Source organism: Lissotriton vulgaris, chromosome 2_1, assembly GCF_964263255.1.
Source record: "Lissotriton vulgaris chromosome 2_1, aLisVul1.2, whole genome shotgun sequence".
Lineage (NCBI taxonomy): Eukaryota > Metazoa > Chordata > Amphibia > Caudata > Salamandridae > Lissotriton > Lissotriton vulgaris.
Window position 1 is genome coordinate 116,234,885 of NC_141687.1, and position 288,358 is coordinate 116,523,242.

Sequence of the window (288,358 nt, forward strand, 5' to 3'; positions counted from 1 at the left end):
TCAGGCCAGGGGCGCAGGGGGGGCGACGTTTGCTTGGACTTATAGACGCTCTGGGCCTCACAAACGGCTGGAGATACAAGCACCCTGACGAAAGACAATACACTTTCTACTCTGGAGTCCATAATTGTCTCACGCGGATTGATTACTTTCTGATATCGGCCGATGGTCTGCAGGGAATAGAGGAGGTAGATATTAGCCCTAGGGGTATTTCTGATCCCCTCTGCTGCTGAGGTATACACATCACCAAACTTATAGAAGACGTATGTTTCCGGTTCATGCTGGTTACTTACATGTGTCACCTCTTATGAAAGATCTCACAGGGACCACTAAACACTTTTTCCAAGAAAAAGTTGGCTCGGTGGGCTTTCCCAGCACTCTCTGGGAGGCCTACAAGGTGGTCCTACGTGGGCAAGTGCTGGCCTCAATTACAGGACACAAGCGAGCGCAGCGGGTGGTGCTGGATGGCCTTGAAGCAGATCTTGCCACTGCAATAACAAACCAGGCAGCTCACCCTTCGTCAGGGACTGCTCGAGAGGTTCAGCTTAAGCAAACTGCGTTTGTAGCATATCAGAAGGAAGTAGCGCAAAACAAACTCCAGATGACTCGGCATAGAATTTACGAGATGGGGGACAAAGCGGCGAAGATGCTGGCTTGGCTAGACAAAAAAGAAAAAGCGAGCAGAGTCATTGCGCAGCTAGCGTCCTCCACGGGCTCTATGACCTCTGATCCCAGTGCTATAGTTGACCTCTTAGCCGATCATTTTGAAAAACTATATGCTCCTCTGGCGTCTTACACGGTCGAGGAAGCGTATGAATATATCAAGGATCTAGCGATCCCTCGCCTTTGCCCAGAAGCGGTGCTCCTACTAGAGGCAGACATCACCCCTGAAGAAATCCAGGCGGCAACTTACTCACTCGCGTCTGGTAAGGTGCCGGGGCCCAATGGGCTTCCGGTGGAATTGCATAACAAAACTGGGCAAACAACGGCTCCCTTCTTATTGACTATGTTTTGTGATAGTCTTAAGGTTGGAGAGCTACCGAGGGATCAGCGTCTTGCCACAATTGTCGCAATCCATAAGCCAGGCAGGCCTGAGGCGAACTGCACCTCCTACTGCCCAATTTCCTTATTAAACGCGGAACCCAAGATCCTAGCTAAACTGCTGGTGATACGTTTGACGCCCCACCTCTCCACCTTGGTGAACTCATATCAGTCTGGATTTATGTCGAATCGTAGCACTGCGCTCAACCTGCGCCGATTATATGCGGTCATGGCGCGCAAGACTTACATACAGGAACCTGGGGTCCTCCTCTCCCTGGATGCTAATATGGCATTCGATACAGTAGAATGGCCCTATTTGCTCGCAGTGCTCCAACACATGGGCTTTGGTCCTAAATTCTGCGCCTGGATCCGCCTGCTCTATACCAAACCCTTGGCCCATGTAGCTGCCAACGGACACATCTCAAGAGATTTCCCGCTCGGACGTGGAATGAGGCAGGGGTGTCCGTTGTCCCCCCTACTTTTTGTGGTGATCTCGGGGCCGCTTGCGATTTGGATTAGATGGGAGCCCTCTATCAAAGGACTCCGCTGGACCGATGCTTGGGAGGACCGAATATCCCTATATGCGGATGACATACTTCTATATCTTACGTCCCCCAAAAAAACCATTTTGGAGTTGTTGAATGTATGTGAAAAATTCGGAAGAGTGTCCGGTTACAGGATTAATTGGTCTAAATCGGTCCTCTACGTTCTGACTGGCTTCCCGCCTGTGCTTCCCGCGAGCTGCCCCCTGCGAACTACTACAAGGGCATTTCAATACTTAGGTATATAAGTCACACCGGATCCAGACGAATTCTATACCCTAAATCTAAAGCCGCCACTGGACCGTTTTAAACGTGATGTGAAGGTATGGCAGGCCCTTCCCCTAACGCTTCTGGATAAAGCGGCCCTATATAGGATGATGGCACTCCCGCGCTTCTTGTATGTCCTTGAGAATACGCCGTTTCCAGTCCAGGTGTCTTACTTTAAAGCTATAACTGCGGCAGTCTCCAACCTATTGTGGGATGGAAAACCAGCGCACATCGCGCAAGACAAGTTGACTAGAGGCTGGTATGATGGGGGTATAGCACTTCCAAATATTGAACTGTATTACTGGGCAGCCCACCTAAAGCAGATAAACTACTGGCTTCATGCCCCGCAGACTGAGCCCGCATACCTTGCAGACAGACATTGCTTGGAGCCTAGAGGACTAATGGGCAATCTATATAGCCATCGCACGCCGTCGGACTTAATAGGCCCTACAGAACATTCTGTACATCTTTGGTACAAAGCGAATAGGCGTCTTCGATGCTCTGGGACGATCACGCAAATGACACCATTGTGGGATTCATGTCGGCTAGGTTTTCTTCGTAAAAGTACGGGGTTCCAGGCCTGGGACAACATAAGCATCTCAGTGGTGGGTGATCTTTGGCAGAAGGGTAAGGTGATTGACTTCTCCCTCCTTGAAACGCAATATGAAATGGAACAGATGGAGAAGTTCAGATACTTCCAAATTCGTCATGCGCTGCAGTCAGCCCTATCGGCAGGTGCTGAACTGCTGGAATCCACCACTCTCGAAGATAGACTTTTGAGAGAACACATGCCGTGCATAGCCACATCTTTCACGTACCGGAAACTGGTTAATAACCTTCCTGACACGACATCCAAACTGAGGCTTAGCTGGTCCCAGGATGTGGGCGCATTGAATGATTCCGAGTGGCAGGAGGCCCTTTCTTCTCCTGGAGAAACAGCAATACCCTCTAGGCTAAAATTAGTCCAACTCAAAATATTACACTGTACGTATTACACCAGAACGACATTGTATAAGATAGGGAAGGGTTCTCATAAGTATTGTTTGCAAGAGTGCGGGGAGGAGGGGACATTCTATCATACAATATGGGACTGTAGGCGCGTGGCGATGTACTGGACAGCAGTAATGCGCACGATTTCACAGTGGAGAAGTGTGGCTCACTGGTTAGAGCAGGCAGACCCTGAAGCAGAGGTCAGACCTGGGACCAGGGTTCAATTCCCGACGCGGCAGGGTCTTGAGCTCAAATGTCCATGGACTCGATAATTCTCGCTTCGGTGCCTGACCTAATCATGGGTTCACACTCTGCAACTCTGGGCATTAAGCTTGCTTAATCTCCACAACGGCCCCCCGCGGCGGGATGCCTGGCTTTCACCTTGGGGATGCCCTGTAGGGGCTATCTCACAGGGAAAAACCAGGACGGGTTCCCAAGGCAAGCGCGGAGATACCCCTTCAGGGGTCGATTCTGGCGCTATATAAGAATGCAATAATAATAATAACAGACCATGAATGTCTCCCTGCTGCCTGAGCCCGGGCACTGTTTACTGAACGTATTGGAGCCTAATGACTTAACTCACCGTCAACAGGATTGCGCAATTTTGGGTATGATGGTGTCGAAACGCAATATCGCCATGCTCTGGGGCTCAGACGTGCTGCCTACATACACTCCGGAAATGGTGCAGGGACATGGACGATACAATGGTGGCGGAGAAAGCGGTGTTTGTCCACCGTAGATGCCCCGGGAAATGGGAGAAAATCTGGGGGGCCTGGAATAAATTTACAGGTTACATATGTCAGCCAACACACACTGACGGGGATGAGAGTGCCTCAGAGTGAGGGTATTAATTTACTTCAAATGTGATAATGTGCTGCTGTGTCTGAACAGGGAAGATTATTTCACGCTGTAACTTGAGTACTAGTTAAGGTTCAACTGTACTGCAGTGTTTATACTCTCTCTTGGCTCCAAATGTCTGTTTTTTACCCTGACTGTTATTCTAATAAAAACATTTTTTTTTTAAAAAAGGCTAAAGCCTGGGACAATGACCCAGCCAACTGCTAAGAGGAGTCAGGGTGTGGGAAACCAGCCTCTGAGCGTCTTCCCAGTGAGGTGGATGGGGCACCTGGAGTGGCCACCATAGGGTCCACTGATTAGGCCACTGCTTCCCTTGGAGACCTGCCGGAACTTGCTGAATGGCATGTGGAAGGAGGACCCACCAAGTACGAGTTCTGTAGGGCACAGAGGGAGTGCCCATACCTTGTGGTACTGAGGCAACAGGCCAAAGCCCAAGCAGCATGTGATGCCTCTGGGAGTCATCACATTTACTGGGAGGACAACCACCTTTACAGTGAGTCAAGGCTCCTGTGCATGGGACAACAAGGGCTCTGGTGGTCCCCCAACATTACAGGCTCTTCCTACTAGAGCTGGCTCACAAAATTGCAGGACACCTGTGCTAAGACACGCCCTTTGCACAGCTTGTACTCTACTCTTATTGACATAGGATAAAGAATTCCTCATATGCATTCTTATTTATTTATTTATTTATGGACTTATAAAGCGCCTGATTCAATTCCCAAAGGGATATCTCTGCGCTTGTGCTTCCACTGGTTAGTGTCTATTGGGGATTTTTGGCTGTAACACTAGGGAGTTTTATCTAAGGCAGGGTGAAGAGATATGTTTTGAGGTTTTTCCTGAAGGATTCAAGACTGGGGATTTGTTTCAGCATGGGGGGTAGGGAGTTCCAGAGAACAGGTCCTTTGTAGGAAAGGGCTCGGCCACCCTGTCTGGCTCTTCTGACCCTGGGGACCTGAAGCAGTTGATGGCTGCTGGAGCGCAGAGTACGTCCAGGGGTATATGGAACAAATTTTTCCTTTAAGTACCTGGGGGCAGTGCCAAACAGGCATTTATGTATCGTGCAACATATCTTAAATTTAACACGCTGCTTTACTGGTAGCCAGTGGAGTTGGTGTAGGAGGGGACGGGAAGGGGTTCTGGGAGGGGCATTGAGGGCTAGTCTTGCTGCAGTGTTTTGGACTACTTGTAATTTTTCCAGTTGTTCCTCATTTGCCTATATATATAGGCCATTACAGTAGTCCATCCTACTTATTATTAAGGTCTGAATAAGCGTTTTCCTATGATTGTCTGGCAAAAATGGAAAGATGCGTCGAAGCAAGCCAACCACACGAAAACAAGCACCTGTGACTTGAGTAGTCTGTTCCTTGAGTAGGAGTTTAAGAAAACAAGGGGCGGTTGGGCACAGGCTTGTGTTCAATGTTTGTACAGGTGTAGCGTGCCACGGAGGTATACCTAGTCGAACATTAGGTGTAACTATATAAAAAACAAGAAGCGTTCCCTTAAGTTTGGGAACGACCCTCTGGGCGCTGCTGATTTGGATCGAGTCGGCGATCTTTACTCAATTTTCAATCATATAACTTCAAAAAATAATCAGTTCATCAAATTCTCATCATCATTTGATTTATTCTCTCATATTTCCAATGTTGGAATTCACATCGTGAAGCATGTTCAAATCATACATCCATATGCAAGTGTAAAGCTTTCCCAATGCATTTCGTACCTATAGTAGGTACTTCATCAGGGGAATCTGTAAAGATAATGGATATAAATGAGGGTCCATCATTCTCTCTAATTAATTACACTCAATTAATGATACAGCCTTCAAACATGACAGTAACAATAAATAAAATTGACTGATGCTACATAAAAATCATAGTCACATTGACTGATGCTAAATAAAAATCATAATCAACACAACCTCCTTAAACTCGCAATAACTGTGCTGTTGTGACTATTCACGTAAACTTAATGCGCCTACATCATTGAAACACAGACCGTGTTCGATGCGAACATGAAGTATGAGTTACCTGCTGCCCCGAAAAATACAGACTTTAACTTTACCGTGAACATATGACAATATCATAGTTTAACCCTGAATTGTAACCCGTCCCTTCCACGGTGTCGAAGTCGTCAACTTACCGCTGCGGTGCAGTTGCGTGCGTTGTAGTTTGAAAGGTGGTTAACCGCGGGACTAGCCCTGAGCTGTTAAAAAACATTATGTCCTAAAAAGTAAGGACGGCTTCATTTTCAAAAAGTTTGAAAGTGAAGTCGGACTAGCGCTCAGATAACTAATATATTCGGCCATCTTGGAATGGGATAGTCTACTTTCGAAGGACCATGCCGTTCTGTATAAACATTACAAACTCATGTTTAACTCAAACTTAATTCATCAAAAATCATACTATCTAAAGCAATAATACTGTGAAAAAATCATGTATGACAATGCATCAATCAGTAAATGTGGTTGGAAAAAGATATCAGTCTCATTAGTCTTTAAAGATAACACAAGAGGTCCAAGCGTTCATTGAGCCCATATGGCTTTAAAGAATCCAATCTGAAAATCCATTGATTTTCTTTTTGTAGTAGTTTTTTGTTCTCATCCTAGTTATCAATGGCAGTGATCATCTCAAGTACCAGAAATTTTAGTTGCGAAATATTATGTCTTTTTTCATTGAAATGGACCGCAATGGGTGATTTCTCATTCTTAGTTCTGATATTGCTCTTATGTTCAGACAGACGAATTTTAATCTTCCTTGATGTTTTGCCCACATATACCAGCCCGCACGGGCATTTGAGGAGATATACAAGATTTTTGCTGTCACAAGTTGCTGTTACTTTGAGACGAATGGGGTTTCCTTGTCGTGGATGATTAATAGTATTTCCTTTAATTATTGCATGACAGTTGTTACGATTTAAACATGGTACAGTGCCTTTGAATGAAGTATCGGTCGTGTCTTGGATTCTTTTCTTAAGCATATCTTGAATGTTTTTACTTCGAGTATAGGCAAATCTTGGCTGATTTTGAAAAATCCCTTTGAAATCTGGTTCATTGGAAATTATCTGCCAATGTCTGAGAATCGATTGTTTATATGCGTAGCTCTTGGTGGAGAATGTAGAAACTACTACTGCTCTCTTATCTGATGTTTTGAGGGAACCCCTTAATAGTTCTGCTTGTGTTCTTGACTCACATTTGATGGTGGCAGACTCTAATATTTTTGTAGGGTAGCTCCTCTCTTGGAAGCGTTGAATCATGTTACGTATTTGTGTTTTCGATTCTTCTGGTTCAGATACTATTCTCTTGACTCTGTATAGTTGGGACAGTGGCAAATTGTTTTTCAACGAATTCTTATGGAAACTGACATAATGCAAGAGATTATTCCGATCTGTGGATTTTTTATAGAGTGTCGTCTTGATTTTGCCTCCTTCCATTTTTATCAGTACGTCTAAGTATGCTATACTTTTCTGATCAATGATATAGGTAAATTGTATCCGATCGTTGATTTTGTTCAGGTCCTCCAATTGTTGTAGTAGTGTCATTTTGGTACCTGCCCAAAGTACAAAGATATCATCAATATATCTATAGAATTTGATTGCATGTCTGATCCAATGTTCACCATTCAAAATGTGATTGTTCCCAAAATTCATCATAAAGATATTCGCGTAGCATGGAGCTGCACAATTGCCCATGCTAGTGCCAGTGAGTTGTAGAAAGTGTCTTTCTTGCAATTTGAAATAGCTCTGATAAAGCGTGAAGTGTAACAGTTCCAGTAAAAAGACTTGATACTTTTGGTCCAAAGTGGAATTGAGTAGAGTCGATTCTATTGCTTCAATCCCTAGGTTGTGCGGGATCAACGTATATAACGCCTGGACATCTATAGTACATAACCAGATTTCTTGATCTGTTGGAATGTTGATTTGAGTCAGTTTTACTAGAAAGTCGGTTGTGTCTTTGATGTATGTAATAGCTTCAGTTACAAAGTCTTTCAAATGTACATCCAGAAATTTGCCAACTGGTTCGTGTATACTACCTCTGGTGTTTACAATAGGTCGAAATGGAGGTTATTGTAAATCCTTATGTATTTTCGGAAGCATTTGAATGGATGGGATGCTCGGAAACATTTTATTCAGAAGGTTTTTAGTTTTCAATGTTATTATACCATCATCATGAGCTTTTTGTAAGATAGTCATTAGGTGCGCCTGAAATTTCGCTGTGGGATCCATTTCCAAAGGAGCATAGGTATCCATGTCGTTGACATGGTTGTTGACTTGTGCTGTATAGAAGTCAGTATCCATTATTACTAAAGCCCCTCCTTTGTCGGCTTTTTGGATTGTGATTGCTGGATTGTTGGATACATTTTTCAAGATGTTAGATTCATTCTTGGATAGATTCCGGAATTTGGTATGTCGTTTGAAGTTCATCTTGTTGATGTCAACCAAGACGAGTGTCTCAAAGATATCTAGAGATTTATGACTCATTGGGGCTTGAAAATTGCTTTTGGGTCGTAAATGTTTGAGTTGAGGATCCGGTGTTTTAGTTTCATCAGAGTCGACCACTACTTCAAAAAAATGTCTCAGTCTTAAGTTTCGCATGAATTTGTACAGACTAACGTTCAACTCCAATTTGTTTGTGTCATGTGTTGGGACAAAAGATGTCCCTTTTTGTAATACTTTTATTTCACTGTTGGACAGTTGGTGTGAAGAAATATTGATTACAAGCTTTGTGTTTATTTCTTCCTTCTGTTGGTTCTGCTCTGTTGTGCTGGGACTTTTGGAGTCGGTATTTGTTGTCCTCTTTCTTTTGCCCCTCCGGGGTCTCCGGGATCTGACGGGCCTTCTTCTAAAAGAGAGACCTGAGCATTGGGTTGAACATTATCACGTAATTGAGACTCTCTCTGTTGTATAGGTCTGTTTTCACCTTCAGATGATGACGTTTCTGTCTCTGTGGTATTAGTTTGTGGTTTGTTTTGGCGTCTCCTGGCATATACCTCAGCCCAGTTGTATACCTCCCCCAATTTATAGTCTATAGTATCTCTTTTAAATTTCCTGACTTTGCGTTCGTTTATTTCCTCCGTATATTTTTCAAGTTGTAAGTTGATATCCTTAATGGTTTGTGACCAATCTTCTTCATCCAGCATATTTTGTAATTCTTCCTTTGTTGTTGCAATCTCTTTGCTAAGCTCTTCAATCACTTTGGATAGTTCCTCAATTATTAGCAATATTAAGTCAAGCGAACACTTGTTAAGTATAGCATAATAGCGTTCTATAAACTTTTGATTGTTTTTGCATAACAGTGGTTTGAGTGGTACTCGTAGTCCTCTTGGAATCCTCTGTGCCCGGTGATACCGGATGAGTGTACTAGCATGTAGCTGTTGATTCACCTCACGTTTGGTGAGGTAAAGTAACTGTTTTATATTGCTTTCTTTACTTTTCTTGTTAGTGATGGAGGTGGATTCCTCATTTATTAATGCATACATCTTAGATGCATCATCTGCAATGTAAGCAAAAGTCTCTGCTCTGGCTTCTGTCAACTTGGTAATATCATCGTAGTTTGCCATTTTTAGCTGAAGTGCCGTGCTCCAATCCTTTGTGTTACGACAAAATTGTAATAGATTAAGAAAACAAGGGGCGGTTGGGCACAGGCTTGTGTTCAATGTTTGTACAGGTGTAGCGTGCCACGGAGGTATCACCTAGTCGAACATTACGTGTAACTATATAAGAAACAAGAAGCGTTCCCTTAAGTTTGGGAATGACCCTCTGGGCGCTGCTGATTTGGATCGAGTCGGCGATCTTTACTTAATTTTCCATCATATAACTTCAAAAAATAATCAGGTCATCAAATTCTCATCATCATTTGATTTATTCTCTCATATTTCCAATGTTGCAATTCACATCGTGAAGCATGTTTAAATCATACATCCATATGCAAGTGTAAAGCTTTCCCAATGCATTTCGTACCTATAGTAGGTACTTCGTCAGGGGAATCTGTAAAGATAATGGATATAAATGAGGGTCCATCATTCTCTCTAATTAATTACACTCAATTAATGATACAGCCTTCAAACATGATAGTAACAATAAATAAAATTGACTGATGCTACATAACAATCATAGTCCAATTGACTGATGCTAAATAAAAATCATAATCATCACAACCTCCTTAAACTCGCAATAACTGTGCTGTTGTGACTATTCACGTAAACTTAATGCGCCTACATCATTGAAATACAGACCGTGTTTGATGCGAACATGAAGTACGAGTTACCTGCTGCCCCGAAAAATACAGACTTTAACTTTCCCGTGAACATATGACAATATCATAGTTTAACCCTGAATTGTAACCCGTCCCTTCCCCGGTGTCGAAGTCGTCAACTTACCGCTGCGGTGCAGTTGCGTGCGTTGTAGTTTGAAAGGGGGTTAACCGCGGGACTAGCCCTGAGCTGTTAAAAAACATTATGTCCTAAAAAGTAAGGACGGCTTCATTTTCAAAAAGTTTGAAAGTGAAGTCGGACTAGCGCTCAGATAACTAATATATTCGGCCATCTTGGAATGGGATAGTCTACTTTCGAAGGACCATGCCGTTCTGTATAAACATTACAAACTCATGTTTAAATCAAACTTAATTCATCAAAAATCAAACTATCTAAAGCAATACTACTGTGAAAAAATCATATATGACAATGCATCAATCAGTAAATGTGGTTGGAAAAAGATATCAGTCTCATTAGTCTTTAAAGATAACACGAGAGGTCCAAGCTTTCATTGAGCCCATGTGGCTTTAAAGAATCCAATCTGAAAATCCATTGATTTTCTTTTTGTAGTAGTTTTTTGTTCACATCCTGGTTATCAATGGCAGTGATCATCTCAAGTACCAGAAATTTTAGTTGCGAAATATTATGTATTTTTTCATTGAAATGCACCGCAATGGGTGATTTCTCATTCTTAGTTCTGATATTGCTCTTATGTTCAGACAGACGAATTTTAATCTTCCTTGATGTTTTGCCCACATATACCAGCCCGCACGGGCAATTGAGGAGATATACAAGATTTTTGCTGTCACAAGTTGCTGTTACTTTGAGACGAATGGGGTTTCCTTGTCGTGGATTTTTAATAGTATTTCCCTTGATTATTGCATGACAGTTGTTACAATTTAAACATGGTACAGTGCCTTTGAATGAAGTATCTGTCGTGTCTTGGATTCTTTTCTTAAGCATATCTTGAATGTTTTTACTTCAAGTATAGGCAAATCTTGGCTGATTTTGAAAAATCCCTTTGAAATCTGGTTCATTGGAAATTATCTGCCAATGTCTGAGAATCGATTGTTTATATGCGTAGCTCTTGGTGGAGAATGTAGAAACTACTACTGCTCTCTTTTCTGATGTTTTGAGGGAACCCCTTAATAGTGCTGCTTGTGTTTTTGACTCACATTTGATGGTGGCAGACTCTAATATTTTTGTAGGGTAGCTCCTCTCTTGGAAGCGTTGAATCATGTTACGTATTTGTGTTTTCAATTCTTCTGGTTCAGATACTATTCTCTTGACTCTGTATAGTTGGGACAGTGGCAAATTGTTTTTCAACGAATTCTGATGGAAACTGACATATTGAAAGAGATTATTCCGATCTGTGGATTTTTTATAGAGTGTCGTCTTGATTTTGCCTCCTTCAATTTTTATCAGTACGTCTAAGTATGCTATACTTTTCTGATCAATGATATAGGTAAATTGTATCCGATCGTTGATTTTGTTCAGGTCCTCCAATTGTTGTAGTAGTGTCATTTTGGGACCTGCCCAAAGTACAAAGATGTCATCAATATATCTATAGAATTTGATTGCATGTCTGATCTAATGTTCACCATTCAAAATGTGATTGTTCTCAAAATTCATCATAAAGATATTCGCGTAGCATGGAGCTGCACAATTGTAATGCAATAATCAAGGGAAATACTATTAATCATCCACGACAAGGAAACCCCATTCGTCTCAAAGTAACAGCAACTTGTGACAGCAAAAATCTTGTTTATCTCCTCAAATGCCCGTGCGGGCTGGTATATGTGGGCAAAACATCAAGGAAGATTAAAATTCGTCTGTCTGAACATAAGAGCAATATCAGAACTAAGAATGAGAAATCACCCATTGCGGTCCATTTCAATGAAAAAAGACATAATATTTCGCAACTAAAATTTCTGGTACTTGAGATGATCACTGCCATTGATAACCAGGATGTGAAAAAAAAACTACTACAAAAAGAAAATCAAAGGATTTTCAGATTGGATTCTTTAAAGCCATATGGGCTCAATGAACGCTTGGACCTCTCGTGTTATCTTTAAAGACTAATGAGACTGATATCTTTTTCCAACCACATTTACTGATTGATGCATTGTCATATATGATTTTTTCACAGTATTATTGCTTTAGATAGTATGATTTTTGATGAATTAAGTTTGAGTTAAACATGAGTTTGTAATGTTTATACAGAACGGCATGGTCCTTCGAAAGTAGACTATCCCATTCCAAGATGGCCGAATATATTAGTTATCTGAGCGCTAGTCCGACTTCACTTTCAAACTTTTTGAAAATGAAGCCGTCCTTACTTTTTAGGACATAATGTTTTTTAACAGCTCAGGGCTAGTCCCGCTGTTAACCACCTTTCAAACTACAACGCACTCAACTGCACCGCAGCAGTAAGTTGACGACTTCGACACCAGGGAAGGGACGGGTTACAATTCAGGGTTAAACTATGATATTGTCATATGTTCACGGGAAAGTTAAAGTCTGTATTTTTCGGGGCAGCAGGTAACTCGTACTTCACGTTCACATCGAACACGGTCTGTGTTTCAATGATGTAGGCGCATTAAGTTTACGTGAATAGTCACAACAGCACAGTTATTGCGAGTTTAAGGAGGTTGTGTTGATTATGATTTTTATTTAGCATCAGTCAATTGGACTATGATTTTTATGTAGCATCAGTCAATTTTATTTATTGTTACTATCATGTTTGAAGGCTGTAACATTAATTGAGTGTAATTAATTAGAGAGAATGATGGACCCTCATTTATATCCATTATCTTTACAGATTCCCCTGACGAAGTACCTGCTATAGGTACGAAATGCATTGGGAAAGCTTTACACTTGCATATGGATGTATGATTTAAACATGCTTCACGATGTGAATTGCAACATTGGAAATATGACAGAATAAATCAAATGATGATTATTTTTTGAAGTTATATGATGGAAAATTAAGTAAAGATCGCCGAGCCGATCCAAATCAGCAGCGCCCAGGGGGTTGTTCCCAAACTTAAGGGAACGCTTCTTGTTCCTTGAGTAGGAGTGCCTGATCCAGCTTGATACCAAGATTTTTAACTGTTTGTTTGGGGCTTGGGACAGGTCCCAACTCCAAGGGCCACCAATCTGGGGACCATGTTAGAGTTGCTCCCCCAAACAGCATGACCTCGGTTTTGGTCACTGTGCTTTGGAGGTGGTTCTGTGCCATCAAGTGTGCCACTGCTCTCATACCATCCGCAAAGGATTTTTGGATTGCGGGTGTGAGGGTTTGGAAAGGAAATAAAAGCTGAGTGTCATCAGCGTATGACACCGGGGTGAACCCATATGATCTTACAATGTTTGCTAAGGGGGCCACATACACGTTAAAAAGCGTGGGGCTTAGGCATGAGCCCTGTGGCACTCCCTTGGTGAGCTCCCTAAGGGTGGAAGAGTGGGGGCCCAGCTTAACACCTTGTAAGCGACCCGAAAGGAAGCTTTGCAACCATGACATAGCCGCACCTCCTATGTCCACATCTCTCAGGCGGCCGAGAAGGAGTTCATGTGACACCGTGTCAAAGGCAGCGGATAGGTCTAACAGCACTAGAATCACTGAGCCCCCTCTATCAAGTGACATCCTGATGTTGTCGGTCACTGAGAGGAGGGCTGATTCTGTGCTGTGATTGGTCCTGAAACCAGATTGGGAGTGGTCCAGGCACTCCACTGCCTCAATGTAATTTGACAGGTGAGTGTTCACATGCTTCTCGGTCAATTTGCTGAGATAGCGCAAGAGGGAGATGGGTCGAAGGTTGGAAAGGTCCGTCCATGGAAGTGCGGCACTCTTCCGGATGGGGTTGACAATTGCTTTTTTCCATTCTGCTGGTACATACCCTTCTCTGAGGGAGTGATTTATAACAGTTTGGATTTGAGGTCCTAAAAGGGTGCTCAAGGGGGCCATCATTTTAGCTGGTACAAAATCGTCGGGGGAGCCTGATTTTATATGGCTAGTAAGGAGGGGGAGATCTGTGTCAGTGACTGGAGGAAAGGTTAGTAATGAGGTTTTTCTTTGAATGGGTGTGATGGGAGCAGAAGTGCTACAGTTTGAGCTTGTGGCTTTCAGAATTTTCTCATAGATAGAGTTTATTTTATTTTCAAAGAACAGTGATGTTTCATTGCATAAAGGTAACGAGAAATCATCTGGACTGGCACAGGCTATAGGTTTAACAAATGCTTCCAGTATTTTATATAGTTCCTTCGAGGAGTTGCCTGCTTCTGCTAATTGCATGACAAGACTTTTCTTGCGGGCCTTTTTTATGTTTTTATAATAGTTTGTTTGTGCATCATAATGTGCCTTCCTATTCTCTTCTGTACGTGCCTTCCTCCATTTTTTCTCTAACCTCCTACATCCTTGCTTCTCAGTTCTCAGTGCCTCAGTGTACCATTTTTCCTGTTTATTTATGGGGAATTGTTTGTGCAACTTTAATGGGGCCAGTTTGTCTATTGCCTCAGTTAGGGAATTATTACATTTTGCAAGTGTGTCTTCCACATTATCTATTTCCAGAAATTTGTGATTTTCCCAAACCCTCTGCAGTTCTTCTACTGTTACCTTGTGCCACTGACGGCGCCATATTGGTGGGAGGTTTTTTTTGTGAGGGCGTGTGTTAGTTACAGGCAGGCAAAATTCCACCAGGAAATGGTCAGTCCATTCCAACTGGGTGGCAGTTTTACAATGAATTTTAGCACTGTTAGAAAAAAGCAAATCAAGAGAGTGTCCCCCTTCATGTGTGGGTCCATTATTCTGCAGTTCCAGACCCAAGGTTGAAAGATCAGCAATCAAGGTTTTAGTTTCTGTGAGCTCTGGGATATCTGCATGAATGTTAAAATCGCCCAGAAGAAAGAGGTCTTCTTTAGCTTTAAGATAAGGAGCTAGCAGTTCCAGAAGAGAAAGAGTAAAACCTGAGCATGGTCCTGGTGGGCGATAAATAAGTGCTCCTTTCTTAGACACTTTGGTAGATAGATTTATTCTAAAAATTATGATTTCTAGTATTGGGCAACATTTCTGCTCCAATATGGTAACCTGGAGGTCATGAATCAGTGGTATGACCTAAATCATACCACTGTGTAATTGACCCCGGACAGAAAGTGTTAGTGAGGGAACAAGTGGAGCCCAGGGCCCTCCAGGACTGGTGTTTTGGGCCCTATGAGGTGATTGAGAGGAAGGGTAAGGCCCCTTACCTGGTGGACCTCAAGACCTCCACGCAACCCCACGGGGTGATCTAAATCAATTGCTTCGAATTCCACTGTGAGAGGTCTGAGCTCATCAAGCTATTAGTTACAGATGGAGAAGAAGAGGAGGAGAGTGAACCTCTTCCTAATCTCTTGGACTTCAAGGAGAAAGATGCGCCTGTGAAGGGAGCAGTGTTTCCCCCCAGTCTAACTCCTGAACAGCAGAGAGACTGCCACCAAGTGTTGGGATAGTAATCCTCTCTGTTCTCCCTTATTCCTGGGACTACCCACCTATGTCCCTATGATGTGGACAGAGGAGACAAACTCCATGTTGAGAATAAATCTTACAGGTTGTTGGATAAGTGAGAGCCAGTATTAAGAGTGAGGTCTCTAAATGCCGGAATTAGGATGAATGAACATTGTTGTCAGTCAAATCATTATTTCGGCACAAAGGCCATAAAAGCACAACTTAAGACCAAACTCCATGCTCACCTTCCCAGCCAAGGTAATAGAGAAGGCCATCAACATCCAACTCTCAGAGTTCATCGAAGCCAACCACATCCTGGACTAGACCGGCTTCCGAAGCAACCACAGCACCAAGACTGCCCTCCTCTCTGCTACCAACTAAATCTGCTTCCTCCGCCACTGGAGAGAAACAGCAGCCCTCATCATCTTCGACCTCTCAGCTGCCTTCGACACCATCTCCCACCGCACCCTAATCGCGGACTCCACGATGTCGGCAATCACAACAAAGTCCTGGACTGGATCTGTTCCTTCATCACCGGTAGAACACAGCGGGTCAGAGTTCCCCCGCTCCTCTCGGAACCCACTGAGATCAGCTGCGGAGTGCCTCAGGGCTACTCCTTGAGCCCCACCCTTTTCAACATCTACATGGCCTTCCACACCCTTTGCCTGGTTAGGAAAACCATCAGATGAATCACCACTGAGGCTAGGGAGACGGTCACTCAAGCACTCATTAGCAGCAGACTCGACTACGGGAAGGCACTCTAAGCAGGCTCCACCCAGAAACTCCTCATGAAACTTCAGAATGTGCAGAATGCTGCAACCAGACTGGTCCTCAACATCCCCTGCCGCAGCCAAATCTCTGAACACCTGCGAGAACTACACTGGCCCCCATTAAATAAAAGAGTTATGTTCAAGCTCCTTACCAATGCCTACAAAGCCCTCCATGATGCCGGACCAGCATACCTGAACCACAGCCTCTCATTCCACGTACCCGCCATATACCTATGCTCTGCCCAACTGCCCCTCACCAACAACCCTCAGATATGCAAGACCAGGATCAGAGGAATATCCTTCTCCTTCCTCGCCGCCAAATCCTAGAGCCCTAGAATGCCATGCCCCTTCACCTCAGACTCTCCCTGTCTCTGACATAATTCAGGAAGGATCTTATGACCTGGCTCTTTGAATGAACCACGGTGTCCAGTTGGATCTGTAACCCCCCCCCCTACCCAGCGCCTTGAGACCCTCACAGGTGAGTAGCAGTGCTTGACAAGCATTGATTGATTGATGAAGGCAGGTTCATTTGAAGAAGAAGCAGGCCATTGTTGTGCCGAAGTTGAAAAAACCTTCCGTAGGCCCAGCAAAACCAGAAAATCTGAGGCCTATTGCTCTGCTTCCATTTTATGCCAAAGTGGCTGAAAAACAGGTGAGTGATCAGTTGATCAATTTTATTAAAAGGAGGATCTATTATATTAGATCAAATCGGGCTTTCGCACGCAGTTCAGCACAGAGTCTGCACTGCTGTTAGAATTCGGTTCCTTGAGACAAATAGCAGTCAGGGGCAAAACTGCTGCACTGATCATGTTGGATCTAAGTGCAGCTTTTGATACCATATCCCACAGCATTCTGCTGGAACCACTGTAGAATTGTGGAGATGGCCTTGCGCTGGATAGCCTCCTTTTTTCAGAAGTGCCAATCTATCCTTTGACAGACAGATTTCCTATCTGGTGGGAAAGTGCTTCAGAATTTTGAAAAATCTGAGTAAAATCTTTCTCCAAGTGGTGATCAGGCAATCAGTAATCCAGGCACTAGTCATTTCTAGGCTGAACTACTGTAATATGCTGTGTCTTGGTGTCTTACAAGGCAGACTAGCTAAACTTCATGTTGCTGCACTGCTGGTGCTTAACAGTCCGAGGCAGGCCCTTATTCAATCTGCTTTTGCCAATTTATACTGGCTCCCTGTTAGGAAGAGAGTTCTTTTCAAGGCTTTGTGTTTTTGCCACAAAATCCTGATTGGGAAGGGACCCCCGATACTTACACTCCTTGGCAAAATGTTGTGTACTGGGCAGATATCTCAAATCTGCTTATTGCTACTTCCAGGGTAAAAGCTCGACTGGGAAGATGTTCTTTTGGCTTTTTGACCTCTAAAGTATGGAAATCATTGCCTCTTGATCTGTGACAGGAAGGCTCTGTATTAACTAAAGATGTGGTTCTTGTGGCAACCTTAGGGGCTAGCTGGCCAGTTTTGGGGTGGGGATTGACACTGTTCACTTAGCGCAGGGAAACTCTACCGGGAGTAACCAGGTGGTATATAAATCATGTGTATGTTATATAGAGGGGCACTGCTATCTCAGTTAAATTAAGAGGGCCTAGACAAACCTGTAGCTTTCATCACCAGGGGGTTAGTCGCCAGGGAGCAAAGGTGGCGTGCTATAGAAAGGTAAGCTTTTGCTGTGATCTGGGCACTGAAGAAGTTGAGGCCATGCCTGTCTAATACTGACTACCTGAGTCATACTGACCACAGGCCCCTAAGGTGGCTCATGCAAATGAGGGGTGAGAGTACATGTTATGTTATTTTATGTTATTTTGTGTCTTTTATAGCGCTCGGCTACTCAGAAGAGTGTCCCGGCGCTTTATTGACAACCTAGGAAGACAGACACAACACAACAGATTAAAAGAAAGCAGGGTCAACAGAACACAGAAAAAAAATTAGGATGCAAAAAGCCAGGGGGCATATTACCAAGCAATAGCGATAATTATCGCTATTGCTTGGTTAGAGACAAAAATTTACCGCTGAGCTGCGGCGATTTTTACCGCAAATAAACCTTGGTATTACCAAGGTTTATCGGAAATGCGATAAAAATCGCCGCAATGCATGAATATCGCTGAAAAGTCAGCGATATTCATGCATTACCGAGCTAATGCTCTTAGCCATGTTATCCACCTCCCATTGGATAACATGGCTAAGAACTGCTCAGGGCAGGTGTTAGCTTTTGGAGATATTCGCGCTTAGCACGAATATCTCCAAAAGTTGGTAATAGGAGATAGCGATGTTAGCGACTATTTTCAGTCTCTAACATCTTGGCACGCCCACTTTGCATGTCATTAGTGATAAATATCACTGATATGCAAAGTGGGGCCCAAGATGGTCGCTATCTCCTACTAGCTGTCGCTAACTGGTGTTAGCGACAGCTAGGTAATAGGGAGATAATTTTATCTCCGCTTTCTTGGCTTTTAAAGCCAAAGAAGCGGAGATAAACCCCCTTGATAATATGCCCCCAGATTTTCAGGCCCTTCCTAAAGGCCAACAGATTTGAGGTGCTGCGTAACGTCAGGGGCAGAGAGTTCTAAAGCTGAGGTGCCCGGAGCATAAATGAGCGACCTCCAATACAGGCCCTCCTCACACGTGGGACAATGGCAAGGAACTTCGACTCTGACCTCAAAGATCGGGCAGGACGATAGGAAACTAGCCTCTTCGGAAGGTATTTTGCCCCTGTGACGTAGAAGGCCTTGTGAGCAAGGGTTAAAGTTTGAAAACTATCCGCTGTCGGATAGGCAGCCAATGAAGCGTCTGCAACAGGCCAGAGACTTTGACTCGCCTATGCAGGCTAAAAATGGCACGTGCTGCCGCATTCTGGACCACCTGCATCCGTTGCAGGAGATATTCGGGCAGGCCAAGATATAGGACGTTGGAGTAGTCCAGTCTTGACCCGATCAAGGCATGTACCGTAATCCTCCTGTGGTCCTCGGAGAGCAACGGAAAAAACTTCCGAAGCATGCGGAGAAGACCAAAGCAGGTGCCAGTGAGGGTGAGGATCTGAGATCTTAAAGTCAGACCGTTGTCAATTTTAACCCCCAGATTCTTAGCTGACTGAGACGACCGCCCCGGGGGAGACATGTCAGCAGGCCACCATACCTGCCAGTCCGGATCGGATTGACAACCGAAGAAGAGCACCTCCGATTTATCTGAGTTGCACTTGAGGCTGTTCAGTTGGAGCCATTTAAACACAGCCCCAAGGCACTCGCGGATACTCTCTCCATCGAAATCCTCTCCTTTCCGGCAGGTAAAGAGCAGCTGGGTGTCATCTGTGTAGGATACGATCTGGGCCCCGAAGGACTCGGCCAGAGCCGCCAGAGGGGTCATAAAGATATTAAAGAGAGTCGGGCTCAGTACAGAGCCCTGTGGGACTCCGACTCCCAATGGCGGCATCTCGGCAGAGCTAGAGGAGGCCCAGACCGTCTGTCGGCGGCCAGCCAGAAAAGATGTAAACCAGCTGAGCACCGTCCCCCTCGACCGATCTCATGAAGTCTGACGAGCAGATCCTCATGGGGGACGGTGTCGAAGGCCGCCGACAAATCGAGCATGATCAGCATGGCTCTACCACCCGAGTCTAGCGTCTCCTTGATGGCCTCAGACACCTCCAGCAGCGCTGTCTCCGTACTAAGATTGGGTAGAAAGCCCGATTGGGTGGAATGGAGCCGGTCTTGTGATTCCAGGAAATTGGAAAGCACGTTATGCACGTGCTTCTCCACGGTCTTGGCCAGAGCGGGGAGAAGAGAGATAGGCCTGTAATTGGCCAAAACCTCGGGGGCCAAGCCGGGCTTCTTGATAAGGGGGATAACCATCGCTTGCTTCCAAGCCAAAGGGACCACTCCCTGGCTCAGAGAAAGATTCAGAAGGGAGTTGACCAGCGGATTTACGACTGCCGCCATCTTCGCCAAAAATTTGGCCGGGCATGGATCGAGCGGCGATCCAGATTTAAGATTGGCCAGAAGTGTCAGGGACGAAGCAATAGAAATAGGCGGAAAGTCAGATAAGACTGGCCCTAGAGGAACCGATGGAATTAGACCAGCCTCAGAACAAAGGAAGGCACCAGCCGGCCGCGGTGGAAAGGAGTCTTGTATCAGCTTGATCTTTGTCGTAAAGAAGCATGCAAGATCCGATGCCCACAACTCTGTGGGAGCAGTCTGGGCCGCATTCGACCGTGGGGCAATAAATTCCCTAACGATCGTGAAGATCTCTTTGCAGGAGTTTGAAGCATCCTCAATCCTCCTAGCAAAGTAGCTATAGTAGAAAATATCTCGATGGTAGGCTTTGACCACGGTTCTGTATTCGAGTCTGGCGGCTGGATTGTACTGCGCTCGCCAGGCTCTTTCTGCCACCTTGCACTGCCTGCGAGAAGCAAGTAGCGCACCAGTGAACCAAGGAGCAGAAACCCGTTTAGGCAATGAATGGGGGGTCCTCAAGGGGGCAAGGTCATTCAACCTGTCCACAAACCAGGCCTGCAAGGACTCCAGGTCCCTCTCCAAAACCCCTGTAAGAGGGCAAGGATGTTGACACAGTGCCTGTGACAACATTTCAGGAGTCACCCGGTAAAATGCCCTTGACGCTGATCCTAGCTGCCTGGGGGCACTACTCGGGGGTTTCTTCCTGGCCAGTATGTAAAAGTTAACCAGACGATGGTCAGTCCATAGAACCGGCAGAAGTGCTGTCACCTCTATAGGGGAGTAAGAAAAGACCTGATCCAAAGTATGGCCTTTGTCATGCGTTGGTTCAAAGAGGAAGGGGACTAAGCTCAGAGGAGCCGTGATATCAGATAGTTTAATCACGTCTGGGTCCAAAGCATCGTCTATGTGAAAGTTGAAGTCACCAGCCAAAATGCAATGGTCCGCTCTCAAGGCCAGCGATGACATAGCAGACTGGAGCTCTTCGAAAAAAGTACCTGCTGGACCGGGGGCTCTGTATACTAACAGTCCTTTCACTGACTGATATGGCGCCAAAGATAGAGAGAAGGCAAGGGATTCAGACCCTTTGATAGCCTCAGTAGGAATGATAGAACATCCAACGGAATTCTTCACCACGAGTGCTACGCCGCCGCCCCTTCCTTCCGGTCTATCCTGCCTATAGATGCTATATTCTGGCGGGATCGCAGAGGCGATATCCGGGTTAGAAGAAACTCCGAGCCAGGTCTCAGTAGGCATCAGGCACACTGGTTTTTCCGTGGTCAAAAGGTCAAAGAGCTCCTGAGCGTGGCTGCGCACTGACCTGGTGTTTAATAGCATACAAAGATGCTTCACCGAAGTCACCTCCCGGTGAGGGGGTGTCCGTGGAAAAATGCCTCGCGACCAGCCACAGCCCGGGCATCTACTCTTGCCCCTATAGCGACCAGGGAATACCTTAAAGCAACCACACAATACCTCTTGAAAGGACCGCAGTTGCGATGATGTATAGCGGGCCATAATGGCTCCAGGGGACATTGGTCAGCCGAAACCAGGCCTCCCGCCGCTCTGACCACCTCCGGGACGCTGACGGGCGCAGACGGGCAGGACTCTGGCACAACTCCGGCACAGCAAAAGCATGCCCGCTGCGCAGGTCCGCTGCGCGGAGGAGCAAGCTTTAAATAGGAGTCCCTCTGGACATCCAGAGCGCTAGACCGCTCACTATTGCAGTTCCTGGTATTCACCCCACTCCAAGATGGCGCCCGTTCTTACCCCACCACCCAGAACCGGGAACCGGACCCGCGAAATGCGGTGGAAGACAATTAACGTGCAGGTAAGGGGGCCCTGGATGCTGTCAGCTAAAAGCAGGGGTTAAGAAACCAGAAAATAAATAAAATAGAAACACGGGAGTGTTTAAAAAGAGGCGCGCGATAATAAAGCGCCAAGCTTTAATGCAGTCTTCAGTGTCTTCAGTATCTTATCAAGGACTATTCCCTCGAATGCTCGCCTTAAATAGGAGTCCCTCTGGACATCCGGAGCGCTAGACCGCTCACTATTGCAGTTCCTGGTATTCACCCCACTCCAAGATGGCGCCCTAATACATACATAATTGTTGAGGTGGTCCATTTCCCTAGAGAGTATGGACTTCAAGGTGGAACAAAGACTAGGGGAAGACCACGCCATTGCTGTTGTTTATCCAGGTTCTTTCATCTAAGTGATTAGGACTCCCTAGAGGCTGGGTAGGTCTCCCCACTTTCTGCTGGGGGGCCACATGTTAGACCCATCATCCTTAGGGTGGTCTTTCCCCAACCATTTTGCCTGTTTACTTCCTCTTTTGTTGTATATTGTTGTTGGCCTTAGGATACTGAGCACGTAGCCACTGTTGACCAGTGCTATCGTGCAAGTGCTCTCCCCAAAACATGGTAACATTGGTGTATAATCAATTGATATATTTATTTGACTTGTAAGCCCCTTTTAAACCATATGCCCAGGTCCTGTAAATTAAATGCTAAGAGTGGGCATGCAGCTTTGATTGTGCCACCCACACAAGTAGCTTTCAAACCTGTCTCAGGCCTGCCATTACAAAGCGTGTGTGTGTGCAGTTTACTGCTACTTCGACTTCGCATTTAAAGCCTCTTGACAAGCCTTAAACTCCCCTTATATAATACACCAGGCACCTCTAAGGTAGCTCCTATGTAGCCTTAAGGGTAGGTTACTGTCTCAGTAAAAAGTAAGACATGTACTTTTAATCTTTGCACGTCCTAGTAGGGACAAACACCCACATCCGTTTTCACTGCTTTGAGGCCTACTCCCCTCAAAGGCTAGTATTAAGAATTCCTTAAAACATGTTTAAGCTGTAATTCCTGATGAGAAAGGAGTAGATGCATCATGATTCATATCTTTGGAATGGTAATGATGAATCATATTTACTAGTAAAGTTAGATTCAACATTACTGTTTTAGAAATGCCATTTTTAGAGTGATTCAGAAAAGGGGGTGGTGATGAACAGAGTGTCTGAATTAAGCAGACCACTCTTACCCAGTCCAAAAATCAGGGCTTGATCCATCACCGTTATTTATCTCACTGCACCATCCCAGCTCAGAACCTGGCTATATGCAAATCAGTCTGTCCCTGGCCCAGTTCATCATGGGAACAGGGCAGACTAAACTACCAAGCCAATTCTTCACCAGAAAGGAGACAAGCTACCGGGGACCGGTTGCTGACATTTCAGCCGTCTTCGTCCCGGCTTGCTTGAATCCTGATGGTGCAGTGAGAAAGGGACTCATGTCTGAGTATACCCTGCCACACCTATAGTGGCCAAAAACGATTCAGAAAAGGGGGTGGTGATGAACAGAGTGTCTGAATTAAGCAGACCACTCTTACCCAGTCCAAAGATCAGGGCTTGATCCATCACCGTTATTTATCTCACTGCACCATCCTAGCTAAGAACCTGGCTATATGCAAATCAGTCTGTCCCTGGCCCAGTGCATCATGGGAACAGGGCAGACTAAATTACCAAGCCAATTCTTCACCAGAAAGGAGACAAGCTACCGGGGACCGGTTTCTGGCATTTCAGCCGTCTTCGGCCTGGCTTGCTTGAATCCTGATGGTGCAGTGAGAAAGGCACTCATGTCTGAGTATACCCTGCCACACCTATAGTGGCCAAAAACGATTCAGAAAAGGGGGTGTTGATGAACAGAGAGTCTGAATTAAGCAGACCACTCTTAACTAGTCCAAAGATCAGGGCTTGATCCATCACCGTTATTTATCTCACTGCACCATCCCAGCTCAGAACCTGGCTATATGCAAATCAGTCTGTCCCTGGCCCAGTGCATCATGGGAACAGGGCAGACTAAACTACCAAGCCAATTCTTCACCAGAAAGGAGACAAGCTACCGGGGACCGGTTTCTGGCATTTCAGCCGTCTTCGTCCCTGCTTGCTTGAATCCTGATGGTGCAGTGAGAAAGGGACTCATGTCTGAGTATACCCTGCCACACCTATAGTGGCCAAAAACGATTCAGAAAAGGGGGTGGTGATGAACAGAGTGTCTGAATTAAGCAGACCACTCTTACCCAGTCCAAAGATCAGGGCTTGATCCATCACCGTTATTTATCTCATTTTTAGAGAGTGGACATTTCTCTGTTATTACTGCTCTGTATGCCTTACAGCCTGCCTCCAATACACGTCTGGGGTGGGTGACAGCTCCTCTTTGTGAATTCACTCTAGAAAGCCACAAACTCAAGAAGGGTGGGTGCACAAACACAGGAAGGATGGCTATGACAGAAAACTCATCTGCATTCATCTGCACACTGATAGCTCTTCCAGGGCAGGAAGCGAGGGGGAGCTTACACCTATGCCTAAATAGGCAGTGCTCTGTTTCCGACACAAGGGCTCATTACCCCCTACTGATAGTCTAGAGCCAGGGTTGGGTGCACTTCAGGGGCCTGCTTTGTAATCACCCCCACTTCGAGGGCACTACTGGGTATAAGAACTGGGACACTGACCCTAACAAGACAGTACACTACTGGAACTCTACCAGAAGTAAAGACTGTTGTGCTACAAGGATTGCAACTCTCCTTGACTGCTGCCATGGAAGAATTGGTTTTCTGCCAAAGCTGTGCTCCCCTACTACCTGCTGATGTCTGCACTGCTGAGGACAAGGATTTGACCCATCTCACTTGACCCCAGAGTGACTCAAAGGGCTTGATGGCTTGCCCCCTGTTCTGAACTCTCAGGACCATCAAAGGCTTCCTTCAACCCTGCAACAGCACTTGGAGTTAGCCAACTGTGAGTCCTGTCCTGACAATTGGTGCCAATCCAGTCATGGGCCCCTCAAAGGTGATTTATACAGTGCTGATCTATCAAAACGGGCGCATCGCTGACTTTACGCCAATTGGAACCAACTCATCGTCTTTGGACACCGACAAAGCTGCTGCTCGACGGCATCGCTATGACAGACTGCGCTGCGTTACGACTATGGGCAGCACGGCTCAACAACGACGCATCACCTGCATCGTAAAGGGTTTCGTCGGGGAAGCCTTCATTGTCTGCCCAGATCGGAAGCAACGCATCAAGTCTATGACAACAACGCTTCCTCCAGCCAAGGTACTTTTCAGCAGAACCTGTGTGAGTCCTGTAGTCAGTCTGCCTTCCATCGCGGGTGGCCAGAACGTTGGACCCGCGTGACCTCAAGTAACCCCAAAGCGCTATTTGCTTCCAAGCACTTTATTTTGATTTAATCTTTACAGATTCATAACTCCAGTTCTACTAATTGGAGTTTTGCCACTTTGGCCTTGTTTTGCTCATAAAAATATAATCTATTTTTCTAACCCTGTGTGGAATATTTTTATGGTGTTTGCATTGTGTTGCTGTGTGGGTTTGTTGCTCAATTAGTCTACACATTGCCACTTTAGAAAGGCCTGATTGCTCTGTGCCAAGCTACCAGTGGGTGAGCACATGTTATATTTTAGTGTGCATTTAGCTTAACCTGACTAGAGTGGTGGTGCCTTTTACAGGGTGCATGCTCTAATAACCAGAAACCCCAGTTCCAATGAGAATATACCACACAGAATTAAATTAGTCTTCTGGCCACATTTATCAGAAGATTTTGACATAATAGTAGCAGAAGATGACTGGACCTCGGTCTTCATTAGGAAATCACCTTGAGGGTGAGGAGGTAATGAGAGTAGAATTTTCTTTATCAGTACCTGAGGGTACCTGGGAAATGTATACAAGAGAGTGGGCTGTCAAACAGACTCCAGTTCTGTAGAGAAACCAACAGCCTGATTCATCAAGCCGAAATCGGCTCGCAAATGGCCAGATTCTGAGAATCTGGCCCTTTGCGAGCGCTATTTTTGCATTTGGGATTCATCATCCCAAATGCAAAAATCGGTAATAGCGATTTCGCTATTTTGCGATGAATTACATTTAAGGAATCTCTATTTGAGATTCCTTAAATGCAATTCATCATCCATTTAAAATTTGCGAATTCGCAATTTCGGCCCGCTATTTACCGCGAGGTCAAACCTCGTGGTAAATAGCGAAAACTCAGAAAAATGCTTTTAAAAGCATTTTTCTGAGTTGCATGTTGCACACACACATATCCATTGGACATGTGTGTGCGCAACACCTGTTTAAATTAGCATTTAAGGGGTGCTACAGGGTGTCCTCTGGACACCCCTGGCACCCTTTAAATCGCTATCTTATTTGTGATTAGCTAATTGCTAATCGCAAATAAGGAATATTCCCCATTCATTCCTATGGGCCTTTTGGCCCATAGGAATGAATGGGGAGTTATTCCTTATTTGCGATTAGCAATTTGCTAATCGCAAATAAGGAATCAGTAGGAATCGCAAAAATGTTTGCTATTCCTACATGAATCCCGTTTTGCGAGTTTAGAATAGCGATTCCTTATGATTCGCTATTTCAGACTCGCAAAACCTCCCAATGATCAATCAGGCTGTAAGTGAAGTGGAATAAACACTCTAGGGCATATTACCAAGGGGGGCGATAGGCAATTATCGCCGGTTTAGCAGCCGTTTTCGGCCGCTAAGCGGCGATAATTCTATCGCTTTATTAGCAAACTGTCGCTAACAGCAGTTAGCGACAGCTTTTAGGCGATAGCGAGCGGTTTGGGAACCGCTTTGCATGTCATCGATATTTATCGATAATGACATGCAAAGTGGGTGTACCCAACCTGTTAGCGACTGAAAGCAGTCGCTAACGCCGCAAACGCCTATTAGCAAGGCGGGCATAGCGATGGAAATATTCCCGCTATCGCCAAAAACTAACGCCTGCTCAGACCAGTTCTTAGCCATGTTATCCAATGGGAGGTGGATAACATGGCTAAGAGCATTTTGTCGCTAATGCGTGAATATCGCTGTATTCTCAGCGATATTCACGCTATCGCCGGAAAAATTATCGCTTTGGAGATAAACGTTGCAATAGCAAGTTATCTCAGCGATGCTTAGCGATAAACAAATCGTTGCAAAGCCTAGTTAGCGATAAATATCGCTATTCGTTGGTAATATGCCTCTCTATTCCACGCCATTCTCTTACGTAGTGAGCCCCGAGCACTGGCACCATTTCTTATAAAGCCAATTACAGGATATTAAAGCAATGCTAAATCAGTTACAATATCAGGGCATTAAAGTGCTGTACCTTTCATCAATGAACACTCTTCTTTTTCCAGTCTTAATATTAAATGGATCATATAGAATCGTTTTGGATTATAGGAATCTAAACACACAATCTAAATACACATATACTTACACACACATTTCAAAATGCCCACAGCACATATATTTATCATAAATGACAAATATAGTACTGGAAAAATATAAACCAACCCTGGGTATTTCCAATAGGTTCTTCAGTTAGAACATAGCGTCTGAAAGTGAAAATCCAACTGCCTTAAGTTTCAATGGAGTGCAATATTGGTTCAAAAGATTACCCATGGGATAAAAGAATAGCTCTAGCCTAGTCTCAGCACACATAATGGAGATTTTAAAACGAGATCCCGAGATTCTATCACACATTGATGACAACTGCCTATGCTAATGGCCATACTAACATCAAAGGGTTGCAAAGTTCCATTTAAAAAGTCTGAAATTGCCTGACTGGCCGTGACATTTCTTGGTTATGAATTATCAAATGAGGGCAAGGGACTGGCTCTGGCGTTGCCGGGGTCGTTGGTGAGGGAGAGGATCAGCTGGGTGTCGTCGGCGTAGAAGATGATGTTTAGGTTGTGTTGGCATGCGATGGCTGCGAGGGGACTCATGTGACTTTGAAGAGGGTGGGGCTGAGCGAGGATCCTTGCGGAATGCTGCAGTTGACTTCAGTGGCCGCGGATCGGAATGGGGGAGGCGGACTCTCTGGGTTCTTCCGGTGAGGAACGAGATGATCCACTCCAAGGCCGTTCCTTGGATTCCAGTGTTGCTGAGGCGCTGTATCAGGTACGGTGGCATACGGTGTCGAAGGCTGCTGAGAGGTCCAGGAGGACGAGGGCAGCTGCTTCCCCGTTGTCGAGCAGGGACCTGATGTCATCTGTAGTTGCGATGAGGGCAGTCTCGGTGCTGTGGTTTGCTCGGAAACCGGACTGCGAGGGGTCGAGGGATCCGTTTGTCTCGAGGAAGGCGGAGAGTTGCTTGTTGACGGTCTTCTCGATGACTTTGGCACGAAAAGGGAGGAGCGAGATGATGCGGAAGTTCTTGAGGTCGGTGGGGTCCGCGGTGAGTTTCTTCAGGAGAGTGCTGAGCTCGGCATGTTTCCAGCTCTCCGGGAAGGTGGCGGATGCGAAGGAGCTGTTAATAATGTCCCGGAGTTGGGGTGCGATGATGGTTTCGGCTTTGTTGAAGATGTGGTGTGGACAGGGGTCGGTAGGGGAGCCGGAGTGGATGGTGTTCATCGTGCGGGTGGTGTCTTCGGTGCTGACCGAGGTCCAGCTGCAGAGGGTGGTGGTGGGAGGTGCTGGTTTGGTGGTTGGGTGCGTGGTCGGTGCGCCGTAGCTGTTGTGTATGTCGGCGATCTTGCGGTGAAAGAACGAGGCGAGGGAGTCACAGAGGTCTTGTGAGGGTGTAATGTCGTTGTTGCAGGCGCTGGGGTTGGCGAGCTCTTTGACAATGCTGAAGAGTTCCTTGCTGTCGTGGGTGTTGTTGTCCAGTCGTTCCTTGAATGTTGTCCTTTTGGTGGTGCGGATCAGCTGGTGGTGTTTGCGGGTGGCGTTCTTGAGGGCTGTCATGTTTTCCGTTGTCTGGTCGTGGCGCCAGGCTTTCTCGAGGGAGCGGCAGGTTTTCTTGGAGCTTTTGAGGTCGTCGGTGAACCACGAGGTTTTCTTGCTGCTGGGTCTGCTGGGAGGGTTCTTTCGTGGTGCAGTTGGTGAGCCACTGTGTGAGGTTGGGGGCTGCTTCGTTGGGGTCCGTCGTGTTGGTGGGAGAGTTCTGGCAGAGGGAGGTGATGAGCTGGTCGGTGGTGATCTTGCTCCAGCTTCTGCGGGGAACCTGTTGCGGGTGGTGGTGGGTCGTGGTTCTCCTGTAGTTGAAGTGGACGCAACTGTGGTCTGTCCAGTGTAGTCCGGTGGAGTGGCTGAAGGAGATGTGCTTGCTGGAGGAGAAGACGGGGTCAAGCGTGTGGTCTGCGTAGTGGGTGGGGGTGTTCGCCAGTTGCTTGAGTCCGAGGTTGGCGAGGTTGTCCAGCAGAGCGGCGGTGTTGCTGTCATTGTTGTTCTCCAGGTGGAAGTCTAGGTCCCCTAGGAGGATGTAGTCTGGGGAGGTTAGGGCGTGCTGAAGACCCATAGGAATGAATGGCAATTACCGAATCGGTAAATACCGATTCGGTAAAATAGGGGACACGTACAAGGGTGCCAGGGTGTCACTTTGACACCCTGTTGCACCCCTGAATCATGCTTGTGTGTCAGAACTGCATTGTCGGGCGTCCCGGGTTGAGCTCTATCGTTTCCCGTTATTGAGGTCGCATTGTGAAGTAATATTACATGACCGTTTGGGTTGTTTTTGACATTGCGAATCATTTGATAATTTAGACATATGTTATTGTGCAACTATTTTGTCCTGAAGATGGTCCCAAGGATCCATGCGACCACCAGGGACCGAAACGTCGACGCATGACCACCGTTTTTGCCTAAATATCTAAATGTGTTTTGTTGTTGACTTAATCAGTCTGTGTAATAACTACATGAACATGGTTGATTTTAAAATCCATGTGTAATGCGAATGGTGTTCTATGTACTACCACTGAATACCATCTGGAAATGATTGGTAGTTTGTGTGGCCGGAGAACAATTGATGAAAAATATATGCATTAAAATGGACTTTTTGATAAACTGTGGTTGTCATTAAGCTCCTGTGATTTTCCTAAATTAAGTGTTCCTGGATATGACACTGGTAAAGATTTAGCATGAATGATTCCTTCAGGGACATCTTGCTATTGTTATTAACGATACCCAGTCCCTGGGGGATTACTGGGTGTCTCTATTGTGTTATTATTGTGTGCAGATGTCCTAAGGGCATGTATGTCTGCCACATGGCACAGTTGAAAATGCACCTATTTGGATTTTCAAAGGTATTCCTTATTTACCACCAACTTGTAGTTGGTGGTAAATAACGAATCCTAAAATGGGAAAAGCACTCATTTGAGTGCTCCTACATTGCAAATTCGGTAATTTACCGATTCGGTATTTTAAGGAATCAGTAATTTACCAATTCCTTAAAATACCGAATCGGTAAATTACCGATTTTGCAATTTAGGCCACCTAAATCCCAAATGCCCAATACCGGTCGCTAAAGGCCGAAATTCAGTAATTTCGGCCGTTACTGACCGGTATTGGGCCACCTACATCTGGCCCTTAGTCAATAGTTCGTTTAGAACTCAGAGATCATTAAATCCATTGCTTAGAATAGCACTGGGAGGGAAAACTCCATACAAAGTCCTCTTTCAAAAGCCTGTGTATGTATAAGATCTATATAATGTGGAGAAGTGTGGCTCAGGGGTTAGAGGCGGCAGACCCGGAAGCTGAGATCGGTCCTGGACCAGGGTTCAATTCCCCACCTCGGCGGGTCTTGGGCTAAAAATTCCACGGACTCGAAAATTCTCGCTCCGGTGCCTTCTCGACTCACGGGTTCACACTCTGCGACTCTGGGCAATAGCTTGCTTAATCTCCACAACGGCCCCTCGCAGCGGGATGCCTGACTTTCACCTTGTGGATACCCGCTGGGGCTATCACACAGGGGAATATCAGGGCGGGTTCCCTAAGCAAGCGCCGGGACACCCACTGCGGGTAGCTGTGCGCTATATAAGCTCACCTACATTTACATTTACATAATCCTGGGAAAGAGACGGAAGGAAAATAATTTGATCGAACCAACATTTAAATGCCCTATAGAGCATCCAAGAGGTTAGAAACAAGCTATCTAATTGGAAACATAAAGAAGATGGCACTGGAAAAGAAGTGTTAACAGCTGTTGACAGCTGGGTCTCCAAAGTAGATTATCTAGTTCGATAAAAGATCCACGCTAAACAAGCCTGTTGGCCATCCTACAAATACCTATTTCAGTTCTTGGGTTACAAGGCTAACCGAGTGTTATCCTGCCTCCATTGTCTAGTTCAAACTAAAACAGAACGATGTCCACTGACCAAAAAGCACTATGTGACAGATCTAGTACATCAGAACCTCCTGGACATCAAGAATGATGCAGAGTAGAACCTCACAACCTCTTCCAACTCTGAACAAAGTACTTCTTAAAGAGCCCAGTAACATCACCAGCTTGAGTACCCAACCGGTGATACATGAGTCTAATATATCTTCAGCTTTACATCAATTAATAGATTCCACAAAAGAATCTGATGCTGCAATTACTGCAGTTGAAAATGTTCCAATCAGAATCCGTGGTTTACTATGGACCCCTGAATAAGTCAACATCTAATTAAACTATGCAATTTTGAGAAACAACACTGAATGAAAATTAATCTGAGTTTTGCACAGGTTACTTTTCATCAAATTACCCAATCACTCTACACCACTGATGTATTCCTGCTTATCATTGGTTGCATGACAGGTACTTGACACCATTGTGGTCCTATGTTTGGATTGACACAGAAATGTTTCTTTTCATCATGTGACTGCTAAAACTGATGGTGGTTCTGCTGCTACTAAATGAATGTTACGTCCCTGAAATAACTGTTCCACACCCATGGTATGAGATTTAAAACTTATCTTTATTCCCACAAAGCTCAATAAGATATCTATGATGCAAAAATAATAGCTCATCCTGTGCCTAAGGGCATACTTTGGGAAAGGGTTCTCTCTCAGGTTATTGGACCCACTGAAACATTGTAATTGCCATATGTTTTGAATCTTTCAATTAACAATGTGATTATTCTGGATTCTATTTCAGAAGACTGGGATATGAAGACTATAAAAAGCATGATGTCTGATTTACAGGCATATACAACTGTGGACAATAAAAATCTTTATTTGAATGCATTGAATTATGAAGAATTGTATTGCTTTCATCAATATGCACACTATTCTATACATCCAACTAGTTATCCCAGATAAATATACAATTACACACAGCGGGAGAATTGAAAAGCTCCACCCCTTGTGATCTAAATTTCCTAAAGAAATTCCCCTATTTATAGATTGAAGACAAGTCCAATCCCTCAGCCGTCTAATTTTTCACAACAACAACTCGTGAAAATCTTAATTACCACCAACAAGGAGATTTATTAAGAGGAGTACAATCAGAATTTGGCTATACAGGAAAAGTAGTATTGGAAAGAAAATATTGATGAGATAATTGTTTGGGGAATCAAATATTGGCAAGTGCAAGATAAAGAAACCCTTTTTAGAGCATGCATCATACGCAAACATGATTTTCCTGAATGAAACAATTCAGCAGACTACCTGTCTGTGATTTGGAATTATAAAAGCCCTTAAATAGTACTCTATATGAAAGGTTTAATCAACACTGTTCACCAATTGGTGACCGCGAGTTAATATTTCAGCCTCATTGATGTGTCCCAGAAGCTCTTCGCAAGGCTAATATTAGACCGTCTTTTAGATTGGATGGAGGATTCTGACATCTTGAGTCTCTATCAAGCCGGATTTAGGAAGAAGGTATCCACCACAGTGCAGATTTTTAGATTTTACATGCATTTTTGGAAAACTGTAGAAATCGAGGGGGGCTCTTTATAAAAAGTTTTTGTCGACTTGCGAGCCGCCTTCGACTTAGTTCCCCGTCGGAAATTGTGGTGTGTCCTATCGGAAATGGGTATTCCTCTTCCGCTTCTCGGAATATTAGTACGCCTTCACTCTGGAAACTAAGCGCAGGTCAGATGCGGAAAGGAAGGCTTACTATCACCAAGATTCCCCGTTGGCCGAGGGGTAAGACAGGGTTGCGTTTTGGTGCCTACCCTTTTTTGCCCCTACGTCAACGGGGTAATCGCGCACCTGCATGCGGTTCCCAATACCAACGCACCAAAGCTTGCTGGTTCTAGGATCTCCGCGATCATGTTCGCGGACGATACCTTATTACTATCTAAGACCCCTATGGGCATTCAACGAGTGCTTGATGGTTTTGTGTCCTTTTGTAAGGATAAGGGACTGGAAATCAATACCCTAAAAACGAAATATATGATTTTTAACCCCCCTGCAACAACATGCCCGCAATAGACGGAGTCCGACTCGAAAGAGTCAAGACATTCGTGTATCTGGGCCTAACCCTGAACGAGAATATGACTTTGGTTCAACACCAAAGAAATTGCCAACTGAAGTTAGCCCAAAAATCGGGTGCCATCCTAAAGTTATACAATAAATCCATGGTTAAACCAATAGGCCCACCCGTGGAAATATATAAACTGCAGTCCCGAGGTGCGGTCATATACGGGGGTGAATTGTTGGGCTACAATTGTGTGTCTGCGATTTCTGTCGCAGAGAATAACTTTTTAAGACAACTGGTATGTCTTCTTCCCACAACACCACTGCTGCCACTTATGGTGGATCTGGGTCTCCGCCCAATAAGTCAGGAATTAGGCATTAAACCCTTGGGCCCTTATTTATGAGGCCTTGCGTCAGTTTTGCGCCGCCGGTGGTCACTTTTTGTGACACACCAGCGGCGTACAAAATGCACCTTGTTGCGCCATATTTAAAAAGTGACGCATCTAGGTAGATGCGTCACTTTTTAAACCCCTGCGCCACATTATACCTGCGTCGGGTATAATATATGAAGAGGGGGCGTTCTCAAGCAAAAAGCCTCGTAATAGTGATGCAGTGAAATCTATGAGATTTCACTGCGTCACTTTTAGGATGCTGTTGCGTCAAAATCTTGCGCCTGCCTCACAGCAGGCGTAAGACTGACGTAAGCCCTTTCACGTGGGGCTTTCCCCATGTGAAAGGACGCATTGCTGGAGTTGCGTCACTTTTGTGACACACTCCAGCAATGCGTCACTTTTGCGCTTACAGATGCGTCAGAAATACTGACATATCTGTAAGTCCTTGCGACATGATGCGTCATACATTAAATATGACGCATCATTGGTGTCGCAAGGAGTGCGCAGTGAAAAGTGACGCATCGCTGTTTTCACGCAGCGATGCGTCACTTTTCATAAATGAGGCCCTTGATCTTTTGGAGAAGGCTGTGGGCAACTCCTGAACTCAAGCATTACAGACAGGAGTTGCTTAGCCTCCCTAATGCGCGGAACATCAGATGGTTTAAATATGTTAAAAAGGAATTTGACACATTAGGTCTTCCTTTAATGTGGTCTGAGCCGGAATGTGCTTGTTCTACTTTTTCGCGCAAGCACATTCTTAATTTGTATCATCAGAAGACTCTTAGTACCTCTGTATCGAATGCTAATGTAGGATCACTTTCTGGGTCATTTTTAATGACAAAGGACTTTTTTAAATTCGAAAGTGTATTAGACAATGTTAGTCCAGTCCTTCTAAGGAAATTATTCCTCCAATGGAGATATGGCTCCCTACCGATTAGAGCATTCACGAGTAAATGGTGTGTACCTACACTGAAAAACTGTCCTGTTTGCACATCAGACCTCGAAAATGAATTACACATTCTGGGGCATATTACCAACAACTAGCGATAATTTTTGTCTCTAACTTGTTTAGAGACAAACATAATCGCCGCACATCGGCGATTTTTATCGCAGATAAACCTTGCTATTAGCAAGGTTTATCGCAAATGCGATAAAAAACCGCCGCAATGCATGAATATCGCTGAAAAGTCAGCGAAATTCATGCATTATCGAGCAAATGCTCTTAACCATGTTATCCACCTCCCATTGGATAACATGGCTAAGAACTGCTCAGGGCAGGTGTTAGCTTTTGGAGATATTCGCGCTTAGCGCAAATATCTCCAAAAGTTGGTAATAGGAGATAGCGATGTTAGGGACTGTTTCCAGTAGCTAACATCTTGGCACGCCCACTTTGCATGTCATTAGTGATAAATATCACTGACATGCAAAGCGGGGCCCAAGATGGTCGCTATCTCCTATTAGCTGTCACTAACTGGTGTTAGCGACAGCTTGGTAATAGGGAGATAATTTTATCTCCGCTTTCTTGGCTTTTAAAGCCAAAAAAGCGGAGATAAACCCCCTTGATAATATGCCCCTCTGTTTTTTTGTCCCGCCTATCACTTACCTCGAAAGAAGTGGATCGTTCCCATTTGTAGAAGCTTGGGGTTTACCCTCTGCGTCCAAGCTTTTAGAATACTTAAAACTGATCTCTCTCCCCTTATTGTTTTCGCAGTATCTATGTGGAACATAAGGAGGAAGTCTGAGAATCCTAGGGGAAGTGGTAATCTCTAATAACTGTGTTGAGTTCCTGAATGTCTCTCTTTTACCTAGTTATAGCTGCTAGGGATTTTATGGGATTATTCCTTTAGGACATGCATAATGACTATGTATTTATACCAACGACCGAAATGCCCATAATGTTATATTTTGTTTTAACCGGTTAATTTTTTATGTTTATGTTTTATATTGTAAATTCTATTAAATGTGAACTCTTTTATGACATTAATGTAGAAATAAAGATGATAATGAAAAAAATGCTATGATCAAGAATGGAACTTTTACTTCCACACATTCCTCTCCTGAAGGTTTAATATTATGGCTGTATGATTTAAAAAACATACATGCATCATTTCCTCTCCAACACCCATGCATTACGCAGCACACATGCACAGAGGAATAATCCTTCAAGTATACTTTTGTGTAGGAGAGTATCCCTTCCAGCACCAAACCTATCCGGACTACAACGTAGGCCCCTAAGCGTCGTGGCACAAGGGTGCCTGTGAAGGTGTTAGGCACCCAGAAGTGCGCCAGCGCTACAAGAGTGTTGATCTGCGCCATATCTTAGTAGATACGCCACATTTCTGCTCTCTCCCTTTGACACCACGCAGCACAGCAATTTCCCTGGCTGGTTTTCATGAAATGGAACGTGAGGAACAGCGCCATATCTAATAAGACGTGGCGCTGTTTTCCTCTCTTCCTGCACTGGTGCACTTTTGACTACCATGTACCAATGCACACACCCTTGCACCACAGTGCAGGGTGTGTGCATTCTGTGAATTAAAGTTTTTGCACTAAAAGGGAGCCTTCTAGTCCAAAAGCTATCCTTTAGCAATTTTCCTGCGTTGTATTGCGTGCTGGACAATGCAACGTGCACGCAAAGTTGAGAAAATGAGTAGAAATTAAAATGTTTCTTCATGTTGCACCTGAGTAGGAGGTGTAAGATTGTGGTGCAAATCCCGGTCTATGATTGTTTATAGATATGGATTTGCACCACATATTTAAGTGGTTGCTTTGGAATGCTTATGCACCTCCCACGGAACACCCCCTTCACACAAAATAATGTAAAGCAGCGCATACTGTAACTTTGCTTTACTTTGGGAAACTATCCAATAGACATCCTGTGTGATTGCGTTAGATATTAAATCCCAACATAACACTTTGCGTTAGACTTACATTATAAAAATACCATAAACCCAGTAAAAAACGTTAACAAATCTGAGCCTAGGTTTGTTTCATTTACATGTTTCATGGATATTTTGATCCAGATTTACAAACGTCATGGAAAGCAGCATAGCAGCCAACGTTGCTGTGCGGGGCTGCATTGCGTGCGAGGGAGAGAGCAGGAAAGCACCAGGCACAGATTTACTAAGCCTTTGCATTACGTAAGTTGACGAATCGAAATCACAAATGCTTCAGTCAGATTTACAAAGCCATGCAAGAAGAGATTTGCACCGCCTTGCCTGGCTTTGTAAAGAAATGTAACACCACACTGCGGCTGCTCTTCGTTGCCTTACATTTCGAGCTGGAAGAAATTATGTGGGTGGAGCATGGATATTTCTGGGGATCCACCCATGGATTTGATGCGGTTCTAGATTTACAACGCTTTGTAAACCTGGGAGTGCCTCAAATCAGTACAACTAGCAGAGGATGGCTTTACAAGGAGAAAAACCGAAATTCTCCTTATTTGTTTCCTCTTTCTATGCATGATGCATTCTGCAGCAAATGTATCTTGCTGAAATAATAGTAAATATATCGCCATATCTACTAAGATATGGTGCTTGCCTACTCTCTCTCCCTAGCGGTGGTACACAATTGGGCTGCCTAGCGCCATTAGCACGCCTTTGCAAGATAGGGCAAGTGTGTGTGCATGATGTCCAGCATAGGTTTTGTATATGAATGGTACCTTTCAAGTACAAAATACAATGCCTCGACAGCTATGACAACTTTTCCCACTTTGAATATGGGTTATGCAGTACAGCACACATTCCTGCACATAAACAACCAATGGTGTTTTGCTGTATTCAAATGTGCTGCATGACTCAGCACACATTGAAACAGAAACGAGGAGAAATTAAACATTTCTCCTCCTTTCGCCAGGGTAAGACCCTGTTTTCCCTGGTCTTAATTTTGGTGCTGCCCCATATTTACGCCACCTTTGTAAATACGAAGCAGCGACAAAATCAATCGGTGTTGCGGTGGAATGCCCACGGCAACACTCATTGCCCTCCCCTTTCACGCTATAGGAAAGGGTGCCTTATTTACCATGCAGCCTTGTAAATAAGGCAAAGTCCCTATCGCCACCTTATCGTTCAAAAAAGTAGCGTTGTGGTGCCGATAGGGTCTTGTAAATATGCCCCTGAGTGTTCACACTGAATATGCTTTTTCAATATTTGCAGATAATTTACAGGTAAATATAAAATAAATGCCCAGAATTTAACAACAAGTGTTTCTTGCTGTTATGTGGGTGGTATGCTTGCAGACAATATATTATGGTTATGCTGTGTCAAAAATTAATATGGGCAATTTTATATAAAGTCCTGTCTATAAATCATGTCTGGCCCTGTGCAGAATCTTAATACAGAATCAAATGGCTGGTATTGTACTCTGGGAACGGTGGCTACCCTATCAGTAATTTGCCTTTCTCCTTGATTGCAATGCCAGAAGGCAACTGTAATAACTTGTTACAGTTGAGGAGCTAGGTAATTTCTTAAGTAGTGTCATAACTCACCTGTTCATAATTGGACATTTCTTTTACATGCATGCCAACAGACCCGATTCAGGTGGGAGACTGCTGATTTTTCAAACCAAAAATTACCTTATTTTAGCAGTCTCCCACCTGAAATTACCTCTGCTTCAATAGAAGTCAATAGGGAAAACCCTTGAGTATTTTTTCCAAAATCTCCAACTTCCTTGTTCTAAGAGGTTGGCTTGGATGCTTTTACGTAGGGACCGCAGGCTCCCACACAGTGCACAAGTCTGGGTACCACGCGGGTGGACGGCGTCCCCCCACTTATTTTACAGGGTTTACGCTGTCCACCCTGCTCCTCTAAAGCTGGATTCTCGACCAACCAAGCTTTTCCAGGTGATTGCGGCTGAATCCGGCATTTCTCTGTCTGCCGGTCACCAAGCACTAACTTTCTTAGAAGGCATAAATTGACTTTCCTGCCGATCTCTCTGCGCTACCTATCACCGCTCTTGCCTTGCATTTTTAACCTGCCGCAGTCGCCTCGCATCCTTTCCAGGCTGCTGCTGCTGGTCGCCTTTTGGTGGCCGTGCCCTATATTATGCACTGAGATGGTGCACCAGGAGAGCTCATAGGGCTCAAAAGGCTTCGGATCCCCCATCGTGTGTCAGCCCGGGCTGAGACAGCTTCCCGGGCACACACAAAGACTGGTTTGAGCTGCTTTAGGCTAGCTGGTCTGGTGTCAGTCTAATTGGGGCCGCACCCGAGTACTTCACAGGTGTTTAAAAGACCCCGAAATTTGGCTCTAGTTGCGCCTCTGGTACCAGATAAGAATACGAGCCGGGGCCAGATCCCTGCGCTCTCCCTCAGCAGAATAGGGCCTGCCGGCCGCCTCTGGCTGGTTGTCTGCTATGAAGCAATGGATGGATGGCGCGTGTGGTGTTTCTCGAGTTAAAGTCCGCTGGTGTCAGAATGAAAGACTCAGATAACGCAGGCCTATCCTGAATTTTCCATGAGTGGCGTCTGCATGTTGTGATGTTCTGGGCTCATTTCTGTACACATACCGGAGTCCCTTCCATTTTACAAAGTGCAGAGGGCAGCATCGGTGAGTGAAGCAGAGAAGAACTACTGACAATTCAGCCTGCAGGTTTTAACGAGAAGCCCCATAGACTGGGTTCATGTTTGGTGTTGATGCCAGGAAGCCTGGCATGTACATGCTTCTCTGGTCCACGTTGTTAGATTTGTAGTGCAGTTGCTAAATGGTGGTAGATCCCAAAAAAATAAACGTCTGTTGTGGTTGCCTCTCAATGAACACGGCTGTGAAAACGGTATGACAGTGGCTGCAATTGTTGCCTTCCCATAGAATCTAATATACCATATCATATTCTTGCAAGAGCCGCTGCAGTGAATGTAAAGGAATTTCCACAGACTTGCATGTGCCACATAGGTAGGTTATGTAGATAGGGGCAGATTTATGAAGGGCTTGCGCCACGTTCACGCCGCCGTTGCGTGACGCAACGGCGTGGAAACGTGGCGCATCCCTGCGCCCTATTTACAACGTGACGCATCTAGGAGATGCGTCACGTTGTACAGCACTGCGCCATGAGGAGGCGTTCCTGCGCAGGGGGGGGCGTTCCTGCGCAGGAACGCCTCCTGAAAGTGGCTGAGTAAAATCTATGAGATTTCACTCAGTCACTTTCAGGGCAATGCTGCGTCAAAACCCTGCGCCTGCTTGAAGCAGGCGTAAGGCTTGAAGCAGCATTGAAAGAATAGGCCCCCCCAGAGCATTGCTGGAGCTGCGTCCCGCTTGCGACGCAACTCCAGCAATGCGCCACATTTCCGGCACAGATGCATCACGCATCTGTGCCGTTTTTGCCGTTTTTGCCGTTTGTGCCGTTTTTGCCCCATGGTGCGCCGCATCATAAATGCGGCGCACCATGGGTGGGGTAGCTGTGGCGCACTGTGGCGCATGTTAACTGGCGCATCCCTCGGGATGCGCCACTTAACATAAATCTGCCCCATAGTGTGTAGTGTGTGTTTTTACAGGTGACACCCAGCAAGTGTGGCCTTGCTCTTGAATTGCTGCAGGTTCAGCTGCTTAAATCGACACGAGGGATCACTGAAATAATATCGACTGACAAAATATCGACTTGCCAAAATATTGTGGACAAAATATCGACAGTCAAAATATCAAGTTTGTATCTACAAACAGGTAAGTACAAAAATATCGAGTACAAAATATCGTTAACAAAAATATAGATGTAAAAAATATCGACTTTATTAAAAACAGTGTTAAATTAAATTAATATTAAATTTTAATTACTAAAATATACTTAAAACGACTTAAATTAAATTATAATAATAAAATAATAAATGAAAATAATAAAAATAATTTTTTTAAATCTTATTTGTTGACCCTGAACCCTAAAAATACCCCTTTACCCAAAAACCCAAAACTGACCCTGAACCCTAAAAATACCCCTTTACCCAAAAACCCAAAACTGACCCTGAACCCTAAAAATACCCCTTTACCCATGACCTGAAAACTGACCCTGAACCCTAAAAATACCCCTTTACCCATGAACTGAAAACTGACCCTGAACCCTAAAAATACCCCTTTACCCATGAACTGAAAACTGACCCTGAACCCTAAAAATACCCCTTTACCCATGACCTGAAAACTGACCCTGAACCCTAAAAATACCCCTTTACCCATGACCTGAAAACTGACCCTGAACCCTAAAAATACCCCTTTACCCATGAACTGAAAACTGACCCTGAACCCTAAAAATACCCCTTTACCCATGACCTGAAAACTGACCCTGAACCCTAAAAATACCCCTTCACCCATGAACTGAAAACTGACCCTGAACCCTAAAAATACCCCTTTACCCATGAACTGAAAACTTACCCTGAACCCTAAAAATACCCCTTTACCCATGAACTGAAAACTGACCCTGAACCCTAAAAATGCTCCTTTACCCAAAATTTATCAATATTATTTAATTACCAATTAATTATTAATTAACAATAACAATAAAGTAAATATATTAGAACATTAGGTGTAATTATTTTAATAATTAATATTATTTTTTCAAAATTAATTACTTAAAAATAACACAAAATTATATATATAAAAAATGTACTCTAATTAATGTAATTAACTAATTACAATTAATTAATTAACAATTATTTACTAATACAAAATATATTCAAAATTATATTAATTAATTAACTAATTAATATTAATTAATTATCAATTAATTATGAATTAAAAATATTAACAAACATATATTAATTAATTAATTATTATTAAATTACTTCCCACCCTATTCCCCTATAAACCCACAACCCGCTACAGAATTACATTACGCAATTATTATCAAAACAAAATTCATGTAATAAAATATTTTATAACATTAATACACACTATTCACACATATTATTACATAAAAATACACTATAAAATATTATATATTATTAAAAAATCGATATTTTTGCTATCTATATTTTATACAGTCGATATTACTTCACTTACCTGAAAAACGATATTTTTGTAGTCGATATTATGTCCAGTCGATATTTTGTCCAGTCTATATTTAAAACTCGATATTATGTCCAGTCGTTATTTTGGAGTCGATATTTTGTCTCTATACCCGACACGAGGGCTTCGAAGCAGGTGCCTTGGTAACGTCTAACTCCCTCCTACTGCTATGAACTCCCAAACAAAACCTCCAAGACCTTTCCCTCTTCTAACCCCCGGGATTCATTTTCAATCCAACCAACACACTGAGAAATCCTCTGCTCTAAACAATGTCTTAATCTTGTGATGTGAATATTGAAAGCTCACCGATGCAGGGCTTGAACGTTTCAAGTGTGCTAATATTAACAGCAAATAAGTCAGGCACTTCCTCCAGGAGTTGCCTTTCAAAAATTGTGAAATAAGATAAGTCACTGTCACACACAGTACAAGTAACTATCGAATCCACGATCCGAGGTTCATCGGTCCATACCAGGTGCTACAGTTGACCGTTACTGGACATCCTGATGTTTATAATCACTTATCAAGGTGAGAGTGACGGTGCAGTTTGTTGAAATAAACAACCAATAGTATTGTAGCAAATCTCAGCATATTGTAGTAGATATGAATCAATATATTATGTTATATTCCATGAGAATGAAAGAGAAGTGACTTGTGGCGCTGTATGTAAATATCTTGCAAAGGATTGTGGGGAATGTGGGTGTTTCGCTCACCGTCTGGCGATGCTGCTGAGTTGCCTCATCTCACAGCAGCGCTGCCCGTCTGAAAGGCGCTTTGCATCGATCCTGGAAGGATGGAAAGTTGAGTTGCTTCTGCTATGATCCAAACATATGGATACCGCCTCCACACAGGTGACATGGAGGTTGTGGGGTAACGGGGTGTGACCATGTGAGATGGAAGGGGGGTGAGAGCGAGATGTGGGGGTAGTGGGGACAATGGGAGGTAATAAGTGCTAAACACGGTGCCCAGAGCATATTACAAGAACAATATTAAAAGCAGTTTAGGAAGAATCACTGGCGCCAGTCAGCGGGAGGTGCTATGAACAACCTCCATGCAGAGTGTCTCCTCCCCTCGCATGGACTTGAACCCACAACCCATCGCAGGAGCCTGTTTCTGTACCAGGCAGCGGCGACACGGGGATGAACCCACCGTGCTGCCTTTTTGTACTGAAGGAGCCGGCCCTCTAGCGACAGACTTGAGCACTGCACCCTCTCCCCTGACTGAGATGGGCCCTGTGGGGCTTAATAATGATCCCCTGCGTCACTTTTGCGCCATGGATGCGTCACTTTTTGTGACGCACAAGTAGCGTTAAAAAATGCGCCATTTTGCGCCATATTTATGAAGTGACACATCTAGGTAGATGCGTCACTTCATAAACCCCTGCGCTGCATTATACCTGCCTTCGGTATAATGTATGCAGGGTGGGCGTACCCCCGCAAGAAAGGGTCGTAGGAGTGCCACAGTGAAATCTATGAGATTTTGCTGCGCCACTTCTAGGACACCAATGCGTCAAAACCTTACGCCTGCCTCATGGCAGACGTAAAGGTGACGCAGGCTCTTTCACATGGTGCTTGCCTCTTGTGAAAGGAACATTGCTGGAGTTGCGTCAGGCTTCCGACACAACTCCAGCAATGTGCCACTTTTTGCGCTGACAGATACGACGTATATGTCCTTCCTTGCGACATGATGCGTCACATTGTAAATATGAAGCATCATTGGGGTCGCAAGGAGGGCGCACTGAGAAGTGGCGCATCACTGCTTTCACACAGCGATGCGCCACTTCTCGTAAACGAGGCTTTGTGTGTTTCCGTACTAGGCCGGAAGTAACAGTTTGCTCGTGGATGCAACACCGGTCACACACATTGAAACATCATTCGTCTTAATCTCTGGAATTAGAGGATCATGTTTAAATAGCCACTGACGTGCAACGGAAAAAGCTTCAGGGTGTAGATATGAAGGATGCTGATTAGAATATAATAGGTTTTCTTTTACAAAAATATCAGGCGGATAGTTCTGGACTTCCTTTCAAAAATTCTTGGCTTGTCTATCACACCAACGCGCAAGATTGAAACAAGCATTGGCATAGCCAATAGGTCTCGCCTTTGGGACCTTATAAGTGTTTAGCCATGCAACAGTTGATATTGTTGCACCAAGGATATTGTGCTGGATAACTAAACACTTATAAAGTCCCAAAGGCGAGACCTATTGGCTATGCCAATGCTTGTTTAGGATTTATGCCTTGCTCCCACATATAAGGATATTTATTGTAAGTCACCGTGTAGTTCCATTACCTTCTAAAAGAATTCGACCGTGACCTTGCTGCTCTGATCACGGAAGTCCTTCGTGATTCCCAATAGCCTTATAATTTAAAACAAACTGAGCTTATATTATGACTGGGTCGTTTAAACGTAGAAACTTTCATCAAATGGGAAGACCTCTGTCGGTGTTCAGTAGAATTGCAGTCTTTAGTCTTTCAGAAATCCACCGAGAGGTCAACGTAAACAAGTTTCTGTCAAAGCCGCCATACCCATAATGCATTGCTTTTAAGCAAATACTCGGCACTACATCAAAACACACATTGTGAATCTACAAACATTATTTTTGTCTTTGCCCTGCAAACTATTTGCTAGCATAAATCGACTTTTTCTAACTTCAATGGTCACTATAATAGTTGGCGTCTTAACTGTCTTGGGGTAAATTTTATTAAAGAATATACTGACAATTCTTAGCAAAAATGGCTACTTAAATGTTTTTATGTGTGTGTAAGATTTATTTTGCCTTTCTCTGCCCCCTCTTTCTCTATTCGTGCGTCAGCACTAGCGCGGAATCTGCGGCGGTCCAAGGGACACGAGCAGACTAAAGCAACAGAGCTTCGAGCCGAGGAACCGACGAAGTGATTCAGTTTGTTTAATTTGTCCTCAGCTGTGCCTATATGAGCCGAATGCCAGCGCCTCATAGTTAGGGACACTGGTTTTATTTGATTCAGCATCTTGTTTTGCATACTTATGGATTTGTAACATAATTCATCATCTGCTGCATAATCTACAGAATTTAACAAAAAAAATGTGCTTTTGTACCTCAAACAGATCAAAAGTTAGACAAGCATTTGCAATGCAATAGGTCTCGCATTAGGAAAGGTTGAGCTATTGGTATTGTAAATGACAAATTTTGTATTTATGTGTTGGTTTTAAAAATAGCTAAATTAATAGCTTTGTCATTTACAATTCCAACAGTTTTAACTTTCGCAAATGCGACACCTAAAGCATTTGTAATGCAATATGTGTTGTATTTACATGACTTAGATGTATTGATATTACAAATAACAATGGCTTTTAATTTTTTTAAATAATACATACTTAAATAAAAGTTACTGTAATTTATAATGGCAATAGCGTAAACTTTTGTAAATAACTTTTGTGAAGATTATGTTCAGTGTATTTTATTGTGACAAAAATCCAAGAACAGAACTGAAATATTAACATCTTTTTGTGACATTTGTAATAAAGCTTGAAACATTGAGAGAACATATTTGAACCAGTTGTTGTTGAATGGTTGCACAGATCGATGCTGTGGTGGCGCTGAGTGATGTTGTGGTGGCGATGAGTGATGCTGTAGCGTTCAGTGATGCTGTTGTAGCGCCTAGTGATGTTGTTGTGCCTCTGAGTGATGCTGTGGTGATGCGATAGATAAAGTGAGTGCGATAGATAGATAGAGGGAGGGTGATAGATAGATAGAAGGAGGGCGATAGATAGATAGAGGGAGGGCGATAGATAGAGGGAGGGAGATAGAGTGAAGGCGATAGAGTGAGGGAGGGCGATAGAGTGAGGGCGATAGATAGATAGAGGGAGGACGATAGATAGATAGAGGGAGGGCGATAGATAGATAGAGTGAGGGAGGGAGATAGAGTGAGGGAGGGCGATAGAGTGAGTGAGGGCGATAGATAGATAGAGTGAGGGCGATAGATAGATAGAGTGAGGGAGGGAGATAGAGTGAGGGAGGGCGATAGAGTGAGTGAGGGCGATAGATAGATAGAGTGAGGGCGATAGAGTGAGTGCGATAGATAGAGGGAGGGCGATAGATAGATAGAGGGAGGGCGATAGATAGAGGTAGGGAGGGCGATAGAATGAGTCAGGGCGATAGAATGAGTGAGGGCGATAGAGTGAGTGAGGGCGATAGAGTGAGTGAGGGCGATAGAGTGAGTTAGGGCAATAGAGTGAGTGAGGGTGATAGATAGAGTGAGGGCGATAGATAGAGTGAGGGCGATAGAGTAAGTGAGGGAGATAGAGTGAGTGAGGGCGATAAAGAGAGTGAGGGCGGTAGAGTGAGGGTAGTAGAGTGAGGGCGGTAGAGTGAGTGCGGTAGAGTGTTAGAGTGAGGGCGGTAGAGGGAGGGCAGTAGAGTGAGGGCGGTTGAGTGAGGGCGGTAGAGTGGTAGAGTGAGGGTGGTAGAGTGGCAGAGTGAGGGCGGTAGAGTGGTACAGTGAGGGCAGTAGAGTGGTAGAGTGAGGGCGGTAGAGTGGTAGAGTGAGGGCTGTAGAGTGGTAGAGTGATAGAGTGACGGCGGTAAAGTGAGGACAGTAGAGTGAGGGTGGTAGAGCAAGGGCGGTAGAGTGGTAGAGTGAGGGCGGTAGAGTGGTAGAGTGAGGGAGGTAGAGTGGTAGAGTGAGGGCGGTAAAGTGAGGGCAGTAGAGGGAGGGCTGTAGAGTGGTAGAGTGATGGCAGTAGAGTGGTAAAGGGCGGTAGAGTGGTAGAGTGAGGGCGGTAGAGTGGTAGAGTGAGGGCGATAGAGTGAGTGCGTGAGGGCGGTAGAGTGGTAGAGTGAGGGCGGTAGAGCGGTAGAGTGAGGGCTGTAGACTGGTTGAGTGCTATAGTGAGGGCGGTAGAGTGAGGGCAGTAGAGTGAGTGCGGTAGAGTGAGGGTGGTAGAGTGGTAGAGTGAGGGCGGTAGAGAGGTAGAGTGAGGGCAGTAGAGTGGTAGAGTGAGGGTGGTAGAGTGGTAGAGGGCGGTAGAGCGGTTCCGTCTGCGGCCGTCCGCGCCGGAACCGGGCCCAGGGCCATGACCCCTGGCCTTTGTCCACTACCTCCACGAGGGATGTACTCTCCCAGCCAACTCAGGAACTGCCGTCCCCCACGAGACCCTCTATGCGTCATATTTGATGAACATCACCTTGAGGGAAATGCCCGCCAATGTTGTCCGAACTGTGCCACCATAATATCTAATGGCCATGACCTCCCTCGCAGGAAATCAATTAAAACTCCCTGTACCTGCTCTATGGCCCTCATTAATGTTCGCTCATTAGGTAAGCATCGACATGAAATAGCAGAGCTTATGGAAGATAAACAACTAGATTTACTGTTTTTAACAGAAACCTGGTTGGACAATGCTTCCGATCCGGATCTAGTTATTGCTGTTCCACATGGGTTTTCAATCCATAGACTGGACAGACAACGCAAGAGAGGGGGAGGGATAGCCATAATTGCCCGGGAGACCTACGCAGTCAGAACTAACGAGATACCGCTTCTTTCTTGTGAGGCTCTCCAATTCTCCATTAGACTCACTCCCTCGGTAAATTTTAAAGGCATCCTTCTTTACCGTCCTCCAGGGCAAAGGTCAGCATTTATCTCCGATATTGGTCACATTCTGGAAACAGCTGCCCTGGATGGTTCATTTACTATATTAGGTGATTTTAATTTTAATTTTGACAAAATTGAAGACAATGATACAGCCGCCCTTCAGGCATGTCTAACAACATTCGGATTTTCCCAGCTAGTGAAAGCCCCTACCCATGAAGGAGGCCATACATTGGATGGCATCTTTACTAATCTAAATGATTTACAGATCTCAGCCATCTTCCCTGTCATTTGGTCTGATTATTTTGTTATAATGACCAACCTAATCAATTATGTCCCAGGAATAGCTATGGAAAATGACAACCATCGCCAGACCTTCCTGGATTGGAAAAATATTGACAGCAATAGCTTACAATCACTTTTGATTAAAACCAGTCCTTCTCTGTCAAATGATGCTAAAATTGCTATTTCCCAATATAATGAGTGGGTTGCTTCCGCGACCACTCTATTGGTTCAGTCAAAACAATGCTCCCGAAACAGATCATCCCCCTCTGCCCCCTGGTACTCGGAAACTTTAAGGACACAAAAGCAGCGGTGCCGGAGGAATGAGAGGAACTGGCGCAGACACTATTCCGAAGAGGTTAAAACAACATACAAGCAATCGGTCACTATATATAAAAATATGATCTTAGATGCTAAGAAGAAGTTCTTTTCAGAGAAAATTGAACTCTCTAAAAACTCAAGCAAGGCTTTGTTTGAGACCACTAAACAGTTGGCCGGATGCTTACCTAACCTACAACCTCCCTCTTCCCAATCATTTTGTGATGCATTGGCTAATTATTTTTACAACAAAGTCAATGATATTTACGCCGTCTTTGCCAACTGTGTAGAAACACAACAAAACATTGCTCCTGAGATGGTGAGCTCCTCCATGGCTGGCCCATCTCTTTCACAGTTTAAAGAGGTCTCTATTAATCAGGTCAGGGATATTGTGTCATCCATCAAATCAGGCTCTGCCCTTGATCCCTGCCCCTTTAAAGTACTGCTCCCAGTCTCAGAAGTACTGCTTCCAGCTATTACAACCATCTGTAACACCATGATTAACACAGGTGTTTACCCCTCTGACCTAAAAAAGACGCTACTAAAGCCGCTACTAAAAAAACATAACCTAGATAGGAACGAGCATAAAAATTACCGACCGATTGCCAATCTGCCTATCTTGGCTAAAGTTGTCGAGAAGGCCCTAAATATTCAACTATCAGCCTTTATAGAAACCCATAATCTACTGGATGACTCCCAGTTTGGTTTCCGCCTAAATCATGGGACAGAGACGGCCCTAATCAAGGCTACAGAGGACATCAGAACCATTCGCGACGCGGGTGGTACAGCAGTCTTGATACTGCTGGACCTCTCAGCGGCATTCGACACGGTCGATCATGCCATCTTGATCGACCGTGTCGAAGCACTGGGGATTAGACACAGGGCTAGGACTCTCCTGGCTTCCTTCCTTGCCGAGAGAACTCAGGTAGTCACCATAGGGCCTTTTCAGTCCACCACCCTGTCCTTGCCGTTCGGTGTACCTCAAGGCTCATCCCTGAGTCCGACACTTTTTAACATATATGTGTCGGACCTTGCCAAAACCATTCGTGCCCATGGGATGAGCCTTACATCTTACGCCGACGACACTCAGTTGGTTCTGGCCATCAGAAATGACGGCCAAAAAATCGCCGATAATTTCAATCTGGGCATGCAGGCCATAGGGAACTGGATGGCATCCAATTGCCTCAAATTGAACTCGGATAAATCCGAGGTGGTCATCTTTGGAAGCTTAACCCCTGAATGGTCCTCCCGCTGGTGGCCACAGTCTATGGGTCCCCCCCCATCCCTGTCAGCAAAGTGAGGAATCTAGGTGTTATGTTTGACGATCGTCTCACGTTTTTCCCCCATGCAAATCAGATTGCCTCCTCTGCTTTTTATAAACTACGAATCATTAAAAAAATTCTCCCCTTCCTTCCTGTCTCTGCTGGTAAAACCCTGATCACGTCCTTGGTCCTGTCCACCTTGGACTATTGTAATGCCCTATTTCTGAATTCCCAAGAAAAAGTTCTCAATAAGCTGCAAACCATCCAAAATGCGGCTGCTAGACTGCTGGGTGATATCCCCAAGTTTCAATCAGTCTCAGGAACCATCAGAGAACTTCACTGGCTTTCCATCAGGAACAGATCTAAATTCAAAGCTTTGTGTATTGTTTATAAGGCGTTGCATAACCAGGGACCAGCCTTTCTTACGCAACAACTTGTTCCCTATCGGCCCACCAGATCCCTGAGGTCTTCTGACCTCCTTCAACTGGAAATACCCCGTACCAAACTGGTTTCATGGGGCGACAGAAGATTTCTCGTTTCAGCACCCAAGCTCTGGAATACTTTGCCACTATCTATAAAGAGCAGCCCCTCTCTGTGGTCTTTCCGAAAGCATCTTAAAACGTGGCTATTTGATCAATAATTACATCCCTCTCTAAGGCAGATTTCAGCAAATACTTAGCGCCAAGATGCCCACGGGCCTTCGCTGCGCTTAACAAGTGTTTAAATAAATAAATAAATAGAGTGAGGGTGGTAGAGTGAGTGTGTGAGGGCGGTAAAATGGTACAGTGAGGACGGTAGAGTGAGGGTGGTAGAGTGGAAGAGTGAGGGCGGTAGAGTGAGGGCGGTAGAGTGGTACAGTGATGGCGGTAGAGTGAGAGTGGTAGAGTGAGGGCAGTAGAGTGAGGGCAGTAGAGTGAGGGCGGCAGAGTGGTAGAGTGAGGGCGGTAGAGTGGTAGAGTGAGGGCGGTAGAGTGAGGGTGGTAGAGTGGTAGAGTGAGGGCGGTAAAGTGGTAGAGTGAGGGCGGTAGAGTGAGGGCGGTAGAGCCAGGACAATAGAGTAGTAGAGTGAGGGCAGTAGAGTGGTAGAGTGAGGGCGGTATAGTAAGGGCGGTAGAGTGGTAGAGGGAGGTAGAGTGGTAGAGTGAGGGCGGTAGAGTGGTAGAGTGAGGGTGGTAGAGTGAGTGCGTGAGGGCGGTAGAGTGGTAGAGTAAGGGCGCTGGAGTAAGGGCGGTAGAGTGGTAAAGTGAGGGCTGTAGAGTGAGGGTGGTAGAGTGGTAGAGTGAGGGCAGTAGAGTGAGGGCGGTAAAGTGAGGGCGGTAGAGTGGTAGAGTGAGGGCGGTAGAGTGAGGGCAGTAGAGTGGTAGAGTGAGGGCGGTAGAGTGAGGGCAGTAAAGTGGTAGAGTGAGGGCGGTATAGTGAAAGTGGTAGAGTGAGGGCGGTAGAGTGAGGGCGGTAGAGTGGTAAAGTGAGGGCGGTAGAGTGAGGGCGGTAGAGTGGTAGAATGAGGGCGGTAGAGTGACGGCGTTAGAGTTGTAGAGTGAGGGCGGTAAAGTGGTGGACTGGTAGAGTGAGGGCGGTAGAGTGAGGGCGGTAGAGTGGTAGAGTGAGGGTGATAGAGTGGTAGAGTGAGGGCGGTAGAGTGAGAGCAGTAGAGTGGTTGAGTGCGGGTGGTAGAGGTGTAGAGTGAGGACTGCAGAGTGGTAGAGTGAGGGCGGTAGAGTGAGGGCAGAAGAGTGGTAGAGTGAGGGCTGTAGAGTGGTAGAGTGAAGGCGGTAGAGTGGTAGAGTGAGGGAGTGAGGGCGGTAGAGTGAGGGCGGTAGAGTGGTAGAGTGAGGGCGGTAGAGTGAGGGCAGTAGAGTGAGGGTGGTAGAGCGGTAGAGTGAGGGTGGTAGAGCGGTAGAGTGAGGGCGGTAGAGTGGTAGAGTGATAGAGTGAGGGCGATAGAGTGGTAGAGTGAGAGTGGTAGAGTGAGGGCGGTGGAGTGAGGGCGGTAGAGTGAGGGCAGTAGAGTGGTAGAGTGAGGGCGGTAGAGTGAGGGAGTGAGGGCGGTAGAGTGAGGGCGGTAGAGTGGTAGAGTGAGGGCGGTAGAGTGAGGGCAGAAGAGTGAGGGCGGTAGAGCAGTAGAGTGAGGGCTGTAGAGTTGTAGAGTGAGGGCGATAGAGTGGTAGAGTGAGGGCGGTAGAGTGGTAGAGTGAGGGTGGTAGAGTGGTAGAGTGAGGGCGGTAGAGTGAGGGCAGAAGAGTGGTAGAGTGAGGGCGGTAGAGTAGTAGAGTGAGGGCTGTAGAGTGCTGGAGTGAGGGCGGTAGAGTGGTAGAGTGAGGGAGTTAGGGCGGTAGAGTGAGGGCAGTAGAGTGGTAGAGTGAGGGCGGTTGAGTGAGGGCAGTAGAGTGAGGGTGGTAGAGCGGTAGAGTGAGGGTGGTAGAGAGGTACAGTGAGTGCGGTAGAGTGGTAGAGTGATAGAGTGAGGGCGATAGAGTGGTAGAGTGAGAGTGGTAGAGTGAGGGCGGTAGAGTGAGGGCGGTAGAGTGAGGGCAGTAGAGTGGTAGAGTGAGGGCGGTAGAGTGAGGGAGTGAGGGCGGTAGAGTGAGGGCGGTAGAGTGGTAGAGTGAGGGCGGTAGAGTGAGGGCAGTAGAGTGAGGGCGGTAGAGCGGTAGAGTGAGGGCGGTAGAGTGGTAGTGTGAGGGCGGTAGAGTGGTAGAGTGAGGGCAGTAGAGTGGTAGAGTGAGGGCAGTAGAGTGGTAGAGTGAGGGCAGTAGAGTGAGGGTGGTAGAGGGCGGTAGAGTGGTAGAGTGAGGTGGTAGAGTGGTAGAGTGAGGGCAGTAGTTTGAGTGCGTGAGGGCAGTAGAGTGAGGGAAGTAGAGTGGTAGAGTGAGGGCGGTAGAGTGAGGGCGGTAGAGTGGTAGAATGAGGACGGTAGAGTGAGGGTGGTAGAGTGAGGGCGGTATGATGAGGGCGGTAGAGTGGTAGAGTGAGGGCAGTAGAGTGGTAGAGTGAGGGCAGTAGAGTGGTAGAGTGAGGGCAGTAGAGTGAGGGTGGTAGAGGGCGGTAGAGTGGTAGAGTGAGGGTGGTAGAGTGGTAGAGTGAGGGCATTAGACTGAGTGCGTGAGGGCAGTAGAGTGAGGGAAGTAGAGTGGTAGAGTGAGGGCGGTAGAGTGAGGGCGGTAGAGTGGTAGAGTGAGGGTGGTAGAGTGAGGGCGGTATGATAAGGGCGGTAGAGTGGTAGAGTGAGGGCGGTAGAGTGAGGGCGGTAGAGGGAGGACGGTAGAGTGGTAGAGTGAGGGTGTTAGAGTGGTAGAGTGAGGGCGGTAGAGTGAGGGCGGTAGAGTGGTAGAGTGAGGGCGGTAGAGTGAGGGCAGTAGAGTGGTAGAGTGAGGGCGGTAGAGTGGTAGAGTGAGGGCGGTAGAGTGAAAGAGTGAGGGCGGTAGATTGAGGGCGGTAGAGTGGTAGAGTGAGAGTGTTAGAGTGGTAGAGTGAGGGCGGTAGAGTGAGGGTGGTAGAGTGGTAGAGTGAGGGCGGTAGAGTGAGGGCAGAAGAGTGGTAGAGTGAGGGCGGTAGAGTGGTAGAGTGAGGGCTGTAGAGTGCTAGAGTGAGGGCGGTAGAGTGGTAGAGTGAGGGAGTGAGGGCGGTAGAGTGAGGGCAGTAGAGTGGTAGAGTGAGGGCGGTTGAGTGAGGGCAGTAGAGTGAGGGTGGTAGAGCGGTATAGTGAGGGTGGTAGAGCAGTACAGTGAGTGCGGTAGAGTGGTAGAGTGATAGAGTGAGGGCGATAGAGTGGTAGAGTGAGAGTGGTAGAGTGAGGGCGGTAGAGTGAGGGCGGTAGAGTGAGGGCAGTAGAGTGGTAGAGTGAGGGCGGTAGAGTGAGGGAGTGAGGGCGGTAGAGTGAGGGCGGTAGAGTGGTAGAGTGAGGGCGGTAGAGTGAGGGCAGTAGAGTGAGGGCGGTAGAGCGGTAGAGTGAGGGCGGTAGAGTGGTAGTGTGAGGGCGGTAGAGTGGTAGAGTGAGGGCAGTAGAGTGGTAGAGTGAGGGCAGTAGAGTGGTAGAGTGAGGGCAGTAGAGTGAGGGTGGTAGAGGGCGGTAGAGTGGTAGAGTGAGGTGGTAGAGTGGTAGAGTGAGGGCAGTAGACTGGGTGCGTGAGGGCAGTAGAGTGAGGGAAGTAGAGTGGTAGAGTGAGGGCGGTAGAGTGAGGGCGGTAGAGTGGTAGAATGAGGACGGTAGAGTGAGGGTGGTAGACTGAGGGCGGTATGATGAGGGCGGTAGAGTGGTAGAGTGAGGGCATTAGATTGGTAGAGTGAGGGCAGTAGAGTGGTAGAGTGAGGGCAGTAGAGTGAGGGTGGTAGAGGGCGGTAGAGTGGTAGAGTGAGGGTGGTAGAGTGGTAGAGTGAGGGCATTAGACTGAGTGCGTGAGGGCAGTAGAGTGAGGGAAGCAGAGTGGTAGAGTGAGGGCGGTAGAGTGGTAGAGTGAGGGTGGTAGAGTGAGGGCGGTATGATAAGGGCGGTAGAGTGGTAGAGTGAGGGCGGTAGAGTGAGGGCGGTAGAGTGGTAGAGGGAGGACGGTAGAGTGGTAGAGTGAGGGTGTTAGAGTGGTAGAGTGAGGGCGGTAGAGTGAGGGCGGTAGAGTGGTAGAGTGAGGGCGGTAGAGTGAGGGCAGTAGAGTGGTAGAGTGAGGGCGGTAGAGTGAGGGCGGTAGAGTGGTAGAGTGAGGGCGGTAGAGTGAAAGAGTGAGGGCGGTAGATTGAGGGCGGTAGAGTGGTAGAGTGAGAGTGTTAGAGTGGTAGAGTGAGGGCGGTAGAGTGAGGGTGGTAGAGTGGTAGAGTGAGGGCGGTAGAGTGAGAGCAGAAGAGTGGTAGAGTGAGGGCGGTAGAGTGGTAGAGTGAGGGCTGTAGAGTGCTAGAGTGAGGGCGGTAGAGTGGTAGAGTGAGGGAGTGAGGGCGGTAGAGTGAGGGCAGTAGAGTGGTAGAGTGAGGGCGGTTGAGTGAGGGCAGTAGAGTGAGGGTGGTAGAGCGGTATAGTGAGGGTGGTAGAGCAGTACAGTGAGTGCGGTAGAGTGGTAGAGTGATAGAGTGAGGGCGATAGAGTGGTAGAGTGAGAGTGGTAGAGTGAGGGCGGTAGAGTGAGGGCGGTAGAGTGAGGGCAGTAGAGTGGTAGAGTGAGGGCGGTAGAGTGAGGGAGTGAGGGCGGTAGAGTGAGGGCGGTAGAGTGAGGGCGGTAGAGTGAGGGCAGTAGAGTGAGGGCGGTAGAGCGGTAGAGTGAGGGCGGTAGAGTGGTAGTGTGAGGGCAGTAGAGTGGTAGAGTGAGGGCAGTAGAGTGGTAGAGTGAGGGCAGTAGAGTGGTAGAGTGAGGGCGGTAGAGTGAGGGTGGTAGAGGGCGGTAGAGTGGTAGAGTGAGGGTGGTAGAGTGGTAGAGTGAGGGCAGTAGACTGAGTGCGTGAGGGCGGTAGAGTGAGGGTAGTAGAGTGGTAGAGTGAGGGCGGTAGAGTGAGGGCAGTAGAGTGGTAGAGTGAGGGCGGTAGAGTGAAAGCGGTAAAGTGGTAGAGTGAGGGCGGTAGAGTGAGGGCGGTAGAGTGAGGGTGGTATGATGAGGGCGGTAAAGTGGTAGAGTGAGGGCGGTAGAGTGAGGGCGGTAGAGTGGTAGAGTGAGGACGGTAGAGTGAGGGTGGTAGAGTGGTAGAGTGAGGGTGTTAGATTGGTAGAGTGAGGGCGGTAGAGTGAGGGCGGTAGAGTGGTAGAGTGAGGGCGGTATAGTGAGGGCAGTAGAGTGGTAGAGTGAGGGCGGTAGAGTGAGGGCGGTAGAGTGGTAGAGTGAGGGCGGTAGAGTGAAAGAGTGAGGGCGGTAGATTGAGGGCGGTAGAGTGGTAGAGTGAGGGTGTTAGAGTGGTAGAGTGAGGGCGCTAGAGTGAGGGTGGTAGAGTGGTAGAGTGAGGGCGATAGAGTGGTAGAGTGAGGGCGGTAGAGTGGTAGAGTGAGGGGGGTAGAGTGGTAGAGTGAGGGCGGTAGAGTGAGGGCAGAAGAGTGGTAGAGTGAGGGCGGTAGAGTGGTAGAGTGAGGGCTGTAGAGTGCTAGAGTGAGGGTGGTAGAGTGGTAGAGTGAGGGAGTGAGGGCGGTAGAGTGAGGGCGGTTGAGTGAGGGCAGTAGAGTGAGGGTGGTAGAGCGGTAGAGTGAGGGTGGTAGAGCGGTACAGTGAGTGCGGTAGAGTGGTAGAGTGATAGAGTGAGGGCGATAGAGTGGTAGAGTGAGAGTGGTAGAGTGAGGGCGCTAGAGTCAGGGCGGTAGAGTGAGGGCAGTAGAGTGGTAGAGTGAGGGCGGTAGAGTGAGGGAGTGAGGGCGGTAGAGTGAGGGCGGTAGAGTGGTAGAGTGAGGGCGGTAGAGTGAGGGCAGTAGAGTGAGGGCGGTAGAGCGGTAGAGTGAGGGCGGTAGAGTGGTAGTGTGAGGGCGGTAGAGTGGTAGAGTGAGGGCAGTAGAGTGGTAGAGTGAGGGCAGTAGAGTGGTAGAGTGAGGGCGGTAGAGTGAGGGTGGTAGAGGGCGGTAGAGTGGTAGAGTGAGGGTGGTAGAGTGGCAGAGTGAGGGCAGTAGACTGAGTGCGTGAGGGTGGTAGAGTGAGGGAAGTAGAGTGGTAGAGTGAGGGCGGTAGAGTGAGGGCAGTAGAGTGGTAGAGTGAGGGCGGTAGAGTGAAAGCGGTAAAGTGGTAGAGTGAGGGCGGTAGAGTGAGGGTGGTAGAGTGAGGGCGGTATGATGAGAGCGGTAGAGTGGTAGAGTGAGGGCGGTAGAGTGAGGGCGGTAGAGTGGTAGAGTGAGGACGGTAGAGTGAGGGCGGTAGAGTAGTAGAGTGAGGGTGTTAGAGTGGTAGAGTGAGGGCGGTAGAGTGAGGGCGGTAGAGTGGTAGAGTGAGGGCGGTAGAGTGGGGGCAGTAGAGTGGTAGAGTGAGGGCGGTAGAGTGAGGGCGGTAGAGTGGTAGAGTGAGGGCGGTAGAGTGAAAGAGTGAGGGCGGTAGATTGAGGGCGGTAGAGTGGTAGAGTGAGGGTGTTAGAGTGGTAGAGTGAGGGCGGTAGAGTTAGGGTGGTAGAGTGGTAGAGTGAGGGCGGTAGAGTGAGGGCAGTAGAAAGGTAGAGTGAGGGCGGTAGACTGGTAGAATGAGGGCGGTAGAGTGACGGCGTTAGAGTGGTAGAGTGAGGGCAGTAAAGTGGTGGACTGGTAGAGTGAGGGCGGTAGAGTGGTAGAGTGAGGGTGATAGAGTGGTAGAGTGAGGGCGGTAGAGTGAGAGCAGTAGAGTGGTTGAGTGCGGGCGGTAGAGGTGTAGAGTGAGGACTGTAGAGTGGTAGAGTGAGGGCGGTAGAGTGAGGGCAGAAGAGTGGTAGAGTAAGGGCTGTAGAGTGGTAGAGTGAGGGCAGTAGAGTGGTAGAGTGAGGGCGGTAGAGTGAGGGCAGTAGAAAGGTAGAGTGAGGGCGGTAGAGTGGTAGAATGAGGGCGGTAGAGTGACGGTGTTAGAGTGGTAGAGTGAGGGCAGTAAAGTGGTGGACTGGTAGAGTGAGGGCGGTAGAGTGAGGGCGGTAGAGTGGTAGAGTGAGGGTGATAGAGTGGTAGAGTGAGGGCGGTAGAGTGAGAGCAGTAGAGTGGTTGAGTGCGGGTGGTAGAGGTGTAGAGTGAGGACTGCAGAGTGGTAGAGTGATGGCGGTAGAGTGAGGACAGAAGAGTGGTAGGGTGAGGGCTGTAGAGTGGTAGAGTGAGGGGGGTAGAGTGGTAGAGTGAGGAAGTGAGGGCGGTAGAGTGAGGGCGGTAGAGTGGTAGAGTGAGGGCAGTAGAGTGAGGGCAGTAGAGTGAGGGTGGTAGAGCGGTAGAGTGAGGGTGGTAGAGCAGTAGAGTGAGGGCGGTAGAGTGGTAGAGTGATAGAGTGAGGGCGATAGAGTGGTAGAGTGAGAGTGGTAGAGTGAGGGCGGTAGAGTGAGGGCGGTAGAGTGAGGGCGGTAGAGTGGTAGAGTGAGGGCAGTAGAGTGAGGGAGTGAGGACGGTAGAGTGAGGGCGGTAGAGTGGTAGAGTGAGGGTGGTAGAGTGTGGGCTGTAGAGTGAGGGCGGTAGAGCAGTAGAGTGAGGGCGGTAGAGTGGTAGAGTGAGGGCGATAGAGTGGTAGAGTGAGGGTGGTAGAGTGGTAGAGAGAGGGTGGTAGAGTGGTAGAGTGAGGGCGGTAGAGTGAGGGCAGAAGAGTGGTAGAGTGAGGGCAGTAGAGTGGTAGAGTGAGGGCTGTAGAGTGGTAGAGTGAGGGCGGTAGAGTGGTAGAGTGAGGGAGTGAGGGCGGTAGAGTGAGGGCGGTAGAGTGGTAGAGTGAGGGCGGTTGAGTGAGGGCAGTAGAGTCAGGGTGGTAGAGCGGTAGAGTGAGGGTGGTAGAGCGGTACAGTGAGTGCGGTAGAGTGGTAGAGTGATAGAGTGAGGGCGATAGAGTGGTAGAGTGAGAGTGGTAGAGTGAGGGCGGTAGAGTGAGGGTGGTAGAGTGAGGGCGGTAGAGTGGTAGAGTGAGGGCGGTAGAGTCAAGTCAAGTCAAGTCATAAAATTTGTATAGCGCACTACATACCCAGAGGGTTTCAAGGCGCTTAGGAAGGGGAGGAGGATTATTTGTCAAATATCCACGTTTTAAGCTGCTTTCTGAACGCTAGGTGATTCTGGGTGAGGCGAAGGTAGGCGGGGAGTGAGTTCCATGTTTTGGCCGCCAGGTATGAAAAGGATCTGCCTCCCATGGTGGTCTTGTTGATGCGAGGTACAGTGGCGAAGGCTTGGCTGGAAGAGCGAAGTTGGCGGGAGGGGGTGTAGAAGGACAGTCGAGAGTTGAGGCAATCTGGTCCGATGTCGTAGAGTGATTTGTGTGCGTGGGTAAGCAGTCGGAAAGTGATCCTCTTATTGACGGGTAGCCAGTGGAGGTCTTTAAGGTGACCAGAAATGTGTTCGTTGCGTGGGATGTCTAATATGAGTCTGGCTGAGGCGTTTTGGATTCGTTGTAGTTTCTTCTGGAGTTTAGCGGTGGTACCTGCGTAGAGGGTGTTTCCGTAGTCCAGTCGGCTCGTGACTAGAGCGTGGGTGACTGTTTTCCTTGTTTCGGAGGGGATCCAGCGAAATGTTTTTCTGAGCATGCGAAGAATGTTAAAGCAGGAAGAGGATACGGCGCTGACTTGTCTGTTCATTGAGAGTGAAGAATCCAGGATGACGCCAAGGTTCCGTGCGTGGTTTGTCGGGATGGGTGCTTTTCCAAGGGCTTCCGGCCACCAGGAGTCGTCCCATGCAGAGGGGGATGTGCCTAAGATGAGGACTTCTGTTTTGTCTGAGTTCAGTCTCAGACGGCTTTGTTTCATCCATTCGGCGACTTCTTTCATTCCTTCGTGTAGGTTAGTTTTGGCGGTGCTGGGGTCCTTGGTGAGAGAGAGGATCAGTTGAGTGTCATCCGCGTTAGAGATGATGTTGAGGTTGTGTTGGCGGGCGATGGCCGCAAGGGGGCTCATATATACGTTGAAAAGTGTGGGGCTGAGTGAGGATCCTTGTGGTACGCCGCAGATGATTTCAGAGGCCTCGGACTTGTATGGTGGGAGGCGGACTCTCTGGGTTCTTCCGGTGAGGAACGAGGTGATCCATTCCAGTGCTTTTCCTTGGATTCCGATGTCTCTGAGGCGTTGTAAAAGGGTGCTGTGGCAGACTGTATCGAAGGCTGCGGAGAGGTCGAGGAGGATGAGGGCGACTGTGTCTCCATTGTCCAGTAGAGTTCGAATGTCGTCTGTTGCTGTGATGAGGGCGGTCTCAGTGCTGTGTTTGGCTCGGAAGCCAGATTGTGAGGGGTCCAGTGATTTGTTGGCTTCGAGGAAGGCGGCGAGCTGGTTGTTGACGGCTTTCTCGATGACTTTGGCCGGGAATGGAAGAAGTGAGATGGGGCGGTAGTTTTTGAGTTCGGTGGGGTCCGCTGTTGGTTTTTTCAGAAGGGCGGTGAGTTCAGCGTGTTTCCAGTCTTCTGGGAAGGTAGCGGAGTTGAAGGAGCAGTTGATGACGTCTCGGAGGTGCGGAGCTATGACGGAGTCTGCTATGTTGAAGATGTGGTGAGGGCATGGGTCTGTGGGGGATCCGGAGTGGATGGAATTCATCAGGCGGATGGTGTCCTCAGTGGAGATTGGCTTCCAGTCGTTAAGGGTGTTTACGGGGGGAAGATGGTCAGCAGATGGTAGGGTGGGTTGGCTTCCGGGGGTGGTTGTCAAAGCTGTTGTGGATGTCAGCAATCTTGTTGTGGAAGAATGAGGCTAGGGAGTCGCAGAGGGCTTGAGAGGGGGTGATGTCGTTGGAGTTGGCCGAGGGGTTGGAAAATTCCTTGACGATGTTGAAAAGTTCCTTGCTGTTGTGGGCGTTGTTGTCAAGTCGATCCTTGAATGCTGTTTTCTTGGTCTTTCGGATTAGTTGGTGGTGGGTGCGGGTGGCGCTTTTGAAGGCGTCCTTGTTGCTGGTGGATGGGTCTTTTTTCCAAGCTTTTTCAAGGGAGCGGCACAGTTTCTTGGACTTCTTGAGGTCATCGTTGAACCATGAGGCCTTCTTGTTGCCAAGTTTGTGTTGACGTTTTTTCAGTGGTGCTAAGGTGTCGGCGGTGTTGGATAACCAAAGGGTGAGGTTGGAGGCGGCTTCGTTGGCGTTAGAAGAGAGGGCCGGGGAGGTTCGAAGGAGCGATGTGGAGATCTGATCCGTGGTGATTTTGTTCCAGTTTCTTTGTAGAGTAGGTTGGAGGTGGATGATGGGTTTCGGCTTGTTGTAGGTGAAGTGAACGCAGCTGTGGTCAGTCCAGAGGAGATCCGTAGTGTGGCTGAAGGAGACATGGTTGCTGGAGGTGAAGATGGGGTCGAGTGTGTGACCTGCGATGTGGGTGGGGGAAGTGACCAGTTGGTTAAGTCCGAGGTTGGCAAGGTTGTCTAAGAGGGTGGCGGTGTTGTGGTCGTTGATCTTTTCAAGGTGGAAGTTGAGGTCTCCCAGGAGGATGTAGTCTTTGGAGGGGAGCGCGTGTGGGGTGATGAAGTCCGTGATGTCTTCACTGAATTTTGCGCTGGGTCCTGGTGGTCTGTAGAGGAGGGTGCCTCTGAGTGTGGTCTTGGGGTCGATGTGGATCTGGAAGTGAAGGTGTTCAGAGTTGGCAAGGTTGGCGTCAGAGCTGGTTGAGATGCGGATTGATTTCTTATGGACGATAGCGATTCCTCCTCCTGTATGGTCGGTGCGGTCCTTGCGTGTGATCTTATAGTCATCAGGGATAGCGATGGCGATTTCAGGGGCGGAGGAAGCGTTCATCCATGTTTCCGTTAGGAAGGCGACGTCGGGAGAGATGGTGTCTAGTAGGTTCCAAAGGTCAATGGCGTGCCTGTGGACTGATCGGGTGTTGAGAAGGATGCACTGTAGGTGGTTGGGGTCGGGAATCTGTGGTGTGGTCGTAGCGGAGATGTTGTCGGTGCCGCTGAATTTGCAGGTGACGCAGGAGAACGGTCCATGGGTGCGTCCAGGAGCGGCTTGGACGCAGTTGGGGGCGCGACCGGGGTTAAGGGCTAGGAGGGTGGCGGCATCGTAAGTGAGGCGAGTGGGCTGGGCAGCGCGAGGGGCAGGGGGTATGGCGCTGGGCGCGGTCCAGGCGCGGACGGGCGTAGACGGGCTTACCTTTGGCGCACCTTCGGCGCGGATTGGGCGCGGTCGCTGCGCGTGGACGCTGCGCGTTAATGCAGTGGGCATATATGGATGGTGGAGGGGGAGGGGCGAGGGCGTCTCAGCTGGGAGGCGGGGCGGTCCACGAGGGAGGACAACAACACACAAAATGGCAGCGGAGGGCTCAGCGGAGCGGAGCGCTTGGGGCGGAATGCACTGATACTGCTAAGATGTACAATACACTGACAAACGCGGTCAAAATGAAAGAAAATCAAAGCGCCAAGCGATGCAGACCGCAGGCAGTTAATTATAGTACACAAAAGCGGAGCAGCGAAACCACAGTGCGCCAGTACAAATACTTCAAAATGTATAAACAATGGCAAACGCGGTCTGAGAATGAGAGATAGGTAAAGCGCCAAGCGGTGCAGACTACAGACAGTTAGTTATAGTAAGCAAAGCGGATCAACGATACCACAGTGTGCCAGGGAGGCAGGGGAGCGACCACTCGGCTGGAGTGAGGGAGTGAGGGCGGTAGAGTGAGGGCGGTAGAGTGGTAGAGTGAGGGCGGTAGAGTGGTAGTGTGAGGGCGGTAGAGTGGTAGAGTGAGGGCAGTAGAGTGGTAGAGTGAGGGCAGTAGAGTGGTAGAGTGAGGGCGGTAGAGTGAGGGTGGTAGAGGGCTGTAGAGTGGTAGAGTGAGGGTGGTAGAGTGGTAGAGTGAGGGCAGTAGAGTGAGTGCGTGAGGGTGGTAGAGTGAGGGAAGTAAAGTGGTAGAGTGAGGGCGGTAGAGTGAGGGCAGTAGAGTGGTAGAGTGAGGGCGGTAGAGTGAAAGCGGTAAAGTGGTAGAGTGAGGGCGGTAGAGTGAGGGTGGTAGAGTGAGGGCGGTATGATGAGGGCGGTAGAGTGGTAGAGTGATGGCAGTAGAGTGAGGGCAGTAGAGTGAGGGCGGTAGAGTGGTAGAGTGAGGACGGTAGAGTGAGGGCGGTAGAGTGGTAGAGTGAGGGTGTTAGAGTGGTAGAGTGAGGGCAGTAGAGTGGTAGAGTGAGGGTGGTAGAGTGAGGGCGGTAGAGTGGTAGAGTGAGGGCGGTAGAGTGAAAGAGTGAGAGCGGTAGATTGAGGGCGGTAGAGTGGTAGAATGAGGGCGGTAGAGTGAGGGCATTAGAGTGGTAGAGTGAGAGTGGTAGAGTGGTAGAGTGAGGGCGGTAGAGTGAGGGCAGTAGAGTGGTAGAGTGAGGGCGGTAGAGTGAGGGCAGTAGAGTGGTAGAGTGAGGGCAGTAGAGTGAGAGTGGTAGAGTCTTAGAGTGAGGGCGGTAAAGTGAGGGCGGTAGAGTGGTAGAGTGAGAGCGGTAGAGGTGTAGAGTGAGGGCGGTACAGGTGTAGAGTGAGGGCGGTAGAGTGAGGGCGGTAGAGTGGTAGAGTGAGGGCAGTAGAGTGGTAGAGTGAGGGTGGTACAGTGAGGGTGGTAGAGTGGTAGAGTGAGGGCTGTAGAGTGGTAGAGTGGTAGAGTGAGGGCGGTAGAGTGGTAGAGTGAGGGCAGTAGAGTGGTAGAGTGAGGGCGGTAGAGTGAGGGCAGTAGAGTGAGGGCAGTAGAGCGAGGGCAGTAGAGTGAGGGCAGTAGAGTGGTAGATTGAGGGCGGTAGAGGAGTAGAATGAGGGCGGTAGAGTGGTAGAGTGAGGGCGGTAGAGTGAGGGCGGTAGAGTGAGTAGAGTAACGGCGGTAGAGTGGCTGTGTGGAAGAGTGAGGGCGGTAGAGGTGTAGAGTGAGGGCGGTAGAGTGAGGGTGGTAGAGTGGTAGAGTGAGGGTGGTAGAGTGGTAGAGTGAGGGCGGCAGAGTGAGGGTGGTAGAATGGTATAGGGCGGTAGAGTGAGGGCGGTAGAGTGGAAGAGTGAGGGCGGTAGAGTGACTGCGTGAGGGCAGTAGAGTGGTAGAGTGAGGACGGTAGAGTGAGGGCGGTAGAGTGGTAGAGTGAGGGCGATAGAGTGAGGGCCGTAGAGTGGTAGAGTGAGGGCGGTAGAGTGAGGGCGGTAGAGTGGTAGAGTGAGGGTGGTAGAGTGGTAAAGTGAGGGAGGTATAGTGAGGGCGGTAGGGTGGTAGAGTGAGGGCAGTAGAGTGAGGGTGGTATAGTGAGGGCGGTAAAGTGGTAGAGTGAGGGTGGTAGAGTGGTAGAGTGAGGGCGGTAGAGTGAGGGTGGTAGAGTGAGGGTGGTAGAGTGAGGGCGGTAGAGTGGTATAGTGAGGGCGGTAGAGTGGTAAAGTGAGTAAGGTAGAGTGAGGGCGGTAGAGTGGTAGAGTGACACATGCGGGAGAAGGAAGACTCGTTAGGAGAGAGTGTGATGAGGGTCATGCTAGAGAGAACAAAGAAGAGGACACAAGTGTGCAGAAAAAATTACTATTTTGCACTGGTTCCTTTGTGTAAAGCTCCTGAATACCATCTGGAGCATGTGTGCTGTGTTTGACTCGTATGTAAGCAAAGATTCTGCATTGCCTGTAGCCCAGTACTGAACCAACCCCTCCAGCTGCTGCCTAATTCCCTGCAATCACACACAGATGTGCCAGGGTACTCCAAAAACAAGCTCTGGCATTGCGCTGAGGGCTGCGGGTGAGCGGCTTCCTTTGAAATCTGATGCCGAGGCATGGTGTGGGATGTGGCTGCCGATGTGCATGCGCCTGCCTCACATGAACTGCATGCGATCCGCAGTTGGGTAGACTTTTCTAAAGCCTTACGATAAATCTCGCCTATCATCCCTATGGGATGGAATAGGCGAGACCTAAAAAAAAAAAACCTGTTTATGTCCACTACAAGGCTCTTTGCAAAGGTTAACTGGTCATCTTTCATTTGCAAAATTATGTATTTGGTTGTTAAACTATTACTAAAGAGGTAAAATCCTTGCCCAGGCAGTACTACCATTGGTAAGATGCGTTCCCTGTAGGAGAGCAATGTGTACATTAATCCTGGCCAAATAGGCTAAAACAGACCTAATCTTTTTGGGATTGTTGAGCTTGCATACGTTCCATGTTAAAAACGTTGTTGCACTACCCATGTCAGCGGCACATTGTCATTTTAATTGCACATTTCCACCCACCCGGCAAGCCTAGATAGTAGATCATAGGCATCATATAAGCAGAGTACCATACTTGCTGTGAACGCTCCCCAACACACTCACCCTCCTCCAACTTCAGCAGCCCCAACACGCTAAAGTCATGCTCCAGTCCCGTTAACCACCCTCCCCAACAACAAAACATCGTAAGAAACCTGCATAAGTTGAAATCATCTAGAACATGCTTCACATATTGCAATTGTAAAAGTTCCCCTCATGAAGCCCTACACCCCTCTCACTTTAGCAGCCCCAACATGCCAAAGCCATCCCCTAAGAAGAGTAAAACAACACAATGCAAAAACATGCGCAAAAGATATATGCGGGGTACTCCCATAGGGGGTCACTGGAGCGCAATCAGCCTCCCGGATGTGAAGGGAGATGGCTGAACAACATCATTCAAACTCATCCATTATAGTATGTATGCAGCAGAGCAATATTACAATAAACCAGGTGTTTGCAGTCACAGCAAGTATCCAGCCCATGCATTCCAGTATTCACAAAGGCAACCAGCATTATAGTATCATGCAGACAGCCAGGTGCAGACATATAGTTACGTATGCAGGCCTTAGTGTATTGGAGTGCTCCTCAATAGACCCGACCATCACGGTTTTTGTATTTCGTTGCATCTTCGGTTATGCCGCTAAAAGAACTAGTTTCAGGTTCTCTAATCCGTATATACATGAAAGTAAACAGTAGTGTGGTGGTGATCAAATAGCTAATTACAGGCATATAAGTACTTATACAGGACTCATTGTGAAGATGCGTCCGCCAGTAGGCCTGTCAAACTCCGAACAGTTCGATCCGTTGAGCAGTCAGTCATACAATTAGTCCTCCTCGTCCTACGTAGCGTTAGATTGCTCTCGTAATGTAGGTGCAGATTCTGGCTTTATCCAACATAGCTATGCATATTCTGGCAGGATACAACATGGCATACAGCACTTTCTCTGCGATCAGCAGCTTCTTGACAGACTGAAATTCCAGACTGGCGGCCTGGACCATCGCCGTGAAATCCGGAAAAAAGGAATAATTGTTGCCTTGATGAGATATTGCACCCTTCTCTCTGGACATTCTCAGGATCGAGTCCTGATCCCAGTAATTCAGAAGATGGGCAATAATAGGCCTTGGAGGGGCCCCAGGTTGAGGATGGATGGCCAAGGCCCGGTGAGCTCTCTCAACCACCAGCATTAAAGACAGGTGCTCAGATCCAAAGATGTCGCAAATCAGGTCCTCAACATACGGCTCCATTTTCCTGTGTTGGTCGATTCCGTGACCCGTGACCCTGATGTTGTTACGGCGGGACCTAGCTTCTAAAACCTCGTTCTTCGCTTGGATTACAGCGAGTACCTTCTCCATGTCGAGTGTCTTGGTGGTAACAGCGCCCAGACTCCTCAGTGTTCGATATTCTTTTTTCTGCTACGCCCAATCTAGCGCCATGTTTGTCCAGCTTAGCAGACATATGGTCGATTCTAAGATTGAGAGCGTCACTTTTACTGTCGATAGATTACAGTCTTCTCTGCATGGCCAACAGCGTGGATTCCAGGGGTTGCTGCTGGAGCGTCCAGTTTAGAGTCAGATGTGGCCCCCCCACTGCGCCTTACTCGATTTCCAAGCTTCAAAATTGAGGCATGGCTGAGTTTTGCCTGGTTTACCCATTTTGTGTCCAGTTAAGTACAGTAAGAAACCTCTGCCGGTCACACCCCGCATTAAGACTGCACAATGCTGCCCTTGCAGTAGGTTGGGCATGCAGACTCAGCAGTAGCAGACTGTTGTGCCCACCACAGCAATCTAAATGTGATCCACTCGAAAGTGGCAAGCTCAGCTCCAGTGCCCGGTGCTCCCCAGAAAGCTAAGTAACAGCCAATGGTTGTAGTGGGGACGCAGTACGAACCTCAGACTTGAACTATGTCCCAGGTCAACTTTATGCTTGCCAGAGTAGTGACCCCAGAGTAGCAAAGGGGCGTAAATGCAGTACAGGCCTGCGTCCCCCAAACACGCCGTTATGCTATCTTTTTGATCAAGCGCAACAGCTGCCCCAGCAACGAGGCGTCCCGGCGCTGAGGAACCACAGGAACTGTACTAAAAAGAAGGAAAGGAAAGGAAGAGAGGGAATCCTAAGAAGAGGGGAACAGATGGTTCTTAATAGCCTTTCGGAAGGCAGACAGATTTTCCAAAGAACGAATGTTCAGTGGCAAGGAGTTCCAGAGCCTAGCTCCCAGAACCCTAAAGGAGCGACCACCAATTCGGCAGAACTTAGTATGGGGTACAGTCACTAGGTGCTGGCCTAATGAGCGCAAGTTGCGCTGTGGCGCATAAGGTGTTAGGAGCGGGCGCAAAAGTTCTGGACATCCGGATTTAAGGATCTTGAATACTATGGTGAGGGTTTTGAAATGAATGCGAGATTCAATGGGCAGCCAATGTAATTTTCGAATGGTAGCTCTGACTGAACACCTGCGGGGGAGACCCACCAAGGCTCTAGCCACAGAGTTCTGTACACATTGCAGTCGCGCTATCTCCGCTTTGTTGGCACCCAGAAGTAGAACACTCGCATAGTCCAATCGGGAGAGGATTATGGATTGAACAATGAGTTGGCGGACTTTAGAGTCAAAAAAACCGAGTATCGGGTTATTATTTATTTATTTATTTAAAACATTTATAGAGCGCGGCTGTCACCTGGCAGGTATCCTGGCGCTGGTAGCTTACTCCTGGGTTATAGGCGGGGGAGTTGATTAAGGGCGGGCGGGGGTAGAAGGCTGAGGGAAGAGCCATGTTTTTATTCGTTTCCTGAAGGGTAGGAGGTGAGGAATTTGGCGAATGTCGGCAGGCAGACTGTTCCAGAGCTTTGCAGCAGCTACTCTGAAAGATCTTCCCCCAATCCTAGCCTTCTTGAATCTGGGTACTTTCACAAGGCAGGCGGTTGCGGATCTAAGCGTTCTGGTAGGGATGTACCAAGAGAACAGATGTTGAAGAGGTCTAGGTCCTGAACCGTGTAGTGCCTTGAAGACCAAGCAAAGGGCTTTGAAGGCAATACGTTGCTTCAAGGTTGTGGACAGGAGGGAAGACTCAGTACTATGTCCCGGCCTGAGGGTTAAGGCTCCTCAGCAGGCCCACACAAGTAGCTGCCACTTTTTTCATGTGGGTCTGGAAACTAAGCGATGAGTCTATCCAGACTCCCAGATTTTTGACCAAGGATTTAGGTGGTGGGATGGTGCCCAACGAAGAGGGCCACCAGTGTTCATTCCAATAGCTGGTATTCTTCCCGAGGAGCAGCACCTCCATCTTGCCTGCATTAAGCTGCAGGCAGTTGTCCGTCATCCACTGGGCTACTGCAGCCAGGCCATCCCTAAATCTCAAGGCCGAGATAGAAGGGCCTTTGGTGAGAGTGATGACCAGCTGTGTGTCATCTGCATATGGCACCAGCGTTAGGTCCCACTCCTTAGCCACTGCCGCAAGTGGCTGCACATAAAGATTAAAAAGGGATGGACTAAGTGCAGAGCCCTGAGGGACTCCCTGGCCGAAAGAATGGGACTGGGAAAGAAACGGGGGAGCTGACACCTGGAAGGATCTATCCTTCAGAAATGAGTGGAAGCATTCCAGGGAAAGACCGGTAATCCCAATTGTCTCCAGACGATTTAACAGTATGTTATGAGAGACTGTATCAAAGGCTGCGCTGAGATCTAACAAAATCAGTGCAGCACTCTGACCGGCATTGAGAATAGTCCAGAGATGTTCGGTTGTGGACAGGAGGGAAGACTCAGTACTATGTCCCGGCCTGAACCCATTTTGAGATGGGTCCAAGATGTTGTTTTGAACCATATGGTGGGACAGCACATTGTTTACATGGGCCTCCGCAAGTTTAGACACCCATGGGAGCAGCGAGATGGTTCTGAAGTTTTCTAGTTTGGAAGGGTCTAGAGTGGGCTTTTTAATAATGGGGGAGACCCATGCTTGTTTCCAAACAGTTGGGACCTCAGCCGAGGAAAAGGAAAGATTAAGTATAGAGGCCAGGGAAGGTATAAAAAATTCCAAAGATTCAAGAAATTTGGCCGGCCTCATGGGGTCTGCTGGAGAACCAGACTTGACTTTCCTGCAAAGTTTAGTTAAATCCTCGTGTGAGATTTCAGGTATAAGTGTCAATATAATGCCATTAGTAATTGAGTTAGTGGAGTTAGGCGGGTCAGGAAGGTGCTGCAGGAATGATCTGTTTATTTTTTGCACTTTTTCTATAAAGAAAATAGCGAGGTCCTTGCACTGCTGCGTGGAGGTGATACTGGAGGCAGGGGTTCTACCATTCTGCAGTTCTTGCACCAATTTAAAAATGGCTTTGGTGGGCTTCGGGCTGGAGTTAATTTCTTCGGCATAGAAGGAGGCGCGCGTGGAGCGAATAGCTTTATGATAGAAGTGGAGAAGTGTGGCTCAGTGGTTAGAGGCGGCAGCTGGGATCGACCGTGGACCAGGGTTCGATTCCCCGCCTCAGCGGGTCAGGGGCTCAAAAATTCCACGGCCTCGACAATTCTCGCTCCGGTGCCTACTCGACTCACGGGGTCTCACTCTGCAACTCTGGGCAATAGCTTGCTTAATCTCCACTACGGCCCCTCGCGGCGGGATGCCTGGCTTTCACCCTGTGGACACCCTGCCGGGGCCTCTCACAGGGGAATACCAGGACGGGTTACCTAAGCAAGCGCCAGGATGCCCTTTGGGTGACAGGTTGCGCTATATAAGTACACCTACATTTACATTTACATAGAGTTTTTGTTTAGACAGATAGGATGCTTTATCCCTATCATTGTACTCCCTTCTCCAGATTCGCTCTGCTTTTTTGCATTCTTTCCGAATGGATTTCAGAGTATCATTATACCATGGGTTGTTGGGGGAGCAGCGCCCCTTAGTCCATTTGGCTGGAATGAGGCCATCTAGTCCTCTAGTAATCCAGTCATGGAAGGCAACATATGTCGTGTTGATATCCATATTTGCCTCATAGTGGAATTCTCCTAGAGTAGAGTGGAGGTCGCTGGTTAAAAGTTTATGCCAAGGTCTTTTTAGGCGTCGAGTTGACTCGTCCTTCTTGGACGATTCCCTAACCATCATGGTAATTTTGATGAGATAGTGATCTGTCCAACCCATAGGTTTGGGCAAGTCTGTCCTAACCTCCGGGATGTTAGTGAAGACGGGGTCTAATACATGCCCAGCTGAATGTGTGGCAGTGTGAATTAGAGAGTTTAATTGTAAGGTCGCAAAGTCCGCCAGGAGATTTTTGATGGTAGGGTCTTGTGTCAAGTCAAAATGGAGATTGAGATCTCCTAGTATGGTGAAGTTTGCCGAACTCACCACCAAGGAGTTCGCCACCTCAAGGAGAGCTTCGATGAAATTGGAAGCAGATCCAGGGGTCGATAGATGTAAAGCCCTGACAGGGCAAAGTGGGGGCCCGTCGTGATCTTGAAACGAGCACTTTCATAACCCCAGATATATTCCTTGGTAAAGGAGCAAATATATTGCTTTTTATAGATGACTGCTATGCCGCCACCTCTAGCATCTCTATTAAGAGTCTTTAATAAGAAACCCTCTGGCAACGTGAGGTTCGGCAGACTAGTCATGTCATCACGGAGCCAAGTTTCACATAGAAATAGTATGTCAGGGTTCTCGTCAATTAGGAGAGTATTGACCTCTAGGTGGTGTTTAACGAGCGACCTAACATTCAATTGGAGGACGGTAAGAGGGGTATATTTAGGCGAGTTTACTCTGTGCCCAGATAGCCAGGGGCTGGGTGTTGCGAAATTACATGACTTACATTGTAAGCATGTCTGTCCAAGGCAGCCTGATATCTCGTCACAGCTCTGGCCAGGGTTCAGGGCGAGGAGAAGCTCCCATTCATAATAGTGGGATTCCTGTGGAGTTTGGCCAGGGGGACAGGCGAGAGGCGATGTCTTGGCGATGACGGGCGCAGACGGGCTTGCCTTTGGCGCGCAAACGGCGCGCCCGCTGCGCGTCCGGAAGATGCACATGATTAATAGAGAGGGGGGGAATACGCTAGGAGGGGCGTGGCCTCGAAAGGTGTGTGGCCTCGAGGAACGCCGGTAATAGCGGTAAAAAGTGTGTGTGTTTAGAATTTTGCGGCAGCGCTAAAATCCGCTGCGCAGGCTGTCCAGGAGTAAGCTTCTGCCCCGAAGATGCCAGAAGAAAAGTTAGGTGGGTTTAAAAATACACACAGATTAGGGACTCTCAAATATTAAAAACGGAGTACAAGTCGCTCTCCCGGCTTCCGCCTCAGGAGAAGTGATTCTGACCAGGCGCTAGCAGTCAGCATCTTTTAAGGTTTGGGCGGGGGTGTGGCCTCGAAAGGGGCGTGGCCTCGAGGAACGCTGGTAATGGCGGCAACAAGTGTGTGTGTTTAGAATTCCGCTGCAGCGCTAAAAACCGCTGCGCGTGCTGTCCAGGTGTAAGCTTCTGCCCCGAAGCTGCCAGAAGAAAAGTAAGGTGGGTTTAAAAATACAAACAGATTATGACTCTCAAATATTAAAAACGGAGTACAAGTCGCGCTCCCGGCTTCCGCCTCAGGAGCAGTGATTCTGACCAGGCGCTAGCAGTTAGCGTCTTTTAAGGTTTGGGTGGGGGGCGTGGCCTCGAAAGGGGCGTGGCCTCGAGGAACGCCGGTAATGGCGGCAACAAGTGTGGGTGTTTAGAATTCTGTGGCAGAGCCAAAATCCGCTGCGCGGGCTGTCCAGGAGTAAGCTTCTGCCCCGAAGATGCCAGAAAAAAAGTAAGGTGGATTTAAAAATACACACAGATTAGTGACTCTCAAATATTAAAAACGAAGTACAAGTCGGGCTCCCGGCTTCCGCCTCAGGAGAAGGGATTCTGACCAGGCGCTAGCAGTCAGCGTCTTTTAAGGTTTGGGCGGGGGGCGTGGTCTCGAAAGGGGCGTGGCCTCGAGGAACGCCGGAAATGGCGGCAACAAGTGTGTGTGTTTAGAATTCCGCAGCAGCGCTAAAATCCGCTGCGCGGGCTGTCCAGGAGTAAGCTTCTGCCCCGAAGATGCCAGAAGAAAAGTAAGCTGGGTTTAAAAATACACACAGATTAGTGACTCTCAAATATTAAAAACGGAGTACAAGTCGCGCTCCCGGCTTCCGCCTCAGGAGAAATGATTCTGACCAGGCGCTAGAAGTCAGCATCTTTTAAGGTTTGGGCGGGGGCGTGGCCTCTAAAGGGGCGTGGCCTCGAGGAACGCCGGTAATGGTGGCAACAAGTGTGTGTGTTTAGAATTCCGCCGCAGCGCTAAAATCCGCTGCGCGGGCTGTCCAGGAGTAAGCTTCTGCCCCGAAGATGCCAGAAGAAAAGTAAGGTGGGTTTAAAAATACACACAGATTAGTGACTCTCAAATATTAAAAACGGAGTACAAGTCGCGCTCCCGGCTTCCGCCTCAGGAGAAGTGATTCTGACCAGGCGCTAGCAGTCAGCGTCTTTTAAGGTTTGGGCGGGGGCGTGGCCTCGAAAGGGGTGTGGCCTCGAGGAACGCTGGTAATGGCGGCAACAAGTGTGTGTGTTTAGAATTCCGCGGCAGCGCGAAAATCCGCTGTGCGGGCTGTCGAGGAGTAAGCTTCTGCCCCAAAGATGCCAGAAGAAAAGTAAGGTGGGTTTAAAAATACACACAGATTAGTGACTCTCAAATATTAAAAACGGAGTACAAGTCGCGCTCCCGGCTTCCGCCTCAGGAGAACTGATTCTGACCAGGTGCTAGCAGTCAGCGTCTTTTAAGGTTTGGGTGGGGGGCGTGGCCTAGAAAGGGGCGTGGCCTCGAGGAACGCCGGTAATGGCTGCAACAAGTGTGTGTGTTTAGAATTCCGCGGCAGCGCTAAAATCCGCTGCGCGGGCTGTCCAGGAGTAAGCTTCTGCCCCGAAGATGCCAGAAGAAAAGTAAGGTGGGTTTAAAAATACACACAGAATAGTGACTCTCAAATAATAAAAACGGAGTAAAAGTCGCGCTCCCGGCTTCCGCCTCAGGAGAAGTGATTCTAATTGTAAAGGCGGTACTCAGTCACCTCATGCACAGTATGTCTTACCAATATCACATAGGAAAGCGAGCAGGCCAGGGAATCAGCTTCACCTATCGATCCACGCTCCCACCGGACAGGATCTGCAGATATGGGGAAGGTCCAGAGCGTCAGGGCATGGGCTTCTTCAGAGGTCCTTGTATCGCAGACACGCGATGTTATGTGCGGATTGGGCAGGTTATGCACTTATTAGGAGTCACCCCGCAAGACCTCCGGTAATGTTGTCTGCGGCCCAGCAGGGACACGGTGCGAGGCCTCCAAGCGCCTGCACCTCTCTCTAAACTCCCTCCTACAGAGCAGCGTCCAGCCAGGGAGTCTAGTCCCGACTTCTATTATGCAGCCCCCAGGGGTGTTCACTCACCACAGTTGTAGCCAGGGGCAGCGAGTCCCAGTCGTGGACACCTCCACAGCTCTGATTCCTGCAAAGGGCTGTGCGCGGCCTGCAGCTGCCAGTGCCCGCCTTTGATCCCGCGTAGCAGGGATCGCTGCTTTCGCCCAGGGCCTACCCACAGTCCCGAGGGCTCTACTGTAGATTTAGGTAGGTATCTCAGCACTCCAGCCGCCAATCCGGGAACCCTCCAGCCGGAGAAAGCTTCTCAAGTATTTCGGGTGCCTGATCTGTCCCCTCGCTCATGGCTCGCCGAGTCTACATGTAAGGGCTGCAAGGCAGCCGCCCGCTGCCATGATGTACACAGGCTCGATCAAACAGGGCCGTTGGATCACTATTTTCTGCATCCAGCAACTCTACGAATTTACCTCCGCTGCACTTAGGGTGTCAAGGCAGGACACCAGCCAACAGGGAGACTCACTTACCTGCTGGATGCCACTCCTCTCCGCTCCTGGGGCCCTGACGCTGTGGTCTCGCCGCCCTACTCCATCGCGGCGGCTGGAGACTACAGCTCCCAGAGGGCTGAGCGACCACTTCCGGCCACTTCCTGTCGCTCCGCGCCCGGAGGCGCTACTTAATCAGAGCATCTCCTCCGCGTCGCGGACGCGCGCGGATGGCGCAGGGCGAAGCCCGGGCAACGGGTGGGCCCTCTGTGGCCCTCAGAGGCCGAAGGAGGCCGGGCCGGGCCACAGCCCTAACATCTACTCTAAGAGGTGAGCGGGGGTATAAGTCAACATGGGGAAGCGTAATAACACGTCTACGATGTCCGCACCCACGTCTTCCCCTACCACCCTTCCCTCCTTTGAATGTCTTCTTGAAATCGCTCTAACCCTGGTACAAGAAGAAATTGCCAATACAGAAAGGAGGATGTCTTTGGGCCACACCAATACTGCTGTACACTCACCACAAGCAAGGCTTCCCAACAACCTTCCGCTATCTCCTGCAATTACCATCGTGAAAGCCCCCACCACATTACCATCATTGGAACGGCAGCCTGGGGAGAGCAGCCCGGTCATAACTATTGACTCACAACCGGACTGTGCCGAACAGCACATCACTCCACCCCCGCCCACGCCTATGTGTAACAAAGCCGGTGAAGGTAAAAGAAAAAGGGGCCCCTTGAAATCGACCGTTAATAAAAGGAAGCAACCTGCCCGTAACAAGAATCAGCCCACCCCACAGTTCATGTGGACCAGAGGGAAACATCAACATTCTGTGGAACAAATTGCCACTACTGATCCACCTCAACTGGATGGACTAGCCCCACCCATAATCATTCCTAGTGACGACCACAATTCCTTGGGCACACAGACTGAGTTATTCACTGACAGTATTATTCAACCTAAGTCCAATGGGAACTTGATTGAAACAATAGTTGATACTGTTTTTAAACAATTAGAATGTCAAATGATAAAGCAATTTAATATCGTTTTTAAAAGGTTAGATAAATTAGAAAATTTAGTTAAAAAGGAAGAGGTAAAAAGGAAGGGGGTGATTAGCCTTAACCAGCTTAGGGGCATGCGTCTTTTGAGGGACCTGGAGTCTGTTAGTAAGGCTATTCTGTGTAATGCGCCTAGTACCAGTAGTAGCAGTATGAAGGAGGTTCCCAAACCTGCCAGCAGTATCTCTATAGCCAATAACACGCCCCGGCCCACTCACTCAGGGCAGACTAAACCTGCCACTAAAGCGAAGCCAGTCACTTCTGCAGTTGCAGGCTCATCCAACCCTACTATTTCAACCAACAACCTTAGACAAGAGGGTCACAACACAACCATCCCCTCTGTAAATCACGCGGCACAAAACAGCAATATACCAGGAACGCCCAACAAATAGTCAATAGACCCAGAAAATCACAAGAATCCACCCTCCATTTACCACCTGACGCCTGCCCCTACGTCTTAGTTTTGGCAGGCGTCCCACCACTAAAAGAAGGACAGGGGGAATCCTGTGTCCAGCTGCATAACAAGCTCTATCAATTTCAGGGGGAACCCATTAGACCAAACGGTACCTGGGTAAAGAAGACTCAATTAATAAGAAATTGGTACCTTGGTTCTACGGTATATATTCTTAATTGTAGTAATAGGGAATAAAGACAAAGTATTCCCAATTTAGTATTCATATTACTATGACCACACTTTATCTATTTTATCTTTACAATCTCATGTCTCGTCATGAACCGCACCACGCCTTAGAATTTTACTAAATGATTTTTTTATTTTATCAAACATGTCCCCTGAATATAGAGGCGGGGAAGTTACAAACACAGTCACCAGAACGACGATTACTTCGCTCGGAAAGGAAGAGACACATTAGAAAAACACCCCGGGAATAGAGCAAGGCCACACCAGCTGGGTCGGCTGCTTGGTAGCACACAAGAGTTATATAAACGAAGAGGCGGTTCGCTTGAAAGCACAACGCTGTCAGGGAGAGATCTATATCACCCAAGCACCGGCAGCGCATTATGTATATTCACAAACTGGATATAAACAAAGTGTAGTGAAAGAAAGAAATCCTGATGCAACATGAAAATGACTCCCAGCCCCAGATGACCTTGAACCCGATGGATTACGAATAGCCCTAGTCCTGAAGAGGCCAGAATTGATTGGCTGAAACGCGTCGACTTTAAAGACTTTAAAGAGACAGCAGATTTAAAAAAAACTTGATTCATTTAAATAATTTGTTGAGGGATTTAAAAGATACTGGGTTTGAATAATATTTACCTGTTTGTTTCCCGCACATTAGTCTGTTAGATCTCGATAGGAATGTCTTGTTTATTTTTTCAGTGAGACATCCTAGTTTTGAAACGAAGGGCTTCTCTTGTATATATATATAAAAAATACATGTATATACAAATGTGTTTGAAATTGAAAATGAAATACATGAAGTAAAAAATCTCTTCATTTGATAAAATAAAAAATCATTTAGTAAAATTCTAAGGCGTGGTGCGGTTCATGACGAGACATGAGATTGTAAAGATAAAATAGATAAAGTGTGGTCATAGTAATATGAATACTAAATAGGGAATACTTTGTCTTTATTCCCTATTACTACAATTAAGAATATATACCATAGAACCAAGGTACCAATTTCTTATTAATTGAGTCAGCTGCATAACAAGTGCATTGATTGGCTAAGCAAACATAAGGGGGTTGGCTATGACATTAGGAACGAAATTCTGTCTGCCCGCCGCGTGAGCTGGATCGGTCCCTTACGTACAGATTTCAATGGGGACTGTATTGTCCTAAACTTTAGGAACCCTGGCACTGCTAAATATATACTCAATCACAATAGCCCTAATACCGGACCCTCAACAGTTGTCACTCTGTTGCCTCTGGGCTATTTTTACAGGCCCCCACCCATGCAAGCCTTCTCTGCCCCTCATCTCTTCCAAGCTTTTCCACCACAGTCGCCTTTCCCACATTTTAACAGATTCTCTGCTCTGGCAGACACATGGAGCTTGGATTGACCACTAAATACTCTTTTACACACACAAGCTGTTGAACACACTTACAACGAGGCCTCTGTTGGCATTATCCATACCAGTACAAGTGTAACACCACCGAATTCTCCAGACAGGCGCAAGATGTCATCTTGCCCTAAAAAAGGCGCCTCTGGCCATACACCTACCATGGACCTGGATGAATTCTCTGTTTTGAGCTGGAATATTGCCGGCCTTAATGCTAAAATGAACATTTAGTCTTGGATTGATTGGGTAACAGGCTTTGATGTCCTAATGCTGCAGGAAACTTGGTGCACAAGATCTTTACTCCTAGAGGGTTATAGCTGCCATAACTTGATTGTTCCATCTCCTGCTACTGGTCGCCCAAGCGGAGGGCTATCAATTTGGGTGAAAATCACAGCCGGAGTCAAAACCGAACTATTGCCAACCAACAACAAAAATGTTATGGCCTTGAAATACCATGGACGTCTAAAGTTATGCTTTATTAATTTTTATAATAATGATTTTATAACCCATCCTAATGTTAATTTTTTGGATTTGTTTACATTTATTGATGATGTAGTTGATGGTCAAAAATACGGAAGCTATGATGGCATTTGCCTAGGGGGCGATTTTAATGTTCACATTCACCATAGCTCCACGCCTTGTAGGAGAGGTGAGGAATTATCAGATCGGTTAGCAACACGTGACTTAGTTGATGTTATGGAGAAACTGGACATGGGTGTGATCTATGTACCTGCCCCCACATATATTGGCCGAGGGAGCTCCACTACTATTGATTATGTTTTTATTTCATCTCTCCTTGAGGATCTCCTTCTGAAATCTAAGGTCATTATTTCCCCATACAGCGATCACTACCAGATTTTAATTTGCCTCAAATCTATCAAAACTCCAATAAATAAAATAGAAATTGGGGCAAAAAACTTAACAGCATCTACAGACAGGTTAAGGGTGGCATGGAGGGGGATAGACAACCGAGGAGTCTTGGCGAGTGTCATCCAAAAACATCCTACTTTAGTCTCGGTATGCCTATCAACCACTAATACAGGGCCTGATATTGTCAATTCCTTCTGTGAGCTATGCAAGGCGATAAAAGGAGAAATTTCTAAACCAGTCCCAGCCCATACTAATAATAATCCCAGGTGGTTCGATACTGCTTGTTCCAAAGCCAACCAGGACCTCAGGGCTGCCCTAACTGCAACACCACGAGACCTATCTCTGGTTAGGACCTTGAGACTCAGGTACAAATTTTGTTTAAAAACTAGATCAGACCAACTACTAAAAGATCACTGGGACTCCCTTGTCTGTACTGCAGCCCTACGAGACATCGGAGGATTCTGGAGGGCTGTCAAGAATCTTAGATCATTGGGCTCTAACATCAGTCCCATTAATTGTAACATCACGGGGGATGCGTGGGTTGACCACTTTTCTAAGATCTATAACGCCCCTGCGACTGGCAATCCAATTATAACCATCCCTGCCATTCAGCCACTAAATATTTTGTTGACTGAAGTGGAAGATGCAATCACTGAAAGCGCTGGCAATAAGGCCCCCGGCCCAGATGGCTTATCCATCGATCAAATCAAATGTGAACTTGACTTCTGGGCACCCCTGTTATGCAACGTATTTAACAACTTAACTACCACTGCTGTACCGACAACATGGTCTTGCAGCACCATTGTGCCCATATTTAAAAAAGGCAATAGACTGGACCCTGGCTGCTATCGCCCAATATCATTAATTGATAACACTCTAAAAGTTCTAGACAGGGTTCTCTTTAATAGAATTAGTACTTGGGCAGAAGAACATACCATCCTACATCCCTGCCAGCTAGGGTTCAGGAGTAAAGTGGGCACGGTGGAACAGTGTTTGAACCTTAACCTACTTCTCGGCCAAATATACCATTGCTAAAGAATCACCCTTATACTTTGCTTTTATGGATTTGAGTTCTGCGTTTGATTTTGTTAATCGTTCTCGTTTATGGTCAGTTTTGTTAACTTATGGTTTAGATGAATCTTTAGTTTATTTTCTGGCATACCTTCATAGCGATTTGAAAGCCCGTGTCCGTATAAATAATGATGGCGAAGTCTCCAGTGATATTTTAATTGGTAGGGGCATCAGACAAGGTTGTGTACTGGCCCCCCTACTTTTTATTTTGTATATTAATGATCTGATCACCTGTCTGAGCAAATTAACCAATGATGTTCCGCAAGTCAACGGCAATCCAGTCCCCGCATTGCTCTACGCGGACGATGCGGTCCTCATGGGCCGCACCCCCAATGCCTTGCGAATCTTAATTTCTGGTTTTGTTAAATTCATGGCAGACCTTGGGCTTTGTACCAATTTTAAAAAATCATTCATAATGTCTGCGGCCCAAAAAGTCATAAAATAAGCCACATCCAATCAGGGGATGATATTTTAAAATGCACTTGCACTTTCCCATATCTCGGTCTGCTATTTTCTAATACCGGTTCTTGGCAACCCCATGTCGCCCTGGGTAGGAATAAAATGAGCAAGGCTATCAATTCATTAACTTCCCTTCGCCAACCTAAACAAGCAAATGTAATTGTGTCACTTTTACAAATCTATAGAATACAATGCCTGCCTGTGGGCACCTACGGTGCCGAGATATGGGGTTATTCCAACAGCACACAGTTACAGTCCGAAGAAAATAGATTTTGCCGGAAGATTTTAGGGGGGGTAATAAGCGCACCAACTCATATTTGTCACAGGGAACTAAACCTCCCTTATATTGAAGATTTCATAAGATCTAGACCCGCACTATTTTGGATAAAAATTTGGTGCAACCCCGCCGCTTCCTTGTCACGTGATATCATCAAGGGCTGTTTAAAATGTGAGAAGGCTGACCGTATACCCTGGTTCAGGGCTGTAGAAAATAGTTTATCAAGTGTGGGCCTGGGTCACCTTTTCACATCTCCACAACTGATTGATCAGACACATAAAAACTTAACAAAAAGGGCTCTGTACGAAAGTTACCGCAAGGAAAGACTAAGGCGTGATCTGACAAAACCTTCTATAATTAGATATACCGCTTTTATGGAGCCATGCGAGAAACCATCTGCCCCGCCTCAGAGTTACTTACGCTTAAAACTAGGCAGATGGAACAGGAGCCTGCTATTTCGATTTAGAGATGGAAGCATCATAAATTTACTTTGTTTTCCACTGGGTTTTAACAAATATGTGGAAAGTACAAAATGTCCTTGTAATCACCGTGGCACACAAAGTTTGCTCCATTTCCTTTTCTTTTGTGGTTTTTACAGATTGCACACTTTGCACTTTATAATGCCGTACTGTAGAAAAAATGCTCTGACTGATTTTAATCTAGCTTTTACTGATATTTTAATGTTAAAAACTGACGAAGCCATCTTCAGAGTAAGCAGCTTTCTTAAAGCAGCTGTTCGATCACGTGCTTCTCTGCTAATAGACTGAAACATTTGCACTATGTGTATTCTTTGCACCTCTGCTTATTTGCACAATGCTATTTTTGCACTAAGAATTGTATTTTTGCACATGTTTAAATTGTATGTGGATATGTGTTCGGATATGTGGGACGGAATCTGTGTTTTATATTACTGATGAATTTTATGTTGTACTTTTATGAATGTTTTTACAATCCGAATAAAGATCATTTGACTTGACTTGACTTAGGGTGTCAAGACAGCTTCGCCCCAAGGGTGCAGGGCGAAGGATGGCGTGATGAGAGCAGGATAATTGTCGGATAGAGAGTTCAGCCAGCGAATCTGCACTAAGGCCCAGCCATCTTGCCGTACGCCCTCTAGCGTCCACAGTTCCCCCAAATATGATCGGAAAGCTATTTGTTTCTAGAAGCTCAGCAAAAGTGTGTCCTTGAAACTCGTTTTTTGGCGCAGTAAAGTTTATGATAAAACTTAGGTTGTGGGTGAGGTGCGTTCGCAAATATTGTTCAAAGGGTAAACAGTCATAATATCTATTGCAAAATATAGAATGGACATAATATCGAAGTAAAAATATAGAATGGACAAAATGTAGAAAGGACACAATATAGTGGTTAAAAATATCGACTTTAAGGTAAGTAATATCGATTTTCAAAACATAGAAGTCAAAATATCGAAATATACAATATAGGCAATAAATATATCGATTTTTTAATAATATCAATTTTTTTAAAGTGTTTTGTATGTTAGTATATGTGTGAAAAGTGTATATTAATTTTTGTAATGTATGTTTAATGTATTTTAAGTAATGAATTTTATGTTATTTAATTTTTGCGTAGTTTAATTCTGTAGCGGGTTGTGGGTTTATAGGGGAATAGGGTGGGAAGTAATTTAATTGTAATTAATTAAATATTTTTATTTATTGGTATTCATTTTGAATTTATTGTTATTTTGTAATTGGTAATTAATTTTTATTAATAGCCAATTAATTTGTATTAATTGATTAATTGTTAATTATGTTAATTTTCTAAATTTATTTTCTGTAGCAGGTTCTGGGTTTATAGGGGAATAGGGTGGGAAGTAATTTAATTGTAATAAAGTAAATATTTTTTTTTCATTTATTCGTATTGATTTTAAATTTATTGTTAATGAATTTTTAATTGGTAATTAATTTCTATTAATTGGCAATTAATTTTTATTAATTGGTAATTATTTTGTATTAAATAAATATTTGATAATTATGATAATTGTATTAATATATTTTCTGTAGTGGGATGTGGGTTTATATGGGTTTATATGGGAATAGGGTGGGAAGTAATGTAATTGTAACCCTAACCGCGCTCAGTTATCGTCCCCTAACAATAACATTGTCAGTGCCGGTTATCCCTGCATGTTATTAAACACTAGATCGGCGGGTAAACATGCACAGGACATTTTTGAGCTTCTGGATACGATGAAGCCATTATGTCTTATGCTTACTGAGACGTGGTGGGGTGAATTCTCCAATCCTGATGTCGCCATGGCAATCCCGCCTGATTATAACATCTTCAGGAAGGATAGACCTAAGGGAAGGGGTGGTGGAGTGGCACTGGTGGTGAAGAAAGGCACGTCCTGTGCTATCTTGCCTGTGGAGGACATTCGCGGCTCGGAGACCCTTGCTTTTTCTATCACTCTGTCTCCGCACCAATCCGTTAAGGGATTATTGGTATATAGACCGCCTGGTCCTCCCGGAACGTTCTTTGAAGATCTTGACTCCGTGCTGCTGGGACTGGCCCTGAAAGCGGAACATTGCATGGTGGCAGGGGATTTCAACTTCCGGATGGATGATCCGTCGGACCCTGCCGCTATTAAACTTTCAGAGGCTATGGCCCCGCTGGGACTGATCCCTTATCTGCAGGGGCCTACGCACGACAAGGGCATACTCTCGACCAGGTTTTCTCGTCATCCCCTCTCGAGGCAATAGAGATTATCCCGGTACTATGGTCAGACCACCTGCTTGCCAAATTTTCGATCAGAGGCACAGGTAAATCGGCTGCTGCTCTGTCACAGCAGCAGGGTCGAGTCCATAGGGCCTACCATCGAGTGACCCCTGCGATGTTGGCCCAGGCCGCCCTGGACCACCCCTGCCCCATCTCAGGCGACCTGGAGAGGGATCTGGAGGCCTTGCAAGCATGGCTCTTAGACAGGCTAAACGATCTTGCCCCGGAACTGACACCCCGCCTAACACCGAAACGGGTCTCTGCTCCTTGGTTCACCGCAGCACTGTCGGCTATGCGGCAGCAGTGTAAGGTGGCCGAAAGAGCCTGGCGGGCGCAATATGATACTGCGGCCAAGTCGACCTATAAGACGGTGGTTAAGGCCTATCACCGGGACATTCGCCTGGGAAAAAAAGCCTACCTGGCAGGGAGAATAGAAGCCGCTTCCAACTCCTGTAAGGAGATTTTCTCCATTGTGAGAGAATTTACATCCTCACGGTCCAATACCTCTGATGAGAGGCCATCTGATTCCTGGGCTTCGGATCTCGCTGCTTTTTTCACCAGCAAGATCCAACTTATACAGGACTCTTTTCCATCGGCTGTATCTGCGGGCCCGATCAACCCTGAGGCCATCTTGCCTCCTCTGGCTTCGCCAGGTGTGACGTTGGGCGTGTTTCCTCCTCTCTCTGCCCCTGCCTCTTTAGCCCTTATGGGCAATCTTAAATCGGGCTCTCCTCTGGACCCGTGCCCTGCTAAATTTCTGGCGAAAGTTGCAGAGGTGATTAATCCGCTGGCGAACCCGCTATTGAATCTCTCGTTGAGCCAGGGAGTGGTTCCGCAGGCGAAGGTAATCCCGCTGCTTAAGAAGCCTGGTTTAGATCCGAAGGCCCCTGTTAACTATAGGCCTATCTCTCTGTTGCCGGCTCTCACGAAAATTGTGGAAAAGCACGTTCAGGCGGTGCTCTCCAATTTTCTTGAGACAAATGAGATCTTGCACGCCACCCAGTCGGGCTTTCGTCCTCATCTCAGCACAGAGACTGCGCTCCTTGAGGTATCAGAAACCATTAAAGGGGTTCTGGACTCTGGGGGCAAAGCCATGCTGGTGATGCTGGATTTGTCGGCGGCTTTCGACACCGTCCCCCATGACGGCCTTCTCGTAAGACTTCATGAGATAGGTCTGCGGGGGACGGTGCTCAGCTGGTTTTCCTCCTATCTAGCTGGCCGCCGGCAAACGGTCTGGGCCTCGCCAGATTCCGCCGTGATGCCGCCTCTGGGAGTCGGGGTCCCACAGGGCTCTATTTTGAGCCCGACCCTTTTTAACATCTTCATGACCCCTTTGGCGGCGTTGGCGGAGTCGTTTGGGGCCCAGATCGTATCCTACGCAGACGATACCCAGCTCCTCTTCTCGTGTAAGAGAGGAGGAGACTTTGACGGGGAGAGTATCCGGGATTGCCATGGGGCTGTTTTTCAATGGTTCCAACTGAACAGCCTCAAGTGCAATTCCGACAAGTCCGAGGTACTCTTCTTTGGGTGTGACACAGAGCCAGATTGGCAGGTCCGGGGGCCCATCAATATGTTCCCTCCGTCCTGTTCTTCCCAAATCGCTAAGAACTTGGGGGTCAAGATGGACAAGGGGCTAACGCTGAAATCCCAGATCCTCGGGGTGTCGGGCACCTGCTTCGGCCTCCTCAGGATGCTGCGGAGGTTTCTTCCCCTTTTGTCCGAGGAGCATAGGAAGCTGACGGTGCAGGCTCTGATCGGCTCCAGGTTAGATTATGCGAATGCTCTTTACCTGGGCCTGCAAGAGTATCTGCTTCAGCGGCTCCAAGTGGTGCAGAACGCTGCCGCAAGAGCCATTTTTGGTCTGAATAGACGTGCCAATGCTGCGGGCCTGCTGCAGACTTTGCATTGGCTTCCAATCCGCAAACGGATCGCCTTTAAGGCTTTGACTTTGGCCTATAAGGCCCTCCATGCGGTGGGAGCAAAGTACCTCCAAAAGAGACTTGTCTTTTATCATCCGTCGCGCTCTCTGAGGTCGGAATCCTTGCGCCTGGCGGTTGTCCCGCGAGTGAAGAGAGCCCGCCTGGGAGGTCGTTCCTTTGGACTTCTGGCCCCACAGCTGTGGAACTCTTTGCCGCTCTCTCTTCGGGGTGCCACCAGCCTACTTGCCTTTAGAAAAGGTCTCAAAACCTGGTTGTTTACCCAGTAGGCCGCTTTCTTTTATCTGCTATCTTCCCTTCCGTTCTTTTTCTTTTTTAACTGAGTTATGTTATTGTGTTGCAGCCTGCCTTACTAAAAACGCGGGACACTCTTTTTAAGTAGCTGTGCGCTATAACATAACATTAAAAATACTTTTTGTGTATTGATAATTAATTTTCTGTTAATTTTTAATTGGTATTAATTTTTATTATTAATTCGTTTTTGTTATTTAAAATTAATTTGTTGTTGAATAATTATGAATATGTTATTAATTTTTAATAACTAATATGTAGTTGTATTTCTAATTAATTATTACATAATATAAAATTGGTTATTAATTTCAATTAATGTTTTATTGGTATTGATATTTAATTTATTTTTAATGATATATTAAATCATTACTTTCCCTACTGTTAAACTCACTGGAGTTGGAATAGTAATTTTCCCCCTCCCGCTATCCAACGCTTTCCCTACTGTTGCACTCTCTGGAGTGGGAATAGTATTTTTTACCCCTACGCTATCCAACGCTTTCCCTACTGTTGCACTCTCTGGAGTGGGAATAGTAATTTTTAACCCTACGCTATCCAAAGCTTTCTCTACTGTTGCACTATCTGGAGTGGGAATAGTAATTTTCACACTCCCGCTATCCAACGCTTTCCCTACTGTTGCACTCTCTGGAGTGGGAATAGTATTTTTTACCCCTACGCTATCCAACGCTTTCCCTATTATTGCACTCTCTAGAGTGGGAATAGTAATTTTTACCCCAACGCTATCCAACGCTTTCCCTACTGTTGCACGCTCTGGAGTGGGAATAGTAATTCTTACCCCTGCGCTATCCAACGCTTTCCCTACTGTTGCACGCTCTGGAGTTGGAATAGTAATTTTTACCCTCCCGCTATCCAACGCTTTCCCTACTGTTGCACTCTCTGGAGTGGGAATAGAAATTGTTACCCCTATGCTATCCAACGCCTTCCCTACTGTTGCACTCTCTGGAGTGGGAAAAGTATTTTTTACCCCTACGCTATCCAACGCTTTCCCTACTGTTGCACGCTCTCGAGTTGGAATAGTAATTTTTACCCTCCCGCTATCCAACGCTTTCCCTACTGTTGCACTCACTGGAGTGGGAATAGTATTTTCTACTCTCCCGCTATCCAACGCTTTCCCTACTGTTACACTCTCTGGAGTGGGAATAGTAATTTTTACCCTTACGCTATCCAACACTTTCCCTACTGTTGCACTAAGTGGAGTGGGAATAGTAGTTTTTACCCTTACGCTATCCAACACTTTCCCTACTGTTGCACTCACTGGAGTGGGAATAGTATTTTTACCCCTACGCTATCCAACGCTTTCCCTACTGTTGCACTCACTGGAGTGGTAATATTAAATGTTACCCTCCTGCTATCCTACGGTAAAATATTGTACATTTTTTATTAATAACTTAAATTAATTATATCTTAATTTTAAGTTTATTTGAGTATTTTTAAGTATGTTTTAGTTAATTATATTTATTATTTCATTAATTTAATTACCTTTAAGACATTTAAAAAAATTTGATATTTTGACTGACTATATTTTTTACAGACTATATTTTGGATTCGATATTTTTGTACTTACCTGTTTGTAGATAGGAATTCGATATTTTGGTGACTATATTTTGGTAAGTCTATATTTTGTTATTCTATATTATGTCAGTGATCCGTTCAAAGTTTTCAAACAACAAATGAAAGGCAGCATTGTCCAAGGTAGAATAAAGGTAAGGTGAGAGCTGAATGTTGCTGTCTTTTTCACTTTTTGGACATCCATGAGCTAAAATATGTGAAGGGTAACAATTTCCCATGTACCTTTCACACATCCTATGGCTTTGCACTCATAATGTAGATTTTCCTCGTTGTTATGACGGAAAGTCTTAATTTTACTAAAGACACGGAGGGGAGTATTATGCATTCTTATCTTGCATATTTATTACAGCAGCCAAGATAAGTGAAACCACAGTTCCCAGGGGGCCAGGCGACAACTGGGCCATGGGAACGAGAAAAAACGATAACTCAGTAACCAATCACCATAAGGAACATGGATAAGAGACCAAACTGACTGCGCAGCTTCCTCTTTTCGCTGGCGAGCTGGTCAGATAACATTCAAAAACAAAGGAAAAATAGCCAAAATTAAAGAAAACGCCAAAGTCCAGGAACAGAAATCTTGAACCAAAAGGAGCCAGGGCATCAGTCCAACGTGGGCATCCGCAGAGGGTTCCTGAAGAGCCGGAGGGACAGTCCAAGAGGGTGAGGAACGAAACCGCTGGAGAGAAGACCTCCTATGATGAAGCAGGTGGCAAGGCAGGATTCGCTGCAGGAAGGGAGATCACAAGTTAGTAGTGTAGCGGTGGGATAATACTCGCCTCTGTGTCTTTAATAAAATTAAGACTTTCCGTCATAACAACTAGGAAAATCTACATTTTATGGCAAGACCGGAGGCTCCTATTATGCTTGTTCAAAGCATATCAATAACATCAGAAGCTACGTAATGAATCGGCTTACAATAAAACATACAAAAATACTGTCATTGGACCAATCGGCTGATCTCAGAATGTCCTCCAAGCGGGAGCCAGACCAAAAGGCCTTCAAAGCCATGGCTTCCCTGGCCGAATGTGCTTTGAAAACGAAGACGATAATACCGGCAAGTGACATAATCCAACGAACCCACCTGGCAAGAGTAGGGGAGGAGACAGGAAGGTGGGGTTTTCGGAAAGAGATAAGGAGTTGGGAACAAGAGGGCGCTCTGAGATCAGCTGTTTTCTGTTTGTACACCTTCAAACACTGTCCTACACATAATTGGGGGTGGGCAGGAAAATAAGGATAAAAAACAGATTCTAAATTAGTCGTGGTTCTCTGCGAATCTGGAACAACACACCTGTAGGGGAAAATTGACGAGAAGAAACATCTAAAGCTCTAACATCAGATACTCTTTCAATGGAAATTAAACATAATAACATAGTAAGCTTAGCAGATAACATTTTGAGAGATAAGGCAGAATTTTCTGGCCAATCCGTAAACAGTTAAGCACCACAGAAACATCCCATAAAAAGGTATACTTAGCCAACGGAGGTTTGGAGCAGCGAACACCTTTGAGGAGGCGACAGATCAAAGGATGAGCGCCAACTGGTTTGCCATTGATCTGGGCCTGGTTGAGAGAAATGGCTGAACGATAGAGGTTGATGGTACGATAAGCCATGCCGGCACTGGCTTCAGAAGCCAAAGAATTAACTATGAAATTCAGAGGGGCTGAAAGGGGATCGATATTCCTTTTCAAAAACCAGCTTGCCGAAAGAGACCAGGCGGATTTGTATGCTTTGGAAGTTCCAGGGGCCCAGGTGATGTGTTTTATCAAGGAACCCGAATCAATATTGCTATTTTATGCCCTTTTACGGCTATAATCAATAATATCCCTATAACGTCATAAGAATCAGATCCATATTTCAGTAAATCGCCCTTGCAGTCCAAGGCAAGGCAAAAGCTACTTCCTTGGATTCCTAGAAAGCACAACGAGTTCTTTCGACACACCAAACCTCCAGCAACCTGGGAAATCCCCACTTGCTTTGTTTTGATTTGAAATAGAACTCCTGCAAGCACTGTATGAACGGCCAGTTCTTAGTGACATCTTTATTGACGTCTTATGTCCAAACCTTACGTCAAACTCGGCACCTTTCAGGTATAAATATACCAACGTTGCCTTAAGCAAACACACGGTGGTGGTTTTGGAGCAGAGCAGCTAATCTACTTGCCGAGAGCCCAGCTGATGCGAGAGCCCGCGGACGCTGCCCCTCCTCTTTGACGCGCTGAGAAAGACGCTGTCTTTTTGCCTGCCGAGAAAATCCAGCTCCAGCATTTCCAGCCTACCCTTGCGGGTGACTGGGATAGCGAGTCCTGAGAGAGAGATACCAGACCTCCTACATTCTATTCCCAAGGTACAGTGCTGACTAAACCCTTAGAGAGAATTCTTGTATCAGATTCTTGGCAAAACCTACTTAACTTAAACTTACTTACTTACCCCTTCCCACGTATTAGGCTTAGGTCAGGTACACCGGGGTAGGCGTATTTTAGAAGCACCAGTTGAGCACGTTAGCCTATGTATATATGTATGTATATATTTTATCCATTTCAAAGTGTCTTATGGCTAAGAAACCATATCAATGCTTTTACAGTATTATTTCATAATACTCCTTTTACTGTACGTACTTTACTTTATATTAAGTATTGCAATTGTGGCAATTCATTTCTCTTGCATGAGAAGGAAGACTGCTCAATAAATAATACCTTTTATTGAAAACGCCTGTCTCTCTCTTCTCTGCACTCTGGTGAAACTAAGAACGCACATCTGACTGAGTGAAATAGCTGTCTATTGTTTTCACACGACTCTAGAGATTTACTCTTATTCTGAAGGAGCAAAGTTGTCATGTCTATGCGGTTGTCGGAAGCTGAATCCCTTCTTGTCTGAGCCAGGGAAGCTGATCCCTTCCTATTCATTCAAGAAAGTTTCCAGTGACCTCTGAGCTAGCTGGCGCAAACCTAAATTAAGTCTAACATAGTCAGTAGAGACCTAGAATGCGCAGAGCCTATAGGAAAAATAGGAACTACACTACATGGCGCCCAACGTTTGGTAAGGCGATAAAACTAACGCAATATGTTAGAGTAACTCAGTCATGCTTTTTCACACAGACCCTTTTTCCCGTAAATACTCCAATAGACGTCTGGAGTGGGTGAAATGTTAAAATCTGCCGGAACTTAGTAGGAAGAGATTCCTATGTAGAGATTTTGGTTTAGTCAACGTTGAAGGATACAGTGTTCCAAAATATTGTGCACCTAATCTTTTGTTTCCTTGAAACTTGATCTGCAACAAAACCTTTCTGCATGTAAAAATGCTGGAAAGTGATGACGATAGGGAGACAGCTAGAATAGCAGCTCAACTAATAGAGGAAGACACAAGTCCCCTACAGAATGACCAGAATGCTATCCTTATTCCGGTCAACATAAGAAAAACTATAACTCTTGAACTTATGGAAAATGGACTGACAGCACGAGGTGGTACAGTCATTTTCGTGATAGAGGCACACGAATATCGGCAGACAGAGGTATTCTATTCATGGATAAACTTTCCAGCGGCAAACGCTACATCACATGAGTTCCACTATTACAAAGTAGAGGAACCCCCGGAAGAATACACTCCTTTCGAGGATGTGGAAATTCCACTCAATTACCAAGAGCACCTGCTCTGGTTTAAAGACGCCCTAAAACATAATGATCACATCACCAGGCTCGGTCCACTAGGTAGACCAGGAGCAACGTGGCTGGTTCTAGCCAGCTACACACCACATCCAGACATCGAAAAAATGTCAGACAAAGAACTTCTAGCCCAGCTAAAATTACTAATTAAAATTCACAGACAGTTAGTCCAATATGTAATGCGGACGGCAACAGTCCAACTAGCTATGAACATTCCACAGCTGGCCCCTCATCAGGGGAACACAAATAAAATTACACCACAGAACATACAATCATGTATTGGTAAAACACCCTCAAAACGGGAACAAATTCCATTCTGGCTAGCACAAAAGATAACTCAAATAGAGGCAGTATTCCCGAATACTACCCCTAGTAAGAAACACAGAATTCTGACTATCTGCCTTTCAATGGGGGTCGCACCACATGTGGCGGACTGTGACACTTGGGGCACAGTCTTTGCTTCCATCTACACAAAAACACATGGTGTTCCGTCTCTGGCGGTAATAGCAGATGTACTAAGACAGATTCAAAATGAATACGGTCCAGAACCTGCTTTAACTCTTGGTATGAAATTACTGAAAGACTTCAAGCAGGTCTCGGCTATATTATTACCCAACATTACGTCAAACTCGGCACCTTTCAGGTATAAATATACCAACGTTGCCTTAAGCAAACACACGGTGGTGGTTTTGGAGCAGAGCAGCTAATCTACTTGCCGAGAGCCCAGCTGATGCGAGAGGCCACGGATGCTGCCCCTCCTCTTTGACGCGCTAAGACGCTGTCTTTTCTCCTGCCGAGAAAATCCAGCTCCAGCGTTTCCAGCCTACCCTTGCGGGTGACTGGGATATCGAGTCCTAAGAGAGAGATACCAGACCTCCTACATTCTATTCCCAAGGTACAGTGCTGACTAAACCCTTAGAGAGAATTCTTGTATCAGATTCTTGGCAAAACCTACTTAACTTAAACTTACTTACTTACTCCTTCCCACGTATTAGGCTTAGGTCAGGTACACCGGGGTAGGCGTATTTTAGAAGCACCAGTTGAGCACGTTAGCCTATGTATATATGTATGGATATATTTTATCCATTTTAAAGTGTCTTATGGCTAAGAAACCATATCAATGCTTTTACAGTATTATTTCATAATACTCCTTTTACTGTACGTACTTTACTTTATATTAAGTATTGCAATTGTGGCAATTCATTTCTCTTGCATGAGAAGGAAGACTGCTCAATAAATAATATCTTTTATTGAAAACGCCCGTCTCTCTCTTCTCTGCACTCTGGTGAAACTAAGAACGCACATCTGACTGAGTGAAATAGCTGTCTATTGTTTTCACACGACTCTAGAGATTTACTCTTATTCTGAGGGAGCAAAGTTGTCATGTCTATGCGGTTGTCGGAAGCTGAATCCCTCCTTTTCTGAGCCAGGGAAGCTGATCCCTTCCTATTCATTCTAGAAAGTTTCCAGTGACCTCTGAGCTAGCTGGTGCAAACCTAAATTAAGTCTAACATAGTCAGTAGAGACCTAGAAGACCCCAGTCCTACGTCTACACTGCTGTTTATGTTATTCCAATGCGCAGAGCCTATAGGAAAAATAGGACCTACACTACATGGCGCCCAACGTTTGGTAAGGCGATAAAACTAACGCAAGATGTTAGAGTAACTCAGTCGTGCTTTTTCACACAGACCCTTTTTCCCATAAATACTCCAATAGACGTCTGGGGTGGGTGAAATGTTAAAATCCGCCTGAACTAAGTAGGAAGAGATTCCTATGTAGAGATTTTGGTTTAGTCAACGTTGAAGGATACAGTGTTCCAAAATATTGTGCACCTAATCTTTTGTTTCATTGAAACTTGATCTGCAACAAAACCTTTCTGCATGTAAAAATGCCGGAAAGTGATGACGATAGGGAGACTGCTAGAATAGCAGCTCAACTAATAGAGGAAGACACAAGTCTCCTACAGAATGACCGGAATGCTATCATTATTCCGGTTAACATAAGAAAAACTATAACTCTTAAACTTATAGAAAATGGACTGACAGCACGAGGTGGTACAGTCATTTTCGTGATAGAGGCACACAAATATCGGCAGACAGAGGTATTCTATTCATGGATAAACTTTCCAGCGGCAAATGCTACATCACATGAGTTCCACTATTACAAAGTAGAGGAACCCCCGGAAGAATACACTCCTTTCGAGGATGTGGAAATTCCACTAAATTACCAAGAGCACCTGCTCTGGTTTAAAGGCACCCTAAAACATAATGATCACATCACCAGGCTCGGTCCACTAGGTAGACCAGGAGCAACGTGGCTGGTTCTAGCCAGCTACACACTGTGAGAAGTTGGCCCGATATGCAACGTTCGCTATTCTAGCGACCGCTATGTATCGTTCCAACGACCCTTATGGTGTTTGGTTGTAAGTCAACCTATAGACCAGCTATCCTAGTAGCATGGATACGAGCAGTCTAAGGCTAAAGACTCGAGAGGGCGTGTTAAGCCAGCTGTTTACCACACATGTACCCCTTGAACACCCAGTGAAAGGACACCACACAAGTGTTATGAAAATAAACAGTATATTTATTAAGAATCACAACAGCCCTGTACTCTTTATGAGGACAGGGTACTTAGCACAAACCAAAATCTCTTTAGCAAATACTTTAAGTGCACAAATTAAAACAAGTGTCCGAGGACACGGAAAGGTTTAAGGCAAGTCGGAAGCGAGGGACTCGGGACCCTAGAGTAAGGAGGCTATGCGGCACTGAAATGCCGAGTTACCTAGCCACGAGGGCTGCGGCTGCACCAGTCTTACAGGCGTCGGGGTCTTCGCTGACGAGCCAGGAGCCGGAAGAAAAGGAGTTGCTGGCCGGCGACCAGTGCTGAATAGTTCGTAGAGATCCAAGCCTGGATCGGAGATTGAAGAAACCTGAAAGCAGAGGGGACCAAGTTCGTACTACTAGCCAGTAGTCAGAAGGTACCAGGAAGGCACCGGTTGGCCGTCACCTCGACCAGGTGAGTGGGCGACGCTAGGCTCTGCAGTCTCGGACCAGGAGGCGTTGTCGGCGACCACGGTGGAGGTGCGAGCTGTCCCACGACGGATGTCGCTGTCGGCGTCTTGAGTGGACCAGGAGGGTCCGGGGTGCTTCTCGAAAAGATGGAAGCAAGGGCCAGTCTGGAGCAACCAGACCGGCAGTGATGATTCTCGGATGTCGTCACAGAAGGACACAAGCCAGCGGCTAGTGACCAGACAACGTGCTGAGCAGCGAGCAGAAGGGCCCCACGCAGATCGTGGAGATGCTGGGAGACTGCACTTCGGTGCTGGAGCGGCTCAGGGTCGGGGCTTCTCGGACCCCAGAGCACTCACCAGAGAGTTACCTCGATGGTCGTGCTGGTTTTTAAGAGCGTGCAGGTTCTGATGATGGCCGGTCCCTCGAGGTCTCGTCGCACCCACAGATCACAGCTGAGCTGATGACGTGGGTAGAGGTCAGAGGTGCCAGGGAAGCCGGTTCTCGTCGAGCTGGGCCGTCGGATTCCTTGAGGAAGGACTTACAGCAAACCGCAGAGTTCTTAGTTGGTGCCCGCTGATGCAGGGTGACTACTCCTTAGTCACAAGGGAGAAATCTTGAGAAGAGTCTTGAAGTCCTTTCGTAGAAAGTATTCTTGATTCAAAGATGATCTAATTTGGAAGGGTCCCCGCTCCGGCCTTTATCCTAAAGAAAGGGGTGGGTACATGACTAGGTCCTGCCCTAAGGGTGGGACCAGGAAGGGGGGTAGTTACACCCCTCTCCCCTGCCGGACTTTCCCCAGGCCAGGGCTGTCGCCCCTGGAACTGGTTCTAACCGGCAGATGCGTAGTGAGCACCGGGGTGCCACTCCGCAGTCACCTTCTCGCAAAAGCCCTACCTACCCAGAATACACAAACCCTGTCTGGGACGGTGCGAACACCGCCCTTGACAGGAAACCCTTTGTCCAAGCGCTCCTCGCTGGAAGGACTCCCAGCAGCAGGAGGTCAGACTCGTGTCTGTGGTGGCAGCATCCATTTTGTGGAGCTGAGGCTTTCGTTAACTTTAACCGGGGTTCACAGTTACGTACATGTCGTGTCCCTCTAGAAGGGCGTAATGCTAACCTCGTCGCCAGAGTTGGTGAGAGGGCAGCATCCCGATTCGTATGACACCTTACTCGACATGTCTTGATAACGCGACACCGAAGTTACCGATGTGGCACGCGTTATCATGGAACAGCCATTGGGTCTTTTCTCCGCAAGCTGCAACCGGCTCGGCTCGGGCCAGAACACAGTTCACGCGAGCCCATGCACTCTGCCTTCAGGATTGTCAAGGCCTGCCATAGGAGTGACTGATAGGAACTCGGGTGTCCATTTGTACGGTTAGATATAGAGCTACTATATCTAAAGCAAAGGGTGACTACACAACTTCGCCCCAGCTGTCATGCAGCCAGTTGTGTCAAATTTAGGAGGCCAGCCAGGGGTGGCATAATACATGCTGCAGCCCCTGGCGGCCCTGGGTACACCTATGCCCTGAGTTACAGGGTCTGATAAGGTGGCCCAGTACCAATTGGTAGATGCACCTAGGGTACATGGTGTAATTTAGAGAGAGAACAGCCAGGCTGTGGGTCTGATTGGCAGGCCCACAGCCAGAGAAAGTCGTAAACCAGTGAAACAAAAGCAAAAAATCTGGGTGATCATAGGATTGCAGACCCTACTCTCCTACACACACCACATCCAGACATCGAAAAAATGTCAGACAAAGAACTTTTAGCCCAGCTAAAATTACTAATTAAAATTCACAGACAGTTAGTCCAATATGTAATGCGGACTGCAACAGTCCAACTAGCTATGAACATTCCACAGCTGGCCCCTCATCAGGGGAACACAAATAAAATTACACCACAGAACATACAATCATGTCTTGGTAAAACACCCGCAAAACGGGAACAAATTCCATTCTGGCTAGCACAAAAGATAACTCAAATAGAGGCAGTATTCCCGAATACTACCCCTAGTAAGAAACACAGAATTCTGACTATCTGCCTTCCAATTGGGGTCGCACCACATGTTTGAGGACTGTGACACTTGGGGCACAGTCTTTGCTTCCATCTACACAAAAACACATGGGGCCTCATTTATGAGGCCTTGCGTCAGTTTTGCGCTGCGGATGCGTCACTTTTTGTGACGCATCTGCGGCGTAAAACATGCGCCTTGTTGCGCCATATTTAAAAAGTGACGCATCTAGGTAGATGCGTCACTTTTTAAACCCCTGCGCCACATTATACCTGCGTCAGGTATAATGTATGCAGAGGGGGCGTTCCAAAAGCCTCGTAATAGTGACGCAGTGAAATTTATGAGATTTCACTTCGTCACTTTTAGGATGCTGTTGCGTCAAAATCTTGCGCCTGCCTCACAGCAGGCGTAAGACTGACGCAAGCCCTTTCCCCATGTGAAAGGACGCATTGCTGGAGATGCGTCACTTTTGTGACACACTCCAGCAATGCGTCACTTTTGCGCTTACAGATGCGTCAGAAATACTGACGTATCTGTAAGTCCTTGCGACATGATGCGTCATACATTAAATATGACGCATCATTGGTGTCGCAAGGAGTGCGCAGTGAAAAGTGACGCATCGCTGTTTTCACGCAGCGATGCGTCACTTTTCATAAATGAGGCCCATGGTGTTCCGTCTCTGGCGGTAATAGCAGATGTACTAAGACAGATTCAAAATGAATACGGTCCAGAACCTGCTTTAACTCTTGGTATGAAATTACTGAAAGACTTCAAGCAGGTCTCGGCTTTAATATTACCCAACATAAAAGGAGAAGCAGCATCTGTGGCGATCCACCAAAAATTGAAAGAAACAGATATAACAGATCAACCAATTGAACTTGCCAGAATCATAGAAAAATCCTATGAAGAACGAGGTAGAGATAGTTTGAGTGGGAAAGCGGTAAAACCCCAACTACTTCAAAATCCTGAAAAGATATTTATTAAAAATAATCTAAACACTCCAGAAAAGAGCTGGGATGGAAATAAACAATCCACTCCCAAAGAAAAAAGATTCCAGTCCAGAGGAAGGTCTCCTCGGCGGAGAGAAAGAACTCCGAAGCGAGAACACCAGTCTCCCCAGAGAGAGCCCTCTGAAAAAAGATACAACTTTAGAAATAGGGATAATTTGAAAAAGCCTGATAGATATCAAGATATTGATACACGTCCCTCTCGATCTTTTCAGACTTCCTAGCAGACATCGGAAAGGAGAGGACGGTCATAACACAGGGAAGAGCACGTCAAGTCCAAAGACAAAGAACCTGCTCAAAGTAAAAAATTACAATTTCCAAGAAAGAAGGTAGCAAGTATTAAAATAATCAAACATGCCGAGGATACTGAGGACACAGCTGAAAAACGGAGAGTGGGCACAGACAATGCTAGACAGCGCAGCAGAAGTGACCATAGCTCGCAAGATCCTGATGAATCATCTGGAGACAGTGGACTTGAATGAATACATTCAGGTGGAAACTGCAGATACCAGAGTTAGCGAACCTCATAAAATATACGAAATAACATTATGTATAGAGGGAGATAAGACTAAGAAGGTAAGGGGTCTGTTTTGGGATACCCTCTCAAAAGGCTATGACATCCTATTAGCGGAGAAAGACTGGCCACCAGAGTTTGTCAGGGAGTGCCCTCATGGCGAAGAAATGATTATGCCTGCCTTCTCAAATCATATTCCAATACACAGAAAATACATATATGCAAGAAAATGGGCAGTAGCTCAAGCACCTGCATTATATAAAAATCATGTAGGATGGGATGAGGGCTCTCCTCCTCACAAAATCCAGTTAAAAAGCCAACCTACTGCACAAAGACAGTACCCAATTAAGCAAGAAGCTAAAAAACAGGTCAGGGAGATCTTAGATCAATTTGAATACCAAGGGGTGATTGAAACATGCACCTCTCAAATGAACAATCCTTTGTTTCCTGTCTCCAAACCAGACGATTCATATCGTCTAGTCTTAGACTACAGACCCCTTAACTCATGTTGCAAGACATTTGCGGTACAAAATTCGCACAGTGCAGCACTAATGAATAACATAGTTCGCAAAAAATACAAAACAACATTAGACATTTCTAATGGATTCTTTTGTCAAAATATTGCACCAGAAAGCAGGTATTTAACCGCTTTCTCAATAATGGGGGTCACAGAAGTTTCTGTTGACTCCCACAGGGATTCAAGAATAGCCCAGGATTATTCTCAGCCAGAGTAACAGAGCTACTACAAATGTATGATGATGAGTCATTAGCTTATGTCGATGACATCTATCTCACAGATGATGACCTGGATACTCACTTGAAAAGAGTGAACACCATAAGAGGGTTACAAATTCAACTTTAAAAAGTCCCGAATTGCTCATCTAACTGTCCTATTTTTAGGATACAAATTATCAAGTGAAGGCAAAAGCCTAGCAGACAACTTCTTAGAGAAGTGCGCTGTACTCCAAGCACCAAAAACGCTGAAGAATTTACAATCGATACTAGGCTTCCTGAATTTCGGAAGAACTTACATTCTAAATTATTCAGAGAGGGTTAAACCTCTCTACGAATTAATAAAACCTGATTTTAAACCAATCAATTGGACTCAGAAACACATAGAAATTTTGAGATAATTGCAAACAGACATGTTAGCTAAAACAAAATTAGAAACTCGTGACAATACACGCAACCTTGTAATCCGAGTCATCCCAGGAAGATGCGGATTCACGTGCCTGACCTCTAATGAGGGAGAACCGGTACCAATAGCTTACAAATCACATTTGTACACAAAAGCTGAAATGAAGTTCAGTTCAACGGAAAAAATTCTTACTGCGGTCCAGACTGCTGTAGCAAAAGAAAGGGCCCTAGCACAAGGTAAACGAATAATAATCGTTACACCGCTACCAGCACTAGAAGCGGTAACAAAAGCAAGCTTTCCAAATGCGAAAGCACCACATCCGAGATGGATCCAATGGGTTAATTCTCTTGCTGCAACAGACGTAGTATATGAATTTGATCCTAATCTAAAAACTCAAGAATTTCTACAATATGAATATGAATGTCCTCTGCCAACCAAAATCCTGCCTCTAGAACACTACGGATGTATAATATATACAGACGGATTAGCACAACCTGCAGTTGGAGGTAAACAAGCTTACAGTGATGCGTGCGCGATTGTTAAAGGTCGTTGGCACAAAGGAAAATTTAGACCACTGGTCACTAAAACACAATCTCTATGAGATTGTACGTCTCAGCGAGATGAACTACTAGCATTTAAGATGGCTTTTGAAAATACCGATCGCGACTTCCCCACACTCATAGTGTGCAATTCATATTACTGTGTTCAATCTTATAATGAATATTTGCAGAATTGGGTTGAAAACGGGTTCAAAGATGCAAAAGGTGGCACAATAAAGCATAAAAAGCTTTGGGAACAAGTAGTTCTTTTACAAAAAGAATTACAAAAGACTCACGTGATACACACACTGAGTCATCAACGTGATGGCATTCACGTTGTGGGGAATTCATTGGCTGATGAAGCCACAAAGGCAGCTGTGCAAACGGCTTCCGTAGCTGCTATCCCCCGGTCAAAAACAAAAATAGACAGCGACATACTACAAGCTGTCAATGCGTCAGTAAAAGATGACAGAAAAACACTCCCGAAAGGCTTTCCAGCAAAGTACTCATACATAACTGATGCAAATAATGTTCCATTTGCTCAAATCCCTGGAGTGGGGGATAGGGCAATTCCAAACATGGAACACAGGTTAGGACTAATCAAAGCGGCACACGAAGGGCTCGCTTCTGCACATGCTGGTGTTTCAGCCATAATATCATGATTAAAACAGAGATAATGGTGGCTGGGCATGAGAAAGCAAACTAAGAACTTTGGGGCATATTACCAACAACTAGCGATAATTTTTGTCTCTAACTTGTTTAGAGACAAAAATTATCGCCGCACATCGGCGATTTTTATCGCAGATAAACCTTGCTATTAGCAAGGTTTATCGCAAATGCGATAAAAAACGGCCGCAATGCATGAGTATCGCTGAAAAGTCAGCGATATTCATGCATTATCGAGCAAATGCTCTTAGCCATGTTATCCACCTCCCATTGGATAACATGGCTAAGAACTGCTCAGGGCAGGTGTTAGCTTTTGGAGATATTCGCGCTTAGCGCGAATATCTCCAAAAGTTGGTAATAGGAGATAGCGATGTTAGGGACTGTTTCCAGTAGCTAACATCTTGGCACGCACACTTTGCATGTCATTAGTGATAAATATCACTGACATGCAAAGCGGGGCCCAAGATGGTCGCTATCTCCTATTAGCTGTCACTAACTGGTGTTAGCGACAGCTTGGTAATAGGGAGATAATTTTATCTCCGCTTTCTTGGCTTTTAAAGCCAAAAAAGCGGAGATAAACCCCCTTGATAATATGCCCCTATGTTCTGGAATGCGAAATATGCCAAAGAATGAAAGTATCAACAGTAAAACGACCAGTACAGACGCCCCTTCTAATCTATACTACTATTATAAAGAGAGAACAGACACCTTTTGGCAAGGTAAACTCGGGAACTACAGCGCCAATCCACACACCCAATACAGCGTTGGAAAGGGCAGTTGCAGCAGAAGGACATAGGCTATGCAGACGCCCACCATATACATTTAAAAGGTAAAAGAACCGTGCCAGCAAAGTAGTCCCTTGTGGGCGTGTCTGCATTGTGCTGTGGGTGTGTGCTGGGGGCGTGACAATCGCTATGGGAATTCCGTCACAAGTGTTGTTTTTTCTTCCCAGATTCTATACATTCCTGCTCCCTTTAAATAGTAATTCAGTGGAGGTCCCATTCTCTTAGAACCACCCCAAGCATAGTTATGGGCAAAAATACAACTAGAAGGCCCTTCAGAGCATTATGGGATAAGATTAGCATAATTCTTAGCATCCATGAAAGGCTTTCAATGTTTTTGAATTTTACTCATCAGGGACATCTTGGGACGACGAGGTGAACTGCAGCTTGATGTATAATATTTTAAATGCTATTGCATTTGCCTTATCAGGGACATCTAGGGACGGCGAGGTGAACTGCAGCTTGATGTATAATATTTTAAATGCTTATTGCATTTGCCTCATCAGGGAGATCTAGGGACGACGAGGTGAACTGCAGCTTGATGTGTAATATTTTAAATGCTATTGCATTTGCCTTATCAGGGACATCTAGGGACGGCGAGGTGAACTGCAGCTTGATGTATAATATTTTAAATGCTTATTGCATTTGCCTCATCAGGGAGATCTAGGGACGACGAGGTGAACTGCAGCTTGATGTATAATATTTTAAATGCTATTGCATTTGCCTTATCAGGGACATCTAGGGATGGCGAGGTGAACTGCAGCTTGATGTATAATATTTTAAATGCTTATTGCATTTGCCTCATCAGGGAGATCTAGGGACGACGAGGTGAACTGCAGCTTGATGTGTAATATTTTAAATGCTATTGCATTTGCCTCATCAGGGACATCTAGGGACCACGAGGTGAACTGCAGCTTGATGTATAATATTTTAAATGGTATTGTGGAGTGGTGTGGCTCACTGGTTAGAGGCGGCAGACCCGGAAGCAGAGAACGGCCCGGGACCAGGGTTCAATTCCCGACGCGGTAGGGTCGTGGACCAGGGTCAGCGGACTCGATAATTCTCGCCTCGGTGCCTACTCTAACCAGGGATCACACTCGGCAACTCTGGGCATTAGTTTGCCTCATCTCTACAACGGCCCCCCACATTCGCTGGATATGCCTGGTTTCACCTTGGAGATACCCAGTAGGGACCATCTCACAGGGATAGCCAGGACGGGTTCCCCAGCGGTCTACAGCGCCACAGCGCCTCAGGGCAGCAGTGCGCTTTACAAGACCACATACACATGACATTGCATTTGCCTCATCAGGGACAACTAGGGACGATGAGGTGAACTGCAGCTCTTTGTAGAATTATTTGGATACTATAATATTCACTTCCCACTGCTAATCTCGTCCCATAATGCTTTGCAGGGGCTTGATCTCAAAATCATCACCTCTCTCACTGCTTGCTGGAAGCTAATTTCACTTTTGTGAAATGACTATATGCATTTTAGCATGTAGAAATACTTGTTATTTTACCTTGAATATATGAGGTTTCTGTTTTAATAATTGGAAATCTGACGGAACGAAATATTGTGGATTTATTGTACTAAGTTTGCGCCAATTCCGCCCACCCCTACTTTAAATACCCCTGCACCCCATAATCATAACCCACCCTTACTCTATAAAATACCCCAACACCCTTAAACACTAACCCATCTTAACCCTATAAATATACCCTGTACCCCAAAACCCAAACCTATCCCTAAACCCTATAAATACCCCTGTACCTCAAAACCCAAACCTACCCCTTAACCCTAAAAATACCCCTGTACCCCAAAACCCAAACCTACCCCTGAACCCTAAAATACCACTGTACTCCAAAACCCAAACCTAGCCCATAACCCTTAAAATACCCCTGCACCCCAAAACCCAAACCTACCCCATAACCCTAAAAATACCCCTGTACCCCAAAACCCAAACCTAGCCAGAACCCTAAAATACCCCTGTATCCCAAAACCCAAACCTAGCCCTGAACCCTAAAAATACACCTGTACCCCAAAACCCAAACCTAGCCCTGAACCCTTAAAATACCCCTGTACCCCAAAACCCAAACCTACCCCTGAACCCTAAAAATACCCCTATACCCCAAAACCCAAACCTAGACCTGAACCCTAAAAATACCCCTGTACCCCAGAACCCAAAACTATATCTGAACCCTTAAAATACCCAAACACCCCAAAACATATACCTCAGTACCCCAAAACATACACCCCTATACCCATACTTGCCTTATCCAAACATTTAAAAAAAACATGCTTTTATCATTCATGCTTTTACAACGAATTTTGTTGTAAATGTATGCGTGGTAAAAGCATATAAAATGTAATGCCCCGCGTTATAATGGCATTGCGGAGTCATGGTACTTTCGTAATGAAAGTATGCGGAGTGATGGTATGCGGAAAGAAAGTTGCGGAATAATGGGTGTTTACCCTCCCCCTAAGTACATTGGTGGCACGGCAGCTCACATCTCCAGCAACATACTCATATTTTTTCACCACCGATTGGAAAAATGCACAGGTCTCTCTCATTGATGCCCAGCAACGACATACACTTTTAGACACACCTCCCACCACAAGTTCTAGAATTGCGAACTTTAGAGATGGGCAGCTACGTTAGAATCTCGGCATCAGCTCAACATCCTGTGATTCCAGGCAAATCGCTTTGTCTTCCCGTGCCTACCACAAATCAATGTGTTCTTCTGTAATATAAATTGTGCTCATGCCATGTTGTCGAGTTCGCACTATATAATACTGCAAGGAAAATAAAGTAGGGAAACTCGAGTTCACACACTACTGAACGCGCACTCTTAAGTGCATCAGCAGTGCACTGTGAATCGGAGCGTTTCACAGGCCTGTCACAGATAAGAAATGCATACCCGGACAACGTCGGGACGGGCTGCTAGTCTCAGATAAACCATTAGCATGTGTTTACCTGGACCACTGTGGTCCCTTACAAAGGGATGGTAACTATAAATATATCATGGTCGCAGTGGATTCCTGCACGAGATTCATTTGGATGTGGCCCCAGCGCTCGGCTGACGCCAGAACTGTTATAAGAGATTTGCGAGTCTTTATCGGTACATACGCAATTGCCTTGCTACATTCTGACGAGGGTCCTGCTTTTAGCTCTCAAGCTTATAAGGAGGCCATGACCAGCATGGGCATTGAATTGCGGTACTCTTGTCCCTTCCATCCTGAGGGAAACGGGATTGTGGAAAGAAAAAACCGAGACATAAAGCAATCTATAACGGCAAAGGTATTAGGTTCGGGTGATGGGTGGGTCCAACATTTAACAAGTGTCCAACGTAGTCTTAACAATCTGCCGAGAAATTCTCTAAAAGGTTTCAGCCCGTACGAACTATTGTTCAGAACTAGAATGTATATTCAGGATTTAGATAGTCAAACTTCAGTGGTAGAAGATAAGAAAAAATGCTTTGACATCAAAGATCGTTTGGCTGTTTTACAGGACTTAAATGAAACGAGAAAAGCCCTGAGCAACATAAAGTTAAAACAACAGCCAACAACCACTGAAGATAAACCACCTGTCCCAGCAAGACCTGTCTGGATTCCAAAGATTGGGGATCTGGTCAGAGAGAAGATCGCGGTGAAGAAGGAATTTGGGCCTTTTACAGAAAAGCAGTACCTGTCTTTGCAGTCAGCGGACGAAGATTAGTTGTACTACCGCCACTTGCTGGTAAAAAGGAGAACCGAGTTGTATCCATCGACCTGGTAAAACCACAATAATGTGGCCAATAATAAGTAGTAGGCCCAGTGGACTCCCAAGAAATAGCAGAATACCAAAATTTGCTACAATCCAAGAGGTTCAAACTGAGAGACTAATCACATTTGATAAACCTGCAGTGAATAAAAAAGGACTATGCAGCAATGCAATGGAACTTGCGCCTCTTGAAACCCAAATTGAAACAGTTCGTCAAGAAACACCAGTCTACAACGATGTGGCCTCAGACTATGCTAATGAAAGAAAACTTGAAAAAGCAATTCCAACAATTGACAGAACTGCATCTGGCTACTTCATCAATTTCGATAACTTTTGTGAAGATCCAAGCGAACCTGAACCAAGCGAACCTGAAGTACAGCCAAAAACAAAAACTTTTAAAGACAAAGCAACAGAACTCTTTCATCAACTCAAAGAAACTTATCTGATTTCTCCATGGATTGAAATTTGGATTGTGTAAGTGAAGTAGTGTGGCTCACTGGTTAGAGGCGGCAGACCCGAGAGCAGAGGACGGCCCGGGACCAGCGTTCGATTCCCGGCGCGGCAGGTCAGCGGACTCGATAATTCTCTCGCCTCGGTGCCCACTCTGATCAGCGATCACACTCGGCAACTCTGGGCATTAGCTTGCCTCATCTTCACTAACGGCCCCACCAGACCGCCGAGGATGCCTGGTCTCACCCTGGAGATACCCAATAAGGGACCATCTCTCAGGGAAGCCAGGAAGGGTTTCGCAGCGGTCGAAGCGCCTTGGGACCCTACGGGTAAGTAGTGCGCTATATAAATAAATGCCTATACATACTTTTCCTCCTGCTTTGGCTCATCATGGTACTTTGTTTTGGAAGATTCATTGAGGGAAAATACAGTACAATGGACACAGCAAGTCAGAACATCAACTTAGTTCTAAAGCCACACAAGTCATCTCACATTGATAAAAGAGATCTATCATCAGTGAATGTCACAGCCATTCCAATACCCGGCGGGGCAGTTTGGGACAAAACGGATTACGAAATATATGGCCCGGTCGAAATCCTGAAATATCCTCATCAGTTTAAGGTTTCATTAAGTTACTTTGTAAAACAAAGTACATTCTCTGATGATTGGGACTTTGAAAGCATAAATAATATGATGTCAGATTTAGTAATGTCAGCTAAATTTACAGAACATGATTATTTACAGGGTTCATCAAACTATGACAAGATGTATTGCTATAACCACTATGCACATCACTATTTGCATAAATCTGCTCAACCTAAAAATGTTTTTTAAATATAATCAATGGGAACATTGTGCTTCTCCACCTAAAAGCAGTTCGAAAACATTTTATGAGAAATTTCCATATTTTGCAGGGTTTAACACAAGTGATGCAGAAACATTTTATTACAAACTATTAGATAAAACAGGGACAAAAACCATGCTGACAATACTACATTGATTTATTCAGAGACATTTTATGAAAAAATGATTACATTTTGGTTTTGATTCCTGGAAGAACAACATTGAAACAAAAACCATCTGGGATGCAAAAGAATGGCAGGTCCAAGGATTGGAAGCATTATTCCGAGCCTGCATGATCCCAGAACAAATAATGGGGCATATTACCAACAACTAGCGATAATTTTTGTCTCTAACTTGTTTAGAGACAAAAATTATCGCCGCACATCGGCGATTTTTACCGCAGATAAACCTTGCTATTATCAAGGTTTATCGCAAATGCGATAAAAAACGGACGCAATGCATGAATATCGCTGAAAAGTCAGCGATATTCATGCATTATCGAGCAAATGCTCTTAGCCATGTTATCCACCTCCCATTGGATACCATGGCTAAGAACTGCTCAGGGCAGGTGTTAGCTTTTGGAGATATTTGCGCTTAGTGCGAATATCTCCAAAAGTTGGTAATAGGAGATAGCGATGTTAGGGACTGTTTCCAGTCGCTAACATCTTGGCACGCCCACTTTGCATGTCATTAGTGATAAATATCACTGACATGCAAAGTGGGGCCCAAGATGGTCGCTATCTCCTACTAGCTGTCGCTAACTGGTGTTAGCGACAGCTAGGTAATAGGGAGATAATTTTATCTCCGCTTTCTTGGCTTTTAAAGCCAAAAAGCGGAGATAAACCCCCTTGATAATATGCCCCAATGTTCTTGAATTACACCATTCAACAGACTACTTGTCTTGGCATAGCTAAGATTAAAGACCTTATCAAACCGTCTATTCAAAAGCCAATACCTGATAATACAACCACAGATATTGAGATAGACGTATCCCAAATTTTACACCAAAACAGAACATATCCTGATTGGAAAAAGTGGTTAATCTGGCCAACAGACACAAATAACTGTCAAGATAGATTCCTGAACAAAATACAGGGGTTAAAAATGACCAGACCTGACCCTTGATACTCCCAGAGACAACATCCAGGGATAGTAACAACATACAGTGTAGGAAAATTATGCCTTGAATGGCTACAGACATCCACACTGGCAGAAATTAAGCAACACTTAACTTTACTTAAAGACGGTGCTGACTTGTGCGATTTTATAATGGGACCACGCAAACAGCGTCAAAAACGTTTCATAGCGGCCAGTATATACACTGCGTACAACGAAGCTTGGAAAGTGACTCAAATTGAGACAGCAGAGAAAATACGAGAAATTGATCGTATTAATTTGGAAAAATCGCTTTCTGTTGTGAACTAAGGGTTAATGACTCTGTCCTGCAGAATATATTCACTGGACAGTATTGTATCATCTGCTATCGATGTAATAGACCAGGACTTGCTAATGTTACAACATGGCCAGTCCCAATTACGTTCTATTGTACAGCTAGGCTGGACATTGCAAAACCTGCGTTCAGGCTATGTGCCATGGCGTTTAATCAACACAACGTCATTATTCTCTGTCTTTAACCTTACTGATAAACAAATCATTTTGGCACAGAAAGGAGCAGACTATACGATTCTAAGCATTGAAAACTTGAGAGATTACCATTGACAATGTCAGAAAGACCTGTCATTGAATGGATAATACACGGAATAATCACAATTCCGATAACAACTTTCCAATTGAAAAATTGCCAAGAGTATATACCAGCAGGCCAGTATGAAAGGTTGGGTAAAGGGTACATGAAGTCATTGTGGAAATTACCTTATACACACACATGTTATAGTGACAAAAACAAGAGTGTATTTCTTAGTGGTAATAATTGTAAAAGATCACTAAGCAGTATACTTCTGTGCCAAGGTATTAATTTGCATGGGGCCTGTGAGGGGACTTCAAATAACCTTTCATGCCACTAGCACGGCACACCTGCAACACAAATAGAGCCATTCTTTAGACAACTTTCTAACGGGAGTTACGTTCTAATAACGGACCACAGCTGTTGTGGCATGGTGCCAGGGAAAGCATATCTCGTAAGCGTTAGTTCCATGGTCACTTGCTGTATGCAAGCATTGTATCCAAACGGCCCTCCTGATACAGAGGCGACGATTTCGCCGTCCTTGAATATCTCTTCTATACGAATTGATACTTTAAGCAGAATGAAGTCTGTTCTTTTACAGACAAAAGTGCCTATAACGTCATCAAAAGAAACATATGGGGGCATGGCCAAGATGGCGTCGGAGTAAGACGTGCTTTCGAGTCGCTCCGGCGCCCGACCTGCTAAGCATTGTACAGCATCGCCTGCGGGGCTCCAATCCGCTCTGAAACGACCGCAGACATCAACGGCTCTGTGCGGGGTGGTCTGGTGCCATTGGTGTGTCCTGGAGTGGCTGGGCGACGCCGCCGGGAGCTCTACAGCTTCGGGCCTACGGAGCACCGGCCTTGCATGAACGTGAGGCCGCAGTGGGACGCAGCTGCACGGCATCGATTTGGTGTGGCCTCGCAGACCGGAGGGTGTCATCTGCCCTTCCCAGCCGTCAACCCCCTCTGCTGCAGCGAGTTGTTTGTTTTGTGGCGTGCCTTGCACGACTGGACACCTCGTCGGCCGGCTGGCCACGTGCACCTGAACGGTGGAACTCTAGCGGACCCGGACAAACTGGCTGCCCCTAGCATCGGCGCCCTTGACGGCCTCTGCCCACCGGAGAGACGTCCCCACCAGTCCCCTCCAGTGTGAACACCGCTCGGCCTTGGGAGGCCCATCACCTGCGTTTCCTACAGCTTTCCTACGGCTTGCAGTGGTGGACTTGTGGGATTCGCCCGCGACTGGACACAGGCTACATAAGGTCCTTGCTCTGTCCCACGGACTGTTTCTCCGACTCACGCGATCCAGGACCGCCATTTTCTCGGGCGGCTGCCACTGGTAACGCAGGTGCTCCAGCACGGCTTGCATCTTAGACGGCCTTGCCTCTGCAGCTCCGCCGCGATGTCGCAACAGCCGCGTAAGGGGAGGACGGTGAAGGAGGGGACCTCTAAAACATCGCAACCACCGAATTCCCCTGGGGCAAGTGGCTCGGCTAGACAATCAGACGAAGACGCGCCGGCCACTAAGGCCTTCATGTCTGAACTCTTTGCCTCGATCAAGGAGGACATTTCCGAGCTCCGCACTCAACTGGCTTCAGATCTGCGTGAGGTCCGGAGGGACGTGGATGGCATCGGGGAACGGGTGGCCGTGCTAGAAGACCACGATCTGAGTATGGCGAATGACGTGCACCAGTTGCAGCAAGATGTTCTTCGCCTTACGGACCAGAACTTAAACCTGCAAGCCTATGCCGAGGACCTGGAAAACCGCTCCAGGAGAAATAACATCCGTATCAGAGCGGTCCCCTGGGACGGTGAGACTGGGGATCTGAGGGGCTACGTGCAGGCCCTCTTCATACAGGTTCTGGACGACGAAGACGTCCGGGAGATCAAGCTGGACAGGGTGCACAGGGTGGGCCTGCCCAGGCGAGGGGGTCCCCCTCCGGACATCCTTGCGTGTGTACACGACTTCCAGACTAAGGAACGCATTCTCCAGAAAGCCAGAGCACTCTCCGACTTGGACTTTCGGGGCCATCGACCCCAGCTATTCCAAGACTTGGCAGCGTCCACGCTTCAAAAACGAAGGGAATTCCGGCCGGTGACTGCCTATCTGAGGGAGCACGGCATCTCCTACTCCTGGGGTCACCCCTTCCGGATTATTTTTCGCTGGCAGAACAGGTTGTTGCAGATCCGCTCTCTGAAGACTGCGAGGGAGTTGTTAGGACTGGAGGAGGACCCATCATCGCAAGCGTCACAGTCCTCACCTTCGCGGCGACGACGTCGCTCATCCTCTTGGCACCGAGTTGGGGCTTCCCCGGAGCGGCTGCGCCCAGACCACTCTGTGAGCTTGCAGGAAAGAGGATCGGCTGTGGCGTCGGTGGCCTCGGCCACCCTTGCGGATTCTCAGCAGACCTCTGGAGCGGCATGATCCCTGCTTTCTTTGATGGTTGGGCGCCGGGGCGCCTCTATTCCTGAGGCCCTGGGGTACTATGGTACTTTTGGAGAAGACACCCTGGGCCTTGGCCCTGGGGGCCCCTGCTCTGGTGCCCCCACCCCAATTCCAGTCTGATGTGGACCGTGTGATCTGTGGCCCATTGGAACTGCCGACTGTACGCTACAGGTTGCGGGCCCTGTGCCCTGTTTTTTTGGTTCTTGGGTTGTTGCAGGGGGGTGGGTCTGTTAACGCTCTGCGTGTGGATGTCATGACAGGGCGGTTTGGGTTGGGGATGGGGACTGGGGGGGTAGTGGCGGCGACCGTGTGTGCTGAATGTGTGCTGACGAAGCTTTTGTTGATGTTCACTCCTGTATTTTGTACATTGCTCTGTGGTGTGACTCCTGTGGCCCTCACGCGCTCTGGAAGCGTGGATGCCTCGTGTGGCTTGAGGGGCGAACTTGCGAGCCCTTTGGGGTGGTTGTGGCTGGGATCTTTCCCTCGAATACCTGTGCTTGCTTATCTCCCTTGGGCACGGGTTCTGGTACATGTGCAGGACCGGTGCGAGCACCGTGGCTGTTTGGAGGTGTGCATGGCGTGGTGTTTTAACTTTACCTTATGCCAATCAGCGTAGGAACTTGGAATGTGAAGGGCCTTAATTCCCCGCAGAAACGGCAGAAACTCTGGAAGTACATTGTGGATCACCACCTAGATGTGGTCGCCCTCCAGGAAACCCACCTGGCTAGGAGGGACGAGTTGAGGCTTCGTCATAGACAGTTCCCTCTTATCTACAGGGCGTCTGCGCCCACGAAGCATAGAGGAGTGGCCCTGCTCTTCCGGGCTTCCCTGCATTTTCAGCCCATGGGAGTGAGTGTGGATAAGGAAGGCCGTTGGCTACTGGTGAAAGGATTGTTGCATGGCCGCCTGTGTACTTTTGCTGTATTGTATGCCCCTAATGCGGGTCAGAATGGCTTTCTGCAGGGTCTGCTGGACAAAATGGGGGACTTTGTGGAGGGTCACTTACTCTTGCTGGGTGATTTCAATATGGTATGGGACAGGGGTTTGGATAGTTCTGGGGCCCGCAGGGTGGACACTGGTGTCTTCTCAGACAAAACTAAACGTCAGTTTGGTGATATGGGGCTGATCGACAGTTGGCGCTTTCTCCATGCACAGACCAGGGATTACACCTTTTTTTCCAACGTTCATGGATCATACTCCCGCATTGACTATATCTTGGTTAGTCAGGCTCTTCGGGGGGACATACAATTGGCTAATATTTTTCCACTCTCACTATCGGACCATAGCCTCGTGGTTCTGGGACTACATTGGGCCACCGGGGGGGATGGTTGGCGTAAGTGGTATTTCCCGGCAGCTCTGGTGCGGGATGAGGTGTCCTGTAAGGCCTTGCGCAAGGCTATTGGTGAATTTTTTCTCCTCAATCCCCCGGCGGACACATCGGTGTATACCACGTGGGACGCGTGCAAGGCCTCTTTAAGGGGCACGTGCCTCGCTCTCAACGCGAATTTGAACAAGCTAAGGCGCGAGGAGAGGGAGGCTCTTGAAACGGAGCTGGCCTCTTTGGAACAGGCCCACAAGGCGAACCCCTCCAGGGTGACACTGCGCCCCCTGACGGCGGTACGAGGGAAACTGAGAGCCCATTATAATAACAGGGCGGAGTTTACTCTTTTGCGCCTTCGGCGCACCTCCTACTCCCAGGGCAACAAGATCGGGCGCCATCTTGCCCGGCAACTCCGGGACAAACGCGAGAAAGACTATATAGGGGGAATTCGCGACCATGCGGGCTCTGTTCAGCATAGAGATGCGGACAAAGCAACCATATTCGGGCGCTTCTATGCAGCGCTCTACTCGAGTGACGCTCTCGCTCCGGGGGCTCAATCCAGATTCCTGGAAGGCCTGCCTCTCCCGAAAGTCTCTAACGAATGGAATGACTTCCTGTCCTCCCCCATCACCCGAGAGGAGGTCTTAGATGCCATTAAGGCCCTGAAGTTGCACAAGGCCCCTGGACCTGACGGCTACACGGCCCTCTTCTACAAAACGTTCGCCTCTGACATTTGCGACTACTTAGTCTCCCTCTTCAACGCAATGGCGGTTGATGGTAGGACCACGGACTCTATGGCCGCAGCATTGATCACTATTATCCCCAAGCCGGGGAAGGACCCTACTTCTTGTACATCCTATCGCCCGATAGCGCTTCTCAATTTGGACGCCAAGCTGTACTCCTCTATACTGGCGGGTAGACTGCAGGATCTGAGGCCTGCCTTGATCCATCCTGATCAATCCGGGTTCATTAAGGGCAGGCAGACTCATGATAACCTGCGCCGCGTCGTCCACCTCATCGAAAAGGCGGAACGATTTCGCATACCTGCGGTGCTAGTAGGGCTTGACGCGGAGAAGGCTTTCGACCGCGTCGACTGGGGGTTTGTACATCAGACGTTGGTGGCCTTCGGATTCTCGCCCCTTTTCATAAGGATGATTGAAGCCAACTACAGTGGCCCTACCTCTCGTGTGTTGGTCAACGGCCATAGATCCACGAGTTTTCGTCATTCCCGAGGGACGCGCCAGGGGTGTCCCCTCTCGCCCCTACTTTTCACCCTTAGTATAGAACCATTGGCGTTGGCGGTGCGGGAGGACGAGCGGATTCTAGGCCTTCCTTTTACAGGCGAGCAGCATAAGATCTCGCTCTTTGCTGACGACGTCCTGTTGTCCATCAGGGTACCAGCACTGTCGCTACCTCATGTCCACTCGGTACTCTCTGCCTACGAGGAGGTGGCGGGCTTCAAGGTTAATTTCGATAAATCCTACATCCTAAATCTGACCCTGTCGGCGGGGGAGGTGCAACTGACCCGGCTGCTTACTCCGCTCGCGTGGGCGTCAGCGTCCTTGCTCTACCTGGGCGTACGGTTGACTTCCACCTTGGGTGCCCTGTTCCCCGCTAACTTCCCCCCGATGTTATCTTCCATTAAGACTGAACTGGAACGGTGGAAGCCTAAATTCATCTCGTGGCTGGGCAGGATACACGCCCTTAAAATGGTGCTCCTTCCCAAACTGTTGTACTTGTTTCAGGCTTTGCCTATTCCGATTGGGCTCGACTACTTCCGCCGATTGAAGACCGTGATGCTGAGATATGTCTGGCAGGGTGGCCGAGCACGGCTTCAGTTTGCGGTTCTGCGACGCCCGCGCTTGGAGGGGGGGGTTGGCTTTCCGGACATGCATTTGTACTACAAAGCTGCCCAACTGAGGGTCATCGTGGAGTGGTCCCAACAACTGTCGGAGAAGCATTGGCTCCACATGGATCGGAGCGTGGCAGGCCGCTCCATCTGGGATCTGGCCTGAAAACCTAAAGCAGACCGGCCCAAAAATGCTTACATTAGCACTCCCACGAGCACAGTGTTGAAGGTCTGGGACACGGTGAGCGGCGACGACCGCTGGACCACATTCCCGTCCCCATTCACCCCGATTCACTTCAACCCGGCCTTCCCCCCGGCTCTGACGGAAGGTCCCTTTGAAGCTTGGAGGGAGGGTGGCTGTAGAGCCCTCACCCACCTGTTCCATGGCGTCGAACCCCTCACTTTCCACAACTGTATGAGGGATTATGGTGTTCTTCCAACGGAACGCTTCAGACATCTCCAGCTCCTGCATTGGGCGACGTCGCCTGCAGTTGTGGACGCGGCTACCAGACCCTTATCGAAATTTGAATCCTTCCTCCTTCGCACCTCCACCATGAAGGGAGCGATTTCTTTCCTGTACAAATTGTTGTTGGACTCTGCTGTGTCACCGCGACCGCGATACCAAGACCATTGGGAGTCCACACTGGGGAGGGACATTTCTACTAGTGAGTGGCAGGGCTTATGGAGGGACGTGACGGCGCATAATCACTCTACTGACCTCAGAGAGGCACATATGAAACTCATCTTTGATTGGTACCTGTATCCCTCTAAATTGCACCACATATTTCCCACTGCTTCAGATAAGTGTTGGAGGGGCTGTGGGATGTTGGGAGATTTTAGCCACATATGGTGGGAGTGCCCCACCATCAAGCCATTCTGGGCTGAGATTCTATCCCACATAAAGGACATTTTGGGTTACCCGATCCCGGACTCCATGGCCTTTGTTATATTAGGGCTTAGGGACCCGCTGCTCGAGCACCAGACTAGGGCGGATAAGCGTGTTATGTGGTTGTGTCTGGGTGCGGCTAAGATGACTCTAGCAGCTGCGTGGAAGTCCCCATCTGCCCCCGCTATTTCCTTGTGGCATGCCCGATTGTGGCGTCTGTTGAGCATGGAACGCCTCTCTGACATCTTCCTGGGGAATTTTAAGAACTTTATGTGCAACTGGGGCCCGCTTGTGAGGTTTCTGTCCCGAGGTCTGCCTTCAGCAGTGTGTCCATCAGCGCTGCGGTCTCTTCATCTCTTCCAAATTTGATTTCAAGAGTGTCTGTATTGCTTTGTATGCTTGCTGGTCGCCGCCGCTGGGGGGAGGGAGATGTTGGGGAGGGACGAAGGAGGGGGGGTTGTTGGGGAAATTGTTTTTTTGTTCTTTCTTTGGTTGCGACTGGCTCTGATTAGGGATGGCCGCTGGCCTTGGGTGGAGATCGGGCTGCTCTTTCTGTCTGAGGATGCCGCGTCCACTGTTGGGATATCTGTCCTGAACAAGGACCTGAACTGAGCGGACGCTCCCCCGTTGCTTTGTCGGACTTTTGCCAGTTTCTTGTAGTGTCTGGAGCCCTGTTGCCCTCTTTCTTCGAATGATTCCCTCCTTATTTTTGCTCCCCCTGTGTGGGGTTTTGTGGCGGTATGTCGCCTGTCTTTCTCTCTTTTCTTTCCTGATCCCCTTCTTACTGTTTCCCTACCCCCTCTCTGTTTCATCTGATATACTGCAAAATAAAAATTTTACAAAAAAAAAAGAAACATATGATCTTCAAGTTGCAAGAACAACAGCAGAGATACATACACTTTTATCAACTAATTGCCCCGTGCATTTCGTAGAAATGCTAAGTCAAATCCTAAATATGCCTGATGCCAGTGGTATCGCACATGTATTTAAGACACATTTTTCAGGACTGTTAACACCCTTCGAAGCAGGCCTGAGCATCTTTCCCAATTTTGTCCATTCAGTCTTTGGTGGCCTACCACTACTTTTGGGTCTCGTAGCAGGAATTTTATTTTTGACTCTTCTGCTCCGATATGGCAAGCCAAAATGCAGACATGACTCCAGCAACGATGGAAGAAACGATCCTAGCTATACGCTATCGAGACCGCATAACTAAAGTCCTTGGATTAGCCTGGCTAAGAGATCTGAATATGACCTGGTTTCTTTCATATAGGTCTTTCAGACCTATATGGCAGAACTGCATCTTACCTGTGCTTCGATGTATGCTATGCGGAGAAGAATGCGTGTTGGACACCTGTCTTACACTACAATCAGCAGTACCAATGGATGTCGATACTTGTCCTGTAACGGCTCATGCATCGTGTTGCCCCAGCGGTTACCAATCCTGATGACGGCATTCGTTAAAAATTCACCACTACGATTAGGTGGCAATGAAGCAAGAGATGAGAGCAACATCACCCAGGTACAACCTTCTGTGAGCATTGCTGATCCTGACATCGATGATAGCAATCATTCTCACTACTGCACCGTTGCAGCATTTTCAAACTTGGTCGAACTTTCATCTAAAGCTGTAGACTGTATTTTTGCACATCTATCTGAAATGATGTTCTCCCCTGAACAGAAAAAATAACTTTTTAAACAAACCGGCACACAGCGTTCCCCTGAACTCTGAATTCGGCCTTCGGCTTTGATAAACAAAAGCTACTGAAAACATTTGGAACTATTTTCTTCCCTGAAAACGAAATTATTTTTTTTCAAAATTCCAAAATATTTACCTTTTTTTCTGGCACATGTACTCTGCTTAAAGTAGAACTATTCATAAAGAACAGAGCTTCTATTTTTAGTAGATCTAGAGACAAAATATTACCTCAAACTCTAGCACAAGTGCAAGCAATTGCATTTATATGTGATGAAATAGTCTCAACTTTCTCTTCTGTATTAAGAGACGTTTCATGTGTAATTTTCACAAATCGTTCAATTAAATATATATGCATCCTTTTTTTACTGAATGATTACACTGCTTGGTAAACGTACAGTACCAATAATCTTTCGTGTATTTCGCATACACCATTTCAAATGCAAAAAAAAAAAATGTATTTTGGTGTGGGTTGAAATACACATGCACATTTAAATATTTATTATGGCTTAGTTTTAAGAAATGATGGACATTACATCGTGGAGTGGGTGATGTGTTTTATCTAGGAACCCGAATCAATATTGCTATTTTATGCCCTTGTACGGCTATAATCAATAATATCCCTATAATGGCATAAGAATCAGATCCATATTTCAGTAAATCGCCCTTGCAGTCCAAGGCACGGCAAAAGCTACTTCCTTGGATTCTTAGAAAGCACAACGAGTTCTTTCGACACACCAAACCTCCAGCAACCTGGGAAATCCCCACTTGCTTTGTTTTGATATGTAATAGAACTCCTGCAAGCACTGTAAGAACGGCCAGTTCTTAGTGACATCTTTATTGACGTCTTATGCCCAAACCTTACATCAAACTCGGCACCTTTCAGGTATAAATATACCAACGTCTCCTTAAGCAAACACACGGTGGTGGTTTTGGAGCAGAGCAGCTAATCTACTTGCCGAGAGCCCAGCTGATGCGAGAGCCCACGGATGCTGCCCCTCCTCTTTGACGCGCTAAGACGCTGTCTTTTCTCCTGCCGAGAAAATCCAGCTCCGGTGTTTCCAGCCTACCCTTGCGGGTGACTGGGATATCGAGTCCTGAAAGAGAGATACCAGACCTCCTACATTCTATTCCCAAGGTACAGTGGTGACTAAACCCTTAGAGAGAATTCTTGTATCAGATTCTTGGCAAAACCTACTTAACTTAAACTTACTTACTTACTCCTTCCCACGTATTAGGCTTAGGTCAGGTACACCGGGGTAGGCGTATTTTAGAAGCAGCAGTTAAGCAGGTTAGCCTATGTATATATGTATGTATATATTTTATCCATTTTAAAGTGTCTTATGGCTAAGAAACCATATCAATGCTTTTACAGTATTATTTCATAATACTCCTTTTACTGTACGTACTTTACTTTATATTAAGTATTGCAATTGTGGCAATTCATTTCACTTGCATGTGAAGGAAGACTGCTCAATAAATAATACCTTTTATTGAAAACGCCAGTCTCTATCTTCTCTGCACTCTGGTGAAACTAAGAACGCACATCTGACTGAGTGAAATAGCTGTCTATTGTTTTCACACAACTCTAGAGATTTACTCTTATTCTGAGGGAGCAAAGTTGTCATGTTCATGCGGTTGTCGGAAGCTGAATCCCTTCTTGTCTGAGCCAGGGAAGCTGATCCCTTCCTATTCATTCAAGAAAGTTTCCAGTGACCTCTGAGCTAGCTGGCGCAAACCTAAATTAAGTCTAACATAGTCAGTAGAGACCTAGAAGACCCCAGTCCTACGTCTATACTGCTGTTTATGTTATTCCAATGCGCAGAGCCTATAGGGAAAATAGGAACTACACTACACAGGCTTGGCTGATAAAGAGAGCAGCCTCTTGCAAAATGAGGATGTTAGAAGAGGAAGGCCGGAAACTTTCCAGGCCGACAGAGTCAAATAGTTGTCCAGGATAAGATTGTGGCGATCGCCTTGGGGATTGAGAAGAAGATCTTTGAAGGACGGGAAAAGAACTGGAAAGTCTATCGCCATCTCCAGAAGAGAGGGGAACCAGATCTGAGCTTGCCAAAAGGGAGCAACTAACACCAGAGAGGTGGACTGTAGGCGAACCTGAGAAAGTACTCTGTTGATCATGAGGAAAGGAGGAAAGGCATAGTTGAGGTGACGAGACTAATCCTGAAGGAAGGCATCCATTGCCAGAGCCAGGGGGTCTGGCCGCCAACTGAAGAACCGGGGCAATTGTGAGTTGAGCCGGGAAGCAAAGAGATCGATAGAGAAGGGACCCCATTTGTGAAAAAGAGAAAGGAAAACAGAGGGACAAAGCTTCCAATCGCTGGAGTCTCGGAGGAACCTCGAGTGCCAATCCGCCACTGAGTTGAGGTCTCCTGGGAGATACTCTGCTGTTAAGGAAAGCTGATGAGCTAGACAGTACTCCCACAGGCTTTTCGCTAAATCCTTTAGAGGTTTGGATTTGGTCCCACCAAGATGATTGATATAGCGGACAGCAGAAACATTGTCCATACGCAGGAGGATGGAACAATGGATTCTGTCTTTTGACAGGCTTTGAATCGCAAAGGAACCTGCAAGCATCTCTAAACAATTGATGTGCAATTTGGACTCCTCTGAAGACCATGTACCTCCAGTCAAGATTGGACCACATCGGGCGCCCCAACCAGACAGGCTGGTATCGGATTCTAACACAAGATCTGGGGCTGAGGCGAAGATAGTGCGCCCGTTCCACGCATCTAAATGGTCTATCCACCATTGAAGTTCATTGCGGGATTCGAGATGTAGGGCGACGAGATCTGCGTAGGCAAGACCTTGTCGAAGATGCCTGATTTTTTGTCTTTGGAGAGCACGATTGTGGAGAGGACCTGGGAAGATGACCTGAATGGAAGAGGAGAGAAGACCGACGATCCTGGCCAGAGACCTGAGGGACAGAAGAGAGGACTGAAGGACGGAAGCAATCTCTGCTTTGATTCTGGAAACCTTGGAAAGAGGAAGACGGAGAGACGCAACAACTGAGTCCACTAGGAAACCCAAGAACTCCATGTTCTGAGATGGAGTCAGAGACGACTTCTCGACATTGATGAGAAAGCCAAGGTCTAGGAGAAGAGACCGAATCGTCTGTAAATCTGACAGCAGACACTGTCTGTCTGAGTTCAAGATCAGGATGTCGTCTAAGTAGATGATGAGTCTGATCCCGAGAGAGCGAAGGAAGGTGACCACTGGCCTCAATAGTTTTGTGAAGCACCATGGTGCCGAAGAGAGACCAAAGGGAAGAGAGGTGAAACAGTAGGTCACTCCTGACCAATGAAATTGTAGTAACTTCCAATGAGACTGGTGAATAGAAACAGTAAGATAGGCGTCCTGCAGGTCCAAACGAACCATCCAATCCTTGGGGTGAAGAGTGTCCCGTAAATGAAGAATCGTCTCCATTTTGAAGTGACGGTACACCACAAACTGGTTGAACCACTTCAAGTTGATTACTGGAAGTAGCTTCTTGTTTTTCTTTTGTACCAGAAAAATGGAGCTAAGAAAGCCTGAGGAGTCGAAGGGAAAAATTTGGATGGCTTGTTTCAGAAGTAAAGAATTGACCTTGTTTGAGATTAGATCGGCTATATGGGAGGAGAAGACGAGAGGAGGAGGGAAAGAGGTTTGGACAGGCGGAGAAGAGAGTTCTATAAGATAGCCCTGAACAGTGTTTAACACCATCGGTGCGGTACATATTTATGCTGTGCGCTGAAATTTTTAAAAACCCATTGTTCATGACGAGCTCAGCTCGTCATGAGTGTACGAGAGGTATACCTCATGACGAGCTGAGCTCGTCATGAGCGTCGAAGGGGTTAAGACCCAGGGGTCTGAAGTTATAGTGTGCCATTTTGCCAAAAAGAGTTTTAGGTGACCCCCTACAGGAGGGGAAAAAGAAAGGCTTACCTTGCTGGTTGGAGTTGGAGTTGCTGTAGCTTTTTTGTCCTCTGCCCCGGAAGCCACAGCCTTGTTGAGGGTAGAATTGGGGTTTGTAATCCTGTGTGTTACTGTAGGAACCTCTGGAGCCTTGGTTGTAAGGACGGCTGGAATGCGGCTCCTGCCTCGTCCGGCCCGTCCAAAAACACGAGGGGTAAAGACCTTTTTGGATGGACTGTTGGGCTTTGTCCAAAGAGGCAAAGGTAGGAACGAACCTGCTGAGGTCACGAACCAGGTTGTCACCAAAAAGGAGACTGTTAGCTCTGGAGCCGGGATCCATAGGGGCGAGATTGGCGAGTTTGGGATCCAAATTGATCAAGAGGCCTTTGCGACGTTCGTGAGTAATGGCTGAATTGGCGTTACCTAGGAGGCAAAAGGCCCGTTGAGCCACAAAGAAATGTCTTCAGCAGAGAGTTCGGAACCTCCCAGGCGGGCGGACTCTGCCATATCAAAGATCCGGGCCAGAGGATCCGCAATATCCAACAGTTTGTCCTGGCACGTGGACCATGCCTTATCTACCCCTTTGCGGGGGTCCTTGCCAAATTTGGAGACGAAAGTGAGAAGGGGCTGATCTATGGAGGGAACCAGGGTGATTTTGTCAGGCAGGGTGGGTTTGGACATTCAGATTTGAGTCTGGACTGAACCGCGGTCTCCAGGGGAAGACGCAGACGGTCCAAGATATATTCCCCAACATGATGAGAGGAGAGCCATTCAGTGGAATTGGGATGACGAATGGAGGAGGGATCAAACATGGGGAGACCCTCAGAGTCGTAAACCGGCTCAAAAGTGAAGGAATCAGACTTGGCAAGTTTGGAAGGGGGGAGGGAGGGTCAACCACATCGAAAAGGTCAAACAAATCATCAGCGTCAGCCATATCATCATCCGTGTCCAAGACAGTGGAAATAACCAATTTTTTAATTGGTGACTCTGCGTGCTTTGACTTTTGCTTTCTCTTGCCCTCGGAGCCAACAAACCCCTCCTCGCCAGGAGGCCTGGGAGGCACTGAGTCCTCAGTCATAAGCGAGGAAGACTCGCTAGTCAACAGTGACGCTTTTTTAAGAGCACGAACAGAAGCAGAGTGGTGCACCTTACGTTTTCTGCTATCCCCCGCAGATTGGGCCAGAGCCTTGGACATCATACTGAGCATGGTATTTTCCATAGTTTTGGACATGCGTCTCATAGACAGTTCAACCTCATGCTCCACAGAATTGTTAATAAATTTATTCAAACCCTGTTTAAATGAATCATTGTCCTCTTTTGTAGGGACCTCCTCAGAGGAACTATCACGTTCCATAACCACAGAGAAAAAGACAAGGCAGGTAGGGGTTACAAATGAAGCAAAGGAGCACTAGGGGCGTGTACGGGGGTGGGTCGAGCACCAAAGGAAGAGCTGATGAGAGGCAAGGAGCGGTGAAGGAGAAGGCAGGCTGCGTCGTGGGCTCTGAATGAGGACAACCTCGGAAAACCCTCGGAGGAAGGTGGGAAAGAGGCGCAAAGACGCGTGTGAGAAACAGCGCCGATAGAGATACCACCGGCCCGAGTTAGGGTGCGGGTGAAGGCTTGCCAAAGCCGAGCAACAGTGAAGCACAGGAGCGCGTCAAGTGCTAATGGCAAGCGCGAAGCAGCGCAACACCAAATAGAAACAGACAATAAGCACAATTATTAATAAACCAAGCACAACGCAGTTATAAATACTGGGAGCAAAGATAAGAGACACTTTTCTGACTGCGAGCAGCAAGAAAAGAGGAAGCTGCACAGTCAGTTTGGTCTCTTATCTATGTTCCTTATGGTGATTGGTTACTGAGTTATCGTTTTTTCTCGTTCCCATGGCCCAGTTGTCGCCTGGCCCCCTGGGAACTGTGGTTTCACTTATCTTGGCTGCTGTGATAAATATGCAAGATAAGAATGCATAATAGGAGCCTCCGGTCTTGCCATAAAATTATTGTTTAAAGATGCCCAACAAAAGAATGGAAAGGCAGAATTGTTTGAGGGAAACACAACTTAGTTTGTGTTTGAGGTGCAGTTGCTAATCCATACTAATATAATAAAGAGAGAGCCCAAACCTTTGAGGCGGGTAATCCCAGGAACCACAGCACCAATCACAACACCCAATACAGCGTTGGAAAGGGCAGTTGCAGCAGAAGGACATAGGCTATGCAGACGCCTACCATATACATTTAAAAGGTAAAAGAACCGTGCAGCAAAGTAGTCCCTTGTGGGCGTATCTGTGTTGTGCTGTGGCGGGTGCTGGGGGCGTGACAAACGCTGGGGGCGTGTGGTACGTTCAGTCCTTCATGCCATGTCTCATATCATGTGCTAATCCCACCCTGCTCCATTAAATACCCCTGCACCCTATAATCATAACCCACCCTTACTCCTTAAAATACCCCAACACCCTTAAACAATAACCCATCTTAACCCTATAAATATACCCTGGACCCTGTACCCCAAAACCCAAACCTATCCCTAAACCCTAAAAATACCCCTGTACCCCAAAACCCAAACCTAGCCCTGAACCATATAAATACCCCTGTACCTCAAAACCCAAACCTACCCCTGAACCCTGAAAATAACCCTGTACCCCAAAACGCAAACCTAGCCCTGAACCCTAAAAATACCACTGTACCCCAAAACCCAAACCTACCCCTGAACCCTAAAATACACCTGTACCCCAAAACCCAAACTTAGCCCTGAACCCTTAAAATACCCCTGTTACCCAAAACCCAAACCTATCACTGAACCCTAAAAATACACCTGTACCCCAAAAATCAAACCTAGCCCTGAACCCGAAAAATACTCCAGTACCCCAAAACCAAAACCTAGCCCTGAACCCTTAAAATACCCCTGTATCCCAAAACCCAAACCTAGCCCTGAATCCTAAAAATACCCCTGTACCCCAAAACCTACACCTATCCCTAAACCCTAAAAGTACCCCGGAACCCCATAACCCAAAACTATATCTGAACCCATAAAATACCAAAACACCCCAAAATATATACCTGTCAAGTCAAGTCAAGTCAAGTAATTTATATAGCGCGCTACATACCCAGAGGGTCTCAAGGCGCTTGAGGAAGGGTGGGGAATTACTTGTCGAATATCCAGGTTTTAAGTTGCTTTCTGAATGTAAGGTGGTTCTGAGTGAGACGAAGGTGAGTGGAAAGTGAGTTCCAGGTTTTAGCTGCCAGGTAGGAGAAGGATCTGCCTCCCATGGTGGTTTTGTTGATGCGAGGTACAGTTGCAAGGGCTTGGTTGGAGGATCGTAGGTGGCGGGAGGGGGTGTAGAAGGAAAGTCGTGAGTTGAGGCATTCGGGTCCAAGTTCGTAGAGTGCTTTGTGTGCGAGGGTTAGGAGGCGGAACGTAATCCTCTTGTTAACGGGGAGCCAGTGGAGGTTTTTCAGGTGTCCAGAGATGTGATCTTTACGCTGGATGTCTAGTATAAGTCTGGCTGAGGCGTTCTGGATGCGTTGGAGTTTTTTCTGGAGTTTAGGGGTGGTACCGGCGTATAGGGTGTTTCGGTAGTCCAGGCAGCTCGTGACCAGTGCGTCGGTGACCGTTTTTCTGGTTTCGGTGGGGATCCAGCGAAATGTTTTTTTGAGCATGCGAAGAATATTGAAGCAAGAGGATGAGACGGCGTTGACTTGTCTGTTCATAGAGAGAGAGGAGTCCAGGATGACACCTAAGTTCCGTGCGTGGTCCGTCGGGATGGGTGTTTTTCCAAGGGCCTCTGGCCACCAAGTCATCCCAGGCGGAGGGGGAGGTGCCAAGGATAAGGACTTCAGTTTTGTCAGAATTAAGTTTAATACGGCTGTACTTCATCCACTCGGCTACTTCTTTCATTCCTTCGTGTAGGTTGGTTTTGATGGTGTTAGGGTCTTTGGTGAGTGAGAGGATCAGTTGAGTGTCATCAGCGTATGAGATGATGTTGAGGTTATGTTGGCGTGCGATGGCCGCAAGGGGGCTCATGTATACGTTGAAGAGAGTGGGGCTGAGTGAGGAACCTTGTGGCACGCCGCAGATAACTTCGGTAGCTTCTGATTTGAATGGTGGGAGGCGGACTCTCTGTGTCCTTCCGGTGAGGAACGAGGTGATCCATTCCAGTGCATTTCCCTGGATTCCGATGTTTCTGAGGCGTTGTATCAGGGTGCTATGACAAACTGTGTCGAAGGCTGCGGAGAGGTCGAGGAGGATAAGGGCGACTGTGTCTCCGTTGTCTAGCAGAGTTCGAATGTCATCTGTAGCTGCGATGAGGGCGGTCGCAGTGCTGTGTTTGGCTCGGAAGCCGGACTGTGAGGAGTCGAGGGATTTGTTGGTTTCGAGGAAGGCGGCGAGCTGGTTGTTGACAGCTTTCTCGATGACTTTGGCCGGGAATGGGAGGAGCGAGATAGGGCGGTAGTTTTTGAGTTCGGTGGGGTCAGCTGTGGGTTTCTTCAGAAGGGCGCTGAGTTCGGCGTGTTTCCAACTTTCCGGGAAGGTGGCGGAGTTGAGGGAGCAGTTGATGACGTCTCGGAGGTGCGGTGCTATAATGGAGTCTACTTTGTTAAAGATGTGGTGAGGGCATGGGTCTGTGGGGGATCCTGAGTGGATGGAGTTCATCAGGCGGATGGTGTCCTCAGTGGAGATTGGGTTCCAGTCATTAAGGATGTTCAAGGGGGGTGGGGGTCCTGTAGAGGGTTGAGTGGGTTGGTCTTCGGGTCGGTTGTCGAAGCTGTTGTGGATGTCTGCAATCTTGTTGTGGAAGAATGAGGCTAGGGAGTCGCAGAGGGCTTGAGAGGGGGTGATGTCGTTGGAGTTGGATGAGGGATTGGTAAATTCCTTGACGATGTTGAATAATTCCTTGCTATTGTGGGCGTTGCTATCTAGACGGTCCTTGAGAGCGGCTTTCTTGGCATTCCTGATCAGTTGGTGGTGTATGCGGGTGGCGTTTTTGAAGGCGTCCTTGGTGCTGGTGTTTGGGTCTTTTTTCCAGGCCTTCTCAAGGGAGCGACAGAGTTTCTTAGAATTCTTAAGATCATCGTTGAACCAGGAGGCCTTCTTGCTGCCTGGTTTGATTTGACGTTTTTTCAACGGTGCTAGGATGTCGGCGCTGTTGGATAGCCATTGAGTGAGGTTAATGGCTGCTTGGTAGGGGTTAAAGGAGTGGGCAGGGGGGTTTAGAAGAAGCGATGAGGAGATCTGGTCGATGTTGATTTTGTTCCAGTTTCTTCGCAGAGTGGGTTGGGGATTGTTGTTGGTTGTGGTCTTGTTGTAGGTAAAGTGAACGCAGCTGTGGTCCGTCCAGAGGAGAGCTGCGGTGTGGCTGAATGAGACATGTTTGCTGGAGGTGAAGATAGGGTCGAGTGTGTGACCTGCGATGTGGGTGGGGGTAGTGACAAGTTGTTTGAGTCCGAGGTTGGTGAGATTGTCCAGAAGGGTGGTGGCATTGCGGTCGTTGTTATTTTCAAGGTGAAAGTTGAGGTCTCCCAAAAGAATGTAATCCTCGGAGGGGAGAGCGTGTGGGGTGATGAAGTCCGTGATGTCCTCACTGAATTGTGCACGGGGTCCTGGTGGCCTGTAGAGGAGGGTGCCTCTTAGTGTGGTCTTGGGGTCGATGTGGATCTGAAAGTGAAGGTGTTCAGTGTTGGCGAGATTGACGTCTGAGCTGGTTGAGATGCGGATGGATTTCTTATTGACGATGGCGATGCCTCCTCCTGTTTGGTCGGTCCGGTCCTTACGGATGATCTTATAGCCTTCCGGGATGGCAATGGTGATGTCTGGGGCTGATGTGGAGTTCATCCATGTTTCTGTTATGAAGGCGACATCTGGAGAGATGGTGTCTAGTAGATTCCAGAGGTCGATGGCGTGTCTGTGGACTGAGCGGGTATTGAGCAGGATGCATTGTAGGTGGTTGGTTTCAGGTATCTGTTTTGTGTTCGTGGATGAGAAGTAGTTCTTGGTGCCGTCGAACTTGCAGGAGTAGCAAGAGAAGGGTCCATGGATGTGTCCGGGAGCGGCTTGGACGCAGTTGGGGAGTCGGCCGGGGTTTAGGGCTGAGAGGGTGGGGGCGTCGTATGAGATGCGGGTGGGGTGTGTGGAACGGGGACCAGGGGGTCTGGCGCTGGGTGCGGTCCAGGCATGGACGGGCGTAGACGGGCTTACCTTTGACGCACCTTCGGCGCAACTGGGGCACGGTCGCTGCGCGTGAACGCTGCACGCAATAGCAACTGTCATAAGTGGTTGGGGAGGGGGGAGGGACGAGGGAGGATCGGATGGGAGGCGGGTGCGTGGTGGAGGGGGCGGTCTCAGGGCAAAACAACAACAACACAGCAAATGGCGGCTATAACGCGAGTGCAGACCGGGTTGGAGGAAGGTGCAGAGGTTTTAGCCAAAAACGATGAGAAATGGTGAACAAATGCAGGTTTTAAGCTAAGGATTACAATACATTTAATAAATGCAGACACAGTTGAACACAAACAGGCAGGCACGTTCGAGCGCTTAACGAGGGCAGCAGCGCTATGCAGACAAAAGTGAAAGTGAAGTGCAGCGTCAGGAAAGCTCAGCAGCGTAATGCGCACGATACCAGGCAGCTCAGGGCAGGAGTCACACGATACCAGGCAGCTCAGGGCAGGGGTCAGTGAGGGCAGGAGGGAGCGACCGTTCTCAACGAGGTCGCTCAGTACCCCAAAACACATACCCATACTTACCTTATCCAAACATAAAAAAGAAAACATGCTTTTATCATTCATGCATTTACAACGAATTTCGTTGTAAATGTATGCGTGGTAAAATTATATAAAATGTAATGCCATGCGTTATAATGGCATTGCCGAGTCATGGTACTTTCGTAATGAAAGTATGCGGAGTGATGGTATGCGGAAAGAAAGTTGCGGAATAATGGGTGTTTACCCTCCCCCGGTAAGTACATTGGTGGCACGGCGGCCCACATCTCCAGCAACATACTCATATTTTTTCACCACCCATTTGAAAAATGCACAGGTCTCCGTCATTGATGGCCAGCACCGACATACACTTTTAGACACACCTCCCGCCACAAGTTCTAGAATTGCGAACTTTAGAGCTGGGGAGCTACGTTCGAATCTCGGCATCAGCTCAACATACTGTGATTCTAGGCAAATCCTTTTCCCTCCGTGCCTACCAGAAATGAATGTGTTCTTCTGTAATGTAATTTGTGCTCATGCCATGTTGTCGAGTTCGCGCTATATAATATTGCAAGGAAAAATAAAGTAGGGAAACTCGAGTTCACACACTACTGAACGCACACTCTTAAGTACATCAGCAATGCACTGTGAATCGAAAAGTTTCACAGGCCTGTCACATTTAAGAAATGCTATCAAAACGAAATCCTACAAAACAATATACTACTGGCCGGCAGCAATTCATACCCGGACAACGTCGGAACGGGCTGCTAGTACTGTTTAAAGCTGTGTAACATAACAAATGAAAGGCAGCATTGTCTGAGGTGGAATTAAGGTAAATTTAAAGCTGAAAGTAAATGTTGCTCTCTTGGTCTGTTTTTGCAGTAAGTAAAGGGCAACTTTTTCCCATGTACTCTGCACACATCCTTTGTTTTTGCAGTCACAACTATTGCTTAAAGTTGTCTAACAAAAGAACTGAAAAGTGAATTGATTGAGGGAAATAAAACTTAGTTTGTTTTATTTATTCATTTATTTTTATTTTATTTATAAAGTTTTGTATAGTGCGAAGATGACCCCAAAGGGTATCAGAGCACTTGACATTTTTGGAAGAGTAGGAAATAGTAAAGGGAAAATGACAAAGAGTGTAACAAAGAATATCATATTTAGCTAATACCATAGCGTACTAGGAGGAGAACAAACATTACTTAATAGGGTATATCAGACGACCCTGAGCTTCACAGTTGTTAGACCAGTAAAGAATGTAGTCAGAGGGCATTGAGAAAAACAGACGAGCCATGACCATTTAAGACAAGAACTTGTTCATTAGGATTATTTTTACTTCCTGTTTGAAGGCAGCCGTGGAGGAGATTCTGGGGACTTCTGATGGGAGAGAGTTCCAGATCTTTGAGGCCAAGCCAACGAAAGCTCTGTGCCTCGTTCTCTTTTAGTGAAAAGTCTGAGGTTTTAAGAGGAGAAAGTTTGCACTTCTTGATGGCATACCCCTCCAGATAATTCTAGCTATAATCCAGGTAACAAGGGGTTTTGAGATAGAGGGCTTTGTGAGTCAAGCAGGCAATCTTTAGCTGTATTCTTGCTTTGTAGGGCATCCAATTTAGAGATCTTAGGGCTGGGGATATGTGAGCGTTTCTTTTTGTACCGGTAATCAATCTGGCAGCAGAATTCAAGGAAGCCCTAAGTGGGGCCCAAAGTATATTTGGGGAGGCCACAGAACGAAGCGCTGCCATGGTCTAGCCTCAGCAAGACAAGCACTTGAACCATCTGCTTGAAGTCCTTTTGTGGAACTAATGGTTTGAGAAGATTTCTTAGAATCCTCATCTGGTGGTTAGCACCCTTGCACACCTTACTAATATGGTTCTTCATGTTCAAGTACATGTCCTTGGTGATTCTGAGAGATTTAGCTGAATCAATGATGTGAAGAGAGCAGTTGAAGGCAGTGAGGTGTTTCATCCAGTGGTCTAAATTGGGGTGTAATTAGGAGGAGATATAAGAAGGAATTCTGTTTTGGCGGTGTTCAGCAGGAGGTGGTTCTCAGTTAGCCAGTTTTGGGTATTCATCAGGGTACAGTTGAGTGAGGGGAAGTCTTCAGAGAAGTTGATTTTCAGGTAAAGTTGTCTGTCATCCGCATATATATGAAAAAAAAATCTTCATGGAGTTTAGTGCATTTGCTAACATTTCCAAGAATATATTTAAGAGTATGGGAGATAGGGCAGACCCTTGTGGTGCCCCCATGGAGACTGTAGAGGGCTGGGATAGGGATTGATTCACCGTGACTCTTTGGGATCTATTGTGAAGGAAGGACGAAAACCATTCCAATACCAGACCGGAAAGGCCCATCCTGTGTTCAAGAATGGATAAGACCGAATAAAGTCCAAGGAGAATTAAAAGGCAGGTTTAGTTTTGGTCTAACATTTTTAAAATGTCATCCATAATGTGTGTGAGCACCGATTCCATGCTGTGACAACTCTGAAAACCTCCCCACCCACCTCTGCCTTACTCAAAACCACTTCTCCTTCAGAAAGCAACTAAAAACTTGGATATTCGATAAGTAAATGCTCCCGCCTCCCCAAGCGCCTTGAGACCCTCCGGGTGAGTAGTGCGTTATATAAATTTCTGAACTTGATTGATGTTGATCCAGGAGTTGGAAATTCTCTATGTGAGTGAAAAAATCCGTACTTTTTGGGGGGTTTTGGGGTAGAGGGTATTTTTTGGGTTCAGGGCTAGGTTTGGGTTCTGGGGTACAGGTATATTTTTAGGGTTCAGTGGTAGGTTTGGGTTTTGGGATACAGGGGTATATTTTTAGGGTTCAGTGGTAGGTTTGGGTTTTGGGATACAGGGGTATTTTAGGGTTCAGGGCTAGGTTTGGGTTTTGGGGTACAGTGCCTTGTGATAATAAAGTGTTGACAATATTTGTCCAAGGGGGGATGAAGGCATCCTTGATTTCTTTGAAGACAGTCAGTGGCAACAGGTCACTGAAGTGATTAGATGGATTGATACTAAGAAGGGTTTTGTAAATGTCTCTTCATCGAGGGGAGTAAAAGTATACCAAATGGCCTTGTTCTTGGTGCTAAGACTAAGTGGATCGAGCCTCTCGGAGTGAGCAGGAGGAGACTCAATCTTGTATGAAGGAAGAAGAGCCTTCTCAGATTCAAGGTCAATACTGATGAGTTTTGTTTTCTCCATAAAGAAAGCAGCCAGATCATCGAATGAAGGCGAGCCGTCTACTGAGTCAAGGTAGTTGGGTGCTTTTGCTGATTGTTGTTTGACAGAGTTTAGGTTGTCGTTGAACCAGGGTTTAGAGATTTTGGAAGAGACATTTGTTTGATGTAGAGGTGCTATGGAATCCATGATACAAGAGATAGTTGAGTTATAGAAATCAGTGAGTTCATGCACATCAGTCATGTCATCTTGGGAAGACAAGACATATGTAATATGTCTAATAAATGTAATTTGGTTGCTAGAACTTCAGTTTTAATATTCCTGAGGTCCTGTGTCCATTTGTTAAATATTGGACGGATTTGTTAGCATGAGCTGAAAGCCGTTTTGTATTTCTGGCAGCCATTTTAGTTTGCCATGTGCTGCCACGTGCTCACCATGTGCTCTGTCCTCCCTCAGTGTTGACTGCTCTTGTAATCTGCCTAGTAACGAACTATATTCAGCATCTTCCACCTTCGCACATGCTCAGTTGAGCTTGTAGCTGTCCTTGCAACTGTTCCTAGTATGTAAATGTCAGGATGTGTTTGCCAAAAACAGCCACTGTTAGCTCCTCCCACTTTGTTGAGCAAGCAGATCTTGCATGTCCATATTAGTCATTTTGCATGCTTACATGAGCCAGGACTGCCCTTCGGTCTTATACTGTCTATGTAACCCTAAGCATATATAAGGCCCCAGTTTTCTGTACTCCTTAGACTGCCTCATTCAGTTGCTAAGGCTTCTTTGTGACATAGTCTGACTCATCTGAGGTTAATAAAGATGTAACTTTTATATTTCAGGTTCTGTGCCAATTTCTACTTTGTTGGTTAAAGAGGACCAAGTATCAGTGGGACGCCTAGGAAGGTCTCTTGATTTCTTCACATTGTTTAATTTTATTCAGTTGATCCCGTCTCAAGGACACCTCCCTATTAATAAAGAAGAAGATGCTGTAATGGTTGGACCAATCACAAGGGGTAATGGCATCCAATGTGATGGTATTTCCTTTTGACTTTTGATATGATGAGGTCCAGAATTTCTCGTTTGTAATGAGTTGGCCAGTCACAGAATTAGGTCGGCCCAGATACGATAAGAATGATTACCGCTTGGTCCTTAGGGTTAACCCAGTGGAGGTTGAAATCACTGAGGAAGATTTGGGACATTGAGGGGTCGTCATTGGAAGCGATGATTTCCATTACTTTTTCAATGAAGGGAAGATTGTCTCCAGGGGGGTGGTAGAAAGTATGAAGTTTGCATATCGGGAGGTGATTACTTGAAATGTTGAGGCAAAGGTATTCAACGGAGGATTAGATGGTGGTCTCTGTGTGGGAAACCGATAGTGTATTCCGATGTATACAAGCTAATCCACTGCCCTGCTTCGTAGGTCTGTCTAGACGGATTATGTCATGACTAGGAGGAACTAAGAGGTCTAGGAAAGGGGTGAAAGAGGGATTTAGCCATATTTCTGTGAGGATGATGATATCTAGCTCATTGTTTTGTATGAGGCCAAAGATATCAGAGGCATGTTTACTGGCTGATCTGCAGTTGAGTAGTGCACATTTGAGCAGTACAGGCGTGTGGCATGTATGAGTCTGAATGATGTTCACTTGCTTGAGGTTGTTGCTATTTAAGACTATGAGGTCGTGAGAGGGTTTCCTGTGTGGGTTGGTGTGAATGGCTTGAATTTGAGCCATATGAGTCTTGACAGTGTCTAGAGTTATAGAGTAACAAAGGAGTAGATCCTCCATGTCACTGTTTGCAACATCGACCTTCATGCTTCTAAGGTGGAAAGAGGTAGGGGTAAGGTTTTAGAGATAGGGTGTGAGTAATGTGTTGGTCAAGTCCAGTGATTGCGATAGCGGGGACTATGGGCGGCTTTCCTAAGGACATGACAAAACTGAGCAGGGGTATATGCTCAAGTGAGAGGGCTTTCAGTTCATTGAGTTCATATGAGAAAAAGGTACAATTGGAGAGATAACTCGTCAAGACGCGCATCCAGGTCTGAGTGTTGGGTCAAGGATAAAGGCTGAGTGAAGAGATCCGGCGGAGAGAAGGGGCCTCGAGGGATGTCTGGATGGTCTGAGGAGGAAATGCAATGGTCCTGGGGAGAGAGTGCATCAGAAAAAATTGCAGAGTCCCTGCTTGCTTGGAAGGAGTGGCTGAGGAAGGTAGGAGGGTGGAGGGACAGTTGTGTTGTTAATGAAGGTGGTCAAAGGGATGTTGACTGGGGGTTCTTTTGTGCTCCGACAGCAAAGAAGGCACTTTTGAGGTGCAGTCATGAATATTGTTTCAAAAGTTATGTAACATAACAAATAAAAGGCAGCATTGTCATAGGTGGGGTTAGGGTAAATATAAAGCTGAATGTAAATGTTGCCCTGTTTATAGTTTTTAAGACCATGTACCTTGCACACATCATGTGTTTTTCCATTCACAACTATTGTTTAAAGCTGTCTAACAGAAGAATTGAAAGGCAGCATCGGTCGAGGGGAATAAAACTTCGGTTGTGGTTGAGATTCAGCTACAAATATTGCTTAAGGCTGTCTAACTTAACAAATGAAAGGCATCATTGTCTGAGGTGGAATAAAGGTAAATAAGCAAGCCTTGGAATAAAGGTAAATAAGCAAGCCCTCACATGCAAGGCCTATTTATTCCTGGTTGCTAGCCCGTTGGCTAGTTAGCCCTCCGAAGACTTCCTTTTGAAACTACACCACTTGCCTGGTTGCTCCGGGCTTGCTCCAGCTTCCCTGCAAAGGAGAAGCTCCCCAGACCTTGCTGGTCTGACCTGAAGCCAATCTTCACTTTCTGTGTGGGTTGCGTTTGCCAAGGCTTGTTGTGTCCAATCCGGATGCCGACAACTATATTCTTTGTGGGACAGCTCGAATCCAGCTCCTGGTCATCATCAACACTTCCTGGTCCTCGTGGCTGCAGAGACAAGCTTCACTTCTTCACCTAATTGCATCTCGACATCGCATGGTACGATCCTGGTTCCTTCATGGTCACTGGCTAGTGGCCCAGACTCTGTCCCCTCTGCTTTCAGGTTCTTCATGACTTTGATCCACCCTTGGATCCACCCGGACACTTTTCTTCTGGTCGCCTGCAGCACTTCTTTGCAGCTCTCTGTATGAAACAGGGACGAAACCCGACACGAAAAGGCACCTATGCACACGGCTTCCCTGGGTGAGGTAACTCGAGTGCTCCGGTGCTCCCGTGGGTGTTAACTATCCAAGTGTCCTAGTTTAAAAGGGTTCCACAGTAGTCCATCCGGAAGTGTCCTGAATCTACTACTTTGTGATTTTTACGTTCCCATTCTAACTCTATGGTAACTCGCGTGTGTGTTTAGACACTGCACCTTTGGTGGTCCAGTGTAGCCCCAGCGATTCCCTAGGCCCTAGACCTATTCACTATTCCTGAAGTGGTTCTTATACCACTTACTTAGTATATGGTTCATGAGGCCCCTAGGGCAGAATTGTATTTGTGCAACTTATAATATGCTTAATGAGTAACTTGTAACGTATCTCGAACTTTGACCTCATAAAGAGTGCAGAGGGGTTGTGTTAGTAATAAATACATATATATTTGATATATACCTTGTGTGGTGTCCTTTCATTTGGTATTCAAAGGATTATATATGTTAAAACAGCTGGCTTCACATGCCCTCTGAAGTTTTAGCCTAAGACTGCTTGTCCATGCTAACACTAGGATAGCTGGTCTATAAGGTTGACTTTACAACCACCATCAATAAGGGTCGTTTAGACTGGTGCAAGGTGCCCACTAGAATAGTGGACATCATATGCCAGGCTAACTTCTCACAGGGAGTAGGGGAGAGAAGCCAATTAATAGCATCCATGGACTACACTAAAAATTGCACAACCTATCACATTATTATAGAGGCTTTTATAACGCGCTCTGCTACTAAATAGTATAGTATCCTGGCGCAGAGAGAAAAAAGAAGGGGACAGATCACAGTGAATGCAAGGGAGGAGCAGCCTTTAGGCATTGGTGTTGAAGAGGTAGGTTTTTAGGCCTTTCCTGAAAGCCATGATGGAAGGGGCTGTTCTCAATTGCAGAGGCAGGGTATTCCAGGCTCTCGCTGCTCTAACAGAGATGGATTGTCCGCCAAGCCTGCTATATTTGAACTTTGGTACAGTCATTTGATGGAGATTGCTTGATCTGAGAGGGCGATTGGGGGCATAGAGAGAGAATCTTTTTCTCAAATAGGTAGGGCCTGTTAGGTGGAGTGCTCGGTATGCTAGCACAAGAATCTTGAATAGGATCACTACATCTGCAGTAAATTACTTGTTGGATAGGGCACAAAACTTAGCCTTGACACTCCACATAGCCATCAAGTAATGGGTAAGTCCAAAGACCAATGGCTGTCTAAGGTTGGTTCTGAGGATCCTTAGGGCAACTTTATGTTTCTAGTGCCCAGATTTCTACACTGGGGTAATAACCAACATCGCCTATTGCTCTGGTAGGCCGGGCAGATGAACAGGGCATGTTCTAAAGTTTCCTTGGGGTCTCACAGGCTGGGCATCACTAGTCATCAGCCCTAGGGACATTAACCCATCTGACAGTAAAATACCAAAGGGGAGGGTTCCATAGCATATTTGCAAGAACAAATGCCAGACCGAAGGAGATTCAATCGTATCCAGGAGGTCTTCTCTACTATTGGTATCCTTGACGGTGAGAAATGCGTCACTACTAGAACTTTGGCTATTCTGGGAATGTATTGCGAGACCTTTATAATAATAATAATAATAATAATTGGGGCATTTATAGAGCGCTGAGTTACGCGCACCGGCGTGTCCCCGCGCTGACAGTGAGAAAAACATAAGACAGGGAAAACAGTGCTGGCTGGTCAAAATTATCTAGTAAAGAGGTAAGTTTTTAACTTAGCTCGAAACTTCATTTCTGCTTGTTCCAGGCGAAGGTCCACTGGGAGTTTGTTCCAGTAGTTGGGGGCCAGGTGCCTGAAGGACCTACCTCCCATACGAGCTTTCTTTATCCTGGGAGTCCTCAGCAGTCCTCCGCCCGCAGATCTAAGCGCTCTTGGAGGTTCATAGGCTTCGATCAGTTTCTGCAAAGGTCGGGGCGCCCTACCATACAAAATCCGGTGACATGTGCAGAGGGCTTTGTACTCAACTCTGCTCTTTACTGGTAGCCAGTGTAATTTTTGAAGTGCCAGCTTCGAGGGCGCCCTTTTGGGCAGCCTAAGAATCTGGCGTGCCTCCGCATTCTGCAGCACCTGAAGACGTGCCACGCTTTTACTCGGTGCCCCAAGGTACAGCAGGTTCGCATAGTCAAGCCTTGCGGTCACCAGGGCATGCACCAGGGTTTGGCGGGCTTCCAATGGCAGAAGGTCGAGAACTTTCCTTAGTCTCTTCAGGACCCCAAAGCATACTCCTGCCACCCAATTGATCTGAGGCCCAAAGGTCAAAGCCGCATCGAACCAAAAGCCCAGGTTTTTGGCCTCCTGACAAGGGGCAGGAGTAGGTCCAAGACAGGGTGGCCACCAGGCTGACGACCAGGCTGACTGGGCTCTCCCTACCACCAGCACCTCTGTCTTGCTGCCGTTTAGCTTCAAACAATTCATGGCCATCCAATCGGCAAGATCTTACATGCACGATTGGAAGCCATCTGCAGCAAGACAGGGCGCGTGCGATAGGGGAATGTATGACGTTACAACGCATACTTTTACTCCGCATACCATTACAACGCGGTATTTACAACGCATACCGTTACAACGCATAGCGCTTTGAGGTGCTGGATAGTGGTAAGTATAATTTACTATTCTAACTCCAGTCCCCGTGGACCTTAGGGAAGGTGTTGGATAGTAAATTATACTTATTCCCTATCCTAGAGCGCCCCCCAGCGCAATGCGTTGTAATGGTATGCGTTGTAATGCCTGCGTTGTAGTGGTAGTGCGTTGTAAAAATTGCGTTGTAACAGGTGTATACCGCGATAGGGAGATGACCAGCTGCGTGTCGTCAGCGTAAGTTACCAATTGGAGGCCATAGCTCTCCCCAATCGATGCAACAGGTGCCACATACAAGTTAAAAAGGGTCGGGCTCAGGGACGAGCCCTGAGGCACGCCCTGGCCCAAAGGTACCCCTTTGGAGTAGTAGTCGCCCTGCCTCACTTGAAAGCTCCTTCCTGTAAGGAAGGCCTGGATCCACCTCAGCGCGGTGCCGGTGATGCCACCTTTGCTTAGACACTGTAGCAAGGTGGAATGTGCTACAGTGTCGAACGCCGCGCTGAGGTCAAGCAGGATCAAGGCCATGGTTTGCCCCTCGTCTACGCCCTGTCTCAGATGTTCGGTTGCCATGAGAAGGGCGGACTCTGTGGAATGACGCGGTCTGAAACCAAACTGCGTATCGTGGAGCAAACCCACCTCCTCTACATGCTTCATGATTTGGGTGTTCACTACCTTCTCAGGCACTTTGGACAGAAAAGGTAGGAGTGAGATGGGCCTCAGATTTTCCAACACCTCAAAACCCATGTGAGACTTCTTTCGGAGGGGGAGTACCACTGCCTGTTTCCACCCCTCAGGAAGCGTGCCAGATTTGAAGGAGATATCCAAGACGTGCCTTATGTAAGGCTCCAGGACACTCAGACTGTCCCCAACCGCTTAGGAGACACCGGGTCCATAGGGGAGCCAGATTTTACCGAGAGGCACGTCCTGACCAGCTGGAGGTGGCGTGATGAAATTTGTGAGGGATCCCAGGATCTCCATACCCACTGCTGTAGCTTCAAACTTAGCCCCCATGGGAGGAGGGTTGGGGAAGGTCGAGTAGATTTTCTAGACTTTGGTGGAGAAATAGTTGGCGATGCGGTCACATGTTTCAATCGAACAGCTCTTCGGGTCAACGGACGAGTCGATTGTGGTCAGTGACTTGTAGATACAGAAGAGCTCCTTAGCAGAGTTTTTTGCCCCTCGAATTTTCCCTGCGTAAAAGGCAGCCTTCGACTTTTTGATCAGTCTGTGATTCAGCCGCCTCTTCGCTAAGAACAATTCCCTGGCTTGAGCATCATAAGATACCCTCCAGGCTCGTTCAGCACGCTTACACTCTGCCTTTGTCTGCCGCAGCTCTCCATTAAACCAAGGAGCAGATCTTTCCTTGCGGCCGCCCTCAGATGTACGGCAGAGTGGCGCTGTCTGATCTAACGCCTCAGTGATGCGCCTATTCTGGTTGAAAACAGCAGATTCAATGTCCGCACCTCCAGGCTGGCCTTCCCTTGTCAGTGCTAGATTAAAATCCTCCAAAGAGAATTTTGCCCACTTCCTCCGAGAATAGTTCAGGGGTGCCTGACTACACTTTATAGGTTTTATGTTATTTATAGAGAATGCCACCAGAGAGTGGTCTGTCCAGGGAATCGGCTCAATTGTAGAGACTCGAACCCCTCCCCAGTTAGCAAACACCGGATCCAGCAGATGGCCTTGACGATGCGTGGGACTAGAGAGCTTGAGTTCAAGCTGAAGTGCTTGGATGTCCCTACAGAACTCCTCCGCTCCTTTGTCCTCTGGGCTATTAAGGTGTAAATTCAGATCTCCCAGTAAAAGAAATTTGTCCCTACGTAACGCTGCCTTGGTAAGACTCTCTACCAGGCTCTCTCTAAACTTGGTGCAAGGCCCAGGAGGTCGGTAGACAAGAAAGCCTTTAATCACCGTCCCCCCATGTATTTGTATGGTAAAAGTACCTGCTTCACTCTCCGCAACCGGGGTTGACTCCAGTGCACATTCAAGATTTTTCTTAAAAAGGATCGCTATTCCTCCTCCCTTTCCCACAGGCCTATCCTGCCTGACCATGGAGTAATTCTCAGGCATGGCCTCGATGATATCAGAGTCGGAAAACTGGTCTAACCACGTTTCCGTGAGGAACAGAAGATCAAACTTTCTCTCCGATAGCAGCTCGAAGATATCGAGTCTGTGCTTACGCAGTGACCTCACATTGAGAAGTCCGCATAATAGCGCGGCCAGTAGGCTTTTTTAATAGTGTTTTTAGATATCCCCTCAGTCTCGTTGGGAGCATTCCACATAGTTGTAAGCTTAATTTCTCCCTGGATAGTTTTTACATACTTCACCCAGGGTATTTTACAAGAACCAGAGAGACTAAGTACCTTTGCTAGACCTGCCCGATACTGTTGGAGCTCTGGAGTAACCCAGATCATCCTCCAATACAGGATAGGACGCATACCAATCTTATCTGACATTGCTCTCAACCCGAGATCAAGGCTGAGGGGAAAATAGGAAGTATTTAGGAGAACACCTACCAGTTGCCGAATGAACTGATTTTCCACTAAGTCAAGCATAGATACATCCAGATGATAGAACCCCACAATAGCACTTGGTCCTGTCCTGTAGTTCTGGTACCAAAAGCTGCCCCACCAGGCACCACACCTGAACTGAGGTTCTGTGTGGACTATAGAGGGCTCAACTCAGTTATAAAAACAGATGCTCATAACAGCCCCAGGGCTGGTGAGCCGAATGACCGGTTTGGGGCTGCCCAGTATGTACGTACCTTTGATCTTACATGAGGGTACTGGCTGATAACCCTAACAGATGCTACCTAGGATTTGTCAGCCTTTGTTTACTCCAGAGGACCCTTACCTATTTTGTGTGATGCCCTTTGGACTCAAAAATGCCCTTGCCACCTTCTAGAAGTAGGTGAACCATCTTCTTGCTGGTATTGAGGCCTTCTCAGCTGCCTATATGGATGACATAGCTGTCTACGGTAGCAACTGGAAGGACCACCTTTTTCATCTCAAGGAAATACTTCTGACTCTGCAACAGGCAGGCCTTTTGATCAAGGGCAATGAGTACAAAATAGGGCACTGGTCTGTGGTGTATTTGGGACACCTGGTGGGCAGGGGTAAGGTGCAGCCCCTCTGGGCAAAGATAGACTATCATGACCTGCAAGCCCCCATAAAATCCAGACTGAGGTCAGAGTTTTCTTGGGCCTCACTGGGTACTACAGGAGGTTTGTCAAGGAATATGGCATCATTGTTGCCCTCTTGACAGAGCTAACTTCTCGGCAGTGGCGGCTTCTCTGCTAAGGTAGAGAAGTGTTGCCCACTGCTTTTTAGCAGTGCTAAGAAGGAAAAATAAAATGATAACACAATGTTGTTTTTATTTTATTTTTCCATGCTGAAGAAGGTTTTGGGGTGTGGCGGGCAGGGCTTGTAAATGTGTAAATGTAAATGTGTTTGTATTTATATAGTGCCTTCTACCCAGAGGTCTTGTAGCGCTGTATTCATACCGCTGTGGAACCCTTCCTGGCTTTCCTGTGAGATGTCCACTCCTGGGCAACCCCAAGGTGAAGCCAGGGATCCAAGCGCTGATGGGGCCGTTGTGGAGATTAAGCAAGCTATTGCCCAGAGTCACAGAGTGGGACCCATGATTAGACTAGGCACCCTGGTCCCGGGCCAGACCTCTGCATCACGGTCTGCCGCTCTAACCATTGAGCCACGTTTCTCCACACTGCCGTCAGCGCCTGCAGGGGAAGAGGAAATATATGCACTTAAGTGCGCATGGTGGATTGGCTGGCTGTCTTGGGCCGGCCGAACAGTCAGGCGCACGTAGCATGTTATCCACCCGGGTTGTAATGTATCTGAACACCGTATGACAGCGCTCTGACCAATCACAACGCTGCTAACAGCAGTGTTGTGATTGGCTTAGCGGCGCCTGTGTGCTTCCTGACTCTGGACCAGAAGAGAAGTGAATTAGAGACAAAGATGGAGGCGAGTCGGCGGCCTTACAAAAGTAAGTGAAATTATTTTTTTTAAAACCCTCGCCCACCACCCTCATTCACAAGGTGCTCAGCCAGGAGTTTATCATTCAGACAATGCCTCAGAACATGGCATATGTCTGAATATTTATGATTCTTTCTCAAAGGAGGCTACAGATGCTCCATACTTCGTAGTCTGGTTTAAACCACAGCGCTTTGCGGGGTATAATGAAATCAGGTTCCCCAAATGAACTGGCCTCACTCATGATTTTGGAGTGAGGTAAGGAGGGAATTCTCCCAGGGCTGTGTGACTGGCTCAACATGTCTTTTCCATCACCACCACCATTGCCCCCAAGCTATGCCACACCATCAACTGCTACATCGAGACTGCCATCTTCCCTGATGACTGGAAACACCGAGATCAACCCCTGCAGAAGAAACCATCAGCTGACCCTACAGACCTCAAGAACTTCAGACCCAACTCCCTGCTACCCTTCCCAGCCAAGGTCATAGGATAGGCCATCGACGTCCAACTCTCAGAGTTCAACAAAGTCAACCACGTCCTGGACTGTACCAGCTTCCAAAGCAACCACAGCACCGACACTGCCCTCCTCTCCTACCGACTAAATTTGCTCCCTCCGCCACTGGAGAGAAACAGCAGCCCTCATCATTCTCGACCTCTCAGCTGCCTTCAACACCATCTCCCAACGCACCCTAATCACGGACTCCACGACGTCGGCATCCACGACAAAGCCCTGGACTGGATCTGTTCCTTCCTCACCGGTAGAACACAGCGGGTCAGTGTTCCCCCGCTCCTCTCGAAACCCACTGAGATCAGCTGCGGAGTGCCTCAAGTCTACTCCTTGAGCCCCACGCTTTTCAACATCTACATGGCCCGCTCGCAGCCATTGTCAGGAGCCATGGACTCAACATTGTTTCCTACACCGATGACACCCAACTGACCATCTCCTTCACCAACGCGCCCACCACCTCCAGAAACAACTTTCACAATGGGATGAAGGCTGTCACCACCTGGATGAGAGACAGTTGCCTCAAGCTTAACTTTGCTCACCATGAACCACCAGATCACCGCTGTCACCTCATCATGCTTCTACACTCTTTGCCTGGTTCGGAAGACCATCAGATGGATCCCAAAGAGGCTAGGGAAACATTCACCCAGGCACTCATTAGCAGCAGACTCGATTACGGGAAGGCACTCTAGGCAGGCTCCACCCAGAAACTCCTCAGGAAACTTCAGAATGTGCAGAATGCTGCAGCTAGACTGCGTCTCAACATCCCCTGCCACAGCCACATCTCTGAACACCTGCGAGAAATACACTGGCCCCCATTAAACAAAAGAGTTATGTTCAAGCTCCTTACACATGCCTACAAAGCTCTCCATGACGCCGGACCAGCATACCTGAACCACCGCCTCTCATTCCACATACCCACCAGTTACCTACGCTTTGCCCAACTGGCCATATCCAACATCCATCGGATCTGCAAGATCTTTCTCCTACCTCGCCGCCAAATCCTGGAACGCCACGCCTCTCCACCTCAGAATCTCCCTGTCTCTGACATCATTCAGGAAGGATCTTAAGACTAGCTCTTCGAAAGAATCACAGTGCTCAGTTGGACCTTCAATCCTACCCCTACCCAGCGCCTTGAGACCCTCACAGGTGAATAGCAGTGCTTAACAAGCATTGATTGATTGATGAAGGCAGGTTCATTTGAAGAAGAAGCAGGCCCTTGTTGTGGCGTAGTTGAAAAAGCCTGCCCTAGACCCAGCAAAACCAGAAAATCTGAGGCCTATTTCTCTGCTTCCGTTTTATGCCAAAGTGGCTGAAAAACAGGTGAGTGATCCGTTGATCAATTTTATTGAAGAGGAGGATCTATTATATGAGACCAAATGGGGCTTTCGCTCACAGTTCAGCGCAGAGTTGGCACTGCTGTTAGCATTCGATTCCCTGAGACAAACAGCGGACAGGGCAGTTTTGTACTCATCATGTTGGATCTAAGTGCAGCTTTTGATACCGTATCCTACAGCATTGTGCTGGAACCACTGTAGAATAACAGATTTGGGGAGATGGCCTTGCGTTGGATAGCCTCCTTTTTTAAGAAGTGCACCTTTCATGTGGCTCAACAGCTGTTTTTTTCAGAAGCTGGGTCACTGCAGCAGGGGATGCCACAGGGCTCAGCTTTAAACCCCACTCTGTTAAATCTGTATATGCGCCCCCTTGCAGATGTCATAGAGTACCACTGCTTTAAAATTGTGTCATACGCTGATGACACACAGCTCATTATTACACTATCCCAGGATGGAGGAACATCTGTAACCTGGCTGAGATGCTGCCTGGTATACCTGGCGGAGTGGATGTCTCAGAGTTGCCTCAAGTTAAATGCTAGTGAAATTGAGGTCCTACTTGTAGGGAAATAACCTTCTATCTGGTCCTCAGCATGGTAGTCAGACGTATTAGGGCTTGTACTGACAGCTACGCCAAAAGTGAAGAACCTTGACATATGGTTTGATACCAAACTATCTTTTGACAGCCAGATTTCCTATCTGGAGGGAAAGTGCTGCAGAATATTGAGAAATCTGAGTAAAATCTTAGCTTTCTTCAGGTGGTGACCAGGAAATCAGTAATCTAGGCACTAGTTATTTCTAGGCTGGTCTACTGTAACATGCTGTATCTTGGTGTCTTACAAGGCAAACTAGCTAAACTGAGAGTGCGGAATGTTGCTGTAGTGCTGCCGCTTAACATTCCGAGGCAGGTACCTATTGGGTCTACTTTTGCCACTTTACACTTGCTCCCTGATAGGAAGAAAGTTATTTTCTAGGCTTTGTGTTTTTGCCCAAACAATCCTGATTGGAAAGGAACCCTGATAATTACACTCCTTGGCAAAATTGTGTGTACTGAGCAGATATTTCAGATCCGCGTATTACTACTTCCTGGGTAAAAGCTCGACTGGGCAGATGTTCTTTCTGCTTTTTGGCCTCTAAAGTATGGAAATCTTTGCCTCTTGATCTGTGACAGGAAGGATCTGTATTAACTTTCCATAAGAGACATGGGGGCATATTACCTAGAAGTGCGTTAGAAAACGCACAACGCACATTCTCATATCGCCGGCTATCGCCGGATTTCTTCGCCGTGATAGCGCGCAATTATCTATGTGCATCACGTAGGCGAAATGAAATCCGGCGATAGTCGGCGATATGGCACATTAGCGCATGAAAACAAACGTTGTTTTCACGCGCTAATGTGTGCCTTGATAATATGGGGGGATGAAATCAGCGTTATGATCCACACCCCCATGTTATCAATGCCCTAACACCTGGTCAGAGCAGGCGTTGGGAGACCTGCGATAAACTAGTTTATCACAGGTCTCCCTCTCCCAATGCCTGCCTTGGTAATAGGGTGTTCCCACCTCCAACCACATTTTGCATGGTTGGACTTTGCATGTCATTAGCGATGTTTGTCGCCAACATGCAAAGTGGGCTTGAGCCAGGCATTAAAATGCCCTTGTGGATAGGGCTCTAGAAGTATCGCTGCTTTCTCGGCACAAATCGCCGAAAAAGCGGCGATAATTCCCCTTGCTAATATGCCCCATGGTTCTTATGGCAACATTAGGGGCTAGCTGGCCCTTTTTGGAGGTGGAGATGGACACTGTTCACTTAGCGCGGGGAAACACTACCTGGAGCAACCAGGTGCTCTATAAATCATTTATATATTATACTAGCAGCCCGTCCAGACGTTGTCCGGGTATGAATTGCTGCCGGCCAGTAGTATATTGTTTCGGAGGATTTCGTTTTGATAGCATTTCTTATCTGTGACAGGCCTGTGAAATGCTCCGATTCATAGTGCACTGCTGATGCACTTAAGAGTGCGCGTTCAGTAGTGTGTGAACTCGAGTTTCCCTACTTTATTTTCCTTGCAATATTATATAGCGCAAACTCGACAACATGGCATGAGCACAATTTACATTACAGAAGAACACATTCATTTGTGGTAGGCACGGGGAGACAAAGCGATTTGTCTGGAATCACAGGATGTTGAGCTGATGTCGAGATTCAAACGTTGCTCCCCATCTCTAAAGTTTGTAATTCTAGAACTTGTGGTGGGAGGTGTGTCTAAAAGTGTATGTCGGTGCTAGGCATCAATGAGAGAGACCTGTGCATTTTTCCAATCGGTGGTGAAAAAATATGAGTATGTTGCCGGAGATGTGAGCCGCCGTGCCACCAATGTACTTACGGGGGAGGGTAAACACCCATTATTCCGCAACTTTCTTTCCGCATACCATCACTCCGCATACTTTCATTACGAAAGTACCATGACTCCGCAATGCCATTATAACGCGTGGCATTACATTTTATATGCTTTTACCACGCATACATTTACAACGAAATTCATTGTAAATGCATGAATGATAAAAGCATGTTTTTTTAAAATGTTTGGATAAGGCAAGTATGGGTATAGGGGTATATGTTTTGGGGTACTGAGGTATATGTTTTGGTGTGTTTGGGTATTTTAAGGGTTCAGATATAGTTTTGGGTTCTGGGGTACAGGGGTATTTTTAGGGTTCAGGGCTAGGTTTGGGTTTTGGGGTATAGGGGTATTTTTAGAGTTCAGGGGTAGGTTTGGGTTTTGGGGTATAGGGGTATTTTAAGGGTTCAGGGCTAGGTTTTGGTTTTGGGGTACAGGGGTATTTTTAGGGTTCAGGGCTAGGTTTGGGTTTTGGGATACAGGGGTATTTTAGGGTTCTGGGCTAGGTTTGGGTTTTGGGGTACAGGGGTATTTTTAGGGTTCAGGGGTAGGTTTGGGTTTTGGGGTACAGGGGTATTTTAAGGGTTATGGGCTAGGTTTGGGTTTTGGGGTACAGTGGTATTTTAGGGTTCAGGGGTAGGTTTGGGTTTTGGGGTACAGGGGTATTTTTAGGGTTCAGGGGTAGGTTTGGGCTTTGAGGTACAGGGGAATTTATAGGGTTTAGGGATAGGTTTGGGTTTCGGGGTACAGGGTATATTTATTAAGATGGGTTAGTGTTTAAGGGTGTTGGGGTATTTTATAGAGTAAGGGTGGGTTATGATTATGGGGTGCAGGGGTATTTAAAGTAGGGGTGGGCGGAATTGGCGCGAACTTGGTACAATAAATCCGCAATATTTCGTTCCGTCAGATTTCCAATTATTAAAACAGAAACATCATATATTCAAGGTAAAATAACAAGTATTTCTACATGCTAAAATGCATTTAGTCATTTCACAAAAGTGAAATTAGCTTCCAGCAAGCAGTGAGAGAGGTGATGATTTTGAGATCAAGCCCCTGCAAAGCATTATTGGATGAGATTAGCAGTGGGAAGTGAATATGATAGTATCCAAATAATTCTACAAAGAGCTGCAGTTCACCTTGTCGTCCCTAGTTGTCCCTGATGAGGCAAATGCAATAGCATTTAAAATATTATACATCAAGCTGCAGTTCACCTCGTGGTCCCTAGATGTCCCTGATGAGGCAAATGCAATAGCATTTAAAATATTACACATCAAGCTGCAGTTCACCTCGTCGTCCCTAGATGTCCCTGATGAGGCAAAAGCAATAAGCATTTTAAATATTATACATCAAGCTGCAGTTCACCTCGCCGTCCCTAGATGTCCCTGATGAGGCAAATGCAATAGCATTTAAAATATTATACATCAAGCTGCAGTTCACCTCGTCGTCCCAAGATGTCCCTGATGAGTAAAGTTCAAAAACATTGAAACCCTTTCATGAATGCTAAAAATTATGCTAATATTATCCCATAATGCTGTGCAGGGCCTTTTAGTTGTATTTTTGCTCATAACTGTGCTTGGGGTGGTTCTAAGAGAATGGGACCTCCACTGAATTACTATTTAAGGGGAGCAGGAATGTATAGAACCTGGAAAGAAAAAACAACACTCGTGACGGAATTCCCCCAGCGATTGTCACGCCCCCAGCACACACCCACAGCACAATGCAGACGCGCCCACAAGGGACTTCTTTGCTGGCACGGTTCTTTTACCTTTTAAATGTATATGGTGGGCGTCTGCATAGCCTATGTCCTTCTGCTGCAACTGCCCTTTCCAACGCTGTATTGGGTGTGTGGATTGGCGCTGTAGTTCCCGAGTTTACCTTGCCAAAAGGTGTCTGTTCTCTCTTTATAATAGTAGTATAGATATATAACATTTTTCTAATATTTCACAATACAAATTTGATATTTCTGTGCTAGAAATTCGTCGTTACTTGTTACCAGTATGAGTATGTTTGATTTTGTGTGAATGATGTGGTATGAATGATAGACAGACTGCTTGCACTTTATGGTTTACTAGCAGCCCGTCCCGACGTTGTCCGGGTATAAATTGCTGCCGTCCAATAGTATATTGTTTCGTAGGATTTCATTTTGATAGCATTTCTTATCTGTGACAGGCCTGTGAAACGCTACTATTCTCAGTGCACTGCTGATGCACTTAAGAGTGCGCGTTCAGTAGTGTGTGAACTCGAGTTTCCCTACTTTATTTTCCTTGCAATATTATATAGCGCGAACTCAACAACATGGCATGAGCACAATTTACATTACAGAAGAACACATTCATTTGTGGTAGGCACGGGGAGACAAAGCGATTTGCCTGGAATCACAGGATGTTGAGCTGATGCCGAGATTCGAACGTAGCTGTCCATCTCTAAAGTTCGTAATTCTAGAACTTGTGGTGGGAGGTGTGTCTAAAAGTGTATATCGGTGCTGGGCATCAATGAGAGAGACCTGTGCATTTTTCCAATCGGTGGTGAAAAAATATGAGTATGTTGCTGGAGATGTGAGCCGCCGTGCCACCAATGTACTTACGGGGGAGGGTAAACACCCATTATTCCGCAACTTTCTTTCCACATACCATCACTCCGCATACTTTCATTACGAAAGTACCATGACTCCGCAATGCCATTATAACGCGTGGTATTACATTTTATATGCTTTTACCATGCATACATTTACAACGAAATTCGTTGTAAATGCATGAATTATAAAAGCATGTTTTTTTAAAATGTTTGGATAAGGCAAGTATGGGTATAGGGGTATATGTTTTGGGGTACTGAGGTATATGTTTTGGGGTGTTTGGGTATTTTAAGGGTTCAGATATAGTTCTGGGTTCTGGGGTACAGGGGTATTTTTAGGGTTCAGGGCTAGGTTTGGGTTTTGGGGTATAGGGGTATTTTTAGGGTTCAGGGGTAGGTTTGGGTTTTGGGGTACAGGGGTATTTTAAGGGTACAGGGCTAGGTTTGGGTTTTGGGATACAGGGGTATTTTAGGGTTCTGGCTAGGTTTGGGTTTTGGGGTACAGGGGTATTTTTAAGGTTCAGGAGTAGGTTTGGGTTTTGGGGTACAGGGGTATTTTAAGGGTTATGGGCTAGGTTTGGGTTTTGGGGTACAGTGGTATTTTAGGGTTCAGGGGTAGGTTTGGGTTTTGGGGTACAGGGGTATTTTTAGGGTTCAGGGGTAGGTTTGGGTTTTGAGGTACAGGGGTATTTATAGGGTTTAGGGATAGGTTTGGGTTTCGGGGTACAGGGTATATTTATTAAGATGGGTTAGTGTTTAAGGGTGTTGGGGTATTTTATAGAGTAAGGGTGGGTTATGATTATGGGGTGCAGGGGTATTTAAAGTAGGGGTGGGCGGAATTGGCGCGAACTTGGTACAATAAATCCGCAATATTTCGTTCCGTCAGATTTCCAATTATTAAAACAGAAACCTCATATATTCAAGGTAAAATAACAAGTATTTGTACATGCTAAAATGCATATAGTCATTTCACAAAAGTGAAATTAGCTTCCAGCAAGCAGTGAGAGAGGGGATGATTTTGAGATCAAGCCCCTGCAAACCATTATGGGACGAGATTAGCAGTGGGAAGTGAATATTATAGTATCCAAATAATTCTACAAAGAGCTGCAGTTCACCTCATCGTCCCTAGTTGTCCCTGATGAGGCACATGCAATAGCATTTAAAATATTATACATCAAGCTGCAGTTCACCTCGTGGTCCCTAGATGTCCCTGATAAGGCAAATGCAATAGCATTTAAAATATTACACATCAAGCTGCAGTTCACCTCGTCGTCCCTTGATCTCCCTGATGAGGCAAATGCAATAAGCATTTAAAATATTATACATCAAGCTGCAGTTCACCTCGCCGTCCCTAGATGTCCCTGATAAGGCAAATGCAATAGCATTTAAAATATTATACATCAAGCTGCAGTTCACCTCGTCGTCACAAGATGTCCCTGATGAGCTTGGGGTGGTTCTAAGAGAATAGGACCTCCACTGAATTACTATTTAAAGGGAGCAGGAATGTATAGAACCTGGGAAGAAAAAACAACACTCGTGACGGAATTCCCCCAGCGATTGTCACGCCCCCAGCACACACCCACAGCACAATGCAGACGCGCCCACAAGGGACTACTTTGCTGGCACGGTTCTTTTACCTTTTAAATGTATATGGTGGGCGTCTGCATAGCCTATGTCCTTCTGCTGCAACTGCCCTTTCCAACGCTGTATTGGGTGTGTGGATTGGCGCTGTAGTTCCCGAGTTTACCTTGCCAAAAGGTGTCTGTTCTCTCTTTATAATAGTAGTATAGATATATAACATTTTTCTAATATTTCACAATACAAATTTGATATTTCTGTGCTAGAAATTCGTCGTTACTTGTTACCAGTATGAGTATGTTTGATTTTGTGTGAATGATGTGGTATGAATGATAGACAGACTGCTTGCACTTTATGGTTTACTAGCAGCCCGTCCCGACGTTGTCCGGGTATAAATTGCTGCCGTCCAATAGTATATTGTTTCGTAGGATTTCATTTTGATAGCATTTCTTATCTGTGACAGGCCTGTGAAACGCTACTATTCTCAGTGCACTGCTGATGCACTTAAGAGTGCGCGTTCAGTAGTGTGTGAACTCGAGTTTCCCTACTTTATTTTCCTTGCAATATTATATAGCGCGAACTCAACAACATGGCATGAGCACAATTTACATTACAGAAGAACACATTCATTTGTGGTAGGCACGGGGAGACAAAGCGATTTGCCTGGAATCACAGGATGTTGAGCTGATGCCGAGATTCGAACGTAGCTGTCCATCTCTAAAGTTCGTAATTCTAGAACTTGTGGTGGGAGGTGTGTCTAAAAGTGTATATCGGTGCTGGGCATCAATGAGAGAGACCTGTGCATTTTTCCAATCGGTGGTGAAAAAATATGAGTATGTTGCTGGAGATGTGAGCCGCCGTGCCACCAATGTACTTACGGGGGAGGGTAAACACCCATTATTCCGCAACTTTCTTTCCACATACCATCACTCCGCATACTTTCATTACGAAAGTACCATGACTCCGCAATGCCATTATAACGCGTGGTATTACATTTTATATGCTTTTACCATGCATACATTTACAACGAAATTCGTTGTAAATGCATGAATTATAAAAGCATGTTTTTTTAAAATGTTTGGATAAGGCAAGTATGGGTATAGGGGTATATGTTTTGGGGTACTGAGGTATATGTTTTGGGGTGTTTGGGTATTTTAAGGGTTCAGATATAGTTCTGGGTTCTGGGGTACAGGGGTATTTTTAGGGTTCAGGGCTAGGTTTGGGTTTTGGGGTATAGGGGTATTTTTAGGGTTCAGGGGTAGGTTTGGGTTTTGGGGTACAGGGGTATTTTAAGGGTACAGGGCTAGGTTTGGGTTTTGGGATACAGGGGTATTTTAGGGTTCTGGCTAGGTTTGGGTTTTGGGGTACAGGGGTATTTTTAAGGTTCAGGAGTAGGTTTGGGTTTTGGGGTACAGGGGTATTTTAAGGGTTATGGGCTAGGTTTGGGTTTTGGGGTACAGTGGTATTTTAGGGTTCAGGGGTAGGTTTGGGTTTTGGGGTACAGGGGTATTTTTAGGGTTCAGGGGTAGGTTTGGGTTTTGAGGTACAGGGGTATTTATAGGGTTTAGGGATAGGTTTGGGTTTCGGGGTACAGGGTATATTTATTAAGATGGGTTAGTGTTTAAGGGTGTTGGGGTATTTTATAGAGTAAGGGTGGGTTATGATTATGGGGTGCAGGGGTATTTAAAGTAGGGGTGGGCGGAATTGGCGCGAACTTGGTACAATAAATCCGCAATATTTCGTTCCGTCAGATTTCCAATTATTAAAACAGAAACCTCATATATTCAAGGTAAAATAACAAGTATTTGTACATGCTAAAATGCATATAGTCATTTCACAAAAGTGAAATTAGCTTCCAGCAAGCAGTGAGAGAGGGGATGATTTTGAGATCAAGCCCCTGCAAACCATTATGGGACGAGATTAGCAGTGGGAAGTGAATATTATAGTATCCAAATAATTCTACAAAGAGCTGCAGTTCACCTCATCGTCCCTAGTTGTCCCTGATGAGGCACATGCAATAGCATTTAAAATATTATACATCAAGCTGCAGTTCACCTCGTGGTCCCTAGATGTCCCTGATAAGGCAAATGCAATAGCATTTAAAATATTACACATCAAGCTGCAGTTCACCTCGTCGTCCCTTGATCTCCCTGATGAGGCAAATGCAATAAGCATTTAAAATATTATACATCAAGCTGCAGTTCACCTCGCCGTCCCTAGATGTCCCTGATAAGGCAAATGCAATAGCATTTAAAATATTATACATCAAGCTGCAGTTCACCTCGTCGTCACAAGATGTCCCTGATGAGCTTGGGGTGGTTCTAAGAGAATAGGACCTCCACTGAATTACTATTTAAAGGGAGCAGGAATGTATAGAACCTGGGAAGAAAAAACAACACTCGTAACGGAATTCCCCCAGCGATTGTCACGCCCCCAGCACACACCCACAGCACAATGCAGACACGCCCACAAGGGACTACTTTGCTGGCATGGTTCTTTTACCTTTTAAATGTATATGGTGGGCGTCTGCAAAGCCTATGTCCTTCTGCTGCAACTGCCCTTTCCAACGCTGTATTGGGTGTGTGGATTGGCGCTGTAGTTCCCGAGTTTACCTTGCCAAGAGGTGTCTGTTCTCTCTTTATAATAGTAGTATAGATATGTGGGGTTCATATTAAGATTAGCAATGTAAACAACGAATTTCTAGCACAGAAATATCAAATTTGTATTGCAAAATATCAAAAAAATGTTATATATATTTTTTATAAAATGTTTTCTCTTCTCAAACTATGAAAATGAAAATAAACAGAAAAGTAAAGAATATTATGTCTGCTTGAATACTCCTTCTAAGTGTTGCATCCTTATGAAATGTTTAGATTTATTCAACTTTTTGAAAGTAAATAGGCCAGGTTAGAGGTATTTTGTTCATAGTTGTTTTTTTCTCTCCCTCCTCTAGACCTAAAACTAAACTTGGGAGTACCCTTTGTTATACCTTTATATTACTGCTCTGTATGCCTTGCAGCCTGCCTCCAATACACTTCTGGGGTGGGTGACAGCTACTCTTTGTGAATTCTCTCTAGACAGCCACAAACACAAGATGGATGGGTGCACAAACACAGTAAGGATGGATATGACAGAAAACTCATCTGCATTCATCTACACACTGATAGCTCTTCCTGGGTAGGAAGCGAGGGGGAAACTTACACCTACATCTGTATAGGCAGTGCTCTGTTTACCACAAAAGGGCTCATTACCCCCTACTAATAGCCTAGAGCCAGGGTTGGGAAGAAAGTGGGACCTGTGCCCTTCAGGGGCCTGCTTTGAATTCACCCATCCACTTCGAAGGCACTACTGGGTATAAGAACTGGGACACTGACCCTATCAAGACAGTACACTACTGGACCTGCGAAGAACTCTACAAGAAGTAAAGACTGCTGTGCTACAAGAATTGCCACTCTGCTTGACCTCTGCTATGGAAGAATTAATTTTCTGCCAAGGCTGTGCTGCCCTGCTGCCTGCTGATGTCTGCACTGCTGAGGACAAGGATTTGACCCATCTCACTTGACCCCAGAGTGACTGCAAGGGCTTGCTGACTTGCTCCCTGTTTGAACTCTCAGGACCATCACAGACTTCCTTCAACCCTGCAACAGCACTTGGACTTTGCCATCTGTGAGTCCTGTCCTGACAATTTGTGCCAATCCAGTCATGGGCCCCTGAAAGGTGATTTCTACTGGGCTGATCTATCAAAATGGGTTAATCGCAGACTTTACGCCGATCGGAATCAACTCATCGTCCTTCTCCACCGATACAGTAGCTGCTCGACGGCATCGCTACAACAGACTGCGCTGCGTTACGACGACCTGCATCATAAACGGTTTCGTCGGGGAAGCCTTCATCGTCTGCGCAGATCGGAACCGACGTATCAAGTCTACGACGCCAACGCTTCCTCCAGCCAAGGTACTTTTTCAGCAGAACCTGTGCGAGTCCTATAGTCAGCCTGCCCTCCATCACGGGCGGACAGAACTTTGGTCCCGCGCGACCTCAAGTAACCCCTAAGCGCTATTAGGTTCCAAGCACTGTATTTTGATTTAGTCTCTACAGATTCATAACTCCAGTGCTACTAATTGAAGGTTTGCCGCTTTGGCCTTGTTTTGCTCATGAAAATATAATCTATTTTTCTAAACCTGTGTGGAATATTTTTGTGGTGTTTTAATTGTGTTGCGTGTGGGTCTGTTGCACAAATAGTCTACACATTGCCACTTTAGATAGGCCTGATTGCTCTGTGCCAAGCTACCATTGGGTGAGCACATGTTTTCTTTTAGTGTGCATCTAGCTTACCCTGTCTAGAGTGGTGGTTCTTCCTTTTACAGGGTGCATGCTCTAACAACCAGAAACCCCAGTTCTAATGAGAATTTACCACACAGAACTAAATTAGTCTTCTGGCCGCATTTATCAGAAGATTTTGACATAATAGTAGCAGAAGATGACTGGACCTCGGTCTTCATTAGGAAATCACCTTGAGGGTGAGGAGGTAATGAGAGTAGAATTTTCTTTATCAGTACCTGAGGGTACCTGGGAAATGTATACAAGAGAGTGGGCTGTCAAACAGACTCCAGTTCTGTAGAGAAACCAAGTGCGGTGGAATAAACAGTCTATTCCACACCATTCTCTTATGTAGTGAGCTCGAGCACTGGCTCCATTTCTTATGAAGCCAGAAGCAACGCAGGATATTAAAACAATGCTAAATCAGCTACAATATTAGGGCATTAACGTGCTGTTTCTTTCACCAATGGACACTCCTCTTTTTCCAGTTTTAATATCATATGGATCATATAAAATCGTTTTAGATTATAGGAATCTAAACACACAATCTAAACACACGTATATCCACCCACACATTTCAAAATGCCCACAGCCATCATTAATGACAAATATAGTACAGGAAAAATATAAACCAACCCTGAGCATTTCCAACAGGTTTTTCAATCAGAACATAGCGTCTGAAAGTGAGATTCCAACCGCCTTAAGTTTCAATGGAGTGCAATATTCGTTCAAAAGCAGGGTCGGACTGGCCATAGCGAACACCAGGCGTTTCCCCGGTAGGCTGCTGGGGGCTGGTTTTTGGCCCCCGGGGGGCCATTTTTGTTACCGGGGGTCGGCAATATCAGCCCCCTGTAACAAAATCAGCCGAAACGGGCCCTCGCACACTGCTCAGCTGCACTCCCCCTCACCCCAGGGGTGGGCTGGCTGAGCAGTTTGCCAAGGACGGTTTCTGTTCCCAGTCCGGCCCTGTTCAAAATATTCCCCATGGGATAAAAGAATAGCTCTAGCCTATTCTCAGCACACATAATGGAGATTTTAAAACCAGATCCCGAGATTCTATCACACAGTGATGAGAACTACCTATGCTAATGGCCATACTAACATCAAATGGTCGCAAAGTTCCATTTAAAAAGTCTGAAATTGCCTGACTGGCCGTGACTTTTCTTGGTTATGAATTATCAAATGAGGGCAAGGGACTGGCACTCAATTTCCTAACACTTCCTGACACACTGAGGAAGTTACATTCTCTGTTGGATTTTCTCACCTTCAGGCAAACTTACTTGCCAAACTGTGCTGAGTGGTTACAGGTTGCTGAACATGTGTTCACGAGCATTGGAAAGCACTGTGAAAAGGTTAACAGTGGCTTTTTTTGTATTTGATTATTAAACCGGTACTAATGAGGTGAAATCTCTGCTCAGACAATATTAATTACTATGAGTAAAAATTACAAAATAATGAAGTGCTACTATCAAAAAATGTACTGCATTACGCAGCATAATTTATATTTTCTTGCTGGATAATTTAGTCAATCCTGCCGCGTAATTTGGTGCTCCACTGTCACGTAATTCCTGTGGCACTGTTAATAATGGCACCTTCTGATTAATGATTTCCTTGAGTTTTTCTTCCACTTTATTTCCCCTCATGTATCTTGGGATACACGGGGACAGGTTTACTAATGTTTCATGCGCCGCAATGTAGAAAGGTAAGTTGCTGTACTATGTTGTGGGAACCCTGACCTGCACCATATATTCAAATATATGGTGCTGTTCAGATCTCTCCCAGGGATAGCACACTTCTGACTGCCCAAAGCAGACATCCTTCCTGCACTGTGGGCATGCCTTCCTACACAATACAATCCTTAGAAGCTTATTGTCCTTTGTATTTCTGCTGCAGATTGTAGCTCAAATGAAAAGAGGAAGCAACAGGAATAAATAAAGATATTTCTCCTCGTTACACCTGCCTTGGGTAGGTACACTATTTTTGTGGAATTCCGAGTTTACGGACTTTAGCAAATTTTGGTTTGCGTCATAATTCATGGGTGGATGCACGGAAACGCCCATGCTCCACCCATGGAACACCTCACTGATGCAAAGTAAGGCTGCAATACTTTTTGTTTTAATAAGTCAAGCAAATTGGGGTTTTGCGTATTTTAGTAAAATCCCCAAATCTGCAAAAATGTAGTGCACCTCAGAAACCAAATATTAGTAAATCTAGGCTTTGCACAACCTGCGGGTGCGACTAAACAAATCTACTATGCAGCCTGTGACACAGTTCAGGGTGTAGGTAAAGACAGTGAGTTCCACGCACACCAATGTTTGCAGAAATGAATTCTATGGTACTTGCCCAGCAGAAGGTTGACCATCAGTTCCCACACTAATAGTGGATGATTAAGGCTTCTGTTTGCAGGGTTACAATGTAGAGTTGAAACACTGGCACCTGACCAGACTCAAAAAGTCAAAAGGAAAACCAATTAAGAAAGGTAGCTGTCTTACGAGATAAGCTTCCATTATTCCATGTGGCACGCGCTTTGGGCCATCAGCGTGACAGGATTCATGCCCAAGGGAACTGTGCAGCTAACTTAGCTGCAAAGGCTGCAGTGGAGACTTAAATTGGAGACTTTAAGCAGGTCTATGGCGAAGATCAACACAGATACACCAGCAGTGATACAAGCAACAGTAAAGAGTGAAACACCACCAGACTTCCTTTCTCTTAAATGCTGCTACACTGTCAATTCAGATAAGACTTCTGGGGTTTTCATCCCCGGGGTGGGAAACAGGATATTTGCTAATAAACTGTCTAGATAAGACTTAATCAAAGCAACCTATGAGGGGTTGGCGTCTGCTGATGCTGGGATTAATGGGACCTGAGTAATGCAAATTCAAATTCAAAATTAGCTTTATTCGGTATTTTGACAAAAAACCATAAAAGCATACAAAATATAGACATAAGCAGACTAAGTAGCTTTTCTCATTAAAAAACTTCTTACAAAGATACATATCATGAATACAAAACAGGTAAAATTCGTTAAAATGCATACAAAATTTCTGAAATTCATTCATTAAGGACTCATGGAGTTCGTACAGTCTCCTGTATTACGTATTATTTGATGTGATAAGGTACAATATAATACGATGTTTTATGTTTTATCCATGCAGTCCTAATCATTACCCATGGTCCCTCTGCACTTTATAGTGAAGGTCAAAAATGTTATTGCTGTCACTATGGTGATTTCATCTTGCATCATGTACAATCTGACCAGTGCAGTTTTACAGGTTCTCAATCCCCATGTCTTTAGCAATGGTAGCAGGTATCTTTTTCTCCCCCACTGATAAAATTTGCAAAAGAAAATGCAATGTAGGTTTGACTGTTTGGATAGGTCATCACACGGGCATTTTGCCAAGTTAGCCGACCAGTCGTTCGGGGCAGGAAATGATATTAACCTATAGAATGACTCCGTCCTCATTCGAGTCAGGAGCATTCTATGATAGCAAGAATAGGTTGGGGCTAGATAAGCATGAAGGCCTGTACCGTGTAGGATGTTACGATGGGCTACTATTGTAGACTTGTGCCCGTCTAAATACCATCTCCGTTCCTCCAGTAAGTCAAGACATGCCACTTTTAGGGCTTTTTTTGTTATTTGTGAGCATGATGTAGGATTTAGGTAGAGATCTGGTTTGCCAATGGAGAACAAAAACTTTTTCACATAGGCTAACCAGGGCTGCTTACTGGAAGCGGGATGATTCAAGCAGTCTTGGATTACTTCCCTGTTGAAACCTGTGTCATCGCATGTCCAGATCTTGAGCCACAACATCACTGGGGCTATTTTTATCAGGTCGGTGATATGGACTCTATCCAGTTCATTGTGGCAGATTGTAGTAGCCGTGGAGCGAGGGACTGATAATAGGTGTCTCAGGAAAGCATTTTCCACTGTTTGGATTTGTGTACAGTCTGCCAATCCCCAAATACCCGCCCCGTATACAGCAGTGGAGACACATTTCGCTGCATAAATCTTAAGTAAAATGTCTACAGGTTTCCTGCCCAGTCTTTTAGCAAATTGTTTGAGGGCACCTATCGTGCGAGAGAAGGCCAGATTCCGGGAGGTTATTGCTGTTGACCATGTACCCCTGTTGTTGAATATGATACCTAGGTAGGAAAAGGTTTTGGTCATAGCAATCTTAGTATTATTGACGAAGGTTTTACACTCTGGTATAATTTTCCTGGGTGTACATGACATTGTGAATGTTTTTCCCTCGTTTATTTTTAAGCCTCTCATGGTCATAAAGGTTGAGAATCCTGTTAACGCTTTCTGAAGGCCCAATTGGGTACGAGCCATAATCACTGCATCATCAGCATATAGTAATAGTGGTACTGAGGTGCCGTTTATTTTAGGGTAGTCCACTTCAAGATCTTTTAAAAAGTCTGCTATCTCGTTGATATATAAATTAAAAAGGAATGGTGCAAGGATGCTGCCCTGTCGCACACCCTTTGCTATAGGGAATTTTCTGGTTCGCTCGCCATTTTTACCATATCTGACCGTGGCGCCAGCGTCTCTATACAGTTCCTGATTAAAGTGTAGAATATTTTTATCTATCCCCAATTTAACCAGGGTTTTCCATAACATACTATGGTCTAAACAATCAAAAGCCGAGGTTAAGTCGACGAAAGTTAAAAACAAATTCCCTTTTTTCCTTCCAATATATTTACTTGTTATTAAGGCCAGATTTAAACCCTGCTCTACAGTGCCTACACCAGTTTTAAAGCCATACTGTAACTTTGATAAAATCCCTTTGCTCTTAGACCAAGTTTGCAATTTAGTTAACAATACTCTGCCTGCGACTTTCATCAGGGTGTCTAACAAGGAAATAGGGCGGTAGCATTTTGGGTCCTGTCTATCCCCTTTTTTGAATATTGGGATTACTATGGCTTCGTGCCATGTATCAGGAAAACCCCTTTTGTTATACGCATTTAATACATTTGCTAATAGAGGAGCCCAAAGGTCTACATTTTCTTTAAATATATCGATGGGAACTCCATCTGGGCCGGGGGCCTTTAAATTAGCACTCTGCGAAATTGCTAGCTCGAGCTCTAGGGAGGTAAAAACTATGTTTAAAGGGAAGCTCTCTTGCATCACTGCCTGTTCCACCTGCCTATTATTAAAATCATCTTGTGGGGTCATAGTTATTTGATCTTTTTTGTATAGGGAGGTAAAATAATCAACCCAGACGTCTTCCGTTATGGCTATCTCCATCGAATCAGCCTTACTGTCCGTGGAGAAGAAGGGGGCATTAATTTCTTTCCAGAAAGAAATATTATCCCTTAAGGCACTTGCCTTTACTAGGGCTTCCCAGGCCTGATTTTTCACTTCATCCTGTCTCTGACGTAGGGTCTGTTTGTAGGCTCGCCTGGCATCTTTAATCAAACTAGAGTCTTTAGGGACTGTCTTTAAAGCCTGTAACAGGTCTTTATGGGCTTTGGAACAGGCGGAATTAAACCAGCCGTGTAATCTCTTTACTGCCCCTATCTTTAGTTTTTTGGTCAACTTATCATTTATAGTGGCAGTTATTCTTCCATAAGCCTCTATAATTAACTGGGGGTTAGTATTAAGTTGTAGGCAGGTCGTGAATTGTTCCAATTCTTTCTGGACTAGCTCCTTCACGAACTTTGTGGAATCAATTTTTGCCCATTTTATGGCATATCCATTCTTTCTTGCCAAAGATACTGAGTGACCATGGAGAATACTAGGTATGCTTGTTACAGGACTCTCGGACTTCTCAACGGCAATAGTGGTGCTAATCGGAAAGTGATCACTTATTGCCAGGTCTTCCGTGTTAAACTCCTCCAGACAGCCCTGGTTCCTATTAGACACCAGGATATAGTCAATTACAGTGCCTGACCCTCGACCAAAGAAGGTTGTCTTAAAAGCTACAGAAGGCTCACATAATTCATTAGCAAACCCCAGGTCCCAATCATGCATTAGTTGGTTTAACATGTTACCCATAATAGAATGTTCAAAGTGTGTAGTGGGGTCCCCTCTTAGGTTATAAATGCCACAGTTTTTTGTGGCACTATAGGGACACAGATGACAATTATAATCTCCTATTAGGGTACAATCTGCATCTTGCCCACCTCTTGTGAGCATTGTAATAAGCTCAGCTATTAGAGCTTTAGGATCTACTTTTGGCACATTGATATATATGTTAATCACAAAAATGGACCACCCCTTTGCTTTGACCATGAGTCCTTGCATTGATCTGGCCACCCCTACTTTAGATCCGCCTGCCATGTATGGGGTCAGTTTTATATTACACAAATTAGAGGCAAAGATACACAAACCCCCGACCCTCTACCTCGATTACCCTGTATCGACGGGATGTAAAAGGTGCTAAAGCCCTCAATGTGGGTCTCCTCCTGGTCCCAACATTCTTGTAGACATATTATGTCCTGTTTTCCCATAAAGGATAGAAATGACTGGGCCCTTGATTTATTGTTTAGCCCTGCGATATTCCAGGAAGTTATTTTTAGGCTGGATTTTTGTTGATTGGCTTCTAATGCCAGTGACTGATTAGTTGGCCTCTCCGCACCCTCTACACTGTGTTCTACCTCCCTTTTGGTTTGTGTGGTATCCCGCGGGATTGTAGGTATAACCCCGCCATTGAATTGCTCTTGGGCTACGGAGCCTTCCCCATTTGGGGTCTCATTTAGTTGGTATAATGGATGCTGAGGTGTTCGCGATGTTTCCCCTGTTGGGGAATCGGATATATTCCCTGCTGGCCCAGTACTAGCGTTGAGGGTCTGGTGATCATTTATGCTGGACTCATCTGGGATGGCTAAGTTATTTCCTTTCTGTTTTGTTGCCATTATTGGTCAATCGACCATGTCTAGGCAGTCGAACCTGTTCCTTGTGGGGGCCCCCCTCCAGCAATCGGGATTTATGTTTTCTCTTCTCGGTGGCCAGGGGCGATTATCCCACCCTCTGTTCCAGTGGTTGCTACTATTCCTATTTCTGTTTCTGTTATAGTGCCCCACCTGTGTCCAGGGCCAATCCTGGACTTCTTCCCAGCTGTTCGGGTCACCATAATTAAAAGTGTTTAGAGGTGGATAAAAGAAGGAGAGACGCTGAACGTCAACCCCCCCCCTTTTCTCCAAGGCTGGCCATGAGGAGATGTAATCAGCTGTGGCGGGGTCCTCACAATTAAGTACAATACAGTCGCCCTGTAAACTTTTTTTGGTGTCGCCAATCCAGAACACTCTTCTCATTGAAATGATTCTACTATGATTAAATGGATGAAGAGGTCTGTTTTGGCTCAACCACTGCAATACCTTGTTACGCAAGGACCAGGGGGGTTCGTCTGTACCATCTGCCAGCTCAGTGACCCCGGTAAGTATGACAGTGTATGGGGTCGCCTCGGGTGGCAGATGTATCGGACGCCTATACCTAGGGCCTTTCCTCACATTGGCCTGTGGCTGGGGTGGTTGGGCTTTTTGTGAAGTCTGTGGGGTATCCTTCTGCTTCACTACTTGGCTATTTGACTCGACGGGAGCCGGGGTTTTTTGAGGGTTATCAATGGGGCCTTTTTGTTTTCCAATCCCTTCTATTGGGGCAGGTTTTGAGGTGGTTTGTTTATTTTTTGGAGCTTCAGTGTTTATGACTCTTTCGAGCGGCGAGGGCTTGGGTCGAGTAGCTGGTAAGGACTGGGGTTGGGCCGGGTTGTTTGTGTCTTTCACGTTCCCCAAAGCCTTGGCAGGTGTTCCTAATGATTTTTGCTTGAAAGCTGGGGTATTTAATTTAGCTAATTGCTTCTCAATGATCATGATGCTCTTTTCCAAAGGTTGCAGATGGCGTTTTAGCAACAGACCCATGCTTTTAGTGATAAAATCGTGTAGTGTTACACATGCGGTACATGGTTTCTGTATGCCACCCCGCGCGGGCTTGATTCTCTGTCAGCTCTCGGACAACGGCATCCTGTGAGATTGCTATGCAATCAGCATTACTATTAGTAGAGTTCGGTTGATCTAACAGGGCTATATCAGTAGTTGATTTAAGTGAGGTCGTCATGTTATGCAGAGCTGGTGTGGTCTCATGTGGGGTCAAGTCTATGTTTTGCCTCTTTGCTGTGGCACCCTCCCGCTTGCCCGTGGAAATAGGGTCTACAATATCCACATGATCATGGGGGAATTGTAGATCTGGTGTTTTTTCCAAGTCCTCACTGGAGTTAGACCCCAGTGAGAGTTGGGTGGCGGATAGATCAACAATATTTGGAACCGTATGTATTAATACATTCGTATTGTCCGCTTCCTTAAGCAGTGGAATAATTGGGCCCTGTTGAGTAGGGGTTTTGCAGAAGCCAGGAGCCCCATAGATGATCTTCTTGCAACCTCCAGTTCATGGGATACCCTCCGTTCTAGGATGTGTATGCTTTTGTCTATTACCTCGTGGGTCTTGGTAATGAATAAGTCTAGAGGACCTGTGATGTCGGTTAGGCTAGAGGTCTTTTTACTTCTAGTACGCTTATTCATTATTACGCCAAGTACAACAAAGTTATTAATAAGTACTGTTCAGATGCTTGGTCAAAAACCAACGAGAGGTCACAGTTCAAGGTAGCGGTATGAGAAAGAGAATGTAAATACCGTGGCCCAGTCCAGTCCTGCTCAGTCTGGAACGGGCTGAAACGGGCCCGCCCTTGGCCCGGGCTTCGCCTCGCGCTTCTCCCCGTGCGCGTCCCGCGTTGCGTGTGAGACTGTTCAATTTACGGGGAGGATCTCGCACGGGGGCGTTGCCGCCGGGGGAAGAGGCACCAGCTGGAAGAAGCTAAGGCTTCTGGTCCTCGCAGTCCCCCGGTGCAGGCAGCCAATAGAATGGGGTCAAGCGCTCGCTGGGAGCAAGTAGGCAATCCGTCGACCACGGAAGAGCTCCCACCAGCGGCGCGACCTCCCAGGTAGAAGGGCAAGATTACAGGGGGAAGCACCCTCCGTTCGGCAGCAGAGATCCTTCGCTAGTGTTCACCAGAGTCAGCTGTGTGAGCAAATGCAAAATCAACTCTACTGGTGGCCATGCTTACTTAAACAAGCCAGAGACTATGTTCGACAAAGTGATGATTGTCAAGAGATTAAAGATTCTAGTGTTAGAAAGCCCAAGTAGATTCCCCTCACAGTCTCCAATCTACAGTTTAGGATTTTACATTTAGACCATATCAGTCTAATAAATTATGCTAACCAATACATATTGGTGGCAATTGACTCATGTTCTCAATTCCTGTGGGTGTGTACCCGCAAAGTCTTACAGGGATGCCATATCTGCCCTAAAAATATGCTTGTAATTCAGCAATCCATTTTGAGCAGAGAATGACAGGTTAATTGTGCTCACTAATGTCACGCTAAACAAGCCCGGATCCCACAATGCCTTAACAAGCCCGGATCCCACAGGTCTTAGTCACCTGTTAGTTTGGAGTTCAGAGATCATTAAATCCATTACTTGGAAGAGTATTGGGAGGGCACACTCCATACGAAGTACTCTTTTAAAATCCCATGTATGTATCAGATCTAGATAATCCTGGGAAGGAGACGGAAGAAATATAATTTGACAGGACCAACATATAAATTTCCTATAGAGCATCCGAGAGGTTAGAAACAAGCTATCTAATTGGAAACATAAAGAAGATAGCACTGAAAAAAAAGTGAAAACAGCTGTTGACAGCGGGGTAGCCAAAGTAGATGATCTAGTTTGATAAAAGATCCACGATAAACAAGCCTGTTGGCCATCCTACAAAACACGCATTTCAGTTCTTGGGGTAAAAGGCAAACCAAGTGTTATCCTGCCTCTATTGTCTGGTTCAATGAAAAACAGAAAGATGTCCACTGACCACAGTAAAAAGCCCTATGTGACCGGTCTGGTATAGCAGAACATCCTGGACATCAAGAATGACGCAGAGTAGAACCTCACAGCCTCTTCCTACTCTGAACAAAGTACTTCTTAAAGAGCGCAGTAACATCACCAGCTTGAGTACCCAACCAGTGAAACTTGAGTATAATATGTCTCCAGCTTTACATCAATTAATAGATTCCATAAAAGAATCTGATGCTGCAATTACTACAGTTGAACATGTTCCAATCAAAACCGTGGTTTACCCTGAAACCCTGCATGAGTCAACACCTACTTAAATTATTCATTTTTGAGAAACAACACTGCATGAAAATGAATCTGAGTTTTGAACAGATTACTTTTCATCACGCTCCCCAATCACTCTACACCACTGATATATTCCTGCTTATCATTGGTTGCATGATCGGTACTTGACATCATTGTGGTCCTATGTTTGGATTGACACAGAAGTGTTTCTTTTCATCATGTGACTGCTAAAACAGATGGTGGTTCTGCTGCTACTGAATGAATATTACGTCCCTGAAAGAACTGTTCCACAACCCATGGTATGAGAATTACAACTGATCTTTACTCCCACAAAGCTCAACATGATATCTATATTGCAAAAATAACAGCTTATCCTGTGCCCTAGGGCATAGTGTGTGAAAGAGTTCTCTATCAGGTTATGGGACCCACTGAAACATTGTAATTGCCATATGTTTTGAACGTTTCAATGAACAATGTCATTATTCTGGATTCTATTTCAGAAGACTGGGATACGAAGACTATAAAAAGCATGATGTCTGATTTACAGGCATATACAACTGTAGACAATAAAAATCTTTATTTGAATGCATTGAATTATGAAGAACTAGCAGCCCGTCCCGACGTTGTCCGGGTATGAATTGCTGCCGGCCAATAGTATATTGTTTCGTAGGATTTCGTTTTGATAGCATTTCTTATCTGTGACAGGCCTGTGAAATGCTCCGATTCACAGTGCACTGCTGATGCACTTAAAAGTGCGCGTTCAGTAGTGTGTGAACTCGAGTTTCCCTACTTTATTTTCCTTGCAATATTATATAGCGCGAACTCGACAACATGGCATGAGCACAATTTACATTACAGAAGAACACATTCATTTGTGGTAGGCACGGGGAGATAAAGCGATTTGTCTGGAATCACAGGATGTTGAGCTGATGCCGAGATTCGAACGTAGCTCCCCATCTCTAAAGTTCGTAATTCTAGAACTTGTGGTGGGAGGTGTGTCTAAAAGTGTATGTCGGTGCTGGGCATCAATGAGAGAGACCTGTGCATTTTTCCAATCGGTGGTGAAAAAATATGAGTATGTTGCTGGAGATGTGAGCCGCCGTGCCACCAATGTACTTACGGGGGAGGGTAAACACCCATTATTCCGCAACTTTCTTTCCGCATACCATCCCTCCGCATACTTTCATTACGAAAGTACCATGACTCCGCAATGCCATTATGACGCGTGGCATTACATTTTATATGCTTTTACCACGCATACATTTACAACAAAATTCGTTGTAAATGCATGAATTATAAAAGCATGTTTTTTTTAAATGTTTGGATAAGGCAAGTATGGGTATAGGGGTATATGTTTTGGGGTACTGAGGTATATGTTTTGGGGTGTTTGGGTATTTTAAGGGTTCGGATATAGTTTTGGGTTCTGGGGTACAAGGGTATTTTTAGGGTTCAGGGCTAGGTTTGGGTTTTGGGGTATAGGGGTATTTTTAGGGTTCAGGGGTAGGTTTGGGTTTTGGGGTACAGGGGTATTTTAAGGGTTCAGGGCTAGGTTTGGGTTTTGGGGTACAGGGGTATTTTTAGGGTTCAGGGCTAGGTTTGGGTTTTGGGATACAGGGGTATTTTAGGGTTCTGGCTAGGTTTGGGTTTTGGGGTACAGGGGTATTTTTAGGGTTCAGGGGTAGGTTTGGGTTTTGGGGTACAGGGGTATTTTAAGGGTTATGGGCTAGGTTTGGTTTTGGGGTACAGTGGTATTTTAGGGTTCAGGGGTGGGTTTGGGTTTTGGGGTACAGGGGTATTTTTAGGGTTCAGGGGTAGGTTTGGGTTTTGAGGTACAGGGGTATTTATAGGGTTTAGGGATAGGTTTGGGTTTCGGGGTACAGGGTATATTTATAGGGTTAAGATGGGTTAGTGTTTAAGGGTGTTGGGGTATTTTATAGAGTAAGGGTGGGTTATGATTATGGGGTGCAGGGGTATTTAAAGTAGGGGTGGGCGGAATTGGCGCGAACTTGGTACAATAAATCCGCAATATTTCGTTCCGTCAGATTTCCAATTATTAAAACAGAAACCTCATATATTCAAGGTAAAATAACCAGTATTTCTACATGCTAAAATGCATATAGTCATTTCACAAAAGTGAAATTAGCTTCCAGCAAGCAGTGAGAGAGGTGATGATTTTGAGATCAAGCCCCTGCAAAGCATTATGGGACGAGATTAGCAGTGGGAAGTGAATATTATAGTATCCAAATAATTCTACAAAGAGCTGCAGTTCACCTCATCGTCCCTAGTTGTCCCCAAGAGGCAAATGCAGTAGCATTTAAAATAGTATACATCAAGCTGCAGTTCACCTCGTGGTCCCTAGATGTCCCTGATGAGGCAAATGCAATAGCATTTAAAATATTACACATCAAGCTGCAGTTCACCTCGTGGTCCCTAGATCTCCCTGATGAGGCAAATGCAATAAGCATTTAAAATATTATACATCAAGCTGCAGTTCACCTCGCCGTCCCTAGATGTCCCTGATGAGTAAAATTCAAAAACATTGAAACCCTTTCATGAATGCTAAAAAATATGCTAATCTTATACCATAATGCTTTGCAGGGCCTTTTAGTTGTATTTTTGCCCATAACTGTGCTTGGGGTTGTTCTAAGAGAATGGGACCTCCACTGAATTACTATTTAAAGGGAGCAGGAATGTATAGAACCTGGGAAGAAAAAACAACACTCGTGACGGAATTCCCCCAGCGATTGTCACTCCCCCAGCACACACCCACAGCACAATGCAGACATGCCCACAAGGGACTACTTTGCTGGCATGGTTCTTTTACCTTTTAAATGTATATGGTGGGCGTCTGCATAGCCTATGTCCTTCTGCTGCAACTGCCCTTTCCAACGCTGGATTGGGTGTGTGGATTGGCGCTGTAGTTCCCGAGTTTACCTTGCCAAAAGGTGTCTGTTATCTCTTTATAATAGTAGTATAGATTGTATGGCTTTCATCAATATGCACACTATTCTATACATCCAACTAGTTATCCCAGAGAAATATACAATTACACACTGCGGGAGAATTGAAATGCTCCACCCATTGTCATCCGAATTTCCTAATGAAATTCCCCTATTTCTAGAGTGAAGACAAGTCCAATCCCTCATCCGTCTAGTTTTTCACAACAACTCCTGAAAATCTTAATTACCACCAACAAGGAGATTTATTGAGAGGAGTACAATCAGAATGTGGCCATACAGGCAAAGTAGTATTGGAAAGAAAATATTGACGAGATAATTGTTTGGGGAACCAAATATTGGCAAATGCAAGATAAAGAAACCCTATTTAGGGCATGCATTATACACAAACAATTCAGCAGACTACCTGTCTGTGATTTGGAATTATAAAAGCCCTAAATAGTCCTCTATACAAAAGGGTTAATCAACACTGTTCACCAATTGGTGACTGCAAATTAATATTTCAGGCTCTGAAATAAATGCTATGATCAAGAATGGAACTTTTACATCCACACATTCCTCTCCTGAAGGTTTAATATTATGGCCGTATGATTAAAAAAACCTACATGCATCATTTCCTCTCCAACACCCATGCATTACGCAGCACACATGCACAGAGGAATAATCCCACAAGTATACTTTTGTGTAGGAGAGTATCCCTTCCAGCACAAAACCTATCCGGACTACAACGTAGGCACCTAAGCGTCGTGGCACAAAGGTGCCTGTGAAGGTGTTTGGCACCCAGAAGTGCGCCAGCGCTACAAGAGTGTTGATCTGCGCCATATCTTAGTAGATACGCCACATTTCTGCTCTCTCCCTTTGACGCCACGCAGCACAGCAATTTCCCTGGCTGGTTTTCATAAAATGGAACGTGAGGAACAGCGCCATATCTAATAAGATGTGGCTCTGTTTTCCTGCACTGGTGCACTTTTGGCTACCATGTACCAATGCACACACCCTTGCACCACAGTGCAGGGGTGTGTGCATTCTGTGGTTTATAGTTTTTGCATTAAAAGGGAGCCTTCTAGTCCAAAAGCTATCCTTTAGCAATTTTCCTGCGTTGTATTGCATGCTGGACAATGCAACATGCACGCAAAGTTGAGAAAATGAGTAGAAATTAAAATGTTTCTTCTTGTTGCACCTGAGTAGGAGGTGTAAGATTGTGATGCAAACCCCTGTCTATCATTGTTTATAGATATGGATTTACACCACATATTTAAGTGGTTGCATTGGAATGCTTATGCACCTCCCACAGAACACCCCCTCACACAAAATAATATAAAGCAGCGCATACTGTAACTTTGCTTTACTTTGGGAAACTATCCAATAGACATCCTGTGTGATTGCATTAGATAGTAAATCCCAATTTAACACTTTGCGTTAGGCGTACATTATAAAAATACCATAAACCCAGTAAAAAACGTTAACAAATCTGAGCCTAGGTTTGTTTCATTTACATGTTTCATGGATATTTTGATCCAGATTTACAAACGTCATGGAAAGCAGCATAGCAGCCAAAGTTGCTGTGCGGGGCTGCATTGCATGCGAGGGAGAGAGCAGGAAAGCACCAGGCACAGATTTACTAAGCCTTTGCATTACGTAAGTTGACGAATCGAAATCACAAATGCTTCAGTCAGATTTACAAAGCCATGCAAGAAGAGATTTGCACCGCCTTGCCTGGCTTTGTAAAGAAATGTAACACCACACTGCGGCTGCTCTTCGTTGCCTTACATTTCGAGCTGGAAGCATTTATGTGGGTGGAGCATGGATATTTCTGGGGATCCACCCATGGATTTGATGCGGTTCTAGATTGACAACGCTTTGTAAACCTATGAGTGCGTCAAATCAGTACAACTAGCAGAGGATGGCTTTACAAGGAGAAAACCCGAAATTCTCCTTCTTTCTTTCCTCTTTCTATGCATGATGCATTCTGCAGCAAATGTATCTTGCTGAAATAATAGTAAATATATCGCCATATCTACTAAGATATGGTGCTTGCCTACTCTCTCCCCCTAGCGGTGGCACACAATTGGGCTGCCTAGCGCCATTAGCACGCCTTTGCAAGATAGGGCAAGTGTGTGTGCATGATGTCCAGCATAGGTTTTGTATATGAATGGTACCTTTCAAGTACAAAATACAATGCCTCGACAGCTATGACAACTTTTCCCACTTTGAATATGGGTTATGCAGTACAGCACACATTCCTGCACATAAACAACCAATGGTGTTTTGCTGTATTCAAATGTGCTGCATGACTCAGCACACATTGAAACAGAAACGAGGAGAAATTAAACATTTCTCCTCCTTTCGCCAGGGTAAGACCCCGTTTTCCCTGGTCTTAATTTTGGCGCTGACCCATATTTACGCCGCCTTTGTAAATACGGAGCAGCGTCAAAATCAATCGGTGTTGCGGTGGAATGCCCACGGCAACACTCATTGCCCTCCCCTTTCACGCTATAGGAAAGGGTGCCTTATTTACCATGCGGCCTTGTAAATAAGACAAAGTCCCTATCGCCACCTTATCGTTAAAAAAAGTAACGTTGTGGTTCCGATAGGGTCTTGTAGATATGCCCCTGAGTGTTCACACTGAATATGCTTTTTCAATATTTGCAGATAATTTACAGGTAAATATAAAATAAATGCCCAGAATTTAACAACAAGTGTTTCTTGCTGTTATGTGGGTGGTATGCTTGCAGACAATATATTATGGTTATGCTGTGTCAAAAATTAATATGGGCAATTTTATATAAAGTCCTGTCTATAAATCACGTCTGGCCCTGTGCAGAATCTTAATACAGAATCAAATGGCTGGTATTTTACTCTGGGAACGGTGGCTACCCTATCAGTAATTTGCCTCTCTCCTTGATTGCGATGTAGAAGGCAACTGCAATAACTTGTTACAGTTGAGGAGCTAGGTAATTTCTTAAGTAGTGAAATAACTCACCTGTTCATAATTGGACATTTATTTTACATGCATGCCAACAGACCCGATTCAGGTGGGAGACTACTGATTTTTCAAACCAAAAATTACCTTATTTAAGCAGTCTCAGGTGGGAGACTACTGATTTTTCAAACCAAAAATTACCTTATTTAAGCAGTCTCCCACCTGAAATTACCTCTGCTTCAATAGAAGTCAATAGGGAAATCCCTTGAGTATTTTTTCCAAAATCTCCAACTTCCTTGTTCTAAGAGGTTGGCTTGGATGCTTTTACGTAGGGACCGCAGGCTCCCACACAGTGCACAAGTCTGGGTACCACGCGGGTGGACGGCGTCCCCCCACTTATTTTACAGGGTGTACGCTGTCCACCCTGCTCCTCTAAAGCTGGATACTCGACCAACCAGGTGATTGCGGCTGAATCCGGCATTTCTCTGTCTGCCGGTCACCAAGCACTAACTTTCTTAGAAGGCATAAATTGACTTTCCTGCCGATCTCTCTGCGCTACCTATCACCGCTCTTGCCTTGCATTTTTAACCTGCCGCAGTCGCCTCGCATCCTTTCCAGGCTGCTGCTGCTGGTCGCCTTTTGGTGGCCGTGCCCTATATTATGCACTGAGATGGTGCACCAGGAGAGCTCATAGGGCTCAAAAGGCTTCGGATCCCCCATCGTGTGTCAGCCCGGGCAGAGACAGCTTCCCGGGCACACACAAAGACTGGTTTGAGCTGCTTTAGGCTAGCCGGTCTGGTGTCAGTCTAATTGCGGCCGCACCCGAGTACTTCACAGGTGTTTAAAAGACCCCGAAATTTGGCTCTAGTTGCGCCTCTGGTACCAGATAAGAATACGAGCCAGGGCCAGATCCCTGCGCTCCCCCTCAGCAGAATAGGGCCTGCCGGCCGCCTCTGGCTGGTTGTCTGCTATGAAGCAATGGATGGATGGCGCGTGTGGTGTTTCTCGAGTTAAAGTCCGCTGGTGTCAGAATGAAAGACTCAGATAACGCAGGCCTATCCTGAATTTTCCATGAGTGGCGTCTGCATGTTGTGATGTTCTGGGCTCATTTCTGTACACATACCGGAGTCCCTTCCATTTTACAAAGTGCAGAGAGCAGCATCGGTGAGTGAAGCAGAGAAGAACTACTGACAATTCAGCCTGCAGGTTTTAACGAGAAGCCCCATAGACTGGGTTCATGTTTGGTGTTGATGCCAGGAAGCCTGGTAAGCAGCATGCACATGATTCTCTGGTCCACGGTGTTAGATTTGTAGTGCAGTTGCTAAATGGTGGAAGATCCCAAAAAATAAACGTCTGTTGTGGTTGCCTCTCAATGAACACGGCTGTGAAAACGGTCTGGCAGTGGCTGCAATTGTTGCCTTCCCATAGAATCTAATATACCATATCATATTCTTGCAAGAGCAGCTACAGTGAATGTAAACGAATTTCCACAGCCTGGCATGTGCCACATAGGTGGGTTATGTAGATAGGGGCAGATTTATGAAGGGCTTGCGCCACGTTTACGCCGCCGTTGCGTGACGCAACGGCGCGGAAACGTGGCGCATCCCTGCGCCCTATTTACAACGTGACACATCTAGGAGATGCGTCACGTTGTACAGCACTGCGCCACGAGGAGGCGTTCCTGCGCAGGGGGGGTGTTCCTGCGCAGGAACGCCTCCTGAAAGTGGCTGAGTGAAATCTATGAGATTTCACTCAGTCACTTTCAGGGCAATGCTGCGTCAAAACCCTGCGCCTGCTTGAAGCAGGCGTAAGGCTTGAGGCAGCATTGAAAGAATAGGCCCCCCCAGAGCATTGCTGGAGCTGCGTCGCGCTTGCGACGCAACTCCAGCAATGCGCCACATTTCCGGCACAGATGCGTCACGCATCTGTGCCGTTTTTGCCCCATGATGCGCCGCATCATAAATGCGGCGCACCATGGGTGGCGTAGCTGTGGCGCACTGTGGCGCATGTTAACTGGCGCATCCCTCGGGATGCGCCACTTAACATAAATCTGCCCCATAGTGTGTAGTGTGTGTTTTTACAGGTGACACCCAGCAAGTGTGGCCTTGCTCTTGAATTGCTGCAGGTTCAGCTGTTTAAAACGACACGAGGGCTTCCCAGCAGGTGCCTTGGTGACGTCTAACTCCCTCCTACTGCTATGAACTCCCAACAAACCCTCCTACCTAGACCTTTCCCTCTTCTAACCCCCAGGATTCATTTTCAATCCAACCAACAAACTAACAAATCCTCTGCTCAAATCAATGTCTTAATCTTGTGATGTGAATATTTAAAGCTTACCGATGCAGTGCTTGAGCATTTCAAGTGTGCTAATATTAACAGCTAATAAGTCAGGCACTTCCTCCAGGAGTTGCCTTACAAAAATTGTGAAATAAGATAAGTCACTGTCACACACAGTACAAGTATTTTTTTTTTTTTTGTAAAAATATACTTTATTTAAAATTATTTGTCAGGTTTACATTTTAAGCAGTCCCTTATATTTGGGTGATGTACATTTAACCATTCTCAAAGAAGCGCATTAGGCTATCTTTGGTGGTTTTCCATCAAGATTTCTCATTTTACCCATCCAGACCAACTCCTGATTTTCCAGGTTTCCTTTGCCCACTCTTGTCCAAATCTATGGGTGTCTATGCACATGTAAGAGAACATTTTAGTGAAAACAAGTTTTTGGCATTCTTTTTCCGTGATTGCTTGGTGTTTGTACAAGGAAAGGTTCCTGTTTTCCCACATCGCCTCTTTCACGCAGTTTATTATTCTCCATAGTGTCCTTTCTTTATTTGCATTGCAATTCATGCCCAACCCATATAGAACCAGTTCATAGGACAGGGATGCCTGTCCTGTTAATTCTTTAATGAGCTGTCCCATTGCCTTCCACATGCTTTGTGCTCCGCCGCAGTTCCAAATGAAGTGCATCAGGGATTCATCTGCTGCACAGCCTGGTGTTGGGCATCTTGCTGTTTTTGCCAGTTTCCTTGCATGTTGGAATTGTTTCACGGGTAGGCATTTGGATACCATCATCCATGCCAAGTCTTTCTGGGAGTTTGTCAAGTCTTTGTGGTTCACCATCTCCCAAACCTTCCCTGATTGCTTCTCTGATAAGTTGTTTACCATTGTCACTGAGTCTGTTTCTTTCAGTTCTTTGCTTAAGGCCATCTGGGGTGTGATGTCCTTCGCTTGAATTTGTCTCTCTTCCAGCTTCTTGAAGAAAGGCTTGATGCCTTTGTACGCAGGGGGTGGTTCTAGTAAAAAAGGCTTTGTATTGTCCAGATTACATATGCCCTCTCTTGATAAGATGAAACTTGTAGCAAACAGAGTGTAGGCAGCCACATGTGAGTCTTTCTTTGCATTCCCCAGTATGTTTTTAACAAAATGTGACATCAGGAAGTCATGGAGGTTTGGCAGGTCTTTCCCTCCTTTTGTGGGTAGTTTGAAAACTGTGTCTCTTTTTAGTTTTTCAATTTTTGACCCCCAAAAGAAGTTTGCAAAAAGTCTTTGTGTCACTTTTGTCCACCTGTATGATGGAGGGAAAATCATGGCAATAAACATCAGGATTGGTAGACATATTGCTTTCAGCACCAAGACTTTCCCTTCCAAAGAAAGTTTTCTTGTCGTCCAGAGCGCCATTTTCTGCTTGAGCTTTGTCTGGATCTTCTCCCAGTTTATTTCTCCCTTCATGTCCTGTGAAAAAAGAATCCCCAGTATTTTTACTGGGTCTTTGGAAGGTTTCACTGGGAGCTGAGACAGTTTGTCCCATTGTCCCACCGTCATGCAGTGTGTTTTCTCCACATTCACCTGTAGCCCAGCTGCTAGGGAAAAGAGTTGGGTTATAAGGAAAGTTCTTTTCATGGATCTAGCATCAGTGCAAGCAATGGTGACATCGTCCATGTATGCTACACATTTGACCTGTTTGCCTTGGCTGCCCGGTACCAGAGGGCCAGTTATGCACTTGTCCTTCCTGATGGCACATAGGAGAGGTTCAATTGCACATACAAAGAGTGCCGGTGATAAGGGGCATCCTTGTCTGACCCCCGATTCAATGTGGAACCCCTCAGATAGTGTACCATTTATAAGGACCTGGCTTTCACATCCAGTGTATATTAAGCCAATAGTTTTGATGAAACCTTCTGGGAATCCCATTTTCCTGAGCACTTTGAAAAGGTATTCATGACTTAGGGAGTCAAAGGCTTTCTGGAAATCAAGGGCCAAGATAGCTAGTGGATTCCCCCTGTCTTTCGCTAACCACAAGGTGTCTCTAATAATGGTCAAGCTGTCCCAGATTTTCCTTCCTGGGACCGCACATGTTTGGTCTGGGTGCACGATGGAGGCCAGCACCTTTCTGCATCTTCCTGCCAGGACTTTACTTAGGATCTTACTGTCCACATTCAAGAGGGTGATTGGCCTCCAATTGTTGATGTCCAGCTTGTCCCCCTTTTTCTCCAGCAGTTTTATGATGCCCTGTGGAAAGGAGGGGGGTAAAACATTTTTTTCCAAGCATTCTTTCAACAGACTCCAAAAATCCTTTGCAATAAGCCCCCAGAAAGTTTTGTAAAACTCCCATGGAAGGCCGTCTTGCCCAGGGGCTGATCCTTTTGGGGCTTCCTGAATGATTTGGAATAGTTCTTCTCCTGAAATGGGGGTGGTTAGAAATTGTTGTTCCTCTTGGGATAAAGAGCTCTGCAAAGACCCTAGAAAATCTTCACATGCACTTATATCTGATGGCTCTTTTTTGTACAATTGGGAAAAAAAGGCTGTTGTTATTTTCCCTACTTTCTCTGTGCCCTTTTGTGTTTGTCCATTTGTGTCTTTCAGTTCATTCATTACCTTATGCACTTGCTGTGCCTTTTTGAAAAAAAACCTTGAGCACTTTTCATCTTCCTCAAAGATCTTGACCCTGGAGTTAAAAATGTGTTCTTTCCCTCGTTGTTTCAGCCATTCTTTCAGTTCCGTTTTTGTTTTTTCTCTTTCCTCCCCTACTTCCATTCCACCCCTTTCTAGGTTTTCTAGCGTGATTATTCTTTGTTGTATTTCATCAAATTTTTGAAACTTTTCCTTGCTTTTGATCATGCTCTGTTTTCTGAAAAAAAGTTTTGTTTGTTTTTTTACCTCTTCCCACCATTCTGCTAAGGATGGGAAACTTTCCTTTCTGGTTTTTAAGTTGTTGTACATATCACTGTAATTTTTACATATATTTTTCTCTTGTAATAACAAGGTGTTCATTTTCCACACACCCCTCCCCATTTGACACATGTTTGAGATTTCAACGGTTGCTTTCAAGATTTTGTGGTCTGACATACCACTCTCGTTTGTTTCATAATTCCTTGCTTTTATATTTTTGGAGGTGAAAATGAAATCAATTCTTGATTTGACTTTGCCACTTTCTGCTTCCCATGTGAACCTTTGTTTTGACCCTGATTTTGCCCCTGTATCTGACAGTTGCAAATCTTTACACATGTTTTTGAGACATTTTGCAGACTTATCAATTTCGTAACAATTTTTCTTGCCACATCTGTCTGTGGGGTTTATGATGCAGTTGAAATCCCCTGTTAACACCATTGGGGTTGCACCTGCAATAAAAAGTGGGAGCATTTCAAACAGGGACATTCTTTCATTCTTGTCGGTTGGTGCATAAATATTACAGACCTTAAAGGTGGTGTTTCTGTATTGTATGGTGACCATCATAGCCCTGCCTGGCTGTATGATTTTAGTATCAAGGATTGACATTTCTTTGTTTTTTATGAGAATGCCTATTCCAGCATTCTTGTTTCCACCCCCAGACCATTTGGAGGGGCCTTCTTCCCAATATTTGGATATGTGACTGTAGTCCGTGGAGTGGGGGATTGCACATTCCTGTAAACATATAATGTCCCCTTTTTGTACTTTGCAGAGCTCAAACACTGACGCTCTTTTCACTTGTGAGCCCATTCCTCGGGCATTCCATGATATGATGTTAAACATTATATTTGCAATGGTGATTACTTTGCACGATATACAATACATGTTAAACCTGAACATTTTCAAAGCTCAATGGCGACCAGATGCTGTCACATATTTGCTGACTGCTTTCACTATTTTGCGTCTCTTGCCCGCCAATTTCTTCTGCTCCCCCTAAGTATGGGGACTGTAGAAAAAGGTCTTTGTGGGGGGTTACTCCTACCTCTTGTGAGAATAAGCTATATCCTAGGTCTTCTGAGTCTGAGAGGTCCCCTAATACACTATACCTGGACCCTGAGCAGTTCTCTCTTGGTAGAGTTTTCTTCCTATTTTCTTTCTGTTCTGTTGCGGCCGGACCACTTGGGTCCGCCGTTTGTTTTTTAATTTTGATTTTATTTCTTTTTTTAACCATCTGCATTTGGTCCTCGGTGGTTTTTGTTTCCTCTTCTGAGGAGGTCTGTTCTTCTCTTTCCCTTTTTTCCTGTGCCCTGTCCTTGGCTTCTTTGATGATGTTATATATATCTGTAGGAATAAGAGTACAATCTGAATCTATTTCCCTGTCTTCCACTTGTGAGTCTATGTCTGACATCCCTTTAACTTTCTTTTCACTTTCCACTATTTCTGTCACTTGAGTCTCCTCTACTACCTGTGTACTTTCCTTGGTTTGTTCCTGTTCTGCCTGTGGGGTAGGGGTAGGTTCAACCTGTATTACTTGTTTTTTTGTGTTGGGTGTTTCCCCGGTGCCTCCATCACTAACTGTCTTGAAGATTAATGGTGCCAGTACTGCGGCGTAAGGTTTACTATCCCCTGGCTGGTGATGTTTGGCAGCTGCAGATGCCGCATATGAGAATCTTTGCTTTGGGCATGCTTTATAAAGGTGCTCTTTGGATCCACATAGGTTGCATGATTTGGGGGCATTACATTCGGTGTGTTTGTGGCCTATGTCCCCACAGAACTTGCAACTCTCATTTTTGCATTCTTCTTTAAGGTGGCCAAAACTTAAACAGTTCCTACAATATTGTGGTTGGCTTGGGTAGTTTAAATAGCCTCTGTTTGGGCCCAATGCAAAGGTTTGTGGGAGGTGGGTCACTCCCCCAGCAGGGTTTGGTTTAAGTATCACAAAAAACTTCCTCTTGCCATTCCAGATTCCAAACTTATTTCTCTGTAATATACCTCCCCTCACCTTTGCGCAAAACCTATTTAAAAAACATTCAATCTCCCATGTAGACACATGGGCATTATACATATGGACAATTACTGGCACCTCCTTTGCTGCTGCCATAGCAGTAATTTTTACCCCCTTGAGGTTCTCATGTGAACACATGAGTGACACTCCCTGTAAGAAAATTTCATATTTCAGCTCTGTAAAAAACGTAATTTCAAAAAAACCTCTATCTTTGTTTTGCTGTACACATTTTAAATCCTTAGCAGTACATTTGAATACTTTTTCAAGTATTTCCTTCACTACATACTCTAGATCCTTAGTACCTCTGTACTCTTCCTCTATTTCGATTTTAATGGCAAGCTCCCCATACTGGAGCGTTTGTTTCGCCATTTTAGCTGTGCACTTTCTCCCTGTGCTTAGGGCAACATTTTTTGTGCTGTAATTCTAAGCCCTCTGTGACCGAGACCCGTAGTTGCCCACACAAGTTTACACCAAGTTCAAAGTCAGTGTTCAGAAATTCACTCGTTGTGCCAAGGATGCAGTGCCTGTCTGCCACTCGCTTTAAGGCAGATGTGAGCCGAGGTGCGTCGAGGAGCGCTCTGGCAGGAATGTGGGGGCGTGGACCATAAATAACCAAGGAATCCCGAGTGATCAGCTGGGAAAGAACAGGTCCACGCCAGGTGGAGGCTAGGGCTTTTCTGCGCCTCAAACCGGGGTGCACTCGGGTGGTGGTGCGAGTCCCCACTGTTGTTTGGGGTGGGTTTGCGGGCGGGTAGAGGGAGAGCTTCCTGCCCCGAGGTGTTAAAGGGGGGAGAAACCTTCCTCTCTTGCGTGTGCCTCCAGCTAGTTTCCGAGTAAGAACCGGGACGCAGACTCACCTCAAAGTTGCTTCACTGCTCCGGCCCTCTTGGGACAAAAGGCGGTACTGCAAGGTGAATCTTGAAGCCTCACTGCTCCGGCCCTCTTGGGACAAAAGGCGGTACTGCAGGGTGAATCTTGAAGCCTCCCGACAGCCTCCTTCACCGATGCAGGGGGTCAAAGCGGGCTCGTCTGCTGTCCGTGTGTGCTCTCCTCGGAGGTGTGGGGGCACTTTGCAGGGGTCAGGGGCAAGGGGCGACGCCTCAATCCCTAGTGGCCGGTGATCCTTGGTCAGCTTTGGTGCAAAGCTGTGGCCGGAGGATTCTCGCCGTGTGCAGCGCCCTGAACCTTCCTTAGGGGCTCCTGGTCAAATGGTGGTCCGAGGGGGCTAACTGTAAACCCCTGAAGCGCAGAAACGACCCTGCCTGGCTCGCGGCCAGGGTCTCCTCGACGGGGTTGGCTCCCCCCTCCCTCTCAGCGACGGCTGGCAATGGTCATCCTAACAGGGAAAAGGAGCTTCCAAATGCCCTGCAGCAGCCCTTCACCCAGGTTCCTATTCCCTTTGGCGCAGCCTTGCTCTGGACAAGCCAGAGATCGAAGGCCCAGCCGCAGGGTCTAGTGGCCGAGGGTCCGCACTGTACAATCTACCCTCCCCCTCCCCGACATGCAGCCTGGCCCCAGACAAGCCAGGGTGACGCAGGCCCAGCTTTTTTTTTTTTTTTTTGTAAAAATATACTTTATTTAAAATTATTTGTCAGGTTTACATTTTAAGCAGTCCCTTATATTTGGGTGATGTACATTTAACCATTCTCAAAGAAGCGCATTAGGCTATCTTTGGTGGTTTTCCATCAAGATTTCTCATTTTACCCATCCAGACCAACTCCTGATTTTCCAGGTTTCCTTTGCCCACTCTTGTCCAAATATATGGGTGTCTATGCACATGTAAGAGAACATTTTAGTGAAAACAAGTTTTTGGCATTCTTTTTCCGTGATTGCTTGGTGTTTGTACAAGGAAAGGTTCCTGTTTTCCCACATCGCCTCTTTCACGCAGTTTATTATTCTCCATAGTGTCCTTTCTTTATTTGCATTGCAATTCATGCCCAACCCATATAGAACCAGTTCATAGGACAGGGATGCCTGTCCTGTTAATTCTTTAATGAGCTGTCCCATTGCCTTCCACATGCTTTGTGCTCCGCCGCAGTTCCAAATGAAGTGCATCAGGGATTCATCTGCTGCACAGCCTGGTGTTGGGCATCTTGCTGTTTTTGCCAGTTTCCTTGCATGTTGGAATTGTTTCACGGGTAGGCATTTGGATACCATCATCCATGCCAAGTCTTTCTGGGAGTTTGTCAAGTCTTTGTGGTTCACCATCTCCCAAACCTTCCCTGATTGCTTCTCTGATAAGTTGTTTACCATTGTCACTGAGTCTGTTTCTTTCAGTTCTTTGCTTAAGGCCATCTGGGGTGTGATGTCCTTCGCTTGAATTTGTCTCTCTTCCAGCTTCTTGAAGAAAGGCTTGATGCCTTTGTACGCAGGGGGTGGTTCTAGTAAAAAAGGCTTTGTATTGTCCAGATTACATATGCCCTCTCTTGATAAGATGAAACTTGTAGCAAACAGAGTGTAGGCAGCCACATGTGAGTCTTTCTTTGCATTCCCCAGTATGTTTTTAACAAAATGTGACATCAGGAAGTCATGGAGGTTTGGCAGGTCTTTCCCTCCTTTTGTGGGTAGTTTGAAAACTGTGTCTCTTTTTAGTTTTTCAATTTTTGACCCCCAAAAGAAGTTTGCAAAAAGTCTTTGTGTCACTTTTGTCCACCTGTATGATGGAGGGAAAATCATGGCAATAAACATCAGGATTGGTAGACATATTGCTTTCAGCACCAAGACTTTCCCTTCCAAAGAAAGTTTTCTTGTCGTCCAGAGCGCCATTTTCTGCTTGAGCTTTGTCTGGATCTTCTCCCAGTTTATTTCTCCCTTCATGTCCTGTGAAAAAAGAATCCCCAGTATTTTTACTGGGTCTTTGGAAGGTTTCACTGGGAGCTGAGACAGTTTGTCCCATTGTCCCACCGTCATGCAGTGTGTTTTCTCCACATTCACCTGTAGCCCAGCTGCTAGGGAAAAGAGTTGGGTTATAAGGAAAGTTCTTTTCATGGATCTAGCATCAGTGCAAGCAATGGTGACATCGTCCATGTATGCTACACATTTGACCTGTTTGCCTTGGCTGCCCGGTACCAGAGGGCCAGTTATGCACTTGTCCTTCCTGATGGCACATAGGAGAGGTTCAATTGCACATACAAAGAGTGCCGGTGATAAGGGGCATCCTTGTCTGACCCCCGATTCAATGTGGAACCCCTCAGATAGTGTACCATTTATAAGGACCTGGCTTTCACATCCAGTGTATATTAAGCCAATAGTTTTGATGAAACCTTCTGGGAATCCCATTTTCCTGAGCACTTTGAAAAGGTATTCATGACTTAGGGAGTCAAAGGCTTTCTGGAAATCAAGGGCCAAGATAGCTAGTGGATTCCCCCTGTCTTTCGCTAACCACAAGGTGTCTCTAATAATGGTCAAGCTGTCCCAGATTTTCCTTCCTGGGACCGCACATGTTTGGTCTGGGTGCACGATGGAGGCCAGCACCTTTCTGCATCTTCCTGCCAGGACTTTCCTTAGGATCTTACTGTCCACATTCAAGAGGGTGATTGGCCTCCAATTGTTGATGTCCAGCTTGTCCCCCTTTTTCTCCAGCAGTTTTATGATGCCCTGTGGAAAGGAGGGGGGTAAAACATTTTTTTCCAAGCATTCTTTCAACAGACTCCAAAAATCCTTTGCAATAAGCCCCCAGAAAGTTTTGTAAAACTCCCATGGAAGGCCGTCTTGCCCAGGGGCTGATCCTTTTGTGGCTTCCTGAATGATTTGGAATAGTTCTTCTCCTGAAATGGGGGTGGCTAGAAATTGTTGTTCCTCTTGGGATAAAGAGTTCTGCAAAGACCCTAGAAAATCTTCACATGCACTTATATCTGATGGCTCTTTTTTGTACAATTGGGAAAAAAAGGCTGTTGTTATTTTCCCTACTTTCTCTGTGCCCTTTTGTGTTTGTCCATTTGTGTCTTTCAGTTCATTCATTACCTTATGCACTTGCTGTGCCTTTTTGAAAAAAAACCTTGAGCACTTTTCATCTTCCTCAAAGATCTTGACCCTGGAGTTAAAAATGTGTTCTTTCCCTCGTTGTTTCAGCCATTCTTTCAGTTCCGTTTTTGTTTTTTCTCTTTCCTCCCCTACTTCCATTCCACCCCTTTCTAGGTTTTCTAGCGTGATTATTCTTTGTTGTATTTCATCAAATTTTTGAAACTTTTCCTTGCTTTTGATCATGCTCTGTTTTCTGAAAAAAAGTTTGTTTGTTTTTTTACCTCTTCCCACCATTCTGCTAAGGATGGGAAACTTTCCTTTCTGGTTTTTAAGTTGTTGTACATATCACTGTAATTTTTACATATATTTTTCTCTTGTAATAACAAGGTGTTCATTTTCCACACACCCCTCCCCATTTGACACATGTTTGAGATTTCAACGGTTGCTTTCAAGATTTTGTGGTCTGACATACCACTCTCGTTTGTTTCATAATTCCTTGCTTTTATATTTTTGGAGGTGAAAATGAAATCAATTCTTGATTTGACTTTGCCACTTTCTGCTTCCCATGTGAACCTTTGTTTTGACCCTGATTTTGCCCCTGTATCTGACAGTTGCAAATCTTTACACATGTTTTTGAGACATTTTGCAGACTTATCAATTTCGTAACAATTTTTCTTGCCACATCTGTCTGTGGGGTTTATGATGCAGTTGAAATCCCCTGTTAACACCATTGGGGTTGCACCTGCAATAAAAAGTGGGAGCATTTCAAACAGGGACATTCTTTCATTCTTGTCGGTTGGTGCATAAATATTACAGACCTTAAAGGTGGTGTTTCTGTATTGTATGGTGACCATCATAGCCCTGCCTGGCTGTATGATTTTAGTTTCAAGGATTGACATTTCTTTGTTGGAGGTTTTGGGTCAATTCATCAAGTACGAAATTGCACCGTTACTGGACATCCTGATGTTTATAATCACTTATCAAGGTGAGAGTGACGGTGCAGTTTGTTGAAATAAACAATCTATAGTATTGTAGCAAATCTCAGCATATTGTAGTACATATGAATCAATACATTATGTTATATTCCATGAGAATGAAAGAGAAGTGACTTGTTGTGCTGTATGTAAATATCATGCAAAGGATTGTGGGGAATGTGGGTGTTGCGCTCACCGTCTGGCGATGCTGCTGAGTTGCCTCATCTCACAGCAGCGCAGCCCGTCTGAAAGGCGCTTTGCATCGATCCTGGAAGGATGGAAAGTTGAGTTGCTTCTGCTGTGATCCAAACATATGGATACCGCCTTCACACAGGTGACATGGAGGTTGTGGGGTAACAGGGTGTGACCATGTGAGATGGAAGGGGGGTGAGAGCGAGATGTGGGGGTAGTGGAGACAATGGGAGTTAATAAGTGCTAAACACGGTGCCCAGAGCATATTACAAGAAAAATATTAAAAGCAGTTTAGGAAGAATCACTGGCGCCAGTCAGCGGGAGGTGCTATGAACAACCTTCATGCAGAGTGGCTCCTCCCCTCGCATGGACTTGAACCCACAAGCAGGAGGTCAGGAGCCTGTTTCTGTACCAGGCAGCGGCGACACGGGGCTGACCCCACCGTGCTGCCTGTTTGTACTGAAGGAGCCGGCCCTCTAGCGACAGACTTGAGCACTGCACCCTCTCCCCTGACTGAGATGGGCCCTGTGGGGCTTATTAATGATCCCCTGCGTCACTTTTGCGCCATGGATGCGTCACTTTTTGTGACGCACAAGTAGCGTTAAAAAATGCGCCATTTTGCGCCATATTTATGAAGTGACGCATCTAGGTAGATGCGTCACTTCATAAACCCCTGCGCTGCATTATACCTGCCTTCGGTATAATGTATGCAGGGTGGGCGTACCCCCGCAAGAAAGGGTCGTAGGAGTGCCACAGTGAAATCTATGAGATTTTGCTGCGCCACTTCTAGGACACCAATGCGTCAAAACCTTACGCCTGCCTCATGGCAGACGTAAAGGTGACGCAGGCTCTTTCACATGGTGCTTGCCTCTTGTGAAAGGAACATTGCTGGAGTTGCGTCAGGCTTCCGACACAACTCCAGCAATGTGCCACTTTTTGCGCTGACAGATACGACGTATATGTCCTTCCTTGCGACATGATGCGTCACATTGTAAATATGAAGCATCATTGGGGTCGCAAGGAGGGCGCACTGAGAAGTGGCGCATCACTGCTTTCACACAGCGATGCGCCACTTCTCGTAAACGAGTCCTTGTGTGTTTCCGTACTAGGCCGGAAGGAACAGTTTGCTCGTGGATGCAACACCGTTCACATACATTGAAACATCATTCGACTTAATCTCTGGAATTAGAGGATCATGTTTAAATAGCCACTGACGTGCAACGGAAAAAGCTTCAGGGTGTAGATATGAAGGATGCTGATTAGAATATAATAGGTTTTCTTTTACAAAAATATCAGGCGGATAGTTCTGGACTTCCTTTCAAAAATTCTTGGCTTGTCTATCACACCAACGCGCAAGATTGAAACAAGCATTGGCATAGCCAATAGGTCTCGCCTTTGGGACCTTATAAGTGTTTAGCCATGCTGTTGTGTTCATTATACTTGTGTCCCTCCCGGGACACCTTACCCTGCATGCGCGTTAGTGTCCCTGTGAGGACACCGTAACAGCAGTGAGGTCACCAGCTGATAACTGTCAGATCTGACAGTTACCAGCTGATCGCCGAGCTGACTGCAGCTGCGCTCCACGTTAAGGAGCATGCGTGTTGGCCTACTAATAAATAAGTTAAGAACGTACATCTTGTCCTGTTATTCTTAACAAAACTGGCGACGAGCGGCCAACACGCAAGAACCCACGGAGTAAAGGAACAATACATTAATAAAAAGAAAGAAGCAGTCACCCGAGAAAGCCTTCGCTGGCAAAAGGAAAAAATATAAAAAAATGATTGAAGAAATGAAAGCGTCTACGTCTAAATAGAAGAGCGACTAGCTGGTAACAGAGAAAAACTGAGAAGTAAGGAGCCTATGAACTGTGAGTGAACTGACGCGTCAGTTGGTGCGTGTAAAGAAGGCACAGTGAATGAATTTTCAGCAAAGTAAATGAATGACAAAAAATTCAAGCCTGATATTATGGAAGAAAAAAAGTGAGCTTTGAAAACTAATGTGAGAGAAGAAGCGTTCAACGGCTAAGCGAACGGACAAGATAAACGGCCGTTTGCAGTGAAATGACAAGGAGCAGCTGAAGTAATCGGAGCTGGCAACCACGTCATCGTGACAACACGAAGTGAGTGGAACTAAGGTGCTGAGGAAAAGATTCATCGGCAGCAATTAATGAATAAAATGGATGAAGAGCTGTGAAATCAGGCACTTTGGGGATAACAACACTTGAGCGCCTGAGGTGTAGATGTACAGCAGCCGAGCAAACTGGCAAAACCAACGGCCGCAGTTGCGAACTGTCATTAACAGCTGAGGAGAATCGGAGCCGATGGCAACGTCATCGCGTCGTAAGAAATTGACGTGGCGGCCATTTTAGGAGTCAAATAAACACATTCTACTCAGCGTTCCAGTGCTACAAAACTTAAACCAGGAAGTAACGCAGAGTGCAAACACGACGCGATCGAGCGGATCTTTTCAGTGACCTGAGAAGTAGCTGTGCAGCTAAGCAACTACAAGAACCGGGAGAAAAACGGTAAATTCAAAATAATCTATTACTTTGAACTTTTTAGCAACATACAGTGACTATGAATTAGCAATTCATATGCTTATTAGATTCTGTATAACCAAACTAACTACAGAATAAGGAAGGTGACATTGGTGCAACAGCGCACTTACTCAAAACATTACAAGTATAAGGTGTACCACGCTCATATCTGAAGGAAAAAAAAAAAGGTGAACCTGTGCTAATTTCAGCAAATTGCAGTGACTAATAATTTAGCGATTGGAAAACGCACATGGGACTTTAGCAGACAAACCTTTCTACGGCAAAAAAAAAAAAGAAAAGAAAAAAAAAAGAAAGGTCTTATTGGTAAAGTAGTGGCAATACACTGGAAGGTCACAACTTATAGAAGTCAATAGACTTTATCCCCAGAATGAGTGACTTGGCTACAGGATGTATATGGAACCTCTCACCCCCTGAGGCATTTCTGCGTGCAGGTTGTGTACCAGTTTTAAAATGGGAAGAGTGGAGGGACTATTTCCTAAACTACATTTCCACAATTGAAGAAGATGCAGAGTTGAAGCCCGAAAAAAAGTACAAGATGTTAATGCATAACTTAGGTGCAGGAGGAATAAAAGTGTATAATTCCATAAACAAAAAAACTAGGGACGGAGAAGATGGTGACATGTTCTCCAACGCAATTGAAGACCTGAACGCATACTATAAGCCTACAGTTTGTGTTGGAGTAGACAGATACAAATTTTTCCATAGGAAACAAGGGAAGGAGGAAACAATAGATGACTACGTATCTGCCCTTAAGGATCTAGCGATTAACTGTCGTTTTGGAGGACTACACGATGAACTAATAAGGGATCAAATAGTGATGCAAGGCTCAAACGAGAACATTCAAGACAATCTTTGGGCAAAGGGGGAGTACCCACTGCAGAACATAATTGATATAGCGAGGAAAGCGGAACTTACTGGACGATGTGCCAAAGCTGTGTTAAAAGACGAAGAAATAAAGAAAGAATCTGGACAAGTCAGCAGGGTTTCCGATCAAAAAAGTTGGAAAGTCAGCAAGCAAACGGTAAGAAAGGAAGACAATGTACAACCAGAAAGAAGACAAGATAAACGGGGTAAGGGATATTGTTACCGATGCCTGAGCACTGCACACATGGCTTATGATTTCAGATGTCCCGCCCGTGAAGCTAGGTGCACATTCTGTGGCCTGATTGGTCATTTCAACAAGGCGTGTAATAGGAAAAAACAGCAACATGTAAAAGCTGTGGTCGACGAAGGTGATGAGTTGGACGATGACACGGATGAAGACATCAACATGTACATCCTCAACATAGACGATGAACAAGAAGAAGAAATGGAAACAAGAAAAGGAGCAAGGACAAGAAAACCGATGTGTACCATGACGATTGGTGGGGTGGAAATAAACGTAGCTGCGGATTCAGGCTCAAATTACACCATCGTGAATGAAAAGGTGTGGAAAGCAAAGTTCAAGGATGTGTTAGGTGAGAGACTAAATAAACCGGACATATTTATCAAATCATTTGAAGAAAAACCTATTGAAATAATAGGGTACAGGACTCTCAGGTTCATATTCAAGAGAAGAGAGGCCCAATGTAAACTCTATGTATCGAAGGTAGGACCATCTGTACTTGGATGGATGGACCAAGGAAGTCTAGGAATCAAGCTGGATCCCAACAGCCGTGAACCAGTGCTCAGTATGACAGACGCAGACGACAACGTAGGATCTCACAGTAGAATACCTATCAGGACCGACAATGACACTAAAGGAAATGGAATGGTTGAGTCACGCATGTCAAATGTAAGAGAGTCTTCCAGCAAGACAGCAAGGGGTGAACGGATGGAGGAACAAATGGAGAACAAAGACATAGGATTACCATCCATGCCTTGGGAGATGATTGGCATCGACGTGATTGGACCGGTGTCTGATGGAAATGATTTACAATATATAATGGTAATAATTGATCACTACACGAAATGGCCAGAAGTAAGGGTAAATAAAAAAGCTGATTCCCAGCACGTAGTCCAATTCTTGGAAGATACATTTACGCGTGAGGGTTTACCAAAAAAATTAGTAAGTGGTAACAGGGTACAATTCACCTCAGGCATTTTCAAGGGATACATGAAGAAGCGCCACATCGAACATATAACAACGTCAAGATACAATCCAACGGCCAACGGAGCCGTAGAGGAGTTTAACAGGGTACTTGAAGGTAACATTCTGATATCCACGTCAGACCAACAGGACTGGAAGAGAGAAATATTTAAAACAGCGTGGGCTTACAAGATAACGCCGTACAAGTCCACTGGCACCAGCCCATTTGAACTCATGCGTGGACGGACTCCACTTGCAAAGGACAATGTGGGTTGGGTTGAGGCTGCCCGCAGAGTACACTGGTCTTCAGCGGTGGCGAAAGAAAGACTAGCTCAAGCACAATCTAGGGGCAAGAGGCATGACAACAAGGAACCCGGGTACAGGGTAGTGGAAACCAAAGCAGGAGATGTGGCGAGGGCAAGAAGAAGCAGACGTGTCGACATGGGTCAAGAGAGATACACCAAGCCTCTTCCCGTTCGCAAGGAGTACTGCAATTCTGCACGCCAGAGTGGTGGTAAAGCCTGGCGTTTCTCAGCATTGACAACTCGCGAATATCCCGCAAACGACACAGTGGGCAACACACTGTTGAAAACCACTCCAGAGAAATCCGGAATGAGGAAGGGTAGTACGGCAAGGCAGTGCGTCTCTGACACTGAATCTGACATTGAACTTCCTGCAACCCTGGGGCGGAGTAGTGATGATGGTGAGCACAGAGGTACCCGACCAGAGGACTGTTTGGCCTCTTCACCCAGACCTGCAGGCGTGAGGCGCAGCCTACCTGCCATCCCGGTCTGTGACCTGGCACCATCGATGGACAGAACCAGGGCTGGTAGACTTTTGGGACCGCCAGCTAAACTCAAGGACTTTACATGTGGGTAGCGGAGCCCCATGCTTCCTTCCTGTTCTTGTGGTTCTGGTTCTCCCCAAGGAAGGGGGATGTGTTGTGTTCATTATACTTGTGTCCCTCCCGGGACACCTTACCCTGCATGCGCGTTAGTGTCCCTGTGAGGACACCGTAACAGCAGTGAGGTCACCAGCTGATAACTGTCAGATCTGACAGTTACCAGCTGATCGCCGAGCTGACTGCAGCTGCGCTCCACGTTAAGGAGCATGCGTGTTGGCCTACTAATAAATAAGTTAAGAACGTACATCTTGTCCTGTTATTCTTAACACATGCAACAGTTGATATTGTTGCACCAAGGATATTGTGCTGGATAACGAAACACTTATAAAGTCCCAAAGGCGAGACCTATTGGCTATGCCATTGCTTGTTTAGAATTTATGCCTTGCTCCCACATATAAGGATATTTATTGTAAGTCACCGTGTAGTTCCATTACCTTCTAAAAGAATTCGACCGTGACCTTGCTGCTCTGATCACGGAAGTCCTTCGTGATTCCCAATAGCCTTATAATTTAAAACAAACTGAGCTTATATTATGACTGGGTCGTTTAAACGTAGACACTTTCATCAAATGGGAAGACCTCTGTCGGTGTTCAGTAGAATTGCAGCCTTTAGTCTTTCAGAAATCCACCGATAGGCCATCGCAAACAAGCTTCTGGTAAAGCCGCCATACCCATAATGCATTGCTTTTAAGCAAATACTCGGTACTACATCAAAACACACATTGTGAATCTACAAACATTATTTTTGTCTTTGCCCTGCAAACTATTTGCTAGCATAAATCGACTTTTCCTAACTTCAATGGTCACTATAATAGTTGGCGTCCTAATTGTCTTGGGGTAAATCTTATTGAAGAATATACTGATGATGGCTACTCTAATGTTTTTTTGTGTGCGTAAGATTTATGTTGCCTTTTTATGCCCCATCTTTCTCTATTCGAGCGTCAGCAAAAGCGCGGAATTTGCGGCGGTCCAAGGGACACGAGCAGACTAAAGCATCAGAGCTTCGAGCCGAGGAACCGACGAAGTGATTCAGTTTGTTTAATTTGTCCTCAGCTGTGCCTATATGAGCCGAATGTCAGCGCCTCATAGTTAGGGACGTTGGTTTTATTTGATTCAGCATCTTGTTTTGCATACTTATGGATTTGTAACATAATTCATCATCTGCTGCATAATCTACAGAATTTAACCAAAAAAATGTGCTTTTGTACCTCAAACAGATCAAAAGTTAGACAAGCATTTGCAATGCAATAGGTCTCGCATTAGGAAAGGTTGAGCTATTGGTATTGTAAATGACAAATTTTGTATTTATGTGTTGGTTTTAAAAATAGCTAAATTAATAGCTTTGTCATTTACAATTCCAACAGTTTTAACTTTCGCAAATGCGACACCTAAAGCATTTGTAATGCAATATGTGTTGTATTTACATGACTTAGATGTATTGATATTACAAATAACAATGGCTTTTAATTTTTTTAAATAATACATACTTAATAACAATGGCTTTTAATTTTTTTAAATAATACATACTTAAATAAAAGTTACTGTAATTTATAATGGCAATAGCGTAAACTTTTGTAAATAACTTTTGTGAAGATTATGTTCAGTGTATTTTATTGTGATAAAAATCCAAGAACAGAACTGAAATATTAACATCTTTTTGTGACATTTGTAATAAAGCTTGAAACATTGAGAGAACATATTTGAACCAGTTGTTGTTGAATGGTTGCACAGATCGATGCTGTGGTGGCGCTGAGTGATGTGGTGGCGATGAGTGATGCTGTGGCGTTCAGTGATGCTGTGGTAGCGCCTAGTGATGTTGTTGTGCCTCTGAGTGATGCTGTGGTGATGCGATAGATAAAGTGAGTGTGATAGATAGATAGAGGGAGGGTGATAGATAGATAAAAGGAGGGCGATAGATAGATAGAGGGAGGGCGATAGCGGGAGGGCGATAGATAGATAGAGGGAGGACGATAAATGGAGGGAGGGCGATAGATAGAGGGAGGGAGATAGAGTGAAGGCGATAGAGTGAGGGAGGGCGATAGAGTGAGGGCGATAGATAGAGGGAGGGCGATAGATAGATAGAGGGAGGGCGATAGATAGAGTGAGGGAGGGAGATAGATAGAGTGAGGGAGGGCGATAGAGTGAGTGAGGGCGATAGATAGATAGAGTGAGGGCGATAGAGTGAGTGCGATAGATAGAGGGAGGGCGATAGATAGATAGAGGGAGGGCGATAGATAGAGGGAGGGAGGGCGATAGAATGAGTCAGGGCGATAGAATGAGTGAGGGCGATAGAGTGAGTGAGGGCGATAGAGTGAGTGAGGGCGATAGAGTGAGTTAGGGCAATAGAGTGAGTGAGGGTGATAGATAGAGTGAGGGCGATAGAGTGAGGGCGATAGAGTAAGTGAGGGAGATAGAGTGAGTGAGGGCGATAAAGAGAGTGAGGGCGGTAGAGTGAGGGTAGTAGAGTGAGGGCGGTAGAGTGAGTGTGGTAGAGTGTTAGAGTGAGGGCGGTAGAGGGAGGGCAGTAGAGTGAGGGCGGTTGAGTGAGGGTGGTAGAGTGGTAGAGTGAGGGTGGTAGAGTGGCAGAGTGAGGGCGGTAGAGTGGTACAGTGAGGGCAGTAGAGTGGTAGAGTGAGGGCGGTAGAGTGGTAGAGTGAGGGCTGTAGAGTGGTAGAGTGATAGAGTGACGGCGGTAAAGTGAGGACAGTAGAGTGAGGGTGGTAGAGCAAGGGCGGTAGAGTGGTAGAGTGAGGGCGGTAGAGTGGTAGAGTGAGGGAGGTAGAGTGGTAGAGTGAGGGCGGTAAAGTGAGGGCAGTAGAGGGAGGGCTGTAGAGTGGTAGAGTGATGGCAGTAGAGTGGTAAAGGGCGGTAGAGTGGTAGAGTGAGGGCGGTAGAGTGGTAGAGTGAGGGCGGTATAGTGAGGGCGGTAGAGTGGTAGAGGGCGGTAGAGTGGTAGAGTGAGGGCGGTAGAGTGGTAGAGTAAGGTCGCTGGAGTAAGGGCGGTAGAGTGGTAAAGTGAGGGCTGTAGAGTGAGGGTGGTAGAGTAGTAGAGTGAGGGCAGTAGAGTGAGGGCGGTAGAGTGGTAGAGTGATGGCGGTAGAGTGAGGGCAGTAGAGTGGTAGAGTGAGGGCGGTAGAGTGAGGGCAGTAAAGTGGTAGAGTGAGGGCGGTATAGTGAAAGTGGTAGAGTGAGGGCGGTAGAGTGAGGGCGGTAGAGTGGTAGAGTGAGGGCGGTAGAGTGAGGGCAGTAGAAAGGTAGAGTGAGGGCGGTAGAGTGGTAGAATGAGGGCGGTAGAGTGACGGCGTTAGAGTTGTAGAGTGAGGGCGGTAAAGTGGTGGACTGGTAGAGTGAGGGCGGTAGAGTGAGGGCGGTAGAGTGGTAGAGTGAGGGTGATAGAGTGGTAGAGTGAGGGCGGTAGAGTGAGAGCAGTAGAGTGGTTGAGTGCGGGTGGTAGAGGTGTAGAGTGAGGACTGCAGAGTGGTAGAGTGAGGGAGGTAGAGTGAGGGCAGAAGAGTGGTAGAGTGAGGGCTGTAGAGTGGTAGAGTGAGGGCGGTAGAGTGGTAGAGTGAGGGAGTGAGGGCGGTAGAGTGAGGGCGGTAGAGTGGTAGAGTGAGGGCGGTAGAGTGAGGGCAGTAGAGTGAGGGTGGTAGAGCGGTAGAGTGAGGGTGGTAGAGCGGTAGAGTGAGGGCGGTAGAGTGGTAGAGTGATAGAGTGAGGGCGATAGAGTGGTAGAGTGAGAGTGGTAGAGTGAGGGCGGTAGAGTGAGGGCGGTAGAGTGAGGGCGGTAGAGTGGTAGAGTGAGGGCGGTAGAGTGAGGGAGTGAGGGCGGTAGAGTGAGGGCGGTAGAGTGGTAGAGTGAGGGTGGTAGAGTGAGGGCAGTAGAGTGAGGGCGGTAGAGCAGTAGAGTGAGGGCGGTAGAGTGGTAGAGTGAGGGCGATAGAGTGGTAGAGTGAGGGCGGTAGAGTGGTAGAGTGAGGGTGGTAGAGTGGTAGAGTGAGGGCGGTAGAGTGAGGGCAGAAGAGTGGTAGAGTGAGGGCGGTAGAGTGGTAGAGTGAGGGCTGTAGAGTGCTAGAGTGAGGGCGGTAGAGTGGTAGAGTGAGGGAGTGAGGGCGGTAGAGTGAGGGCGGTAGAGTGGTAGAGTGAGGGCGGTTGAGTGAGGGCAGTAGAGTGAGGGTGGTAGAGCGGTAGAGTGAGGGTGGTAGAGCGGTACAGTGAGTGCGGTAGAGTGGTAGAGTGATAGAGTGAGGGCGATAGAGTGGTAGAGTGAGAGTGGTAGAGTGAGGGCGGTAGAGTGAGGGCGGTAGAGTGAGGGCAGTAGAGTGGTAGAGTGAGGGCGGTAGAGTGAGGGAGTGAGGGCGGTAGAGTGAGGGCGGTAGAGTGGTAGAGTGAGGGCGGTAGAGTGAGGGCAGTAGAGTGAGGGCGGTAGAGCGGTAGAGTGAGGGTGGTAGAGTGGTAGTGTGAGGGCGGTAGAGTGGTAGAGTGAGGGCAGTAGAGTGGTAGAGTGAGGGCAGTAGAGTGGTAGAGTGAGGGCGGTAGAGTGAGGGTGGTAGAGGGCGGTAGAGTGGTAGAGTGAGGGTGGTAGAGTGGTAGAGTGAGGGCAGTAGACTGAGTGCGTGAGGGCGGTAGAGTGAGGGAAGTAGAGTGGTAGAGTGAGGGCGGTAGAGTGAGGGCAGTAGAGTGGTAGAGTGAGGGCGGTAGAGTGAAAGCGGTAAAGTGGTAGAGTGAGGGCGGTAGAGTGAGGGTGGTAGAGTGAGGGCAGTATGATGAGGGCGGTAGAGTGGTAGAGTGAGGGCGGTAGAGTGAGGGCGGTAGAGTGGTAGAGTGAGGACGGTAGAGTGAGGGCGGTAGAGTGGTAGAGTGAGGGCGGTAGAGTGGTAGAGTGAGGGCGGTAGAGTGAGGGCAGTAGAGTGGTAGAGTGAGGGTGGTAGAGTGAGGGCGGTAGAGTGGTAGAGTGAGGGCGGTAGAGTGAAAGAGTGAGGGCGGTAGATTGAGGGCGGTAGAGTGGTAGAGTGAGGGTGTTAGAGTGGTAGAGTGAGGGCGGTAGAGTGAGGGTGGTAGAGTGGTAGAGTGAGGGCGGTAGAGTGAGGGCAGAAGAGTGGTAGAGTGAGGGCGGTAGAGTGGTAGAGTGAGGGCTGTAGAGTGCTAGAGTGAGGGCGGTAGAGTGGTAGAGTGAGGGAGTGAGGGCGGTAGAGTGAGGGCAGTAGAGTGGTAGAGTGAGGGCGGTTGAGTGAGGGCAGTAGAGTGAGGGTGGTAGAGCGGTATAGTGAGGGTGGTAGAGCAGTACAGTGAGTGCGGTAGAGTGGTAGAGTGATAGAGTGAGGGCGATAGAGTGGTAGAGTGAGAGTGGTAGAGTGAGGGCGGTAGAGTGAGGGCGGTAGAGTGAGAGCAGTAGAGTGGTAGAGTGAGGGCGGTAGAGTGAGGGAGTGAGGGCGGTAGAGTGGTAGAGTGAGGGCGGTAGAGTGAGGGCAGTAGAGTGAGGGCGGTAGAGCGGTAGAGTGAGGGCGGTAGAGTGGTAGTGTGAGGGCGGTAGAGTGGTAGAGTGAGGGCAGTAGAGTGGTAGAGTGAGGGCAGTAGAGTGGTAGAGTGAGGGCGGTAGAGTGAGGGTGGTAGAGGGCGGTAGAGTGGTAGAGTGAGGGTGGTAGAGTGGTAGAGTGAGGGCAGTAGACTGAGTGCGTGAGGGCGGTAGAGTGAGGGTAGTAGAGTGGTAGAGTGAGGGCGGTAGAGTGAGGGCAGTAGAGTGGTAGAGTGAGGGCGGTAGAGTGAAAGCGGTAAAGTGGTAGAGTGAGGGCGGTAGAGTGAGGGTGGTAGAGTGAGGGCGGTATGATGAGGGCGGTAGAGTGGTAGAGTGAGGGCGGTAGAGTGAGGGCGGTAGAGTGGTAGAGTGAGGACGGTAGAGTGAGGGCGGTAGAGTGGTAGAGTGAGGGTGTTAGAGTGGTAGAGTGAGGGTGGTAGAGTGAGGGCGGTAGAGTGGTAGAGTGAGGGCGGTAGAGTGAGGGCAGTAGAGTGGTAGAGTGAGGGCGGTAGAGTGAGGGCGGTAGAGTGGTAGAGTGAGGGCGGTAGAGTGAAAGAGTGAGGGCGGTAGATTGAGGGCGGTAGAGTGGTAGAGTGAGGGTGTTAGAGTGGTAGAGTGAGGGCGGTAGAGTGAGGGTGGTAGAGTGGTAGAGTGAGGGCGATAGAGTGGTAGAGTGAGGGCGGTAGAGTGGTAGAGTGAGGGTGGTAGAGTGGTAGAGTGAGGGCGGTAGAGTGAGGGCAGAAGAGTGGTAGAGTGAGGGCGGTAGAGTGGTAGAGTGAGGGCTGTAGAGTGCTAGAGTGAGGGTGGTAGTGTCAGGACCCGTCCATGCGCCTGCATTACTGTGTCTAGGGGATGACATACAGTAAATGGAAAACGGGCGCCGATCAAACTACATTACCCAGAAGCCCCGGGTAAGGCTATTTCAGTTCCTGTGACACGCTTCCTGTTGCGTGTTATTCCGTTTCTTAGACTCAGAGGAGGAAGGAGGTTTGTGTCGGGGGTTCCCGCTTCACCGTGAAGGAAGCTGTCTAGGCTGAAGGTTTCGCCTCCAGGTAGGAGCGGTTCCCCGCCCTTCCGAGTCCGCCATTGAGCGGAGCGCTGTGGGGGCTCCCACGCGTTGCCGTGATTGTAGCTCGCAGTGAAGGAACTGCGGCGCTTGACAATTTGATTACAAGACTGCAGCGGAGCGTGGTGGTTTTCTGCTACTCGCTTCCGTTTGACAAACGAAGCGCTCTTTGTGTAATTAACGTGCTGGTTGTTTGGGACTTAAGAGCGGAGCGTAGTGGTGGAAGGAGCCACGCGCTGCCGTCTTTTCTGGCAGTTACCTTTTGTTTCTTACTACCTTGGGTAGGTGATGCACGGTGGCAGCAGCTGCTCCGTGTATTCAGTACAAGCGCTTGTAAATTGTGGAACTATTGGTTATTGTAACGCTTGCGGTGGTGGTCGCAACTGCGTGTTGCCGTACAAGCACATATTGATGACTTGAGAAGGTTGTGCTCTTACAGTGTCAGAGGTTCTTATACTGTTCAACAACATGCCAAGTTTGATGAAAGCTTATTTCTCGTGCCTGTGATTCCTTCAGGGGCTTCGTGTGCCCCCACCAAGCAGAGCGGAGTGCTGTGGTTTTTGCTTCCCACGCATTACCGTATCTGTTTGGTCAACACTACAGCTTCTAAATATTATTTCCCCTGTGTTCAGTTAATCTTTGATCAAGCTTCATTCAGAACTCCTTTTTTTGGATAGCTTGAGTTCTTACTAAGGTATAAGGAAGTGCCATTATGATTCATTTGTGTGAGCTTCATGTATGGGATTGATTCTTAACATATGCATATTCCCTATAGGGCTCAAGCGTATATCCTTAGAGGGGGAATCAGAGAACACCAGTTTGCCAAGTTTTGCTTTATCTCACAGGTATCTAGTTTCAAGGGGTAATAGCTGGATATTGGTTGTGTTGGTTGTATGGTGTTCTTACCTCTGTATGTTCTGTCGTTTCAGGTACTTCCCTTTCCCAGCAGACCCCTTCCTTCCCTTCCCTGTTTATTATTTTGCAATTACCCCTCGCCTAATGGCTCAAATCCTCTGTTGATATATATCAGAGTGTTTGTGACGTTTGGAGGTGGGCTTTATATTCACCATCCGGATCCTGTGGAGCGTACCTTGACAGGTAGAGTGGTAGAGTGAGGGAGTGAGGGCGGTAGAGTGAGGGCGGTAGAGTGGTAGAGTGAGGGCGGTTGAGTGAGGGCAGTAGAGTGAGGGTGGTAGAGCGGTAGAGTGAGGGTGGTAGAGCGGTACAGTGAGTGCGGTAGAGTGGTAGAGTGATAGAGTGAGGGCGATAGAGTGGTAGAGTGAGAGTGGTAGAGTGAGGGCGCTAGAGTGAGGGCGGTAGACTGAGGGCAGTAGAGTGGTAGAGTGAGGGCGGTAGAGTGAGGGAGTGAGGGCGGTAGAGTGGTAGAGTGAGGGCGGTAGAGTGAAGGCAGTAGAGTGAGGGCGGTAGAGCGATAGAGTGAGGGCGGTAGAGTGGTAGTGTGAGGGCGGTAGAGTGGTAGAGTGAGGGCAGTAGAGTGGTAGAGTGAGGGCAGTAGAGTGGTAGAGTGAGGGCGGTAGAGTGAGGGTGGTAGAGGGCGGTAGAGTGGTAGAGTGAGGGTGGTAGAGTGGTAGAGTGAGGGCAGTAGACTGAGTGCGTGAGGGCGGTAGAGTGAGGGAAGTAGAGTGGTAGAGTGAGGGCGGTAGAGTGAGGGCAGTAGAGTGGTAGAGTGAGGGCGGTAGAGTGAGGGTGGTAGAGTGAGGGCGGTATGATGAGAGCGGTAGAGTGGTAGAGTGAGGGCGGTAGAGTGGTAGAGTGAGGACGGTAGAGTGAGGGCGGTAGAGTGGTAGAGTGAGGGTGTTAGAGTGGTAGAGTGAGGGCGGTAGAGTGAGGGCGGTAGAGTGGTAGAGTGAGGGCGGTAGAGTGAGGGCAGTAGAGTGGTAGAGTGAGGGCAGTAGAGTGAGGGCGGTAGAGTGGTAGAGTGAGGGCGGTAGAGTGAAAGAGTGAGGGCGGTAGATTGAGGGTGGTAGAGTGGTAGAGTGAGGGTGTTAGAGTGGTAGAGTGAGGGCGGTAGAGTGAGGGTGGTAGAGTGGTAGAGTGAGGGCGGTAGAGTGAGGGCAGTAGAAAGGTAGAGTGAGGGCGGTAGACTGGTAGAATGAGGGCGGTAGACTGACGGCGTTAGAGTGGTAGAGTGAGGGCAGTAAAGTGGTGGACTGGTAGAGTGAGGGCGGTAGAGTGAGGGCGGTAGAGTGGTAGAGTGAGGGTGATAGAGTGGTAGAGTGAGGGCGGTAGAGTGAGAGCAGTAGAGTGGTTGAGTGCGGGTGGTAGAGGTGTAGAGTGAGGACTGCAGAGTGGTAGAGTGAGGGCGGTAGAGTGAGGGCAGAAGAGTGGTAGAGTGAGGGCTATAGAGTGGTAGAGTGAGGGCAGTAGAGTGGTAGAGTGAGGGCGGTAGAGTGAGGGCAGTAGAAAGGTAGAGTGAGGGCGGTAGAGTGGTAGAATGAGGGCGGTAGAGTGACGGTGTTAGAGTGGTAGAGTGAGGGCAGTAAAGTGGTGGACTGGTAGAGTGAGGGCGGTAGAGTGAGGGCGGTAGAGTGGTAGAAGGAGGGTGATAGAGTGGTAGAGTGAGGGCGGTAGAGTGAGAGCAGTAGAGTGGTTGAGTGCGGGTGGTAGAGGTGTAGAGTGAGGACTGCAGAGTGGTAGAGTGATGGCGGTAGAGTGAGGGCAGAAGAGTGGTAGAGTGAGGGCTGTAGAGTGGTAGAGTGAGGGCGGTAGAGTGGTAGAGTGAGGAAGTGAGGGCGGTAGAGTGAGGGCGGTAGAGTGGTAGAGTGAGGGCAGTAAAGTGAGGGCAGTAGAGTGAGGGTGGTAGAGCGGTAGAGTGAGGGCGGTAGAGTGGTAGAGTGATAGAGTGAGGGCGATAGAGTGGTAGAGTGAGGGCGGTAGGGTGAGGGCGGTAGAGCGGTAGAGTGAGGGCAGTAGAGTGAGGGAGTGAGGACGGTAGAGTGAGGGCGGTAGAGTGGTAGAGTGAGGGTGGTAGAGTGAGGGCTGTAGAGTGAGGGCGGTAGAGCAGTAGAGTGAGGGCGGTAGAGTGGTAGAGTGAGGGCGGTAGAGTGGTAGAGTGAGGGCGGTAGAGTGGTAGTGTGAGGGCGGTAGAGTGGTAGAGTGAGGGTAGTAGAGTGGTAGAGTGAGGGCAGTAGAGTGGTAGAGTGAGGGCGGTAGAGGGCGGTAGAGTGGTAGCGTGAGGGTGGTAGAGTGGTAGAGTGAGGGCAGTAGAGTGAGTGCGTGAGGGTGGTAGAGTGAGGGAAGTAAAGTGGTAGAGTGAGGGCAGTAGAGTGAGGGCAGTAGAGTGGTAGAGTGAGGGCGGTAGAGTGAAAGCGGTAAAGTGGTAGAGTGAGGGCGGTAGAGTGAGGGTGGTAGAGTGAGGGTGGTATGATGAGGGCGGTAGAGTGGTAGAGTGATGGCAGTAGAGTGAGGGCAGTAGAGTGAGGGCGGTAGAGTGGTAGAGTGAGGACAGTAGAGTGAGGGCGGTAGAGTGGTAGAGTGAGGGTGTTAGAGTGGTAGAGTGAGGGCGGTAGAGTGAGGGCAGTAGAGTGGGAGAGTGAGGGTGGTAGAGTGAGGGCAGTAGAGTGGTAGAGTGAGGGCGGTAGAGTGAGGGCGGTAGAGTGGTAGAGTGAAGGCGGTAGAGTGAAAGAGTGAGGGCGGTAGATTGAGGGCGGTAGAGTGGTAGAATGAGGGCGGTAGAGTGAGGGCATTAGAGTGGTAGAGTGAGAGTGGTAGAGTGGTAGAGTGAGGGCGGTAGAGTAAGGGCAGTAGAGTGGTAGAGTGAGGGCGGTAGAGTGAGGGCAGTAGAGTGGTAGAGTGAGGGCAGTAGAGTGAGAGTGGTAGAGTCTTAGAGTGAGGGCAGTAAAGTGAGGGCGGTAGAGTGGTAGAGTGAGAGCGGTAGAGGTGTAGAGTGAGGGCGGTACAGGTGTAGAGTGAGGGCGGTACAGGTGTAGAGTGAGGGCGGTAGAGTGAGGGCGGTAGAGTGGTAGAGTGAGGGCAGTAGAGTGGTAGAGTGAGGGTGGTAGAGTGAGGGTGGTAGAGTGGTAGAGTGAGGGCTGTAGAGTGGTAGAGTGGTAGAGTGAGGGCGGTAGAGTGGTAGAGTGAGGGCAGTAGAGTGGTAGAGTGAGGGCGGTAGAGTGAGGGCAGTAGATTGAGGGCAGTAGAGCGAGGGCAGTAGAGTGAGGGCAGTAGAGTGGTAGATTGAGGGCGGTAGAGGAGTAGAATGAGGGCGGTAGAGTGGTAGAGTGAGGGCGGTAGAGTGAGGGCGGTAGAGTGAGTAGAGTAACGGCGGTAGAGTGGCTGTGTGGAAGAGTGAGGGCGGTAGAGGTGTAGAGTGAGGGCGGTAGAGTGAGGGTGGTAGAGTGGTAGAGTGAGGGTGGTAGAGTGGCAGAGTGAGGGCGGTAGAGTGAGGGTGGTAGAATGGTATAGGGCGGTAGAGTGAGGGCGGTAGAGTGGAAGAGTGAGGGCGGTAGAGTGACTGCGTGAGGGCAGTAGAGTGGTAGAGTGAGGACGGTAGAGTGAGGGCGGTAGAGTGGTAGAGTGAGGGCGATAGAGTGAGGGCCGTAGAGTGGTAGAGTGAGGGCGGTAGAGTGAGGGCGGTAGAGTGGTTGAGTGAGGGTGGTAGAGTGGTAAAGTGAGGGCGGTATAGTGAGGGCGGTAGGGTGGTAGATTGAGGGCAGTAGAGTGAGGATGGTATAGTGAGGGCGGTAGAGTGAGGGCGGTAAAGTGGTAGAGTGAGGGTGGTAGAGTGGTAGAGTGAGGGCGGGAGAGTGAGGGTGGTAGAGTGAGGGTGGTAGAGTGAGGGTGGTAGAGTGAGGGCGGTAGAGTGGTATAGTGAGGGCGGTAGAGTGGTAAAGTGAGTAAGGTAGAGTGAGGGCGGTAGAGTGGTAGAGTGACACATGCGGGAGAAGGAAGACTCGTTAGGAGAGAGTGTGATGAGGGTCATGCTAGAGAGAACAAAGAAGAGGACACAAGTGTGCAGAAAAAATTACTATTTTGCACTGGTTTGTTTGTGTAAAGCTCCTGAATACAATCTGGAGCATGTGTGCTGTGTTTGACTCGTATGTAAGCAAAGATTCTGCATTGCCTGTAGCCCAGTACTGAACCAACCCCTGCAGCTGCTGCCTAATTCCCTGCAATCACACACAGATGTGCCAGGGTACTCCAAAAACAAGCTCTGGCATTGCGCTGAGGGCTGCGGGTGAGCGGCTTCCTTTGAAATCTGATGCCGAGGCATGGTGTGGGATGTGGCTGCCGATGTGCATGTGCCTGCCTCACATGAACTGCATGCGATCCGCAGTTGGGTAGACTTTTCTAAAGCCTTACGATAAATCTCGCCTATCATCCCTATGGGATGGAATAGGCGAGACCTAAAAAAAAAAAAACCTGTTTATGTCCACTACAAGGCTCTTTGCAAAGGTTAACTGGTCATCTTTCATTTGCAAAATTATGTATTTGGTTGTTAAACTATTACTAAAGAGGTAAAATCCTTGCCCAGGCAGTACTACCATTGGTAAGATGCGTTCCCTGTAGGAGAGCAATGTGTACATTAATCCTGGCCAAATAGGCTAAAACAGACCTAATCTTTTTGGGATTGTTGAGCTTGCATACGTTCCATGTTAAAAACGTTGTTGCACTACCCATGTCAGCGGCACATTGTCATTTTAATTGCACATTTCCACCCACCCGGCAAGCCTAGATAGTAGATCATAGGCATCATATAAGCAGAGTACCATACTTGCTGTGAACGCTCCCCAACACACTCACCCTCCTCCAACTTCAGCAGCCCCAACACGCTAAAGTCATGCTCCAGTCCCGTTAACCACCCTCCCCAACAACAAAACATCGTAAGAACCCTGCATTAGTTGAAATCATCTAGAACATGCTTCACATATTGCAATTGTAAAAGTTCCCCTCATGAAGCCCTACACCCCTCTCACTTTAGCAGCCCCAACATGCCAAAGCCATCCCCTAAGAAGAGTAAAACAACACAATGCAAAAACATGCGCAAAAGATATATGCGGGGTACTCCCATAGGGGGTCACTGGAGCGCAATCAGCCTCCCGGATGTAAAGGGAGATGGCTGAACAACATAATTCAAACTCATCCATTATAGTATGTATGCAGCAGAGCAATATTACAATGAACCAAGTGTTTGCAGTCAAAACAAGTATCCAGCCCGTGCATTCCAGTATTCACAAAGGCAACCAGCATTATAGTATCATGCAGACAGCCAGGTGCAGACATATAGTTACGTATGCAGGCCTTAGTGTATTGGAGTGCTCCTCAATAGACCCGACCATCACGGTTTTTGTATTTCGTTGCATCTTCGGTTATGCCGCTAAAAGAACTAGTTTCAGGTTCTCTAATCCGTATATACATGAAAGTAAACAGTAGTGTGGTGGTGATCAAATAGCTAATTACAGGCATATAAGTACTTATACAGGACTCATGGTGAAGATGCGTCCGCCAGTAGGCCTGTCAAACTCCGAACAGTTCGATCCGTTGAGCAGTCATACAGTTAGTCCTCCTCGTCCTCCGGAGCGTTGGATTGCTCTCGCAATGTGGGTGCAGATTCTGGCTTTATCCACCGTAGCTATGCATAATCTGGCAGGATACAACATGGCATACAGCACTTTCTCCGCGATCAGCAGCTTCTTGACAGACTGAAATTCCAGACTGGCGGCCAGGACCATCGCTGTGAAATCCTGAAAAAAGGACTAATTGTTGCCTTGATGAGATATTTCACCTTTCTCTCTGGACATTCTCAGGATCAAGTCCTGATCCCGGTAATTCAGAAGATGGGCAATAATAGGCCTTGAAGGAGTCCCAGGTTGAGGACGGGAGGCCAAGACCCGGTGAGCTCTCTCAACCACCAGCATTAAAGACAGGTGCTCAGATCCAAAGATGTCGCGAATCAGGTCCTCAACATACGTCTCCATCCTTCCGGTGTTGGCCGATTCCGTGACCCGTGAGCCTGATGTTGTTACGGCGGGACCTAGCTTCTAAATCCTCGTTCTTCGCTTGGATTACTGCGAGTACCTTCTCCATGTCGAGTGTCTTGGTGGTAACAGCTCCCAGACCGTCCTCAGTGTTCAACATTCTTTTTTCTACTTAGCCCAGTCTAGCACCATGTTTGTCCAGCTTAGCAGACATATGGTCGATTCTAAGATTGAGAGCGTCACTTTTACTGTCGATAGATTGCAGGCTGCTCTGCATGGCAACAAGAAGAGAGAAGACCCCACAAGTTCCAGGGAACAGGGTGCTATGGACAACAGGAATAAAGAGGATCCCTGGAATGCACAATTCATTCACTCTTTCATACTAGAAGTAATCACTGGTCATAAACTATTTTATACTGTTCACAGACTTATTTTTATTAAAAAAACACATAAATAGATAAAACACAATGCATTACAAAATACATTTTACCATTAAAAACAAGGAGAATAACATTTCATACAGTAAATAAAAGACAAAATTGCAAATTAATTCATCAATGTCTACAAATAAGTCAATACAAAGAGTAACACATTTGAAGATGTCAGCAAATCCTAACCACATTAATCACAATTGAATCTCAGGAAAATAATGCCGCTCATGTGAATCCAAACTGAAACCCCCAAGAGTCACAAGCAACCGTTTTTGGTACTAATTATAAGATTTATGAAGCCCTTTTGATGTTTTTAGAACACATCTCGTTTTTTTACTTTTGATTTTATAGCAGAGATTTACTGGGCTTGAATTCTATAGGCAGGAAAAAATGTGTCGACGCGTTTCGGTGTCTCTGCCTTTGGATATCGGCACACCTTCCTCAGGACAAAATCGAAGTCCCTTGGGGTTACAATCATGTATCCTTCCTTGAAGAAGGTCTGTTTCTTTCTGAATCAGAAAGGCCTCAGATCCGCATAGGACTGTATCCTCAATCGATATCTTTGGGATATACGCGGTCTAGGCTTCTAATCAGGTTCGAAAATGGTTACACATCCTCTGGATACTGGATTTTCACCTTTTGTATGAAGAGCCTTGTGGATATAGGGGATAGCCTCTTCCCCGTGGTATTCTTCTCCTTTTTTAGTTTTCCCAACACCTTTGAATGGCGGTGAATGGCTTGTTAGGAATAATGCCTGATCGTGGTGCTGATCGGCGAATAGAGAATCCACGGGTACGTCTGCTCCTTAGTGTTACTCGGGGAATACCACGGGGAAGAGGCTATCCCCTATATCCACAGGGCTCTTCATACAAAAGGTGAAAATCCAGTATTCAGAGGATGTGTAACCATTTTCGAACCTGATTAGAAGCCTAGACCGCGTATATCCCAAAGATATCGATTGAGGATACAGTCCTATGCGGATCTGAGGCCTTTCTGATTCAGAAAGAAACAGACCTTCTTCAAGGAAGGATACATGATTGTAACCCCAAGGGACTTCGATTTTGTCCTGAGGAAGGTGTGCCGATATCCAAAGGCAGAGACACCGAAACGCGTCGACGCATTTTTTCCTGCCTATAGAATTCAAGCCCAGTAAATCTCTGGTATAAAATCAAAAGTAAAAAAACGAGATGTGTTCTAAAAACATCAAAAGGGCTTCATGAATCTTATAATTAGTACCAAAAACGGTTGCTTGTGACTCTTGGGGGTTTCAGTTTGGATTCACATGAGCGGCATTATTTTCCTGAGATTCAATTGTGATTAATGTGGTTAGGATTTGCTGACATCTTCAAATGTGTTACTCTTTGTATTGACTTATTTGTAGACATTGATGAATTAATTTGCAATTTTGTCTTTTATTTACTGTATGAAATGTTATTCTCCTTGTTTTTAATGGTAACATTTATTTTGTAATGCATTGTGTTTTATCTATTTATGTGTTTTTTTAATAAAAATAAGTCTGTGAACGGTATAAAATAGTTTATGACCAGTGATTACTTCTAGTATGAAGGAGTGAATGAATTGTGCATTCCAGGGATCCTCTTTATTCCTGCTCTGCATGGCAAACAGAGTGGATTCCAAGGGGGTGGCACCCCCGCTGCGCCCTACTCAATTTCCAAGCTTCAAAATTGAGGCGTGGCTGAGTTTTGTCTGGTTTACCCATTTTGTGTCCAGTTAAGTGCAGTAAGAAACCTCTGCCGGTCGCACACTGCAAGCAGACTGCAAAATGCTTCCCTTGCAGTAGGTTGGGCACGCAGACTCAGCAGTAGCAGACTGTTGTACCCACCACAGCAATCCAAATGTGATCCACTTGCAAAGTGGTATGCTCAGCTCCAGTGCCCAGTGCTCCCCAGAAAGCCAAGTAACAGCCAATGGTTGTAGTGGGGACGCTGTACGAACCTCAGACTTGTACTATGTCCCAGGTCACCTTTATGCTTGCCAGAGTAGTGACCCCAGACTAGCACAGGGGCGGGAATGCAGTACAGGCCTGTGCCCCCCAAACGCGCCCTTCTAATTGTAAAGGCAGCACTCAGTCACCTCATGCACAGTATGTCCCACCAATATCACATAGGAAAGAGAGCAGGCCGGGGAATTAGCTTCACCTATTGATCAACGCTCCCACTCGACAGGATCTGCAGATATGGGGAAGGTCCAGAGCGTCAGGGCATGGCCTTCTTCAGAGGTCCTCGTATCGTAGACACGCAATGTTATGTGCGGCTTGGGTAGGTTATGCGCTTATTAGGAGTCACCCGCAAGACCTCCCGTAATGTTGTCTGCGGCCCAGCAGGTACACAGTGGTAGGCCTCCTAGCGCCTGCACCTCTCTCTAAGCTCCCTTCTACAGATCAGAGTCCTGCCAGGGACTCCAGTTACGACTTCTATTATGCAGCCCCCAGAGGTTGTCACTCACTGCAGTTGTAGCTAGGGGCAGCGAATCCCAGCAAGTCCCAGTCGCGGACACCTCCACAGCTCCGATTCCTGCAAAGGGCAGTGCGGGGCCTGCAGCTCCCAGTGCCCGCCTTTGATCACACGTATCAGAGATGGCTGCTCTTGCCCACGGCCTAACCGCTGTCCCGAGGGCTCTGCTGTAGATTTAGGCAGGTATCTCAGCGCTCCAGCCGCCAATCCGGGATCCCCGCAGCTGGAGAGAGCGTCTCAAGGATTTTGGTGGTCCAATCTGTCCCCTCGCTCATGGCTCGCCGAGTCTACATGTAAGGGCTACAAGGAAGCCACCGCCTCCATGATGTACGCAGGCCCGATCAGACAGGGCCGTCGGATCACTATTTTCTGCACCCCGTAACTCTCCGAATTTACCTCTGCTGCACTTAGGGTGTCATGACAGCTTCGCCCCAAGGGTGCAGGGCAAAGGATGGCGTGATAATTGTCGGATAGAGAGTTCAGCGGCGGAGCTGCACTAAGGCACAGCCATCTTGCCGTACACTCTCTAGCATCCACAGTTCCCTCAAATGTGATCTGTGCATGAGCTAAGAGTGAAAGCTATTTGTTTCTAGAAGCACAGCAAAAGTGTGTCCTTGAATCTCGTTTTTAGGTTTCGCAGAGAGACCTATTGGGGTGAAACCAGAAAGTTAAACCAGGCGGATTGCGAGTGCGGATTTCCAACAGTTCACGTGAAATCACGTGACCACAAGCACGCGCATTTCCCCACCTCAAAGCCATCAGCCTCCCACCCACAGGCTTCCCCAGCATGCGCAGTGCGCGCTGGCCTCCCTTCTCCTCCCCCTAATTGCTTTTTTTCACGGCCGCCAGGCCCTGAGCTGCTTCAAAGTGATCTGCTCCGCCCCCTGCTGCACCCCATATGGGCACCTCACCTCCCTCAGTGTGCACACCGCCCCTGCAGCAGTAGTGACACTGTAAATGCGACTGTGATCATAATTACTTTCGTTTTGTTGCCCCGCATATTAAGGGTTGCTTCTGGTTTAGACATTTTCTGTATTCCCTTTTCCATTAGCGTCATATATTGTCTTCCATCTCATTCCTCTCTTTCTTATTTTCTGAATATCTTCCACCTCCCCCCTCATAACCTATTTCCCATGTTAAGGTTCTCCAGCGCCGCAAGGTCATGCGAATGGCAAGAGCGCTATGCAAATATATGCCTGCAAGCATAGCTTCATCCACCTCTCTTTCTCCTGACTTTTTTTCCCTTTCCACATCTCTTCTTTTCTTCCCTTCCTTTCTTCGTATCTCCCTCTGTTCTTTGTTTCCCCTCCACGCTCGTTTCCCCTCTGGCTCCCTCTCGTCTTTTCTGCTCCTCTTCCTATTTCTTCTCTTTTCTGAGCGTCTGTGCCCGTCGCCTCTCTCCCACCCAGACCACATTTCACAGGCCAGAGTGGAGCCTGCTTTCTATCGGTCTGTTTTCCCTACACTTTAAGACCTTTTTTCCGCGCTTTTCTCAGGATATGAGGAAATGTTTTGAAAATTCAGCCTGCTCGCCAGGAGCTGTCTCATGTTTTTATTAAAGACGCCCTGTGTTAAATCTGACTCCCCAAAATAACCCGGCCGATTGCCCCTCGTGCCGTAGCTGCTGTTCTGAAGAGATTTCCAGTCGGTTTGGCTGGGTTCGTCTTTAACTGATATGCAAATATGTTTTTTTCCATTTACACAACAAAACCGCTGGTTGCAACTGGATTTGTGCGGCCACCCATTCCCAGGGTCCAGAGATGTCATGTGTGGTTCCTGACATCCGGCAGGAGGACGGGTTTATTGGTGCAAAGAAGGGTACCTGGACAACCTATGCCGAAAGAGTGCGGTCATGGGCAGTTTTGACCCCGTCCCATACAAAGTATGCCCTCTTACCCCCACCTCAGCAGTAACATGGACACTTGCGCTTAACTTTAAGGATATTGTCCTGTCTGCGCCTCTTTGCCAGGGAAATGGATTCTCTGTGGCATTTTGAAGCGCTAGAACAGGATCTGCATCGAGGCACTAGCATGCCAGAAAACAGTAAGCACTAGTGCGCTAACCCTGCTTTCTTCAGCTAGTACCAAAATGTCCAATCTCGGTACCTTAAACCCAGGCCCTGAGCAGCAGGAGGCGTGTTTACTAATACCTCATTTGTCTTTGAATGCCTGCCCAAAAAATTAAAGTCCTGCCCTGGAGTCCGATGGGATTCCTACTTGACTTTCTCTGTCCAGGCCTAAATGGAATATTTTACATTTGTGTTTTGAGGGACCTATAACATTTAAAAGTGGCATTTTTTTAATGAATTATTGTTATTATACCTTCCTGTTTTCCACCCCATCTGCCCTCCTGTTATCCATCTCCACCCACCTTTGCTTTTCCAACCGCACCTGATTGCCAAAGCAAATAGTTTGCCCATAGGTGAGAGCGATTCCGCCTGCCTCAAGCGCATCCACTTCAAAGCCATCTGTTGCTCGGACTCACTTCTCCACTTCTCCTCCCCCTAATTATATCCCTGTTCACGGCCGCGAGGTCGTGCTTCAAAGGGATCCGCAGTCCCGCCCCTAAAAGCTTCTTTCCTGACTCCACTCTTCCATTCTGTCCTCCTCCCTTTATTTATTTAAAATCACATTGCGTGCACTCAGTTGCAGCCACTGGCGCAAGTGTTTAATGCCACGTGTGATGGTTAAATGCTGAATGAAAATCACAGGCTTGTCTTTGATACACCGTTTTTTGTTCACGCCGTTAAAAGAAATGCAGTACAAATTAAAGGGTCCCTGAACCATCTATAGAATAGTGCTGCTGAGACCATGATCTGAAATTCAAATTACCTTGCCCTGTGTATATCCCCTTATTTCATGTTCTCGCGTGACATCCAGTGGAAACGACGGTACACAACCGGCGTAAAATACAGCGACGCCGCGCTAATCCTCCTGCCAACAAGTTACTTAAAAATCAAAACACAATACACGGCACCCCGGAGTTTTCAAGGGAATGAATCAGTCACTGTTTATAAAAATGTTGCCCGCTTTTGGCACTGCACTGTTAGGCATTATGTCAGCATTTTCAGCCTTTAGAAGGCATTTTTCAGAGCTAGGCATTTTTCGTTTTCCGCATCGGAAATATTCCGTGGACTTTGTTAAATGATTTGGTTTAACTCTTATTTCCCTATTCTAATCCACCATTATACTTTTTGCTACTTGCCGAAAAGCACTTCGAAGCCTCGGCAGGGGTACTAAGCGCTATATAAATGCAAGCGCAATTACATTGATGCAAACCCTGACGTAAAAGGGCAGACCAGTCTTTTTTGTATCCACAACATGGCTGCAAATGCCGCCAAGCTCCATACGAACTATATATTAGAGTGCATCACGAGGCCTCTTCTTATAAATATGTGTGCAACTCTGAAGTGAACGGGCACTATGTGAAGTCTACGGGAAACGTTGTGATTCTTTTTAAAAAAAAAACTTTATTGTGCATTTAAATACGATTACACTCACGTGCCTACAACCACAGGGGCCGGCCGCTAGCAAAAGTAGAAGCCATCAGTGTTTACCACAGTTCCTTCGCCGACATCCCAGAGGTCCGGCAGCAATACAGGATAAGATTCGTAGCAACACAGGATGGAACCAAGATAAAATAGTATTTTGTTTTTTATAAAAAGGAAAGCAAAGAAAAGAAAACAAACAAGTCTCAAGGCCCAATACATCGTATACAAAGTTGTGCTCGTACGGGGGGGACCTTCGAATGCAAAGTTGAGCAAATTAATAGGTGGTGGAAGGGTCAGGGGGGCCAGTGGGGAAGTCAGAAATTAGGGACAAAAGTAAACTAAACATGGAATGTCGGATCAGGGGGAGAAGGAGGTGTCTGAATTGTCCTTGAACGGGGGTGTACATATGTTCCCTCGATAGGCGTTCCACTGACTCCAGATTCTAGTCCACGCCTCAGGCTTGCCCCTAGCCAAATACACAGTCTTCTCTCTAAACATACACCAATCCATGTTCTCCTTCCATACTGACACAGTGGGCGGCCGTCGGGGACCCCACAACTGCGCAATGTCTCTCTTGGCGATCATGTTCCCAAGGGTCGCCCACCGAGTCTGGGCAACGTTGTAATCATTCGGCTCCCACACATTCAACAGACCTCGCCGGGCCTCAGGCAGCAGAGCAACCCCGGTGACATACTCCATCACTGCATGCACACGAGTCCAAAACGCGGCCACCTCTCGGCATGCCCAAATGATGTGGAGGAAAGTAGCACTCAATCCACAGCCACGCTTACATAACCATCAGCAGAAAACCCCATGGAGACCAGACGAGGACCGGTGACATACACACGATGAAGAATCTTCAGTTGGACGAGACGGAGACAGGCGGGAATGGCCACCTCCTTAGGTGAAGACAATGCAGACTGCCAGTCTTCATCGTCCAGTTCCAGCCCGTCCCCGGTCCAGACTTCCCTGAGACGTACAGGGAGATCTGCCCGATTATTGATCAATTTCTTATATATTAGTGAAATCGTACTATTAGGCAGATGACCATCAAGTACACGATCTTCCAGCGGGGAGGACTCAGGGATATTGGCATCGGCGGCGAAGACCGAGGTCAAGGCATGACGAACCTGTGCATATCTAAAAAACTCCCTGTCACTCAGCTCATATTCATTCTGCAATGTCTCAAAAGTCTTAACAGCACCCTTATCCCAAAGGTCACCCACTCTGCTAATACCAATCATATCCCATTTCTCAAAACCTTTTGTTGTCCAGAGGCATCCCAATCCCTCCGACGCATACAAATGAGTCGCGCGTGTCAATCGATCCTTCCAACCCAGGGCAGCATTTGCGTCACACCAGACTCGTACGGCAATCTTAGTAGGACCTGTTAGATTTCTCCCTGCCACCTTAGAGTAGAGCGACCTGTTGTAATTCCCACCCGGCAACTGATACTTGTCCATCTCAAATGCCGGATTTGGGCTGGGTGCATACATTGCGTGATTAATCGCGCTCAACTGAGAGGCCCAATAGTACCGCCTGATATCCGGGAGCGCCATGCCCCCGTCATACCAGGGGAGGGTTAGTTTAGCAAGAGCGATTCTTGCACGTCCATCCCAGATAAGCTGCCTCTGTAAGCTCTCCACCTCCCGGAAATAGCTTGCCTGGAGGATGTCGAGTGAATTCTGGAGTGCGTACAGAAAACGTGGCAGGGACATCATTTTAAAAAGCGCGACACGACCGAGCGGCGACAGTGGCAATCCACGCCAACGAACAACGTCGAGCTTCAACCTCTGGAGAGGGAGGAGCAAATTGCATTCATAGCGAACAGCAGGGTCCAATGATATGAAAATCCCCAGATATTTGAATCCCGTCTGCGAGATCTGGATGGGAAATCTACGAGGCAAGGGGGGAAGACCACCCGAAATTACATAGACACAGGATTTAGTCCAATTAATAACTAGACCTGAGTTCTTGCAAAACGAGGTGAGAACATCGAACAAGACGTTAAGCGATTTTCGGGGGGAGGTAAGGTATAAAAGGATATCGTCAGCATAAAGCGAGATCCGGTCCCCAAAATCTGGAGTCCACTGAATACCCTTTATCGAAGGCTCCCATCATCAGAGCCAGGCTGCGAGTGGCTCTAAGGCAAGCGCAAAAAGCAGGGGAGACAACGGGCAGCCCTGTCTCGTACCCCTTCCAAGAGTGAAGGAATTGGATACTCGGCCATTAACGACCACCTGAGCCAGCGGTTCCTCGTATAGAAGTTTCACCCACCCGATAAACTCCGAACCGAAACCAAATTTCACGAGGGCGGCCCAGAGATAAGGCCATTCTATAGTATCAAAGGCCATCGTGGCGTCCAAGGAAGCCAAGATGGCCGGCTCTTGAAGAGACCCCGCCCTCGCGAGAACACCATGCAAACGCCGCAAGTTGAGTGCGGTGTTACGATGCAGGATAAAACCAGATTGGTCCGGATGGATCAGGTCACCAATCACCGTAATCAGCCGATTAGCCAGAACTTTAGCTAGGACCTTAGGTTCAGCGTTCAACAGGGAGATGGGCCTGTACGAGGAGCAGCAATCCCGAGGCTTGCCCTCCTTAGGAATTACCACAATTGTAGCTAAACGCTGATCACAAGGGAGGGCGCCAAGGTATCGCGACTCCAGGAACATATTTTGGAGATACGGTGCGACTTTATCGGGGCGCAATTTGTATAATTCGATGGGTAGACCGTTAGGGCCCATGGCCTTGCCGGAGCGAACGGAACGAATAGCGATCGCAATCTCATCCGCAAACAATGGAGCATCCATTAGGTCTCGGTCAATCTCCAATAGGCATGGCAGCGCAATATCGCGTAGCAACAAATGCGAGTCTTCCTCATCTCTATCAGAAATCGGGGAATGCACTGTACGAAAATAGTCCGCAAAACACTCCACTATCTCGCTCGGATCATTCACACACTCTCCATTCAAATTCTGAATCACGGGGACCACACGATTCGCCCTTTCTTTCTTATCAAGCCACGCAATCAATTTACCCGCCTTGTCCCCAACATCCTACAATCTGCCCTGTTGCTCCCTGTGCATTATTTTAGCAGCATCCGTGACAAAGGACTCATAATCCAGCTGCTGCATGGGTAACGCCTGATTCCAAATCATTCTCCAGCTCGACTATTTCTGCCTCAAGACGCACAACTTCTTGATTCTTAGTTTTCTTGGCTTCAGAAATCAAGGATAAGGCATGCCTACGAATGACAGTCTTGAAGGCTTCCCATAGTGACACAGATGAGGACACAGACCCCTCGTTTTCAAGGAAATAGTGATCTAGGGACTTTATCAAACTAGCACGGGTCTTGGGATTACGTAAGTACCAGGAGTTTATGGGAGCGACTCGCCCCGTAATACCCACTCCAGTATCCATACAAAGCAATAATGGGGAATGGTCTGAGATGCCCCGGGCAAGGTGTCTAATCTCTCTAACAGAAGGGGACTGGGCAGCCGGCATGAGAACATAATCAAGTCTGGAGAGACTTCCATGGGCCCCAGAGTGAAAGGTGTATTGTCTCTGTGTTGGATGCATCAACCTCCAGCAATCTACCAAACCAAAAGTATCCAAAAATCCACCAAGCCATGACTGGGACTTGGGAAGATCCCTGGGGGGTGACGGTCTACAGTACCAGAACCAACAGAATTAAAGTCCCCACCCATAACCAGAGTACCATCAGGGAGTCCCAGCATCACTCGCCCAATGTCTGAAAAAGTGGAGGTCTGGAGACCCGGCGGAACGTATACAGTGAGCAACGAAACAGTCCTACCCTCCCATCTACCAGTGAGGGCGGCGTAGCGCCCCCTGTCGTCGAGGATTACATTATCTATCTCCAGGGGGAGCGAGGACCAAACAAGAATGCGCACCCCCCTAGAACCAGTGGTGTGTGGTAAATAAAAATATATACCCATACATAATTTCTATACATTAAGGATAACTCATATAATGAGAGGCAGAGTCCGTGGTGTCCGATTCAGAAGGGCTTTATTACAATCACTGCAGTGAGGGGAGAATCGGGTTCCATCACCACTAAGGCTCAGGAAGGATCGTCATTCTTAATTCCAAATCCAATTCCGACGTTTTATTCACAGAGTATATCATTTATACTTAAAATATACATTGACTTGCATAGAGAAGGTGGAGCAAGTGCGAGAGAGATAGATAAGAACACATAGGCGTGTAGAAAGGCGTACATGTGGGCGTTCCCATGATGAGTCACAGGTGTGTCATAGGTGGGTGTATACATTGGAGGGGGTCTTGATGGACAACTGGAACCTTTACCCTACTTGTGTGCGTAACCTAGTCATGACGTGTAATGTACGTGTAGCTGGGGGATACAGGAGGGGCTGACTTTCGTGCTAGTAGAGAAGTCTTGGAAGTCAGAACGACCTGTACGTCTAGTAATATCTGATATCTGGAATTCGGGGAAGTATAATCTAACTTAAAGGTTACTCGAACAGAGGCTATACATCACTAAATGCTAGTGTGTGCCTATATTTCTTATGTATGCGAGTTCTGTAAATCACTCGAATGGAGACAGGAAGGCTAGGCCCTATCTTTCGCAGGCGGAATATGTTTACTCTTTTCATTAGGCAGGAATGTATTTCTGTGGAGCAGAACAGATAACTGTAGGCATAACACTGTCTTGGCAGGCCTGGCTGGTGGAGTTCTGGACTTTTCTAAGGTCCAGAGGTGTCAGGGATAACACCCGAAGGCCCCTGAGTTCTACCTGTCTTGGTGCACGAATAAAACAGAAACACGGGCTTCTCGATGGTGGCGTCAAGGACCAAAGGTTTATTACTGCAGGGATACAGAAGTCACAGAAGCTACACACGGGCAGATTCTAGGAGCCTGTTCGATTTGCACAAAGTTGGTTGTTCCTTAAATACAAGGTTTTTAGCTGGGGGCAACATTCTCCACATACTAGTGTGTTTCTTAAACCTTATGTCCTAAACAACAAATATTTGGCGTTACACAGGAATCGTCAACAATATCTGATGTCAAAACAAAACGAATGAGAGGTTCCCACTGTTCGATCATAATCCCATGTCATATTTTCATTCAAGAGCCGGACCGCCTCATCGTAAATTTCGTTACCTCCCCCTAATAAAGGCCCAGAAGGAAAGGAGCGGAGCCAGGTGCAGAAGATAGAAAAACAGGATAAGAGATGTTTGTGGGTCGTAGATGGGCAAGGCTACCAGCTTCGCCCGCCTAATCATGATCAGGCCAACGAACACGAGAACCAGTATAGCAGGACTGGCCTCAGGCAGAGGAGGCAGCTTTTGCCGAGTCATGCGGTCACAGCGTTTCTGTCCTAAGGTGCACGTGTCACTAGCAAGGTGAATCGCCGGCTAAAGCCTACGTGTCCTTAAGTGAAATGAATTGATCAGAGGTCACTGTGTGTCCATTGACTATGTCAATCAATCAATCAATCAATCAAGACATTTGTAGAGCGCACTACCTACCAGTAGGGTCTCAAGGCGCTAGGGGGGGGGGGAGTGCCGTTACTGCTCGAACAGCCAGGTCTTGAGCTTCTTCCTGAAGGAGAGGTGGTCTTGGGTCAGGCGCAGGTCGGCCGGGAGGGAGTTCCAGGTCTTGGCGGCCAGGTAGGAGAAGGACCTTCCTCCTGTGGTGGCTCTACGGATGCGTGGGAGGGCGGCGAGGGCGTGGCTGGCAGATCGGAGGTGGCGTTTGGGAGCGTAGAAGTTGATGCGGTCGTTGAGGTAGCTCGGGCCTTGATCGTGGAGAGCTTTGTGAGCGTGGGTAAGGAGGCGGAAGGTGATTCTCTTGTTGACCGGGAGCCAGTGCAGGTCTCTTAGGTGTCCGGAGATGTGGCTGTGTCGTGGGACGTCGAGGATGAGTCTGGCTGAGGCGTTCTGGATGCGCTGGAGTCTCTTCTGGATCTTGGCGGTGGTTCCGGCGTAGAGTGCGTTGCCGTAGTCCAGTCGGCTGGTGACGAGGGCCTGGGTGACGGTCTTCCTGGTCTCCGTGGGGATCCACCAGAAGATCTTCCGAAGCATGCGCAGGATGTTGAAGCACGACGAGGAGACGGCGTTGACTTGCCTGGTCATGGAGAGGGAGGAGTCCAGGATGAAGCCCAGGTTGCGTGCGTGGTTCGTCGGTTTGGGTGCGGTGCCCAGGGCGGGGGGCCACCAGGAGTCGTCCCAGGCGGAGGGCGAGGAGCCCAGGATGAGGACCTCCGTCTTATCTGAGTTCAGTTTCAGGCGGCTCGTCATCATCCACTCGGCTACCTCTTTCATCCCTTCGTGCAGGTTGGCTCTGGCGGCGGCGGGGTCGTTGGTCAGGGAGAGGATCAGCTGGGTGTCGTCGGCGTAGGAGATTATGTTGAGGTTGTGTTGGCGTGCGATGGCCGCGAGGGGGCTCATGTAGACGTTGAAGAGAGTAGGGCTCAGCGAGGATCCTTGAGGGACGCTGCAGATGACTTCGGTGGCCTCTGACTTGTAGGGTGGTAGGCGGACTCTCTGTGTTCTTCCGTCGAGGAAGGAGACGATCCATTCCAGTGCCTTCTCCTGGATTCCGACATTGCTGAGGCGCTGCACTAGGGTGCGGTGGCAGACCGTGTCGAAAGCCGCGGAGAGGTCTAGGAGGATGAGGGCCGCTGTTTCTCCGTTGTCCATCAGGGCTTGGATGTCGTCGGTGGCGGCGATGAGGGCGGTCTCGGTGCTGTGGTTGGCACGGAATCCGGACTGCGATGGGTCGAGGGATCCATTCGTCTCGAGGAAGGCGGCCAGCTGTTTGTTGACGGTCTTCTCGATGACTTTGGCTGGGAACGGGAGTAGAGAGATGGGGCGGTAATTCTTGAGTTCGGTGGGGTCTGCTGTAGGTTTCTTGAGTAGAGCGCTTAGTTCGGCGTGCTTCCAGCTCTCGGGGAAGGTGGCGGTGTCGAATGAGGTGTTGATGATGTCCCGCAGGTGGGGTGCGATGACAGCGTCGGCTTTGTTGAAGACGTGGTGAGGGCAGGGGTCGGTCGGAGATCCGGAGTGGACGGAGTTCATCATGCGGACGGTGTCTTCGGTGTTGACCGGGGTCCAGGCGCGGAGGGTGGTGGTGGGTGGCGTTACTGCGGTCGTGGCGTGCGTCGGTTGAGTGCTGAAGCTGTTGTGTATGTCCGCGATCTTGTTGTGGAAGTAGGAGGCGAGGGAGTTGCAGAGGTCTTGCGATGGGGTGATGTCGTTGTTTCCGGCGTTGGGGTTGGAGAGCTCTTTCACGATGTTGAAGAGTTCCTTGCAGTTGTGTGCGTTGTTGTCCAGTCGGTTCTTGAAAGCCGTTTTCTTGGCGGTGCGGATCAGTTGGTGGTGTTTCCGGGTGGCGAGCTTGAGGGTGGTCCTGTTGTCCGGCGTGGGTTCCTTTCTCCAGGTTTTCTCGAGGGCTCGGCAGTTCTTCTTGGAGCTCTTGAGTTCGTCGGTGAACCAAGGGGCTCTCTTACTGCTGGGTCTGCTGGGCGGGATCCTCAGAGGGGCGAGTTCGTCTGCGCAGTCGCTGATCCACTTCGTGAGGTTGTTGGCAGCCTGGCTGGGGTTTGCTGAGCTGGCGGGAGGGTGCTGACTCAGGGAAGCGGCGAGCTGGTCGGCTGTGATCTTGTTCCAGCTTCTTCGGGCAACCTGTTGCTGGTGGTGGTGGATCGTCGTTCTTCTGAAGGTGAAGTGGATGCATCTGTGGTCCGTCCAGTGGAGTTCTGTGGCGTGACTGAAGGTGATGTCTTTGCTGGATGAGAAGATGGCGTCGAGTGTGTGTCCGGCGAGGTGGGTGGGGGTGGACACCAGCTGCTTGAGTCCAAGGTTGGCGAGGTTGTCGAGCAGGGTGCTGGTGTTGCAGTCGTTGTTGTTCTCCAGGTGGAAGTTGAAGTCCCCCAGGAGGATGTAGTCAGCGGAGGGGAGGGCGTGCGGGCTGACGAAGTCGGCGATGTCCTCGCTGAATTGAGTGCGTGGTCCCGGAGGTCGGTAGATCAGGGTGCCTCTGAGGGTGGTCTTCGGGTCGGTGTGGATCTGGAAATGCAGGTGTTCGGCGGAGGGTGAGGTGTTGTCGGTGCTGGTCGTGATGCGGATGGTGTTCTTGTGGATGATGGCGACGCCTCCTCCCACCTGGTTGGCGTTGCGGTCCCTCCGGGTGATCTTGTAGCCGTCTGGGATGGCGATGGCGATGTCGGGCGCTGAGGAGGCGTTCATCCAGGTCTCCGTGATGAAGGCAACATCAGGGGCTGTGGCGTCTAGGAGGTTCCAGAGTTCGATGGCGTGTCTGTGGACGGAGCGGGTGTTGAGCAGGATGCACTTGAGGTGGTTGCTGTTGGTGTTCGGCTTGGCGGGTGCTGGTGTCGAGCAGGTCCGGATGCAGGTGAACTTGCAGGTGTTGCAGCTGAAGGGTCTGTGGACGCGTCGTGGGGTGGCTCTGCAGCATCCCGGGACTCGGCCGGTGTTGAGTGCGATGAGGGTGGCGGCGGTGTACGTCAGGCGGGTCGGGCGGGGTCCTCATGGGCCAGGGGTCCTGGCACTGGGCGCGGTCCAGGCGCGGACGGGCGTAGACGGGCTTACCTTTGGCGCGCCTTCGGCGCACAATCGGCGCGCCCGCTGCGCGTGACTGCTGCGCGTTCGCACGGTCGCCATATATGGCCAAGTGCGCGGGTGGGCGGAGCAGCTGGGAGGCGGGAGCGGGGAGGGAACAGAAGGAAAAAAGGGGCGGGGTCAGCGGTGGTGGCGGGAAGCGGGGAGCGGGGAGGGAAGACGGAGGGCGACGACAGGCAGGGAGAAACAGGCAATACAGCGGGGGAAACAGCAATGCAAACAAATAACAGCAATGCAAACAAATTATACAATTAAACACAGTAAAAACACCAGGGCACAGGGAGAAGAGCGCCGATCACGGACCACGCCGCTCGAAGGAGGGGGCGTGGTCACGAGGCGGCAGTCGGGCAGCGAGGCACAGAGGAAGGGGAGGCACACGCAGCAGCTGGTGGCCGTGTGGCGCGGGAGCGCCCTAGGGCTAGGCAAGGCTATGTGAGGGCAAGAATACAAGATGGATGCCATGATCTAAAATGGACGCCATCGGTGTATCAGAAATGTGTTCATAACAGGAGTGCTCTTGCTCGTAGCATAGCAAAAACACCAGGATATACTAAATGGATCATTTGCGGTTCACTGGTACCAACATTATGAGTTTACGACAATGTACAAAACACGGGTTCAAATCGTCACGGAACCTCACTGGGCATCTCTCGGCTGAGCAGGAAGTAAGTGAGAGTTCAGGGATAAATAACTAAACTGTAGCTTTTAGAGTGTTTCATGAGGCTTGAGGCCTGGATTCGAGTCCGGGCCCTGCGGAGCCACAAAATGGGTGCATCTCGATATTTTAACGGGCACCATATAAAGACGTTGGCAACATAGGCCTAAAAGCAGAATAATCGTTTCTTTCATGGAGGGCCTGGTAACTGACATATTAACGTTGGACGCAAATGCAAATGCGTCTTCATTCTGGCCATGGAGGGAAAATGCATGAATGTTATGTACATACATTGAACGTTGGGGTACACGATAGGGGACATTCTAGGCCATATAAAATTTATTTTCCTCATTCCCTCCTTGTCTCCTACGTTCCCTTCAAGTCACATCTATTTGCATAAGACCTTGTATATGGTCAGACTGCATCAATTGCTCTCCTTTTCTCTTCTGGATTCGTGGATGGGGAATACAAGCTGTGGCGCACAAGCCGCAAATCGCTGGGCCACATTGTAAACAAAGACAGCAACTGAATAGAATAAGCAGTGCTATGCCGAGGAGGGACAAGACTTTCCATCCCCATGCGGATATTATACTCCAGAGCCAGCCGGACCAAGTCCATGTGCCTGGATTCTGATGTATCTCGTGAGCTATCTTGTGGAGTCTTGTTATAGCTGCATATACGGATGGCGCGTTATTAGGAATAAACACGCAACAACTGGATCCGATCACTCTACAAGCTCCGCCCCTATCTGCCAGGATGACGTCAAGAACAAGGCGGTTCTGAAGAACAACAAGTCTCATAGCAGACTGCTCTTCTGTTAAGTTAGCCAGAGCAGATGTAGTCTTGTTTATTACTGCTTCAAGGATTCTTGTTAACCTGCGTATTAATTTACTGTTTTGAATGGGACCTATGAAGAAAAAGAATCCTCTATTGAAATCTGTATATTGCTCCCAAGCTGTCTCAGTCTGATCTACAAGTGGGGAGTCAGTCTCTCTTTTGTTTCTAACGTGTACTAATCTGGAGTCACGATGATAATGGGATGGAGCTAGAAATACTGGTGGCAATAGGAACGAAATATAACATGTCCCACCCCAGTCCAAAGGCAGATGTACATAGGCTGTCTGTCCGCAAACGAAATAGGAATGACGCGAAGCTTTGAAAATTGACTTTCCTTGGTCATGGAACTCGACTACAGTATTACAATCGCTGTGTCCTAAATGTACTGATCCTTGTTTTCTGACACATAATTCACCTTTTACTGGTAAAACTGTTATGAACGGATGACCTGTACTATTCTCAGACTGGGCATTCAAAATCCTAAAATTAAGGGAAGCATTTCCTTGTTTGTATACTTCGTTTTCTAGATCTGTTCCTTTTCTCTGAGGAAGACCATCTGAGTCTGGGAAACATACTTCATTCATGACTTTGTTCAGGTCTCCATATACCCATTCATTCTGGTAAACTAGGGACTTTCTGTCTATTGATGTCATTAAAGCAAACCATGCTCCGCACGAACCATTGTGCGAAAACGGGAAAGAATAAAGAGGCAGAACTCCCTTTGTTCTCTGATAGGGTGGGAGTCAGCCACATATCCAGCAATTCGTTACATTGCTGGCTTGATGAGAATGATGCAACATTCGAATAAAAGTGTTGTTACGCAGTGCTAAGCGATATGACAGTTCGTGAGGTGGCAGATCACTAAATGTGTGCTCTGCGGTGTCATTGAAGGAAGAATGTATATGTGAAGCAATAGGAGGAAAGAAAACATGTAGCGTCAAACTGATACATATAATCGTTATACTTAAAAAGAACATAATAATCAAAGTTATTATACATCGACTGCGAAGGGATTTGCAGTACGTCTCTCTCTTCCCTCTCTGTCTACTGCTATTCTGATCTACGGTCTCATACATGTCAGGAACCTGTCTAACCGATTCACCCGAGAGGGACTTAAACAATTAAACTGTCTGACTTACTGGACCGTAGTTTGTGTTTATACTCCTGTTGCGGAGTTTGTTCTAGCAAAGGTGCTTTCAAGTCACTGGTATCAAGGCAGTCCTTATTTTTAATCACAGTCTCTGGATTCCCATGGATCTTCTTGATGTGCTGGGCATGGAGCCAGCCTTTCCTCCCCTCCACCTTCACTGCCGTCCTCGTGGTGAGCAATACCAGCTTGGATGACTTCCAACGGGGCTCGAGCGGGCTTGCACGGTCAAAGTTCCGAATCAGAACAGTATCTCCAGGAACGACGGAGTGCTCTTTCACTTGGGTGTTGTCAGGGAAAGTGGCTGCAACCTGTGAACGACAAGATAGGAGTGCAGACATCAAGGAAGCCAGGTAATCTGTCAGCATATTACTGTCGGTTATTCTTTTAGGCATCGGCGTACCCCACATATTAGGCGGTCTGCCGAAAATCACCTCATAAGGTGACAAACCTGTTCTGGAATGAGCTACCATACGCATATAGAAGAGGGCAACCGGCAAGGCTACCATCCAATCTACGCCTTTGTCTGCACAGACTTTCGCTAACTTGGTCTTCAGTGTCTGATTGTGTCTCTCGACGAGGCCAGCTGCCTCGGGATGTCGTACGCAATGGAACTTCCACTGGTACCCTAACAGAAGTGTTACTTGTTTCATTAATTCAGAAGAGAATGGCTGACCATCGTCTGAGTACACGACACGAGGCAATCCGTATCGTGGGAAGTACTCTCGGACCAACTGCTTGGCAGTTGTCACAGCAGTGTAATCTGGGACTGAATATGCTTCTGTCCATCTGGAAAGTGCGCATACAACTACTAGAACGTACTTGTATCCTCGACATCTGTCCATCTGGATATAATCCATCTGGAGGACTTCAAAAGGGTGGTCAGGGGGATGGAATCCACCTTGTTCCACCGGAATGCCTTTGCCTGGATTGAACTGGCAACAGATCATACAGGTGCGTACTTTCTGCTTGGCTGCGGCACGTAGATGCTTGTTGAACCAAATGTTCTGTAAACTGTCTAGCATAGCTTTTTCTCCTACGTGTGCTGGACTATGTGCTGTATTTATTATTACTTGAACCATAGAGTCTGGCAAAAACCATGTGGCTTTGCCTTTTGTCATCCAACCCTGGTCAGTCTGGACCCCTCCTTGTTCAGTCCATTTCTTTATCTCATCTGGAGTGGCATGTGTCTGTATATCGAGTACATCTTGTGAAGGATCCTTGACTGTCATGCTATTCGTCAATGATGGTACTTTTCTCTTTGTCGTGTCTGATGAAGTCTGGGCTGTCAATTTAGCTGTTCGATCTGCCAGGTCGTTACCCTGGGAAATGGTGTCTGTAACTTTCGTATGTGCTTTGCATTTCATGATAGCTATGGCTGAAGGTAAGTGTATTGCTTCTAACAGAGCTTGAATAAGGGGACCATGCTGAATTTTGGTCCCATGAGAGGTCAGGAAACCTCTTTCCTGCCACAGCACGCCGAAATCGTGAACGACTCCAAATGCGTACTGTGAGTCTGTATAAATGTTTACTTTCAAATTCTTGGCTCGTATGCATGCTTGTGTCAGAGCGATGAGCTCTGCTGCTTGGGCTGACAGTGTCTCTATTCTGTGGGTCTCTATGAATTCAGTATCAGTGGTCACAGCATATGCGGCCACTAATTCTCCTGTGCTTGTTCTCATGCATGAACCATCTACACAAAGTGTCAGGTCGGGGTCCTGCAATGCAATGTCTATCAGGTCTTGTCTTGGTTTCGTTACTGTATCAATTACTTCCACACAGTCATGTGGTGCAGGGTCTACTGTACTTGATGGCAAGAGTGTAGCAGGGTTCAGTATATTGCATTGTCTGATTTCTTTGTGTGGCTGAAATAATGTCAATTCATATCCTGTCAGTCTCGCTATAGTCAGATGCTGTGTCTGTGTTCGGTTCAAGAGAACTTCAACTGCATGTGGAACCTGTACTGTCAGGGGATGGCCTAACACAATAGAGTCGCTTTGTCTGATAGCTAGTGCTGTTGCTGCAACTGATTTCAGACATGCAGGCAGAGCCTGGGCTACTGGATCTAATGTACTAGAAAAATAAGCACACGGCTTGTGTTTTCCTGCATGATCTTGTGTAAGGACAGATAAGGCTGTTCCGTCTCGTTCAGTGACAAAAAGCGTGAAAGGCTTGCTGTAACAAGGTGTCGCTAAAACTGGTGCTTGACATAAGGCTTTTTTCAGTTCTTCAAATGCAAGTGTATGTTCTTGTGTCCAAGGGAGGGCAGTCGAAGAGGCTGCCTCCTGTGTTGTCAACTGTATGAGTGGTTTGGCTAGGTATGCATACTGAGGAATCCATTGTCTGCAGTAAGAAGTGAGGCCAATGAAGGCCCGTACCTCCTTCTGCGTTCTGGGCTGTGAAAGATTGGCAATTAACTGAATACGGTCTTGTGTCAGCTTTCTACCCCTCTTGGACAGCAAGTGTCCTAAGTAAACCACTTGCTGGGCACAGAATTGCAACTTTGAAGGGGACACTTTGTGTCCCTTGTCGGCCAGAAAATACAAGACTATCAGTGATGCACGTTCACAGTCTAGTTCAGTGCGTGCTGTAATCAAGATATCATCAACGTACTGGAGCAGTGCGGTGTTGATAGGCATGTGAATACTGTCTAGTTGTCTTTTCAATGCTTGACTGTAAATATTAGGACTTTCTGTGAAACCTTGAGGAGCCCTCGTAAATTTGAAGCTTCGTCCATTTAAACTGAAACCGAAGAGGTACTGGCTGTCTGGATGAATTGGCACACTAAAGAAGGCGTTCTTGAGATCAATTACAGTAAAGAACGTCGCTTCGGAATCAATTGCAGTCAGTAATGAAGAAATGTCTGGAACCACTGGATATTGCGGTACTATGCACTTGTTTAGCTCTCGTAGATCAATCACTAGTCTGTAGACTGGTGGTGCATTAGGGTCTGTACGTTTGAGAATGGGGATGACAGGCGAATTACATACATTCGAGTCTGTTTCCACTACCACTCCTTGAGCAATGAGTTCGTCAACAATTTTCAATAACGCTACTATGGCATCAGGTGGCAACTTGTATTGTCGGATACGTGGCAGTACTACACCTGACTTGAGTGTAACACGATATGGTGTAATGTGCATGCAGCCTACATCAGTCGGACCTTGTGCCCATAAATGCTGTGGTACATTCTGAAGTCTGTGATCAAAATCTCTCATAACATAATGTCCTTTAAAATCACGTAAAAACAATCTCACTCCTTCTGGAGAACAACAAATAACAGCTCCTAGTTCTTTCAATGTCTTTATACCAAGCAAATTTTCTGGACATGTCTTAGTTAGTAACAAGTCTGTAATACGAGACAATGGACCAACTCCTAGGGAAACTGGCTTTGACACTTCATTAACAATAGGCTGTCCTGAAAAACCCAGGGAAACATTCTGTGAGCCTGAGAGGGGTGCCCCTGGAACCTCGTCATGACTGATGGTAGTTCTGCTTGCCCCTGTGTCAATCAAAAATTTTCTGTCTTTTCCCAATACATGGCTATGTACATAAGGACCTTCTTGATCTACAGGAACCTCAATAAGAGGCAAGCCGACCTCCCTCTCTAGGCTGTTTCATGAGTACTGCTGAAATTCTGGGTATTCTGTCTGTGCATACTGATACATTTGTTGAGTGACATGCTGAGTGGCAGCGGTCGGTTGTGGTAGGGCTACTGTCTGTTGCGTGCTCTGTGGGGTGCTATTCTGTCTAGGAGGATGCGGTCTTTCTTTTGTCTTGCCTGTAGCTATATTGTGTTTCAGAACTGCACATTCATTCACGTAGTGACCTGGTTGCTTGCAATAGTTACAAGTCCCTTTAACAGGTGGAGTGCCTTGAGTGCCTTTTCTATTTCCATTAGCGGGTACTGTTTGTGCTGAGGAAATATAAATTTTTGGTCAAGTTATGTTCCCTAGCGTGTACCCCACCGTCTCCATGTACGAGGTTAAAGTGCATGTAACTTCCCTCCTGTGCCAGCTATAACGACGCAAATACATTTGCGTCCAACGTTAACATGTCCTCTTTCAGACCCGCCATGAACGGGTTGAATATTCAGTATGCCTTGCCAACGTCTTTTTGTGGTGTACTTTACACGTTTTTCAGCTCTGGCAAAGTAGGCCCCGAATTCTGCCATCGAGCCTTATCCTGCCTTCTGACTCTGAAAGCCTCAGCCCAGGCTGCCTCTGTACCCGTGAACTCTGCCTTACTTCCAGCGCGGCCCTCCGCGCTTAGCTCAGCCTGCTGCCTGCCAAGATTGAATACAACCTTCGAGTTATCTATTCCGCTCCTCGAAAATGCATTCCTAGTTCACGCCTTCTAATTACGTTTCATTATCACGTGTGTGTTTTATCTCGTTTCTCTCAGCTGTTACGCCTACTGTATTGGTTTCTATGACATGTTTTAAGTATATAAGCTATGTATTGTCAATAAAATATTGCTCTATCCCTTCTTACACCCTTGTGGTGGTAAGAATCCGATAACCAGTCATGACCATTCCTTTTTAAGGAATAAAACCCCTAAGAACTCTAACACCACGGACTCTGATTCTTTCTTTCCGATTGAGTTATTATTGATTAAGTACTTACCTGCATAGAAATTAAGACGGTAAATCAAATATTTACCACATTTATTTTGGCGCCCGAATAGGGACCCCTCCCCCACCTTACGCGCCGGTTGGTGCGTTGCACGCTCTGTCCCCTGCCATCAGCTAGACGGAAACTACGCGTACCGGCAGGATTTCCTGTATCTCCCTCTGGCCCACGGAGGTGACGAAGACTGCGATCAGTACCCAGACGAGGCGGTAAGGAGTGTGGAGGATCCCGACCAGAGCCTAGCCGAAAGAAGCAAGGTCCGAGGTGTCAAGAGGCCCACCAGTTCCCGAAGTATCCATATGTCGAATCGAGTCGAGTCCGGTCCAGTCCAGTCGAGTTTTCCGAGGCCTTCTGTTTTCCGTGCTTCCCGGTGAGTACCATTGCTGGGACGTATCTAGACGGGTTTGGGTACACAAACACGGTCTGCACTGTTTTAGACAGTGTATCTGTACTGTTTAGCAGTATATCCGATGATTCAGGTTCGTGCACTGTTCTCAGCAGTGTATCTGTGCTGTTTAGCAGTACATCCAGTATAGGGGGTAGTCATATATGTTTCTAATGTTCTCATGTGATTAATGTCGTGGTATGAGTGACTGTTTTTTTTAATGTGCAATTATTGTGTTCTTGTGTAACTAGTTGTGTCTAGAGTTAAGCAGTAAGGATCGAGCATTCAGTACTAAGTAAGGAAAATGCCGTTTTTCAACAAGTTAAAGCAGATAGGAACTAGGAAAGGGATGCTAGAGGAAGAAATTCCTATCCCCCCTAGGGACACGCCTGGAAATTTCATGTATCAGAAACATGGCATAGATGCCATATTGTATCTAGATTTATGGGCCGATTATACTAAGCATCTAGACGAGAGACACAGGTGGCCCGTTACCGGGACATGGGATGCCGAGTGCATCATGAAGGTAGAAGAAGCACTATGGAAAAAGAAAGCTAGACAATCTCAGAAAGACGCTATAGAATTCTGGCGTAAGGAATCACATAAACGTACAGAAAAAGCACTCCGTAGAGAAGACAGACTTAAAGAATCAGATAAAGCTCAAGAAAACGAATTAGTTAACGAAGGAATCCGAGTAAAAACAGAACAAGTAGATCGCATCCGAAATAGCCAACTAAACGGCATGTATCTTGTGGCCGAGGGTTCGCCTGACGCCATTTCAGAAATACCGAAAAATCTGCCGCCACCATTGGTTCCAGCTAAAGTAACTCACAGGGCCACTAAAGACATATTTCTGAATTCCTATCTAGAGGATGTAGCTCCCGCTTACACCAATCTACCTGTCCGCGTCCTGCCTACCGACGGTGACGGAGGTGGTAACCCGCCCCAAGACCGTATTCTGCCAGTACCACAACAAGTTCCCCCTGATCGACAGCCTGTTCCACCACCTCCACCACTTCCCGTACCTAAAATTAATATACCGAAACCGCTTCTACCTGATCCTACTAAAAGACAAGTTCACATACCGATACAGACTCCACAAAGAGATAATGCTCAAGCTTCAGCCTCAGGAGGTGCGTCCGGGGGTTACCAGACCCCGCCACCAACACATAAAGTACACTTGCAGAAGCCTTTTACGCTCCACTCACCCCGCCTTGACCCACTTAAAGAACCGCTTCAGGTTTGCAGATACGACCCAGTACCCGGTAGAGACGATAGAATGTTCATAGCATCACTACGCTTACGACAAGCTACAGATTACCTACTGTATTTCTCGGGAATGAAAGAGTACCTAGACAGAATATATAATTTTGTCCGGACTGGGGAAGACCGTGACAGTATTAAGGACGCCATGGCACACCAGAAAGTTGACACTCAAGCATATATACTACGTTTTTTCATAAATTGCTTAATAAGAGAACGAGACAGGCCTGGGACAGAACAGGATGAGCTGGACGCCCTAAATAAGTGGGGTCAAAATATATCCAAAGGAAGACATGATAAACAGAATTGTATAGCGAGCATGTACAAGAAAATAAGAAAAGCAGTAATAGAGATACACGAAAAAGAAAAAGAAAAGGAAAAAGAGAATGCCTCCTCCGAGGAGGAGGAAGAACCTGAAGAACCAGAAAGGACTACAGAAACGATAGCGTATGTAGGTAAGGGAACTTACCTTAGGAAAGGCATTCGTCCAGAAAGCAAGAGAGTCTTCCTCTCTGGCATAACAAAACCGAACTCTCCTGAACATCAGTTTCAGGAGACTGATAAAATGCTCCGAGAACGAATGGGGTACCATGTACTCAATTCTATGGATGAACAAGAACTAGCCCGGTCAGCAGTACTGTGGGCTGACAACCCAAATATATATAATGATGACACTGTAGCACAGACATTTCTGAACCTTTCCCCAGACGAGCAGAAACTAGCAGGCGTATACATGATTCAGCACCTCCTCACGTTATTCAGACATCAACACTCTGATCCAGGTCCCTTACACGATACATTAGAAGCACTACTCATGGATAGATGGAGAGGCTTAAGCACCAAGTTAATTCAAATAATTCTAGAACAACGACACAGATATAACACATTCATAGGTTCACAATATGTTCCAGCTCCGCCCCCAGAAAGAAAAATGTATCATATGGAACGTCTTCATGGTCTCGAAAGTCAGAACCCATTACGAGAAGTACACCCAGTCATGGGTACCGATAATGCTCTGAAACGTGTGTATGTACACACACCTCTGACCAAGTTAGAACTATTGGAAATGAAGAAACTAGTACCATGCCATGATAAAGACCCTGCAGGTTTTCATAGAGAACTTAAGGACATGTTACTGATGGGGGATTATACATATGAAGATATCATGAAAATGCTAAAGGTACTGCTGCCCACAGGCATCTACGAGAAACTGAAGGAAAGAGAATGGGAGGTGGGAGAGAAAAAGATTGTATGGACAGAAATAGAAGATGAAGAGAAATTACGTACCCCAGGGCTAGGCCTTGGGGAGAAAACTAGAGCATTACCAGGTTTAATAGTACAGGTTCTGCCAAGATTACTGACAACTAGAAAGGAAGATTGGGACGCCATCTCGTCCTGTAAACAGAAACACGATGAAGATACTAGTGACTTCTATTCAAGATTCGAGAAATGTTTCATTATAAATAGTGGCCTTAAACCAAGTAGCGAGTCGTACCCGCATCTTTTTGTATCAAAATTAGTCGAGAATTCTCTGCCATTAGTTAAGAACCGAGTATACAAAGTTGAAAGCACTTGGCAGGCAAATACGCCATCCCAGATGTTACAAATGTTACAATACCACCAGAACAGAATCAGGGAGGAACAGGATCAGGAACAGAAACGCATGAAAGACACGAAAATGAAAATGTTAGTGGCCCAGTCGGTCCCAGCTGACGGCCAAAGAAAGGGTACGACCCAGACAGGTCATTCCGCAGCTCCCGTTAAAGGGACATGCAACTACTGCAAGCAACCAGGCCACTACGTACATGAATGTCCAGTCCTGAAGCATAATATAGCGACAGGTAAAACTAAAGAAAGACCGCATCCGCCTAGACAAGATCATGGTCATCAACAGACTTCACAGAATGTACAGCCCATGCAGAATACACGGCCTATGCAGGCTTCACCACATACAGTACAGACAGTAGCGGTACCTCAGAGACAGCCACAGCCACAGCCCATTGCCGCGACTCAGCAAGTATCACAACAGATGTACCAGTATGCCCAATCCGATTACCCCGATTATCCCCGATACACATGAAACAGCCTAGAGAGGGAAGGTGGCTTGCCTCTTATTGAGATTCCTGTAGATCAAGAGGGTCCTTATGTACACAGTCAAGTACTGGGAAAAGACAGAAAGTTTTTAATTGACACAGGGGCAAGTCGCACAACAATCAGCCATGATGAAGTCCCAGGGGCACCCCTCTCAGGCTCACAGAATGTTTCCCTTGGTTTTTCAGGACAGCCTATTGTAAATGAGGTATCGAAACCCGTTCCCCTGGCTGTGGGTCCATTGTCACGTGTTACAGACCTGTTACTCACGAAGTCATGTCCAGAAAACTTGTTAGGAATAAAGACATTGAAGGCTCTAGGAGCCGTTATATGCTGCTCTCCGGAAGGAGTTAGACTTTTCTTAAGAGACTTTAAGGGTCATTACGTGCTACGAGAGTTTGATGTCAGATTGAAGGTTTTACCAGATCACTTGTGGGCAAAAGGCCCAACTGATGTAGGTTATATGCACATTACACCATACCGTGTCACACTCAAACCAGGTGTTGTTTTACCCCGAATCAGACAATACAAGTTACCACCCGATGCTGTAGTGGCTTTACTGAAAATCATTGAAGAGCTCATAGCCCAAGGAGTGGTCGTAGAGACCGACTCCAATATCTGTAATTCACCCATCATTCCGATTCTTAAACGTACTGATCCCAGCGCACCGCCAGTATATCGGCTGGTGATTGATTTAAGAGAGCTAAATAAATGTATTGTTCCACAGTACCCTGTGGTTCCCGACATCTCATCCCTATTGACTGCTATTGATTCAGAAGCAACGTTCTTTACTGTAATTGATCTCAAGAACGCCTTCTTCAGTATACCAATTGATCCAGAGAGCCAATATCTCTTCGGATTCAGTTTAAATGGACGAAGTTTCAAATTTTCACGCGCACCTCAAGGATTCACAGAAAGCCCCAGCATCTATAGTCAAGCACTGAAACGACAACTTGATTGTATCATAATGCCAGTTAACACTGCCTTACTGCAATACGTCGATGATCTGCTGATCACCGCACGAAGCGAACCCGAATGTGAACGAGCATCACTGACAGTTTTACATTTCCTGGCCGACAAGGGACACAAGGTGTCTCCTTCGAAGCTACAATTCTGTGTTCAGCAAGTTGTGTACTTGGGTCACTTGCTGTCCAAAGTGGGGAGACAGCTCACTCCCGATCGCATTCAGTTAATTGTAAATATGCCGCAACCACAGACACAAAAGGAAGTGCGGGCCTTCATAGGCCTCACCTCGTACTGCAGACAATGGATTCCCCAGTATGCATTTCTAGCCAAACCACTCATTCAGTTAACAACGCAGGAGGCAGCGACTCCGACTGTCCTTCCTTGGACTCAGGAACATACACAGGCTTTTGAAGAATTAAAGAAAGCTTTATGTAAAGCACCAGTTTTAGCGACCCCATGTTACAGCAAACCGTTTACACTTTTTGTTACAGAGCGTGATGGTACAGCATTGTCTGTCCTCACTCAAGATCAAGCAGGTTCACATAAGCCTTGCGCTTATTTTTCTAGTACATTGGATTCAGTAGCCCAGGCACTCCCTGCGTGCTTGAAGTCAGTAGCAGCAACAGCGCTAGCAATCAGACAAAGCGATTCAATTGTTTTAGGACATCCATTAACAGTTCAAGTTCCACATTCTGTAGAGGTTCTTTTAAACAGAACCCAGACTCAACACTTGACTATAGCACGACTGACAGGTTATGAATTGACACTATTCCAGCCACACATAGAAATCAGACGCTGTAGCATCCTGAACCCCGCAACACTGTTACCTACGATTAAGACAGATCCAGCTCCGCATGATTGCATAGAGATCATTAATGCAGTAACAAAGCCTAGACGAGACTTAACAGATGTCCCACTGACAAATCCAGACCTGACACTTTATGTGGACGGTTCATGCATGAGAACAAATACAGGAGAATTAGTGGCCGCATATGCAGTGACCACTGAAACTGAAGTTAAAGAAACACATCGTATTGATACACTGTCTGCTCAAGCGGCGGAGCTCATCGCTCTGACCCGAGCTTGTATACTAGCCAAGAACAGAAATGTTAACATATACACAGATTCCCGTTATGCATTCGGAGTTGTACACGACTTCGGAGTCCTCTGGCAAGAACGAGGTTTCTTGACCTCTCATGGTGCCAAGATCCAGCACGGTCCCCTCATTCAAGCACTGTTAGAAGCAATACATTTGCCCTCAGGCATATCAGTCATGAAGTGTAAAGCACATACTAAAGTTACAGATTCTGTTTCCCAGGGTAACGACCTGGCAGACCAGACAGCAAAACATGCAGCATTGACTCACACCCAGACTACTGATGTGACAAAGACAATAGTACCGACACAGTGTATGACAGTCAGGGATCCCACCCTAGATGTAATCGATATCCAGACACATGCCACTTCAGATGAAATAAAGAAATGGACTGAACTAGGAGGGATTCAAACAGATCAAGGATGGGTCACGAAGGGAAAATCTACATGGTTTCTCCCCGACTCAATGGTTCAAATCATGATAAATACAGCACATAGTCCAGCACATCTAGGAGAAAAAGCTATGATAGACAGTTTACAGAATCTTTGGTATAACAAACACTTACGAGCAGCAGCAAAACAGAAAGTGCGTACTTGCATGATCTGTTGTCAGTTCAACCCAGGTAAAAGTGTTCCTGTAGAGCAAGGTGGATTCCATCCTCCTGATCACCCTTTTGAAGTCCTCCAGATGGATTATATCCAAATGGACCGTTGTCGGGGATTCAAATATGTCCTCGTAGTTGTTTGTGCACTTTCCCGTTGGACAGAAGCTTACCCAGTCTCAGATTACACTGCTCCGACCACTGCCAGGCAGCTGGTTCGAGAATTCTTCCCACGGTACGGCTTGCCTCGTGTCGTGTACTCAGATAACGGACAGCCGTTCTCATCCGAACTCATGAAGCATGTCTCCCTTCTGTTAGGATATCAGTGGAGGTTCCATTGTGTCCGACATCCCGAAGCCGCAGGCCTTGTAGAAAGGCATAACCAGACATTAAAGACCCGTCTTGCTAAAGTTTGTAAAGAGAAAGGGGTCGACTGGATAGTCGCCCTTCCAGTTGCGCTATTCTATATGAGAATGGTCGCCCATTCGAGATCAGGACTATCCCCGTACGAAGTGGTCTTTGGCAGACCACCGAATATGTGGGGGACGCCCATGCCTAAGAAAATTACCGATGTTGATTGTAATATGCTGACAGATTACCTTGCCTCCTTGATGTCTGCACTCCAATCATGTCGTTCACAGGTTGCTGCAGCCTTCCCTGACCACACTGATGTAAAGCCGCATGATGTTCGTCCTGGTGACATCGTTTTTATAAGGAACTTTGACAGGAGAAGTCCGCTGGAGCCCCGCTGGAAAGAGCCGAAGACCGTCCTTCTTACTACGAGGACAGCAATCAAAGTGGAAGGCAGAAAGGGGTGGATACATACGAGTCATGTTAAGAAATACCACGGACTGAAACCAGACCCAGACTCGTCCACCCCCACCAAAGACTGTGATGAACCTAGTGACTTTAAAATTCCCGAAAGAGAGAAAACTCCCCAAGAGGAGTATAAACTCAAACTCCGATCTAGCCAGTCAGATAGTTTAATTGTTTAAGTCCTCCCCTAGGTGAATCGGTTAAATAGTTTCTGACATGTATCCCCTAGATCGAGATAGAGAGAGAGAGACAATTCAAGAAACATACATATTGCAAATCACTCCGCAGTCACTGTATAGTGACATTACTGGTTATGTTTTTCCTAAGTTTTCTGATTATTGTAGCAAGTATATTGCTTCCTATATACTGTCCTATCTTCAAGCGTGAACAATCTGCTTACAATGTTTCTGCTGAACATTCTTTTAGTACATTACCGCCTCATGAACTTTCTTACAGACTTGCGCTGCGCAACAACACATTCATTAGTATGTTACATCACTCCCATCAGACCAGCAATGCTACAAACTGTTGGATATGTGGCCGACTCCCTCCCTATCAGAAATACAAGGGAGTTCTGCCTCTTTTCCCGTACCCGTTCACTCACAATGGCTCCTGTGGTGCATGGTTTAGATTAATTAATTCCTTAGATTCTGATATTGCTGTTTTCGAGGGGAATTGGATTTGGGGAAACCTGAACCTAGTTCTGCTCAACGTCTGCTACCCTGACAAGAAGGGACTCCCCACTAGAGTAGGAACTGATCTAGAAAATGAAGTTTATGGATTAGGAAATTATACAGTTAGCCTCATGATTCTTACTGTTGAATCCGAAGCTGCACCAGTTCTCCCTGCTATGTCAGTACTACCAATCACAGGTGACTTATGTGTCAGAAAGAAGGGTTCAGTACACTTAGGTCATAGTAAATGTACTACCGTGGTCGAATTCAGTGATCATGGCAAGTCTTCCTTTAAAGCTACTCGACATTCATATTTTGTTTGTGGCCATACCGCATACATACGCTTACCTCCAGATTGGGATGGTACCTGTTACATTGCCTTCCTTCTGCCCCCTGTTTTCCTAGCTCCTCCTGATTACCATAGAAATACTAATCTAGTAAAAGATAGATTCCGAAGAGACCTCCCGATTGTCGACTATACTGAAACGGCATGGGAGCAATACACAGATTTCAATAAAGGATTCTTTTTCTTCACAGGCCCCGTCCAAAACAGTAAATTAATACGTAGACTAACCAGAACACTCGAAGCAGTAGTCAATGAAACTGCCTCCGCCCTAGGTAACTTAACAGAGGAACAGTCTGCTATACGGATTGTTGTCCTTCAAAATCGTCTCGTTATTGACGTCATCTTGGCAGATAGAGGTGGAGCCTGTAAGGTCATCGGGTCAAGTTGCTGTGTTTTCATTCCAGAAAACGCGCCATCTGTATATAAAGCTATTACACGTCTTCATAAAATTGCAAGTTTGATGCATCAGAATCCAGGCACCTGGACTTGGTCCGGATGGTTCTGGACAACACTGACCGCTTGGGGATGGAAGATCCTATCCTTCCTAGGCATTGCCCTTGTCATAGTATTCAGTTGTTGCCTGTGCCTACAGTGTGGGCCAGCGATTTGTGGACTGTGTGCCACATCATGCATTGAACATTCCAGTTTTCTCTCAAACCGTCAAAGAAAGAAAGATGAACACATAATGTTACAAGAACAGACTGATCGATTCATGAGGATCGATATATCATGAAGGGTCCGTAGGGAACAAGGAGGGAATGAGGAAATATAAATTTTTGGTCAAGTTATGTTCCCTAGCGTGTACCCCACCATCTCCATGTACGAGGTTAAAGTGCATGTAACTTCCCTCCTGTGCCAGCTATAACGACGCAAATACATTTGCGTCCAACGTTAACATGTCCTCTTTCAGACCCGCCATGAACGGGTTGAATATTCAGTTCCTAAGTATGCCTTGCCAACGTCTTTTTGTGGTGTACTTTACACGTTTTTCAGCTCTGGCAAAGTAGGCCCCGAATTCTGCCATCGAGCCTTTTCCTGCCTTCTGACTCTGAAAGCCTCAGCCCAGGCTGCCTCTGTACCCGTGAACTCTGCCTTACTTCCAGCGCGGCCCTCCGCGCTTAGCTCAGCCTGCTGCCTGCCAAGATTGAATACAACCTTCGAGTTATCTATTCCGCTCCTCGAAAATGCATTCCTGCCTACTAGTTTAAGTAAACATTCCCCAGCTGCAGAACGAAAGGGCCCGGCCTCACTGTCTCTGTACAAGTAATTCATAGCCCCTGTTACCATGCTACCATGGAAGGCCCATGCCCCCACGCTTCTCATGCAGACACTTAGGCGCTTATACACGCACTCTCAGCCAGTATAGAAACGCTTCTGCCCCAGAAACCTTTCCGCCCAGATAGCTCAGTTCCTAAACATCAGATATCAGATATGATAGAAGCACAAGTTGATCTGACATGCCAGACTTCTGTCTCTTTCCGTCAGTGTAAATGTCAAGTCCCCAGCACCCTCCAGCTTCACGTCAATTACACGTCATGCAGCTGCACGCGCATCCAGGCCTCAGATTTCTGCTGACATTGCAAGATTATGCTCATTGTTGCCACCCACTTATGACACCTACCTGTGACGTTTCTAGCACACACCTCTATGTTCACGCCTAGTTCACGCCTTCTAATTACGTTTCATTATCACGTGTGTGTTTTATCTCGTTTCTCTCAGCTGTTACGCCTACTGTATTGGTTTCTATGACATGTTTTAAGTATATAAGCTATGTATTGTCAATTAAATATTGCTCTATCCCTTCTTACACCCTTGTGGTGGTAAGAATCCGATAACCAGTCATGACCATTCCTTTTTAAGGAATAAAACCCCTAAGAACTCTAACACCACGGACTCTGATTCTTTCTTTCCGATTGAGTTATTAGTGATTAAGTACTTACCTGCATAGAAATTAAGACGGTAAATCAAATATTTACCACAGTGCAACTAGCACTTTCATTTTCGTGTCTTTCAAACGTTTCTTTTCATGTTCCTGTTCTTCTCTAATTCTGTTCTGGTGGTACTGTAACATTTGTAACATTTGGGAAGGACTGTTTGCTTGCCAAGTACTCTCAACCTTCAGTACTCTATTCTTGATCTGGGGTGAAGAATTCTCGACTAACTTGCTCACAAAAAGATGTGGATATGATTCACTACTTGGCTTAAGGCCACTATTAATAGAAACAAATTTCTCGAATCTGGAATAAAAGTCACTAGTGTCTTCGTCTTGTTTCTGTTTACAGGCTGAAATAGCATCCCAATCTTCCTTTTTAGTAGTCAATAATCTCGGCAGGACCTGTATTAACAGTTCAGGTAATGCTTTAGCTTGATCCCCAAGACCAGTACCAGGGAGCCGTCCTTTATCCTCTGTTTCCAATAATGCCCAATTTATCTTTTTCTCGCCTAATTCCCAGTCTTTTTCTTTAAGCTTTTCATAAATACCTGCAGGCAACAGTACTTTCAATAACTTAATGATATCAGAGTACGTGTACTCTCCTATGCGGAGAATGTCTTTTAATTCACGGTGGAACCCCCCGGGATCTTTATCATGACAGGGCAGTATTCTTTTCATTTCCAGTATTTCCATTTTCGTCAAGGGTGTGTAAACATATACACGCTGTAGTGCACCGTCAGTGTTCTTAACTGGATGAACTTCTCGTAGGGGATGCTGTCTGTCTACGTGGAAATCCCTACTGTCGGGGTGTGGGGCAGGAATCATGCATGTGCTCAGAAAAGTCACGTACTTATGTCGTTGGTCCAGAATAACATTAATTAAGTCTGTACCTAGACCTACCCATCTGTCTAAAAGTATATCGTCCAGTAACTTGTACAAAGGACCTGGATCGGAATATTGACTTTCATACAACGTGATCAGATGTTGAACCATGTAAATACCAGCTAAACACTGTTCATTCGGAGATAAGCTCAAAAATGTCTGAGCCACTATGTCACCATTATATATATTGGAGTTAGACACCCATTGAACGGCTGACCGGGCTAATTCTTGTTCATGTGTGGTGTGCGGTCTGTCACACTCTACTCGTTTTTTCAGTGCATTCTCAGTAGCTTGGAACAGGTTTTCGAGGGAAAATCTTTCTTTGATATGGGGTCCCTTTTTACGGTAATCAAGACATATGGGCCTGTCAAATGGTCGTGCTTTACCTACATAAGCTATTCTGTCGGTGTTCTCTGTGTCATCCTCCTCTGAGGCTGAATCCTCTTTCTCTTCAGACTCTGTCTTGTGTACTTTTAAAATCTCTTTTCGTATTTTCCTATACATGCAATCTGTCTTTCCCACTGTATCATGTTTACCGGCAGATATGTTGTCACTCCATTCCATCATACCTCTAGTCACTCCTTTACCTGGCTGGTCTTGTTCCCTGATCAGACAATTAATCAAAAAAACGTAAAATCATGTTTTTAACCTCAATCTTTCTTTGTTTCATGGCATTTTCTATACTCTCGGGTCCCTCCCCCGTTCGAACAAAACGGTATATTCTGTCTAAGTGGTCCTTCATGTCTGGCAACGGAAGCAGATATTCTGTAGCTCGTCTTAGTCGTAGTGAGTACACGAGCATGGCACTCACACCTGGTACTGGATCGTATATACATTGCGCTATCGATACAGTAGTAATCCTATAGGGTGATGATACTGTCGGTGGTGTTCGTATTCCTAACTCTTGCAGAGATCGTGTCGGTGGCGGTGTTTGGGGTGCTGTTGGTAGCGCCCCTCCCACTGCCCCTTGTCCTGAGTCGTCCCTTACAGTTGTTACTGTCGGTGGGGGAGGCAATTGTGTAGGCTGAGTCTGTGATGCGGGCGGAAGATGGGAAAAAAGATTGTTGGGATTATTGACGGGAAGAGGAGGTGGCGTTACTACATTTACATAGTCCGGAGCAGGCTCCGCTAGATAGGAAGAAATAAAAGCTTCAGCTTCTGTCTGTTTATGCCTACGTACTTTGGTCGGTATCAGAGGTGGCAGTAAATTACTAGGTAATTCGGAAGGAGTTACTAGTCCTTCAGTGACAGGATACATACCCGTGATGAGGGCATTTCTTTCTCGGTCTATTTGCTCTGTCTTGACCCGTTCCCCCTCTTCCTTTAGTTCTTTTTCTCTAGCTTTTTCGCCAGCTTGCCTGGCTCTGTCTGCTTTATGCATTTCTTTCTCTGATCTCCTATGCGCTTCTTTGCGCCATAACTCAATAGCGTCTTTCTGGGACTATCTTGATTTCTTTTTCCATAGTGCTTCCTCTACTCTCATAATGCATTCAGCATCCCATGTCCCTGAAACTGGCCGTCTATACTTTTCGTCTAGACCTTTCGTGTAGTCCACCCATAAATCTAGAAACAGTATGGCATCTAGCCCATGCTTTTGATACATAAAATGGCCAGGGGTATCTCTAGGCGGAACAGGAACTGACTCTTCGAGTATTCCTTTTCTAGTCCCTATCTGACGTAGTTTCGAGAACAATGGCATGTTGGAACTGACTCTAACGTAAACACAATATACACGGAAATAGACTGAAAACAATCATTCATACAACAATACTCAATACATTTAAAGACAGATACATATTAACTAGTACATAATAAGGAACAGGGTCTTGAAAAACTGTTTACTTTATGTACTGCAAAACAGTACAACCATACCGGTCTCTTAAAGAGACACGTCTTTACCGTATCCCCACTAGGGGACACGTCTTTACCGGATCTGTGTACCCAGACCCGTCTTTACCGGGCTATATTAAGTGAACCCGTCTCTATGCGTTCCCAATAACGGTACTCACCGGGAAGCAGGACTTGAACTTGAACTTGAAGGCCTCAGAAACTCGATACTGCTACGTCTACTGCTGCGCTTGCGCCTTGGAACAGGTGGGCTTCGGGATACCTCGGACCTTGCTCTCTCGTCTTGGGCTCTGGTCGGGATAGTCCGCATTCCTCACCGCCTCGTGTGGATGCCTGATCGCAGTCTCCGTCTCCTCCGTGGGCCTGAGGGAGTAAGCAGGAAGTCCCGCAGTCGTGTACACTTGATATCCGTCACAGCTGGAAGGGGTAGGGGGCTACACCTACATCACCGGCGAGTGGGGAAGGGGACTGGTTCCTATTCGGGCGCCAATTAATGTGGTAAATAAAAATATATACCCATACATAATTTCTATACATTAAGGATAACTCATATAATGAGAGGGAGAGTCTGTGGTGTCCGATTCAGAAGGGCTTTATTACAATCACTGCAGTGAGGGGAGAATCGGGTTCCATCACCACTAAGGCTCAGGAAGGATCGTCATTCTTAATTCCAAATCCAATTCCGACGTTTTATTCACAGAGTATATCATTTATACTTAAAATATACATTGACTTGCATAGAGAAGGTGGAGCAAGTGCGAGAGAGATAGATAAGAACACATAGGCGTGTAGAAAGGCGTACATGTGGGCGTTCCCATGATGAGTCACAGGTGTGTCATAGGTGGGTGTATACATTGGAGGGGGTCTTGATGGACAACTGGAACCTTTACCCTACTTGTGTGCGTAACCTAGTCATGACGTGTAATGTACGTGTAGCTGGGGGATACAGGAGGGGCTGACTTTCGTGCTAGTAGAGAAGTCTTGGAAGTCAGAACGACCTGTACGTCTAGTAATATCTGATATCTGGAATTCGGGGAAGTATAATCTAACTTAAAGGTTACTCGAACAGAGGCTATACATCACTAAATGCTAGTGTGTGCCTATATTTCTTATGTATGCGAGTTCTGTAAATCACTCGAATGGAGACAGGAAGGCTAGGCCCTATCTTTCGCAGGCGGAATATGTTTACTCTTTTCATTAGGCAGGAATGTATTTCTGTGGAGCAGAACAGATAACTGTAGGCATAACACTGTCTTGGCAGGCCTGGCTGGGCATCTCTCGGCTGAGCAGGTAGTAAGTGAGAGTTCAGGGATAAATAACTAAACTGTAGCTTTCAGAGTGTTTCATGAGGCTTGAGGCCTGGATTCGAGTCCGGGCCCTGCGGAGCCACAAAATGGGTGCATCTCGATATTTTAACGAGCACCATATAAAGACGTTGGCAACATAGGCCTAAAAGCAGAATAATCGTTTCTTTCATGGAGGGCCTGGTAACTGACATATTAACGTTGGACGCAAATGCAAATGCGTCTTCATTCTGGCCATGGAGGGAAAATGCATGCATGTTATGTACATACATTGAACGTTGGGGTACACGATAGGGGACATTCTAGGCCATATAAAATGTATTTTCCTCATTTGATCCCAGAGTGTGCAACAAGACGATAACATCACCTATTCATGGCATGGCACATGTTTCCCACCAGATGTGTCTCCTGTAAAAGAACCACATCGGGGGACAGGCGACGCAAGAATTGCAGCACCACACCCCGTTTTATTCTCTCACCCAACTCATTGACATTCCAAGATATTAACCTCAACCCACTACCCCCATCCCAACAAGTGATGCAGAACTCACCCCACAAAGAGCACAACATTCGAATCATGGAGAGAGACAATACGTTGCCTTGAAAAAGAAAATCAAACCCACAAACACCCCCCCACCCCCAACCAACTCCCGTTACAACTCCCCCCACCCTGCACCCCTGCATTAGACTAGAAAGCCACCCCAACTTGCAGTGTGCCTGTCGCCCGACCATTACCCAATCTACAAAAAGACCCTGGAGGAGGAAAGAGGCCCACCACCCCCGCTACCCTCGGGTACACAACAATAAAATACAACAATAGTGAAATTATAGAACCCAGCTGCGCAAAGTCAAGTGTTCGGAAATCAGGGACCGAGTCGTCACTTCTGTTCTGGCTCACCACCCTCGGCACCACCAGGGCACTCAGTTCGGTCGTTCCGGGCAGGCAGAGAATCCAGCCAGTCACTCACATTCTCTGGTCGTTCAAAGAAAAATGTCCGGTCCTCGTACTCAACACGAAGTCTGGTAGGAAACAGCATCGCGTATTTCAGGCCCAAGTCTCAGAGTCTTCGCTTCACACCCTGAAAACCCATCCTTTGCCTCTGGACGAGCTGAGTGAAGTCCGGGTAAAAGTTGACTGTAGCGTTTTCGAATATTACCGGGCCACACACCCTCGAAGCCTGCAGGATAGCATCCCGGTCTCTGAAATGAAAGAGCTTGGCAATCATAGGCCTCGGAGGGGCGCCCGGCCTCAGCTTTCCACCCGGAACGCAATGGGCGCGCTCCACTGCAAAGAACTTGCTCAGTCCTGTAGGGGCAAGATGTTTCAGAACGAGGTCCTCCACCAGGAGGTCCATCAAAGGATTCTCAGGGTTTTCCGGGACACCTATGGCGCGGATGTTGTTGCGTCTTGCCCTATTCTCGAAATCCTCCAGCCGATGAGACATGAGATCGTTGGTTGATTTCAGATTGCCGATTTCAGTTTGAAGTTCCGACACATCGGCCGTTAGGCTAGAAGTCTTCAAATCCAAAGATTTCACCTTCTCGTTAGTTTTAGACAAGTCGGCTCTGATCAAGGTGACATTGATGGCAACTGTGTCAATTTTATGAGCTAGAGCCTCATACTGCTGGCCGATGGTCTCCTTCATGTTGGCAATGGCGCTCATGACGTCTTGAAGAGACAGTTCAGTAGGCGCGGTTGAATCTTCCTTGGCGTCCTCCGGGGTACGGCTGGCGCCACCAGGGGATCCTTTAGATTGGGTATACCGATCCATGATATTGGTTTGGACAGGTCCCCCGCGAATGGGCGCCTTGGTTTTCCGTTTCTCGGTGTCGGCCCTAGCCGCCATACTGGAAGATACTCCCCGGAGGGGCCCGTGAGATATGCTGAAAATGGCCGCCTGCAGGCAAGTCACCAAAAGTCTACAAAAGCAGGCTTGTATGGCCAAGGTGAAGACGCAGTTCGACACGAACGCGTAGAGGATAGAAAGCACACACTGATAAGACAGAGCCTGGATGGATCTCCGACAGAATGGAACTGTCCTGCAATCAGACAATGCCAGGACCCGAAAGTGAAACCGAAAGTTGATGCAAGGCTACTGGGGAAAGACCCCTCAGCCGTTGTTGTTCAACTTCGTCCCGGCGTGCCAACTTGCCAAGTCCCCGGCTTACCGCAAGGTGGGCCTCAAAAGTTCGGATCAACGTAACTTTGGTTCCCAAATTCCAAATCAAAATTTTCAAAGAGCAAAGATATCAGCTGTGGTTCATCTTCAATAACCCATCTGAAAAATCAGGATAGCGTCAGGATAATTCGCGAAGAGTAGCGAGGGTCCCGGGAGCTCTGTGCTCACGCAGCCATCTCGGATGCTCGCGTCAACGTTGTGATTCTTATATCCGCTTCTGCTGGGTTATTTTTTCAACTAGTGTGGGTGCACTGCCTCGCTTAATGAGAATATTTCCAACTGGCAGCACACTGTACACATTACCTATGAGGTCAGAGCAAACGCCGCCTGTTTTTTTTTCACGCTCTGTTTGCAGTCACTTACAGAAAACTAAAGCTGCATTCCATGTGTCCAAAATGTGCTTTGCGCTTCTTCCTTCATTAGGAGTGAGACCATTTCAAGAAGGTAGTAATGATTGGCTTAATATGCATATGTTTTTCATCTGTAGCTGTGCTCTGCTTTAGATGCTGTTTCTGTAGGCAACGTTGTTGAGACTAGAAGTGTTTTATATGCATGTATGATAATGCATGGCCATTTATAACGACCAAGATTCCAGAGTCGCATTGTTCTTACAAATTAGTTTTTTACAGCAATTTGCTGACTTACTGCCACTTGTAAGAATGTTAAGCAACTAGAGACATACAAAAACGCAGAAAACATAATTTAGTCTGCACACTAAATTATGCGCCTTGGTCATATAAACTGGCTTATCTAGTCTATGCAACCTATGCTACCTGGAGGAAACTCCTGCTTTGCAAAGATCCATAGAGAGGCGCTATAGTGACGACAAGTGAATTCTAGCCTGTCCATGTCCTAACTACTGTTTTAACTTAAATACAATATTCTCTAGCAATCCACCACCACCATGTCCACCACCACCATGTCCACCACGACCACGTCCACCACCACCACGTCCACCACCACCACGTCCACCACCACCACATCCACCACCACCACCACCACCACGTCCACCACCACTATGTCCACCACCACTATGTCCACCACCACTGTGTCCACCACCACTATGTCCACCACCACCACGTCCCCCACCACTACCACCACCACATCCACCACCACCATGTCCACCACCACCATGACCACTGGCTTATCTAGTCTATGCAACCTATGCTACCTGGAGGAAACTCCTGCTTTGCAAAGATCCATAGAGAGGCGCTATAGTGACGACAAGTGAATTCTAGCCTGTCCATGTCCTAACTACTGCTTTAACTTAAATACTATATTCTCTAGCAATCCACCACCACCATGTCCACCACCACCACATCCACCACCACCACATCCACCACCACCACCACAACCACCACCACCACATCCACCACGACTACGTCCACCACCACCACGTCCACCACCACCACGTCCACCACCACCACATCCACCACCACCACCACCACGTCCACCACCACTACGTCCACCACCACTATGTCCACCACCACTATGTCCACCACCACTATGTCCACCACCACTACGTCCACCACCACTACCACCACCACATCCACCACCACCATGTCCACCACCACCATGACCACTGGCTTATCTAGTCTATGCAACCTATGCTACCTGGAGGAAACTCCTGCTTTGCAAAGATCCATAGAGAGGCACTATAGTGACGACAAGTGAATTCTAGCCTGTCCATGTCCTAACTACTGCTTTAACTTAAATACTATATTGTCTAGCAATCCACCACCACCATGTCCACCACCACCACATCCACCACCACTACATCCACCACCACCACATCCACCACCACCACGTCCCCCACCACGTCCACAGCCACCACCTCCACAGCCACCACCTCCACCACCACCACTACAGCCACCACCTCCACAGCCACCACCACCACTACGTCCACCACCACTACGTCAACCACCACTATGTCTACCACCACCACGTCCACCACCACATCCACCACGAGGCCACTACCACGTCTACCTCCACCACCACCACTTCTACCTCCACCACCACCACATCCACTGCCACCACCAACTCCACCACCAAGTCCACCACTACATTCACCACCACCACATCCACCACTACGTCCTCCACCACCACGTCCACCACCACCACACCCACCACCACCACATCCACCACCACTATGTCCACCACACCCACCTCCACCACCACCACCACGTCCACCACCACTACGTCCACCACCACGTCCACCACCACCACGTCCACCACCACCACGTCCACCACCAGCACCACGGCCACCACCACGTCCACCACAAGGCCACCTCACTCTATCTATCGCACTCACTATCTATCTGTCGCCCTCACTCTATCTATCTGTCGCCCTCTATCTATCGATCGCCATCACTGTATCTGTCTATCGCACTCACTCTATCGCCATCACTCTATCTATCTATCGCCATCACTATCTATCTATCTATCTATCTATCTATCTATCTATCTATCTATCTATCTATCTATCTATCTATCTATCTATCTATCTATCTATCTATCTATCGTCCTCCCTCTATCTATTGCCCTCCCTCTATCTATCGCCCTTCCTCTATCTATCTATCGCCCTCCCTCTATCTATCGCCCTCCCTCTATCTATCGCCCTCCCTCTATCTATCTATCGCCCTCACTCTATCTATCTATCGCCCTCACTCTATCTATATATCGCACTCACTCTATCTATCTACCGCACCACCACAGCATCACTCAGGGGCACCACAACATCACTATGCGCTACCACAGCATCACTGAACGCCACAGCATCACTCGTCGCCACCACAACATCACTCAGCGCCACCACAGCATCAATCTGTGCAACCATTTAACAACAACTAGTTCAAATATGTTCTCTCAATGTTTCAAGCTTTATTTCAAATATCACAAAAAGATGTTAATATTTCACTTCTGTTCTTGGATTTTCGTCACAGTAAAATACACTGAACATAATCTTCACAAAAGTTATTTACAAAAGTTTAAGCTATTGCCATTATAAATTACAATAACTTTTATTTAAGTATGAATTATTAAACAAATAATAAAAGCAATTTTTATTTGTAATATCAATACATCTAAGTCACGTAAATAATACACATATTGCATTACAAATGCGATAGGTGTCACATTTGCGAAAGTTAAAACTATTGGCATTGTAAATTACAAAGCTGTTAATTTAGCTATTTTCAATACCAACACATAAATAAAAAATGTGTCATTTACAATATCAATAGCTCAAATGTTCCTAATGCGAGACCTATTGCATTACAAATGCTTGTTTGCTACAGTAAAGTTTATGATAAAACGTAGGTTGTGGGTGAGGTACAGTCGCAAATATTGTTTAAAGCTGTCTAACTTAACAAATAAAAAGCAGCATTGTTCAAGGTGGAATAAAGGTAAGGTGAGAGCTGAATGATGCTGTCTTTTTCACTTTTTGGACACCCGCATGCTAAAATATGTGAAGGGTAACAATTTCCCATGTACCTTGCACACATCCTATAGTTTTGCAGTCATAACTATTGTTTAAAGATGTCCAACAAAAGAATGGAAAGGCAGCATTGTTTGAGGGGGAAAGAACATAGTTTGTGTTTGAGGTGCAGTTGCTAATATTGTTTAAAGCTGTGTAACATAACAAATGAAAGGCAGCATTGTCCGAGGTGGAAGTAGGGTAAATTTAAAGCTGAAAGTAAATGTTGCCCTCTTGGTCTGTTTTTGCAGTAAGTAACGGGTAACATTTTCCCATATACTTTGCACACATCCTGTGTTTTTGCAGTCACAACTATTGCTTAAAGTTGTCTAACAAAAGCACTGAAAAGTGAATTGTTTGAGGGGAATAAAACTTTGTTTGCTTTACTTATTTATTTATTTAAATTTTATTTATGAAGTTTTGTATAGCGCGAACATGACCCCTAGGGTAACAGAGTTCTTCACATTTTGGAAGAGTAGGCAATAGTAAAGGGAAAATGATAAAGGGGTGACAAAGAATATCATATTTAGCTATTTCAATAGCATACTAGGAGGAGAACAAACATTACTTAATAGATATACCAGACGACCCTGAGCTTCACAATTGTTAGACCAGTAAAGAACATAGTCAGAGGGGCTTTGAGAAAAACAGATGAGCCATGACCCTTTAAGGCAAGAACTTGGTCATTAGGATTATTTGTACTTCCTGTTTGAAGGCAGCCGTGGAGGAGATTCTGTGAACGTCCGGTGGGAAAGAGTTCCAGATCTTCGAGGCCGAGCTAGAGAAAGCTCTCTGCCTCTGTCTCTTTTAGCGAAAAGTCTGTGGTTTTAAGAGGAGAGAGTTTGCACTTCTTGATGGCCTACCCCTCCAGATAATTCTAGCTTTTGAGCCAGGTAACCAGGGGTTTTGAAATGGAGGGCTTTGTGAGTCAAGCAGGTAATCTTTAGCTGTATTCTTGCTTTGTAGGGCATCCAATTTAGAGATCTCAGGGCTGGGGACATGTGAGCATTTCTTTTTGTACCCGTAATCAATCTGGCAGCGGCATTCAAGGAAGCCCTAAGTGAGGCCAAGGTATATTTGGGGAGGCCACAGAACGAAGTACTGCCATAGTCTAGCCTCGGCAAGACAAGTACGTGAACCACCTGCTTGAAGTCATCTTGTGGAATTAATTGTTTGAGCTTTCTAAGAATCCTCATCTGGTGTTTAGCATCCTTGCACACCTTACTAACATGATTTTTCATGTTGAAATGCATGTCCAAGGTGATTCCGAGAGATTTCGCTGAATCAATGATGTGAGGAGAGCCGTTGAAGGCAGTGAGCTGTGTCATCCAGAGATCTATTTTAGGGGTTTGATTAGGAGGAGATATGAGTAGGAATTCTGTTTTGGCAGTGTTGAGAAAGAGGTGGTTCTCAGTCAGTTTTGGGTATACGTCAGGGTAGAGTTGAGAGAGGTTAAGTCTTCAGAGGAGGTGATTTTCAGGTAAAGTTGCGTGTCATCCACATATATATGAAAAAGAATGTTCATGGAGTTAAGTGCATTTGCTAACAGTTCCAAGAATATATTAAAGAGTGTGGGAGATAGGGCAGACCCTTGTGGGACCCCCATGGAGAATGTAGATGGCTGGGATAGGGATTGTTTCATCTTGACTCTTTGGGATCTATTGTGAAGGAAGGACGAAAACCATTCCAATACCAGACCGGAAAGCCCATCCTGTATTCAAGAATGGATAAGAGTTTGTCGTGATTAACAGTGTTGAACGCAGAAGAAAGGTCAAGGAGGATTAAAGGCAGGTTTTGTTTTGGTCTAGCATTTTTAAAATGTCATCCATAATGTGAGTGAGCACCGATTTCATGCTAGGACAACTCTGAAAAACAGATTGATGTTGATCCAGGAGTTGGAAATTCTCTATGTGAGTGCAAAGATGCGATTGCACACATTTTTCTAGGCGATTAGCCAGAGTGGGGATGTTAGAGATGGGGCAAAAGTTGTTGAGATCAGTTCTGTCTGCATTAGGTTTTTTAAGAAGGGGTGAGACTTGAGCTGCTTTTAGGCTTTCGGGGATGGTGCCTTGTGATAAAGAGTTGACAATCTTTGTCCAAAGGGGGATGAAGGCATCCTTGATTTCTTTGAAGACAGTCAGTGGCAGCGGGTCGCGGAAGTGATTAGATGGTTGATACTAAGAAGGGTTTTGTAAATGTCTCTTTCACCAAGGGGAGTAAAAGTACACCAAGTGGCATTGTTCTTGGTGCTAAGACTAAGTGGCTCGAGCCTCTCGGAGTGAGCAGGGGGAGATGCAATCTCGTATGATGGAAGAAGAGCCTTCTTAGATTCAAAATCAATACTGATGAGTTTTCTTTTCTCCACAAAGAAAGCAGCCAGATTGTCGCATGAAGGAGAGCCGTCTCCTGAGTCAAGGTGGTTGGGTGCTTTCGCTGATTGTTGTTGAGAGAGTTTAGGTTGCTGTTTGGAGATTTTGGAAGAGGCATTTTTTTAATGTAGAGGGGCTATGGAATCCATGATACAAGAGATAGTGGAGTTATAGAAGTCAGTGAGTTCATGCAGATCAGTCTTGTCATCTTGGGAAGACAAGGCATATTTACATTTGGTTGCTAGAACGTCTGTGTTAATATTCCTGAGGTCCCTTTTCCATTGTTTAATTTTCTTCGGTTGATCCCTCCTCAAGGACACCTCCCTGTTAATAAAGAAGAAGATGCTGTAATGGTTGGACCAATCACAAAGGGTAATGGCATCCAGTGTGATGGTATTTCCTTTTGATATGATGAGGTCCAGAATTTCTCTTTTGTAATGAGTTGGCCAGTCACAGAATTAGGTCAGCTCCAGATCCGATAAGAATGATTTTAGGTAGATTACCACTTTGTCCTTACGGTTAGCTCAGTGAAGGTTGAAGTCACAGAGGAAGATTTGGGACATTGAGGGGTCATCATTGGAAGCAATGATTCCCATTATTTGTTCAATGAAGGGGAGATTGTTACCGGGAGGTGATTACTTGAAATGTTGAGGCAAAGGTATTCAACGGAGTATTAGGTGGTGGTCTCTGTGTGGGAAACCGATAGTGTATTCCGATGTATACAAGCTAATCCACCGCCCTGCTTCTTAGATCTGTCTAGATGGATTATGTCATGACTAGGAGGAACTAAGAGTTTTAGGATAGGGATGGAAGAGGGATTTAGCCATATTTCCGAGAGGATGATGATATCTAGCTCATGGTTTTGGATGAGGTCAAAGATATCAGAGGCATGTTTACTGGCTGATCTGCAGTTGAGTAGTGCACATTTGAGCCGTACAGGCGTGTGGGATATGTGAGTCTGAATGATGTTCACTTGCTTGAAGTTGTCGCTATTTAAGACTCTGAGGTTGTGAGAGGGTTCCCTGTGCGGGTTGGCATAATTAGCTTCAATTTGGGCCATAGTAGTCTTGTCAGTGTCTAGAGTGATATAGTAAGAAAGGAGTAGATCCTCCCTGTCGTGCTCTGGACAAGGGCACTAGGACCCTGGGGCACAGGGCAGAGGCCGGGGGACACCGGACACCAGTTCCGGTCAGGGGAGGGGATAGAGTATATGCATGCTGTATGAAAAGAAATAAACGTGTACCTGAAAAGCCCCCATCGTTTCCTGTGTCTTCTTGGGGACGTGGAACATGACATCTGGCGACGAAGGTTCGAAGAAATTCATGTGTGCCCATTGACGAATTGACCGCGATTGAAACCAGGAGCCCAACCTGGATCGCGTCGTGCCGAGAAACAGGAAGAGTGAAAGTGCCCATTGAGGAAGCGCAGCGATGCGGGAGCCCACCCCGACCGCTGCGAAGAAGAAGACTGACTGCCCGGTAAGCGCCGTGTGAAAAGCGCAAAGTTAAGAAATTAGCGTGAGCTCTCGCAAGAGTCTCGGCTGCCATATAGATGTTAGGCGCGAGAACCAATCAGGGAAAAGAAAAGTCCGGCGGCCATTTTTAAGTCAGGCGGCGCCGCGATTGGCTAAGAAGTCTCGCGAGATCAACACAGCCATTTTGAGGTCAGGCAAAATTGACCAATAAGAACAGAGAACAGCGCGGCGGCCATTTTGAGGTCAGGAAAAACGAAAATAAAGCAAAATGTGCCGACTGAAGGACAGAAAGAAACAATAAAGCACAAGGCAATACAAATAAACAATAATAAAGCACAGGAAAGGAAAACAAAAGAGGAAAATAGAGGAAAATAAAGGACCTTCAAGAAAAAGAACAAATATTAACAAAAAAGAGTGCCAAGAAAGATAAAGAGAGAAAATAAAGAAACAAGCACAAGGCAAGACAAAGAGAGCAAAGAAGAATGCCAGACCCAAAACCAAGTGCACAGTATAGACGTCCGCTGCCATTTAACCTATCTGAGCCACAAACAGGAATTAGATGGGAAAAATGGATCCGACGCTTCGAGAGATACGTGGAGGCCACAGATGTGGCAGATGCCAAACGGTTAGGTCTATTTCTGAACTTAGTAGGTGATGAAGTTGAAGACCTGTTAGTGACACTGCCAAAAGAAGAGACCACCAGCTATGACAAACTAATAAAATGCCTAACAAACAAATTTGATCCTCAAAGGAATGTGGATTTTGAACGGTACACCTTCATGATTGCATTTCAACAACTGGATGAAACACTAGATGACTTCGCAACAAGACTGCGAAAGCTTGTAACACACTGCAAGTTCAACAAGTTCGATAATGAACAAGCATTCAGGCGGCGTATCATTGAGGGTTGCCGTGACACTGAGTTCCGCACAAGGATCCTAAAGGAACCAACATCACTAGAAAACATCCTGTCGTTGGCAAGAGCAGAGGCTAGAGCGACAGCACATGCAAAGGAAATGGAGCGAGGAAAGGAACGATGAGTGGAGCAAGCTCACCGCATAACAAATAACAACCGCTCGGGTGGCTGGAAAGAGGACAAAAATGAACAAACGGCGAAGAAGCAACCGGAGGTAAAGTGTTATAGATGCGGGCTTGAATTTCCGCATAGAGGCCCATGCCCAGCATTTGGACAGACATGCAGAAAGTGCAATGGAAGAAATCACTATGCCAGTGTGTGCCAAGGAATGCATTTCAGGAATGACCGATCAAGAACAGGAAGACCACAAATGTCAACAAGTAGGCATGTCAGGCATATTGAGACAGGAACTAGGAGTTCCTCAGTAGAGTCAGGTGAAGAAGAGGAAGAAGAAAAGATGGAACGACTCTATCTGATGTCGGATGTCACTACTGAGTCCGATGATGAAGGTCAAGATGGAGAAAGAATATGCCTTTGGGACAAAAGCAAGATAAAGAAGACAGAATCTGTGACCATAAGTGTGGGGCCACACAAAACAAAGTTTGTCCTAGACAGTGGCACAACATGCAACATCATGTGCATCTCTCAATACGAAAAAATTAAAATCAAACAAGCACTGAGGCCATCACGAGTTGAAGTATTCACATGGGGATCCAGGAAACCAGTAACAAACATGGGAAAATTCATGGAAGAACTGACATACAAGGACCAAAAGATGAAGAAGAAATACATGTGTTGAAAGGCGACATCCCAGCACCATGTCTACTGAGCAACATCACGGCTCAAATAATGGGTCTCCTAGCAATGACTTACAATATGTCAAAAGAGAAGCATCCTGAAAGAGTACCCCAAGCTGCTGCAAGGACTAGGCAAACTGAAAGGGCGGCAAATAACGCTACATATTGATGAAACAGTAAGGCCAGTAGCGCAACATCATAGAAGAGTACCAATACACCTGCAGCCACAGGTAGAAGAGGAGCTAGAAGCACTACTCAAGCAGGACATAATAGAGCCAGCAGAAGGACCAACACCCTGGGTGTCACCAATCGTGGCGGTCCCAAAGAAGGACACGTCAAAAATAAGAATTTGTGTCGACATGAGGATACCGAACAAAGCAATTGAACGTGAGAGGCATCCCGGACCACATCTCGATGATATGATCTCATGCCTCACAGGCGCAAGACGTTTCTCCAAATTAGATTTGTGTAAGGGATATCACCAACTAGAACTAGATCCTCAGTCTCGATATATCACAACGTTCTCCACCCACTTAGGTCTTTTTAGATACAAACGTCTGAGCTTTGGGATCTCATCTGCCGCGGAAATATTTCAAGAGACAATACGCCAAGTAATCAGGCCAGTAAAAAACAGCTTGAATTACAGGGATGACATTCTGGTGTTTGGAAAGTCAGACGAGGAGCACGACAAAGCTCTGAGAGAAGTATGCTCTCACCTGGAACAAGCAGGTCTGACACTGAATGAAGACAAATGTGAGCTAGAGCGTGACAAACTAGTATTCTTTGGCCACATTTTCTCCAAGAAAGGAATGCGACCAGATCGTAGCAAAGTAAAAACACTGGAAAGAGCGAAGCAACCAAGTGATGTAGCAGAAGTGAGGTCATTCCTTGGTCTTGCTAGCTACTGTGCAAGATATATTCAAGACTTTGCCACTGTTAGCGCACCCCTAAGAGAACTGACAAAACAGGGCCAAAGTTTCACGTGTACCGACAAATGCAGCAAAGCGTTCGAAGAAATAAGACATGCTGTGACGGCAGTGGATCACCTAGCATATATCCGAGACTGTACACTGAACTAACTGTAGATGCCAGTCCAGTGGGACATTGTACAATACTGGCGCAACACCAACAAGGAAAAGACTCTCCAAGACACGTAGTGGCATATGGAAGCAAAAGCCTGTCAGAAGTGGAAAAAGGATACTTCCAGCCGGAAAAAGAGAGCTTGGCGGTAGTGTGGGCATGTGAACACTATCACATGTTCATCTACGGAAAACCATTTACAATAATAACAGATCACCAAGCACTGATAATAATATACGGAAATCCAAATGCAAAGGTACCACCTAGGATAGAGAGGTGGGGGATAAGGCTCATGGATCACAACTTCAAGATAATCCACAAGCCAGGGAAGGAACATAATCCAGCTGACTAAGTATCAAGGCACCCCCTGCCACAAGCATCACAAGCAACAACGATGGCAGAGGAATACCTGAACTTCGCACTGAAACACACACCGGCGACTATAACAATGGAAGAGCTAGAACAAGAAACAAAGCAAGACCCCACCATGCAAGCAACAATGAAAATAACAAAACAGCAAAGGTGGAGACATGTGAACAGCAACAGCAATTGGGAACAAGGGTAGAAAGAGAAGAATTGCTGGTGTTCAAAAAGATAAGCGAAGAGCTCTCCGAAAGTGAAAACGGAATAGTGATGAGAGGCACTCGAATAGTAATACCCCGAACACTGAGAAGAAGAACAGTAGAACTAGCACATGAGTCACATCGAGGAATTGTAGCAACTAAAAAAATTCTGCTAGAAAAAGTGTGGTTTCCGGGACTAGACAACATGGTAGAAGAAACTGTAATGCACTGCCACATCTGCCAAATAACAGGGCCCTCATCAAAGCAAGAGCCACTGTAAATGTCCCAACTCCCAAAGGCAGTGTGGACAGAGCTGGCAGCCAACTTCTATGGTCCGCTGGAGACAGGAAATTACCTGCTGGTAATAATAGACGAATTTTCCAGGTTCCTAATAGTGAGACAAGTCGCGTCAACATCGGCAAACGCAACACTGCCGGTCCTAGATGACATATTTGCAGCATGGGGCTCGCCACAGACACTGAAGACAGACAATGGTCCGCCGTTCTCTGGCGAAGAGTTCAAAAGATTTATGGAATACCTCGGGATTCATCATCGACGAATAACACCTCTGTGGCCACAAGCAAACGGAATGGCAGAACGATTCATGGGGACAATCAAAAAGGCGATACAGAGAGCACAAATAGCACAGATCTCAATTGGACAAGCACTCTGTCAGGTGCTGAGGGATTATCGGAACACACCTCACAGCTCCACAGGCAGATGTCCTGCTGAACTAGTGTTGGGGCGCTCAAGCAGAACAAGATTGCCACAAATGAAAGAGGTGGAAAGAGTGGAGCAAAAGGACATTGCTGCAAGAGACCAAGCAGCAAAAGCAAAAATGAAGGCTTACGCTGACCAGAGACGGCACACGACAACCACTAAAATAAAAGAAGGAGACACTGTGGTAGTGAAACAAAGACAAGTGAGGAAATCGGACAGTGCATTCTCAAGAGACACGTTGACAGTGACAGAGGTAAAAGGGCCAATGATAACGGCGTCAGCAGGTCAATAACACATCACTCGAAATAGCTCGCATTTCAGAGAATTGAAAACTAAGGACGAGGAAGCGCCAAAGCAAGGGCCGACAGAAGACACAAAAATGGAAGAAGTACAAGCGGACATCGGAGAACAGCGACCAAGAAGAGAATGCAAGAAGACAAAAAGACTGATTGAGGAGATATAAAGAGATGGAGGCCTGTGGAAACTTTTTTATCAGCTAAATCTCTCTCTCTCTCTTTCTCTCTCTCTCTCTCTCTCTCTCTCTCCCTCTCTCTCTCTCTCTCTCTCTATCTCTCTCTCTCTCTCTCTCTCTCTCTCCCTAATATATATATATATATCTATATATATATATATATATATATATATATACATATATAAATACACAAGCAGGTAAGCCCCAAAGAAGTTCCACCGCAAGGAAATGCATAGTTTGCCTCATTTATTTGAAAACTTGCAAGCAGGCATCGCTACGAACAGAGACAACAGTTCAATTAAAAGACGCCAGTTCAATGAAAGCGCCAAACATGTTTCGGGATTCCAATCCTCCCTTCTTCCGTGGCGAATGGCGATGCATGTGAGAGGTGAGCGGAGTTTCTCGAGCATTTGAGTAATCGTCATCACCTGCCCTCGTGGGCGTGGCCCTCCACAGAGCCTTCTGGTAAACGTAGTGCTGCGAGGTATTTCCACGTGGGTCCGCTCACTTTCTCCATGGCATGAAAGTCACTGTGTTACCCATGTGGGCTCGTGCTTAGTCCGTGGGTTTGCCTGCCCCGCTTTTTAGTTCTCAAACTGCAAACATCAGCTGGAACCCGCCCTGCACAGGCTCCAACCAGAATCCTTTCCGCAATGTTCAACACCTACATGTTAGGCGCTTACTCGGACCCGCTCTCGAGCAGTGGGCAGAACTTCTACGGCTGGGCAACAGCCGTTTTTCACATAAATACACAAGCAGGTAAGCCCCAAAGAAGTTCCACCGCAAGGAAATGCATAGTTTGCCTCATTTATTTGAAAACTTGCAAGCAGGCATCGCTACGAACAGAGGCAACAGTTCAATTAAAAGACGCCAGTTCAATGAAAGCGCCAAACATGTTTCGTGATTCCAATTCTCCCTTCTTCCGTGGCGAATGGCGATGCATGTGAGAGGTGAGCGGAGTTTCTCGAGCATTTGAGTAATCGTCATCACCTGCCCTCGTGGGCGTGGCCCTCCACAGAGCCTTCTGGTAAACGTAGTGCTGCGAGGTATTTCCACGTGGGTCCGCTCACTTTCTCCATGGCATGAAAGTCACTGTGTTACCCATGTGGGCTCGTGCTTAGTCCGTGGGTTTGCCTGCCCCGCTTTTTAGTTCTCAAACTGCAAACATCAGCTGGAACCCGTCCTGCACAGGCTCCAACCAGAATCCTTTCCGCAATGTTCAACACCTACATGTTAGGCGCTTACTCGGACCCGCTCTCGAGCAGTGGCAGAACTTCTACGGCTGGGCAACAGCCGTTTTTCACATAAATACACAAGCAGGTAAGCCCCAAAGAAGTTCCACCGCAAGGAAATGCATAGTTTGCCTCATTTATTTGAAAACTTGCAAGCAGGCATCGCTACGAACAGAGGCAACAGTTCAATTAAAAGACGCCAGTTCAATGAAAGCGCCAAACATGTTTCGGGATTCCAATCCTCCCTTCTTCCGTGGCGAATGGCGATGCATGTGAGAGGTGAGCGGAGTTTCTCGAGCATTTTAGTAATCGTCATCACCTGCCCTCGTGGGCGTGGCCCTCCACAGAGCCTTCTGGTAAACGTAGTGCTGCGAGGTATTTCCACGTGGGTCCGCTCACTTTCTCCATGGCATGAAAGTCACTGTGTTACCCATGTGGGCTCGTGCTTAGTCCGTGGGTTTGCCTGCCCTGCTTTTTAGTTCTCAAACTGCAAACATCAGCTGGAACCCGTCCTGCACAGGCTCCAACCAGAATCCTTTCCGCAATGTTCAACACCTACATGTTAGGCGCTTACTCGGACCCGCTCTCGAGCAGTGGGCAGAACTTCTACGGCTGGGCAACAGACGTTTTTCACATAAATACACAGATATATATATATATATATTATATATATATATATAATATAATATAATATATATATATATATATCCTCTACTTTCGTCCCTGTAATGCCAAGGGACGCGATAGATGTCTTCCATGAGAGGGTAACTGAGGAACTGAAGACATTGCACACAAAAACGTGCAGAGTTAAACCCAAAAAGAATGAACGAGATAAACAATACTTCCAGTTGATGACTAAATTGAAAAACAATGACACGGTGGTGATAAACAAGGCCGATAAAGGGGGCAATATTGTCCTCTGGGATAAAAGGTTTACAGAGAAGAGGCGCTTAGGCATTTGGATGAGGCTGATTGTTATGAGCTGTCAAATGGAACCGCTGTTCATAAAGCGAATGAAGAATGCACAGAAGAACTGAATAAATGGGTACGAGAGGGACTAATTACAAAAGAAGAACTGAAATTTCTCCTTAAAACCCATCCTACATTACCGACATTTTACCTCATCTCTAAAGTGCACAAATGGACTGATCCATTACAAGGGCGGCCTATAATCTCTGCCATCAACAGTGCCTTTGAAAACACGCCCAAGTACGTAGACTTTTACCTGCAGGAGTTTGTAATGAAACTACCCTCTTATATTCAGGACTCCCGTGATTTCTTAGCAAAGTTGAATGAAATTCAGTGGGAGGAAGACTATTTGTTAGTAACCTTGGATATAACATCCCTGCATACCTGTATAAAACACACTGATGGTCTGAAGGCAGTGGAATATTTTCTGGAACAACGTAGTATTGAATACTATAATCATAATAAGATGCTGCTGAAAATGATACATTGGTGTTTACACAACAATCATTTTTTATTTGATGGTAAGGTGTACAGGCAAACACAGGGTGTGGCGATGGGGGCATGCTTCTCCCCTAGCTACACATGTTTACATGTGGGCTGGTGGGAGGAGCATGTCCTCAGGGGGGGAGCATGGAGAGCTGCGTGAGAAACATATTGTGAGACTATGGAGGTTTATTGATGATATTTTCATCATTTGGAAAGGAACAGAAGGTGAGGCCATGAAAGTTGTGGACAAAATTAATATCAATTCCTTGAATTTAAGGTTCACACACCATTTTGATAATTCCTCCATTAGCTTCTTAGATATTCTGGTAAAGATACAGGATGGCAGAATAGAAACTAGCCTTTTCCAGAAACCAACGGCAGGAAACACCTTGCTACATGCCAGTAGTTTTCACCTCCACCATACAATAGCATAGTACATTAATTCACCAAGCACTCAAAGTAGAAAGTCCATTATAGAGTTCACAAAGTAAGTAAACTTCTTCTCAAATTCTTTTCTTTATTCGGTCATCAATTTCAATGGAATCCTTGAACAGCAATACAGCCAACACGTGTTTCGTCTAGTCTTTGTTTGACAATTAGACTTCTTCAGGGCTGCAAGTAATTACAATAGCCTATGTTGTAAGTTTGTAACATCAGCACTTATAACAAAGCACAACCAAATCATATAAGCATAGTTCAAAAATTATTCCTTAAAGTAACCGAACCGTGTAGCATAGGAAAGACGTAAACGTTAAAGGAAGTCCCAAATGCCAAGTGTGAAATTATGAATCACCACAGCGTGACAGAATATTTCGCCAAGTCGGCAGTCCAAAGTATGAAGCCCACCAGGGGTTAAAAGATAACTAAGAAACGTAATAAAACGTACCAATAAATACACGACCAAATATTCACCAATCCTCCGTACTAATTCGACCTCATCTGTCTAAGAAAACATAATACCCAATTCACAAGCCATTCTCTGGGGTTACATGGTGATTGCAAGCGTGCAACAGTCATCTTAGCAACTCACCAAATGTGATATGTAATTCTCATGTAGCACGTCTTAATATCATCAACATCACTCATATGTGTAGAGCATATGTAACCATCAATTTTCAATAGCGTAGTAGCCACTGCAAGCAAACATGACAAAATGTAATTCAGCCACTTTCTAGTACATCGAACTTAATCACAATACGTTAGCTTATGTATTCCCCTTACCTACCTACATGTAGCTTGACTTAGTCCAAAGGAAACATTCCCACGAAGTAATTCGTTTTTCTCAGTATTAATGCCTGCCAAGTATAACAAAATGTAGGATTCAGACATCTAACTACTAATCTCTCTCGAAATAGTATTAGCCCCATTATTATCGTTACATATAACGTTACCTGCATGGAGTGTCCTCCAGTTCTATCATTCATCCGTAATTTCGCGTGCTACGCGGGCGCCATCTTGTAGCTACATGTAGGTAGGTAAGGGGAATACATAAGCTAACGTATTGTGATTAAATTCGATGTACTAGAAAGTGGCTGAATTACATTTTTTCATGTTTGCTTGCAGTGGCTACTACGCTATTGAAAATTGATGGTTACATATGCTCTACACATATGAGTGATGTTGATGATATTAAGACGTGCTACATGAGAATTACATATCACATTTGGTGAGTTGCTAAGATAACTGTTGCACGCTTGCAATCACCATGTAACCCCAGAGAATGGCTTGTGAATTGGGTATTATGTTTTCTTAGACAGATGAGGTCGAATTAGTACGGAGGATTGGTGAATATTTGGTTGTGTATTTATTGGTACGTTTTATTACGTTTCTTAGTTATCTTTTAACCCCTGGTGGGCTTCATACTTTGGACTGCCGACTTGGCGAAATATTCTGTCACGCTGTGGTGATTCATAATTTCACACTTGGCATTTGGGACTTCCTTTAATGTTTACGTCTTTCCTATGCTACACGGTTCGGTTACTTTAAGGAATAATTTTTGAACTATGCTTATATGATTTGGTTGTGCTTTGTTATAAGTGCTGATGTTACAAACTTACAACATAGGCTATTGTAATTACTTGCAGCCCTGAAGAAGTCTAATTGTCAAACAAAGACTAGACGAAACACGTGTTGGCTGTATTGCTGTTCAAGGATTCCATTGAAATTGATGACCGAATAAAGAAAAGAATTTGAGAAGAAGTTTACTTACTTTGTGAACTCTATAATGGACTTTCTACTTTGAGTGCTTGGTGAATTAATGTACTATGATCAGCCATTCTGTGGCATCTATAAGAGTCTTGGTGACAGACCCTTGTTCACTTTGAGCACCTTGTTACATTTACGATTTAATTTGCTTACACACGCTGTGCGCTCCATTTAAACTGTCACCCCCCTCTTTTTTGAGTACCATACAATAGCAAGCCTACCCTATGGAGAGTTTCTTAGGAGTAATAGAGCATGCAGTACAGAGGTGGCACGCATGGAAGCTCAAACAAACGCTAAGCAAAGGTTATTGGAACGAGGGTACAAAGAGAAAAACCTGAATATTGCATTACGCAAAGCCAACCAAATTGACAGAGGTACCCTCCTACAGAAAAAAAAATGATACTCAGGGAGAGGGACAGCCCTCAGGGGTAACAGGTCAAGGGAGTAGCTTGGAGAGAAAGTGCAGGTTCATTACTACTTTCAGTAGGCAATCTCAGGCCATTAAAAAGATTGTCAACCAGGAATGGCCGATAGTTATGACTGACTCTGTACTGAATATAATATATCCACATAAACCCAATTTCATATTTCGCAAAGCCCATTCGATGAGGTCAGATCTGGTGAAGACTAGTCCGGAATTGTACATTAAGGACAGCTGGCCCTCATCTAGGAAAGTTTTTTTTAAATGTAGCTCATGCCGAGCATGCAAATTTAGCACTAACACAGTGTCATATACAAATGCATTTTCGGATAATCTAATTCACATTAAGGGGCACTAAACGTGCAAGACTGAATTTGCCGTGTATGTGTTGAGAATGATGCATTTGTGGGTTGAAGTATGTCGGCAGCACAAAGTTACCAGTGCAAGCTAGAATATTGCAGCACTTGCGAGCCACGGTCAATCCTGACCCCACATACCCAGTGGCTAGGCATGTTAAAGCAGAGCATGGAAACAATTTGAATGAGTTGCAGTATTTTGTAATAGATAGCGTTCCAAGAAGTAAAAGGGGTTGAGATAGAGAGAAATAGCTACGCCGATTGGAGACCAAATACATTGTGGAACTAGAGACTAAAAGTCCACGTGGTCTTAACATCTGTGAAGACTTGCACAATTTTCTTTGAAAGAATAAGTTTAACATGAAATAATGAAGGTTTTTAGATGTATTAATTCTGTTTAACAGCTTTTGAGAGTGGTTTTAGTTATTTATCATATTTATTACGATATGGTTTTAGATTTATTTATTCCACAATACAGCGCGGCTGGAGTGGCTTTAAGCTGAGTTGGAAATGGATGGGTTTATAACTAAAATGATGATACATTTCGAAAGATTCAGTGGAAATAGGGCTTAAGTAACCACGATGGATTGTGATACATTGCAACAATATCTGTAATGTTGATTTAAGTAGTGGAAGGATTGAAAGTTACCTCTTTCATCAATAATTTAGAGGTGCTGTAATATCAAATGTTTAGATTGCTGGAGTTTTTTCGGGGGAAAACTACATATATTTGTACAGTAAAAAGAAATTGATTGCTAGCTAGATTTATTTTGCCTACTTTACCCTGATCCCCTGTTTTTCAATTTATTGAAGGTACTAGACTCCCGGCTGGGAGTTTATTAACTGTTCTGCACGTATGCACTTTTTTTTTGGCACAATAGTATTGTTTTTTGCACATTGTGATGGCAGCTATCTTCAATATAAAAGCAACAAGCAAGCAATATCCTGTATAGATAACATAAAATTACTACTAAGGTCATTATGGTTTGATTGAAGAAGAGATAGAAAATTATTGATTGTATTTTTATTATACATCAATTGGTATCTACTTTTAAAACACTTATTTATTTGGATGTATAATTTATTATGTACATACATGTTATATATATTGTGTTTTACAATGACAATTTTTGATATAACAGCATACTATGTTTTTAATACGTTTCTCGAATAATGGAGTCTGTCTTTTATGCTATGAATTCTAAGTAGTATATGCTTGTTCCAGTCTGTTGTTTATGTTAATGAAACTGATGGCGACCAGGGATTGGTAGTACTGAATTTAAAACCTAGAGGGGGTGTAAAACACTAATTGACCAGCGAGCAAGGCGACTGGGATCGCTGAAACATGTTTGGTGGAGGGCACAGCAATGCACTTGAAAAAAAAAAAAACAATAAAGTTACCAGCGGCTGCTGTTTAATCTAAGAGTCCGTCTCTCTCGTCTTTCTTGGGCGTGATAATGGAACACGTAGAGAGTGGAAATTGGATATATATATATCTCTCCACATCTCTCTGACCACAGGCAGTAGTCGGCGAAATGTTTGTTTGCAACAAGGGGGGAGATGTTGTGCCCTGGACAAGGGCACTAGGACCCTGGGGCACAGGGCAGAGGCCAGGGGACACCTGACACCAGTTCCGGTCAGGGGAGGGGACAGGGACATTCCTCGGTAGGACTTCGAGGCAAGAGGCCAGAGTATATGCATGCTGTATGAGAAGAAATAAACGTGTACCTAAAAAGCCCCCATCGTTTCCTGTGTCTTCTTGGGGACGTGGAACACAACACTCTCTCCCTGTCACTGGTCGCAAGATTGACCTTCATTCCTCTAAGGCGGAATGGGGCGTTAGGGAGGAGTGCGAGGAGTGCTGGTCAAGGCCAGTGACTGCGACAGCAGGGGACTATGGCAGCTTTCCTAAGGAAATGAGAGAACTGAGCAGGGGTAGATGCTCCAGTGAGAGGGCTTTCAGTTCATGGAGTTCATATGAGAAAAAGGTACAATTGAAGAGATAACTCGTCAAGACGCGCATCCAGGTCTGAGTGTTGGTACAAGGATAGAAGCTGAGTGTAGAGATCCGGTGGAGAGGAGGAGGGGCCTCGAGGGATGTCTGGATTGTCTGAGGCTGAAAAGCAATGGTTCGGGGGAGAGAGTGAGTCATTAAAATCTTGCAGAGAACCTGTTTGCTTGGAAGGAGTGGCTGGGGAAGGTAGGAGGGTGAAGTGACAGTTGTGTTATATAATGGAGGTGGTCAAAGGGTGGTTGAGTGTGTTGGCAGGGAAAGAGACCATGGAGGGTGGTCTTTTGTGCTACGTCAGCAAAGAAGGCACTGTTGAGGTGCAGTCACAAATATTGTTTCAAAAGTAATGTAACATAACAAATAAAAGAGGCAGCATTGTCCTGGGTGGGATTAGGGTAAATGTAAAGCAGAATGTAAATGTTGCCCTGTTTACAGTTTTTAGGACTCTCGTAAGATAAAATTATTGATAAGTAATATTTTCCCATGTACCTTGCACACATCATGTGTTTTTGCATTCACAACTATTGTTTAAAGCTGTCCAACAGAAGAATTGAAAGGCAGTATCAGTCGAGGGGAATAAAGCTTAGGTTGTGGTTGAGATGCAGCTACAAATATTCTTTAAAGCTGTCTAATTTAACAAATGAAAGGCATCATTGTCCGAGGTGGGATAAAGGTAAATAAGCAAGCCCTCACATGCAAGGCCCTTTCATTTGAGATAAGATAATGTGCTTCCCATACTTCTTTCACTTGCATGTTAAGGAGGTGGGGGGTTGGATTATTGTGTTTTCCACATTAGCTAATATGCACCACAATCGTAGCAAGTTGTACAGCTGCTGGGACTTGAATGGGGTTCCCCAGCTTCAAAGGCCACAGGTCTGCACATAACAAAACACCCAGCAGTGCAGGGTCTCCTTAACTGCAGATTAGTGGCAGTTGAGGCTGATGAACACGTAAAATTTCCCCATAACATTGCAAGTGAAGAGAGCGTTGGAAGCACATTTTCTTATCTCAAAGGCTATAGAATGAAAGTTAGTGTGTGTATAACAGGAATTCAGTTCCCTTAATGTGATAACATGTGTGCTAGAGATAAGAATAAACAAACACATGCATGGTCCCTCACAGTCACGCCTTAAAAACATAAACTCAGCCAAATTTAAATTGTTTAAAAGAAACACAGTAGGGATGTGGCCGAGATGCAATTGGAAACAGTGGTAAAAGGTAAAGAAACAAGGGTGGGGGCACGGCAATGAGATGGGGAAATAAGTAAACACAGACAGACAACAGGATAGAGCAGATGACAGAGCCAGATAGGAAAGATGCATTCTGTAGAGTGGCTCAACAAAGAGAACCAAAAAGGTCCCAAAACTGTGAGCAGTATAAGGAGACCGGTATTTTGGCCATGCACTAGGGGAGGGTCACATGCAAGAAGAGGGAAGTGCTGTCCACAGAACTGACCAACAATGCTGAGTAATAGGATTGCTCCAAGCCCACTATCAGTAAATAAAATGTCTCAAAGAGAAAGCGAATGCACTATCTACGCAAGACCTACAAATGTGCCACATTATGCAGCACTATTTGCCTTTTGTTGCAGTATAATTTGGTCAACCCTGTCACATAATTTGGTGGCCCCATGCCGCATAATTCCTGTGGTCTTGTAAATAATGACAGTTTCTGATTAACCATTTCCTTGGCTTTTCTCTTCCACTTTACTTTCTCTCATGTATCCTGTGGACCCATACGGGCATATTCACTACTAATTCCTGAAATGCAATGTAAAAGAGCAAATAAATTGCTGGGCTGTTTTTCATAGTGGAACAGTAGAGAGATGAACTGCACCATATTTAGAAAAAGATATAGCGCTGGTCTGCCCACTATGGGCCCAAATCTACTAACATGTTCCTTCGTAGTTGTGCCACATTTTTGGGGCAGCCATGACGCACAATATTAATTGAGAACTGCAAACCCACGGAAGGGCCAATTTGAGTCCCCTTGTGAGGCTTTGTAAAATAACAGCTCGTAACAACTCTCCTTGGGCTGCATTGCGTTGCACTGCTTCGAGTAGATGTTACATGGGTGGTTCGTGAGCATTTCCATGCATCCACCCAGGGATTTTGTCATAAACCAAGATATATGAAAGGCCGCTCGCAGCAGAACTTTGGTGGCTGTTCCCTATCTCGGCGCTGGTGTAATCATTTAGCTGCTTCCTTTGGTGTGGTCGCTGGGAGGCTGATAACTTGTGGAGGACCCTGACAACGAGGATCCACAGCGGGAGCCCGGGACTGCGAGGACCAGCATTCCCCCTACCATCTACAGCTGGTGGCTCTTCCCGGGCGTGCCCCGCCTCCTTTTCTGTACTTAACCAACATTCTCATCCCGCATCGCGGAACTCAGCCCAAGCTAAGCCCAGGCAAAGGGTGGGCCGTCAGGGGCCGGTAGAGGCCGGGCTGGGCCACCCCCCAAAAATTGTGAGTGTGACAAACTTTGACCGAAAAGCCATTTATTTGTTTGTCCAGATAATATTGTTTAGCATAGACCTTATTTTAATATTGTTTTTCTCTGAAGGGAACCATGAGCCATCGCAATAGTTTAGGTAGATCATCATTGTCGGGGGTAGTATAAGGGGTACCCTTGACGCTTTTATTACTAGGGCTGCTTCCGTGTTGGAAAAAGAGATTGTTTTAACGGAAAAACGATTGTCCCAGGAGCTTATGAGTAAGAAACGCTCTTCTTTAGGGGATATAAAACTGGTAGTAACTCCACTAAGACAGCAGTTAGAAGAGATCCCCTTACTTACAGATACTGATAACTTACATACTGCAAATGATCTATCCCGGTCGCCACAGCTTGAATTGATCACAAATGACTTAGATGAAGTAGAGTCATTGTTAGAAATCACGCCAAGTCTGTCCCCCGCCCCAGTAGTGAGAACCCCTATTAGAGAACCTGTTAGTAGTGAGGTCCAGACACAAAAATGTATTGCTCCGCCCTCAAAGAAGAGGAAACTTCGGTGTAAGGAACAGGGTGATAATAGTCATAAGCATAGGCCCACAACTAAAGCACAACCAAAAAAACCATCTCCGATTACCCCTGACCTCCCCATGACTGAAAAACTTCCATCAACCTTAGTAAATGAGTTGTTGCCAAATATAGAACAATTGGTAAAATCCTTAATCCTCCCCCTACTTGAAAGGGTGAAGAGATTAAGTGAACAGCTAGGCTCAGTGGAAAAGGAAGTAGTAAAGACCTCTATGTTGTTAAGCAAGCAACATGTCTGTTCTGGGCCAAAAAGCAACGGAGAAGGCAAAATGCCATCATCTGAATCTCTTGTAAAGGGCCAGAACCTTCCCCCTACACAGAAACAAATAGTGCCCAAAGAATCACAAGTACCCAAATTGAGTGATCAAAAAAAGAGAGACAGTGTAGGAACAACAATTAAATCAAATCCAGTAGGAAAAGAGGGCAAGGGGCCGATTGAGCCAAAAAATGTATGTGGCTTAAATAAAAGAAGAGTAGATTTACCTCCGGAATCGGCTCCTTACGTTGTGATTATGGCAGGAGTTCCGGTTCTCCCTGTAGAAGTAAGGGAAGACCAACGAGCCCTTAAAAATAAAGTAATATTCTGGCTTTGTAAAAATAGTCCTTTGCCAGCTCATATTAATGGAGAAATTTTAAGTGTCAGGCGAGTTAACTGGATTGGCATTAGGCCTAAAGATAGAACAGGAGACATTATTATCATCAACTTTAAAGACATCAGAGCAGTCAGACACATTGGTGACTGGAGTGATATAGGAGGTGGTGAAGGCATTTCAACGCATCATTTAAGCTATTTCTATCCTCAAACCTCCTTTTCGAATCCTCAAGGTCCCTTCCAAGGGGATGTATGATGGTACAACGCGTACCGTCACAACGCATCACTTTACCACGCATCCCTTATAACGCAAGTCGTTACCGTGACTTGCGTTGGGGGTGCGGATTTCGAATAGTATAATTTACTATTCTAACACCAGTCCCCGTGGACCCTAGGGAAGGTGTTGGGATAGTAAATGTACTATTTTTAATCCTTTAGCGCCCTCCAGCGCAAGTCATGGTTACGACTTGCGTTGTAAGGGATGCGTGGTAAAGGTACCGCGTTGTAAAAACTTTGTGGTAAACGATGTTTAACCTTCCAAGGTCATAGAGCATCAAATAGGTATAGTACAGGATTCAATGGTTTATTTATTTATTTAATTTCTTATATCGCACAGGAATCAATCCCATAAGGGTATCTCCGCGCTTTGTTCACCAGAGACAATAGCAGATACAGTGCGAAGGTTAGCGGAGTTGGAATGCTTCCCGAAAGAGGAGAGTTTTGAGTGACTTTCTAAAGGATAGATGGTTGTTGGTCATTCTCAGCTCAATGGGAAGCTTGTTCCACAGAGCGGGGCCGACTGAAGAAAATGCTCGGTCTCCCTGTCTGGATTTTTTTGTTACAGGGGGTTTCAGAAGGGCTTGATTGCTTGAGCGAAATGACCGGCCAGGTTGATACAGCTCCAGCGATTGAGAAAGATATTTAGGGCTGTCTCCATATAAGCACTTGTGGACCGTGCAACACATTTTAAAACTGATTCGTTGCCGTATAGGGAGCCAATGCAGCTCTTCCAACAAGGGCTTAGAGGGAGTCCTGGCTGGTGCGCTCATAACCAATCTGGCCGCCGTATTCTGGACTACCTGCAAGCGGCCCACTGCATCAGCGTTAGCAAGTGTCAGCAGGCCGTTGCAGTAGTCCAGGCGGCTGGTAACCAGGGCCTGTACCAGTGTCTTTCTATAGGTGTCAGGGAGATACGGGAAGACTCGTCTTAAAAGGCCGATGGTGTAAAAGCACAATCCTGCGATATGATTGGTATGCTCCTTAAGGGTCAGTTTTTGGTCAATTTTTACTCCTAAGTTTTTGACGTGTGGCTTTGATGTTGGCACTGGACCTAGGTCCAGCGGCCACCAGTCAGGGGACCATAGAAGACTTGCTTTGCCGAAGAGCATAATCTCCGTTTTTGCCACGTTACATTGGAGGCAGTTTACAGCCATCCAATGTGACACTGCCCTCATACCCTCAGCAAAGTTTTCCTTGACTTTAGGTCCAAGGGAGCTGAAAGGGTAGAGGAGCTGGGTGTCGTCAGCGTACGAGACCGGCGTGAACCCATACTTCCGTACAATCTCAGCAAGGGGGGCCACATAAACATTAAACAATGTAGGGCTAAGGCAAGAGCCCTGTGGCACCCCCTTCGTGAGCACCCTCGAGATAGAGCAAAAGGGGCCCAGGCTGATAGATTGCGACCTCCCGGAAAGGAAGCTCTCCAGCCAGGATAGTGCTAAGCCTCCAATCCCCACTCCCTGCAAACGGCTGAGAAGGATGTTATGAGACACGGTATCGAAGGCCGCAGACAGGTCCAACAGCACTAGAATCATTGAACCCCCTCTATCCTGTGACATTTTGATCTTATCAGTCACCGAGAGGAGGGCTGATTCAGTGCTATGGTTGGGCCTGAACCCAGATTGTGATTGGTCCAGGCCCCCTGTCGCCTCGATAAAGCTGGAAATGATGGTATTAACGTGTTTCTCAGCCAGTTTGCTAATGAAAGGGAGGAGGGAGATAGGACGGAGGTTGGAGAGCTCTGACCAGGGTAGGGAGGTATTTGTGCGTATGGGGTTCACCACCGCTTCTTTCCACTGTTGTGGGAGTTTTCCTTCGGCAAAGGAGAGATTTATGAGTTTTTGAATGGAGGGGCCTAGAGATTCAGTCAAGGAAGAGATTATTTTAGCAGGAATCAAGTCGTTGGGGGAGCCGGTCTTCATATTGTTAATGAGAGTGGTCAGTTGCTGTAAGGTTATTTCTGGAATTACAAGAGAGTATTCCCAGTGGTCATCTTAGGGGAGATTCCAGAGGCCACTGTCTGTAAAGGACCTGTGATGTTTGTGATTTTCTATCCCCTCAATTTTGTCTTCAAAGAATTGGGAGATTTTGTCACAAAGGTCTTGGGAAAAAGTGTCCGGGCTCTCACACATTGCTGGATTAGTGAAAGTCTTTATAACCCTAAATAGTTCTCGGGTAGAGTTGCCTGCCTCTGTTATTTGGGAGGTAAGGCTGTTTTTCCTCGCTTTTTTGATATTTTTGTAATAGGTGTTCATAGCTACCAAATATCGTTCCTTATCTTCCTCCTTACGTGTCCGTCTCCAACGCTTCTCTAGTTTCCTACATCCCTGTTTTTCTGTTTTGAGGACCTCAGTATACCATATTTCTCTTTTAGCCATGATTGGCTGCTTAACAGTTTTCTGAGGGGCCAATGTATTATACCCATCGAACATTTAGCTATCCACAAAATACAACCTGGGGAAATCGGGTTGTAAATAGGCATAATATGTATCACTATGGTTTCAATATTCCAACATTTAACCAATTCTCGCTGCTATATGGGTTGGAAGATGTGGACTGACTCCAACGTACTGGCAGTGAGAAGTTGTCCATATCCGGCAGTCATGAATTCCCTAATACTGAGCTTACTGCAATTATTGGGGAGGGGGAAGCGGAACCGTCTTGTATTCATGAGTGTGACTGTCCGGGAGAATTTCTAAATAGCCATGAGCATATTAGCTCTAGCATAGCAGAAGAAGGTTCATTGATATTAGCTAATGTAAAAGATAGAGAACCAGACCCACCCCTGAATACTATTAGTCTTCTTTCATGGAATATAGCTGGTTTGCACAAAAAAAATGGGTATCCCTGAATGGAACGATTTTATTGGTTCATTTAATGTTTGTATGTTCCAAGAGACTTGGAGCATGGTTCCGCTCCACAAAAGTGGATATGCCACTTATTTTATCCCAGCAACCACATCAGGAAGAGGACCACAATCGGGTGGATTACACATATGGATCAGCGTAGCACTGAATTCATCTATCACTACCCGTGATTTGCCCTCAGATGATTTATTACACCTATCTCTGAGGGACCTGAACGGTGGAACTACATTAGAATTGTTCTGTATATATGCTAGAGGTTCTAAAGGGGGGCAATTGTCTTCAACGATAACCCTACTTAATGAAACTCTGGCGTCTATGCCATCAAAGGCTAAAGTGATAGTAGGAGGCGATTTTAACTGTATGAGTGGGCTTGGATTGGTGGATGTGTGGCGACTGGGGCACCCGGGAGTGAGAGAAGGTACTTGTTATACATCGGCACATGACACATGGTCGCGGCTGGACTATTGGTTGGTGACACAGGATTTTAGCGGCTGGGTCATGAAAGTGTGCCATTTACCTCAAACGCTATCAGATCATGCTCCTGTGCTCATGGAGGTGTGGATACCGTTGCATGCACCTGCTCCCTTCACGTGGCGTCTGACACCTGGTACTTTGACGGACCTGGTGTTGCGTGAGAAACTGAGGACAATTATTGAAGAATTTTTTGACAAAAATGTTGGCTCTGTTGAGAACATGGGAACAGTATGGGAGGCCTTCAAGGTGACGGTAAGGGGAGCGTGTATTGGACTGCAATCGGGAGTGCTCAAATCGCTGAGGGACTCCATGGACAAACTGGAGGGTGAATTGTTGTGTCTAGAACGACATCATGAGCTGCAACCGGCGGAATCCCTGTTGGCTGACATACGTATAAAAGTCACTGAGTATAACAAACTAGCAGAGCAAGAGGTTAAATTCTTGTATAAACGTACCAGGGCACGGTATTATGGTGAGGGGGGGCGTCCGGGACGTGGACTGGCAGACAGAATTAAAGAACCCTGGGCTAGGCACTGTGGAGTACAGTAGATTATGGATGGGGACACCACCGTGACTAGCGCGGCTGGTGTCCTGGATTGTTTTGTACAATACTATGAGCAGATGTATGGGCATAGGGAGACGGCAGGGGAGGATGAAATAGCGCAATACCTGGAGGACATAGCGTTGGTCTGGCTTTCGAAGGGACAACAAGATTTCTTAATGCATCACATTATGGAGGGGGAGTTTCGAGATGCAATTGCGGCTCTGCCAAACGGTAAAGCGTCCGTAACTGACAGTTTACCATCTGAATTTTATAAGGAGTATGTAGATTTGCTTTTACCCCACTTGGCGATGGTTCTGGAAGAGGCGTTAGAGCAGGGACAGTTACCAGCAACAATGAGGGAGGCATTGTTGGTGGCTTTGCCGAAACCGGGCAAGCCATGGAATCAATGCGAGTCATGTCGGCCTCTATCCATGATGAACACGGACGTTAAGATTATTGCCAAGGTGCTAGCAACGCGGTTGCGACTGATATTGCCGGTTATGGTACTGCCGGATCAATCCGGTATCATCCCCCTTCGCTCCACGACTCATAATTTGAGGGCTTTTTTTGCAGTTCTGCATCTTCTTAAGCCGGATCTTGCTGCGGTGGCGGTACTATTAGACGCTGCGAAAGCGTTCGACTCCGTGGCCTGGCGATATATGATAACAGTGCTACACCGCATGGGAGTGCCGTTTTTCTTTACGTCTTTAATCACTCTGCTTTACACGAACCAGATTGCGCGAGTGCGGGCTAACGGTCATGTGTCGGCACCATTCACTGTGCAGAGGGGGACTAGGCAAGGTTGTCCCCTTTCACCCTTACTATTTGCTATCATATTGGAGCCCCTAGCATGTATTCTGTGACAAAGGTATGCAGACACGGCATTACGATTCCCTCTCAGGTCCCTGGCGGTATCTATGTATGCCGATGATATGGTTCTGTACGTAAGAGAGCCTGCCCAAAATTTGGAAAAAGTACTTCGGGAATTTATTCGATTTGGGCGCTTTTCGGGCTCCATCAATTGGGATAAATCCATATTGTTACCCCTCACAGACGTCACGCTGCCGTTCCCATTGGAATTTCCATTGGCGTGGGCGAAGGAGCCAGTTCGTTACCAGGGGATCTGGGTGCACAGGGATTCCCAAGAGACAATTCGAGCTAACTACGGAGTGGCTATTTCAAAATTGGAAGATCAGGTCACACGCTGGATTCGGCTACCACTCTCGTTTGCTGATCGGGTCTCCCTGATTAAAATGGTGGTTCTTCCTACATTTTTGTACTATTTTGTTAACGTACCAATTGCCCTGATGTCTCACTTTTTTGCGCAGCTTCAGTCATTGTTAATTACCTTAGCCTGGGCAGGGAAGAAGCCGCGTGTGAAGTGGGATGTATTAACAAAACCTTACGAGTTCGGAGGTTTCGCCGTGCCGGACATGAGACTGTATCATCTATGTGCTCAGGCTCATTTTGCTACTTACTGGCTATCGTCTCCACCATATACGCCGCACAGAGAACTTGAGGCAAGCGCTGTACTTCCGCTGCCCCTAAAGGCGATGATAGTGAATCCGCACTCGGTATTTGACAAGGGTGAAGTGGATACGGTACAGTGTACTTCTAAGGCTTGGGGGAAGTTAGGCAAGCGATCGAACAGATTGCTATTATACGCCCCAGGTATGCCGTTGCTGTTTCATGCGGAGGTCTCGGTGTCGAGCGAAATAGGAGCTTTACAGTTGCTACAGGGTGCAGGGATACACACTATGGGAGATATTTTTCCGATTGCCAAGTTTCTTCTGTTACAGAACTTATTGGCACAGACGACTAATACAACCATGGCCACGTTCATTTATGTCAGGCTACGAGCTGCGATACGTGCTTTATATCCTTCTTTTCCGGACGAGCCACCGGTGTTAGGTGCTTTACAGTTGCTATATACAACGACCAATCGAATGAAATTAATCTCGCGATTGTACCGGGCTTCATAGGAGGATGAGGGAGGAGGTGGTGTGATTGCTAAAGCAAGATGGGATGCATGTTTACCTGAACCATTGACCGATGATGAATGGTCTGAGTGCTGTTCTATGACTGATAGATTTGCAGCTAATGAAAATTTTCGTCTCATTCACTATAAATTCTTGCAACAATGGTATTACACGCCTGCACAGTTCGTAAAGTATGGTCTCCGCAACTCATCAAATTGTGTACGATGTGGTATGGGAGGCGCCAACTTTATCAACTTGGCCTGGGGGTGTGAACGCGTGTATGCATTCTGGGCAGCTGTGACTGCGGCACTATCTGAAATTACATCAATTGAAATTGCTGCTGACCCGCGCTTATGTTTGCTGGGTATGGCCTCTGGAGTGCCTGCCGGAATGAGACGATTGGTAGTGTTGGCGCTGCAGATTGCTAAGCACATAGTGGTGGGATGGGAGCTTGCTCGGGTTTGAGACGAGCGCCAGATGTAAAAATATGGTTGCAAGACATGGCATATTGTCGTGATCTGCTGACCTGTTATTATGAAGAACTGCCTGTCACTTCACACCCGCGTGATGTTTGGGGCCCATACACTGCGTATATGCTGTCTAAGCTTGATGATGATTGATGTATGACATAGCATGTGGACCCAGTGACGGACAATGGATTCCCCGGTTAGTACGGACTGTGCAGATGTCCACTGCTGAGTTGTGACTGAAGTGCTGATGTTCTTGTTATGTTATGTTATGTTATGTTAAGGTTTTGTTAGAGTGCGCAGCTGCCCCAGCAAAGGGGCGTCCCGGCGCTGACTGTTAAATCATGTGAATATCCCTTATAGGATAGGTATCGGTGGACCCTTGACCTCGCCTCCGTTTGTCTGTGACACGGTTTCTCTCAATGAGAAAGCCTTCTGCAGTAAGCATGGCCTGACCAATGCATCAACCAATGCTGCGATGAATTACATATCCCGTATGCCTTCTGATTTATGCACTATTGAATGATGACATGGTTGGATCCCTGGGTTGTTTGGGAGGGGGGTGTTGAAGTATTCAGTTGTTACTATTGTAAACCTAAAAATAAGACTGCTCATAATCTGTATAATGATAATACAAGACTCAGGTTCATCACGTTGACTTGCTGTACACCTTGCCTTTGGTCTTAACTATTGAGATTACTCACGATAATTGAGGTATGTACATGAACTGCTTTGCGGCCGGCCCTCTTTTTGGGTTGTAGGCCAAGTGCTGTGTTGTTGTAATAAGGTACAATAAAGGTCTTCAAAACAAAAAAAAAGAACAAAAAGCAGACTAATCTACTAAATGAGAGAATAGACTTTCAAAAAAAAAAAAAAGATTTGGTACACGCAGAGATCAGAAAGCTAACAGTTGACAGCCTAATACAGTCCACTCCACAAGACTATAAACCAATGGACTCCTTTAAGATTTTAGTAGATAAAATAGGAGTCTTTTTTACCATTGAGTCGAAAAAGGGCTTTTGTAATACCAGAGTTTCAAACGGTACTGCGTGGTATACTGCTGAGTGTAAGGCAAGAGAAAGGCAATAACAGCTGCCATTAAAAATAATGACCCTCCAGCAGTAAGGATGGCTAGAAAGGAGTACAGCAGGATCATTAAAGTAGCCAAGAGGAACTGGGAAGAGGATAATTTTTTCAAATTATACTGTGGGACAGGGGATCGAGAGCAACCTATGGGTGTCTATAATATTAATAACATGGAAAAACAAACCCAGCTAAAAAACTTTGTTCCCCGGGAAGTCCAGGAAGCTATCACTAACATAATACCAGGCAAGGCGGCAGGTCCGGATGGACTGCCGGGCGATTTACTCCTGTACGACCCTAAGCTATGGTCAGACCTTATTGCACGTCTAATGAATCTTGTTATGGTGGGACATCCGGTCCCAGAATCGTGGAAAGGTGCTGAGGTCGTTACCATATAAAAAAAGGTAACAAAGAGGACCTGCCAACTACAGACCAATAAGTCTAATTGACACAATCCAGAAGGTAGTTGGCAGGGTCATAGTCAATAGAATTGAGACATGGCTCTATGAGTACAACATTTTAACCCATTTCCAGGCGGGCTTTAGGAAAAATGTAGGCACGATGGACCAGGTTTTCAGGTTTTGTGCAGTGTATTGGAAATCTGTGACCATCGCAAAGGGTAGCTTATATTTGGCCTTCATCGATTTAAAAACAGCATTCGATGTGATTCCCCGTGCTAAACTTTGGAAGGTCTTGTTGGCCATGGGATTTCCGTGTTATCTTCTGCAGCTTGTTGCAAGGCTCCATGAAGACACCTATGCTAGAATCCGTTGGGGTAGTCAAGGTCAACTCACAGAGAGGGTGCCAGTCAGCAGAGGGGTTCACCAGGGCTGTGTTATGGCTCCGACATTGTTCTCCCTCTTTATCAATGGGGTGGTAGACCATTTGAGGGATGCCCCAGTCCTGGCAGGGGAGAAAACACCGACCCTCCTCTTTGCTGACGACACTCTCCTGATGTCTAAAGCCCCATCGGGTTTACAGAAACTGCTTGACCGATTCAGTGTGTTCTGTGACGAGCGAGGGCTAACAATCAACACCCTTAAAACAAAGTTGATGGTGCTAGCCCGAAGAAAGGTTAGGAAACCACATCTTACTCTAAATGGGTCCACTTTGGAAGTGGTTGAAGAATTTACCTATCTGGGAGTCAGATTATGTAACAATATGAAATGGGATTCTCACTTAGCAAAAATGCTCCTGAATCTTAAAAGCGTTTCTGGAGTAATATTGATGAATCAGCGTCTATCAATTAGTAGGCCAATAGGTCCAATCCTCACAGTCTATGAAGGGAAGACATTGGCCGCGGCAGTGTATGGCTCCGAACTGTGGGGAGGAGAAAATACAATGGATTTGGTAAAAGCTGAGAACAAGTTTGTGAGAGACCTAGTCTCACTCCCTATCTCAACCCCCCTTACACCCCTTTATGCTGATTTGGGTAGAGATCAATTGGGGATATAGTACACCTTCGCCCCTTGCTGTTCTGGGTGCGTCTAAGAAGAACACCTGAACTGCCTAAATACGCTTTGGTGTTGGATGAATTGATCAATTTGAATGTCTCCAATAAAATAAAATGGGTCAACAAATTAAAACAGCTGGTGATGAATCTAGGAATTAAAGAGTTTTGGGCTTCCCAATTACCACCTCAAAACAAATTGTTAAAAAAATGTATTGGGAGTGGGTGGAGGCCGAGGAATTAAAAAGTACAAAGCATGGATCATTGACCAACCAATTTCTGGAATTCAACCCAACTAGGAACTTAGAGACGCTTTTGGATTACATCCAAATTCCTAGAGACAGATCACTCTACCTGAAAATGAGGTATGGTACTCTCCCGTTGAAAAAGTTTACAGCAGGATGGAAAGGTGTGAGAGACTATGATGATAACTGTCCAGGCTGTTCGTGTAAGATGGAGACTTTACCACACTTTCTGTTTGCCTGTAGGGCTTACAAGCTACCCCGAGCTAGGTGGTTAAAACCTGTGTGTAGAGAGATGGGTGTTAGAGATTTTAGGATTGCATTACGTATTGTGCTAACCGACACATCCTCTATGTTTATTGTTTGTGGAATTGCAAAGTACCTTTCTAGTGCTTGGTTGATAAGGACTAGGTTGCTGGACCCCGCAAAACAGAAATGTTAACCTCCTCCTGATTGATCTTTCCTACTGAAAATGCATTTTAGACTTTTGTAACTATTTTTACTGTAAAAAGTGTTTTTAAACCTCATTTTTAGACGACTTGTAATATGTATCTGATACTTTTTGTATATAGATTGTACGATTAATGTATGTTTGCACTTTTATGATATGAAAATATCGAATAAAGTATTACAACAGCATTGAAAGGCAGTAAACATTATTTTGTGCAGGTATCGAGAGAAGCTTAACTAGGGAAATATCTTTATTTCTCCTTGCTACTTCCTCTTCCAATGTGTGTTGCATTCGGCTGCACATAAAGGAAGCGGAATATACCGCTAAGGATTGTTTGTGTGCAAGAACTTCTCCCTTCCTGCACAAAAGCAATCCTGCCAGGCAACTCTGCACCTCCAAAGACCCAACCTGAGCGCAGCAACATCCATTTGATACAGAGAGGACCGGTGCAGAGCCCAGATGATGTGCATTTCCCTTCAGAGGGAACACTCTCTCACTGCGGAAGACCAATCACCTCAGCTGATCTGCTGTGAACAGGTGTGCTGTATACTGAAACCCAAGAAACTTGAGGCAGGTTAGCTATTCCATTCTCTCATGCTGTAAGGAGAGTGCTCAGGTACTAGGAACATTCTAATCATTTAAAAAATTTAATATAATTCTCACTGCCAACAATATGCATTCATGCTGTTTTAATTATATTCTGTGTTGTTATTACACATGTACTAACAAACACGATGTGGCTGTTGAAATAAACACTTTTAAACACACACACACACGATGGGGCGTGGCTTGGATGCCGAGGGGACAGGCGGCATGAGCCCGGAGCTCCGCACCCGATCCCCGCTTATATCCTGAGAAACTGTACAGATTCCGTCAAAACAGGCATTATCCGACCGGTGAAGGACACCGGACCGGCGGCGGACCCCAGGCACGGAGTTTCGGGATTCTCAGGGGCCCGCTGGCTCGAAAAGAGAACAAAGCGCTGCCGGGAGAGCAGAGACAATATGGCGGCCGGAGCTCAGAGCCGGTCTCGATAACGGCCGGGTGAGTGCGGCGCTCCTTTCCTGACGGCCCAGGACAGTGGCGGTATCGCCTGGAATTGCCGGAACCCCCTACATGCTGTGGACACTGACGCTTATCGGTCCCGTAGCGGGGGAGGACCGGACCCACCACGGACAAAGGGCGCGCTGAGCAAGATGGTGGCCGCCCTTGCAGGCATCGGCCGAGAGAGGCTTGCTGCGTGAGAGCGGAGCAGAAGAGCGGCGGCAGCACTGGGCGATTGAGCCTGGCATCGGGCACTACTGAGAGCTGAGTGGAGAGTGGAAGCTCCGGGAGGCACGTCCTCCGAAGCCGAGAACCAATAATAGCCCAGCCGGCCGGGAGCAGTGAAGCGGAGAATAGCAGGTGGAGGCTGCTGGCGCGGGGGTCTCTCCGGCGAGCTGCGGGGGTCGGAGCCAGGGCTCAGATCGGCGCTGGGCTTGGCTGCAGGTCTGGCAGCACTGGGCCCCTGATGTAGGCACGCGAGAGCTACAAAGGCTGATCACAGTGCCCAGTCCACAGTGAGCGACTAGACCCCAGGATACACAGAGCGACCTGCCTTGATGTGACTGGACAGCACGGGGAAACGGCAGGTGGTCCCCTGCGGGAGCGAGCCCGGCCTTGGGATAAACCGCTGGTTGCGAGGCTGGTTGAGGAGCCCGGAAGTAACTCAGGATCGGGCCGAGGCCCCCGGAACCGATTGTCACCCGGAACTGAGCAGTGGATGGTCTGCAGACTTGCGAGGTGGCAGCACGCTGGGAGGCACATTGGGGCGAGGTCCTGACTGCTGCAAAGGCTCTGGTGGGAACAGACAGCGCTCGGAGAGTCGAGTAAATCCCGAGGCTGCAATTGCTGGCGGAAGACCCAGTAGGCGATACCAGCTAATCAGAGCTGACTGACTCCGGAGGGGCTTAATGGGTTTGCAGTTACATTGACCCATCCATGCTGGCGGCCCGGAAACGTATAGCGCAACAAAACTAGTGGCATAAAAGGGCTACCTGAAGCGACTGGACGCTGATGAGCCATAGCTGGAGGGGAGTTGGAAGTGCCCAGAGATCCAGCACGCACCGCCCACGACACCTGCGGAGCGGAACCACCTGCCCTCTTGTCCAGAAAACAGAGGAGACGAGGTTTCCCCCCCCCTCCAAGCAGTTCAAATGGGGAAGCCTAAGAGGAGAGTGGGGGAGGCCGCGGGCTTGGGGGCGGTAGATGGACCACCACAGGCCCCAGCTGACCTGCAGCAGCCCTGCAGCAGCTACAAACTTGCATCTTGGAAGCAATCCAGGCCACGAAAGAGGCGCTGCAGCAAGATATCGCCCAGGTGGCAACAGGGCTGGGACTTCTACGGGCCGACCATGATAAACTAAAGGACAGAACACACCCTTCAGGAGATATTGCCCGAGCACAAATCTATGGAAGGGCGGCTAGTGGATGCGCTTGACCGCATAGCCCTGGAGAGAAGAGCGGAGGATGCAGAAAGTCGCGGCAGACGCAACAACGTGCGCTTGGTGGGCCTTCCGGAGCAAAAGGAAGGGGATGACATGGTGGGATTCCTGGAGCAATGGCAGAAGACGGAAGTGGCGCAGGAGGGTCTCTCACCTTTCTTTACGCTGGAGCGGGCGCACAGGGTCCCGGCCCGACCCCCAAAGCCGGGTCAGCAACCCCGTCCGGTGGTGATAAAATTGCAGCACTACAAGGATCGAGACTGGCTGCTGCAGAGGACCAGGGAGGTGGGCCCCTTCCAGGTGGATAATAGTAGGGTGACGCTCTTCCCGGATTACACATTTGAGACTCAGAAGCTGCGAGCCTCTTATTTGTCACTTAAGAGAGAACTGCGGGCGGAAGGCATAAAATATTCGCTCCTCTTCCCGGCCAAGCTAAGAGTTCTTCCCTACCTCGGCGGATGCCTGGGCGTGGTGGGACACGTACAAGGCTGGAACGGACAGAGCGAGGTATAGGGCTGAAGAAGAGCGGACCCAACAACCGATCCGGAAATTGCAACGACTCCGAAAGCGCCGGCAAAGGCGACAAAAACCGACGGAATCAGAGACAGAAGTGGAGAGGAAAGCGGCGTTGCAAGCAGTAATTGATCTATCGGGCACTGTGAGAACTAGATCGTGTGGGAGCTCGGACGTGGAGGGCCATATCACTGGATCGGAAACGGACCAATCAGATCTAAATAGTGCCAAGGGCCCTGAAGTAACGCCACAGACGTCGGGAGGGCTAATGGACAAATGATACTGGATGCGATTGATGCTGACTTCGGAAGGTGCCTGGAGAGGGCCGGAGCCGACGGATGGTGAAGGACACACTACAGTAGGATGATGTCTAGCATTGCATGGAGGGGATTGCGGGGTGGGGGGATGGGACTGAGTTAACCACCTCCGGAACCGAGCTTCGCTATGCAGCGTGTATGCGCCTAACACCAACCAATCGTCATTCTTCACAAGACTGTCCGGAGCACTAGCGGGGTTTTCTAGAGCGAAGGAATGGGACGCCTTTAAGATAGTTATTAGAGGCCACTGTATTGGAAAATTCACTGGAGCGCGTAAGTCCTTGCTGGATGATCTAGAGAAAGCAGAGAGAACTCTGCAAGAAGCTAAAATAGCGCGCCCTACTCACCCAGAGTTGCAGGGGACGGTATGCGCAGCTAAGGTGCGGTGGCCATGGAAATGGAACGGCTCCGCTGTTTTGACCATAGGAATTACTTGACAAAGGCACATGCGGAGGGGGACAAGGCGCGGACACTACTTACCTGGTTGCCTAACCCCACGAGACGCAGTCACCCGATCTTAGCCATTGAGGGGGGGATGGTCTTGTGATCCACACGCAGACGGAGATACTAGAATGCTTCCGCTCGTACTATGAAACGCTCTACGAGAGCGCGCTAGAAGGGCGGGAAGAGGAGATAGATGCCTTCCTGGAGGGTTTGCAGTTGCCACAATTAGAGCGGGAGCAGGCAGAGGCCCTGGGCGGGAATATAGAACTGGGGGAGATTAGGAGCGCAGTGAAAAAGATGTCTCGTAATAAGACACCAGGTTTAGATGGGTTGCCCATAGAATTTTACAGTAAATATATAGACCAATTGGCTCCGCGGCTCCAGGTGGTGTACAACGAGGCTAAGTCTCGGGGTGGACTGCCTGGATCCATGTGTGAAGCCCTAATGATACCATTGTTGAAACAAGGCAGAGAGAGTAAGTACCCAGCATCCTACAGGCCGCTGTCCATGCTGACGACGGACTACAAAATTCTGAGCACCATACTGGCGACCAGGCTACTGCAACATATGTCGGGACTGGTCCACAGTGACCAATCTGGATTTATTCCCACCCGTAAAACGACTATCAACATACGCCGACTGCTACGCCTTCTGGAAGGGCCGTGGCCTGACACACAAACACCTTAAGTCCTGTCAATTGATATAGAAAAAGCATTTGACAGCTTAGAGTGGGAATACCTGTACAGGGTTATGCAGCATTTTGGCCTTGGAGATGGTTATATACGCTGGACGAGAGTGTTATTTGCCTCTGCGATGGCGCGAGTACGGATAGGCTCCCTGGTATCGCACCAGTATCCGGTGGGCCGCGGCACCAGACAGGGCTGTTCATTGTCCCCCTTGTTATTTGCACTGGCGATTGAACCGTTCGCGGCGGAAGCCAGGAAAGGACATTTCTTTAAAGGCTTAACTTATCGGGGAAGCCCACAAATTATTTCATTGTACGCGGATGACCTCTTGTTATACCTAGAGGATGCAAAGGAGGCGTTGGAGGGAGCAGAGAGACTCTTAGTGTTGTTCGGCAGGCTATCCGGGCTAAGGGTTAATTGGTCTAAGTCGTGCTTGTTTCCACTACGCCATGGAGAATCGAGACCTACTACTCGACCGTTGCTGGCCTGGGAGCCTGGCTGTTTAAAATATCTGGGGGTGTACATCTATCACAAAGCTGCGGACCTGCTCGAGGGTAACGTGGGCCGCTGTATACTAGCGCTGCGGGGCAATATGACCTTCTGGGCTACTCTCCCGCTATCGGTGACGGGACGCATATCCCTAGTAAAAATGATAGCCTTGCCGCGTCTCCTTTACTATTTCCGTACGTTGCCTATCTGGATACCTAGGTCGGTCTTCCAACAATTGAAGTCTTTACTGATCTCTTTCCTCTGGGGTACGGGCAGGCGCAGAATTGCTTTGACCACGCTGCTCCGACCGAAGGACGAGGGAGGTCTAGCGGTCCCTGATTTCGAGTTGTATTATTTGGCGGCTCAACTGCAGACCTTCACGCAAGAGGTGGCGCGAGTATACCGAGGGCCGGAGCAAGAGAGAGAGTGCGGCACCCCTCGGCATGTGTTGGCATTTATAACCCTGCAACAGAAGATGATCCTTAGGGATCTATTGCTGGAGGAGCAGACGTACAGACTCTGCTGGAACCGAGCACAGAAGCGGGCGGGGGTGCGACGCATGTATGCTCCTGAAATACCTCTGGGCATGGTGACGGCACTCCCGCATGGCGGGGACTGTTCGAGGTTACAGGGATGGGAAGATGCGGGCTGCAAATGTTGGGGGCTCTATATGAGAATGGAGAACTACTCCCCTACCAGACTCTGCAGGATCGTTTTGACCTCCCATGGGGGGACTTCTTAATGCATGCGGCTGTAACACGAGCAATGCAGGTACACTGGGGGGAAGGGATCCAGGAGCCCACTACATCCATGGCTTGCCAATATGCAATGATGGCAGCCGCCACGTATAAAGCGGTGATATGCCTCTACTCACGGATGTCGCGCGAGACGCTGCAGCCCCTGGTAAAACTTAAGGATGCCAGGGAGCTAGACTTGCAGGTGGAGATCCCTGATACTACATGGACACAGATAGTGAGGCGGGCGAGGAAAAGCACAAGGAACGCACGTTTTCAGCTCATACATTTCTATATACTTCATCGAGCTTATCTCACACCAAGAAAGATTGGGAAGTACTTTGGGGTGGAGAGCGCGGCATGCCCCAGGTGCAACATGATAGGAGCGGACCTGGGTCATATGCTCTGGGACTGCACACACCTACGAGATTATTGGAGGGAGATTATTGAAAGATTGAACGCTGTGACTGAGCGGGAGTTACAATTCACCAAGGCGGTGGGCGTGCTGCACTGGTTCCCGCATGCACCCAAAAAGAAGATCTCGAGCAAATTTGTAGATATGGGCTTACTCTTAGCTAAAAGGGAACTGACTAGACACTGGAAATCGAAAAACTGCCCGACGCTCAGGAGAAGGACTAACGAGATGCTTAAGTGGGCAGCGAGTGAAAGCACACTCAGATACCAATTAGCCCGCCGCAGGTCAGATGACAGAGCACTAGAGGCGGCCATGGAATGGGAGATGCTGGTGCAATCCTTGCGAGATGGCACGGTGGAGGAGGAGGAAAGCCTCTCAGAATCGAATGATGCACCCCCCGACACACACTGGGAGCACATCTCCAATAGAATGTTAACCACTCCTGATAGCACACACACATGTACACTACAGCAGAGGTTCAGGTGCAGAGGGAAGGCACTCGAGGGAGGTGGGTGGGAAGATTAGGGGAGAGAGGGGGAAGTTGGGGGGAGGGGAGTTGAGGGACAGTTGACAACAGGGGTGGGAAGGGTGAAAATATTAAAAGCGGGATGTGTAATCCTACGTATACGGAAGTCCACATATGAATGATCTCAAGAAGAGGGACCCACTGACTAACGCTGCCCGACCTCCGGGTTGTGGGCTAAATGGCTGCGTACGCAAAACGTGGGATGTGAGGGAGGCGCATTGGCGTCACGGGACGAGACATATTGTACATATGTGAAGTGGACTGTATTTCCTGCAATAAAAACGGTTAAAAAAAAAAATAGTGTATTTTCTTAGTACAGTGTTTGTGTGCGCTATTCTAAAGAATAGAATTGGGTATGAAAACAGCTGCGTCCCTGACCCCTTTATTAGAATTTTTTTTTTGCACTGTACCTAGAAGGCATGGATATCGCACTAGCACATATTCTCAGCGGGGTAGTGTGGGAGAACAATAGCTTGGATTCCTCGGGTCAAGTGCTGGTGCAGTGAACTCAGCCCAGTCATGTTCAATTAAAATGTTGGCTCCTCCAATTGAGATAGCAGCACATTGCAGAGTTTCTGGAAATCCCTGTAACATATGAAGAACACCAGAATTACATACACACACACACACACACTCATACACACACAAACGCACACACAGTCACTCTCTTTCTCTCTCTCACTGGTGTTGTTGGAATCTTAAATGACCGTTTCCTTTTACAGGAAACTTCTACATTATGTGCTACGAACCATGAACACTAGAATATAGTACTCCACTAAATATAGAATACTTACTATATGTCTTCTCCTTGGAATGGTGCCACTTGAAGAAGTACTTCAAGTTTGTGGTAATTTGCGATTTCTTAATGAGAAATTGCACAACTTGGGTGCTTCATACATTGCATATAAGGAATCGCAAAATTTGCGATTCCTTAAATGCATTCGCAAAATAAGGAATCGCAAATTTGCGGTTCCTTATTTTGCACTCAGATTTGCTACATACATACCATTTAGCGAAAATGAGTTCGCAAACGCTGAAATCCTGCGAATTTCGGCGTTTGCGAACCCATTTGAGCTTCATACATATGTCCCTTAGTCCCATCTGTTACTGCTGTATTGCTTTATCTTTCATGGGCTTGTTTTCGGATTATAGTCCTCCCGAACCTCTCATATAGTTATGAATTATTAATATGCACTTTTGACATTACATTATATTTAAAAATGTTGTATTGATGATGATGTTTCTCTTGGGTGAGGATTGTCCTTATACTTTTCCACGTGTTGTCATCTTCCTGGTGTCTCGTGTGGATTCTGAGCTTTACTTTGCTTTTCTGTCATTTTTCTTGCTCTGTTGGTTTTTCATTCTCCTTACATTCCCGTTCTGACCAGTGGGTGTGTTTTGGGCAGTCGTTCGTGCTTCCTCTTTTCCTATTCTATGACTATCGGCCAGATTCATTAAGCTTAATTGCGCTAGCAAAGGGCCAGATTCTGAGAATCTGGCCCATTGCGAGTGCAATTTTTGCATTTGGGATTCATCATCCCAAATGCAAAATTCGCTAATAAAGAATTTGCACATTTGTGAGGAATTGCATTTAAGGAATCTCTATTTGAGATTCCTTAAATGCAATTCATGAACTAATTGCCTTTAGGCCCATAGGAAAGAATGGGGAGTTATTCCTTATTTGCGATTAGCAATTTGCTACTCGCAAATAAGGAATGTGTAGGAATCGCAATTTATTTAGCGATTCCTACATGAATCCCGTTTTGCAAGTCCTTAATATCGATTCCTTAATAATCGCTATTAAGGACTCGCAAAACGGGACTATGATGAATCTGGCTGTATGTTTCTTGTCCTTTTTCTGTACTGTGTACAGGAGGGAGGATGGTTCTATATCTGGGTTTGCCTCTCTTCTATGCTTCTGTATTCCTTTTCTTATGCTCTCTTATTTCTATGGTTTCTTGTTTCTCATTTCCTGCGTTCTCCTAATCTGTGGTTCTTCTTTCTTGTGTTTCATTTATATATAGAAGAAAGGGGGATATGTTGTATCTTGACTCCAATGTATTTCTTGCTCTCTCTGTGGAACCTTGCTGTGATGTCCTTCTACGGAATGTTAGGAGTCAAATGTTCACAGTTGACTGGGCTGAGCTGACTACTGGCTGCTCCTGGTGGGGTCTAGATCTGGTCTCGCTGTGATCTTGTACCATCTTGAATTAAACCTCTTTGAATCACCTGAACCTGCGTGGACTTGATCACTACAAAGTGCAAGTGCAAGTGCTCCTGTGGTAAATTGTATTATGGATTGGTGTTTCCATCATTGTCACATTTGTAAGTCCCTAGTACAGTGCACTGAGAGTGCCAAGGTCGGTAAAACAAATGCTAACAGTGGGCCTGCAGCCCTGATTGTGCACCCACAGAAGTAGCCGTGTAAAAGTACCTCAGACCTACCACTGCAGAGTCTGTACGCAGTTTGTAACTGCCATGTTGAACTGGCAAGTGCACCCACTTCACAATGTGGGCAAAGTAACAGATTCTCTGGACCTCAGGAGCACTGCTTTAATGTATTTATCACTAATATGAAACAAGCTCAAACACTGCTTCTACCAAAACTGCTTTTATAACATTCATTAAAAAAAAATGTTGATGCATAAATATGTAGAAACAAATACTTTCAATGATCTAATACAAAGATCACTCCTACAGGTAGCAATACATCTAAATAGCAACTTATTATCATATTACATCATATAATGCTATGTTACGATTAATATGTTGGGTTTGTGAAAGTTGGAAGGTCTCGTACGCTGCTATTATAGGCCAGTGTTGGACATAAACATCGTATAGCTGTTCATATGCGCTTATAATCTATAATAATTTAGCTCTGCTCAAATGTGTTGTTTATGCCGCTCGGATTCAATGCCTTTAGCTGCGCCTGGAGAGCTAATATTACAGGCGGTTTTTTGTTTGCTTTGCACCTCCTTAGTAAGCTTCGTACGCTGCTATTGTAGGTCTGTGTTGGACACAAACATTGTACAGTTCATGTGCGCATGCAATGTGTGATAATTTAGCTCTGCTGAAATGTGTGGTTTATTTAATACATGTGTGAAAGAAATGTTGCATTATTTGTGTGCAGAAAATATGTGTGATATTTGCGTGAGACCAGCGCTCCATTGACTATATTTCACGCACTTATACTACCGTACCCAGGCTATTTTGACACCTCTCTTACTAGCCTGCGGCATCTCTTTTATTCCCAGTCATCTTCTGCTAGGCATCACTCAGTGCCACCCCAGCATCACTCAGCACCACCACAGCATCACTCAGCACCACCACAACATTACTCAGCACCACCACATTATCACTCAGCACCACCACAGCACCACTCAGCACCACCATAGCACCACTCAGCACCACCACAGCATCACTCAGCACCACCACAGCACCACTCAGCACCACCACAGCACAACTCAGCACCACCACATTATCATTCAGCACCACCACATTATCACTCAGCACCACCACAGCACCACTCAGCACCACCACAGCACCACTCAGCACCACCACAGCACCACTCAGCACCACCACAGCACCACTCAGCACCACCACAGCATCACTCAGCACTACCACAGCACCACTCAGCACCACCACAGCACCACTCAGCACCACCACAGCACCACTCAGCACCACCACAGCACCACTCAGCACCACCACATTATCGCTCAGCACCACCACAGCACCACTCAGCAGCACCACAGCATCACTCAGTGCCACCCCAGCATTACTCAGCGCCACTACAGCACCACTCAGCACCACCACAGCCCCACTCAGCCCCACCACAGCACCACTCAGCACCACCACAGCACCACTCAGCACCACCACATTATCACTCAGCACCAGCACAGCACAACTTAGCACCACCACAGCACCACTCAGCACCACCACAGCATCACTCAGCACCACCACATTATCACTCAGCACCACCACATCATCACTCAGCACCACCACAGCACCACTCATCACCACCACAGCATCACTCAGAACCACCACAGCACCACTCAGCACCACCACAGCACCACTCAGCACCACCACAGCACCACACAGCACCACCACATTATCACTCACCACCACCACAGCATCCCTCAACACCACCACAGCACCACTCAGCACCACCACAGCACCACTCAGCACCACCACAGCATCACTCGGCACCACCACAGCACCACTCAGCACCACCACAGCATCACTCAGCACCACCACAGCACCACCACATTATCACTCAGCACCACCACAGCACCACTCAGCAGCACCACCGCATCACTCAGCGCCACCCCAGCATCACTCAGCGCCACTACAGCACCACTCAGCACCACCACAGCCCCACTCAGCACCACCACAGCCCCACTCAGCACCACCGCAGCACCACTCAGCACCACCACATTATCACTCAGCACCACCACAGCACCACTCAGCACCACCACAGCACCATTCAGCACCACCACATTATCACTCAGCACCAGCACAGCACAACTTAGCACCACCACAGCACCACTCAGCACCACCACAGCATCACTTAGCACCACCACAGCATCACTCAGCACCACCACAGCACCACTCAGCACCACCACATTAGCACTCAGCACCACCACAGCACCACTCAGCACCACCCCAGCATCACTCAGCACCACCACAGCACCACTCAGCACCACCACAGCACCACTCAGCACCACCACAGCACCACTTAGCACCGCCACATTATCACTCAGAACCACCACATTATCACACAGCACCACCACAGCACCACTCAGCACCACCACAGCATCACTCAGCACCACCACATTATCACTCAGCACAGCACCACTAAGCACTACCACAACATCACTCAGCACCAGCACAGCACCACTCAGCACCACCACAGCACCACTCAGCACCACCACAGCACCACTCAGCACAACCACAGCATCACTCAGCGCAAACACAGCATCACTCAGCACCACCACAGCACCACTCAGCACCACCACAGCACAACTCAGCACCACCACATTATCACTCAGCACCACCACATTATCACTCAGCACCACAACAGCACCACTCAGCACCACCACAGCATCACTCAGCACCACCACATTATCACTCACCACCAGCACAGCACCACTCAGCACCACCACAACATCACTCAGCACCACCACAGCACCACTCAGCACCACCACAGCATCACTCAGCACCACTCAGCACCACCACAGCACCACTCAGCACCACCACATTATCACTCAGCACCACCACAGCACCACTCAGCACCACCACAGCATCACTCAGCACCACCACAGCACCACTCAGCACCACCACATTATCACTCAGCACCATGCTTGTTTTTAGGGCATCTCTCATTTTCAGTGTTGTTTTTAATGTGTAGCCAGCTGGGACTGATATCAGAACCGGTTTTCAGTTTGGCATTCACACCATCGCCTAGAGGAGGAAAGCATAGTAAAACGTGCAAATAGCAGCAATTTTTGTGCAGGTACTTGAAACCCGACCAGTCTCGTTTTTTGTTGTTGTTTGTTTTCATTCAAGCTAATTACAGTGGAGGAATAAAGGTGATTCAGTCTATCGACTTTGTCTGGTTTAGACTTTTGTTTAAAGTGCATGTAAAAAAGGTTAAGGTAATCTATGTCCTTAGTATTTATATTCCTGCCTTTTGTCATGGCTCATGGCGCCTCTCACAACTGCCCCTTCCCCTACCCCACCCCCACCACAGAGCGCGTCTCACAGCAGTGCGGCCGTGTCATCGCTTTCACTTCGCTTTCACTTTCACGGCCGCGCAGCCGTGTCTCTTTAAACTTTTCTTGTATTGCTATTGAGATCGATTTATTATTAGGCAGCCAGTTTCACCACTGGGTATGACAGAAAGTAATTTGCATGCTGTTCGTTGTAAACACGAAGGCCTTTACATGTGATGAATATGGTGTGATGGATAATGTGCGTGTTGGCGGGGATGTGTACATCCGGTGCTATGTATTCTATTAGTAAAACAAATCCCCAGAGCTTCTACATAAAAGGAAATGTATTAACTACAAAAGTGTACATGCGACCTTCCTGACAATTAACTCACGAATAACCTGTAGACACCACCAAGTAATGACACACTGTCTACACTTAAACTGTCTACACTAAATGTACAATGACTCATCTATCCACTCATATTATGGGATCATATTAATCTGCTTTACACACTCCCTGCGAAGCAAGCACCGCAGTAGCTTTTTAATGAAGTTGCTGTGCATCTATTCTAATTAAGCACCGCTATTTAATGTATGTATTTGTTTCATGCACATAGATTTTTTTTATATAGGCGAGAGAGTATGTCTATGTGTAATACGGGAATACTATTTTTGGTTTTGATGACAATGTTATGCTTTACTGATCAGCGTTGTTTTCGGGATTATTTTCCGTGTTCAAATAGAACTATGCTGCAACATAAAACTTAGAAAGCTATTCCATTTGTTGTACAGCGTTTGTTGTTCTATACACCGTGGTCCTCCAAATCCAACTCCACCTCCACCCTCCAAAACCAACTCCACCCTCCAACTCCACCCTCCAACTCCAACTCCACCCTCCAACTCCACCCTCCACCCTCCAACTCCACCCTCCAACTCCACCCTCAACCCTCCAACTCCACCCTCCAACTCCAACTCCACCCTACAACTCCAACTCCAACTCCAACTCCACCCTCCAACTCCAACTCCAGCTCAACCCTCCAACTCCACCCTCCAACTCCACCCTCCAACTCCAACTCCACCCTCCAACTCCACCCTCCAACTCCACCCTCCAACTTCCAACTCCACCCTCTGACTCCAACTCCACCCTCCAACTCCACCCTCCAACTCCAACCTCCAACTCTAACCTCCAACTCCACCCTCCAACTCCACCCTCCAACTCCAACTCCCCCCACTAACTCCACCCTCCAACTCCAACTCCACCCTCCAAATCCAACTCCACCCTCCAATTCCACCCTCCAACTCCACCCTCCATCACTCAGGGGCACCACCACATCACTTAGGGACACCGCCACATCACTCGGGGACACCACCACATCACTTGGAGACACCACCACATCACTCGGGGACACCACCACATCACTCGGGGACACCACCACATCACTCTGGGACACCACCACATCACTCTGGGACACCACCCACATCACTCGGGGACACCACCACATCACTCGGGGAAACCACCACATCACTCCGGGACACCACCACATCACCCAAGAACACCACCACAATTTCTCAGGAACACCACCACATCACTCAGGAACACCACCACATCACTCAGGAACACCACCACATCACTCAGGGGCACCACCACATCACTCAGGGGCACCACCACATCACTCAGGGGCACCACCACATCACTCAGCCGAACCACATCATCACTCAGCCCAACCACATCATCACTCAGCACCACAACAGCACTGTCCTTGCTTGCTACCAACAAGCATTGCCATAGCCAATATGACTCGCATTAGGAAAGTGTAAGCTATTGGCTTTGTGAATAACAATGCTATTAATTTATATATTTTCAAAGCCAACACACATTAAAGAAATGTGCCATTTACAATCATAATAGCTCACACTTTTCTAATGCGAGACCTTTTGCATTCAAAATACTTGTTTTAATGGCTTTCCACCACCATCCAGAGATGGCTTGGAAAGGTCAAGTGCTCTAGCGGTAGACCACTTATTTTGTGCAATTCTGGAATAGGCCTGTTCAGATCATCAACTACAGCCGTATTATGTTGTCTATCTACTATTTTACTTTGAGGATCCAGACCCCTGTGGGGATCCGAAATCCTCGTTTTATCTCAACCATGCTAAGGGCTTGATTACGGACTTGGCGGACAGGGTTACTCTGTCACCAAAGTGACGGCTATACCGTCCGCCAAATTACACTTCCATTATATCCAATAGAACTTGTAATAAGGTGGACGAGATATCCGTCACGTTTGCGATGGAGTATCCCATCCGCCAAAATCTTAATCAGGCCCTAAGTCTCCAAAGCTGGTCTGGGTCATTCGTATCACATGTAAGTATTTAAATCAGGATTATTTCAACCAGGACTAGTGACTCAGTCAACTAATGCATCCACTGTAGGAATCTGTGTTTGATTTCACGGTCCAGGTTGGAAATCATGATGGGTGCACTCTGCCTTTTATACTTTTGAGTTCGGTTCAATGAGTACCATTGAGTTGGGTAGCAATAAACATCGGTTATTCCCTTGCCAAAATATCCTTCGGGTTAGAGCTCAATTTACATATAAGCATTACATTATGTTAAGTCTAAGGGGCATATTTACAAGGAAGTGGTGGAGCGCGGCTTTAGCCTCCTTAGCTTAACGCTGCGCTCCGCCACTTCAGAAACACAGGGCTGCACCGTATTTACAGGAATACAGTGCAGCCTTGCATTTCCTCCTGCGCTAGTGCTAATTTAATAACAATCTGAAATGGCATTTTGAAACTTCTATGTGTGCTGCTTAATGCCGCACACATAGAAGTTGCACAACTTCATTTTTCTTTAATGATTGTGTATGTGCAGGAATGGACAACTTCCTGCACATAAACAATCAATGGCGTTTTGCTGTGTCTATATGTGCTGCACATTGCAGCACGCATGGAAACAAAAAATGACGAGAACTTGAGCAAGGACAATTAAATACTTTAAAAAGCTATTGCTAGCAGACTAATGCCATAACTAGAATTACCAGACAAGCTAGGTACGCCCGTGGTATATACGATCAGTTTGCTGCTGATTCGTTCAATTTGGTCAACAGAACACAGTTAAATGAAAGGTTATAACTTAGCCTATTTAGCTGGGTATGTATAAATGTACATGGTATTTCTGTAGTGCAAACCTAACCAAAGGCAGTGGAGCTCTGCACATGGTCAGAGGCAAGCTTAAGGTTGGTGAGCAATAGGAGACGAAGCTGAGTTGTGGACGGTTAATGCATTGTGATGTAGTGTTTGTTAAAGAGGCAAGTTTTTCCTAAACTGGTGCAGCATTGGCGCTTTCCTAATGGATACAGAAATCCTGTATTAGATCCTGGATGCATAGATAGATAATGCCTGCTGTCTTATTATTTCTATTTTACATTTCTTAGACTGCAGTCTGATGGTGTCCCGGCTGCAGGTGTGCTGAGAACCACCAGAGATGGTGAGCTTGTCTGCCAGATAAGCAGAGGTGCTGCTCGTGCTGGCTGCACAGCCCCAATATATAGCTTACTTGTTTGCAACTTGAGCTTATTCTACAAGTCAGCTAACATAACACAGGAAAGGGAAAGAGCCATTGCAACACAGCTGTTTCCCCATAGGGCCCTTAATATGCATGCATTGCCACGCATACACTGTTACCATGCATTGCCTTCACCACGCATTTTTTTAACAATGTACGTGGTGAGGGCATATGCTGGTAACAGCACCTGCATACTAAAGGCTATCAGTATTGTTAGAGGAGAGAAGAGATCCTTCCGCTTCGTGTTGATGACGTGTGTGCAGTGCCTCGTCCAGAAAAGGTAAGGGGGATTGCTGATTTTATTTTAAAGGATCTGGGGGCCGGGGGACAGATTTAGGGTTTAGGGCGGGGCTGGGTAATTTTTTGAAAGGGCTGTAGGCTAGGAGGGGGTCGGGCAGGGTTCTACATTTAGAGTTTAGTGAAGGGACGGGTATTTTTTAACAGGGATGGGGTTCAGGCAGAGGGTCTAGATTTAGGGTTTAGGGAAGGGTCAAGAATTTGGGAGTTGGTAGTGCTGCTGGACTAGATTTAGGGCTTAGGGAAGAACAGGGGATTTTTTTAACAGAGAGGGGGTCAAGCTGGATGTTTAGATTTAGTACTTAGGGAAGGGTTGAGTGATTTTTAACAGGGCGGGTGTCGCGCTGGGGTCTAGAATTAGGGGTTAGAGAACAGGCTTAACGACTGAGGGCTGGGGTTTCGGAAAACTTTTTAACACACATAGGCCTATACCATACATACTATACAACAAAATACGTTCTAAAAGCATGCGTTGTAAAGGATATACCTGGTAGAGGCATTCACATTGTGACGCATGTGGGTAAAGTCATGCGTTACAACGGTATACGTTGTTCCGTCATACAACTCACAGCAAATGCTGCAGTGCTCCAGACTGTACTGTATAGGAGAAAACTGATATGAAATACAATCCCCCATGTTGTTGACAACTTGTTGCACTTATCTACTGCCATAAGTATATCAGACATCTACTTTTGAGTCAATGTGCTGTCTTCTATTATAATAGTTACTGCCATTTCTAAGTTAACCCTTACTATTATTGACTTTACTGGGCTTACCTGTGTTCTTCTTTCATGTCAAACATTTGTTTTCTTATAATGTTGTTGCCTATTGCATATGTAGGTCATCCTGCAACTCCATATAACCACCTCTCTGGGTATGCAATGCCATTTCAGTAAACGTTATCTTTAATTTATGTTGTGATATTAGTGCATTCTCTATTCAAGCAATCTCACTGGAACTGTTCTTTTGTTTATTTATATTGCAAATAAAGTCCCAATAAAGGGCCTGATCTCTATAGAATTGCTTCATTGTTTTCTCTGATAGGATTAGGAGACCTTGACTGCCTCGCACCTGCTTAGGTACAGCCTCAATTTTCTCTCAAGGGAACAAATGCTGGTGTCAATCTCATATTCTTTTTTAAAAATCCATTTAATCCAACAAATGTTGGTCAAACTTTAGAGCCAACTCAATCATCGAGTAAACAATCAAACTGTAATCACTTAACCAATAGCGAGCTTCAATTTTTCTTTCAAACCATAATGAAATATTTTAGGTTCTGCCTTTTATTTTTTTTGTGGAGTTTTATATAGCGTGAACTTGACCCGAATCGAGTATCAGAGCGCTTTACATAGCACCAGTTATGTTACATGAGGACCCACATTCATTTTTGTTTGGCACGGTGAGATTAATGCCTTCTTCAACCAATACTTTTTAAGGAAACAAGGGAATCCAAAGGCAGAAGGCATTAGGGAATGGAGGTGTTGTGTTTAACATACTGGTATTCATCACTGAACACCGTACCTGCATGCTTGCGCTGTGTCCCTGCGAGGACACCGTCCGCAGTGAGGTCATCAGCTGGGATACTGTGCCGTTTGACAGGTCCCAGCTGATCGCCGAGCTGATGGCAGTTCCGCTCCGACCGATGTAGGAGCAAATGTGTCGGCTCAATAATAAAGAAACGTATAACTTAAAACGGCTTGGACGTTCTTAACATTGGCGACGACGAGCCAGCACAGAACCCACGACGGAAAAAAAAGCTGTCAGTGGGAAGGAAAATGGCTGCGAATCAACTCTAGCGGCGAAGAAAAATGAACAAAAATGAAAGAAGGAGAATAGAAAACCTGGAGAAAAAGTGAAAGGCTACATTCTGAAACTGAAGGAAAACAAAAGAAAGAAAAGAAATCGAAGTAAGCTAAGAAAATAATAAATGTGCAAGCATGTTCGCATGAGGTGAAAGAGCAAAAGAATACATTTGGCAGGGAAGCGAACTGTAGAAGAATTGAAAGAATAAAAGATGAAACGAACGGTTGGTGGAATCAGAAAAGAAACGGCGTGTGAGAAAATTTGAGTGAAACAAACAGAATCAACTGTCAAGCTCCAACTGTCAACTTGCCGGCAGCGCAACAGCTGAGGAGAAACAACCGGTCTCTATGTCATCTCGTCCTCGCGTGAACGGCGTTGGTGGCCATTTTGGTGGAGAAAGAAAGCAATGGCAAGAGCAGTCTAGTCTACGAAGGAAAAAGTAAGAACGGACGCTCACGAACACATCGGAAAGTGTGAGACGCGCTGAATGGCAGACGCACCGGAAAGTGAGTGACGCACCGGAAAGTGAGTGACACGCTGCGCAGCAGAAGGCTCAATACAAGGAAGGGAAACCAGGAAAAGAACGGTATTTATAATGAAAAAACACACAATTGTATGAAAAATAACACTTTTGGATAAAATAAAAAAAAAGGATAACAGAAGTGTAACAGTGACTAGGAAATAAATTGACACACAGGGAATTTAAGGAAAAACCAGCAGGATATTGCAGTAAATTAACACAGAGACACTAAAACTAAAGAATAAAATGAGTGATTTAGCCACCGGCTGTATTTGGAACCTTTCTCCCCCTGAGACATTCCTACGAGCTGGTGGTGAACCAGTATTAAAATGGGAGGAGTGGAGAGAAAATTTCCTTAACTACATCTCCACTCTAGAGGAAGATGCAGAAATAAAGCCAGAGAAAAATACAAAATGCTCATGCATAGCTTAGGAGCAGGAGGAATAAAGGTGTATAAATCAATAAACAAGAAGGTAAGAGGAGAAAATGAGGGGGACGCAATAGATGACCTAAACACATATTATAAACCGACGGTCTGCGTCGGTGTGGACAGGTATACATTTTACAAAAGGAGGCAAGGTAAGGAAGAGTCTATTGATGACTACGTTTCAGCTCTAAAAAACCTAGCCATAAATTGTCGTTTTGGCCAACTACATGATGAACTTATTAGGGATCAAATCGTTATGCAAGGATCCAAGGAAAATATTCAAGATAACCTGTGGGCAAAGGTGGAGTACCCTTTGCAAAACATAATACATATAGCTAGGAAGGCTGAACTCACAGGGAGATGTGCAAAAGCAGTGTTGAAAGAAGAGAAAGTAAAAAAGGAAAGCGACCACATCAGCAAAGTGTCCGAGCAGAAAAACTGGAAATGTAGCAAACAAACTGAGAAAGAAAGACACTATGCAACAAGAAAGAAGACATGAGAAGTGGGGGAAAAGATATTGTTACCGATGCCTAAGCACTGCACACATGGCGTATGACTTTAAATGCCCCGCCCGTGAAGCAAAATGCACATACTGTGGACTAATAGGACACTTTAGCAAGGCATGCAATCTGAGAAAACCACAGAAAGTAAAGGGGGTGGTAGAGGAGGAAGATGAGTTGAATGATGACACGGATGAAGACATCAACATGTACATCCTTAACATAAATGATGAACAAGAGGAAGACAAGGAGACAGAAAAAAGAGCTAAAACGAAAAAAACGGTATTTACAATAACGATTGGCGGGGTGGAAATAAACATAGTGGCAAATTCTGGTTCACCGTACACTATTGTGAATGAGAAAGTCTGGCAAGCAAAATTTAAAGAGGTAATCGGTGA